Raw genomic sequence first — 288,358 nt, forward strand, 5'->3', positions numbered from 1 at the left:
CTGCCTGACAGGGACATACATATCAAGGACACGTAGTACCTGTTCCTTGAACAAGTTCCACATTTCAATTGTGTCCTTCCCTGACAGCCTATGTTCCCAACTTATGCACTTTAATTCTTGTCTGACAACATCGTATTTACCCTTCCCCCAATTGTAAACCTTGCGCTGTTGCACACACCTATCCCTCTCTATTACTAAAGTGAAAGTCACAGAATTGTGGTCACTATCTCCAAAATGCTCCCCCACTAACAAATCTATCACTTGCCCTGGTTCATTACCAAGTACCAAATCCAATATTGCCTCCCCTCTGGTCGGACAATCTAAATACTGTGTTCGAAAAGCTTCCTGGACACACTTCACAAACACCACCCCATCCAAACTATTTGATCTAAAGAGTTTCCACTCAATATTTGGGGAGTTAAAGTCACCCATGACTACTACCCTGTGACTTCTGCACCTTTCCAAAATCTGTTTCCCAATCTGTTCCTCCACATCTCTGCTACTATTGGGGGGCCTATAGAAGACTCCTAACAAGGTGACTGCTCCTTTCCTATTTCTGACTTCAACCCATACTACCTCAGTAGGCAGATACTCCTCGAACTGCCTTTCTGCAGCTGTTATACTATCTCTAATTAACAATGCCACCCCCCCCCCCACCTCTTTTACCACCCTCCCTAATCTTATTGAAACATCTATAACCAGGGACGTCCAACAACCATTTCTGCCCCTCTTCTATCCAAGTTTCCGTGATGGCCACCACATCGTAGTCCCAAGTACCGATCCACGCCTTAAGTTCATCCACCTTATTCCTGATGCTTCTTGCGTTGAAGTATACACACTTCAACCCATCTCCGTGCCTGCAAGTACTCTCCTTTGTAAGTGTTCCCTTCCCCACTGCCTCACTACACGCTTTGGTGTCCTGAATATCGGCTAGCTTAGTTGCTGGACTACAAATCCGGTTCCCATTTCCCTGCCAAATTAGTTTAAACCCTCCCGAAGAGTACTAGAAAACCTCCCTCCCAGGATATTGGTGCCCCTCTGGTTCAGATGCAACCTGTCCTGCTTGTACAGGTCCCACCTTCCCCAGAATGCGCTCCAATTATCCAAATACCTGAAGCTCTCCCTCCTACACCATTCCTGCAGCCACGTGTTCAACTGCACTCTCTCCCTATTCCTAGCCTCGCTATCAAGTGGCACCGGCAACAAACCAGAGATGACAACTCTGTCTGTCCTGGCTTTTAACTTCCAGCCTAACTCCCTAAACTCGTTTATTACCTCCACACCCCTTTTCCTACCTACGTCATTGTACCAATGTGCACCACGACTTCTGGCTGCTCACCCTCCCCCTTAAGGATCCTGAAGATACAATCCGAGACATCCCTGGCCCTGGCACCCGGGAGGCAACATACCTTCCGGGAGTCTCGCTCGCGACCACAGAATCTCCTATCTATTCCCCTAACCATTGAATCTCCTACTACTATTGTGTTTCTATTCTCCCCCCTTCACTTCTGAGCACCAGAGCCAGACTCTGTGCCAGAGGCCTGGCCGCTAGGGCCTTCCCCCGGCAGGTCATCCCCCCCAACAGCATCCAAAACGGTATACTTGTTTTGAAGGGGAATGGCCATGAGGGATCCCTGCACTGTCTGCCTGTTTGTTTTCTTTCCCCTGACTGTAACCCAGCTACTCTTGTCCTGTACCTTGGGTGTGGTCACCTCCCAGTACATCTTCTCTATCACCCCCTCTGCCTCCTGGATGATCCGGAGTTCATCCAGCTTCAGCTCCAGTTCCCTAACACGGTCTTTGAGGAGCTGGAGTTGGGCGCACTTCCCGCAGGTATAGTCAGTGGGGACACCGGTGGTATCCCTCACCACCCACATCCTACAGGAGGAGCATGCAACTGGCCTAGCCTCCATCCCCTCTTACCTTACAGAATATAGCTGCCCTGTGGACCAACTGGACCTCCGCCCTCCGACTCTGCTCCCAGTCAGCTGCACTCTCTGTAAACTCCTGGCTCCCTTCTCACTCTTTGCGGAAATGTAGGAAACAAAATGAAAGGAGCACCTTACTCCCTCCTCACCTAACTCCCTCAGTCACCAAACTCTCACTATAGCACTCAAATGCACCAAATTCAGCACCCCTCAGTCACCAAACTCTCACTATAGCACTCAAATGCACCAAATTCAGCACTCCCTCAGTCACCAAACTCTCACTATAGCACTCAAATCCAGCACACCCTCAGTCACCAAACTCTCACTATAGCACTCAAATGCACCAAATTCAGCACTCAGTGCAAACAAAGTCTGCACTGTAGTGGATCAGTATTATACTGTGAATCTAGCCTCTGAAAACTGGCCTAATCCAATTAACAAGCTCCAGCTGCAAGTACCTACAAGTAGAACCTTTGTTTAAAGATGATTGAAAATTCACCGTCTTCTAAACCAAACAGCAACTTTTAAGTTAATGAATTAAATAAAAGAAAGACTATACTTTAGATAAAAATGAAGCCTTATACTCCCTCAGTCACCAAACTCTCACTATAGCACTCAAATGCACCACATTCAGCACTCAGTGCATAGATACATAGAACATACAGTGCAGAAGGAGGCCATTCGGCCCATCGAGTCTGCACCGACCCACTTAAGCCCTCACTTCCACCCTATCCCCGTAACCCAATAACCCCTCTGAGCTTTTTTGGACACTAAGGACAATTTAGCATGACCAATCCACCTAACCTGCACGTCGTTGGACTGTGGAAGGAAACCGGAGCACCCGGAGGAAACCCACGCAGACACGAGGAGAACGTGCAGACTCCGCACAGACGGTGACCGAACGGGGAATTGAACCCGGGACCCTGGCGCTGTGAAGCCACAGTGTTATCCACTTGTGCTACCGTGTTGCCCAAATGGGATGGGAGGTTTGGATATCGGGGAGGGGAGTGGTTGTGATATTCAAGCATTAGAGGGTGAGCGGTTCAGAATTTGGGGGGGGGGGGGTGGATTTAGGAACTGGGGGGGATTATGGGGGTTCAGACATTCGGAGGTATGGGGGTTCGGGCATCGGAGATGGTAGGTGGTTGATCTGCCAAGTTGGGTTGGGCGGGTCAGATGGAGAGGATGGGGGGAATCCGTGCAGGTGGGGAAAACTGTGGAGAGTGGGATGCTTATTTGTGGGGTCTGAATATTTAAAATAGTTACTCTGAAGTTTGAAGTGTTTGTTTTCCCTAACTCTTTCAAAGTAACTATGAGTGTCAAACTCACAGAACCATCCAAAGTTAGCAATTTCAATTGCCTTGTTGAACGATTCATAGCACAGCACAATTGTCCAGGGGAAGTTAGCGCTTCTGGACAATTGCCGGGAAACCCTTACCTGGGAACCTCTGAGAGGGGTTCCCAAATGCACCTTTGAGGTACACCTTCAAATCCGACGCTGGGGAGCCAGGACGTTATGGGCCGGTAACTGTGTTTCTCGCTCCACAGATGTTGCCTGATGTGCTGGGTTTTTTTTCACATTTTCTGTTTCTATTTTATACCTTTTAGCCTGTTTATCCCCCGATGCTCCACCCCTGATGGGCCGACTTCCCGACGGCGTGGATCACTTGTGGCCTGAGGTTTCGCCAGCCTCGCACGCCTGGCACCATGTTGTGTGGTGCAGGTTGCCGATGTGCGCATGCACGGCCGCGGACCCGGCAATTCTCCGGTCGTATTTGCATGGAACGCCGTTGGGTTTACGTGGCGTGGCTGCTAGCCCCCCACCGCGCGGAGCATTGTTGCGGGGTTTGCGCTGACTTTACTATTGTAAGACTAGACACATGCTCCGGACATAGCCTCAGAATCAGAGAAACCAGGCCAAAGACTATGAAAAACGAGTTAATTACTAGGAAAGTTCAATTTATTGCCAGAAATCAAACAGGTTAAAATACTGCAATCTCATTGATTGAACACTGTTCTGTTTTAGATTGGATTGAGCACACATTGAGAGTTCAATCCGTGATTTTAAAAAAACACTGCTACTTTACTAAATGCTTTTTCTACAGTGGGATTTGTGCCATAGCTTTGAGTAGTATGCACAGCCCAGACACGAGTCAATTCTTTCAAAGTGGAAAATTGATCAGGTCCAGAAGGGACAGATACTGAAGGAAGTAAGGCTGAAAAGAGCAGAGGCTCTGACAACGTGAATGCCAGAGGACTGGGGGGGTTGCAAGTGTTACACTCTTATTCAATACAGGACAATTCGCCTCATGCCAGTAGTGGGTAAACTATTTGGGTAGTGGTCCAGGATAAGATTAATTGCCATTTGGTAACACATGAATAAAAGACAGCCAGTATGAATTTGTTATAGACAAATAGTGGGCGGGATTCTCCAATCCGCCAGCCGTGTGTTTCTTGGTCATGCACCGTTCACTCGTGGTGGCATTCTATCTTCCCATCTATTTTCAATGGGATTTCCCATTTTAACCACCCCACACCGCCAGGATGCGCTACCGGGGGGAAAATTGAATCACAACTATCGGAGAATTCAGGCCAGTGACTGACAAACTTGGATTAAATTCTTTGATGAAGTAAATGAGGGTTGATTGAAGTTGTGTAATTGATGCATGAATGTTCTTCTAAAAGGCAATAGACTCATTACCCAAATTGAAGGCGATGGAATTAAAAATAAAGGGGAAGCATGGACAGCAAATTGACTGGGAAACAGAAGGATAGCGTAGTGGTGAATCATTGGTTGTTTATCAGACTGGAGGAAGTATGGCTTTTCTTTTTGATTTTATGGGTCAGATTTCCATGGACTCCAATAGGCCTTTAAAAATAAATGTCAGGGCCCGATTCCAGGATTCCTGTCCCTATTCCTGGCACTGGCGCTTTTCACCATTGCAGAATAAGTGTGTGGGTAGTGAGTATGCACCCTGCACTCCCGACCTGGTTCCACTGTGGGGGTGGACATCTCATGCTTCCCGCAATTTCCATTGAGTGTGGCCAGTTTATCATGGACTTGTGGTTGATGGATCCTCAGAGGATTGGTGAGCTGTAATCTGGGTTTGAGAACCTTTTGAAAAGTATGTTTAAAAGCTCTTACCCATGCTCTTACTCTCATATTCCCCATTCTTCCTCAATGTCACCTCCATGCTGCAATGCCCCTCCTTGCATTGTCCATGCCCACTCACGCAGTATGAACATACAGGTAACGACTGAGCCAGAGAACAACGACAAATTTTGAAATACTTGTGAAAATAACACATGCAGAAATCTGCTTTGAAAAAAATTGCTGTGTTTACTACTTTACAAAAGTGTCAATGAGGCGCTGCCATTCACAGTTTCAATTACAAAAGCTTTACCCCACTTCACATCTCTTAATCTTGTCCAAATAAACACACTGACATTGAAAAAAAACAGATCAAAGAAAGAATAACGATCATAAACTCATGAAGATGTCAATCGACAATAACACCTCTACTGGTAGCAGAATGGTTACCAACCCGAGGTAATTGACCAAAAAAACAGAGGGGAGATGAATATATGTTTTTTTCCGCTGGTGAATTGGAATGATTTGCCTGAAAAGTTGGTGGAAGCAGATTCAATGGAAAATTTCAAAAGGGAATTGGTTAGACAGTGAAGATGGAAAAATGTGAAGCCTATGTGGGAAAAAGCAGGGAGTGGGAATAATTGGATTTCTCTTTCAAAGAGCTGACACAGGCATGATGGACCAAATGCTTTACTTTAATATTGAACAATTCCATGATTCACCAACCATATGAAATAAGCTTTCATTTCTTACTTAGTTAAAGCCTTTCCAAAGTTTTAAACACGTCTGAGAGATTTTCTTTTTAGCCTTCAGTTATGCCATTTGATCTTTTTTTCACTCTTTGGACAAATGCTCAATTTTTGATTGTAGTCCTCTGATAAGTGCCCTTTGTAAACACTAGATATATTTTATTTATGTCATCTCTCATGACATATACTACAAAAATTAACTATCATTATCTGACATACTGGTTAATCACTGTAAAAGTGCTGGTGAGGTTTTATCGAAAGAGAATTTAATTTAGTCCATTTGTTTGCTGTGATTTTGATGTCTGAAATGATACCTCCCAAACTGCAATGTGTTTGGTCTTCTGCAGGACAAAAAATTCAGCTGACATTGGTGCTCAGAGATCTTGCTGCATTCTCCATTGTTCTACTTAATGCTGGGTGCTCCAGTTTACAAGGATAGTTGAGAGATATGTGTGAAATCTACCATTTGTAGCACGATCAATCATTCACGAGACGAGAAGAGATGGAGTCAATCGATGGCTTTATTACGCAGACTTGTTCCCCAGCAGCACAGTTACAGAATGTGGCTGCTGGGAGAACCCGGGCTCTTATACTCCACCTTACTGGGTGGAGCCAGTAGGCGGCCGATCCAATCGGGACCCAGCGTCTATCCACCAATAGCCTCTCGGCATCACAGGGTACAGTAATTCCCCTAATACATACCACCACACTATTTGATTGTGTTTTGCCATCATTAAAAAGTTGCTGGTGCACAGAAAGAGCTATTTTCCATTTCCATTGCTTCACAATATGACATTTCCCAGAATTGCTTGCATCGAATTTTGTGCGAATTACATATTTCTGAGATTGAAGCATTAAAACAAATTATGTTGATTTAGTGGTGATTTACCTGCTTATTTTTCCATACCTCGTGGTCCAGCACCTTCCTCTAGGGTTGCTCATGGGAGCCCCCCATTTTGAATTTCAATGAGCAATAGGCTAGGAGAAAGATACATAAGAGTGGTTGCCCGTTGTTTGGAGGAAACACAGGGGCTGGATTCTCTGTTTGGGAGACTAAGTGTTGACTCCAGCAGAGCATGTATGGACTTTCACGACAGAAAAAGTGCCGCAAAACCCTCACTGATTCCGGTACCAGTGAGGGGCTAGCACCGGCGTCGGGTGAAACTCCCGTGGATCGTGCCGGAAAATGGCCGGGTCCCGGGCTGCGCATGCGCATGGCTGATGGCCTGCACCGGTCACACTGCAAACCATGGCGCTGGTCGTGTGTGAACCCAACCCGCCAACCGTGACCACACAGCCCATCCCTGGCCACACTCCACCAGTCCCGTCCCCCCAGCCTTGGCAGAAGCCACCCCCCCAACGGGCAGGGATGGCCAACACCACCACCACCCCACCAACCCGCACATCTCAAATGATCCTGTTACCCTAATAACATATGCTCGGAATTAAACTGTGTATTGTGTGGGAGACGCCAGTGCCGTGACAACTATCTTTTCTCCACTATCACTTTAGTAATATTTCTTACGAATAGCACACATGTCCTGTGCTCAAGGAATAACTGATCTTGTCTCATAGGTTAACAGGTGAGGCTCTGGAAAAGCAGCCAACTCCATTAGCAAGAGAATTGTTTTTGTACAGCAAGCAATGTGTGTGGTTAAATTTGTCCGATCTGTTCTGAACTTTGTACTTTAAAAAAAATAGCAAATATGAGCATTTGGGAAATACACAAGTTCTGTGGGCTTGACATCTGTGATGACTAATAGCTTATAAGAAATAAAGGATGTTCCACATGTTTAGATGTTAATAACCACCCAATAAGTTGAACCGCTTGATGTTTAACTGTAGAAATCCAATGTTTGTTTGAGATGCTGTTCCTTAACATAAACTGCAAATCACCATGTGGTGAACTTACTAAATATTCAAATCTAACCTCAACCCTGCAAAATAAAAGGATGATTTGATTAACTGCTCAGAACAGATTTACCACAACCATTTTTGATTGAAATAAAGTTGTTTTAGAAGCATTGTGCTCTGTTTACATAATGGGCTGATGGTGATGTTTATATTACAGCATACAGACTAGCTATCCGGTTAAGAAGGTTGTGCAATGCTATCTGAGGCAACAGAAGAGCTCCTGCATGACTGCTGGGGTCAGTGGACTGGTCCATATTCAAGAACTCAGTGGTCAACCTAAACAAGTATGCCACCACCGTCACAGACTTCATCAGGAAGTGTGGAGATGAGTGCGTGCCAAAGAAGATGCTACGTGCTTTCCCCAACTGGAAACCATGGTTTTACCGGGAGATTCACTCCCTACTGAAGGCCAGGTCTGAGGCGCTCAAGACAGACAACCCTGACCTATACAAGAAATCTAGGTCCGACCTCTGCAAAACTATCAGCGGCGCTAAGAGACAATATCAGGCTACGTTAGAGTCACAGGCTAACGGCATGGACTCGCGTCGGTTGTGGTAAGGCTTAAACAAAATAGCGGCCTACAAAGCAAAGACGAGTAGAATCTCCGGAAACAGCACACCCCTCCCTGAAGAACTCAGTGAAATGAAGAAAAAAAAATGAAATGAAATGAAAATCGCTTATTGTCACAAGTAGGCTTCATAGTAAGTTACTGTGAAAAGCCCCTAGTCGCCAATTTCCGGCGCCTGTTCGGGGCGGCTGGTACGGGAATTGAACCATGCTGCTGACCTGCCTTGGTTTGCTTTAAAAGCCATTAAAAGTGAAATTTTCGGAAATGGGAGGAGAAGGGGATTAAGATACTGAAGGGTTTGTTTCTTAGTGGTCGGTTTGCAGGATTGATGGAGCTGGAAGCGAAGTAATAGCTGGAGCAGGGAGAAATGTTTATATACATGCAGGTTCGAGATTTAGCAAGAAAGGAGATACAGAACTTCCCGGAGGAGCCGGCCTCCACATTGCTGGAGGAGGTGCTGACAACAGGGGGACTGGAGAAGGGGGTAGTGTCAGCGGTCTACGGAGCTATTTTGGAGGAGGAGAAGGCACCGCTGGAAAGGATCAAAGCAAAGTGGGAGGAAGAGTTGGGAGAGGATATGGAGGAGGGGTTCTGGTGTGAGGTGCTCCGGAGAGTGAATGCCTCCACCTCGTGCGTGAGGTTGGGGCTGATACAACTGAGCACATCTCACGAGGGCGAGGATGAGCCGATTCTTTGAAGGAGTAGAGGGTGTGTGTGAACGTTGCGGGGGGGGTGGGGGGGGGGGGGGCACTAACCACGTTCATATGTTTTGGTCCTGTCCAAAGCTAGAGGATTACTGGAAGGAGGTTTTTAGGATAATTTCTAAAGTGGTGCATGTGAAACTGGCCCCTGGCCCCCGGGAGGCCATATTCAGGGTATTGGACCAGCCAGGGTTGGAAACGGGTGCGGAGGCAGATGTTGTAGCCTTCGCCTCGTTGATCGCCCGAAGGCGGATCCTGATGGGTTGGAGAGCAGCCTCTCCACCCTGTGCCCTGGCGTGGCAGGGGGACCTGTTGGAATTCTTGACTCTTGAGAAGGTTAAGTTTGAACTGAGGGGAAGGATGGAGGGGTTCTACAATTCATGGGCATTATTCATTATGCACTTTCAAGAACTGGATAACATCGAACATTAGTTGGGCGGGGGGGGGGGGGGGGGGGGGGGGGGGGCTGGGGGGGGGGCGATGGGTGTTAATGGTAGCCATGGGTGATTCCTGATTCCTTTTTGTCAGTTGTCTATGTGAACATGTGGACGAATGTTTTGGGTTTGGTGGGAGGATGGGATCGTTGTTATCGATATGGGGATTGACATATTTGTTACTGATTAATATTTATTACTGATTATTGTTTATTGTTGGTGGGTGTAAATTTGGAAGAAAATACAAAAAAGGAGGCGAATAAAGAAATATTTTTTAAAAAAGCCATTAAAAGCTTTAAAATGTATTCTATGCTCGTTTCGAGCAGGAAGCCAACAAACCATTATCAACTGCCCCCGCAGCCTTGGACACACCCATACCTACCATCACAGCCTCCGAACTCTGATTGGAAGTGAATCCACGGAAAGCAACTGGTCCTGATGGAGACCCTGGCCATGCACTCAGATCTTGCATGGACCAACCGCTGGGTATGTTCACCGATGTCTTCAACCTCTCCCTACTCAGTTCCGAGGTTCACACCTGCTTCAACAAGACCACCATCATACTGATGCCAAAGAAGAGACAGGCAACGTGCCTCAACGACTACTGTCCTATAGCCTTTACATCTATCATCTATCATTATGAAGTGCTTCGAAAGATTGGTCATGAGACACATCAGGAACCACGGTAGCATTGTGGGATAGCACAATTGCTTCACAGCTCCAGGGTCCCAGGTACGATTCCGGCTTGGGTCACTGTCTGTGCGGAGTCTGCACATCCTCCCCGTGTGTGCGTGGGTTTCCTCCCACAGTCCAAAGATGTGCAGGTTAGGTGGATTGGCCATGATAAATTGCCCTTAGTGTCCAAAATTGCCCTTAGTGTTGGCTGGGGTTACTGGGTTATGGGGATAGGGTGGAGGTGTTGACCTTGGGTAGGGTGCTCTTTCCAAGAGCCGGTGCAGACTCGATGGGCCGAATGGCCTCCTTCTGCACTGTAAATTCTATGATAATCAACTCAATTGGCCCACTAAATTGCCACTTAATTGGAAAAAAAATAATTGGGCACTCTAAATTAAAACAAAAACCTCCAAAACCTGGACTTGGTTCCTCCCTCTGCAGTTGGATCCTCGACTTCCTGACCCATAGACCACAATCAGTAAGGATAAACCACAATACCTCTTCCACAATAGTCCTCAACATCAGGGCCCCGCAAGGCTGTGTACTTAGCCTCCTATATGCTCCCTATACACATACGACTGTGTGGCAAAATGTGGCTTCAACTCCATCTGCAAGTTTGCTGATGACGCAATCAAAATGGGTCGGAACTTAACAATGACGAGTCAGAGTACAGAAGGGAGATAGGGAAACTAGTGGAGTAGTGTGACGACTACAATCTCTCCATCAACATCAGCAAAACTAAGGAGCTGGTCATTGCCTGCAGTTAGCAAAGTATCGTACACACCTCTATCCGCATCAATGGTGCCAAGGTGGAGATGGTTGACAGCTTCAAATTCCTAGCTGAGCACATCACCAACAATCTGTCCTGGTCCACCCGCGTTGATGCTACAAACAAGAAAGCACAACAGCACCTATACTTCCTCAGGAAACTAAGGAAATTTGGCATGTCACATTGACTCTTACCAATTTTTACAGGTGCACCATGGAAAACATTCTATCTGACTGACCAGGGGGGGCGGGGGGTCCACGGTGGCCTGGCCTGCAATCGGGGCCCACCGATCTGCGGGCGGGTCTGTACTGTGGGGTCACTGTAGCCACCTGGGGTGGCCACTTCCCGACTTCAAATGGAGATCCGCAAAGACTACAGGGAAATTCAGCCAACACAGGCAAAAACTAGCAAGTGCAAAGTCTCCTGTGTATTAGAACTTGCAGAAGCCCAGACAGCACTGAAATCAGCAGCCACCTGCATACTAATGAGCGATCCCCGGGAACAATTGAAACATGTAAGGTGAATAAGGCCAAGCCAGACTCCGCGGCGCCAGCAGGAGCCAAGACAAAGGAAGGCCAACGGACACCTAGGGACCGCCCAGCGATCAGGGCACAACTCCAGTATTGGAGAAATCGATCCAAGTGATCGGAATCTAGTCCAATCACTTGGAACCAGGTACGGGGTCCGCCCCGAACGGCGCAAAGCCCCTGGGGACTATAAAGTAGAGTCCCCAAGTTCAATTCGTCCTTCTTGGCAGGGTCACTCAGCAGCTCGAAACAACCCATGACAGTGACCTGCCTAGCTGCCACATCAACCAAGTAAGTCTCCAGTTAACGCACACTACAAGACAGGTGCTCCTAGCTACCAATCCATACCAGCTTTGAATCCTGCAGACTCAGAATCGAATGAAAGGCCATTTGTTTCCCTGACCTGGTGGGCCAGTTCTGAAGCTAAGTATAGGCCTTTTAGTGATAGAGATAGTCTAGAAAGTAGAGTTTTATGCATGAGTAGTGATTTACTGTGTATAATAAATGTGTTTTGATTTGAATCTTATTAATTGGTGTGTTGAGTTATTGATCAGTACTTGAACTTGAACCTCATGGTGGTATCATAAAGATGCCTCTAGAGCAAAGGTAATAAACAGAGCAAATTCAGTAAAGACCCAACGGGCAACGAATTAAGAGCCAAACAAAGTTAGCAACATTTACTAGCGACATCCTGACGGGACCCGATTTAGAAGTGGCCTAACCACGCCGGGAGAACCCAAAATTTGAATTGAGAATCCAATTGGGAACAGAGAAACCACAAGTGTTCAAGCAGTTCTGATCAATCCTCATAATTCGGAAGCGTGTTAATGCATGCGTAACTAACAGGGCTATAAGGCAAAACTGATAGATTTTTGTTGCGAAAAACTGTCGGGTGTTTGTATTCCGGAAAATAGCAAACGCCATACCCGTGTTTACAGCACTGCCTTAGTACCCCTCGTTCCAAATTTTAAAAGAGCATTCAGATAGAGAAAATGGCAATGAAGGTAATGGAACGCCTCATGAACCCTCAAGAATTTGTGGTCGCAGCGACCAGCAGCAGAGTAGGACAGTGTCCCGTTTGGGAAGAAGAGATCAGGAAATATCTCAAAGGGAAAGACTGGCCCCTTTGGAGTGAATTCTGTGATAATGAGGAAACAGGACCCGGGAATATAGGACATACTTGGTGGGAGAACCTGTCAGAGATCCATAAGAAGAGCTTTGGGAAAGCTCGCAAGCCGATGGCAATCGTGTCCTGTCTGGCACAATTGCGAGGCACAGAGGAGGTCGTTCGGACGCTCCGCAAAGAGATAGAAGAGAGACATCAAATCAGCAAGGTCGATGTTAGAGAGATTGAGAGAGAGAATATAGATTTAAGAAGGAAGTTTGCAGCAAAGAACGGAGAGGTGGATGATGCCAAGTGGGCACACCAGCCTTGTCTAGCGCATCTGCGCAGCTTCCAAACCCAATATGAGAAGGCCTATCAGGACATGCAACGTGCAGTCCTGGTAAGAGAAGAGACAGAGAAACAGGTAGAGGCATTGCAAAGGCAGTGCAGCGATTTAAAAGCAGCATTAAGAGCACTCCATGCTGCCACCACGGAGCACAGACAAAGCTCATTAGATCATGCAAAATGCAGGAAGCAGATTGCGGAACTACAGTCTTTGCTTTCGGTGCAAAATGGGTTTCAGAGCATCTTTGGATCCCAATTAGATGAGGAAGACAGCCCTGATTGGCAAGAATTAAATGAAACCGCGCATAGATATGTTCAGGGAACATGTGCGCAAGGAAAACCCCAAAAGAGAAAAGCACCCCAACCCTCCACAGAGCAGATAGATCAGGCACCCATGAATCCAGTAACAACCCACCGCACAGTCACATCGGAAGGAGACGCGGAATTCCTTTACACCACCCCCTTAACCGTTACCCAATTACGGGACGCGTGCGAAAAGATCACACGGTTCCTCCCCACCTCAGACCCCCCACCACTTCTTTGCTAGAGTGAAGCAGCAGGCGACCATGTACGGCCTGAATGAGCATCAGCAAGTGAAGCTCACAGTTTTGAGTTTAGATCCTTCGGTTGTAGCAGCCCTTCACGACCCGCAGAATGTAGGAGGAGGCACCCTTGCAGAGATGCACACAGCGATCTTAGACGCGATCGGCTATAACAGAGGTGACCCAGAAGAAGGCCTGGATAAGTGCAGGCAGAAGAAAACAGAACACCCCACAGCGTTTGCTGGACACCTGTGGATCCATTTTACAGCAGTTTTCGGAGAGTTAGCCCGCGCCCTTTTGTCCCCAGACAACATGGCCAAATGGACCCGCAACCTTATCTCCCATGCCGCAGAGGCAGGACAAAAAACTTGTACCAATTATGACCCCCTCGGAAGAAGCACACAAAAGGTTTTAAAAAGGTTGTCCCGCACCTGGGAACAATCTGTCCAAAACAAACCCGCGATTAGGAAACCTGAAGAACAGCAGGCAAAGGCAGATATCCAAGCAGTGAAAGCGCACCAGAACCCCACATGGGTGAACGAAGGCATGAACAGCCCCCACAGAAACCACAGGAGTGTTACAACTGTGGACAATTAGGTCACTTTGCACGAGAGTGCAAAGCCCCACGAAAGCCACAGAGAGCCCAGCAGACAGGCACTCTGAATAATAACAGGACAAAGCCCATACATAGTGTAAGCACCCGTTCAGACCAGGCAGACATGAACGGAACTGACTGATGGTGTTTGGGCTCCCCCACTTGGGTCTGCGACACCCTTTGGGATAGGTCCGGCCGACCAGTCGTTGCAGCGAAAATACGGGGGCAGCCCATCGAATTTCTCTGGGACACAGGAGGGTCCCGCACCACAATTAATTCCTCCACCATGTTCCAAAAAGACACATGGCCCACTACAGCTACAATCACCCTCAGTGCAGACAAACAGGTTAGGGCAGTTCTTCAGAAGAACAGGACCGCATTTGCAAGTCATAAACATGACTGCGGCAGAAAGGTTGGTTCGGTTCAAATAACAGGACCTGACCCTAGACCCCAGAAGCAATATAGTTTTCCCCAAGAGGCAGAGGGAGAAATCTCAAAGGTTATTGATAGCTTATTAGAACAAGGCATACTTAGATCAGTAGCCTCTACTAATAATGCCCCGATTTGGCCAGTGAGAAAGCCCAATGGATCATGGCGACTGACCATCGATTACCGGGAACTCAACAAAGCCACCCCCGCAGCATCCCCCACGGTAGCCACAAGTCCCGAGACAATGCTCAAACAGGGACTCAACTCACGATATTTTACCGTTTTGGACATCTGTAACGGATTCTGGTCCATTCCATTGGCAAAAGCGAGCCAGTACAAATTTGCCTTCACTTTTAAAAATCAGCAGTACACGTGGACATGCCTTCCACAAGGATTCCACAACTCCCCCTCCATTTTCCACCGACAGCTGGCTAATGGATTATCAAAATTTTCTCGCCCCGAATGTCTGGTCCAGTATGTAGACGGCCTATTACTGCAGACAGACACCAAGGCAGAGCACATCGAGCTTCTGTCCGAACTCTTGGAACTCATACAGAAAATTGGATGCAAAGTGAACCCCAAAATGGCCCAGATTTTTGGGGAAAAGGTGATATATTTGGGAACGATTATCACGCATGGTAAACGTGAGATCGAGCATAAAAGAATTGACTCGATTGTCAAATTGCCCCTTCCCCAGAATGGTTCAGCCCTCCGGTCGTTTTTAGGACTGGTTGGCTACTGCCAAAACCATATTGACGGTTTTGCCACCAAAACAGCACCCCTCTCGGAACTCCTAAAGAAAGGAGCCCCTTGGGAATGGCTTCCGCAGCACACGGATGCTGTAGATGTTTTAAAGCGCGCAATCATTGCAGCCCCCGCACTACAGGTTCCAGACACGCTTTCTTCCTATGCTATAGAGATAGCTAGCACCGATCGCACCCTTTCAGCCGTGCTCCTCCAGGAACGGCACGAATAGTTAAGACCCATGGCTTACGCCTCCAGAGTTTTAGATCCTGTGGAGCAGGGATTTCCGGCCTGTGAAAGGCACCTGCTCGGAAGTTTTCTGGGCAGTTCAATACTTTTCATACATCACTGGACTAAACCCCATCACAATCCTCACGGAACACACCCCCACCCAACTTTTACTAGACGGACTACTTAAGGACGGTATAGTAAGCCAGATCAGACCAGCCAGATGGATCCTTCTTTTGCAGGGACAGGGCATCACTGTTAAAAGGACCAAGACCCACACTTTCCTAGCCGACAACCTTCAGTACCCAGGCACCCCTTACGAATGTGAAATCTTCTCACTGCACCACAACACAGGCCCCTTTATCGCAAAAACACCCCACAAAAATATAGGTACTTCACCCCAGAGCCCCCAGCACACAGACACGTGCGCACCTTTGAGAATATATGTGGATGGCTCTTCCACTGTATTAAACGGGAAGCGCATTACAGGATGCGGCATCTATGTTGAGGATGCGCAGGGACGCGCCCTAGAAGAAATCTCCTTAAAATTACCAGGACACTTAGGCGCGCAGGCGGCAGAACTAGCAGCCATTGCGTACATCATAGATCACCCAGATTCCTTCCCCAGCCCAGCAGACATATACTTGGACAGCCTCTATGTCTGTAACAGCCTCACAGAATTCCTACCCCTGTGGAAAACAAGAGGATTTGTTGCCGCGGACGGAAAACCCCTCCCTTCAGCCCCATTGCTCCGGCACATTTTAGACAAAGCACAGGACAGGATTTTTGGCATCATTAAAGTTTGAAGTCACCACCGTTCCTCCCCACCTGGAAATGTAAAAGCCAACACACTGGCTAAAGCAGGTTCCAGACATGGACATTTTTGGAACCCCCCCCGAAAGCGCCCCAGTGAATGCAGTTCAGGTCTCACAGACTAATATCGAGGATTTAGTGCAGGCCCAGAAGCAATCTCAGGGAGATTTTAAAAGGAAAATTTCCAGCCCCATACGATAGGTTTAAAAACGCACTGACCACACATGACAGTGTGATCCTAAAAGCCACCCTTTATGTGGTTCCTGAACAGGACAGGAATCAGCTCATTTGTTTGTTCCATGATAGTCATGGGCATCAGGGAATTGACCCCACTACAGCCCACCTCAGGCAGCTCTGTTGGTGGCCGAATTTAAAGGAAGACGTCACGCATTAGGTTGAAAATTGCCTTATCTGAGACCAAAACAATCTGGACAGATACGCGAGGAAAGCTCAGCTTAGTCACACCCGCCCCGTTAATGGCCCCTGGACTAACCTCCAGATTGATTTTATAGGACCATTGCCCCCTTCCAGGAATGGTCACAAGTATGTCTTAGTTGTTATAGACACGTTTACAAAATGGGTAGAAGCATTCCCATCTAGAACAAACATGGCAAAGACTGCAGCTTAGATTTTAACCCACCACATCTTTACGAGATGGGGACTCCCCTGCAGCATTGAATCCGACCAAGGTTCCCATTTTACGGGACGTGTCATGAAGAACGTCCTCACGATATTTGGCATTACGCAAAAATTCCACATCGCATACCACCCCCAGTCAAGTGGTATCGTGGAGCGAATGAATCGGACCCTAAAAGCAACCCTCAGGAAAACGGTCCAACAAAACAGCACCACTTGGGATTCAGTCCTCCCTTTTGCACTAATGTTTTTGCGTAACACTGTTTCGACATCCACAGGATGCACCCCACACACTCTCATGACCGGACGCCCCATGAAAGGCACAGAATTTTTATTAGGACTTGACTTGACCAACCCCGAAGTGACGGCCCTCACACACGAGAACGCAGTGAAACAATTAGTTGAGAATGTAAAAACAGCTCAGCTAGCAGCCGCAGTAAAATTAGGCACCAGGAAGAAACAGAGCAAGGCCTGTTTCGACAAGACAGTGCATGCGACTGAGTTTGAAGTAGGCCAGCAGGTCATGCTCTCCATTTACAACCCCAGCACGTTCCTGTCACCCAAGTATTTGGGCCTGTACTCCGTTGCGGACAAAGTAAGCCCCTCCGTGTATAAAACTATGTACCCCAATGGGAAGACCGCGTGGTTCCATATTAACCAGCTCAAGGCATATGGCTCGCAGTCTAACCACACACACCATGTCATGCTCGACACAGCAGACCACGCCCCGTCCACAGCCCACGTATCCCCACCCTCCCCCAACACGCCCACCTCATCCACGGACTCGACCTCGACTCCACCCCCGAGCTCTAGATTCCGCCCCGGAACGCCCAGACAGCGGCGATAGCGACTGTGACACAGATGATAGCCACAGCACGCCTCCCTACTATCCCCATGCAACAGGACCCACACCCAGCGAATCTGAACACGATTCGAGTGATTCCTTCCTGATCACATTCCTCAACAAACCTCACCAAAGACCACCACCCTACGATGACGACCCTGACTCCATCTCCACAGAATTAGACACCACCTTTTGGCACTGTGACAATTTATACAGGCTCGTCTGAAATGACGAGATGGACCCTAAGTCACACCATGCAGCTTTGGCAACCCTCATCCATTCACGAGTCTGGCATCCGGGAGAAGATGATGACATTGAGCCTGACTCCCAAAACGCGAACCCCTTTGCGACCCTGTCCGCAACTGATAACTGAGGTGTCCAGATGATGTTTTAAAAGGAACCGCTTGGGAGAAACGGTGTCCTTTCTGTTGGAACCTGCACGATATTCGTTGCATGTTTGTTTGTTTATGTTTGCCTAATGTTCTTTGTTTCAGTTTAAACCGCTTCCACGGCCACACGCCATATTTTTCGGCAGAAACCTGTGAAACCTTGCCAGCACGCTTATCGGCAGAAACCGCTGAGAGCTTGCCAGCCCCCGTTCATAACTGCTCTTCTGGTTCGACGATAGAACCTTTACAGCAACCCCCCACGATGACTACATTTCTGCCCGTTCTTGCCGGTTGCTCAGGCAGTGGAGAAACGGCATTGGTCTCCGCCCTGCCTGAGGATCCCCCTCTGGTCAGCTACGCTCGGGTAGAGCACATACGGCATTGATCACCGTCCTACCCAGGGACTCCATCCAAATCTTACCCGCCGGGGCCCATACGCACCCTATTTTTGGTTTATTATGTTCAAAATTCTTTTGTTTGGTTTTGGCAACTTGTGGTTGCGTCCCTCTGCTATTTGCATCCTCAAACACTAGGATGGTAAATGACACAGGCTGTGAGACGGCTCGCAGTACGGCAGTATTCTCTTAGATATCTAGTCCAAATTTTCGGTTTAAAAAAAAAATTAGGGAGTCACACATGGTGACAAATTATAAAGGGAAATTGGCGCTAAGCCCCTGGGGACTATAAAGTAGAGTCCCCAAGTTCAATTCGTCCTTCTTGGCAGGGTCACTCAGCAACTCAAACCAACCCTTGACAGTGACCTGCCTAGCTGCCGCATCAACCAAGTAAGTCTCCAGTCAATGCACACTACGAGATAGGCGCTCCTAGCTACCAGTCCATACCAGCTTTGAATCCTGCAGACTCAGAATCGAACGAAAGGCCATTTGTTCCCCTGACCTGGTGGGCCAGTTCCGAAGCTAAGTATAGGCCTTTTAGTGATAGAGATAGTCTAGAAAGTAGAGTTTATGCATGAGTAGTGATTTACTGTGTATAATAAATGTGTTTTGATTTGAATCTTACTAATTGGTGTGTTGAGTTATTGATCAGTACTTGAACTTGGACCTCGTGGTGGTATCATAAAGATACCTGGCGACTCTAGAGCAAAGGTTATAGAAACAGAGCAAATTCAGTAAAGACCCAACGGGCAACGAATTAAGAGCCAACCAAAGTTAGCAAGTGCACTCTTCTCCTCCGCGCCGGCCTCGGTAAGGATCTGCCATGGCCGGCGCAGAGAAGAAACCCCCGGCACACAGGCAGGTAACACGCCGGCGGTTCTGTGCGCCAGAACACGCCTGCGGTTCTGCGCATGCGCCAACTCACGCCGGCTCATGGCGGCCCTTCGGCGCCGGTTGGCGCGGCGCCAACCCCTCCAGCGCCGGCCTAGCCCCCGGAAGTGCGGAGGATTCCGCAACTTCCGGGTGGCCCGACACCGGAGTGGTTCACGCCGCTCTTGGAGCCGGTGTCGGGCCATCCGGCCAAGTGTGAGAGAATCCCGCCTACAAAGTCGGAACACGCACTAACAGATTCAAAAACAACTTCTTCCCCACATTTAGTAATTCCTTTCTTCCCCACATTTAGCTGACTCCTGAATGACCCTCTTATGAACTGAACTGATATCTCCACGTATCTTCTCTACAGAGTAGCACTACACCCCATATGCTTCATCCGGTGTCCAAGTCTATGTATTTACTTTGTGTATTTATCATACGTACTATGTCTGTACGCAGAACAATACTTTTCATTGTACCTCAGTACACGTGAAAATAAATCCAAAGCAATATTTGTGACATTAGGGACTGGTTGCCAGTACAGATATTCACTAAATGATTGCTCAGAGCTAGCACCCGCCATTTACAATTGCATTCTGATGTACCATCAATGACCACGAGACGAAAATGGTGAACAAATTGAGGCTTTATTGCACAAGATGTTGAGCCTCCTGCAGTTGGAACCAGAATGGGAGCAGCGCAGGAGAGCATACACTTTTATACGCCGCCTGCTGGGAGGAGCCAGCAGGCTGGGATTTACTATATTACCTGTAGTACAGTGGCAGTACCGCAATACACGTAGTATGTTACCAGTGACATTTAGCACACACTCTCTACCAACTGATAAACATCTAATGGGAAATGACTGCAGTTTATTCCTTTTTGTATTCCTCCCCACTTCTTGTCTGTAGATTGCAAATCATATCAGGATATTTTCCATCTTCTGGAAGCTCACTCGAGTGCCTTTATTTAGTGTGAGGATAAATAGTGGGATTCAGCAGGCTAATCCTCCATCATGGACATCACAGCTGAATTCAAGCCTGGAATGTGTTCTCACCTACCGTTCTGTCTGCACTCTTTGTTAGAACTGCTCCAAACAAGTTTCTGCCCCTGGCACAGCAATAAAATGACCCTTAGCAAAATCGCTAATGACATTGTTATTGAGCCCATCATAAACTCTCATCCCCCATCCTTCTCAATCTGTTTTCAACCTTTGACACAGCTGCCCTAGCCTCTCTTCTATTGTCTGGCCGGACGGTACTGCCTGCTCCTGATACCATTCCTATCTGTCCAGACAATCTCCTGTAATGGCTTCCCTTCCCACTCCCCTTTACTTGGCCCCTCTTACTTCCCACCTATATGTTGTCACTCAGCAGCATTATCCGAAAACCCAATGTCATGTGCCCTGATGACACCCAGCCCTATCTCACCACCAGCTCATACAACGCCTCTACCACCCCTGGTTAGTCACACTGCTTTTCCGACATCCAGCACCGGATAAGCAGGAATTCCCTCCAATTGAATGCTGGAAAGATAAAAAGCCTATCACAATCTTTAATCCCGAACCACCGAATCCATCCCACTCCCTGGCCACAGTCTGAAGCTCAACCAGATGGTTCGCAATCTTGGTGTCAATCTTGGTGGGCTGAGTTTCTGAAGCTATACCCTCTCCATCACAAAGTGGCAGGACAGGCTGAGAGAGCGGTTAATAAAGCAATACAGTATCCTGAGCTTTATTAGTAAGGGCATTGAGTATAAGCTATGTTGAACTTGTGTAGGACACTGGTTTGGCCTCAGCTGGGGCATTGGGCCCAGTTCTGGGTGTCGCACTTTAGGAAGGATGCGAAGGCTTTGGAGAGAGTGCAGAAAAGATTCACGAGAATGGTTCCAGGCAACTCAGATATAAAAGTAAATTGGCAAAATTAGAGAAGGCTGAGAGGAGATTTGATAGAGGTACTCAAACTCATGAGGGGTCTGGACAGAGGAGGCAGGGGGAAATTGTTTCCACTCGAGAAAAGGTCAAGAACAAGAGACACGGATTTAAAGCAATTTGCAAAGGAAGCAAAATCAATATGAGAGAACATTTTGTCATGTAGCAAGTATTTAAGGACTGAGAATGTGGTGGAAGCAGGTTCAATTGAAGCATTCAAAAGAGAATTAGACAGGTTTCTGAAAAGGAAAAATGTGTAGGGTTCAGGGGAGAAGACAAGTGAATGGCACTTAAGTGAACCTGTTCTTGGCTTGCGTGTTCTTGCGTTTCTCTTCCCACCATTCGCACCTCGACATTTTTGGCAGAGAAATTTGTTGGCAGAGAACCACTTCTAGTGCAGACTTACCTCAATTTTCTGGGGGCAGGAGGTGTAACAGGGCGCGACTGTTTGGCCTGTGCAACAGGGCGCTACTGTATGGCCTGTGCAACAGGGCGCTACTGTATGGCCTGTGGAGCAGGGCGCTACTGTTTGGCCTGTGTAGCAGGGCGCTACTGTGTGGCCTGTGCAACAGGGCGCTACTGTATGGCCTGTGGAGCAGGACGCTACTGTTTGGCCCGTGCAGCAGCGCGCTACTGTGTCGCCTGTGCAGCAGGGCGCTACTGTTTGGCCTGTGCAGCAGGGTGCTACTGTGTGGCCTGTGCAGCAGGGCGCTACTGTGTGGCCTGTGCAGCAGGGCGCTACTGTGTGGCCTGTGCAGCAGGGCGCTACTGTTTGGCCTGTGCAGCAGGGCGCTACTGTATGGCCTGTGGAGCAGGGCGCTACTGTATGGCCTGTGGAGCAGGGCGCTACTTTCTGGCCTGTGCAACAAGGTCCTACTGTGTGGCCTGTGCAACAGGGCGCTACTGTTTGGCTTGTGGAGCAGGGCGCTACTGTTTGGCCTGTGCAACAGGGTCCTACTGTGTGGCCTGTGCAGCAGGGCGCTACTGTATGGCCTGTGGAGCAGGGCGCTACTGTTTGGCCTGTGGAGCAGGGCGCTACTGTTTGGCCTGTGCAACAGGGTCCTACTGTGTGGCCTGTGCATCAGGGTCCTACTGTTTGGTCTGTGCAACAGGGTCCTACTGTGTGGCCTGTGCAACAGGGTCCTACTGGGTGGCCTGTGCAGCAGGGTCCTACTGTATGGCCTGTGCAACAGGGTCCTACTGTATGGCCTGTGCAACAGCGTCCTACTGTGTGGCCTGTGCAGCAGGGCGCTACTGTATGGCCTGTTCTGCATTCTTCAATTATAGCTATGAGCTGGCACCATGCAAAATAAATTTCTCCATTGTTTATTAAGTGCCTGATTGTTGTATGACACTGATTACCATGGCTCTTGCTGTTCCACCTTTTACAACTTTTGAATCAGGCACATTTAGTTAATCGGATATTTGCTTGGTGGCGGGCCTTTTTGCCAAGGATGAAAAACTGGCACAATCAGGTCTAATTTGAGAGACTGACATTGAGGGTTCTGAGAATACCCTCTCTCCGTGAATGCAGCCAGACCCGCTGAGCCTTTCCAACATTTTCTGTTTTTATTTTGCATTCCCAGCATCTGCACTATTTTGCTTTTATGAACCTGATACTAGGTCGGCCAGTTTTCCAGCATTTCTGAAGGTCACCTGAAACATATCTAAATGAGCTGGTGTCTATTTTAAGGTCTCACTGTGAAGATTAATTCTGATCAGCAGAGCAAGAACTCAACCTGCTCCACTCGGGTAAAAGCAAATTACTGTGGATGCTGGATAGAGCCTTCTTAGCCATTATCACCACCATTTACATTCCCTTTGGCTTGTTGCCCATGACATCTTTGTCAATCTCCAACCATCGCTGGCCTTCTATCCGGTCCCACTGCTCCATGCCCCCCCCCCCAAACTGTCATGTGAGAGTACCTTTAAGAAATGAGTGTTTATTACTGCAGTGATGTCAGAGAGTGGGTGGAGCTGGGCTGTCTGTCAGCTTTTTACTTTCGTTTTAGGCCCCAGGGTGTGTTTTAGTTTTGTTTTCAGTGTGGGAGCTGAACCCAGACAGAGCAGCTGTACTGTTGATCTCTTTGCCATGTAAAGACTATCTCTTGATCATTTGGTGAATTCAGAATTATAAATGTTTTCAGTAGTGATTTTAGCCTGATGTGCTTCTGTTAAAAGGTGTTTCTTCTGTAAGTCTTCTGGATGTTAAATGGACAGCGTAAGCATTACTTAGTGTTGTATTCTTTGGGGGTTGTATTTGAATTAATGGTTGCTAAAATGTTCACTGTATGTTTTAAAAGGTTAACTTGAGTTCATAGAATAAACATTGTTTTGCTTTAAAAAATACTTTTCCATTTCTGCTGTACCACTCCTGTAGAGTGGGCCGTGTGCTCCCCATACCACAATCTATTAAAAGTTGTGGGTCAGGTGAACTCCATGATGCACTTTGGGGTTCTCTAAACCCTGGCCCATAACACAACAGTATAAATCTCATCCTATTTCCAGTTCTCTCTAGCTTTGACAAAGAGTCATCCAGACACAAAACATTAGCTCCCTTCTCTCTCCACAGATGTTGTCACACCTGCTGAGATTGTCCAGCACTTTTTTGTTTCTGTTCCATTCAGGATTCCTCAGTGCTTCTGCACCCTAAGCATCAAAAAGTACTTTAAACATTTATAGCCAACAGCTCACCATGATTAGCCGGAAGTCTATTTTAGTGCTGCATTGAACCTTCCCATTCAGGCATGTATTGCAGCTAAATCGTTTCCTTCAGGACTGAATACAGGATCTGACGGGTTTCTACCCCAAAGCGTTTCACAGGGTTCATAGAATTACACTGAATGTACAGCCCAGAAACAGGCCATTCAGCCCCACTGATCCATTATGGTGTTTACGTTCCACACCAGCATCCTCCCACTCTCTCTTCATCTAACCGGATATTGTAGGAAATACACAAACTGTAAGGTTCACTAATAAAAACAGTTTGGGGTCCTGTGAGGTTCACTTATCGTGAACCAGGCCAAAGCCACCAGCTGATGATGATGGCAAGGCTAATCTCTACTAAAAACATAAAGAGGTTTTTCAGGGCAGTCAGTTGAAGGTTTACTGAGGTTAGATTTTCCATTTGTGGCTGAGGTATGGAACTGATGTCTTGGATCAGTGACAACCATAGAAACTGCTCAATTATCATTCCAGCGAGAATGAAAATCTCGGGTTGGCTGAGCTCTGGTGCCAATTTCTCCACACATCTGAAGAGCTGAAAGTCAACCCCACTGACTTTTCACCCATCAGACAATAGCTGTCAATGCAATAACAGCTTATATTTGTATAGCACCTTTCGCATAATGAAGTGTCTGCCTATTCACAGGGACATTAACAAATAATGGGCGGGATTCTCCGCTTCCCCCAGCACATGTTTCGCGGTTGCTCACCATTTGCTGGAGGCAAGATTCTATTTTCCCCCCTGTGGTGAATGTATTCACCTAAGTGTGACCTATGACCTGGAAATGATAATACAGTCAACTTCCAGGTACTGTACTGGAACCCCGGTGGGCTCCGCCTCTGGCTCCGCCCTCACCGGGGGATATATAGACAGGCCACCTGTGGGTGGCACTCATTTGTATAACAGATACTGGCAGGCGAGTTCATGGATAATAAAGCCTAGTATTCACTCGTTCTCACGGTCTCACAGTGAATTGACGGTATAACACCCCCCACTTGTCAATGGGATTTCCCATTAAAATCACCTCCACGCCGCCACAAAATGCACTGGCAGGGATATGCTACCGGCGGGAAAAGCGAATCCCGACAACTGGAGAATTCCAGCCAATGAATCTGTTCGGGAGATATTAGGTCAAATGGCCAAAAGCTTGGTCCAGAATGTAGGTTTTAAGAAGTGTGTAAAAGGTCAAAAGCAAGGCAGAGATGTGGAGAGGTGCCGGGTGGGTCTCCCAGAGCTTGGGGGCCAAGGCTACTGAAGGCTCAACCCCCAACAGTGCAGGAATTTCATTGGGAATGCACAGGAGATCAGAAATGGAGGGGTGCAGATGCCTCAGAATGTTGTGGGGTTGGAGATTATAGAGGAAGGGAGGGGTAAGGCATAGACAGAGAATAGAATCCCGATAGTGCAGAAGGATGCCATTTGGCCCATTGGGTTTGCACCAACCCGCTGAAAGAGCACCTACCTAGCCCCACTCCCTATCCCCCTAACCCCACCTCACCTGCATATCTTTGGACATTAAGGGGAATTTTAGCATGGCCAGTCCACCTAACGTGCACGCCTTTGGACTGTGGGAGGAAACCAGAGCACCCGGAGGAAACCCACACACACGGGGAGAATATGCAAGCTCCACACAGTCACCCAAGTCTGGAATTGAACCTGGGTCCCGGGCACTATGGGGCAGCAGTGCTAACCAGTGTGCCACCATGGAGGGATTTGAAAACAAGGATGAAAATGTTTTAAAATGCACTTAAAAATTGTTCACCTAACAAATAACAGCTCCCAGAGTTTGGTACGTATTTGAATCCTAGTTGGATTGCTGCTTTATAATGCACAGGCAGCCAGCACTCTCAGTTTGCAGTCTCCTTTAGTTCCTACACCATACAAACATTTTCAGCTTCCAAAGGACTTTCTTTCTTTCACATGTAACAGCTGCCAGAGCATTTACCTCCTTGTTTCCAATGGTGAATATTGCAAATGATACATTAAATCATGTACCAAAGCAATAAAGGACATTCTTTAATGCATGGCATTCAGTGAATTTACAGGAAATAAAATAAGTAGACTTGTTCTGGTTTTAACGTCCATGCTGCAAGTGCTTCTGAAAGTTTATCAAAGGTTTATGCTTCCCAGGAGCTGGCTAACAGGAGAAGGCCCTGCAAAATCTTGAAATTAGGTCGTGTATCCTGAAAGATACAGGCCTCAGTTTGAACCCCATCGTGGAGAGTTGGGGTTCAAATATCTGAACTGTAAAAGCCCAACCCCAACCCACCACATACATGACCACCACCATTTTAAAGCTGGTGTTTACTGGGGTTGGAGAGTTTTCGGCTGTGGAAGAGACTCAATGACATTAAAATCGGCATCACAGTGCGGTGACTTAATTTGAGATTAATGTTAACCAGGGATGTTAATCAATGTCATGGCACTGTTTATGCATGAAATAAGTCAACCTATATCTGTGTGTTAGTCTTTTGCAATACTCGTAGAAACTGCTGAAACCAGCAGTAGTTGGCTGTCTATGATACACAGTCATGACATGTACTTAATTATCAGTTTTTATTTAAAGAGTTTTTAACAGCGATTTAGTCACGCAAAAAAAATGCCATAAAATCAAAATGTGGCCAAATTAAATGATCCTGTGCATTACAATCTACAAAGTTGCTAGTTTTCTATTTATAATGTTAATGCCCAACAGAGCAGTGGACAATATGTGAACTGTATATGTAGCAGCTTCAGCTGTCTTTCGTCAAGGCTTCTCCTTTCCCCCCCGAGGTAGCCTACATGCCAAATGCTTTGGAAATGTTCCCCTTTCTACTGCTATTTAGTTTTTTAAAAAACATTTATAAATTTAACAAAGAACTGGGTCTTTGAGTGTTGTGTACAGTGACATGAAAATATTCAAACTTTGCAACCAGTGTTTGATTGCATATTGTTCAGGCTTCTGTAATGTTGTAATGAATCCTTGATCAATTATTGTACAATAAGGGTTATAAAATTAGGATATCTTTGAAGAATTAATCACAGCATTGTCCAGGTTCCTGAACCTGGAGCTTTAATGATGCAAGTCTGAAAATGTTATACACAGTCTGCAGTTTTAATAATTTTACATAATACTTTTTCAAGAACTAACTTAACATGTAGATTTAAATGATTGTTAATAAAACTTTAAAAGGTAAAATGCCGTCTTTTAAATTCACTGGGAAATTACAGGGATTATTCAACCGTTTAAGGTACTTTTGTAATGTGCTTTCCATATGGCTCCTCTAAGTGTATTTATATACTGTAGGAAATGGGCCTTAGGTTAGAATATACTTTCATTCACTTTTTAGCCCCATAAATACTGAACTTTCTTTACAGCTTTGAAAATATGCACCCTCTCCATCATAATAACACTTGCAAAGATGAAAAGAACAGTCTCTAGTTGCTATTGTTGGATATTATAAAACAGAACTGGAGAAATGTGAGGAAAGTTGCAGAAATCCTGCTCCTCATAACCTCTGAGAGAAATGGATCACCCTTTAATGAGCAGCACCGTGTCAGTCAAAGCAAGGCAGCTTATTAAAGAAACGCCATAACATTTTTAACTTTCTTCAGGAGTGCGGTCATAATAAGTAAATCTGATACTTCAGAGTGTTCTGTTGCAGGTGTTTCGAAATCACAAATTTCACTTCATCAGTTAAAAAAACAGGGATAAATATGCCACCAAGTAGTCAGCAGAATTAAAAGCTTTTTGCATTTACTACAGTCAAATATCTAAACAAAGGCAGTTTTTGTATAAAAGCTTTACCGCTGTAATGTTAAATATTGAGGCAAAGCACAAAAAGCAGTTCCATTAAAAATCTGCAAACACTTTCATTTATCTGCAGGGTATTCAGGAATACGTTAGTGGAAGGGAAAATGGCACTTGGAATAGTTCTTTCTTCACTTCGTCAGAATCTCCGTGAGCCAATTCCAGAAACCTGTGCTCCTACACCACAATCATTTACAGTCACAGACAGCTGAGATCAGTTTGAATTCTGTAACCTGATCTTTCAACAGAAGAAATGCCACATTATCAGCCTCAAGACTTACTTCCATACAATTTATTTCCTTTTTTTTTGCTACACACTCCATATGTAGCACTTTGCTTGAGGAAGAAAGCTCAGGGAAAGGCTTGGGAAAGCTCCTTTTGTCCAGATTTACCGTAAATAATTTATAGTGCCTTCGCTGCGTGCGACTAACTGGTTAAGATTCTTGTCCTGCGGAAAATAAAAAAGCAAAGGAGAATATTGGAAAATTACAGCACATCTGTCCGCATCTGGAAAGTGAGACGATTAGTTAACTTCTCAGGTGAATCTTTTCTCCAGAGCCGACCAAAAGGGAAAAGGCAGGAGGGCTGCGGAGAAGGATTGACTAAAATAGCTTCTTTGTTCATGTCATTATTGTTCAGGGTCTCTTCTGCCTTCCTTTTTTATGAAGTATTCTGACAAAAGGAGTCGCTAGTTAAAATGTTAATTTTTTCAGGGGTGGGAGGGAACTGCTGTTTGCAGGCTGGACACACACCTCTAGAACTTTTGAGATTTTGTGCATTTGCGTCTTTCCCATAGGATCTCGATGTACGTAAGTTGTGATTTATTTCCAAAATCTGTCTGTTTCACTCCTGATAATCATGCCGAGTGGCTGTGAGCAGTCCCACTTAAAGAGCTATTACGTGTTTTTGTTAGCATGCATAAGAATCAGGGACCAAAGTATTACACGCAACGCAAACAGGGTAGGCTGCTTTACATTCTATTCACTCGATGTGATGCAAAATCCTGTCGCAAGCACTTTTCCTCATGCTTGAGTAGTTTAAAATCTGTTAAGCTTAACGAACATCTGACATGCAACTGCAACTTCCTTTCTGAGATAAAGTAGTAAGTTAGATGTGCTAACTGTAGTTATTTCATGGTAAGTGGGCACACTATGTAAAATGGTGTTTAATTTAGTATAATGTGCCGAGAGGAGTTAGTCTGATTTTTTGGGTGACTTCAATGTACGAAGATGAAGAAAAATTGAAACATATGATTTACAAGAGCGATTCTACATGATTGGACCTACATTTTTTCTGGTAACGGAATTATAATCTACTGTGTTTCTGTTGCAAGCAACCAGAGTCCATAGAAATGTAATGTTAATTTAAATAGGTTTTAAAGGGGCAATGTCATCTCACTTCAAGGCAGGCTTTATTCTGGAACTACTCGCTCTGAAAATGTACTGCACCGTCATTGTCACAGACACCTGGAAACGCTTGCATGCTAACTGCGATACCTCTGTTGCCATATGATGGCCTACAAAGCAATCATTTTGATATTTACCATTTTTATTTAACTTATCAAATGATCATGCGCCATCAGATGCCCTTCATACTACAGTGACATAGTCAAATTGCATCGTGCCTTTAACCGTCCTTTACATGGCAAAATGTCTTTATAAAGGCTAGGCCTGCCTCTCCCCTCCCACTACACCCCCACGCACTCCCCTCCCCTCCCCTCAGGTAACTCACTCTTAACAGACAATTCTATGAGCCTCTAGACCCATCAATGGTTAAGCACAGAGGTAGACATGTTGGTGAGTCCAATCGATCTTCTCTGCATTGCACTGTAACACCAGGAGAATAAAGTGAAGAGTGTAGAGAGGAAATTGTCATTATATGGTACAGGCAGTTTCTCAGACTGACTCAGTTCCAAGAGGCTCAGAATGCTTCAAATAACTGGTGACTCTTAATTTTTTATCAATTTTGTTTTGTAGTTTTCAGTGGGCCTTTTTAAAAATCACATTCCGCTTTCTACTAACGTTTTGGAATCTCTGCGCTACTTACAACTTCATCAAAACTGAACAATTCTATTAGGGGGGGTATTGCCCTACCAAATCAATAAACCTTAATGTTGGATTGGACAACCACCACAGCCATGGGTTATTTTTGTGTTAGTGGCACTCAGTGCAGGTGACACAATGAGCAGGATTCTCCGTTGCTCGAAGCTGAAATCGTAATTGGCGATCGGGTGGAAAATCAATTCCGATGCTGGAATCGGGGCCGGCGCCGGTTTGACGCGGTTTGTGATTCTCCGCCCCCTCCAAACTGGTGTCACTGTGACACGCGCCGCGTGCATTCGCAATGTCGTTGGCACCTCATCGGCTGGCCCACCCGCAATTCTCCATCCCCGATGGACCGAGTTCCCAACGACGCGGACCACGTGTGGTCCCACAGATCATGAACACTCGGCCGGGATCCGTGCCGCTGGCCGGGGGGCATCTGCGAGGGCTGGGGGGCCTGGTGGGGGGTGGGAGTAGGCCAGGGAGTGGGCTGCGGGGTCACGGATGGCGGGTTGGGTCCGCACATGGCCAGCATGTTGTACGGCGCGATGGGTGCAGGTCGCCATCCGTGCGCATGCGTTGGCAGGGACCCGGCCGTTCTCAGTAGGCGGCGGGTGTTTCAGTTAATGCCTGTGCTAGCCCCTCACTGGCACCGGCATCGATGAGGGGTCGGTGCCGATTTGTTTCACGTGGACCTTCCACGGATTCTCCGTTCGAGCCGGCACTTAGCCGCAGAAATGGAGAATCCAGCCCAATATGTTTTGATGTAATTCCATCGCGTCTTCCAGCCAACAATAAAAGGTGTCAAATACTACTTGATGGATGGATGGGTTTCTGTATTGTCACGTGTACTGAGGTATTGTTCTGCGTACAGTCCAGACAGATCATTCCATACATTAAAAAAACATAGGGCATGCATAAATACACAACATAAATACATAGACACAAGCATCGAATATATTGTAACTCCTGAAAATGCAAGTGCAATAATTGGCTTTGCAAAATCTTGAAGTGGCTGGTTGCATCATTATGTTTGATCAATTAAATGCCACTATAGGGTTTTATTAACTGCAGGTGTGTTATTTCCCACCCAACACATATTATGAAACAGATGTGGTCTTCCTTCAATTTGATAAGGTCTGAAATTTGCAATCGCCTTACTTTAAGTTGCTGGATCTGAGTATAGGGCAATTGGTCAAAAACACATTATAGAGATTTTAAAATTTACGCAACAGAAAATAGCAAAATAAACTATTATAGAGTAATCCCTGTTAGTCCATCTTTTGATATTCAACAAAAACAGAGCCAATCTCTCCATAATGGATTCCTGGGAATGAGGAAAGAACATATGTTTCTGCATTATATAGCTGCAGGATATGGTTATAAAAATTATATAATTTCTCTTGTTCATGCCCATTTCCAAACTCGCATCAAGTCCTATTCCCCCATCACCGCTGTGCCATCATTGGCACCGAATCAACCAATAGCTTAATTTTAAAATTTACATCCTTGTATTTAAATCTCTCCAGGGTATTGTCTCTCCCTAACAATGTAACCTCCTCCCACCCTCCAAGAAATGTGCATTCTTCAAATTCTGGCCTGTTGTGCATCCCTCATTTCTTTGGCTGCTACTGTCTGTTCCTGTACCTTCAGTCAGCTAAGGCATGAACTCTGGAATCCCCACCCTCAATCTCTCTGCCTAATTGCCTCTCCCTCTCACATCCAGTGAGGTCGCTCAAAACCTACCGCTTCCAATAAAGCTTCTGGCTACTTGTCCTTTTGGCTAATATTTGGCAGATTATGCTCCTGTAAAGTGCCATGGGATGTCATCCCATGTTAAAGACGCTATATAAATGCAAGTTGTCGGACATCCTTCTGATTAAAAACAAGGCACTCCTGAAAGCAAAGCAAAAAAAAATTGTTGCCCTATGGGTAGCACGGTTGCTTCACAGTGCCAGGGTCCCAGGTTCGATTCCCGGCACTGTCTGTGCAGAGTTTGCACTTTCTCCCCGTGTCTGCGTGAGTTTCCAGCGAGTACTCCGATTTCCTCCCACAGTCCAAAGATGTGCAGGCTAGGTGGATTGGCCATGGTAAATTCCCCTTAGTGCCTAAAAAGGTTAGGTGGGGTTGCGGGGATAGGGTGGAGGTGCAGGCTTAAGTGAGGTGCTCTTTCCAAGGGCCAGTGCAGACTCGATGGGCCGAATGGCCTCCTTCTGCACTGTAAATTCTACGATCCTTGCAGCCCCTGAAGTCTCGGGTTTGCATACCACTCATAAACCCACTGAAATGCAGTCAGCCAGTGGCATCGTCTAGCCCAAGAGCTGGTCTAAGTATTGTCTCTCCCTCCCAACACACACTTTTGACTGCATTCAGCCCAGCCCCATTGTGAGAATGTGTAGCTGGCCACACCAAGTATTGCAACAGCGGCAGTGGGGCAGGTGTTAGCTGCCCCGGGTTGCAGTAGAGGCTACCTGGCAGATACACTGATGGAACCCCGTTGAAAGTGCCCCAAGCCGGGGGAGGGACAACGCCGTCTGGCTCCCCAACCTGCGTCCCTCGGTCTGAAAAAGCCATTAACTCGTGCATATAAAATTTCTGCGCGTACAGTAAGGCTGGCTGATTAATCGCAGCAATGTTTTGCTTGGTTCGAGTGGTCCAACATGTGGTGCTCAACCCCGCCCCTCTCGCATTACACACTATAAACTTGTCACTTTTCCCACCAAAGCACTCAGAGGGAGTCAGGGCTCATTGACTGCGGGCATGTGAGCATTTAATTTTTTTAAAAAAAAAGTTCTGATCATTGCAAATTTAAATTGAAGACTTAAAGTGGGCCAAAAGAACAAAAAAAAAGGTGCGGCATTTTTTTTTTTGCAGGGTTGAAAGCACTTTTGCCAAGTGCACACACACAGCATCTTGCAGCCGCTTCCATGGATCAGGGCGCAGGCAGCTGCATGCGCAATTCGCATTCCGGGGCGGCCGTCTGGGGCTGCATGAGAAATCCACATGCCGGGGCCGGGGTGCCCGGCCTGCACCACTACCCGTCTCCTTTCTCTTTCTACAAGAAGTCGGACGCCGCCGATTTCTCCGCCTACTCGGACTTCACGTCGCCCTGCCTGGTGTCGGCGGCGCACAGCTTCCCCGGAGAGGAGCGGCTCTACGTGGACCATCACCCGGGCCGCTTCCCCCCCCGCTCCGAGTGGCACATTCCGCCCCCTCCTCCCCCGCCTCCACCACCACCACCACCGCCGACGGCGGCCAGGGACAGACAAACCTCCTGCTTGTCCGCCAGCTCCGCCAATTTCGAAACCAGTGGGGAATCGCAGCCGGCCGGCTGCGCCGGGACCGGGGATTACAGCAGCCAGCGGGGCACCGCCGCTTCCGACATCGACAAGAAAGCGGCCAGGAGGAAACGCGACGTTTTAGGTGAGGGCAGCGTGGAAACAGTTTGTCATTCGTTTGCGAAACGTGAAATAAAACATTCAATCTGTTTTAAAAATCAGCTTTTCCAACCAAACGCAATGTATTAAACTCTTAATTGTCTGCGAAAGTTTGTCTTCGAAAGTACCTTGGCTGGCAACGAATTCAAAGCTGCATTTTGTACATTTATTCTAAAAGTAGCTAGTTGCAATCCCGCAGCAATGACATTAAAGATAGTTTCAAATTAGCTCATTTCCCAAAACTGTTAAATGTCAATTTCGTTCCCCCCTCTCCTCTGACACTGAATAAAATCACAAGCGGTGCTTGCGATTGACAGGCTGCAAGCATTTATAGTTTCTACACCTGTCAAGAGTCAGCTGCAAAAAGTTGCATCGCTAACCTTTAAAAGGTGAGCAGAAAATAAAAATCATATCAAGTTATCCCTGGCTCCAGAATCTTTGCGGAAATTGATTTCGGTGCAATTTCTGACGCTCGCTCCTTTGAAATTGCCGTCTCGTCCGCCAGCCTATCTGGTACCAAATAAAGTTGTGCCCACATCTTAACCAGCCAGAACAGTGCAATTTAGACCTCCGCAGGTACACTGACCTGCCTGCGCTGCCTGAACCAACCTGGTTTTTAATATAATCTAATAATCTTTATTATTGTCACAAGTAGGCTTACATTAACACTGCAATGGAAGTTACTGTGGAAATCCCCTAGTCGCCACACACTTCGGTGCCTGTTCTGGTACACTGAGGGAGAATTCAGAATGTCCAATTCACCGAACTAGCTAAATGTGAACGCAACAAATCTTTGTTCCGTTCAGGAATAAGAGCCACAGCTTGAGAGAGGATATAGCGGGACTGACTGGTGTTGAATGAGGGGCAAACCGGGTCCCAGTTGGCATGAGTCAAGATGTTGCCAGCAAAGCACTTTATATCAGAACTGAATATGTTTGTCGTGCGTTGCCAGAGGCTGTGGATGGTCTTGAGACAATTTCTGTGACTAGGATGCAAGCTGTACCTCCACCCTCTTTTGCAATGCTAGCCATTATGCGGAGGAAATACGTTTTAGGTTGTCGTCTGAAGGACGGCTCTTTGTTTCTTGATGCTTTGCAACACCTTAAAATAATCGCTACCCAAACTGCAAAACTTTATTGAAGAGTTATGGAACGCATGGAAATATTTAACAGATGCTAAACAGTCAATTCTAGGAACAGTTCAGTTGGTTTAAATCAATTTCTTTCTCCAGGTTTTAACATTTAAATTCATTGGTTAGGTTTCAACCTTATAACACATTCCTATATATTTGCCACTTTATACATTTTAAGTTATTCTCAATCTTAACCAAATTATTAAAATGTATCTACCGTTTTTTAAAACATAATTCGCATAAGTACAGAGGCTATTCCTAAATCTATTCCATACAATCTGCATATGTTTTGCATTATCAAAGTTTAATTTGTGCTTTAAAGAGGGCCAGGTGCTAATGTGCTATAGAACCTAAACCTAAAATTGAGAACAGAATGACCATAGTAGGGCACACATTTATGAAAAATGATAGTATTAAAGTGACTTTTATAAGCACAGCATTGTTAAATGTATTCATTTTACACTTCAGATGTGCCCTAAAACCCAGTGATAATCTCCAGGTGTGTAATGCACAGTTTAATATATGTACAAAAGTACTGCTTTTGAAAAAAGCAAATTGAAAGCCATTTGAGACTACAGAAGGGTGTATGTTGGACTAATATTGCGGTCCCTACAAATTTAATTTCACTTTCAAAATAAGACACTTAATACATATTAAGCAGTGGTTCAGGGAGGTGGTTCAGGGAGATGATAAGTTATTAAAGAACTATAACAAATAAAACCTATTTGAACAGACAATATGTCACTGATAAACACCATGAAATTTCATTGTGGCATTTGATGGGCTCCCCTCAATAGTGTATTTCTGACTTAAATGAAAAATACACAAAGGCTAGCAAAACAGCAGAGCTGAACCTATTGTTCGTGCAGTATCCATGACTCGATCTAAACATCATTTGAGAAAATGTAAATGAATATCACCCAAAATACTGCCCTTATGTAAAACAATATCTTAGTGAGTTTTCTGATCTGGAGGAGAGAAACTTTTCCAAAATCTAAATGAGTTCAAAGCTATTTGTAATTTCAGAAAAGTTGTAATGAGTTAAGGGGTACAGGAACACAAATTTTACATTGTAATTTGATTCCTGTCCGCTTTTCTACATTTTTTTGTTGTTAATTTTAACATTTTTTGTAATTTTGTTTTGCGAAATTAGTAATTCCCATACTTGACAATTTTGAATTTTGGAAGAATTTTCTAAGAGCAAGAAAGTTACTTTGTTAGTAAAGATGTTGCAAATGCCCGAGGTAATCCTTCAGCCTTTGCAATAGTTTTATTTTATATATACTAATTGGATTGCAAATAAGCTTAGGAAGTATGTTTGAATATGTTTTTTCACCACAGTCAATTGAGGTTTGGTGTTTTAGTATTTCTGTGCGCATTTATAGTTTTAGGATAAATTGTTGGTTTTGCATGTGATTACTTGCATTGATTTCGTTTCAAATTGGGACATCATATGAAAACTCAGTTGGTCCCAAAAAGTTACTTATTTGTGTCACCATGTATTTTAATATTTCCTCGTTCTTAGTTTTCTACTTTACTTTCAAATCAACGCTCTATATTTCCTTCTCTGGTTTTATATTCAATCTTTCTTGGTTCATTTGTTTGTTACCTTTTATGATTTCATTTTGCTTTACTTTTTTTCTGTTCTAAATCTGGTTTTGACCTATTATAATTCATTGCTAAAGCTACCTATAATATCTGATACAATTAGCCCAGTCTAGAACCGTGGTGTCAAAATATTATCATTGATAAAATGATTATATTTCCCATCATGGATCATAATTTACTTAATTTAATTGTGATATTTTATGCTGAGTAGCCATGAGGGATTCAATGGAACAACAGAAAGATATCACCTTAATGGTAGTTTCAAAAATAATTATAGGCTTGTTTAAAATGAACTGATGTACCTTTTTGGCAAGTGAAAATCTTCACAAATATATTTACAAGTTGGTATAAATAGTGAGCACTATCCGTCTTGCTTACCAAGTTTTTTGCTCTGGCATTTTCCTGAATTGTGAAAGACTTGCATAAGGAAAGTAACTTTCAAAATGGAAAACAGGGGTAAACTATACTTTTTCATTGCCCAGTCGCAGGAAAGACCTGTTCCCTTTATCACAAAGCAAAGAATTTTAGAACATGCATCGCCTAGAGAAATGTCGCTTTGAACAAATGCCCCTTTGGACAAACTGAATGCCTATTAAGTAACACATAATGTTGGTGCCCTGGTTATTCTTCTGTTCTAATACTGGAACAGCTCCTAAACTTGGTTGTTCCTGAAAATGTTTATGTATTTTGTATTTATACATTTTAAGATAGCTACTGGACCTAGAACTTCCTGTAGTCGGCTGCATATCATTGATACCCTTGTGTAAATCACATCATAAATCAACAATGCAGTGAATAAAGGCAACGAATGTCATTATACATAATAACTGAACATAAATTAAACAAAGTTCATCTATTGGAGTATATTAAACCAACAAGATGTACCCTAATTTTAAGGATTAGTTGTATATGACTTGAACTTGACTCAAAGTTTATTACATTAATTATACCTACGGACTGGATAACATATGCCCAACTAATCAGTATGATCCACTTATTATAAATAAAAGGGTTTTATTTTAAAAAGCAACATCTGGTTAAAATTGACTTGACTTTATGCCAGCTATTTTTGGGGACCTATAGTTAGGAGCAAGGTTTGTAAAACTGGTAATGTGGTTATGTTTTATCTATTTCAAAGTCAGTCATCATTGCATGTGCTGTAGTAGGTACGTGCCCCTTTCGTCTGATGATTGGAGCCAATACTGACTTATTTTTGGAGTTCATGGTGGCGCAATGGTTAGCACTGCTGCCTCACGGCGGCGAGAACCCCGGTTCAATCACGGCCCCGAGCCACTGCCCACGTGGAGTTTGCACATTCTCCCCATGTCTGCGTGGGGTTCACCCCCACAACTCAAAGATGTGCAGAGTAGGTGGATTGGCCATGCTAAATTGTCGCTTAATTGGAAATAAAAGTTTTAAAAAATTTTTTACATTTCTGGAGTTCAAAAGGTTTATTAATCTTATTTTTAAAATGATAATGTAGCCAGATCAATCAAAATGGTCAATAACATTCTATGACATTATAGAATTCACAGCACAATATAACAAATCTGGAAAATGATGCACCACGTAGTTGTAGGCACACAAAGCAGAATGTCGCACTGGTTATATTTGATTTGGTTGCTGCATTGTTCAGGTACTCACAGAAGCAAATGTAGTCCATCTTTGGTATTGAATTTTAATCAAATTCAGGAGCTGTTAAAAGTGGAGGGTAAGCATGGTATCAGTGTGAGCCACTAAATAGCATTCTGAAAACCAAAATGGGGAAACTATTTTCAGAAAGTTAATTGTAACCTCCGTGAGTGTTGTGTCGCTTCCTCCTTAAGACAGCCCTGTAATTAACCGATCAAACTTTAAATGTGCAGTTCTATTAGTGTAAGTGACTGCTCTCCATGTGGCTTTCAACCTGCCTATGCACAACGTAGATATTTTGTGCAACCCAAATTTCACCAGGTCTGAGAGTCACAACTTTTGAAAATTCTTGATTTGCAAGACAACTTAAAATAAGAATCTCACCTCAGAATTCGACCTAGAGTTCTTTACATCACGCGTGATATAATTGGCTTCTTTGCTAATTAACTCCATGCCCATACATTAAATCATGTCTCGGTTAAAACTTCCCATTAACAACAAATTCACTGGGATTTTAATTGTTGCATGAAGCCACACCTGACTTCAGAATTTATTTCATTTATTGCAGGGGCACGTACTTAAATTTTGAAGACGTCTTGGGTTGTAACAGTATAAAGCCTTAATTGTGACTTTTTATTGCATTTTGCCTGACACTAACACAACAATCCAGCAGGGAATGTTATAATAAATCACAATTGTGTTTTATTTATGGATTAATTCATTTGAGTCTTTCCTGGTTGAACGTAACTGAGAAAGCCTTTCTATTGGCATTAGTGGAGTTGTTGCTGATTGAGTAGAGGAAGTGCTATTGTAGCAGGCTGGCCCTTCAATACATCAACACTTTGTCTCCTTTGTTTCCTCTTTTTTTTTTACAGATGATTTTTTTTATTAAGGTGAGAAAACTCAGGGCTGTGACTTGGAACCTATTCCCACTTTCTGCACCCAGAGACTGCATCAGGTCCTCCCAAATCAAATAGACTTACACAAGCTTAGAGCAGGAGCAGACAGTTTGGCCTAACTGGACTATGCCACTGCTCCAGCTCGGCACAAGCCTAAACAAGCAATGCTGTACAGCATGGACATAAGTCAAGCTCCTCTACTTTGCTTCAATCATGACATCTATTTTCTCTATTTGCAAATGGATCATGTATAAAGTGCCATTCCTACTTCACTTCTATTTTATTCTTTCTGCTAACATTTACTAAATGGAAGACAATATACCCCCCTATGTGTCTTAACCCCTTAGTAGGAGCACATTTGTAGTACTGAGTGCAGATCTGGTTTCCTCACTGCAGGGAAGTTGCAGAACCTTATGCACTTCCCCTCTGGTGGGGGGCAGAGAGGCATTTAATCAGATGGCAGGGTGGTAGGTGGGGATCGTGGCACCTTCCCACCTCTACGCAGATTAAGTCCATGGTAGGAAGGCCCATGTGTGGCCTTTCTGCCTCACCGCCAATTGAGGCCCTTAAGTGGGCAATTAATAATCCCACTCTCACTAGTATTACCCCAGAGACAGGCCAGGGACTTGCCATGCGGGGTGCACAACAGGCAAACCCTTGTGGGTTGATTGCTTGTGGAAGCCCCGTTCAAAGGCACTCAGTATCTGATCGGGTGAACCAACATGAGCCGCCCTCCCCACCCCTCCCCTCTGCTTGCTGCTGACCCCTCCACCCCCTCTTCTGTGACTTCCCACTCCATGGGCGGGATTCTCCACTCCCACGCCGAAGTGGCCGCGCTGTCGTGAACGCCGTCGAGGTTCACGACAGCGCGGAACGGCCCCGGTCCCGACCGATTCAGGCCCTGACAATGGGCCAGGATCGGGGCCGCGTCATCTACACGCGCCAGGCCTTGTCGCCCGCGTAAAAGCGGCGCCGTATAGATGACGCGGCCGGCGCCGCATAACGGGCGTCATCCGCGCATGCGTGGTTGTCGTCCTCTCTAAATCCGCCCCACAAGAAGATGGGGGACGGATCTTGCGGGGCCGCGGAAGGAAGGAGGTCCTCCTTCAGAAAGGACGGCCCGACGATCAGTGGGCACCGATCACGAGCCACCCCACATTCCAGGTGAAGCCCGGTGCAGGATCCCCCCTCGCCCCCCCACAGGCCGCCCCCCCCCCCCCCCCCCCCCCCCAGCGTTCACGCACCGTTCACGACGGCAGCGACCAGGTGTGGAGGGCGGCGGGGGGAACCCACCGTTTTGGCCTGGCCGCTCGGCCCATCCGGGCCTGAGAATAGCGGGGGTGCCGGAGAATCGCCATTTTGGGTGTCTCCGGTGATTCTGCGGCCCGCGAAACTCGACCGGGCCGTTCCCGCCGCTTGGGAGAATCGCGGGAGGGCGTCGGACCGGCGTCCCCGGAAATTCTGGCGGCACAGGCGATTCTCCCAACCGGCGTGGGAGTGGAGAATCGCGCCCCATGACTCCCATCATTCACCCTTAACCTTTGACCCAGTGATGATCCTAGGACTCGGGTGGGTGTCACACTTTGGCAGCAGTCACTACCTCCCCGACGGTGCTGAGATAGATTAGAGCTGCTGGCCTCAGATTGGCTGGCAGCTCTTCATGGGCAGGACTTCCACCCCTGGGGCCCTTGATCCTGGGGGAGGCCTGCAGTTGGAGAAACGGAACAGGGAGGTCTCATATGCAGGTTAAACATCAGCACAGACCGGTTGTCCAAACAGTATAGTAACTTCTATGCATGTACAACTCCTAGACAGAAGTACCAAATGCACCAGTGTGAATTTTCGCAGTTCCAAAATGAGTCGCCCATTGAATAACCTCTTAGTGGTAATGATAATTTCATCTTGATTAGGACCAAAGACTGCAGCATTTTGGCTGAAGACTGTATAATTTTACCCTTGGGAGTCCACCTGTTCAAATCATTTGACTTCAGATGATCTTCCTACCGGCAAAAAGGGAGTTCCAACTTTTCAGCTAATCTGTTGAAATGAAACCTCTGACCCAGAGATGAAAGAACTCTGTGCTAAACCCACCAATACACCCAGTCCCCAGGCAGTGGTATTTCACTTCCACAACTGAGAATAGGAATGTCCCCTGCCCGGATGTGTTTTTACAAATGCCGTTAACCAAGTGCTCCTGAAATAAGGATAACGAACTGTGGGGTTAGAAAATTTGTGCATTTCCCAGTTAGAAGATATTCTCATTGTTGGGTCGTAATAATGCAAGAGATGTATTTAATTTATTGATGGGGTGTGGTCAAAGCGGGCAAGGCCAGCCTTTACTGCCTATCCTTAATTGTCCTTGAGGTCGTGATCACAGAATAGAATCCCTACAATGCAGAAGGAGGCCATTTGGCCCTTTGAGTCTGCACCAACCCTCTTAAAGAGCACCCTATGTAGGCCCAATCACCCGCCCTATCCCTGTAACCCCACCTAATGTTTGGACACTAAGGGGCAATTTACTTTGTCCAATCACCTAACCTGCACATCTTTGGACTGTGGGAGGAAACCGGGACACCCGGAGGAAACCCAGGCAGACACGGGGAGAATGTGCAAACTCCACACAGTCATCTGAGGTCAGATTCGAACACGGGTCCCTGGCGCTGTGAGGCAGCAGTGCTAACCACTATGCCCCTGCCACCCGAATGGCAATGAGGCACCTTCTTGATGTGGTGAAGGTACACCCACACTGCTGTTAGCGAGGCATTTCCAGTATTTTGATCCAGCAACAGTGAATGAATGGTGATATAGTTCCACATTAGGGTATTTGGAGGGGAACTTGCAATTTATGTTGTCTTCTATGTGATAGAGGGGCTGAATTTGGATGGTGCTGTGGAAGAAGCTTTGGCGAGTTGTTGCAGACAAAGAGTTGGAAAGTAGGATTGGGCTTCGGCGCAAAGCAACACAAAGGAACGAATGGTCTCCTTGTATGCCATAATTTTTCTATCTGAATACTGCAATAAGAATATGAGCTATATAGAGAGAGACACACATTGAACTGAAACATTGAAGAACTGTTCGGCGAGAAATTTATTATTAGCAGAAGTAAGGGAAATTACAAAGTAGCTAAACATATGGAACAAAAATGGCATACATCAGACACATTTGGGGCACATTTGTAAACCAAAATAAATGACATACGGTCACTTCCAATAAGTGGTACTTGGCAAGGCTGCGCCATTGCACAACTTTGAATGTATTAACTTCTCGGAATCAAATCTCGAATAAAATAGTCACAATTGGCATTTTTACTGTGCTGATAGGTTGGGGAGTTTATTGACAGGCTACAGTCCTGGAATAGCCAAGAATTTCCTGCTTTGAAAATTCCATTCACAATATGCCATGTTAGTCAGCGGGGCAGATGTGCTACGTTGCAAATTTTTACTGCACATTTATTTATTCCTTTTTATTTTCAAGACACAATTGACAGATCATTACATAGATACCGATTGGTAAAATACTGCATTTTCACAAACGTACTGAGTGCGCATTTAAAATGATCTAAAATGTAGCTGAGGAGGTAATGCACATGTCAGAAGCATCTTCCGTCCCACTGTCTTGAACGTTACTGTTGTCATTGCTATATAAAACCATAACATACTTATAACCATTTTTCCCACTGCCATTTTAAAGGAGACATTAGCACATTTATTGGTCCAAGATTTCTATAGGATAGCAGAGAGGAAACTGAAAAGTAAAGTCGTTCAGTCTGTTGCCTTTTCCCTCTGGGACTTGGGTTCAAATCCTGCTGATCCTAATTTGATGGAAGAAGCATCTGTTTGCTCGATGAGTCCTCTCTGAAATTGTTCTTGGCAGTCCCAGTCAAGTTCCAAATGTATAGGGGTGCAACTCAATTGGAAATGTAGTTCATGAGAGATAGCCCGCCTTGCTATGCTTATCACACTGGTGTAGGGTAGCCATTTGAAGTTGGGGGTGAGGGTTGAGCTGTGTGGTTGGCATGGGGTCCGTAGGAGAATAGTGTGAGCTATATATTTACTTCTGGGCAATGTGGCATTTGTTGCTCATCCCTCGATATTCTGCAACGGTGATGATGGGTCTCCTTCTTGAACCTGCTGCAGTCTTTATACCGGTGATGATCTCACAATGGTTTCTGGTGGTGCTGTGCCTCGTTGGGAAGTGATTGATGCTGACACTTGGTGGAAAGAGTTCTGTGTCCAAGTGCTGATGTTCCTCACTTTGATTAGCTTAAAATTCAAAAACATAACAGAGAGGAATTTGACATGTTTGTATAACATTGTAGCTGGTAATTTGCAGGGAAGTTAAACAACAACTAGTGCTGCAGAATCTTTTTTATTTAGTGTGGGAGGAACAAGCCTGATAGGCTGAATAGTCTTTTCGTGCTTAATGCTCGTCTTAGAACATAAACTTTATTTACACTATGTTTATATCCTGAAGGAAGTATATCTTCCTTGCTACCTATATATTTTTAAAAAACAATAGTGAAGATAAAAACCAATGAGAGAGTCCTGAAAGTTGACTTGAAAATTACAGCCTGCAAGAAAAAACTATTTTTTGTCTGAATGTAGTAATACTGATATAATTACTAACATTTCGCTGCAGTAAAATACTTTTCCCTTGCAAGATAAATTGCTGGGAGATTCTGTGACAACTCCACTTTTTACAAAGAAATGTAAATCATCAGAATCCTTTTAAAATTTTGAGTTCCCTTTTTTTTAATAAAGCTTTTCTTTCCCCTTGAGGCTATTTCTCGGTTCCATCGGTATTCTTGATCAGTGAACCATCTGTAGCTGACAGGGCAGGCGTCTGGCCGGCTTCCCTCCCTCGGCCAATAATGTGCAATGCACATTTGAGGCGCACATCAACAAAAGGACGATTCTCTCCAGTTTTCCCTCTTCCATTTTAGGAGGAAGCTTGGCTTTCGCTCAGCGCTTGGCAAACACATTTTGTTGCAATCAAGGCTCCTCTGACATGTGGGGAGATTTAATAGATCCCCAATGAAATCTCCCGCAGCACTTTAAGGTGCATTTCACGTGCAACGTGTCAGCGACTCGGACTTGCTGATGGTTCAGTGCATGTGGAACCACACAGCACCTTTTTATTTCTGTTTTATTTTGTGCTGGGGCAATGCAACTTGCACTATGGATTTCAAAAAGGACTTTTGGAGGAAGTAGCATGATCCTTTTAAAAGCAGATGGCATTTGGAATTCTGTCATGGTTGAGCTCATTGCAATTAAGACAAATTACATTCCCATTACATTTGACATTGCATATCTATCGTTTTTACACCTTCTGGATACATATGCCATTTCTAATTGTTGCCATTCTTCAACAAACTCCATTGCAATGTAATGTTGCAATATATGTTTTCTTCCCTCATTGTAACCACGTTTTGGCTCATAGTTGCTACATCAAAGCTATACCTTACAAGGCGCAGCACTGCACCAGAGATTTCAGTATTTAGAACAAAACTTAATTATTTGGCCATGATGATAGTTCCCGCAAAGGTTTTATGAAATTTTACCTAGAAAGAAAGTCTGGCATTTATATGTTACCTTTCATGAGCTCTGGACATCCCAAAGCAATTTACAATCAATGTAATACTTTTGAAGCGTGTCCACTGTTGCAATGAATGAAACGTGACAACCAATTTGCCCACAGCAAGGCCACTCCGATAGTAATGAGATAATCTGTTTCAGTGATGCTCTTTGAAAGACGAACATCAGCCAACATGCTGGGGATCAAGCTCTTCCTCTTCTTCAGGTAATCTCATGTGATCTCATACATGGACCTGAGCGGGAAGGCCAGAGTCCTGCTTGGACGCCACACCTGAAAGTTAGCGCATCTAACAGGGATAGTACTCTCTCAGTCCTGCACTGGATTGCGAGCCTAAATTATGTGCTTGACTTTCTGGCGTTGCTGTTGAACCCACAAACGTCTGGATCAGCGGCCAGAATGCTATTGCTCATCCAAGACTAAAGCCCCCTCCCCAATTTGACTCTGTTGGTTTGATTCGCAGATTGTGCTCATGAGCTGCCTCAATTTGAGGCATTGGATAGCGGGGATACAATAATTGGCCTCAGCAACTTTGAACTGGGGAAGGGAAAAATCACCCAGTATTCTATTTATGGTCATCTTCTGGTCGTGCTGCTGGGAGGTGAATGTATGTGGACCTCCGACAAGGACAACAACTGTGTAGCAGTCAATGTTCTGTTGAAATGCTACATGTGCTCAACGAACTGTATCCCACCATGATACAGAAGGGAGAAATTTCAAAAAGATTAGAAACTTAGACCACGATCAACGTTCTATTTCAGATGCTGCAGGACCAGTTCCTGTTCAAGTTGGTAACCTGACCACACAAGATTGTTGTTAAAAACCCATCAGGTTAAGATTTTGAAGCTGGTCGAGAAAGTAACATTATTTCAAGATTTTAGTAAAAGTCAACTGAGAATGTTCATGAGATACACTTTAAAAAAAAAAAAAGAAAACTAGTTGCCCGTGATTTTACTTTGGGATGTCCGAAGGAGACAAATGTAGGTTCTTTCTCGTTGAATAACAATGCTATTTTGTTTTTGTAGGAGCAGTTTGTCCTTTTGTTACCATTACGAGCAACTAGCTGCAAGTGAATAGAAATCACTAGAACCATGGATGTTTACGGCACACGAGGCGCCATTTGGCCCAACATGCCTAAGCTAGCCCTTTGTCAAAACTAAATTATTTCATAATTCAAACACCACTCCCACATTGTAATGAGCCAATGCACATCAGTCAGTTGGTGGCCAATGATTGTCACACTTGTAGAGCCCTCGGTATAGTAATTGCTGCTCAATGACACCAATACTGGCCATCAGCATTTGACACGACATTCAGCTGCCAGGAAAAGCAATTTGCCCATAAATCGGTTCATCTCCTTAGCCTATATTTTAACGCAGGCATTGTCAAAGTCGGGGGCGCAACCTGCGGGTGGGTTCGGGCGGGTGTAGGGAGGGGCGTGGAGCCATCCGTCGCGGCGCTCCCGATCGCGCAAATCCGCGGTTGACAGCCGCAGCAGCCTGCTTTTAATAATGCCGGCTGCAAGCTGCCTTCAAAATGGCATGTGCACCCGCTCATCGGTGCACATTTGCCACTGATGAGCGGGCACGCATATGCATTGCGGCCGCATTTTTAAAAATCTGCCCGCAGCTTTTTAGAAGGCCATTCGCAGCCAGCATTGTTAAAAGCCGGCTGCAAAAAGTTCGGGGAGAATGATATGATTGGTTGCTTTCTGAACTTTGATGCTGATGAAGTGGAAGTATCTTACTCCAAGAATGGTGAGTGATCAAACGATGGTTTCACCGCAGCTGTAATTTCAACCAAGAGGTCTCAACTTTTTTCATCTTGATTTTTAAACATTCCAAAACAAAGTGCCCGCATGTCGTATTTGGAAGCTTTATCAATTAATTGATTTTTAAGTGTATTTCATATTTTTACATTTTTAATTGTAATGTTTAGGTGAAATGTGGTGAACTTCCAATTTCTAGAGGATGAAAACATTTTCAGTTTCTGCATTGTTTTCCTGTAAAATTTTATCAAATAAACCCCCCCCCCCCCCCCCCCGAACGTGTGTCAGAAAAAAGCCGTCTGCTGCGGCTGTTGCCCGCGAATTTGTGCAATCGGAGACGCAGAAGATTTTTTAAAAATTCTATGTAATCTTCCTGCCTGAAGGGAGGCAGAGAGCAGGTCACAACCCCAACATCACCTGCTTTGGGCGCGATTGCGATTCCTCCATTTTGTCAGCAGCAAACAAGGTAAGAGAAAATGATGGGTCGCAAAGGTCGGCCGGCGTGGGTCGCAAAGGTCGGCCGGCGTGGGTCGCAAAGGTCAGCCGGCGTGGGTCGCAAAGGTCAGCCGGCGTGGGTCGCAAAGGTCGGCCGGCGTGGGTTGCGAAGATCGGCCGGCGTGGGTTGCGAAGATCGGCCGGGTTAGGTCCCAAAGGTTGGCCGGTTGGTAAAAGTAGGTCCCCGGAAAAAAAGTTTGAAAAACACTGTTGTAACGAATAATGGGAGCAAATTCGAGCCCACGCACTGGCTTCATTGTTCAAAATAATGGTTGCAAATCTGCCCTTGCAGTTTAAGTGACAGTTTAGTTCACTCTTATCTCTGGTTTTGGATTCAACCTCCATTCCCTGACTTGTGCATATAATCTAGATGCCGAAGCAGCACTGGATTTTTAGTGGTGCTGAGTTTTTAGATGGAGCATTAAGCTGGGGCCATGTACAGCAGGACATTTAAAAAACTATCAATGGAACAGTTCGAAGAGCAAAGAATCCTCCCTGCATCCCATTCAATGAACAATACTCAAATGGATTAACATGTCAGTTATTCATTGCTGTTTGCGTGATCTTACTGTGCACAAGTTACCTGTTGCATTTGTCCAAATGACTGCACTTCAGTAGTAAGCCATTGGCTACAAAATGCTTTTGGACATCCCGAGGATGTGGAAGGCACTACATAAATGCAAGTTCCTTCCACTTATGATACTTGAATCTCGCAATTAGATTACAACTTTCTAACCTCTCGCAAATAATAACTATGAATAATAATTCTTGCATTATTGCATTAAAATGTCTCAAAGCATTCTATCCAATGCATTACTTTCTGGAAGTGAGCTGTGAGCAAATGTGACAGTCATTCTGCGCAGCAACATCCACAAACAGCAATGAAATAAATGACCAATTAATCTTTTTTTTGGTAATAGCGATCGAGGTGAGTGGAATGGTGGCCAGGACACCATGAGGACTCCCTGCCCTTGTTTGAATTGTGTTGTGGGCTCCTTAGCAACCGGAGGATACATACAGGACCTCATTTTAACACCAAAAACTGTGACCTCGCCGACACTGAGTCACTCCCACCATGTTGCACTGGAGAGCTGATTTGCCGTATGACCTGAAGCATTGCCATGGAGTTAACACCCATTATTCTCTATGTATATACCATAAAACACAAGGAAACATGGGGCTGCATTTTACTGGGGGAGGCTCGGGGCACTGCTTGTCTCCCCAGTAGGAAGTCGGATGGTACCCGACATGTGGGAAAGAAGCCTGCCCTGCAGCCATTACATGTTGGGGCTGAGCTGAACTTCCTCATTGAGACAGTGTTTTGGAGGGAAAGCGGCGAGGAAGGGAGTCATAGAGCCGTTCATCGCAGAAAAGTCCCTTCGGCCCATTGAGTCTTCACCAACAATAACTACCCCTAAATCAATTTCCCACATATCTGATCTCCCTGATATCACCCTGTAACTCTCTTTGGTATCCTCTCCAAAGCCTTGACATCTTCCTTATAATGTGACACCCAGAGTTAGATACAATACTCTAGCTGAAACCTAGCTTGGTATTTGTAGATTTTTAATGACTTCCACATTGAGTTATCAATGACTTTTTACAAAGCTGAGTATCACATTTACTTTCTCAACTTGCCCCATCACAGGGGGGGTGGGTGCGCAGTGGGTGGTGTCCCTGATGCACACTGGGCACCCCTAAATGAGGTGGCTCCTCTTCCTTCCTTCCTTTTCATCTAGGCCACAAACACCAGCCTGCCCACTCCCACCCACCTGCTCATGCCAACCATAATACGGCGTGGGCAGCATATTATCCCAATCAAAATGTTTCCTAACAAGCCTAATTGATCTTTAATTATTCATTTAAACAGTGTGCTGCCAATCTTAGCGTATTATTGGGGTCAGCTGAGGGGGGCAGGAAGGCTACCCACCCAACATATTTTACATGTGCCCCACCCCCCACCCCGCTGAAAAATGGCTGGTGGGGAGCCAACCGTTCCAGCCCATGGATATTGTTTATAATCATATGCTGTTATAACCTGTTTCAGAAACTCAAGATTCAAATTACAAGTCCGAATCTAACAGCAAGGCCAGAAAAGAAAGGACAGCATTCACTAAAGAACAGATTCGAGAACTAGAGGCGGAATTTGCCCATCATAATTACCTGACCAGACTGAGGCGATACGAGATAGCAGTTAACCTGGATCTCACGGAAAGACAGGTGAATATTTTACTGGTTTCAATATTCTTGCAACTGGCTCGTAGGGACATATTTTACCTATTTTACTCCATCTTCTGCTACTTTTTACATCTTTTGATGCCCTCACACCTGAGCTTCATCTCTCACACTGTTGCCGGAGTCACTACGTTGTTGCTTGTTGCAATGCACTTGAGACTCCAGAATCCATCACTGGGGAAGCAGCAAGCCATTTCTTTCCGATCGTCCAGGCAACTGGAATTTTGCCATCTAGGGAACAAAGAGCACAGGCCAGCACCCAAATGTTCCCTGAGAGCGACATTGCCTGTCATGGGAACCTATACTCTTGCAGGACACTGTTCATCGCCAAGGCAATTTTGTGATGGTAAAAATTAGGAAAACTGTGCAAGTGCCTTACCCCACACCAGCCAGGCTGGAGTCTGCCTGAGTAGGGCCACCACTTAGTACTGAATTACGAGCCTCATACTGCGCACCGATGCCCACTAAAAATAGTTGATGAAGAATGCCTGGATTGAGTTTTTTCAATACAGCATCCTTGTAGTCAGGAGCAAAGAGAGATTGGTGCCTTTTCTATTCTGACCCAGTCCTAAAGCTGAAAGGGTAGTGTTCTGCACACTGAGTTACCACAGCATTCGCAAACAGACACGATAGGGATGGGAACCACAAGCAATGTGGGAGTCTGACCCAGTAATCATGCGGTTTGCCAAATGTTATTATTTTTGGCCTTCATATTGAGGATTTGCAATGGAAATTTTTAAAGTGCAAAATTGCATTCCTTGGAACAGCACCAGGGCTTTCCTGCGTATAACCTGAGCAGTGCAGAAATTGGGAATAGATTGAAGAACACTGTTTGATCAAGAAAATGCGGAATTAAAGAGCTCATCCTCGGTCCTCCATTTATACAAAAGCAAGGAGCTGGCCATGAGGGAACATATATAAGCGCGTTTGCAATGCTGCTGCGCCCAGTGCTTTTGAAGAAATTGCTCTCCTCCCCAGAAGACCGATGAGGGGACACTTCGGAAAGAGTGGAATTTTACATTTTCCTATTTTCCTTCCGTTTGTGCAAAGTGTGTTGTTCAGCCATTAACCCCTCTCTCTGCATGTTTCTAAAGGCAGCAATTACCCCTCCCCCCCACCCCCACCACCACCTCCTTTCACCACCAACCCCAACTCTTCCCCCAAATACATCATCCAACTGCCACGCCTTCATGTGAAGACCGAGACAGTGAGAGGCAATGGACAATATAACTGTGGAGATGGATTTCATCTTTGCTGCTCTCACTCACTGCTGAGTAAGTGATTAAGGCTCAGACAGAGAAATGGAAACAGGTTCCAGCCCCCACCCCATCAGAAAACAATGTGGGGAAGAGAGGGTCATGCTTCCATATAAATACAAAAAGTACTTTCCAGAACACTAGCAAGACAGAAGAAAATGCACCCGCATTGCCAAAGTAAATGCAAGACTATTTTGGTTTGTGGAACTAAAGTAACTAAGTCACTTGTTTTTATTGAGTAACGCCATTTGTGAAGAACATTTGCATCCAAACATTCAATCACCCCCAACAGCAGCAAAAGTGCTAAAACAACACAAAACCTGCCGTGCCTCATTTGCGTGGCATCTGGTTACAATTGATTCCTCCTAAAACAGGCCATAACCTTCTGCCCATTTTAAGAGCGATTGCTCTTTTATTTTAAATGCTGTTAAATCGCTCGAATTGGAACAGCCCTGTGTGGCTGGGTTGCAGAACTAGAGGAAGGAAAAGACCTGGATTTCGAGGTTCAAATGTTTTCAGTTGCCGAGGCAGATGCTGAGAGTTAGAAGTCCTGATTGCCAGGTGGAAACCTCGACTTAAAGAGGAATTGCCACTATTTTGAGGAGTGAAGGCGAAGACGCTTATCAGCGAAATTTTAGGCAGAAAAAAATAATTTTCGACCCGGGAATGTTTTTGACACACCACATATGATTACCGGGGAAGGCATTATGAAAACCTGAGGTACACGTCAGGATTTCTGTCCAAAGATGGGCCAGTTCGGTGGACTAAATTATGGCTAAATTGCCCCTTCGTGTCTAAAGGTTAGGTGGTGTTATGGGGATGGGGCAGGGGAGTGCGCCAGGGTAGGGTGCTCTTTCAGAGTTAGTGCAGACTCGATGGGGCCTTCCTCTGCACTGTAGGTATCCTATGACTATTCTATGAACTTGCTACTGGACTTTTCATGTCAACATTGACACAGGATCATTTTGAAAGCTGCATTTAAGTATCTCTTATAAATCACAAAATGTCCTCCAGGTTGTGGGACTTAATTGTGAGCGGATGGGAACACTGCAACAAAAAAAAAGGAGGGGAGGGTTTGTATTCGATTCCAGGGTAATAATGTTTCTTTAGAAAAAAAATACGTAAAATTAAACAGAAGACAGGAAATCCCTTGAAAGAATCCAAAACTCTGAGCCTAAATTACAATTTCTAATTCAGCAGCAATGTGATCTGTTGGCAAAAATATTAAATTATATTTGTTCTGAAGTCCATACTTCTGTTGAGTGAATTGGAGCTGGAAAATCAGAACAGTTTCCTGTTTACACTGGCTCTATTTATTTCAGTAGGTGCGAATTCCTGTTATTTGAGCCTATTTTCCTCCTCAATTTTCTCTGGCCTTACCGTATCACTTTTACTTGGGTGCTGACATTATTGTTTGCAAGTACAACAAACTTTTTTTTTTAAAAAGATACTGCGTATCTCTTCATTGCTCTAACTTTCCCCACGGCAGACTGGCCATGGGAAGCTTTAATGGCAATGTTTCCATGTGATTTCCTTGTATTTCTGGTAAGTGAATATAGTTTTGTGGAAAACCAGTTATTCATGGAATAGGAATTTGGTTGTATAAATGCGGTATTGTGCAATTTACAGATTAATCACTGTACGAGCCCTCAAGCTGTTGGTTGTGGCATTTGTTGTTCCAGTGGCATGTAGTCCCTATTTATTAGCTGAGGTAAGAATTAACCCTTTAAATTCCTAATTGATTTGAAAGCATAGGTTGATGGGGTTTATCTGTTTGGTGCAGTGTGCCTTCAAAGGTGGAGAACGTTAACACACCCAGAGAGTCTATGGGCGGAATTCTCTGATAATGGGGCTATGTCCCCACGCCAGTTGGAAAACGGGCGCGAATCACCCTGAACTTTCCTGGAGAAAGTCGAGAGTGATTCTCCGTTTTGAAGGGGGCTAGCAGAGCCCTGGAGTAGTCCTCGCAGCTCCGGCTGCCAATACGGGGCCCTGCACTTTGGGCCGCGGGTCTGTGGCGGCGGCCCGGCGCAACATGGCGGACCCGCACAGCGGGCCAGCCTTGACAATATAGACCCCCCCCCCCCCCCCCAAGATCATGGCCGCCCGCCGATTGGTGGCCCCCGATTGCGAACTTGGCTGTCCTGTACACCCCCCTCGGTGACGGATCCCCTTGCCCCCCACCAGGGTGGCCGCGGACTGGGTCCGCAGCCGCCACTCCAAGCCCCTGCCTGTTGTCGGCGGAGAATCACCGTGTGGGCCTCTTTCAATGGCCCCCGACTGGCGCCGCGTCGATTGGCGGCGATTCTCCGGTCCCCGGATCGCAGGTCTGACGCCCCAGTCTCCACCCCCGCGCTGAACATGATTGAGGCGCGGAGGCTCGGAGAATTCCGGCCTATATTTGTTGTTTGGGAGTGCAGGAACACACAACTTTAGTTTGCAGAATGTGAAGTAATAAAGGAAATATTCCATAGATCTACCATTAAATTGGAGTGCATATTCTGGTGTCCACACTCTGAGGCATGATGTAGCGCTTGAAGCTCGGCAACCCCTTGCCTTTCCGATATTACAAGCAAGTAGTCTGAAAATATTTGGAATGGTTAAGTACCTTTTCAAAGAACCTTTGCTTCAATTTCGCCAAGCAAGCATGCCCCCTTTTCAGAGGAATGAAATAAATGAAGAGCGAGGCTGAAAACGAAACAAAGGAAACTTAATGGGCGGAATTTTACCAAAAATTGGCCGTCTGTTTCTGGTGTGAAAACCGATGTAAATGCCGCTGGTGCCAGCGGCGGGAGATTTCTCGAAATATTGAGTCTCTTTGGGGGAAAAAAAAGTGTTTTAACCACGTGAATCACGCCGTGCTCGTGGCAGGCTCTTGCTGATTCGATCACCCCGGGGCAATTTAATCTGTGCAATCAGTAAGGAGCTCCATATAAATGCCTCACCAGCATTTGTCTTTTTTTAACAATCTTTATTGTCACAAGTAGACTTACATTAACACTGCAATGAAGTTACTGTGTAAAGCCCCTAGTCGCCACAGTCCGGTGCCTGTTCGGGTTCACAGAGGGAGAATTCAGAATGTCCAATTCATCTAAAAGCACGTCTTTCGGGACTTGTGGGAGGAAACCGGAGCTCCCGGAGGAAACCCATGCATTCACAGGAAGAACGTGCAGACTGCGCACAGACAGTGACCCAAGCCGGGAATCGAATCTGGGACCCTGGCGCTGTGAAGCAACAGTGCTAACCACTGTGCTACCGTGCCGCCATTCCAGATCAGTTAGAGGGAATGGCTGACAGGAAGATAGCACCGCGATTCACAGAGGGAGCCCTGACCAAACTCTACGATGGTGTTCAGTAGATCTGGGATGTCCTCTATCCACGGTCCTGCAGACATCCTTTCAGCAAGGTCACCATCTCCACCTGGGCAGCAGTGGCAGCCTTAGTCCATGCCAGCTCACTGCACAAGAGCACAGGGCAACAGCGCTGCAAAAAGGATGATTGACCTTTGTGTGGCAAACCCTGAAACCTGGAGGCCTCTAAAAATAAGAACGAAAGTAATTTTAAAAGCTGATGCTGACCATTATATTTCTATTTTAGCAATTTATTCCCTGACAATTCCGCTTCTAAATCAACCCAGCTGTGGAGTAACTATCTCATTGGTTGGCCAAGATTTTAACCAGGGGAATTTGACGTGGAATAATATATTTTTGGGGAGGGAAAGCATTTCCATGTGAACTGTAAATTCCTACTCTTTGTTCTTTCTTTTAGGTGAAGGTCTGGTTCCAGAACCGACGGATGAAGTGGAAACGTGTGAAAGGTGGGCAACCCGTTTCTCCGCAGAGTCAAGAACCGGATGATGTGGACTGCGTGACTCCCGACTCCGATCTCAGGAATGCAGATGGGAAAGGCCACATGGTGGGCTTAGTGGACAATAAGGAAACAATCCAGGACAGTATCAGATAAATCCATTGGCCTCGCCCAACACGTTCAGACTCTACCGTGCCTTAAGTTGGGGGGCCATCGCATATTTAATATCTGGTGTCAATTTGTTCAAGCTTGAATGAAAATTTGAACATTTCAGAAACATCGCCTTGGATTCAATCAGCTCCTAAACCAAAAATTCAGTGGTTGTTGACCGTGAAGATTTCACTTCTTTATTATAACCAAGAGGGATCAGAATCAGAACTGGAAATCTATTGCGCCATTGCTCATTCCAACAAAATGTCATTTATTTTGTATTTTTAAAAGAAAATTAGCTTGCAGGTTTGTTGTATAAATAATGCGAACACCTCAGTTCCTGCCACAATAAGTTAAATAACAGCATATCGATTTATGAAGATAAAAGCATGAATGGAAGTGAACCGTTCCTCTGTAGAAGCAATTTTTCCAACATATATTAAGGTGTATGTAAAATAAACCAATTCAGTAGAATGCAATATGTTAAATGTTCATTTTATATCATTAAACCTTTGTTAATGATTTATAACATCTGTTTTCAAGCAATTTATTTCTAGGTGGCGTTTTTAAGAGCATCAGGATGTGATATATCAAATCAGCGCTGGCAATTGGAATTAATTTAAGTTTCGTATTTATTTAAATAATGGGCAGAAGAATTTAACATCACACAATTAATTTACAACCATAGAAGATTACAGTGAATATGGAGGCTGTTTTGCCCATTATGTCTGTGCCAACTCTTTGCTAGTTCAATTCCAAATTAATTCCACTGGACTGCTATCTCCCCCTGGCCCAGTATCTTCCTCAGCTTCAAATGTTTATTCACTTGTCATTTTGTAATCAATACTGAGCACTTTCAAGTCAGATTAGATTTGGGGTGAAACAAATTCACCACCTTCAACATCTGCGCCCTCTGTAACCCTAACCAACACACAGTGGCAGCAGTGTGTACCATCTTAAATATACACTGCAACAACTCCTCGAGTCCTATGCCACCTCCTTCCAAACCTACCACCTAGAAGGACAAGGGCAGCAAATACATACGAACGCCACCACCTACAGGATCCCCCGCAAGTCATGCAACATCCTGACTTGGAAATACATCACTGTTCCTTCACCGTCGCTGGGTAAAGATCCTGGAGCTCCCTTCCCAACAGCTCTCTGGGTGTACCTGCACCACATTGGCTGCAGCAGTTCAATAAAGCAGATCACCACCATTTCAAGGGCAATTGATGATAAAAGTGCTGGCCTTGTCAGCGACGCCCACATCCATGAAATAAGGCTAGCCAATTGACCATAATGTTATGCTGATCATGCCATAACACGGCTGAGGTGGGCAAGAGTCAGAAGGCCCTTTTTTAAAAACTAATTTGTTGTAAAGATTAGAATGGAAGGGGCAAGCACATCATTTGATGGTGCACTGGGGACATCCAACCCCTTCAAAATGTTACCCCCTTTCATCTCCTCCAGTGGTCTCCAAACGCGCCCCACCATTCCCCTTTCCTAGGTTCCCCGATTCTGGCCCACGCAAGAACCTCCGACGTAGCTGGGTCTGGATGCCTAGGCTGCCTTCATGCCATCCTTGCTGTCCCAGCAGCACCCAATATCAGTTCTGTTGCTACTGGGAACGAGGGGCTCAAGCCTGAACTCCTCCTCCTCAAGACTGTTCTGAGCTCGTTCTGGCTGTGGGGCGGCCTTGTTGAGCAGTAGTTGTTGGGGCACTGGTGACAAATAGTTTTCCTCCCCCACCCCCTCCCCCCAGCACTGTTAAATTCTGCCTATTGTACTTGTGCAAACTATTTGAAAGAGTTATTGAATTAGAGCCATCAAATATTAGTGGACTTTCATCGGCCCTGCATGTTTGTCCTTTCCAAGAATTTACCCAGTTCCCTTTTGAAAGTTACTGTTGAATGTGCTGCTCGGGGAGGTTGTGGAAGCAGATACATTAACGGCGTTCAAAAGGCATCCAGACAAATACATGGATAGGATGTGTATTGTGGGATATGGCACAAGGAAGTGTTGAGGGTTTTGGTCAAGGGTAGTATCATGACCTGTACAGGCTTGGAAGGCCGAAGGGCCTGTTCTTGTGCTGTGTTGTTCTTTGTTCATGAGCATTTTAGATCAAAACAATTCACTGCATATTAAAAATTTGCCTAATCTTCCTTCCCTAGTATTTCAATCAGTTACCTTCACTCAATACTCCTGGGGTTAGATTTGAACTCCGCTCCCTCAAGTGAAAGCACTGTGCTATGCAATACCCATTTATATCATGCCCTTATGTTGAAAAATTCCCATCTGACACGCCACAAAATATTAATTCAATTAAAAATTGATGACACATCAGTGATTGTTTTAGAAGGTGACGCAAAATGGGGAGAACGAGCAGACTTCGAACAAGTCTGAGAATCAAACCTGGGACCCTGGAGCTGTGAAGCAACTGTGCTAACCACTATGCTACCGTAAGGAGAGTAACAAGTAAGAGGCAGCAGCGTGACTGTGAGAATATAAGATGGCGGAAGGAGCTAGGGCATCGTTTCCTGCCCAGTGGACTACAGAGCATCTCTTGAACGTTTTGAACATCACGTTCCAGCAGCAGAGGATGGAGGCCTTGGAGGACCTGGCTAAGGTGGTGGAGCCGCTTAGGGCGGCTATCGAGTGAGTGGAGCAGAGGCTGGAGGTGCAGGGCCTGGCACTCCAGAAAGTGGAGGAATCGATGGGGGAGCACGAGCACCGGCTGGCCTCACTGGAGGCAGAGATGGCGTCGGTGGCGGATAGCTACAAGAGGTTGAGGGAGAAGGTACCTTGAGAATCACTCCAGGAGGCAGAATCTCCGGATCGTGGGGATGCTTGAGGGGGCCGAAGGAGTGTAGGCTGTTAAATAAGCTGGGGGGGGGGGGGGGGGGAAGTCTTTGAATTTACCCTTGAGGTGGATTGGGTGCACAGGGCGCTGAGAAGGAGGCCGAAGGTGGGGGAGCAACTGGGGGGTGATCGTGGTGAGGCTGCATCGTTTTCTCGATAAGAAGAAAATCATGAGATGGACGAGACTGCCAAAGAAGTGCACCCAGGAGGGGAGCGAGCTGAGAAAATACAAGGACCTGGGTGTGGAGTTGGCCTAGCGGTGGGCTGGCTCCAACCGGATCAAAGCTCTGCAAGGGGGGGTGACGTTTGGGGTGCTGTGTCCTGCTCATCTGTGGGTTACACATCCTGGGATTCTCCCCTACCCGGCCCGCCCGCGGATCAGTGGGCCCCTATCGCGGGCCAGGCCACCGTAGGCCCACCCCCCGGGGCCAGATTGCCCCGTGTCCCTCCAAGGACCCCGGAGCCCAGCCGCGCCGCCAGTCCTGCCGGGAGGGGAGGTGGTTTGATTCACACCGGTGGGACTGGCATGACAGCAGCGGGACTTTGGCCCATCGCGGGCCGGAGAATCGCTGGGGGGGGGGGGTGGGATTCACGCCGCCCCGTGGCGATTCTCCGACCCGGCGGGGGGGGGGGGGGGGGGTCGGCGAATCCTACCCCATCGGGGGTTTATTCTGATATGCCGCAGGAGGCGAGGGAGTTTATGGGCGACCATTGATTGGGCGGAGTGTGAGGACTCTGAACTGTGGAGATATTAATTGTGGGGAATGTGGGTTCACAGGATGGGTGGATTGGTGAATTTAATGAGAACGGAAGTGGAGAGGGTGAGTGTGCTTTCTTTAATGTTTGGGCTTCGGGGGGCGGGATTCTCCCATTCGGCGGCAGAGTGTCCACGCCGTCGGAAACGCTGCTGGGATTACCGATTCTGGCCCTTACAGGGGGCCAGCACGGCGCTGGAGTGGTTCACGCCGCTCCAGCCTCATCCCGCCGCAAACTGTGCGCCGCGGGATCCGCGCATGCACAGTGACCCCGGCGCCAACCCGCGCATGCGCAGTGGCATCCCTCAACGCGCCGGCCCCGACGCAACTTGGCGCGGGAGTTCAGGGGCCGGCACGGAAGAAAATAGACCGGGGGAGCAAGAGATCGGCCTGGGGAGCGAGAGATCGGCCTGCCGATCGGTGGGCCCCCATCGTGGGCCAGGCCCCATCGGAGCCCCGCCCCCCCCGGGGTCGGAGTCACCCCCCCTCCCCTCCCCCCACCCCCCACAGGCCGCCTCCGACCCTGAGCACAGAGTTCCCGCCGGCTGCGACCTGGTGTGGACGGCGAGACTCTGCCTTTTTAGAGCGGCCGCTCGGCCCATCAGGGCCGGGGAATCGGCGGACTGGCCGTGCCAAACGCACAGGCGTGTCGGGGCGGCATGGCCCGGTTGCGGGGATTCTCCGGCCCGGCCCCGGGCTGGGATAACCCCACCTGTGGTGTGGGGGATGAAAGGCGGATTTGGGGAAGGGGGGGAGACGGAGGCCCCAGATGGAGCCAGCAAGCTAGCTAGCTAACTGGAGTGAAGTGGGGGTGTCGACAGGAGCAGGGAGCGGTGGAGGGGGGATGGGTTGGGTTTTTGTTTGGTTATTGGAAGGGAGTGGAGGGTTGTTGACATGGGAAATGATGGTGTAGTGCAGTTGGTTAAGGAGGGATGGCAGTGGACATGTTGGGGAGAGCCCGGAGGAGTGCAGCGAATGGACTTGGGGGGGGTCTGGGTAAAGAAGGGATAAGGCTGAGCAGCAAGGAAGGGGGGTTGGGAACCTCCCGATCTGGCTGGTTATGTGGAATGTGTGGGAACTGAATGGGCCGGTTAAACGGTCGTGAATTTATGCACACTTAAAGAATTGGGCGTCGTGTTTCTTGATCTGAAAATGGGGGATCAGACTAGGCTGAGGAACTCTGACCGGGAAGCAGAGTATGAGGCGGTTCTTGGACGGGCTGGAATTCCCAAGAGTGGAGTGCAGGGATTGGGGGCTCTGATTGGGCTGAGTGGGGTGATGGACTGGGTGGGGTCGATGCAGGCGGGGAAGGCACAGGTCCAGATGGATTTCCAGCCTGGATTTTAATAACAAGAAGAAAAGCTCGGTGTTCCCAATAAATGCCAAGGGCCAGGAGTGGAAGCTGGGGGGTGTTGCCGTTCTAGGCGGGGGGGGGGGTGAGTTTCCCTATATTGGGATACAGGTGGTGTGAAGTTGGACCCAGCTGCATAAGTTGAACTTGGTGCGATTGGTGGACGGTATGAAGGCGGACTTTAAGAGGTGGGATGTGTGGCCCTTAACTTTGGCAGGCATGTACAGACGGTGAAAATGACCAGGGTGCCGAAGTTTCTGTTCATATTTCAGAATCTCCTCTTCTTTGCTCCTAAATCCTTTTTTAGAAAGCTAAATATATTGGTATCGAGGTTCGTGTGGGCAGGGTTGGCTGCATAGGTGAGGACGGTGTTTCTGGAAAGAGAGCGACGTGGGGTGGGGGCACTGTTGATGGTGCCCCTGTCGTTCTCGCTGGTCTGGTGTTGGTATCAACAATGAGGGTTTGGAATCAGTGTTCCAACTTCGGACTGGAAGACATGTCGCTGTGGGCGCTGATATGTGATAACCATGGGCGAAATTCTCCGGTATCGGCGCGATGTCCGCCGACTGGCGCCCAAAATGGCGCAAATCAGTCGGGCATCACGCCGCCCCAAAGGTGCGGAATGCTCCGCATCTTTGGGGGCCGAGCCCCAACCTTGAGGGGCTAGGCCGGCGCCGGACGAATTTCCGCCCCGCCAGCTGGCGGAGAAGGCCTTTGGTGCCCCGCCAGCTGGCACGGAAATTACATTGCCGGGCGGCGCATGCGCGGGAGCGTCAGCGCCCGCTCACGGCATTCCCGTGCATGCGCAGTGGAGAGAGTCTCTTCCGCCTCCGCCATGGCGGGGGCTCGGAGAATCTCGCCCCATAGGTTGTGCCGGTGGTGTTGGACGCGATGGGGATGGCGGCTGGTGAGAATAGAGTACCACAGGGACTTGTTTGTGGGAGGAAAGTTTGCAGGTCTGGGAGAGCTTGAGGAGATGTATCAATTGCCTAAGGTACCTGCAGGGGAGGGGCTTTGTTAGAAAAGAGGTGCCATCCTTGCTGGAGCTGCCACCTGCGGTGCTGCAAGACAAGTTGTTGTCCAAGGATGACATTGGGGAGGAAAGACTGGCAGATGTATATGGAGAGCTGGTGGATAGGGAGGACGTCAGACAGACAGAAAGAGCTGGGGGAGGAGTTGGGGGCTGGGGTATGGAGGGAAACCCTGCAGAGGGTGAATGCTTCCTCCTAGTGTGTGAGATTAAACCTCATCTAATTTATGGTGGTGAACAGAGCCCACATGGCGGTCTCGAGGATGAACAGGTTCTTTTTGGGGATGGAGGGTAGGTGCAGGCGGTGTGTCAGGGGGAGGGAGGGAAGGGGTGAACCACATGCATATATTTTGGGCACGTCCGAGGTTGAGTGGTTTTGGGAGGGCTTTTCAGATGTAGGGCGGGATTCTCCGACCCCCCACCGGGTCGGAGAATCGCCGGGGGGCTGCGTGAATCCCGCCCCTGTTGGCTGACGAATTCTCCGGCGCCGGGGATTTTGCGGGGGCGGGAATCGCGTCGCGCCGGTCAGCGGCTGCTGGCAGCAGCACCCCCCGGCGATTCTCCGGCCCGCGATGGGCCGAGTGGCCGCCCGCTTTTTGCCGGTCTCGCCGGCGTAAATTCGAGTAGGTCCTTACCGGCGGGACCTGGCGGCGCGGGCAGCCTCCGGGGTCCTCGGGGGTGCGCAGGGGGATCTGGCCCCAGGAGGTGCCCCCACGGTGGCCTGGCCCGCGATCGGTGCCCACCAATCCGCGGACGGGCCTGTGCCATGGGGGCACTCTATTGTTCCCTGTCGGCCGCTGTAACAGTCCGCGATGGCCGACGCGGAGAAGAACCCCCCTGCATATGCGCTGGGATGATGCCAGCACACGCTGGCGTTCCCGTGCATGCGCCGACTCGCGCTGACCAGCGGAGGCCCTTCGGCGACGGTTGGCATGGCACCAAGCCCCTTCCCCGCCGGCCGGCACGGCGCAAACCACTCCGGGGCCGACCTAGCCCCTGATGGTGCCCCGCCAGGTAGGGGAGAATCCCGCCCGTAATGTCCGCAATTCTGTGCGTATGGGGTGGCTCTGGGTCCGGAGGTCACAATATTCAGAGGGTCAGAAGATCAGTGGTTCAGGAGGGGAGAGAGGCCGATGGCTTGGCCTCCCTGATAGCCCGGAGGCGGATTTTGTTGAGCGATACTGGGAGCTGCCAAAGGCGAGGGTATGGGTGAGTGATCTGGCAAAACCTTTGCACCTGTAAAACGGTATGTTCGTGGAGTGGAAGAGGCCTTCACCCTGAGGTGGAAGCCGTTTATCGACTTCTTAAAGTGAATTGAAGCGTCAGATGGAGTGGGGGGGGGGGGGGGGGGGGGGGGAGTTATGGCTGTTTTGTTTTGTTTGGGGGCTATATGAGGGGAATGAAAAAAGGAAGGAGGTGGGCTTGGGGTGACAGGTTGGGGATCACGCAAATTCAAATGCTGAATAAAGATGCCCATCCCCCTGCGCCATGTTTTGCGGCGGCGGAAGTGGCCCGCCATTGGCCGGGGTTTTCCAGTCCCACTGCTGTCAACGCGCATTCCCATCGTTCACACCCTCCACTGCCAGGGAAGCCATTATACTTGTGGAAGTTCCCAATCCCCATTTATGTAAACCTTTGAATCCAACATTCACAGAGTTTCTTCCAATGTCTAAAAATAATAATAATAATCTTTATTATTGTCACAAGAAGGCTTACATTAACAGTGCAATAAAGTTACTGTCAAAATCCCCTAGTCGCCACACTCCGGCGCCTGTTCGGGTACACTGAGGGAGAATTCAGAATGTCCAATTCACCTAACAGCTCGTCTTTCGGGAGGAAACCGGAGCACCCGGAGGAAACCCACGCAGACACGGGGAGAACGTGCAGACTCCGCACAGCCAGTGACCCAAGCAGGAATCGAACCTGGGATCCTGGCACTGTGAAGCAGCAGTGCTAACCACTGTGCTACCGTGCCGCCCACATTTTCCCGACTTTATATGACAGTCAATAGCAGAATGTTCCAACAGATATGTACGGAAGGCAAAAGCAAAATTAATATTCAGCGGGAGTAGAATCAAACATTTTCAATATTGCTATAGCCAACCTCTGTTATATTGGTTTCCCCAGTGATCAGGTTGCTGGGTCTGTCTTGCAGATAACCAGCTGTGGTAAAATACACTGAATACCAGTGGGAGTTGTGAACTGGTGGCTTGTTGCAATGTGGCAGAAAACAAAGTCTTTTATTTTTTCAGACTAATTAATCCAGTTAATAAGGTTGCACATAGTCGGGGGTACTGGGTGGCAGAGCATGTTAGACACAGTCCTGCTATTTTACTTCTGAGGCCCAAGTTAGCATTCAGTCAGACAACTCGGTTTTGAACGATTGGTTTTTATGGTGCTCAGGTTAAATGAGATTTGGCAGCTTCAGTCTAGTTCACTTTAGACAGACATTGGGAACACCACAGTGACCCAGATTTAGGAAATAATTGGTGCTAAATTAGGAGATTTCTTGGAGAGGCTGCATGGATAAAATGTGAGGGTAATGGAAATATCATGTATTGCTATAGAACTTCAGGACTGACAGCCCAGTGCCAACATTCTACAATATAATTGACCCATGCAGTACTGTCTATTACTTTGATTAGTGCATACATTAAGAAAGAAAATAAGAGGAAATTAGTGTTTTATCATTCTTGCTTATTTTCAATACTCTTTGATGGTGTCACGAGCTGGTTATAATGTCCCAGTGTTCTGCTTCCACAAATGAAATAGGCAGAGCATCATTTGTTCTTTCGCCGAGAAATGATGAAACCCATCATCAGTGCAATTGGAAAATTACAGCGTGAGCTTCTGCTATGCTTCAAAGCTGTGAACATGGCAATGACCTCAATGCTTTTTTAGGTGCATTTAACAAATCTCTGGGGCTATATCACCTTCAAACTGTTGCAAAATTAGCTGTGCACATTCCGAGCTCGGACCCAAATTTATTCCAGAGTTGACTGCAATCAGACTCCCCATTGGCCACAGATTCACACGGTAAGTAACAACCTAGATGGAACACTTGCTTGCAAAATGATCAGGGTTTGTCCCTTGTATTACCCAGGTCACTTTTGTGTGGCAGTTTAAATGTGCAGAAGCAGATAATCTACCCCTCCCCTAAACATTTGCTCTAACCGTTAGGGTTACCAACCCTCCAGAATTGTCCTGGAGTCTCCAGGAATTGAAGAACAATCTCCAGGACGCAGTTGCGTGCAATCCTGGAGAAAAATCATTGGAATGTTAAAAAGGGATTCCCCCCCCCCCCCCCACCCCCCCGCCTTGTCATTTTCTTTGACCATTTTTCTTTACCAGACATAAAAATATTGAAAATGTGAGAAAAACAAATTAGCTGACAGTAGGATTATTGGATTGGATAATGGGGTCGCTTTGCTTTCCAATTGGCGTCGGGAGACAGTGCGTAACAAGGAAGGATATTTTGGCCAAATAACAGCTGGAGCATTGAGCAAGTCATGTGATGAAACCTCCAGGAATGCATTTAATCACAGTTGGCAACCCTACTAACTGTTGGGAGAGGCCTGCACATCCAGGCATCTGTTGAACTTTCTCCAAAACAAAACAGTCAATGTCCAGCCAGGCAGGAGTTAAGCAGCATAAATAAGAGCCTGCTTAGCTGGGACCTGATCCCAGACAGTCCTGTATAAATAGGCCTTTCGATCCCTGGTCTCCACTTACCATAAGGCCAATATCCTGAATCACTGGAATACATTTAAACACCTTAAAGTCAAATGTTAGTCCCCAAAATTATGCATCAGATGTTAATGCACAAATTCTCAACAAGTTCTCTGGAATTCCTCTCTCTGTTATGTTGAAATGTTTGCTTACCCACTTATTTCAAACGGACTAACTTTGACACTAAAATAGCAGAGAAGGAGGGTTACATAGAACATAAAACATAGAACAGTACATCAAGCTACACCACTCCCTGTCATTCTGGTGTGCTCTATGTGCCCATCCAATAACTGCTTGAAAGTTCCTAAAGTGTCCAACTCCACTCTCACAGCAGGCAGTCCATTCCACATCCTAATCACTCTCTGAGTAAAGAACCTACCTCGGACATCCCTCCTATATCTCCCACCCTGAATCTTATAGTTATGCCCCCTTGTAACAGCTACATCCACCCGAGGAGGATGAGGTGGAGGGCTGTTGTAGGCTGCAAAAAGACATTGATAGGATGCAGAGCTGGGCCGAAAAATGGCAGATGGAGTTTTACCCTGATAAGTGCGAGGTGATTCATTTTGGTAGAAATTTTTTTAATGTGGATTACAGGGTCAACGGCAGGTTTCTGAGGAAGTGGAGGAACAGAGAGATCTTGGGGTTCATGTCACAGATCTCTGAAGGTTGCCACTCAAGTGGATAGAGCCGTGAAGAAGGCTTATAGTGTGTTAGCATTTATTAACAGGGGGCTTGTGTTTAAGAGCCGCGGGATTATTCTGCAACTATACATGACCCTGGTGAGACCACATTTGGAGTATTGTGTGCAGTTCTGGTCACCTCATTATAGGAAGGATGTGGTAGCATTGGAAAGGGTGCAAAGGAGATTTACCAGGATGCTGCCTGGTTTGCAGGATAGGTCTTATGAGGAACGATTGAGGGAGCTAGGTCTTTTCTCTTTGGAGCGGAGGAGGATGAGAGGTGACTTAATAGAGGTTTATAAGATAATAAGGGGGATAGAGAGAGTTGACGTTCAGAGACTCAGAGAAACTTGATCAATGTTCATAGGAAATATCTCACATCATAATTTCAAACCCTTAACTTCCTCTGTTTATATAATCACAACTCAGGCACTTTGTTCTTTAACTGATATATTGGCCGGGACTCTCCAGCTGTTGGAATTCTCTGTTCCCGCCCACAGATTTCCCGACGGTTGTGGGGTGGCTTCAATGGCAAATCCCATTGACCAGGGGCATGAGTAGAGAATCCCGCCACCAACAAATGATGCTGCCGTGAAACAGGTGGCTGGGGGGAGCGGAGAATCCAGTTGCAGATCACTAATCAGAGACATCTTTAGCCATTTAACTGTGGACTGACTTGGTAGAGATGTGACGTATTTGGGATATTTATTTCATTTCATCTTATCAGATTTGGGCATCAGTTTCTCTCTAATTGCAAGTAAGACCCAAGAGGAAAGATTGTCCTCTAGTATCACAGTCTATGTTGCACCGTGTGAACCCATTTGAGACTATTCCAACTCCCGACTGGGGTCCAGTAAGATATAGGGCGTGATTGAGCAGACTTGAAACAAGTCGGCTTTCGGGGGTGTTTGGCGGGGTGATTCTCGACAGCTGCCGCTATGCAACGGCACTTTGCCATTTTTTTTTACCTCAGGGAGTATCTCCCCGCCAAGGCCGCACTTGGAGAGATTTCCTGCTAGTGAGCCGAGCACGCCAGCAGAAACGGCTGCTCTCAGAGCGGAGTGCCATTTTGATCGGCAGCCCTCATCTCCGTCATCCCCGCCCCCCCCCCCCCCCCACCCTGGTTTCTGACCCCCTCCCTCACTCTCCAACCTTCCCGGGGGCCCTTGGAACCACCCCCCCCCCCCCAAACTTTATCTCATCTCTAATGGGCAAGGCCCCCCCGAACCAACCCCTGGCAGTGCCAGCCTGACACCCTGGCACTCGCACCTTATCTTGACGGCTCTGCAAGGGCGTCAGGTTTGCTGTGCCAAGGCCCTGGTTGCCAGGGGGAGTGCCAGGGTGCTACCCTGCCCTGACCCTGACCTCCTGAGGGTCTCTAATTGTTTGTGTGGACCAGTACTAAGTGCCGCCCTGGCGAGGTCTCGCAGGCACGGCGGTTGAGTCCCAGGAGCCGGAACTCAATGCACCATTCTCATTTAAATATGCAGATTTGGATCTCGCCAGACGGAGCGAGTCGGGTAACTCGCGGTCGGCCCAGCGTGGGGCCCGATTTGGGGCTCTTGCGTGATTCGCTAAATCGCACCCATACTTTTCAAAAAAATCCCAAACCTAACTCCAACCTGCATCCAACACCTCTAATGGAAGGTTTAACGGAGACGTGAGAAAGGGTGAGCAGCTCATTCACGCGAAGGAAGTGGATAGACCATATAAATAATTGGGAGCTTCACATTTAATCTACTTTACAGGATTCAGTCTGGCTAGCCACAGTTCCCAGGCTTCTGGAAACCTGTCAGTTCTAAGGAGGCAAGGCCAATGGTGCAGAAAAGGTAAATGCCTTTGCAGCACTGCTTGTGAGCAAGGAGGATCAGGAGAACTTTTCCACCCCTCCCTGCCCCCCACCCCCAACTTCTCATGGTCCAGAACCTTCCGATAGTCCCAGATTGCTAGCCTTCGGATTCATTTCCTAGGTAGTATGGGAAACTGAGTACAACATTTTCTGTCCATTAGCAGCTCTGATGGTAACAATCCACATTGCAGTGGAGTGGAGAGATGCGCCAAAAGTACTATTTGAAAGTAGTAATTTTTCTTCAAGAGTGTTTTAATAGTACTGATGCCCCTTCCCATAGAATCCCCACAGTGCAGAAGCAGGCCATTCAGCCCATCGAGTGTGCGCTGACCCTCTGAATGAGGATCCTACCTCTGCCCAAACCCCTGCCCTATCCCTGTACCCACCCCCCCCCCCCCCCCTCAACTATTTTTAAAATTTAGAGTAGGCAATTCTTTTTTTCCAAATTATGGGGCAATTTTAGCATGGCAAATCCACCTATCTTGCACATCTTTGGGTTGTGGGGGTGAAGCCCACGCAGACACGGGGAGAATGTGCAAACTCCACACGGACAGTGACCCGGGGACGCGATCGAACACGCGTCATTACAAGCGTGAAGCAGCAGTGCTAACCACTGTGCTACCGTGCCACCCTAACCCCTACCCCAACTTACACATCTTTGGAAACTAAGAGCCAATTTAGCATGGTCAATCCACCTAACGTTTGGACGGTGGGAGGAAACAAGGGCACTTGGAGGAAACTCACGCAGAACGTGCAAACACCACACAGTCATCCAAGGCCAGAATCGAACCCTGGTCGCTGACATTGTGAGGCAGCAGTGCTATCCACTCTGCCAACGTGCCATCCCCTCTGACACCATGCCGTCCACATTAGATTGTGGATACCTCAAGGAGCTGGTGAGGTGTTGAAATATGTAGCTCTTGGCAAAATGAGTGAAGTATTCATTGACGAATTGTGAGCCATTCTCGGAATGCCATGTACTGCAGAAACATTATTCTATTGATGACCGGTTCCGTGATCATTGTGTGCCAACACCTCACCTCGCTCTACCTAGGGAAGTAGCTGACAATGATCAGGAAGGCTTTGCAGTTGTGCATCAATAGATCCATTCCCAAACATTCACATGGTGTGGTAGGGAACTGTGTTGGGGTAATCATAGAATTTACAATGCAGAAGGAGACCATTCGGCCCATCGAGTCTGCACCGGCTCTTGGAAAGAGCACCCTACCCAAGGTCGACACCTCCACCCTACCCCATAACCCAGTAACCCCACCCAACACTAAAGGCAATTTTGGACACTAAGGGCAATTTATCATGGCCAATCCACCTAACCTGCACATCTTTGGACTGTGGGAGGAAACCGGAGCACGCGGAGGAATTCCCTCTGGGCTGGTTTGTGCAAGGTTAACACCTAACTGTTTAAAATTATCTCTTTGATTGCTCATGATATTCCCGGCCACCACACTGCAGACTGAACCTGTGCTGTGCGCTTTGTGATGCCCAAGTGGTCTTGGTGGATTCATTGCAGAATCTCTGGTCAGGGTGAGACGGGAATAACCAACCACATACCAAACATCAGCTGATCGTCAATAACAGTGAAGAGTTTCTGTTGTCCAAAGTATATTTTCATTACAATGCTGTGGGAACGCTGCTATGGTTTTCCTTGAATGGAATGTTGATGGATGTGACTCACTCCCCACCTTGCATCTTCTCTTGGTGTATCTGTTGTAGCTTCCTGTAGCTCGCCGACAATTGTGTTGTCACAAACTGGGGAGTAGGACTCAACTTTGTTGACCAGATTAACATCCTGTGTCATGGGATGGTCAACTGTGGCTCTGCACAATGTTCCCTGAGACATTTGATCCGTCCCCTGTGAAGCTCGTGAGACACAGTGCGGAATCCCTGAATTCTGGAGGGTTTTCTTGCGAGTTCCTTCTCATCCAGTAGTGAGACTAATGGTTTTTTGATCTGTCTCAGTGATCACTTTCAGCCTAATGATGTAATCATTAATGGCCTTTTTCAGTAGGTGTCACAAGAGCTCCATGAATTATGCCCGGTTTGGCAAGAATTTCACTAGCTGGTTTATCATGTCCAGGAACCTTTGGAGACCCTGAATGAATGACGGGGTGAGAAATTCATTGATGGTCTTTGTTTTATGTGGGTCCATCATGGTGCCTTTGTTGCTCACAATGTGACCGAATAACCAAATGGAGCTCTTGGAGAATTCACACGTCATTCATTGTTCGTCCAGATTCTTGCCAGCGGCCTTGAATCTCATGATTTATTTCTCAGCAGTAGTTATGTGGACAATAACATCAGCCCTGTGGCAGATAGCTTCTTTTAGACCTTGTAAAATGGCCGACAATGTGCCCCGAAAAATATTGTGTGCGGAGGTAATGCTGCAGGGCAAACAATGGAAGCAAAATCTGCCAAATAGAGTTGTCGGCAACTTAGATTTTTTGTCATTAAAGATATCTGCCAGAAGCCACTGTGAGCATAAGGTTTTACGATCACGGTGCTCTTGGAGAGTTTGGTCAAGCTGTCGTCCACCGAGGACAGCGGGTGGATTTCCCTCGCCACCTGCCTTGTTGAGTTGTGTCAGGTCGGCACAGATGTGAGGCGACCAGTTTGGTTTCAGAACCAGGACCATCCCGGATTACCATTCCATTGGCTGAGTGACAGGGGAGATGATTCCCATATTGGTCATCTTGTCAAGTTGCAGTTGTACTCGTTCCATAAGCAGGTCTGGTACTTTCCTTGGAGTAAACAGATTTACAGGCTATGCTACATTCAGTCTTCAGTCGAGCCAGCCCAGTGAATAGCTTTGGAAAACCTTTCAAAATCAGAACCAGAGCCTCGCTGGTTAATCTCTTCAATCTTTTGGATGAGGTTGAGGTCGACACAGGCGTTCCGGATCAGAAGACAGAATTCTTGGCTGTGAAGCACATGTAAGGCTTCCCATGTCTATTTGTCCATATATTGGAGCATTGCTTGCAATGTCCCTTTGAGCTGTAGTTTGATTCTTCTAAGTCCATACAACTGCGTTGTAGGTGGCTGCAGAGATTAGTTTAACCTGTCACCGTTCTCTATCAGGCAGGACTGTCATACTTTCTCCTTATCTATTTTAACATTAGTGATGTGCCCATTAATGTGTATGTCAGCATTCCAGAAGGTATATCTGGGAACTTAAATCTTACCGAGGAAGCAATGTTGTTTTGCATCTTGGTGTGACTCCTGTATGTCGTTGATAGCTTTTTATGCGAAGACTTAGTTCATAAGTTCATAAGATATAGGAGCAGAATTCAGCCATTCGGCCCATCAGCTCTGCTCCGCCATTCTATCATGGCTGATATGTTCCTCATCTGCCAAACTCAATGTTACAGACCAAGAGCTGGATTGCAAAATCAGCCAGAGCATCTCCTCCCTAGAACACATGACCTAGGAGCAGGAGTAGGCAATGTTGCCTCCCGAGCCTAACACCTTCAGTGTGATCATGGCTGATCCCATCCTGGCCTCAACTCCACCGTCCTGTTCATTGTCCATAACCCTTCAACACATTACCAATTAAAAATCTGTCTAACCCCTCCTTCAATTTACCCACTGTCCCTACATCCACCGCACACTGGGTTAGCAAATTCCACAGATTCACAGCCCTATGGGAGAAGTCGTTTTTCCTCAAATCTGTTTTAAATTTGCTTCCTGGTGACCCTGTGTATGTTGGGAGGTTTTCAATCTGCACATTTTCCAAAGGTATCCAAACCATTAATAGTGGAGATAATCTGCCCTGTCTGTAGGTCACATGTGCCTGTGAGGCTTTTTGGTGCCACAACACTGGCATGGTTTAACGCCTTCATGAGTTATTACTTGAAGTATTTTCATTGAAGTTTTTAATTTTGACAAAAAATGCAACACCCACAGAAGTGGTACAGCTCAGCAAAAATGTCTCAGTATACATGGATACAGAGGGGGACAGGAGAACAGCAATATCGCTGACACTGTACAATCATTAGACTCAACTTGGTGCCTCTAAACCCACCACCAGAGAACAAGGGAGAAAAGCATAAGGTCATGAAAACATGGTAAAAAAGGTGCCCACCTTCCCACTCAGCGATTGCTCGCAACGACCACGAGAATTTAGGATATGTTTTTCGCGCCATAGAATTCATAGGATTCCTACAGTGCAGAAGGAGGCCATTCGGTCCATCGAGTCCACACCAACCCTCTGAAAGAGCACCTCACCTAGGCCTAATACCATAACGCCACCTAACCTATACATCTTTGGACATAATGGGTAATTTAACATGGCCAATGCAACTAACCTGCATATGCAGGATAATAACACCATCCATGCCACTTGGAAAGGCCAAAGCCATGACAGGATCATTGAGCCTCAGGATCTCTCAAAAGCTCCATTGAGCTAAGCAGCATCACCTCTGCCACACTGTCACCTCGATGCCCAGGCAGCAAGAAACCTAGGCTGTAGCCGGGGGTGGGGGTGACTCGACATGACCAGCCATACCCAACCCCTCTTGATGAACATCGAGGTCAGGATAGTATAAGACCAGTGTTTGGGGCCTTCAACCGACCCCAGGCCTTGAAGACCAGATACAATATGCTCTGTGGAACCTGAAACACCTAGCATTTAAATTGAGAGTGCAAAAGCATGGCAGCCAATTCTCAAACTCAGTCGCCAACCCCTTGCAAGTGATTGGGCTCACAAACACTCCTTGTCCGGCACCTACCCACCAAGTCAGTCAGGATAGATGATACACCATGCCGCAGGATTTCCAAGGGCCAAAGACGAGCCCCCAACAAGTAAATTGCTATATCAAATACCAGGATTCTCTCCTGCCCTTCCATTATTTTCTCAAGGATATTTCACAGTTCATCAAAGAGAGCACCAAAACACTGCACCATGGCACCAAAATCATTGTCCAGAACATCATTCACAATGGCAGCCAATGTATTGATGCCAACAGCACCGCCAAGGCATAGGACCACTCACCAGCAAACCCACCATTGCAAGATTGGACCCACCCCAGACGCCTTTGTCCACCTCAATCAAACAAGGATTCTCTCTGATTTAATTTGGCTCCCCATCACCAAACTCCAGCCAGGATCATCCAGGAATATAGTGCCAGACAAAACATAATTATGCAAAGGATAAAATAAAGAATTACAAGGCAAGGAGAGCCAGAGCTCAGATTGGCACTGCCATGGTGCCCAGGTAGCACTGCCAGGGTGCCAGGCTGGCAGTGACAAGGTGCCTGGGTGCCAGGGGGAGTGCCAGGGTACTACCATGTCCTGTCCCCAACCACGCTGAGGCCCCTAATAGCCTGCAAGACCTCCTGAAATGCCATCATGCCTGGTCCACAATTGTTGAAATCAGTGGTAAACAGCGCCCGGTTAAAGACTCGCAGGCGTGGCCATTGACTCCCTGGTAGTGGGTGAATATGGCATCTGGATATTCCAAAGCCTAATGGCTCATTTAAATATCATTATCTGGATCGCAGCCAGCAAGGGTGAGATCCAGATTTCGCTGGGTGCAGCGAGTCAGGTGACTAGAACGAGGTTTCGAGCCCACCGCAAAGCCCGATTTGGGGCTCTCCCGTGATTCACTCGTGGGAAAATCTCACCTGTTAACTTTGTTTCTCTCCCCACGGATGCTGCCAGCCCTACAGGGTTTTCCCAGCACTTCTGTTTTTATTTCAGATTTCCAGCAACTGCAGTATTTTAGTTTGAATGTAATATTGGAACTGGGCAGATTTTCCTCCCATCGGTCTTTATTGGATTTCAACCCAGGACTCATGGGAGTAGGAATTTTTTTCTAACCCGGACAAGAGCCAATTTCAAGTTATGTTTATTTTTGGGAGAAGCGACCGTGTGAATTCAGTAGTAAGCCACGCTAAAATTAAATGAAAGTTTTCTATTTTAAGGTTGAAAACAGTCAAACCGAGTTCAAGTGCACAAAACAATCAAAAGGTGTACACAATATATTTCCAAACAACATTGACTGGGCGATTCATTATTCACAATATTAACATGGGATCTTCCTTCTGAGCTTTCTGCCCACAGCCAAATCCTTACCACAATGCCACGATCTCCGCTATAGAATGGACTCGGGCCCGATTCCACTCCAGCCAGAGCAAGGAGCAAGCATGTTGGCACCAATCTGACCACACCAACGACCCAGCCAATGGAACCTGCCAGACCCCTGCAGGGAGTTTCATTAGTGCACAGTGGTCAGTTTCTTGATAAATAATTATTTGTATCTGGAATAAAGAACTTGTCGTATGAGGAACATTTGAGGACTCTGGGTCTGTACTCGTTGGAGTTTAGAATGATGAGGGGGGATCTTATTGAAACTTAAAAGATACTGCGAGGCCTGGATAGAGTGGACATGGTGAGGATGTTTCCACTTGTAGGAAAAACTAGAACCAGAGGACACCATCTCAGACTAAAGGGACGATCCTTTAAAATAGAGGTGAGGAGGTATTTCTTCAGCCAGAGGGTGGTGAATCTGTGGAACTCTTTGCTGCAGAAGGCTGTGGAGGCCACATCACTGAGTGTCTTTAAGACAGAGATAGATAGGTTCTTGATTAATAAGGGGATCAGGGGTTATGGGGAGAAGGCAGGAGAATGGGGATGAGAAAATATCAGCCATGATTGAATGGCAGAGCAGACTCGATGGGCCGAGTGGCCTAATTCTGCACCTATGTCTTATGGGAGTTTGGGTTGCTGCGGCAACACACACTTTACGTGGATGTTGTAACTCGGAACTACAGAGAGAGATAGTCGGCGCTCCAAATCCTTTTCATCACATGGCTGACCAGGTATCACTCCTGTTCATATGGCCTACCACTGGCACATGTTGGAAGGACTGTCAATTCGATAGTCAAACCTGTCCGGTGATGTTATGAATGCCGCAATCCTGGCCATCTTGTGCTGGAGTGGGGCTTGAACCTGGAGCCTCTGGCTCAGAGTCAGGGATGCTACCCACTCTGCCACAAGGCCTTCTCTCAACATGGGATGCAAGATGTTAAAAAAGGATCAAGTCAATCCTGAACAAACATAACCTACTTGTCTGAACCATAACACATGTAGGAAAAATAATACTCAAAGAGGCTGAGCTAAACATAGGCTGATCCTCAGGCCGGAGAACAAATTCAAACAATGCAGACCAGAGTCAACCTTCAAGCGTTTTCTTGAATTAAAAACAGTTAACAAAGGTTCTACTTACCCCCGTGCTCAGAATAAGGCAATCAGACAGTGGTATTTGAGTTCTATATTTAACAATTCCAGTGATGAAATAAGTATACCTAGGAGTTACCAATAACACAATTTTAATGGAGGCTTTAACCCTCGTCATTTAAATGTGTTACTGCCTCTATTAATATGGCAAACAGGGGAATGTTACATGAACCCATTAACTGATCTCAGCTGACAGTCATTTCTATGCTATGCTCACTGACATTGGTTCAACCACTTAAAGATGCATTTTTAGAACCCACAACTTGAATTGCTAGACAAAACACCATTAAACAACTATGGTGCGATAGTAAAATTGTGAATGAAAGGATTTCATTACAGATCAAAAAGGATTCCAAGCTTCCATAATTTGCACAACATTTAGTCATAGCTGGAGCAGGAAAGACAATGGGCGGAATTTTCCCAAAATTGCACAGCGTTGGAGCAGGCGAGAAAGGCTGTGTGAAAGTTGACGTCTTCACAGATGCCTTTTCTCACCTACATCAAATGTCACTCTGTCCGAATTCATAATGCTGGCAAGGATTACACAACCATCTGGTGGTGGGGGGAGCGTAAACATGCCAGCAATGCCAGGAATTGGAGATCGAGGCGCCGTTTTTAAAGGCACCCTGACCTCAAAGTTAAATGTAAGCCCCCCCACCCTCCAATATGGACATCGAGACCTCCCCTAACTGAAATGGCCTCCCCTCCCCTACAGATATCAGGACCCCCTGGCGGATAAGGGGAACACCCCACACCCCCCCCCCCCCCCCCACACCCCACCACATGCAGAAGGAGAACAGCCCCCAATGGAAGAGGACAGCACCCACCAATGCTCATGCCAGGGCTCCATGACATTGTCCCTTTACAATTCCCCTTGGCACTTCCAAAATGACAGTGATGCTAAGGAATATCCGCCAACCCTCAGAGCCTACAGGCACCCTTGCTTCCCCTGGCGTGTTCATCACAACTGTTTTTTTCGTTTTGAAAATCAGTAATGATTCACGCGGTCTGAGGGTCAAGCGTACATCCCTTTGTCCCGTGGCACGAGAAGGAAATTAACAAATACCTCACTTGATGTTGGTGATCTGGATTAAGGTGCAGTAGCTCATCACTTCTCTGCACAGGCCAACCTCGCTCTCTGTGCAGGACCACTCCTGCATGCCCACTATGAGCCCCATGGCTTTCTCTTCAAAAGGAGCCAGGGTCCTTAGTTCGGGCATTTGTCTGCCTGTCTTCTCTCTCTCTCTCCAGTTGTGAGCAATCTTCTCCTGATTTGGGACACAAAAGGGAATATTGTGAGATGGGCGACTGGCGGGTCAGAGGTTGAGGACAACTGGCATGTGTGGGCACTGCGCTTAAGCAGGGAGGAATTTTGATAAGGAGTGCCGGGGGTGGTTTGAGGATGGGGTCGGGTGCTGGGGACCTGCGGGGTGGTGTCATGTGGGTTCAAGGTGACATTCCAATAGTTAACAGAAGGGTGAAATGCCTAGGTGATATAGGAAGCAGTTCCCCTTGCAGGTCGTAGTAGGTCATTCATTATTTTTATATGGTTAGTGCTGCTACCTCATGGCGCCGAGTTCCCAGGCTTGATTCCGGCTCTGGGTCACTGTCTGTGTGGAAATTGCACATTCTCCCCATGTTTGCGTGGGTTTCGCCCTCACAACCCAAAGATGTGCAGGGTAGGTGGATTGGTCACGCTAAATTGCCCCATAATTGGAAAACATTAATTGGGTACTCTAAATTTTTTTTTAAATTTATATATTGAACCTTCATCCTCTTCGGCTGGCTGCTGGCCCGATTAGTGCTGCCCACCAGTGAACCCCCTGCAATGCCTCCTGCCAACCTGTGGGTAGATTGTGGCTGATCTATCCCCCACGGCACCCAGCAGACAAGTCAGGGCGCCCTCTGAGAATGTGGGAGCTGGTCTCCTGGCTTAAATGAGAGTGAGTGTTATGGAGCCGTTTAAATGTAGCGTGCTCTTGAGTGAAGTGCTCTGATGACCCTTGGGGCCAGGCGAAGCAGACGCTTTGCACCTCAAGTGTGCTGTTTTTCACATGGGGGAAAGAAATGTTTTAATTGACTAAAAATTGTGATTGGGATCGTGCCACCGGGGCTGACGGGAATCATGCCGATTTTCGCACCGCAAGTGACACATTTTTTCAGAAATGAGCAAAAATGTCTGAGATGAAATCTGAGCAACAATTCGCTTCTAAAAACTAGCTCAATTTTGGGCACAATGTGTGCCCAATCGCACTCAAATCGGAAACCCTTGGTCCAGTTCTTACCCATATTGATGGCAAACATGCCTCCTTGTGCATAGCGAGAAGTCAATTACAGTTAATTAATGCCAGATCATTGCTGCTTCCAGCTGTGTCATCAGGATTGCGAGAGCCCCAATTAATTTGACTAGGAACACATGCAATCGTGAGCGAGAGGTGCTCCCATTGCCTCAGTCTGAGCTGCATATAAATGGAGAGGCCCGAGGTGAACGTACAATGTTCTAACCTACTGAGCCACCCAGTCCCCTGAGGATGCCGGGTCTCACTCCTGCATGATACACCCAGGTCACTAATGTATCTAGTGACATGAAGCTGTAAGAGATTTCTAAATCAATAGGTGTGGATCTCTTTTTTCAGAAAGTGCACTTTATTTCAATGTGCCATTTCTTTTTGTACAATATGCTAGAAAAATACAGCCATTGTTGATCAGCTATCCCAGTCTTCCTTTACGAATGGCAAAACCATGTGCTTGTAGAACACTTACTGGCACAGGATAGAATGTCCACCACACTTTTTTTTTTCTTTTAAAAAAAAATTTAGAGTACCCAATTAATTTTTTCCAATTAAGGGGCAATTTGGCGTGGCCAATCCACCTACCCTGCACATCTTTTGGGTTGTGGGGGTGAGACCCACGCAAACACGGGGAGAATGTGCAAACTCCACACGGACAGTGACCCAGAGCCGGGATCGAACCTGGGACCTCGGTGCCCTGAGGCTGCAGGGCTAACCCACTGCGCCACCCTGCTGCCCCCAGACTTTTTTTTTAACAGCAATATTAATTGAATGTACTTTGTATTGACTCAATCAACTAATGTTTCATTCAATTGTAAATACATAAAAGTACATGCCCAGAGGTGAAATTTCACCATATTGTAGTCGTGCCATGAGGTTAAAGGCTGTATCCGAGGAAAGACCCTTATAAGGCTACCTTCGGGAGTTATAAAAGCATACTATACTGAGGATTGCATTATGAAAAGTATGTTTTTCATGTGTTCCCTATTCGTTCGGAAGCTATAAACAATTCTCTTGATTTTTGTCCTCAGCCAGTCATCACACAGTTTGCATACTATGGGATCACAGAATCCCTACAATGCAAAAGGAAGCCATTCGGCCCATCAAGCCTGCACCAACCCTCCGAAGGAGCATCTTACCTATGCCCACCCCCCGGCCTATCCCCGTAACCCCTTCTAGTGTTTTGGACACTGAGAGGCTATTTAACATGACCAATCCACCGAACCTGCATATCGTTGGACTGTGGAAGGAAACCGGAGCACCCGGAGGAAACCCACGCCGACACGGGGAGAACGTGCAAACTCCACACAGACAGTCACCCAAGATCGGAACTGAATCCAAGTCCCTGGTACTGTGAGGCAGCAGTGCTAAACACTGTGCCACCATGCCACCCTATATTCAGCTATACTTGCACAGTAATTCAGAAAGCAATTCTTCCTGCAGGCATTCCACAGTGAGATATGCACTGAGGGGCCTGTTGTGTATGTGATGCACTTAGATTGCTGAGTGGACACTGCTGATTGGGTGCAAGAATCATTGATATTGGGAAAACTCAGGTACTACCTTTGTCATGAGGCTACCCCTTTAGTTTTGAAAATATTTATTTTTCAATTTTCAACTGACTAGAATTTTACAATTTGAACTGAGACAACCTGTTCAAAAATGCAGGGTCACACTCCAGGCTAAAGGTGAGAAACCAACAAATCACCCTCAGGGAGTGTGAAGAGAGAGACATTTCCGATAACCCAGAGACCCATCAAAACTTATAACTATCTAAGATTAAGAATGCAAAGTGCTGGATATTGACTGTCACAAACAGACACACCCAAAATCACTTGAAAATACACAATGGGTGAAAGACTTCAAGGCAGGGACACCCAATGGATTGGATTGGATTTGTTTATTGTCATGTGTACCGAGGTACAGTGAAAAGTATTTTTCTGCGAGCAGCTCAACAGATTATTAAGTACATGGGAAGAAAAGGGAATAAAAGAAAATACATAATAAGGCAACACAACATATACAATGTAACTACATAAGCACTGGCATCGGATGAAGCATACAGGGTGTAGTGTTAATGAGGTCAGTCCATAAGAGGGTCATTTAGGAGTCTGGTGACAGTGGGGAAGAAGCTGTTTTTGAGTCTGTTCGTGCGTGTTCTCAGACTTCTGTATCTCCTGCCCGATGGAAGAAGTTGGAAGAGTGAGTAAGCCGGGTGGGAGGGATCTTTGATTATGCTGCCCTCTTTCCCCAGGCAGCGGGAGGTGTAGATGGAGTCAATGGATGGGAGGCAGGTTCGTGTGATGGACTGGGCGGTGTTCACGACTCTCTGAAGTCGTGAATGACTAGAGAGAGATTGCAAGTGATACAGTCAAAAATGTCTTCAGCAAGGGCAGCACGGTGGCGCAATGTGTTAGCCCTGCTGCCTCAAGGCGCCGAGGTCCCAGGTTCGATCCCGGCTCTGGGTCACTGTCCATGTGGAGTTTGCACATTCTCCCTGTGTTTGCGTGGGTTTCGCTCCCCACAACCCAAAGATGTGCAGGCTAGGTGGATTGGCCACGCTAAATTGCCCCTTAATTGGAAAAAATTAATTGGGTACTCTAAATTTATTTTTGAAAAATGTCTTCAGCAGAGGAAACAGACTAAGGGCTATTCTCTATCCCTCGCTCTCTTTTGAAATAAGCGTGTAATCTGGTTCGAGAAGCCAACTCCACCAGAAACCTACGAGCAAACCGAGAACTCGTAATAATTCCGGTATCTTCTATATCAGGGTTTTTCAAACTCAAGGGGGCGGGTGGTGGGTGGGTCGCAGGTGGGTGCTGGGAGGGTCTTGGAGCGATTGGCCTTTTAAGCATGCCGGCCGCGACCGTCTTTTAAGTTGAGGTAGCCGGCCATGACCGGCCTTTAAATACTAACTATGGCGTCTTCCCGCCAAAGCAGCGGTAGAGAGCAGATCACGCACCCGGCACGCACACTGACATCACGCGCTCTGTACGTCCGTGCTTTGGTTGCAAAATCACAGAGGAGAAATTCCTCTATGTTGTAGCTGCCAGCAAGTAAGCAACAGGATTGTGCGAAGAACTGGGCCGGGATTGTCCGACCCCCCGCCGGGTCAGAGAATCGCCAGGAGCTGGCGTGAATCCCGCCCCCGCCGGTTGCCGAATTCTCCGGCATCGGATATTCGGCGGGGGCGGGATTCGCGCCGCACCGGACGGCCCCCCCCGGCGATTCTCCGGCCCGCGATGGCCCGAAGTCCCACTGCTGTCATGCCTGTCCCGCCGGCGAGAATCAAACCACCTCTCTTACCGGCGGGACTAGGTGGCGCAGGCGGGCTCCGGGGTCCTGGGGGCCCCGGGGAGGTGCCCCCACGGTGGCCTGGCCTGCGATCGGGGCCCACTGATCCGCGCATGGGCCTGTGCCGTGGGGGCACTCTTTTCCCTCCGCCTTGGCCACAGCCTCCGTGATGGCCGACGCGTAAGAGACACCCTGCCCTGCGCATGCACGGGGATGACGTCAGCGGCCGCTGATACTCCCGCGCCTGCGCGGACTTCCGCCGCCCGGCGAAGTCCTTTCGGCCCCGACTGGCGTGGCTCCAAAGGCCTTCCACGCCAGCCGGTGGAGCGGAAACCACTCCGGCACGGGCCTAGCCCCTCACGGTGAGTGCTTGGCCCCTTAATATGCGGAGAAATCCACACCTTTGGGGCGGCCCGACGCCGGAGTGGTTCCCACCACTCCATCCCGCTGGGACTCCCCGCCCCGACGGGTAGGGGAGAATCCCACCCCGATTTTGAAATAAGGGAGAGAGGGCCAGAGACACAAACAGGGCAGGATCTCACAACTGAATCTGCTGGAGAGAGCTTCTTAGGAGAGTCCACAGCAGGACAAAACAGTGCTGGTGTGAGCTGTATGCAGAGCTCCAGGGCCTCTGGTGAACAATTAAGAAGAAACTGAAATGGGGAACAAAGCAGTTTGAAGATGATGTCTTGAGGTATGGCTTTGTTAATTGTACCCAAGCAAATAAAGATACAAAGCCCATGTGTGTTATATGCAAGGGAGTACTGGCAATTGAGAGTTTAAAACCCTCAAAACTTCAAAAGAATTTGAAGACTAAGTTTGCCGAGTTCGAGGACAAACCTCTTAATCTTTTTCAAAGGTTGTGGCGAGAACTTGAACGGTCAGCTGAAGTCCTTAGCAGAAATGTAACATTGAATGACAAAGCAAGTGGCATTGTGGGGACCAAGCAGGCTCACCTGTTGCATGAAAGGTAAGTAATAATGGTGTGTTGTGAAGGTCGGCCGGCTTGGGGCGCGAAGGTCAACATGCATGGGTTACGAAGGTCAGCCAGCATGGGTCCCGAAGGTCGACCGGTTGGCACAAGTGGGTCCTGGGAAAAAAATTTTGAAAAACACTGTTCTACAACTGACCGCATCCAAGAAACCATCTCGCTGAAATTGGCTGCAGCGCTTAAAATCTATGCATCAAGGATAATCAAATAATACTTAATCATACATCTGTTTACTTTTTCCTAATTGGACCAACTCCCCTTACTCCTGGTGTGTGTGTGTGTGTGTGTGTGTGTGTACTGTGGTGTGTGTGTGTATATCGCATGAGGCATACTGGTGAAACACAATGGCTGGGATTCTCTGACCCCGTGCCGGGTCGGAGAATTTGCGGGGGGACGCGAGAATCGCGCCCCGCCGCCCCGATGCCGGCTTACCTATTCTCCGGTGCTGATTCTCGGGCGCCCGCGGGATCGCCGCCACGCCGGTCGGGGGCGGCGCGGAAACAGGAACCCCGCCGGCCGTTCCGCGCATGCGCGAACTCGCGCCGGCCATTCCACGCTGGCTGGGGCTGCGGAGACAACTCCGGTGCTGACCTAGCCCCCTAGGAAGGGGAGCATTCCCCATTATCGGGGACAGTTGACACCGGAGTGGTTGGCGCCGCTTTTCACGCCGGCGCCAGAACTTTGCCGCGGGATTGGAGAATCCCGGCCAGTGTGCTTTGAAAATACTGTTATCTCATCAAAAACAAAATTCAAACCAAGTTCATTCCTTCTCACCTGGTCATATCACCTTGATTCACATTTTACTTTACAGTGGGGGCGATTTTCCGGGTGCAATGCACCCAGCACACCTCCCACTATTCCCGGAGAATAGCAGGAGAGCCCCTAAACGGGGTTTGTTCCGGGCATCGAATGGAGCGCGATGCTTCTGGCCCACCGCATCCAACGCGATCTGGTTGACCCCCGGACTAGCTTATTTAAATGAGCCTTCAAGCTCATTTAAATATGCTCAGCCCGTTCGAAGCCGGAGTCTCCCAGCTCCCGGGATTCTCTTTGCGGACTGAGGCCAACAGGAATCACAACTGGTCCCCATGAATGAAGACCAGTTGTGATGACTACCCTGGGGGTGTGGGGGGGGGGGGGGGGGGGGGGAGCTCGGAGACCATTAGAGCCCCCGGGTGGTCAGGGACAAGACAGAGCCCGGGTTCTGGCCCAGCACCCTGGCACCCAGGCAAAGCCCAACTGCTACTGCCAGATTGGCACTTCCAGGGTGCACAAGGCAGTGCAAGGATGGTAAAGGGCACAGCCAGGCGGTAGGGCCTGAGACTGGGCATGGCCATTAAAGGGGGGGGGGGGTTGAGGTGGAGGCATGAAGGGGAGGCCTGAATGGGAGGGTGCATGAAGAGGGGGGCATAGGGGGGGCATGATGTGGGCATGTTTTCCAAGAATCCAGGCACCTCCATACCTTTTCTCTTTACGGTAACAAAGAAATATAACAGGAGAGAAAATGGGTGATGAGGATTGTGGCATAAAAAAATCGCTGGAAAGAAGATTTTTGTCGACTAATTGTGGGACGGCATCGGGAGCAACAGATGATTCTCGGGGTTGGACACGTGTGCACATAGACGTTGGGCAAAGCACTGCCACCAATATGAAGGTTTAACAAAACCTTTCGACCACATCTGTGAGTAGGAATGCCAACAGTCGGGAAAGACTAGCTCGCGTTGAAGTGAGTAGGGTCTGGCCTGCAGGGACCACGCATGTGGGGAAGCTACATGGGCTGCGGGGAACGGGGATTTCAAATTCTGCCAATTCTGCACGGGCCGCTACTAAGTAGGAAAGTCAAAATACTCAGGCATAAAAAGGGAAAGAATTCCTTGTTGCTTGTTCAAAGGATTCTTTGTGCCGCACTTTCCAACACAGACAGAAGGGAGGAATTATAAACCTTAGGAGTAGGGATCCAAAAATGGCAGGAAAAATGGGTGCCATGGGTGCGTTTGATGAGGATTATGAAACATGGAATTCATATGAAGAAAGATTCCAATTATTTTTAATAACTAACCAGACAACGGAGGACCTAAAGGTCTCAACATTTCTCAGGTTAGTTGGCCGTAAAACATTTAAGCTGCTACAGAATCTTGTTCATCCATCAAAACCAGGAGGCATGTCCCTCAGTGAATTAATGAAAATCTTCGAGGGGCATTTCTCCCCTAAACCGTATTGATTGCAGAAAGTTTCAGTTCCACTGATGTAGTCAGGAAGAAGGTGAAGGTGTTTTACAGTTTGTAACATCTCTAAGAAAGTTAGGTAGATATTGTGAACTTGGTGCAACACTTGATGATACTCTTTGAGACAGGCTGGTTTGTGGATTATGCAGTGAAGCTATTTTATTCAGGAAGCTTATTACTGTAGTGATTTAACTCTGAAAGCTGCAGTGGAAGTTGCGACCATCTATGAGCTTGCAACAAGAGCAGCTTCACACAGAGGGTCTGGAGCAAAGATCTACAAAGCGGATGGCTCAAGGAACAAGGCAAAGGTGCACAGGGTAGACAGTCAGTGGGGTAAAGCTGGAATAAATCGAATACATGCAATAACTGTGGCAAGAAGGGCCATATTGCAAAGGTGTGTAAGGTTCAGAAAACTTCTTCTACACCAAGAAAGTGTAAGAATAACAATCTAAGTAAACAATCTAGTCATGTCTACAAATTAGTGGATGAAGTTCATGATCGCTCAAAAAACAGTGAAACCTAGCTACTGCAAGAGCTTAAGCTAGGTATCTTGTCAATGCAGGGAGATCAACAACGGCTTTGGGCATATCCAAAACTTGAAGGTCATGAAGTTAAAATGGACGTGGATATGGGCGCAGCAGTATCGTTAGTAGCTGAGACAATTTATCATCAAAAGCTGAAAAATCTGCCTTCAAAACTGTCAAATGTAATCCAAACGATGTACACTGAAGAGTTTGTACCATTAAAAAGATGCATTAGGGTGAAAGTTGAAGTAAATGGGCAGATAATGAAGTTGCCTCTTCACATTGGCCATGAAAACTTTGGCAGAGCATGGTTGGCTAAGATTAGATTTAACTGGGAAACAGTCAATCAATTCCTGGATGAAGGAACTGAGGGCATTGTTGCTAAGTTTGCGGATAATACAAAGATATGTAGAGGGACAGGTCGTGTTGAGGAAGCAGGGGGGCTGCAGAAGGACTTGGACAGGCTAGGAGAGTGGGCAAAGAAGTGGCAGATGGAATACAATTCAGAAAAGTGTGAGTTGGGCACTTTGGTAGGAAGAATAGAGGCATATGCTATTTTCTAAATGAGAAAAGGCTTCAGAAATCAAAGGGACTTAGGAGACCTAGTTCCGGATTCTCTTAAAGTTAACATGCAGGTTCAGTTGGCAGTTAGGAAGGTAAATGCAATGTTAGCATTCATGTCAAGAGGGCTAGGAATCCAAGAGCAGGGATGTACTGTTGACCAGACCCATTTGGAATATTGTGAACAGTTTTGGGCTCGGTATCTAAGGAAGGGGTGTTACATTAGCCATTTTCCAATCCTCTGGGACTCTCCCTGCGTCCAAAAGTTCCTGAAAGATCACTACCAATGCCTCCACAATCTTACCAGCCATCTCCTTCAGAACTCTGGGGTGTAGTCCATCTGGTCCGGGTGATTTATCCACCTTCATTTCTTTCAGTTTCCCCAGCACCTTCTCCTTAGTGATGGCCACTTCACTCACCTCTGCCCCCTGACTTTCTTGAAGTTCTGGTATGCAACTGCTGTCTCCCACCGTGAAGACTGATGCAAAGTACCTGTTCAATTTCTCTGCTATTTCTTTGTTCCCTGTTACTACTTCTTCAGCTTCATTTTCCAGTGGTCCAATGTCCATTCTTGATTCTCACTTACCTTTTATATATTGAAAAAATACTCTTGCAATCTTCTTTTCTATTACTAACTAGCTAACACTCATATTTCATCTTCTCCCCCTTATTGCTTTTTTAGTTGGCCTCTGCTTGCTTTTAAAGGCTTCCAAATCCTCTGGCTTCCCACTAATCCTCACCACATTGTGTGCTTTTTCCTTTGCTTTTATGCTGTCCTTGACCTCCCTTGTCAGCAATGGTTGCCTTGTCCTTCCCTCAGCATGTTTCCTCCTCCTTGGGATGAATTTCTGTTGTGCCTCCTGAGTAACACCCAAAAATTCCTGCCATTGCTGTTCAACTGTCTTCCCTGCTAGGCTCTCCTTCCAATCATCTCTGGCCCGCTCCTCCCTCAGTCCTTTGTAGTTACCTTTATTCAATTGTAAAACCGTTACATCTGATTCCAGTTTCTCCCTTTCATATGGGTGAATTCTATCATATTGTGGTCACTGCCCCCTAAGGGGTCCTTCACCTTAAGTTCCCTAATCAAGTCTGCCTCATTACACATCACCAAATCCAGAATTGCTTGTTCCCTATTGGACTCTACCACAAGCTGCTCCAAAAAAATATTTTGTAGACATTACACAAATTTCTTTTTTTGGGAGCAGCTACCAACCTGATTTTCCCAGTCTACCTGCATATTGAAGTCCCCATGATTATTGGAATGTTGCCTTTCTTATAAGCCTATTCTATCTCCTGATTTATTCTCTGCCCCACAAGCTGACTACTGCTAGCGGCCTGTACATAACTCCCATCAGGGTCTTTTTTCCTTCGTGATTCCTCAACTTTACCCACATAGATTTTACGCCTTTCAACCCCATATCGCTTTTTGCTAATGATTTAAGTTCATTTCTTACTAACAATGCAACCCCGCCCCCTCTGCCCATCTGCCTGTCCTTTCGATAAGACACATATCCTTGGATATTTAGATCGCAGCCCTGATCCCCTTGCAGCCACGTCTCTGTGATGCCCACAGCATCGTACTGGCTAATTTCAATATGCGTAGGAAGCTCAATTACCCTGTTTCATAGATGGTACAACACCCTCAGTCTTGCATTGACCGGCCCCCGTCTCATATTTGTCCCCTTTTTTGCTGTGCCTGAAGTTGGATTCCTGCCACTTTCTATACTCTGCTCTATTACATGTTCTAGAAAGTTTACAAACCTCTCCTGAGCCCTCGTCCCTTTAATTTGTTTAAAGTTCTCATTGCTAATTTGCACTCTCACCTTCTCCTTTAACTTTGGTTTTCTGATTTTCCATACAACTGACCCCGCCCCTCCCCCACCCCACCCCACCCCCATCCTAGTTATGTGATTTGCCAGGACTCTGGTCCCAGCATGATTCAGGTGAAGACTGTCCTATTGGAAACGCTCCCTCGTTCCCTTGTATTGGTACCAATGTCCCAAGAATTTAAACCCATTTCTCCCACACCAACCATTGAGCCACGCATTTACCTCCTTAATCTTACTGATCCTGGGCGGGATTCTCTGACCCCCCCGCCGGGTTGGAGAATCGCCGGGTGCTGGCGTGAATCCCGCCCCCGCCGTGTCCCGAAGTCTACGCCACCAGAGATTCGGCGGGGGCGGGAATCGCGCCGCGCCGGTCGGCGGGCCCACCCCTGCCGATTCTCCGGCCCACAATGGGCCGAAGTCCCGCTGCTGGACTGCCTGTCCCGCCAGCGTGGATTAAACCACCTTTTGAACTGCGGGACAAGGCGGCGTGGGCGGGCTCCGGGGTCCTGGGGGGGGCGCGGGGCAATCTGGCCTCGGGGGGTGCCCCACGGTGGCCTGGCCCGCGATCGGGGCCCACCGATCGGCGGGCAGGCCTGCGTCGTGGGGGCACTCTTTTCCTTCCGCCTTCGCCATGGTCTTCACTATGGCAGAGGTGGAGGAAACCCCCTCCCCTGCGCATGCGCGGGGATGACGTTAGCAGCCGCTGACGCTACCGCGCATGCGCGGACCCGCGTCACCCGGCGAAGACCTTTCGGCCCGGCTGGCATGGCACCAAAGGCCTTTCCCGCCAGCCGGTGGAGCGGAAACCGCTCCGGCGCGGGCCTAGCCCCTCAAGGTGAGGGCTTGGCCCCTAAAGATGCGGAGACTTCCGCACCTTTGGGGCGGCGCGACACCAGAGTGGTTCCCGCCACTCCATCACACCGGGACCCCCCGCCCCGCCGGGTAGGGGAGAATCCCGCCCCCTGTGTGAATTAGCTCGTGGCTCAGGTAGTAATCCACAGATTATCACCTTTTTGGTTCTGCTTTTTAAATTAGCCCCTAGCTGTTCATATTCCTTCAGCAGAACCTCTGTTCTTATTCTACCTTTGTCGTTGGTACCTTCGTGGACCACGACAACTGGATCTTTATCCGGCCACTACAAGTTCCTATGCAGCATAGATAAGATAATAATAATCTTTATTATTGTCACAAGTCAGCTTACATTAACACTGCCATGGAGTAACTGAAAATCCCCTCGCCGCCACACTGTTCGGGTACACTGAGGGAGAACTCAGAATGTCCAATTTACCTAACAAACACGTCTTTTGGAACTTGTGGGAGGAAACTGGAGCACCCGGAGGAAACCCACGCAGACACGGGGTGAATGTGCAAGCTCCGCACAGACAGTGACCAAGTGGGAATCGAACCTGGGACCCTGGTGCTGTGAAGCAACAGTGCTAACCACCGTGTTACCGTGCCACCCGGTATCCTGAACGCGAACATCAGGCAGGCAACACAACCTTCGGGACTCTCGATCCTGGTCACAAAGAACAGTGTCTGTGTTCCTAACTATACTATCATCAGGGACATCCTGGGTACTGAGGATGAAGGAATTGGCATGCAGTTATTTTTGGTGGCCAGGATTAGACGCTAAAATTGAAGAGAAAGTTGGACAATGCCAATCTTGCGCAAAACTAAGGAAACCACCACCATTGCAACCATTACATTCGTAGGAATGATCAACAGAGCAATGACAGAGAATACACATTGATTCTGCTGGTCCACTGGAAGGTCACATGTTTAATGTATTTGTGGACATGCACTGAAATGGCAAGAAGTTGGGATAACGTCGTCAAGAACGACTGAGCAGACCTCTGAAAAACTAGACATAATACTCGTAAGATTTGGAAAACCGGAGCAGATTGTCCGTGATAATGGACTTCAGTTTACTTTGAAGGAGTTTGAGGACTACTTGAAAGGGAAGAGTATAGACCATATCAAGTCAGCTCCATATCATTCAACAACTAATGGAATAGCTGAACATTTTGTACAATCATTAAAGCATTCTATCAAAACATTGAAGGACCAGGAAATATTATCAAGGAGAGTAAACCTATTTCTAATATCCTATTGTTGCTGTTTTTCCCCTTGGTTCAATTGCTCTGTTTTATTACCTTTGCTCTCGAGTTGCCAGGTATCTTTATGATACCACCACGAGGTTCAAGTCTGAGTAATGATCAATAACCCAATACACTGATTAGTAAGATTTAAATCAAAGCACATTTATTATACACAGTAATCGCTACTCATGCACAAATTCTACGTCTAAGCTACTTCTACAACTAACAGGCCGATACTTAACTTTGGACTGGCCCACCAGGTCAGGGGAACAAATGGCCTTTCGTTCGGGTCCTGAGTCTGCGGGATTCGAAGTTGGTACGGATTGGTAGCTAGGAGCGCCTATCTCATAGCGAGCGTTGAATTAAGACTTACGATTGTTGATCTTCACTGCACCGGTCACAGTCAATGTTGGTTCGTGTTGCTGGGTGACCCGGGCAGGAAGAAGAGAGTGAAGAGGAGCTGCTGAAGAGAGCGACTTGAACTTGGGCTGAGCTCTTATAGTCCCCAGGGGCTTCCCGCCTTTCGGGGCAAACCCTGTACCTGGTCTCAAGTGATTGGACTTTGTCCCAGTCACTTGGTTCAATTTTCTCCAATACTGGAGTGGTTCCCTGATCGATGGGTGGTCTTGAGGTGCTCGTTCATCTCCTTTGTGTTGGCTCCTGCTGGCGCCGAGGAGTCTGGCTTTGCTTTGTGTGTCAAAAATGTTACTTATTGTTCCCGGGGATTGCTCATCAGTATGCAGATAGCTGTTACTTTGTTATGCTGATGGCCGCTGGTATCGATGTTGTCTGGTTTTTGCAGAGGTAAATACACAGCAAACCTGCAGCCGCTGGTTTCTGTGTTGTTGGCTGACTTTCCCATCAGCCTTTGCCGTTCGCCATTTTAAATCAGGACTTGGCTAATTTAGGTGGCTACACTATCGGACTACCATGCAAAGTTCACCAGCAATGCTATTATTCAACACATTGGGAAATGAGTACCAGCTATGATCCTAGCAAAGACAGGTCCAATATACACCGGACGGACGGACGATCAGAGAGTCTGTCAATGTCATGCTGATCAGTTACTTGCTGCACAAAATGAGTTTGCAGAAACTTCTCAAGGAGGTTCTACCTTTAGAAGATCTCGAGAGCTATACAGACCAGAGACAGTGACAAGTTCAGGTACTGTTTCTCAGGACTTTTAACTGCCTAAAGTGACAGATACTGAAATAACGATTCAAGGTGTACCATCTACAGAAGGGAATGAGGACACTTCTGAGGTCACGAATATCTGAGTTCAAGAACACTGAATTCTACCAAAAAGGAAGAGCCACTCACCACAGAAACTGTCCTATTGAATTGTATATATGTATATAAATAACATATCAGGGGATCTGTTGTATAAATGTTAATTGTTGTCATTGCACTAATGAAGTAAAGAGGGAGGGGTGTTATGTATCTGGGAATCAAATCACTAGCACAGTGGTTAGCACTATTGCTTCACAGCACCAGGGTCCCAGGTTCGATTCCCGGCTTGGGTCACTGTCTGTGCAGAGTCTGCACGTTCTCTCCGTCTCTGCGTGAGTCTCCTCCGGGTGCTCCAATTTCCTCCCACAATTCCTGAAAGATGTGCTTGTTAGGTGAATTGGACATTCTGAATTCTCCCTCAGTGTACCCAAACAGGTGCCGGAGTGTGGCGACTAGGGGATTTTCACATTGCAATGTTAATGTAAGCCTGATTGTGACACTAATAAATATAATTATCATTATTCTTGCTGGTTATATGTCACGTGATGCATAGCGACATCAGCAGAGTGTTTGCATAATCTTTGGGCAGATCACCATCTTGAGCAATACCCTTGATAAACCTCTCATCGTATTTTACAAGAATCCAGAGTGTGGGCACCTCCATCAGCGGAATTCTCCGTCGGCAAGATCCTCCCGTCCACTGGCAGCGCACCCATGCCAGCAGGTTTCCCGATGGCGTGGGTGGCCACAATGGGAAAACCCATTGGCCGGCTGTGGGAACAGAGAATCCTACTGCCAGTAGGGGCGCTGTGTAGGAAAACGCAGCTGGCGGACTGGAAAATCCCGGCCCCTACCTTTTCCCTATGCGGCAACAGGGGACCTGATGCCAGCGAGTTAAGGGTTGGATTCTGCCGGTGAGTAGGAGGGGAGGTAGTGAGTAGGGGAGGGTTGCCAAGAGCTGTTGAAAAAGGGCACCCTGATCTCTGAGGAGCCAGTCTTGCATGGCGTCTTTAGGTCCCCACTCCAAAATAATTCGAAGTGCGGGAGAATTCAGTTAGAAATTCCCCAAACTCCAAACTCCAGCATGGGAGAATTGCGATGGGAGTCACGCCACACAGATTTTCTGGCCCGAAATGACACTTAGGACACGATTTGGCCAGAAAAATTGATGTCCTGTTTTGACCGTGTTTAGTGGGGTGTTTCTCGAGGGCTGAAGCACCGGAAGACACCCTGCTATTCTACGGCACGTTGCCAGTTTATTTGGCCTCGGGGAATTTCTCTCCGCTGAGGCCACACTTAGAGTAATTTTCTGCTGGTGAGGCAAGCAGGAAAGGTTCCTCGCAGATCGGGGCAACTCCGCTCCTAGCCCCCCGGGGGCGGGAGAATAGGGGGCTGGGAACGGGCTCCGACGCCGGAGTGAAACACTCTGGTTTTCACTCCGGCGTCGGCACTTAGACTCCCGATGGGAGAATTGTGCCCCGGTATTTCTCTCCCCTTTATGCCCCCTTTTTCCAACCCCCCCCATTTCCCCCTAAATCTCGGGGAGCCCCCCGGGATACCCGTCACTCGTCCTCCACCTCGTATTACAACCCCCCCCCCCTCCCTCCCGGGCCGATCACTAGCTTCTCGCGAGATTCAACGTCCTTGTCCCGACACCAAGTCGGGCACAACAAGGCCGTTAAATTGTGGCCTTAGTCATTTTCTGGGGAAATCTCTGCCTCACTTTTTATTGCGGAGGTCCAACTTCAGGCACACGTTGATCTGCTGCCTTGCCTAAATATAAAATATACGTCATTTGTTTTAGCCACCCTCAGGGACAGATCAGCTTTCCTTCCTCCTCGTATTAATTTTCTGCAATATCTTCAAAGTGATGGAAAGATAGTCTTGCATTTATATAGTGCCTTTCAAAACCTCAGGGCCTCCCAAAACACATTCCACCCAATGAAGTACTTTATTGAGGGGCATTCACTGTTGCGATGCATGAAACGCTTCAGCCCATTTTCATACAGAGAGCTCCCACAAACAACAATGTTCTAATGGTGAGATAACCTGTTTTAGTGATGGTGGCGGAAGCATTAATATTGATCAAGACACGTGGGCGAACCCACTTCAAAGCAGTGCCGTCTGATCTGTTATTTCTACCCGAGGGCCCAAGAGAGCCCTTGGATTTACGTCTCTTTTGTGAAGGCCACAAAGAATCCAGCACGCGTTTGTCGAGTCAAAAGAAATAACTTTATTTACGATTACATATATACAGTAGTAGTACTTCACCACTGCTTTACTCCTCTAGCTAGTACCAAACTGGCCAGCCCTATTTATGCAGGTGAAGCTGCTATTAAGTTCTCCGCCCTCCTCATTGGGGGAGCTCATACTTACTAAGAATTGTGGGACACCCAATAGTCCCCAGCCAATAGTAATCAAGCAGGTTATAACAGTCTCATTTGAAAGACGGCACTCCACAACAGTGACACATTTCCTCAGTGCTCTACTGGAGTGTCAGCATAGATTATGGGGCTGAATTTAAGGCGAGTTGAAGCGGCCTTTCCCTCCCGCCCCTGACCCCCAATTAATGACCACTTAAGGGCTGCTTCTGGTATGGCTGCAACTTTGGGCCGGTGGGAGAAGGTCAGGGTTGTGGGAGGTGGGAAAAGTCAGTCTGCTTGGGCCTAGGCTGGGAAGGAGGAAATTGGCTCCCTCACAGGTCCCATTTCCCGATCGGGACATTCTCCTCCCAAAGTTATTTCTGGTGGCAATGCAGGAAACACCACCGTCCAACCAATCTTGTCCTAATTGTTCAAATCTTTGTAATAGGGCTTCGAACTATTATCCTTTGTGTCTGAGATGAGAGGGCTACTAACTGAGCCATGGCTGACACCTAGAAATTATATTTTAAAATGACACAAGCAAAATAAACTGCCAAGACATACACACATGCATATCTTACATTGCTAGTTTATGTACATGTACATAAACACACGCATATACATATATATTTATATGATATATCTAAGTTTAATTAGCACTGCTCAACTCAGACTCTTTTGGCATGCTTTTGCTCTCTCATCACTGTGTATCATAAATCTTTGTGGTACTGTCCCCAATGCTGGACTGGGGGATGAGAGAAGTTGTAAGGCTGGCACTATGTTGTTTACATTACTGCCAGTGAGAAATAGCATTTCCAATGGTGCAGTCAATGTATTGCAGTGTCCCAATGTGCGTCATGTCAAAAGTCACGGCACCAAGTGTTTGGGCAAGAGGCTGCTACACAGAGGGTGACCAAAGGCGTTTCTATGGAAATGCTACTAAAGTGTCAAAAGGTTCCCCTACAGGTTAAAGAATTGGAATTGCCATAGCAGCAGCTGCTCGCCCTGGTTTTGTACATCGGTACTTGTGTTTGATAAATGGATCCATTTAACAAGCTACAGATTAAATCCAGGCTGAGCAATGTCTGTTTAAATTAAAGCGTGTCCCAACGTGGGCCGCCTGGACCAGCTGTCCGTGCCGAAGTTGTATGTTATTGTTTTGTGAAGAAACATTTTGTGCTTGACATCAAAGCCGGGTGACCTCTGAACTTGCAAATGCTGTGGTAACTGTGAAAAAAAAGGTCATTACAGCTGTATGTGGGAAACTAGGCAGTAAAACCACGGCACTGAAACATATGTGGTCTGTCCGTACTGTACCATGAATGTCTGTAACTTATCTGAAACAAGTAAGGATAAATGGTCATGCAATTTATCAAACTGTTTTTTTTAAAGTCAGAGATTCATTCAGAATGTGGGACCAAACAGAGAGACGTAATATTTTAATGACATGCTAATGCCTGAAAAGAAAAAGTAAGTTGCATATTTCCTCTTTTGGACATATGGGGCACAAATTAATAAACAAATTTGAAAATAAACTAATGGCCAATGTTAGAAACTAATAGCTGCACCAATCACTGGGAGGATGAAGAGCTTCAATCACCCTTGCTTTACTCTATTGGCTTATGTCAAACTATCAAACATCTATTATATCATGTAGTATTCATGAAACTTTCAATCATTATTTTGAAAATATTTCACTAGATTATGTGCATTACACTTTGATTGAGGGCTTCAGTAAACTAACAGGAATGCCTTAGCTGGGCTACTGAGGTTACCCTGCTCTTCCTATTTTATAAGTGGTGCCTTGGGACCTTTCTCATCCATCAGAACAAGTTGACAGAACCTCTGTTTAATATTTCCACCAAGGATGTTGCCCCCACATTTGCAGGGCCCCTTCTTACTTCCACTGCAATAAGATATCCGTGCTACACACAATCTGAAATCTGGTTCACGGTAAGGGCACCGTCTACCCTATCTTTTATCTTCGTCGGCTGAGCACAATTCAAATGTTTAATTTGGGAGGAACTCATGGTGGTTTCCTAATTTGGAGCTTCATTCTGAAAGCTGAGTTCAAGTGGCATCACAGTTTGAAATTGTCAACATTTTTTTTCCAGAAGATTCGTCAATAACTTCCCCTTCTCCACTCCTATATCAATAGAATCTTATGGAGAAGCCTGATTTCAATGGCCTATTTGGCCCCGATAAATGGAAGTATCATTACATCTGCTTTGAAGACTTGCCTTTCTTAAAGAGTTTGAGCATTGGGTTCACAGCTTTGGTTGTGAATTTTATACTTTTGCATGTTTTCTGGGAGCCATGTAATTGAGTGGTCTAGTTTTTTGATGTCCAGTAGCTATCTCTTTATACTTGTACTCAATTTTTTAACCATGATGTGGATATGCCGGCGTTGGACTGGGGTGGGCACAGCTCCTTCATCAGGGCACTCACCTGATGAAGGAGCTGCACTCCAAAAGTTAGTGATTCCAAACGAACCTGTTGGACTTTAATCTGGTGTTGTAAAACATCTCAATTTATTGAAGTGCTATTTTAGTTTAAATTTCTTGGGCGGGATTCTCTCAGCCCAGGGCTGGGCCGGAGAATCCCCGCAACCGACGCAAATCGCGCCATGCCGCCGGCACACAATTCTCCATAGAGCCATTGACGCCGGCGTGGTTGGTGCGGCGCCGGTGACGGGCCGCTCTACGCAGCCCGACCGCCGATTCTCAGGCCGGGATGGGCCGAGCGACCATCGTGGAAACACCGAGTCCCGCCGGCGCCGTCCACACCTGCTCTCAGCCGGCGGGAACTCAGCGTTGAAGGGTTGGGTGGCGGCCTGTGGGGGGGGAGGACGGTCCGACCCCAGGGGGGCCTCCGATGTGGCCTGGCCCGCGATCGGTGCCCACCGATTGGTGGGCCGGCCTCTCTGCCTCCCGGCCTCCTTTCTTCCGCGCCGGCCCCTGTACCCCTGCGCCATGTTGCGACGGGGCCGGCGCAGTCAAGGGAGACACCGCACATGCGCGGAAATCGCGCCGGTAGGACTGCGCATGCGTGGATTCACGCCAGACCCACTGCGCGTGCGCGCATCCCCCGGTGCCCATTCCACGGCCGGATCAGCAGCTGGAGCGGCATGAACCGCTCCAGTGCCGGCTGGCCCCCTGTAAGGGCCAGAATTGCTGATCCTGGTGCCGTGTTGATGCCGTCGAGAAACACGATGGCGTTTCCGACGGCATCAACATTTAGCCTCAGGATCAGTGAATCCCGCCCTTTGTTTCTAATATGGTTGAGATCTCCATGATTTCCTCCAATGTTATGGTGATGACTTCATTTGTCCTCGAACCTTTCCCAATGTACTATACAGACTTGGCTCCCTGTTCATTTGCTCTGAAAGGTTTGTTTCGCTAAGAGGAATCTTGATGAATTTAGAATTAGGTTTATTTTTCTATTGCCTGGTCGCTATTGTGCTTCTCAATCTGCATCTTCTGCCCAATCTCCTTTATTTGGCCGAAGAATTGGAGATTTCCATCTTAACATTAGGGATGAAAGATATTCCGCCAGAGCAGAAAATCAAACATGAATGACAAGAATATAACAACTATACACACAACAATGGAAGGAGTCACAAGTAGATTTCACTTTCAATATCTTTAAATGCATCCATGAATCCATCTTCCCAGTCCAAATAGAAAGTCTGTAGAAGGTGTCTAGGATGGCAATCATTGTGTTTGAAAGCCAAATGAGGGGTATTGTGTGGCAGTGGGTAGCGCCCCTCCCTATGAGCCAGAGGCTTCAGATTCAAGTCCCACTCCAGGACTTGATGGCCAAGGAAGGTTCGTTCGCAATGCGGCCAAATGGGTTGAGTGTTTCAACCGGCAAATCCTTTCAACACACCAGTGGGTGGCAGTAAGAGCGGAATAGACTCCTGGTCAGCCACGCTTGATGTGGAGTGGCGCCCCTCAAGCTACAAGCCCCTGGCGACAGACGAGCGACGTGTTCCGGGAATTGCTAGCTATGGAAACAGACTAAAGTGCATCACTAGGTGCAGGAAGAGAATTGGGATGAAATGGAAAGCCAAACAGAGGTAAGATCCACAAACCTTTAGATATTCTATAGTCTTCAACGACAGCTCAAGGATTAATCAATTTGGACAAGTGAAGACCATAAAGCATGGGGAGAAGTAAGCCAGAAATATAAGCCTTCTGCAGCCATGCTTTCCTTATATAAAGTGTATTGTCTTTAGATGGAGAAAGGGAGGGGAAATTAATATGTTCCAATAATCATGAAAGAGTGCAGCCATGGAAACATTAATTTAAAAAAATAATAATTTAGAGTACCCAATTCATTTTTTCCCATTAGGGGGCAATTTAGCGTGGCCAATCCACCTACCCTGCACATCTTTGGGTTGTGGGGGTGAAACCCACACAATCATGGGGAGAATGTGCAAAATCCACACGGACAGTGACCCAGAATCGAACCTGGGACTTCAGAGCCGTGAGGCAGCAGTACTAACCACTGTGCCACCGTGCTGCCCCCATGGAAACATTTATAACAATAGTCACTGGTGTTGTCTTTTACATCATGGGGCCTTTCCTTTTTGGAAACAATCGGATCGCAGCAAGAGTCTACTGGTAGTTCAAGATTTCGTGGACGATATCAATATGTAAAAATGAAAAGAGTAATAACCTAAGATATTTTCAAAAGAGATTCCAAAGGAGACATTTACAGAACCTGATTGCAGTCCTAATGTTGCAAAATGAATTTTATTTTCCTGAAAGACTGCAATCAAAATGAAAATATTACGATACTTCAGACATCATCAGCCAGATTTTGAATGTAGGTTAGGGAAGCTAGTTTCAAATTTTCTAGTTTCAAATTTTAAGTGGCCTCATTGGCCAGGAGGCGAGCTCAACACACAATTAGAGGTACTTCTCGGGATTTGGGTTTATTGTCATGTGTACCGAGGTACAGTGAAAAGTATTGTTCTGCGTCCAGCCCAGACAGATAATTCCATACATGAGAAAAACAGAGGACATATGATAGATACACAATGTGAATACCTGGACACAGACATCGGGTGAAGCATACGGAGTGTAGTACTACTCAGCAGAGAAGATGCATGGAGAGATTAGTCCAGTCCGTAAGAGGGTCATTCAAGAGTCTGGTAACAGCGGGTAAGAAGCTGCTTTTGAATCTGTTAGTGCGTGTTCTCAAACTTTTGTATCTCCTACCCAATGGAAGAGAATAGTAGGGGGCTAAGTATGCAGCCTTGTGGGACCCTGGTATTGAGGACTATCATGGAAGAGGTGTTATTGTTCATCCTTACTGATTGTGGTCTATGGGTCAGGATGTCGAGGATCCAGTTGCAGAGGGAGGAGCCAAGTCCTAGGTTTTTGAGTCTTAATATGGACTTAGCTGGGATTAGGGTGTTGAAGGCGGAGCTGTAGTCAATGAATAGGAGTCTGACATAGGAGTCTTTGTTGTCGAGATGCTCCAGGGATGAGAGTAGGGCCAGGAAGATAGCATCTACTGTGGACCAGTGTGGTAGTCTGTGTTAGGAGGATTACGGTACCTAGTAATGCCAGAATACAATTGGTTGAGAATGTACTTGTTCCCATTGGATAAGCTTGCATGTTAGCTCCGCCCTGCAAGGCGGGGTATAAGAGCCCGTGCTGCCCCAGCAGCTTTCTTCTGTACCTGCGCTGCTGGGGGAAACATCTAGTGTATTAAAGCCTTCAATTGTCTCCAATCTCACTTCTGAGGTTATTGATCGTGCATCAACCGGGTTATGGCGGTATGCGATTTGCAGTGGATCACGGCATTTTGGGAGTATGTAGTTGATGAGTCTCATGACCAACCTCACGAAGCACTTCATAATGATAGATCTCACCATCGGTAGTCGTTGAGGCACGTTGCCTGGTTCTTCTTTGGTACTGGTATGATGGTGGTCTTCTTGAAGCACATGGGAACCTCAGAACGGAGTAGGGAGAAGTTGAAGATATCCGTGAACACAACCGGCAGTTGGTTCATGCATGATCAGGGACTCCATCAGGACCCGTTGCTCTCCGAGGCTTCACTTTCAAGAAAGCCGATCTGACTTTAGGAGCTGTGACGGTAGGTATGGGTGTGTCCAAGGCTGCTGGTTTGTTGGTTTTCTGCTCAAAATGAGCATAGAATGCATTGAGTTCATCGGGGAGGGGTGTGCTGTTGCCGGAGATGCTTTGTAGCATTGCTTTGTAGCCCATTATTTTGTTTAAGCCTTGCCACAACTGACGAGACTCTGTGTCGTTAGTCTGTGTCTCTAGCTTAGTCTGGTATTGTCTCTTGACATCTCTGATGGCTTTGCAGAGGTTGTACCTAGATCTTTGTCTAGGTCAGGGTCGCCTGCCTTGAACGCTTCAGACCTGGCCTTCAGTAGGGAGTGAATCTCCCGGTTAAACCATGGTTTCCGGTTGGGGAACGCACGTACTACCTCCTTTGGCAAGCAAGGTGCGGGAGCTTCCTACCTGGTGCCAGCGGTAAAGGCAGATGGCAGCCATGTTGGGGGCTGTTGCTGACTCGCGATTGGATCAGACAGCTCTTGTGGAGGTTAGGATTTTGAAAGCAGTCATGGATGAGGAGGGTTGGTGTAACATTCTTGCTGGTGCAGGCTGGCCCCTCAGATTCCAACTTAAAGCAACTGCAGAGAAAATTACCAGGTCCCCGCAGCGAACTAATGTGCACAAGACTGCTTGCACTCACCAGGAAAAGAATTCTAAATTCCAAACTTGAATGGACAGGCCCCTTAACAAGCTCCTTAATGTTCTCAAGAAGTCACTCATTTGCACCAATTGCTATACCCGCTGCATCCCCACCCCTCCCAGCGATCCCTTTGCAATTTGAAACTTTCTTAGAGACATTGGAATTCTGAAATTACATTTCAGGGCCATGATTTTCAAAGCCCACCCACATTGCTTCCTCCCCACAGCCCTTTGGAAATCCCAGACCTTGCGTCATATTTTGTTTTTAGAAAATTCAAAATGACAATCATATTTAAAAGTGTACAAAAGTAGAAAGAAAATCAGTGCTTTCCTTCTTTTCATTTCTCACGTTTAGAGATTCTGGCCTCTTCCCCGATAGGGAAAAGCCTAGTCACTGCCAATCTAGAGAAACGTTTGACAGAAATTAGCCTGTAATTGACCTGAGGGTGTGAGTCTATTTAAGCTACATTTCCACAGGGAATACCTGAGCAGTGGTCTTAAAGTGACCAACAAGACAAGTTAATTCATGGGCAATACCAGGGGCTGGTTTAGCACAGGGCTAAATCGCTGGCTTTGACAGCAGACCAAAGCAGGCCAGCAGCACGGTTCAATTCCCGTACCAGCCTCCCCGAACAGGTGCCAGAATGTGGCGACTCGGGGCTTTTCACAGTAACTTCATTTGAAGCCTACTTGTGACAATAAGCGATTTTCATTTCATTTTTCATACCATGAGAGATAGACTAGTTTGACATTGCTGTACTTCATCAGGAAAGTGGTGATGTAACACCATTAAAATGTTGGTCATCTCATTAAGCTAACATATTTATCCTGAGCAAGAGGAGGCAATGTATAGTGATATTGTCACTGGACTAGTAATCCGAAGATCTAGGATAATTCCCTGGGAACCTGGGTTTGAATCCTACTGCAGCAGACGGTGAAATTTGAGTTCAATTAAAAGTCTAACGATGACCGTGAAACCATTGTTGATTGTCGTAAAAACCCACTAATGTCCTTTAGGGAAGAAAATCTGCCATCCATCCTCAACTGGTCTGACCTAAATGTGACTCTGGACCCACAGCAATGTGGCTGACTCTAACTGCCCTCTGAAATGGCCGAGCAGTTTAAGGGAACTTTGGGCTGGGCAATAAATGCTGGCCCAGACAGCAACGTCACATCCCATGAATGAATAAAACAAAAGAAACACAAGTTAGCAGAAGCCTTTATGACAGGCAAACACAAAGACAGCAGGTCATCGCTGAGTGCAGGTAGTCACAGAGTGTGGCAACTTGCAACTTGGTGAGTGAGGGAATTCGGTGTAGTGAGGGAGGTGGGAAGCAATAATTGATTTGTTGGTGAGTATTTTGCTTGTTCATCCTTCACATTTTGGATAATTAATTTGCAATTGTAAGGTATTATTAGTAAGGATTGTGAGCTGTAATAGAGCTCATTGGGAGTAATATGATTTATTTATTATAAATTAATTAAGAAAATAATAATTAATTAAACATAACAAAGATTGCAGGGAAGGTCATGTGTGTAATGATATGTATATTTACTGGGATATAAAGAGTTAACAAGTTAATGATAATAATTTATACCACTAGACGGAACCACAGAACAGTCATATATATCATGTGACTCGGGGATTCTGGTATTAGAAGATGATTAGATGATTAGGAGTTAAGAGTTAGGAGAGAGCTGGATATGATAGTCAGGCATAGAGAGTAGTTGTATACTTGAGAGTTCTGTAAGTTAGAGATAGCATAGTTTTATACAATAACCTTCTACTTTAGGAATGTGATCGAATCTTAGTTAGTAGTGTAATACATTTATAGTTTTGTTTGTTAACAAAGCTTTGTGTTCTTTATTAAACATTATGCATCCAAGCCATCCAGGTAAAGCAGAATAGAGAATACAACAATGTGTTGCAATGGGAGATAGTGGGAGTTCCTCAACACCAGTGTGATTCAAGGCAAACACATATGTAGTATGTGTCAGCAGCTTGAGGAGCATTGTCATTGAACTGGAGGCCGAGCTGCAGACACTACAATACATCAGGGAGGGGGCAAGTTACTTGGATACTTTGTTCCGGAAGGTGGTCACACCCCTTAAGTTAGGGTCTTCTTATTTGGTCAGTGGTCAGGAACAGGAGGGTGTGACTAGGGGTGAGGCAGGTAAGGGGATTGAGAAAGTAGATGTGGAGGAGCCTCAGTCCTTGCAATTAAGGTTCTTGCAGCTGATGGGGATGAAAGCTGCAGAGTGTGTTTTTTTTAACTGTGTGCATCGCTGGCAAGGCCAGCATTTGTTACCCATCCCTAATGACCTTTGATCTGTGAGGCCAGCTCGGCCTTTTCAGAGGGCAATCAAGAGTACATCATATTGCTGCAGGTCTCGAGTGACCTGTAGGCCAGATTGGGTAAGGATGGCAGAATTCCTTCCGTGAAGCACATCAGTGAACATGGTGGTTTTTGAGACAATCATTGATAGTTTGATGGTCATCATTACTGAAACCAGTTTTATATTCCAGATTTATTAACTGAATTCGAATTTCACTATCTGCTTTGATGGGATTTGAATTTATGTCACCAGAGTATTAACCTGGGCTTCTGGATAATGAATCCAGAGACGCGTGAGTAAACAGACTATGGCAATGTGGTACAGGAAGCGACTCAAGTGTGGGGAGATAATAGGAATGCAGTGGTAGTATAGTCAAGGGTATTGACACAGCTCTCTCTCCAATCAGGGGAGTAAGTGCAAGCGGCTGTGTTGCCTGCCCAGTGCCAGGGTTGGGATACCTGCTCAGGACTGGAGAAGGGCCTGTAGTGGGATGGGGAGGATCCTGTTGCTATGGTCCATGTAGGTATCAACAACATCGGTAGGATTGTGGAAGATATTTTGCTCAGGGATTATGTGCAGCCAGGAGCCAAATTAAAACATAGAACATCAAAGGTAATCATCTCTGGGTTATTAACCTGAGCCATGAGAAATTTGGTTTAGGGTGAATAAGGCTGGAGAAATGAATGCGTGGCTCAAAGACTGGTGAGGGGGAGTTTGGTTTCGATTCATTGGGCATTGGCAGCAGTATAGGGAAAGTGGGAGCTGGAACTTTGGGAAGGGTTTCACCTGAAACATCCTGCGACCAGTGTTGTGGCGAGTCATATAACTAGGACTGTCAAAAAGATAAGAAGCTAGGAAAAGGTGATGGGGTAGCTCTGCGAGTACAGTAATGAGAGATAAACTTAACTCAAAATACAAGATGTCGAATCAGTTTGGGTCAAGATAAGAAATAGGAAAGGTAAGAGGTCACACGTGGGAGTAGTTTATCGGCCCCCTAACAGTACTTACATTGTAGGACCGAGTATATGGGAAGAAATAAATGGGGCATGTAAGAAAGATGCTCCAATAATCATGGGTGACTTTCATGTACATGGAGATTGCAGCAAGGCAGATTGAGAAATTAGTTCATGGTATGCGGGACAATTTCTTGGAGCAGTACATTCTCAAACCAACCAGGGAACAGGCTCTTCCAGACCTGGGGCGAGATTCTCCGACCCCCCGCCGGGTCGGAGAATCACCGGGGGCTGTTGTGAATCCCGCCCCCGCCGGTTGCCGAAGTCTCCGGCACCGGATATTTGGCGGGGGCGGGAATCGCGCCGCGCCGGTTGGCGGGGCCCCCCGCTCGATTCTCCGGCCCAGATGGGCCGAAGTCCCGCCGCTAAAATGCCTGTCCCGCCGGCGTAAATCAAACCACCTACCTTACCGGCAGGACAAGGCGGCACGGGCGGGCTCCGGGGTCCTGGGGGGGGGGCGCGGGGCGATCTGGCCCCAGGGGGTACCCCCACGGTGGCCTGGCCCGCGGGGGCACTCTTTCCCTTCCGCCTCCGCCACGGTCTCCACCATGGCGGAGGTGAAAGAGACTCCCTCCACTGCGCATGCGCGGGAAACTGTCAGCGGCCGCTGACGCTCCCGCGCATGCGCCGCCTGGAGATGTCATTTCCGCGCCAGCTGGCGGGGCACCAAAGGCCTTTTCCGCCAGCTGGCGGGGCGGAAATTCGTCCGGCGCCGACCTAGCCCCTCAAGGTTGGGGCTCGGCCCCCAAAGATGCATTCCGCACCTTTGGGGTGGCGCGATGCCCGTCAGATTTGCTCCGTTTTGGGCACCAGTCGGCGGACATCACGCCGTTTCCGGAGAATTTCGCCCCAGGTGTTGGATCTCTGTGTCTATTCATATACCTGTAACTCTGCACCATATACCAAATAACAGAGATTCAAGACTGGCTTCTTGGGTTAAAGGCAATTTGCCACTTTTATTTTCTCTGCTTCTCGTGTCTATTGGTAAGTTTCAATTTTCACACAAGTACAGAATTCGGGATGTTCCGACTAGCCCTGCAGCAAGCTAATCAGAATGATTGTCTTTCGCAAATACAGTTTGTTGAATTCAAAATACAATGACAGCTCGTAGTAATTTCTTCAAATCAAGAGACAGTACAAAAGGATTGAACAGTTTAAAATAGAATAAAATAGCAATTTTGCAAAGCAAGAGGATAGAACAGGTTTTAGAGGATAGGTTGAATTGATTCTAGAATGACTTTCCCGTCCCGATACCTAAACTTTTCAGAAGATTACTATCTGTAAGGTTTCATACCCTTTACAGCTGTGATTGGTTTTAATTAATCTATAACTTGTTTAATTCGACTAAAGTGTCTGTCTGTTAATTTAAGAGATAAAACATTTCAGTAATTTTCCACTCGATGAAAAGCTTTCTTGGCATAAATTCTTTCCATGGGGTGATTTTGTGGTTACCATGGACATGGAACTGGATCTTAGCGCATACTCTAAAACAAAGAGTCTTTCTGTCAGTTCGGCCTTGCAAACGCTTTTTTCTTATCTTGTCCTTTTCACAAGCACTCAGCTATTTCTCACTGTTAAGGTTGATACATAATAATTTAAAATCTTAGTTATTATGATTTATTTAAATAATTTCTTCCTTTACCCCTTTTTACCTATAATAAAAGGTTAGTTTCTATCACCTGGTAATGAGCAACGAGACAGAATTAATCAATAACCTCATGATAAAGAAGCCATTACATGGCAACAACCATAACATGGTAGGATTTCATGTTCAGTTTGAAGGGGTGAAGTATGGATCAAAGACTAGTGTTTTAAACCTGAATAAAGGTAATGAAAACAGACTCTGAAGTGAACTGGGAAACTAGTTGAAAATGTAGGGCGATAGAAATACAATGGCAGACTTTTAAAGAGCTATCTCAGCAAAGGTTAATCCCAGTAAGAAAGGAAGACTCTTTCAGAAGGATGCATCAACCGTGGCTGAGTAAATAAGTTAAGGATTGTACCAAGGTGACACCATACAAATCTGCAAAGATTAGTGGCAGGTCAGAAGATTGGTCAGATTTTAAGAACCATTAAGGAATGACTGAAAAAATAATAAAGAGGGAGAAAGCTGAGTCTGACAGATAACTAGTAATATAAAAAATGATAGTAAGAGTTTGTACAAGTGTTTAAATAGGAAAAGAATATCTAAAGTTGGTGTTGGTCCTCTAGAGAGTGAATCTGGGAAATTGATGATGGAAAACCAAGGAAATGGCAGAGAAGTTGAACAGTTATTTTGCGTCTGTCTTCACTGTAGAAGATTTAGAAAACCTCTCAAAGACACTTGAAAATCAACCGGTGATCGGGAGGGATACATTAAAATAATCGCCATCACGAGGGAAGGGAAAGGCTGCTGGGAAAACAATTAGACCTCAAGGCTGACAAGTCTCCAATCCTGAAAGCTTGCGTCCTGGGGTCATAATAGAGAAAGGGGTTTCATTGTTTATAATCTTCCAAACTCCTTAGATTCTGAAACGGTCCTGGTGGATTTGGATACAGCTAATATAACACCTTTATTCAAGAAAGAAGGGAGACTGAAAGCAGGAAACTGCAGGCCGAACATCTGTCATTGGGAAATTGCTGGAATCCATTATAGATTATAGCAGGATACTTAGAAAATTATAATGTGATGGGGCAGAGTTGACATGGCTTTATGAAAGGGAAATTGTGTTTAACTAATTTAATAGAGTTCTAGAGGAAGTAACAAACAAGGTGGATGAAGGGGAACCTGTAGATATGGTATACTTGGGTTTCCAAAGGTATTTGATAAGGTGCCACATTGAATGTCACTACACAAGCTAAGAGCACATGGGATGGGGGGTGTTATGATATAGCAGATGGTAAGTGCCAGGCTGTCCAAATCCCCAAAGGAAACTTGAACAAGTTACCACAACAATTTGTAATTTGTATATTATGGTGAGGTATCTGAAGTCGCTTGTGAAGATTTTAAATATCAAATTCAAGCATTTATTAAAATAAAACAAAAAATAACACTTCAGGACACAAGGACACCCTTACACAGTCAGCAGTACTTCTACAAACATTTCCTAAAAGATTTTGACTTAAGTAGATTCAGAGCTGAACTCCCTTTTGATGTCAACAGGCCTCATAGATAGTTAATGTATAGAACATTCCAGTAATATTAGAAGATTCCAGTAATATTACCACAAGATGCAGTGCTGTGATCAGAGAAATCTCACCCAAATCTTTCCTCCTCTCTCATTCGATAATGAGAAGCCTCAGCTTATCTCAAAAGCCTTGCAGACAATAACACATTCCCCTAGGGGTGGAGGCAGCTGGTGTTCACAGGTCTGTCTCCAGCACACTGTCTTGTCAAGATCTCATAGCCAACCACCAGCCGTCTTCAATTCCTCTTTAAATATTTTTCCCTTTGATATTCCACTCAATTGCTTCTACAACCCGTTAGCAAGTCCTTTTCCTGGAATTTACCAATATTCCATGTTACATTACGAATACTGATTTTTTTTAAATAAAAGTAACTTACTACTTTGTCTCACCCATTTACGATCTCCCCCCAATTGCATATGTTCCTTTTGAAATACATCAGTTAACTTTAAATCATTTCCCTTATGAGCCTAATATAAATTCCTATTCATGCTACCCAGCGGCACTTCAGCTTCGCTCTGATCATTTCCACGTCAACCATTTGCCTTCACATATAACACCTTATTGATGCTTTGAGCCTTGCAGTCTGTCTTCATTTAAATAAACCAGTCACACCCATATTCACACACACAAGCCTGTTACACAGTATATGACAACGATATTGAAAAAAATACTGAAAATGTTTCTTTCTCCTCATAGTAGCATATTAGCATGGATAAAGGATAGGTTAGCTAACAGGAAGCAGAGAGAAGAGTTAATTGTGTATTTTTCCGGTCAGTAAGCTGTAATTACAGGGATCAGTGTTGGAGCCTCAACTATTTACATTTTACATCAATGATTTGGATGAAACGGCCAAATGTATGGTAGCTACATTTGCTGATGATATCAAGATAGATAGGAAAGCAAGTTGTCCAGAGGGAGTAGGGAGTGTGCAAAAGGATATAGGTAGGTTAAATGAACAATAGAACATTACAGCGCAGCACAGGCCCTTCGGCCCTCGATGTTGCGTCGACCTGTGAAACCAATCTAAAGCCCATCTACACTGTTCCATTATCATCCATATGTTATCCAATGACCATTTAAATGCCCTTAATGTTGGTGAGTCCACTACTGTTGCAGGCAGGGCATTCCACACCCTTACTACTCTCTGAGTAAAGAACCTACCTCTGACATCTGTCCTATATCTATCTCCCCTCAATTTAAAGCTATGTCCTCTCATGCTAGCCATTACCATCTGAGGAAAAAGGCTCTCACTGTCCACCCTATCTAATCCTCTGATCATCTTGTATGCCTCTATTAAGTCACCTCTATTAAGTCACCTTCTTCTCTCTAACGAAAACAGCCTCAAGTCCCTCAGCCTTTCCTCATAAGATCTTCCCTCCATACCAGCAACATCCTGGTAACTCCCCTCTGCACCCTTTCCAATGCTTCCACATCCTTCCTATAATGTGGCAACCAGAACTGCACGCATTACTCCAAATGCGGCCGCCCAGAGTTTTGTACAGCTGCAACATTACCTTATGGCTCCGAAACTCAATCCCTCTACCAATAAAAGCTAACACACCATACGCCTTCTTAACAATCCTATCAACCTGGGTGGCAACTTTCAGGGGTCTATGTACATGGACACCGAGATCTCTCTGCTCATCCACACTACCAAGAATCTTACCATTAGCACAGTACTCTGTATTCCTGTTACTCCTTCCAAAATGAATCACCTCACACATTTCTGCATTAAACTCCATTTGCCACTTCCCAGACCAGCTCTGCAGCTTATCTATGTCCCTCTGTAACCTGCAACATCCTTCCCCACTGTCCACAACTCCACCGACTTTAGTGTCATCCGCAAATTTACTCACCCATCTTTCTACGCCCTCCTCCAGGTCATTTATAAAAATAACAAACAGCAGTGGCCCGAAAACAGATCCTTGTGGTACACCACTAGTAACTGGACTCCAGGCTGAACATTTCCCATCAACCACCACCCTCTGTCTTCTTACAGCTAGCCAATTTCTGATCCAAACCACTAAATCACCCTCAATCCCATGCCTCTGCATTTTCTGCAGTAGCCTACCGTAGAGAACCTTATCAAACGCTTTACTGAAATCCATATACACCACATCAACTGCTTTATCCTCGTCTATCTGTTTGGTCACCTTCTCAAAGGACTCAATAAGGTTTGTGAGGCACAACCTACCCTTCACAAAAACGTGTTGACTATCCCTAAATGAGTGGGGATAAAATTGGCAAATGGAGTATAATGTGGAAAAAAGTGAACTTCTCCAGTTTGGCAGGAAGAATGGAAAAGCAATATACTATTTAAACAGCGAGAGATTGAATGGTGGATCTGGGTGACCTGGTACATGGGTCGCAATAAGTTTGTGAAAGGTTAGCAAGTGATTAGGAAGGCAAATCGCATGTTGGTGTATATTGCAAGGGGAAATGGAATCTAAAAGTAGAAATACGATATGTCCCTGCATGCCATTGTAATGCCAAGGTTCCATGGCAGAGCGGGGGTCAATGTGGGAATGGATACCAGCACCACCTTCGGTATATATAAAGTTACACGGTAAGAGGCTCTGGAGGGAGATCAGTCAAGAGCAGCACTCTGTAAGTAAGCAGCCTACCTGCACGGCTGTAGCAGCACCATTCATTGCCATACCCTGGTGAATAGTTAATGACTAATAATAAATGGTTCAATATACAACTCTGCAAGGCCTCATCATCGAGCCATAACGAGACACTATAATAGAACAAAAGTGTTACTGCAGCTGTACAGAGAGAGCACTGATGGGATCACATCTGGAATACTGTGTCCAGTTTTGGTCTCCTTACTTGAAAAAGCATATAATTGCCTAAGAAGCAGTTCAGAGAAGGTTCACTCAACTTATTCCTGGAATGAAGGAATCTATGAAGAGAGCTTGAACAGGTTGGGTCACTACCTGTTGGGGTTTAGCAGACTGAGGGATGATCTCATTGAAATAATTAATATCCTGAGCAGACTTGACAGGGTAGATGTTGGGACGATGTTTTCACTCATGAGGAATACTAGAACTAGGCAACACAATCTAACAATAAGCGGTCTTCCTTTTAAGATTGAGATCAGAGGGTTGTTAGTCTGAGGAATTCTCTTTGACAGAGAGCAGAGGAGGCTGGGTCACTAAATATATTCAAGGTCGAACTAGACAGATTTTGAAGACAAGGGACTCAAAGATTACGCAGGGAAGACTTGGAAGTGGAGTTGAGACTGCAAGCAGATCAACCATGAATTTATTGAATAACAGAGCAGGCTCAAAGGGCCAAATGACTTACTCCTGCTCCTACATCTTACATTCTTGTAATCGTATGATAGGAAAGGCAGAGATGAGAAGTAATTAATTGTGGCAGACTGGAGCAATAAAGGCAAATTGGAGTATACACACTGATGCTCTGGCCTATCCCAGATTGGATGGGCAGCTGGCCAAAAGCTGTTTCATCCAAACAGGATTTTATAAAGCGTCTTCATCCAAATATCCCAACTGGATTGTCACAGCTGACAAATTCAACTTATGGATTTCCATTACATTGGACTGTAACATTTAAGCTCCCCAGTCAGCTCTGGATGTACCCCAAAGACCAAAGATATCCTGGGTAAACCCTCTCGGAACCTCAAAGGTAAAGATTTGCACAGCAACTTCCTCTGAACAATTGCCCTGTGCTGTGAATCATCCAGAAATGTGATTTAGATTGTTAACGGCAAATTGTTACACCAATAGTTACTCCTAAAAAGTCAGAAGAAATTAAACCTCTTCTAACTTCATCTAAACGATTGTAAATGCACAGACTGATCTCCCACTAGATTCTCCCTGCAACCCTCACCCTCCATAGGACTCCTCCCACACCCCTTTTTATCCTGCTCCCGCATGGTATTTCCCACCACCCCAACTCCATAAGGACCCCCCCAGGGGCCCGCAGCCTCCCACCCTGATTCCTGCCTGACTCACAGGCCCAACCTCACCGCCCTCAACCTGACCAGAGTCCACCCCCTGACCCTACGCTACCCCAACCCAAAAACCTGATTCAATCCCCCACCACATGACCAATCCCCCATCTGACGGAATCCAACCCACACCAGCCCGAACTCCCTCAACTCAACCCCCACTAAGCTGGGCCCCCCAACCAACCACCACTCTGACTGACCCCACCCTAAATTACATCCTCTCCACACAGACCCTGATCCGCCCCCCCCCCAACCTCTTACCAGCCCACCCATCTGACCTCCAACCCCCACCAGACATCCCACCTCTCTGCACACACCCAGACCTCTGACCTCCACAAACCCCATCCTCCGAAACCCCCACCCCCCACTCTGCACCACCCACACCTCCCTGACCTTTGGCCCCTCCACCCCTTATGTCCGACTGATCAAAGGTAGGGGTGGTTTACAAAAGACTGCGCGACCCGGGGGGGGTTTGCAAAAAAACTGCACAACCTGGGGGGGTTGGGGGGGAGGTGGAAGGAAGGTGGGGAAACCACGCGAGATGATTCCAATCTGTCCGGAAAATAAAAGAAAAGCACAGCCGAAGCCAAGGGAGGGAGGGGGTGGGGTGGGGGGGGGGGGGGTGCAGGGAGGGGGGAACAACGGGGAAAGGGGAGGAACCATAGACCAATCCAGAGGGCAATGAAATGCACGTAGGGTCAGTTAAACGAGGGACAAACTAAACCTCTCTGTATAATAAAGGAAATTAGCGCGGGTAAGAAAAATATGATGTGTATATATACAACTGTTTATAAATATGGGAAATGCCAATAAAAAGATTTTTTTTTAAAAGGTAGGAGTGGTTGGGGATCCGGGGTTTCATTCTGCTGTCAGCATTATACAAAAAATAAAGTTTAGAAGTTAATGGATGTTATGATCGAGGCAACAGACTAATATAAGGGGCCGAATTCTCTGGTTCAGAGGTGAATGGCACTATCCTCCCAAAAGGGAACAACGTCCCCTAGTGAGTGTGTTTAGCTGCGTGTTTCCCGACACTCACAGTGCCGAGACTCGCATTGAATAAGGGGTCTGAATGGGGAACATGCGGCCGAGGCCACACATAGCCCCCTTTTGTGCAGTGGGGAGTTCTGCTCGCTGGACCTCCCCATGGTAGCGAGAGATCAGGACGCCATTTAAAAATGAAGTCTTGCTCTCCGAGACCCTCAAAATAATCTCCTTCCCACCCAGACTGAAGGCAAAATGAGAGGGTACCCAGCCACACACCCACATCCCCCCCTGCCCCCAAAACCCATGCTGGGCAACCCCAGCCTGATCGCGTGCAAAAAATGTCAGCATGGCACCTTTGTAGTGCCATGCTGACAGTGCCTATGCCAGCTGACAGTGCCAGCTGCGTGATGTTCTCTGTTGTGTCTATCAGGATGTCTTGAGAACGTAGCATAGCACAAAGAACATCAAGCGAAGTTACTGAACAAAGCTAGTTTATTTACACTACTTAATTAAGATTCTAACAAGTCAACAAGGTACAAGTTATTAAATTAAACTATTCGATATCTCTAATTACAGAACTCTACACTATGCAACTAATCTACCTCACGCCTAAACGCCGTCTCCCAGAATCCTAGGAGTCACACGATATTTATATGACTGCACCCTATCTCCATTTGGTGGTGAGAAGTATTAACATCATATTTTTAACCCTTTGTATTCCTTACAATATAACATATTGTTACAAGTTGGACACCTTGGCACTGCTAGGGTACCAGGCTGACACTGTCATGCTACCCAGGTGGCACCAGCAGTGCCAGGACACCACCCTGCCCAAAGGGCATGTAGCTGGGGGCCTCCAATTCCCTGGGAGACTCCCAAAAGTGACGTTCCATCTGGTCCCAATTTGTAGGGACCAGTGCAATCGCCCGAGATCTCTGAGGTGAAGGGGTTGAATCCCAAAAATATCCAAAGATGTGCAGATTAGGTGGATTGGCGATGCAAAATTGCCCTTAGTGTCCAAAAAGGTTAGGTGGGGTTGCTGGGCTACTGGGGATAGGGTGGAGGTGTGGGCTTAAGTAAGGTGCTCTTTCCAAGGGCCGGTGCAGACTCGACGGGCCTAATGGCCTCCTTCCGTACTGTAAATTCTATGATTCAAAGCCTTGGGTAAGTCGGAAATCTGCACATTAGAGTGAGGCTTACTGCACACTCTAATATGGAGATTTGCTAAAAGGTGACCAGCTCATTGTGGGCGGGAGTCACATTGCAACATCTCGCGAGACTGCGTTGAATCTAGCAGGGCATTGCAAGCCAGGTAGTTCCCGGGAGCGGGGTCTCCCGACTTTCAACGGCCACGTGGTGCCGTGGTGAGCTGCTTTTCGAGCGCAGCGTGGCTGATGGATCGCTGCAGTGTGACGTGGAGCCTGGGTTTAACACAGATGATGTGCCAGGTTTCCTGGGCGGGTCCGGGATCCATACAGTCATACTGTGTGACCTGCAGGGCCTGGAGAAACCGCCTGATCCTTGGGAGTGGATTAGCTGATAGTCTCACGATTGAGATTGTTACTCTGAGAGGGACTATGTGCCAGGGAGAGTTCCAGCAGCCACCGGTGCATGTGTCCTTTGTGTGGGATTAGCTGGTTAATCCCCTGCGTCCTCTGCTGTGGAGCTGGGCATCTAAGGAGCGCAATGAGAAGTCCCAACACCTGGTGGTCTGGCGATTGAGCATGGCCACATCCATCCCCTTGATTAGACTGCTGGGGTACGATTCGCATGAAAGATTTCTATGTCGGGGTCCGGGTGTGCTTGGCAGAGTGTTTCTCGGTGCTGTTCAACGGCACTTTGCGGTTATTTTTGGCTTTGGAGAGTTTCTCTCCACCAAGGCTGCATTGAGATTGGCACATCAGCGTGCCATTCTGTCTGGCCGTCCCGATCTTTCCCCCATCCCCTTTTTAGGACCCCTTTCTTTTTGACCCCTTTCTTTTTGTCCCCCCCCCCCCCGCCCCTCCCCAACCTTGGCGAGGCCCCCAGGAATCCCCCATTTACCTGGGAAGGCCTTCTGGGTCCGATCCCTGGCATTGCCAACTTGATACCCGGGCACCTTGGAACCCTGGCAGTGCCTCTGTCAGCTTCGCAGTGCCACCCAGGTGGCACTGCCAGTGTGCCAGGCCGGCTGTGCCAAGGTACCCAGGTGCCAGGGGGAGTGCCAAGGGGCCACCTTACCCTATCCCGATCCCCCTCGGGGTCTCCAATGGCCTGGGAGGCCCTCACTTGTGCCTTTACGCCTGGTCCACTTTTGTGTGTACCAATACTAAACGGCTCATTTAAATATGCTAATCTGGGCCACGTCCAGTGAGGGCAGGGTCCAGATCGCGCTGACTCTTGCGATTCCGTTGGATCTCGCGAGACGTTTCGAGTGTCACAAAGCTCGTGAGATTCAATGGCCTCGTCTCAACACCAAGTCGGGTGCGACAAGACTGCTGAATCGCTCCACGGATACATGAATATGTCCAGATGGGTGGGGTAGCTGGACACCAACATGATCAGGAGACCTCAGAACAGCAGTCAACAGTTTTAACAGTCAGGAGCCTGTACATAACACTTAAGAAATAAGTTGCTTGTCTTTTAGAGCAGCAATGGGAGGTTCAGCCACGGCACCTTGATCTTGAGTGGGACACCCCGAGTCCACACCCTTGCCACCAAGTTGGGCTGCACTAGTCGCAGAGCTCCAGGTATACACCCCCAGCAAGCCCAAAGACAATGAAAATGGTACTTACCTCCTTGCTCCTCCTCAAAGGCCATGGCGCCTGGACTCCATTTGTAAGTACTTGCACTAAATCACGCCTGCGTGACTCGCACATGGGGGGCGTCGGTGCATAATGGGGGTGGGGGGGGAGAACATTCGGGCGACCTGCCCGTTAATCGCATTCAAATGTTCCCGCCGGAGCGGGGCAGGACGCCCGCTTTGGCCGACAGGGGGTGACCGGAGACTGATCCGGTTTTGGGACCAGTTTTTGGATTCTCCGCCAGATCAGGATTCCCGGTTTTGCCGGCGGGGAGCAGAGAATCCCACCCGAGAACGTACAATCTTCTAACTGGATTGCAAATGAACAACCTAATAAAACCGTCTTTTTCATGATCTAAATGTCACTTTTGATTGATGTTATAGATTAATTTTAGAGATGTAAGCTGAAGCCAAGGAACAAGACAGAAGTGAAGGATGTACCACTCAAGTTGTCTTTTAAAGTTCTAGCTTGTTTATTTGTCTTCCTTAGATGGGACCTTTGGGATGATACAATGTTCAAAGAATCATTAGGAAACCTAGTTCAGTGATCACAGCTGGTCGAGCTGTGAGGCACAGTTTGATTAAGTGATTAGAAGGATTGCTGGACAAGTCTGCATCTGTACAAATTTTATGCTTGAAATATTATTGTTTTTACCTCATATATTTCTATTTCCAGCTTTAAAATGATTGAAGATGAATAAATGTTTAACAAAATGAGTTCCATATAATAGACTTTGGGCAAGAGGCACGTTTTCAACGCCAATTTGTTTTAAGCAGGTGTTGCCTTTATATCGATGTTGAATTAGATATGTATCTTATTACTGTGTGGAAAAATTTCCAAGATGTTTCAATTCACTGCCTTCAGCCCTCCTTAGCTCTTGACTGGATTTCAATAAAACTGTCAGAATCTGAATCTCCATGGAACCTGAATCCAACAGTTACATAATAATGCAGTAACATTAGGGACAGGCATGGACCTCACACTCCCTTGGGCCTGCTACGCTATTCAACTAGATCATGGTTGATCTTCCCCGCAATTCCATTTTCCCACCTTTGCTCCATTTCCCTTGATACCCTTACATCACACAAACCTATCTATCTCAGTCTTGAAAGGTCCTACTGTCCCAACATCCACAGCTCTTTTGGGAGAGAGTTCCAAATATTGACCACCGTTTGCGTGTGGGAGTGAAAAGGTTTTACTGAAGCTCAGTCAAAAGCTGATCGAGGCAGAGTCAAAGGCCGTCCTGGAAGAAGCCTGCAGGGTGTGCAGAGGAGATTCACTAGGTTAATCCCAGAGCTGAAGGGGTTGGATTACGAGGAGAGGTTGAGTAGACTGGGACTGTACTTGTTGGAATTTAGAAGGATGCGGGGGGGGGGGGGGGGTCTTATAGAAACATATAAAATTATGAAGGGAATAGATAGGATGGATGCGGGCAGGTTGTTTCCACTGGTGGGTGAAAGCAGAACTAGGGGCATTGCCTCAAAATAAGGGGAAGTAGATTTAGGACTGAGCTTAGGAGGAACTTCTTCACCTAAAGGGTTGTGAATCTATGGAATTTCTTGCCTAGTGAAGCAGCTGAGGCTCCTTCATTAAATGTTTTTAAGATAAAGATAGATAGTTTGTTGAAGAATAAAGGGATTAAGGGTTATGGTGTTCGGGCCGGAAAGTGGAGCTGAGTCCACAAAAGATCAGCCATGATCTCATTGAATGGCGGAGCAGGCTCGAGGGCCCAGGTGGCCTACTCCTGCTCCTAGTTCTTATGTTCTTATGTTCTCATTACTTTGAATAAGGCCAACTAACAGTTTGTGGATGTCTAATTCTTGCTGAAGCAAGAAACCCTCTTTCAACAGATACATATCACGTTTACACACATATTCTGAGTTGTGCTCGCAGATGGAAGCCGGTCAACCACCTCCTGGCATGGATTCTTCAGCAGGATCTGGAGTGGAGATATCCAGCCAGAACTCCTCGTCCTTTATGCTGGCAGTTTGCCCCCATGGACTTTTCAGGTTCCGCCCTATTTGGTTAATGCTAACGGAAGCAAACATACATAGCTTGATTTTCAGTAATAGAGATACGGCTGAAACAATTGAAAGTTAAATTATCATTGAGCAAATTGATAACCTTTGACCGAGAGAAGTAGTTGACCTCACAGAACTGCTATCAGATTGCACAGTTTTTGTCTATCAGCACTTTTTTGATTGGTAAAGTGGGGGAGGACACAGCCGGGGAGAAGGGATGGAAGGAGGGGAGAAGGATGGGATGGAATATGTGGGATGAATGTGAGAGCTGGTTTAGCTCAGTGGGCTAGACAGTTGGTTTGTGATGGATACCGAGGCCAACAGCGCGGGTTCAATTCCCGTACCAGCTGAGAATTCTGAAATCTTCCTCCGTGTACCCGAACAGGCGCCGGAATGTGGTGACTAGGGTCTTTTCACAGTAACTGGGGCAGCACGGTAGCATTGTGGATAGCACAATTGCTTCACAGCTCCAGGGTCCTGGGTTCGATTCCGGCTTGGGTCACTGTCTGTGCGGAGTCTGCACATCCTCCCCGTGTGTGCGTGGGTTTCCTCCGGGTGCTCCGGTTTCCTCCCACAGTCCAAAGATGTGCAGGTTAGGTGGATTGGCCATGCTAAATTACCCTTAGTGTCCAAAATTTCCCTTAGTGTTGGGTGGGGTTACTGGGTTATGGGGATAGGGTGGAGGTGTTGACCTTGGGTAGGGTGCTCTTTCCAAGAGCCGGTGCACACTCGATGGGCCGAATGGCCTCCTTCTGCACTGTAAATTCTATGAATAAATTCTATGTAAACTTATTTGCAGTGTTAACGTAAACCTACTTGTGACAATAAAGGATATTTATTTATTTAATGGGGAACAGTTTGGCATAGGAAGAAGGGGTGGGATGGGCTACAAGATGGGGTTGCTATTAAAGAGATGAAAGGATTGGGATGGGGATCTAAAGAAGTCCTGTTGCAATAAAGCTACGAAGCTCACCACAAATATTTTGCAGATCTTTGCTAGTTGTTACTGAATAGATTTAACACTGTAAGGAACATAAATTATTCTCCTTACAGAAGAGTTTCTGAATGGCCACTGTTTGACGACAAGTTCAGTGATAAATCCATATATTTGATGATAGAGCTCGCTATCAGGCAACCAACTTATTACCCCTGGATGCAGCTGCCATCATGTTAAAGGTTCACAGACAGGAGTAACCTTGATTGGTTGAAAACATGTACCTTAAGCATAAGCTATAAAGTACAATTCTGATAATGTGACTAGCAGCAGGAAAAAACACAGACGAGCTATAAATGCAGCTCAAATCTAAGCTACTCACAAAGGCTCACGAACTATTTCTGGGTGACCTTGCTCCACATCAATTCCCAAGCATTTCATGTACATATCAGATGATTACTAAAGAAGAACTTCTGAATAAATATTGTTTAACAGTTTACATGGTTTGACCTGAGTTAATTCAAGTGCAAGAATAAATCCAAAATTGCAGTCGTAGCACACATTGATTCAATTTAGGACACCTTACTGTGCATGCTTAATTACTCCATCTGATTTCACTATGAATTGAGAATCAATTGAATTGGTGGCTGGATTAGCTCACTTGGCTAGACAGCTAGTTCATGATGTAGAAGAAGACCAGAAGCATGGGCTCAATTCCCACACTGACTGAGGTTATTCTCAACCTTGCCCTTCACCTGAGGGGTGGTGGTCCTTAGGTTAAATCACCACCAGTCAGCTCTCCTCCACAAAGGAGAAAAGCAGCCTATTGCCACCTGGGACTATGATGAATTTACTTTTAATTAAGGGTCACCCAGACTTACTGGGCTGGATTCTCCAATTCTGGAGCTATGTCCGCAAGACCCGTCTTACGGCCAGAAAGTCGGTGTCGCCTCCACACCAATCCTCTGCCCGGTTGGGGGCTAGAAGCCGCGCAACGTGAAGCACCCGGCTTTACGGCTGCGCCATAGAGCATGGCGCCAGACGCACGCGTACTCGGTCTGCCAAAAACTGCCCCTCTGTAACTCCGTTTGCGACCCCCCAACCACCCCCCACCAGTACCCCCAGCCCCTGCCCAAGCCCCCCCTGCCAGCTGAACGGCTGCCCCCTGACTGTGGGGGCGCTGGACAAGGTCCCCGAAAGTTGTGAGGACATGCGCTCCATGCCGTCGGGGACTCGGCCCATCAGGGGCGGAGCATCGGGGATGGGCCTCAGGTGACGTCCCAAGGCCGCCCCGACAGTGTGCGGCGTACTCGAGGAGTACGCCGGTTTTGAGGGGGCGGAGTATCGCAAAAACGGCACCGCCCCCGATTCCAGCATAACTGTGGATTCTCCAGCCGATATCAGACAATCCAGCCCAAAATATTAGCTCCGCTCTTTCTCCACAGATGCTGTCAGACCTGCTGAGATTGTCCAGCATTTTCTTTTTTTAATATGTTTAGAGTACCCAATTCATTTTTTCCAATTAAGGGGCAATTTAGCGTGGCAAATCCACCTATTCTGCAAATCTTTGGGTTGTGGGGGCGAAACCCACACAGACACGGGAAGAATGTGCAAACTCCACACGAACAGTGACCCAGAGCCGGGATCGAACCTGGGACCTCGGCGCCGTGAGACAGCTGTGCTAACCACTGTGCCACTGTGCTGCCATTCCAGCATTTTCTGTTTTTGTTTCCGATTCCAGCATCTGCAGTAATTTGCTTTTAAGATTAAAGTTTTGCGACGTGGGTTGACTCCAGTAAGCTCAATGTGGTACTAACCCAGTTCAATGCTGAATGGTACTCTCGAATATATGACGCATAAAGTAAATGAAAGGCTGAATCAAAAAGATGCCAGACTCTTTTTTAAACAAGGGGTGAATGTGGTAGGCTATATTAGGGGTATCGCGGTTCCTAGGTGGGATGTACCTTATACTGTAGTATGAGTGGTTGAACCTGCCTGCTGGTTCCGCCCAGCAGGTGGAGCATAAGAGTCTGTGTTTCACCCACAGCAGTCATTCTGTACTGGAGCTGCTGGGATAACTACGTGTTCATTAAAGCCTTCAATTGGACTACAATCTCGCTTCAGTAGTGATTGATTGTGAATCAATTTAATGAATAAAAATTGAAGAATGGCTGCTCTCCGCATCAAGCCAGAGTGTCTACAAATCAACCCCCACGTGGCAAATGCAGCAGCAACTTTTCAACATTGGCTGGCATGTTTCAACGGGTACATCAGGGCGGCCCCGACTTCAAATCCCGGCCCTGGGTCACTGTCCGTGTGGAGTTTGCACATTCTCCCCGTGTCAGCGTGGGTTTCACCCCCACAACCCAAAGATGTGCAGGTTAGGTGGATTGGCCACGCTAAATTGCCCCTTAATTGGGAAAAAAAAAAAAATAATTGGGTACTCTAAATTTTTATTTAAAAAAAAGGACGGACCCGACTGCCCCCAATGAGGAACAGAAAATGCAAATCTTCCACTCCAGGGTGAGCCCAGAAATCTACACGCTTATCGAAGACGAGGACGCAATGACTTTGTTAAAAGAGCACTACGTCCGCACTGTGGATCAGGTATACGCTCGGCATCTTTTAGCTACCAGGTGGCAGATCCCAGGGGAATCACTGGACGATTTTTACATTGTTAGTGTTAGGTAGAAACTGTAACTGTCCACAAGTTTCAGCCAATGACCACATCGAGCTCTTAATACGGGATGCTTTTGTTGCGGGCATGCTGTCCTCTAAAATCCGCCAGTGGCTGCTGGAAAACAACATGCTAGGGCTTAAAGAGGCACGGAAACTTGTGCACTTGAGGCACGATCAATTTGGCTGGAGACGAAGTTGAATTCAAACTGAGGCTTTATTAGTATCTGATGTGTGGCCTCCTACAGCAGCTGATGAAATGGCTGCGAGCTGAAGGCCACGCATATTTATAACCCGGCTCCTGGGCGGAGCTAGCATGCAGGGGCCCAGGCGAACCTGTAGTGCAGGTTCTACCTTACAACCCTTAATATAAGAACACAGTGGTTTACCACATTCACCCCCTGTTAAAATTGAGTCTGGCAGGGGTGGTGGATAACTATATACAATTCGCAATCTTTAATATTTACAGAACGGTAAAAAAATGCGTCTGGTCATCCGGTGGGCCGGTCTGAGGTTCAGCCGGTCCGGCGCCTTGATCGTCCTCTGGGGTCGACGAAGTGGAGCCAGCGATGTTGGTGCTGTCATGGTCGAAGTTGACTCTGGGAGCGTACCGAAATCCTCTTCATCAACGGGGGTGGGCAGGGAGAGGACGGACAGTCCTGGGGGGGTGATGGGGGCAGCGGGGGAGGGGAGGGTGGCGCCGGGGGCAACGGGGGTAGTGCGGGGGTGGAACCTGCTGGTGCCAGGTCTCTGAGGGAGACAGTATCCTGGCGGCCATCGGGGAACGCCACGTAGGCGTACTGTGGGTTTGCGTGGAGCAGGTGCACGCTTTCCACCAACGGATCCGCCTTGTGGAGCCGTACATGTTTACGGAGAAGCACGGTTCCCGGAGCTGTGAGCCAAGTTGGGAATGATACCCCGGATGTAGACTTCCTGGGGAAGGCAAAAAGGCGTTCATGCGGTGTACTGTTAGTAGCAGTGCAAAGTAATGAGCGAATGGAATGAAGTGCATCAGGGCGGACCTCTTGCCAGCGGGAGGCTGGCAGATTCCTGGACCGTAGGGCCATCTGGACGGCCCTCCATACCGTCCCATTCTCCCTTTCTACCTGTCCGTTTCCCCGGGGGTTGTAGCTCGTCGTTCTTCTGGAGGCGATACCCCTGCTGAGCAGGAACTGACGTGGCTCATCACTCATGAATGAGGATCCCCTGTCACTGTGGATGTAGGCGGGGAAGCCGAGCAGAGTGAAGATAGAATTAAGGGCTTTAATGACGGTGGCAGACGTCATGTCGGGGCATGGGATGGCGAAGGGAAAAGGAAGTATTGATCGATCACACTGAGGAAATACGTGTATCGGTCGGAGGAGGGGAGGCGGCCTTTTAAATCCACGCTAAGGCGTTCAAAGGGGCGGGAGGCCTTCACCAGGTGCGCGCGGTCCGGCCGGTAGAAGTGCGGTTTGTACTCTGCACAGACCTGGCAGTCCTTGGTGATCGTCCTTACTTCCTCGACGGAGTAGTGCAAATTTTGTGCCTTAATGAAGTAGTACAACCGAGTGACCCCTGGGTGACAAAGGCTGTCGTGCAGGGCCCGGAGTCAGTCTACCAGTACGCTGGCACATGTACCTCGGGATAGGGTGTCTGGGGGCTCGTTGAGTTTGCCAGGGCAATACTAAATCTCATAGTTATTGGTGGAGAGCTCGATTCTCCACCACAAGATTTTGTCATTTTTGATCTTGCCCCGCTGTGTGTTGTTGAACATCAAGGCAACCGACCGTTGGTCAGTGAGGAGAGTGAATCTCCTGCCGGCCAGGTAACACCTCCAATGTCGCACAGCCTCAACGATAGCCTGGGCCTCCTTTTCGACGGATGAGTGCCGAATTTCGGAGGCATGGAGGGTGCGGGAAAAGAATGCCACGGGCTTGCCCGCCTGGTTGAGGGTGGCGACAAGGGCGACGTCCGATGCGTCGCTTTCTACTTGGAAAGCAAATGTTTCGTCTACAGCGTGCATTCCAGCTTTGGCAATATCAGCTCTGATCCGGGCGAAAGCCTATTGGGCCTCGGCCGTCAGGGGGAAATGAGTGGACTGTATGAGTGGGCGGGCCTTGTCCGCACAGTTTGGGACCCACTGAGCGTAATACGAGAAGAACCCCAGGCAGCGTTTGAGGGTCTTGGGGCAGTGGGGGAGGGGAAGCTTCATGAGGGGGCGCATGCAATCGGGATTGGGCCCCAGAACTCCGTTCTGGACCACGTAGCCGAGGATGGCTAAGCGGTTTGTACGGAACACACACTTCTCCTTGTTATACATGAGGTTGAGGAGAGTGGCGGTGCGGAGAAATTAGCGAGGTTGGTGTCATGGTCCTGCTGATCATGGCCACAGATGGTCACATTGTCTAGGTATGGAAACGTGGTCCGCAAGCCGTACCAGTCGACCATTCGGTCCATCTCCCTTTGGAAGACCGAAACCCCATTGGTGACGCCGAAGGGGACCCTAAGGAAGTGATATAGCCGGCCGTCTGCCTCAAAGGCGGTGTATGGCCGGCCCGATTTACGGATAGGGAGTTGGTGGTAGGCGGATTTCAGGTGCACCGTTGAGAAGACCCGGTACTGTGCAATCTGGATAACCATGTCAGATATGCATGGGAGGGGGTACGCGTCGAGCTGCGTGTACCGATTGATGGTCTGACTGTAGTCCACGACCATTCGGCTTTTCTCCCCAGACTTAACCACTACCACTTGAGCGCTCCAGGGGCTGTTGCTGGCCTCGATGACTCCCTCCCGAAGCAACCGCTGGACCTCAGACCTCATAGATCATAGAACATAGATCATAGAATTTACAGTGCAGAAGGAGGCCATTCGGCCCATCGAGTCTGCACCGGTTCCTGGAAAGAGCACCCTACCCAAGGTCAACACCTCCATTTTATCCCCATAACCCAGTAACCACACCCAACACTAAGGGCAATTTTGGACACGAAAGGCAATTTAGCATGGCCAATCCAGCTAACCTGCACATCTTTGGACTGTGGGAGGAAACTGGAGCACCCGGAGGAAACCCACGCAAACACGGGGAGGATGTGCAGACTCCACGCAGACAGTGACCCAAGCTGAAATCGAACCTGGGACCCTGGAGCTGTGAAGCAATTGTGCTATCCACAATGCTACCATGCTGCCCTGATGAAGGCCTTATCCTGGGTGCTGTACCGCCTGCTCCTGGTGGTGACGGGTTTGCAATCTGGAGTTAGATTGGCAAAGAGGGAAGGAGGATTGCCCTTTAGGGTCGCGAGGCCGCACACAGTGAAGGGTGGTCAGGGTCCGTCGAGTTTAAGGGTCAGGCTCTCGAGGTTGCACTGAAAATCCAGGCCAAGGATAAGTGCAGCGCAGAGGGTAGGGAGGACGTAGAGGCGAAAACCGTGGAACTCTACGCCTTGGAGTGTGAGCGTGACCGTGCAGTACGCCCGGATCGCTACGCGATGGGATCCGGAGGCCAGGGAGATACTTTGATTGGTAGGGTGTACCTTAAGGGAGCAGCGCCTTACCGTATTTGGATGCACAAAGCTCTCGGTGCTCCCGGAGTCCAGTAGGCAGGAGGTCACGTGGCCGTTGACTTTCACGCTGGTGGATGTGTTGGTCAGAGTGTGTGGTCGGGACTGGTCGATTGCGATGGATGCGAGTCGTGGTTGATCGTCGGGTAGTGCGGCGGCCGCTGAGTCGGGGTCCTGAAACGCCGTTGGTCACCATGTGCTGCGGGATGGACAAGATGGCGGCGCCCAGAGGTCCTGGGGGTCATAAAATCGCAGCGCCCATGGAACGCACGTGGCCTGGGGAGGAGGGGAGGATAGCGGCGCCCATTGTCCGTGACCGGGGGGGGGGGGTGGGGGCGACTGCTGCCGCTGAGCGGGCCTGGCACGCCGCTGTTTAGTGGCCCTTCTTCCCTCAGGCCTTACAAAGGGCAGCGCGGCCCAGGCAGCGTCGGAGATCACTGGCTGGCGCGTAGCACAGGCATATTGGGTGGGCAGCGCACCCGCTGGGGCGGCTGCCTGTGGGGCCCATGAAGGGTAGGAGGAGTGGGCCGCGCGGTTGGGGGCGTAGGACTGTACATTGCGCAGGGCGATCGTCATGGAAAGCGCTAGTGTTTTAGTCTCTGCGAGGTCATGCGTGGCCCCTTCTAGGAGCCGCTGCCTGATAACATCGGACCCAATCCCAGTTGCAAAAGCGTCCCTCATAAGGAGATCTGAGTGCTCCTTAGCTGTAACGTCCTGGCAGTCACAATCCCGCACTAGTGGGATCAGGGCCCTCCAGAAGTCCTCGATTGACTCACCAGGTAGTTGAGTACGCGTTGCGAGCGCCTGTCTGGCGAAGAGCGTGTTCGTCTTCTGCTCATAATTTTCTTTGAGTCAAGACATAACATCAGCATAATTGGGCGCATCCTGGATCAGCGGGAAGATTTTAGAGCTGAGTCTGGAGTACAAGATTTGAATCTTCTGAGCCTCTGGAACAGGGGTCGGCGCCGCGTTGATATACGCTTCAAAACAAGCTAGCCAGTGCTGGAAGTCCTTTCTGGCGTCGCTTGCGTGTGGATCCAGCTGCAGTCGATCTGGTTTAATCCGGAGGTCCATCTTCTGAATCAGATGCTAATAAATTGAGGCACGATCAATTTGGCTGGAGACAAAGTTGAATTCAAACTGAGGCTTTATTAGTATCTGATGTGTGGCCTCCTACAGCAGCTGGCGAAATGGCTGCGAGCAGGAGGTCACGCATATTTATAACCCGGCTCCTGGGCGGAGCTAGCATGCAGGGGTCCAGGTGAACCTGTAGTGCAGGTTCTATCGTACAACCCTTAATATAAGAACACAGTGGTTTACCACAGCACTCCCTAGATGTAGCCTCCTGTAACGCCCAGGCCTAAGTTCCCGACCGCGCGGTACCCACATGGACAGGGTGGACCCCACCCGCGGCCGATTCCAAAGCACCCCTAAATTCCCCACAAGCTTGTGCAGTGCAGCAGCCAGGAAACCTGGGGTTGGGGGAGGGGGGCCGATGCTAGTTTTACGGGCAAAACAAACACTCCCGGCAAGGCTGCCCGGCCCGATCCGCAATCTGCCAGGGCTGCGGGAAGAAGGGGCACCTCGTGGCAGTATGCCAGGCCCGGTCGGCCGCCGCTGTCTCCACAGGCGAACCGGGCCCGCTGCCATTCCTCTCCTCACAGGCCATGTGCGATTCATGGGGGCAGCCATTTTGGATGACGTCTCAGGACCCCGACTTGGCTGGCCATGTATCGCCTGATGAGATCTTCCAGCCGGCCATGTGCGATTCATGGGGGCAGCCATCTTGGATGACATCTCAGGACCCCGACTCGGATGGCCGTGTATCGCCCAACGAGATTTCTCAGCTTCTGCCACAACTTGCCTCAGTGACACTGGACCAGTCTCGGCCCGGAACACTTTCAACCGCTACGACATCGGTACTCATCAATGGGCACAAGACATCCTGCTTGATCGACTCTGGGAGCACGGAGAGCTTCATCCATCCCAATACGGTAAAACACTGCTCCCTTGCTGTACACCCAATTAAACAAAAGATCTCCCTGGCCTCTGGGTCCCACTCTATGGAGATCCGGGGGTACTGCATAGCCAACCTCACGGTCCAGGGCGTGGAGTTCAATAACTTCTGACTCTACATCCTCCCCCATCTCTGCGCTGTCACACTCCTGGGACTGGCCGTCCAGTGTAACCTGCAAGTTTAACGTTCAAATTCGGCGGCCCCATACCCCCCTCACTGTCTGCGGCCTCGCGACCCTCAAGGTCGACCCGCCTACCCTGTTTGCAAACCTTACCCCCGATTGCAAACCCGTCGCCACCAGGAGCAGACAGTACAGTGCCCAGGACCGGACCTTCATTAGGTCGGAAGTCCAACGCTTACTAAAGGAAGCATTATCGAGGCCAGCAACAGCCCCTTGAGAGCTCAAGTGGTGGTTGTAAAGACTGGGGAGAAACATAGGATTGTCATAGACTACAGCCAGACCATCAACAGGTAGACACAGCTCGACACGTACCCTCTCCCCTGCATACCTGAAATGATCAACCAGATAGCGCAATACAAGGTTTTCTCCACAGTAGATCTTAAATCAGCCTACCACCAGCTCCCCATTCGCCCGGACAACTGCAAGTACACTGCATTCGAAGCAGATGGGCGGCTCTACCACTTTCTAAGGGTTCCCTTTGGTGTCAAAATGGGGTCTCGGTCTTCCAACGGGAGATGGATCGAATGGTTGTCCGGTATGGTCTGCGGGCCACATTCACGTACCTCGACAATGTCACCATCTGCGGCCATGACCAGCAGGACCACGACACCAACCTCCACAAATTCCTCCATACTGCAAAAATCCTTAACTTAACCTATAATAAGGACAAATACGTGTTTAGCACCGATCGCCTCGCCATCCTCGGCTACGTAGTGCATGATGGAGTCAAAGGCCCAGATCCCGAACGTATGCACCCCCTCATGGAAATTCCCCTCCCCCACTGCCCCAAGGCCCTGAAACGTTGCCTGGGCTTCTTTTCTTATAGAATTATAGAATTTACAGTGCAGAAGGAGACCATTCGGCCCATCGAGTCTGCACCGGCTCTTGGAAAGAGCACCCTACCCAAGGTCAACACCTCCACCCTATCCCCATAACCCAGTAGCCCCACCCAACACTAAGGGCAATTTTGGACACTAATGGCAATTTATCATGGCCAATCCACCTAACCTGCACATCTTTGGACTGTGGGAGGAAACCGGAGCACCCGGAGGAAACCCACGCACACACGGGGAGGATGTGCAGACTCCGCACAGGCAGTGGCCCAAGCTGGAATCGAACCTGGGACCCTGGAGCTGTGAAGCAATTGTGCTATCCACAAGGCTACCGTGCTGCCCCGCACTCTACCTGCTCACTCCAGGATTGGCGTTTAACCTCCCCCCTCCCATTCACTGTTCACTCTACCTGCTCACTCCAGGATTGGGGTTTAACCCTCCCTCCCATTCACTGCCCACTCACTCTACCTGCTCACTCCAGGATTGGTGTATAACCTCCCCCCTCCCATTCACTGTCCACCCAGTCTACCTGCTCACTCCAGGATTGCTGTTTAACCTACCCCCTCCCATTCTCTGCCCACCCAGTCTACCTGCTCACTCCAGGATTTATGTTTAACCTACCCCTCCCATTCACTGTCCACCCACACTACCTGCTCACTCCAGGATTGGCGTTTAACCTCCCCCTCCCATTCACTGTACACCAACTCTACCTGCTCATTCCAGGATTGGCGTTTAACCTCCCCCTCCCATTCACTGTACACCAACTCTACCTGCTCATTCCAGGATTGGTGTTTAACCTCCCCCTTCCATTCACTGTTCACCCACTCTACCTGCTCACTCCAGGATTGGAGTGGGTCCCAGTGGCCCACTGGGTTACGCCCAGTGGGTCCCCAATTATGCGGACAAGGCCTGCCCACTAATCCAGTCCACGGTTTTTCCCTATCGGCAGAGGCCCGCCAGGCTTTCAGTTGCATCAAAGCAGACATTGCCAGGGCGACGATGCACGCAATCGATGAGTCCCTCCCCTTCCAGGTCGAGAGCGACGCATCAGACGTAGCTCTGGCAGCCACCCTCAATCAGGCGGGCAGACCCGTGGCCTTCTTTTCACGCACCCTCCAGGCCTCAGAAATCCGCCATTTCTCCATCGAGAAGGAGGCCCAAGCCATCGTCGAAGCTGTGCGGCATTGGAGGCATTACCTGGCCGGCAGGAGATTCATTCTCCTCACTGACCAACGGTCGGTAGCCTTCGTGTTTGACAATGCACAGCGGGGCAAAATTAAGAATGATAAGATCTTATGGTGGAGGATCGAGCTCTCCTCCTATAATTACGAGATCTTGTATCGTCCCGGGAAGCTCAACGAGCCTCCTGCTGCCCTGTCCCGTGACACTTGTGCCAGTGTACAAGTAGACCGACTCCGGACCCTCCACGACAACCTCTCCCACTCGGGGGTCATCCGGTTCTTCCACTTTGTTAAAACCCGCAATCTACCCTCCTCCATTGAGGAGGTCAGGGCCGTAACCAGAAACTGCCAAATCTGCGCGGAGTGCAAGCCGCACTTCTACAGGCCAGACAAAGCACACCTGGTGAAGGCTTCCCGCCCCTTTGAATGCCTCAGCGTGGATTTCAAAGGGCCCCTCCCCTCCACCGACTGCAATACATATTTCTTAAACGTAATTGATGAGTACTCCCGGTTCCCTTTCGCCATCCCCTGTCCCGACATGACTGCTGTCTCCGTCATTAAAGCCCTCCACAGCATCTTTACCCTGTTCGGTTTCCCCGCCTACATCCATAGCGATAGGGGGTCCTCCTTCATGAGTGATGAGCTGCATCAATTCCTGCTCAGCAAGGGCATTGCCTCCAGCAGGACGACCAGTTACAACCCCCGGGGAAACGGGCAAGTAGAGAGGGAGAACGGGACAGTCTGGAAGACCGTCCTACTGGCCCTATGGTCCAAGAATCTCCCAGTGTCCCAATGGCAGGAGGTCCTCCACGATGCACTTCACTCCATCCGATCACTACTGTGCACTACTACCAACGTAACTCCTCATGAACATCTCCTTGCCTTCCCTAGGGAGTCCTCCTCGGGGACCTCGCTCCCTACATGGCTGGCTGCCCCCGGACCCGTCCTAATCTGCAAACACGTACGGGCCCACAAGTAGGATCCACTGGTCGAGAAGGTACATCTCCTCCATGCTAAGCCCCAGTACGCCTATGTGGTGCACCCCGAGGGCCGACAAGACATGGTCTCCCTGCGGGATCTGGCCCCCGCTGGATCCCCACCCTCACCCCCCCACCAACCCCAACCATCTTTTCACCGGCGCACACCACTGCAACCCCCTTCCAAGGAGGATCCGTCCTCCCACTGGCCCCATCCGGATGTGATGAAGCTGAAGACGACACGCTCCCAGAGCCACGGCTGCCCGAGCCAACGCCAGTATCACCGCCGGGACTGCGACGATCGCAGAGGACACTCAACCGCTGATAGTTTCATTGTAAAATGAACTTGTAAATAATTGTCTATAAATATGTGTATTGCATGTAAAGGCGCCGAAGGGTATCGCTATAACCTCTACCACTGTAAAAGCAAGGCCACCACCCCCGCCGGACTCTTTTTTAAACAAGGGGTGAATGTGGTAGGCTATATTAGGGGTATCGCGGTACCTAGGTGGGATGTACCTTATACTGTAGTATGAGTGGTAGAACCTGCCAGCTGGTTCCGCCCAGCAGGCGGAGCATAAGAGTCTGTGTTTCACCCACAGCAGTCATTCTGTACCAGAACTGCTGGGGTAACTACTTGTTCATTAAAGCCTTCAATTGGACTACAATCTCGCTTCAGTAGTGATTGATCGTGCATCATCTGCCTCATGAAAATTGTCCACCATTAAAAACAAAAGTACCTCTTTCATACTACTGTAGTAACAATATGCTAGGGGTCGCAGATCTTGCTGACAGGTTTACTGCATTGTCCTTGATTCATCCAGTTTGAAGGCAAGAGTCTGCACCAAAATAAAGAGGTAGCTGCATGAAAAGAGATGCAGATGTGATCACTGCCACACAGACTCTTCTGGGTGATGTCATTCCATTTTTCTGGCCCTATTTCAAAGTTTTATACTCCAATTATTTACAGCTGTAATAATAAATGCTGGCCCTTAGTTTACTGATTTAAAGTTGCAAATTATCTTTTCAAAAATTAAACATTACTATAATGGCAAGTTCCAATTCTTTTCCTTTTTAGTCATCCACTGTTGCACAGATTCTCCCCATTTTCAATGATTTCCTCCAATGAGAAATGTTATCAAACCTGTCTCAGAATCATTCAGAAAATTGTATTTGTGGAAGCTACAAACCGAATTTAACAAAAATCAGGCAATTTCAATATCAAAACTTTATTGGCCATTTCCAATGCAATGTAAGTTGGCTACAAATATATTCCTTGTATTATAATACTGCCCTGGCTGCTTTATATTGACTGATTTATTTTCAGTGGGAGAACAGTGGATTCTTGAGTCCCTTTCTTGTGTCAGTGTTGACTGACATTTCAGAACAGAGTGCACGACTACCGCTGAGATATTTTTCTTTTGCTTCATAGAGATCAATATAGATTTCAGGTGCTACTTCTGCACATCGCAGATAAATGTACTTGTGAAATACCGCCAGACATTTTGTCTGCTGCCAGCAATAACGATGAATTATTGAATTTGTATTCAATGAACTTTGTCGAGTTTTACAAATTGACGTAATCAGACCTATGACTGTATCAAGAATGAGTCAACGCTTAAAGTAAGGATTTGAAGTTACGTGCCATTCAAGTGCTATTTAAACGGTTCTGCCGCAAATGTCAATTCTAATTGGAGACCCACTTTTTAAATTATGAAGTTCAGATTAACAGGTATCTGAAAATGAACCTCAACAGTAGGCCAATGTCCTGAAGCTGATCCCCAACAAACATACTTCCTAATTAAGGCATGGCTTTCTGGCTAATACCAATGGCCCCCATTGGATTGCTCAAACATGTAAGAGTGGGAATTCATTTTGCCTTTCAGAAGGCCCTAAAGTGCTGTGTGCGAGAGACTCATTAATAAATGGAAATGACCCCTTGTGCAATTTCCTGTTGTTTAGGACAGGATCATGTCGTACAGTCCTGCCCATCTGGAGTGGGTGTGGAGGAAAACTTCATTCATGATGGTCGTCCTAAACGGGAAAGGTGCAAAGGATTGTATTCTTTGTGTGCTTTTTCTTTTTATTGTAACTTTCCTTTCTTCACTGCCTTTTTATTGATAGTTTTCTTCGGTGTTTTTAAGGGTTACATTAATCATACAAAAATAATAGTCTTTATTGTCACAAGTAGGCTTACATTTACACTGCAATGAAGTTGCTGTGATAAGCTCCTCCTCACCATATTCCGGCGCCTGTTCATTTACACAGAGGGAGAATTCAGAATGTCAACTTACCTAACAGCATGTCTTTCATTCGGGACTTGTGGGAGGAAATCGGAGCATGGAGGAAACCCCACGCAGACACGGGGAGAATGTGCAGACTCCACACGGACTGTGACCCAAGCCAGGAATCGAACCTGGAGCTGTGAAGCAACAGCTCTACCCACTGTGCTACTGTGCTGCCCACAGACCATATAGGGGATGCTTATATGAAAACAGGAACAGCTGAATATTGTCTGCAGGATTCGAGAGCTTATCACAACTGAGATAAAACCAGAGAGTGCAGGAAAACATCAGGAGGTCTGGCAGTATCTTTGGAGAGAGAGAAACTGAGTTAACACTCTTCTTCTCTAATTAACCTCTGGATGTGCTTCAGAGCAATTAAGCTTAAATGGCCCTCGGACCAGCCTTTCCACAATTAGGCTTTGTTGCCTTAAAAAGACACAGATCCATTTAATAATAATCTTTACTGGTGTCACAAGTAGGCTTACATTTGAGCAATAAAATAATACATTGTGCATTACAGGAAGTAATGGTTAAACTAATGGCACATCCTCCAATAGCAAAATCATGGCACGTTTGCTTGCATTTCATTAACAATGTGCAAGCTCCAGCACAGTTACATTACAGGACAGACACGAGAGGGTGATGAGTTAATGTACATATTGGGTGCATGTAAATGGACGACTTTGTGTTAAAAGGAGGATTTTTATAGTTGCCAACCCTCCAGCACTGCCCTGGAGTCTCCAGGAATTAAAGATAAAACTTCCAGACGCAGCTGTAAGCAATCCCAACAGAGAAAGCGTGGGGGAATTTTTTTTTTTAAGTGTTTCATTTCTTTGCAATTGATTCATTTTTTAAAAATGGAGATGGGTCAAGAGCTTAATTGTGAGGTCAGGTGGTCAGGCCTCCAGAAATAGGTTCCAGCAGTGTTGGCAACACTTAGGATTATCCAATGCGAAATTTAGAAGCAGATGTCCTGCAATGCAACGTAATTTTTACTCATCCATTTTTACTTACAGCAGTTACCAAAATATTATCCCGGTTACTAAAAAAGGCAATTCACAAAATGTTTACGATGGTCCGAATTGGGAGATTGGTGCAGCATAATGTTTTTTTCTATTGAATCTGATGCACTGGCCACAGTGCCCCCATTCTCCATACGCTGTCTCGTCACGTAAGGCACCAAGATGGCTGAGTCATATTTTGTTCAGGGAATGGAAGATGTCCTGGACAGCAAGCATCCCCCCCCCCCCGCCCACAATCCTGGCTGCAGCAACAGTGGGAAACATGAATTTAAAGACTTTCCGCATGGAAGGAAGCAAATGCAGTCCTTTCACACTTAACCTTAGGAGGTGGTTCAAGAGCATGGGCTGAGGAGGTTGCCTGTTCCAGAAACAACGCACGGTGTCACTAAAGGTGAGATGAGAACATTTTATTAATAGGAAGTAAGGCGGGGGCGGGAGGTGGTCGGGGGGTGACGGGGATTAAACAAATACGATTTTCAGAATTAATGCTTCTCCATTACATCACTGGGCCTTAGAGTTTTGTGGTCTCACTACATCTGCACAGTGCACGCAATGTGCAAAGTGTGGAGAAACAGCAATTGCATCCAGACCATCAGAAGCACATTTTACAAAGGTGGAAACGTGTGGGGTTTTGCTTAGTCCATTTATCTAGTGAAAACTGGTCGGGTTCAGACAATGCCTCTTTAATAAACACTTTAATACTCTATAAAACCTAATTTTCACCGACATCTGCATCCTACTGTTATTTTTAGCCACCTGCTGTCCAGCCCTGATGTGCAGTTTTTTTTTATGAATGAGCTGTTTCTTTCCTCCAGCGCAAGACTTGGGAAGCTCACAGGAGTGGGTGCACTAAGGACTGTGGTGTCTTCTACACATCCTCCCATGGCACCAATTTTGAAGGAAAAATATGCTGCCTTAAAGAGCTGAGGAAGAGAAAAATGCAGCCTGAGTGCATGAGGCGAGGCTGAACTGAAAAGCAGGGCCTGCTTTGGACAAAATTTACGACACCTATGGGACAAATAAATCATCCATTTCCACCCATCCCATCCCACTCAATGGGGTACATTCGTGGAGCACAACATTAAATAACCTATACCTTTCTATATTTTGTCCATTCCGTGGTTTATTTTTTTTATGGTTGCTGTCAAGAGTTTTTGGTAAATTTTATGTTTCCTGGCTCCTCACTTGCATATTTGGCCTCAATATTACATTACAATCTAAACTGTTAACTCTTCAAACTGACCAGCTGTTGTCACCAGTTGGGAATTCGTACGATGGAAAAGATGTTCAAGTGAACATGTTTTCTTTAATTTTCTTCTCTCCTTTGATTCACTGTTAATGCTTCGAGAATCACAACGGCATGGTTTCTACTCCTTGATGCCTTAGAAGATGGAGACTGTGTTGAATGTAGAAAAGAGATTGAGAGCCAACCGAGCCACTAATGGTTACTGGCTGTTGGGCATTACTGAGAGCTGAACTCTGTTTTTCTAGTAGGTTGCTGGATCAGTAACATGGGAGACCATGCCTTCAAGAGGAACAAGATTAAAGCACTCAGTGGAAATGTTTAAGCTCCCTTGAAAATTGAACCCTGAATTTAAATCCCAGAAAATGAGCACCGTCTCTGAACCGATCGATACAAAGTGGAATTGTCACTGTTCACAACTAGGATAAGAATGTCCCATTTTGCTCTATTCCGGAAAGCAAGTTGGTGAGGGATGAAACCGGAGCCAAATGCAAGCTCGCCTTACATTTATTTGCAGAGTGAAGCATTACAAGCATACATCTCCCAACTCAAACACAACACAGTTCCAATAATTGTCTCTTTATATGGGTGCTCAAATGAAATCACATTAATGCATTAAATTAAACACAATTGATTTGCAATTAACATCGCTCTACCTGCCAAAAGAGAAAAATATGAAAAGAAGGAGACAGTGTTGAAAAACTAGCAATGCAATTCAATTTAAAAAGGAGGTTTGCAGGCAGCACTGTGGCGCGGTGGTAGCACTGCAGTCTCACGGTGCCAAGGTCCCAGGTTCGATCCCGGCTCTGGGTCACTGTCTGTTTTTGCACATTCTCCCCGTGTTTGCGTGGGTTTCGCCCCCACAACCCAAAGATGTGCAGGGTAGGTGGATTGAACGTGCTAAATTGCCCCTTAATTGGAAAATGTGAATTGAGTACGCTAAATTTTTTTTTAAAAAGGAGGTTTGCAATGAATGTTTGTAAAAGAATTTAGAATGGCAAAATAATTACTTATGAACAACTGATAACAGAAATTCACAGAAATCAAAAAGATAAGGCAAGATTTCTGAAAACAATAGCATTTTGCCTGTGGTCCTAACATTGCCTCTAAGAAGCTAGCTGAGCACAGAAAGTAAGTGGTAGACTATCAGCTTACAGGTTGTATACGTGAATTATAGCGGAGCAGAGGTTTACACAGCAGTATCTATTGCAATGCTCTGTGCAGGTGCCTTTTTGTGAGTGTCAGTAATCCTTTGTTTCCTCTTGCTGCAGCTCAGTCACACACAAGTCCATATTGTTTCAATTTGTCTGTGAAGGGAGGCCTTATACCAGGCTCTAGCCATCATCCAAGTTCAAACAGCTGGATATCTGGGAATCCCTTGGGATTGTATCTTGGAACAGATAGTGGAAACTAAACAATGTGGGAAAGGTTGGCAATAGCTGTGATGTGCTGAGTCAACTACACCCCTTCTTTCTTTCTCTGGAGATAAACCAGGTCTTTTGCTTATTATGGCAAAGGATTGCAGTGTTGTTGAATGGATCAGTTTTTCCATTTTATGATTTGTGACAGTTCAGTGGATGTGGCGAGATTTGTTGTCATGTGCCAACATTGTTTGGACAAAGGCAATAATGCAAAGAACTGGAAGTTAATTTCTAAGTGTTTTAATTTGAAAAGTATTCACACTACCGCCTCTTCATGGTCCAAGCAGAGGATATGGATAGGGTTGCCAATCCTGCAGGATTGTCCTGGAATCTCCAGGAATGAAACATTATCCACCTAGCCAACCCTGCAAATAAACCCCGAAGAAAAGTCCCAGAGGCTTAAACAATATTGTATGTTTTTCATTTGCTTTGAACCTTTATTAGTTATAAAAATACTGGCGCGAAGAAAGAAAAAGGCTGTTTAATTGTATGGGTGGTTGCATGGCTTTTAATGATACCTCCAGGAACTATGTGCGACCAGTGTTTGCCGGTTTTGGTGTCGAAAATCAGAATTTTCTGAGTGTGTTGCGGCTCCCCCATTCCGGCAACTATGATTGTGTTCAGCAGGGCGGCACAGTGGTGCAGTGGTTAGCACTGCTGCCTCATGGCGCGGAGGACCCGGGTTCAATCCCAGCCCTGGGTCACTGTCCGTGTGGAGTTTGCATATTCGTCCCATGTCTGTGTGGGTCTCACGCCCACAACCCGAAGGTGTGCCTGGTGGGTGAATTGGCCATGCTAAATTGCGCCTTAATGGGAAAAAATAATTGGGCACTCTAATTTTTTTTAAATGTAAATGATCATGCACAGCTACAGCTGAGAGAGTGTCCCCTTATTTCCTATGGTTCATGCATAATTGTCCATTAAATGTCAAATGTGGTGCAACTTCTCCTTGAATCTAATTTTGAGAGCATGTGCCCTCCACATTTTGTTTTCATTTTTTTACCCCAGTGCTTGCAGGTTTTCTGGTCAGGAGTGGGGAGAGAGAGAACGAGACAGGATGGACAGATAAAAAAACATTAGCCTCAGAGAAGACAAAACAAATGTACCCAGGTGAAGCAGAAGATGTTTACATTGACAAATTATTGTATATCCCCAACAAAATGAACATGTCAGCCAGTGAGAATGACACGGAGAGGATGAGAATCCGATGTACGCATAGGCCCAGATTTTCGTGGAGCTGTCAAAATGATCTGCGGGTCCCGCATCCAAAGGTCCTGCATTTTTGCATGTATGGTATGGGCATTGCGCAAGCTGGAAAAACAAACTAAACTGACCCATTTGAACTCAGTGCAAGAGTCTTAACCCATAGTGTGAGAGTCATGAATTTTTATCGCTGCCAGAAATGCTCTTGAAGGTCAGATAACACTGTAGGGCTATCAAGTTGTGAATTTACTTAACTCCCCAGCCCTATAAATGTTAAAAAACAGACTGCCTGTGATGGTGAGAGGTAAAACAACTTAAGGTATGAAGTTATTTAAATCCTCAGCCATTTAAAAATTAAAAAGGCTTTCTGTGTCAGTGACAGTTGAAAAAAATCTGGACCGGAATTCTCCATTTGGAAGATTATGGGCTGGGTTCTCCGACCCTGCGGTGGGTCGGAGAATCGCCAGGGGGCCGTGTGAATCGCGCCATGCTGCCCCAATGCCAGGACGCGATTCTCCGCAGAGCGGAGAATTGGCACCATTAGGGCCGGCGTGATCGGAAGACCTGGAAGAGGAAGACCATGAAAGTTCATTGGACATTAATGCAGAGGTGATAACAAATAGCATTGAATCTGTGCAGGAGAAAGATGATTGTGAAAGCTGTAAGATGCAGAGACTGAAAGTGAGATTGCAACAAAAGACAAATTAAGTGAGAACAAAGCAGACGAGAACAACCAGCTAAAAATTTAAGAAATAATACCCACTTTGGAGGACATTTACCTGTCCAAGATACAGGATCATGAGGGTTTGCAGATCATTCCTGAAGTCATAAACTTGCCTTCAACTTGAAAGGTGTCCAAGCATCTGCTGACATTAGATGCCTCACTAGTTCATGGACACAGTACAGCTCTCCAATGCAAGCACCATGGATGAACCAAACCCTTTCAATCCAGCAAAAGCTCCAGCATGTCTCTTTTTTCAGCAATACTCACAGTTCTGTGCTACAAAGTGACTATTAATGTGCTGTTTTTTACTTGGAAATTATGATGGAAAAGAGGATAACAGGGAAAAGTTTATGCAAAGGAACAAACAGAATAGGGTAGGTGAGCCTGGTTAGCAAGTTTGTGGATGAACCCGAATCCACCAAAGAAAAGATTCCAAATGATGTCATAAAAATGCAAGCAGCACTTCTGCATTGTTAGCATCCTTATGCGTGCCAACATTCTAAACGTCTTCATAAATAAAATTCCAGTCAGTCTTTACAGGGAAGTTATGAATTTTATTGAGCAGAATGGAAAATTGATTAGCACCCCAATACAGGCCCAAGACGGGCAACACTCCTGGTTCCAGGTGAAGACAAAATTAGAAAAAGCCTTTCCTGCTTGTTGACAACCACTAAACCATGAGTTAGATGGTGGCAAATGGCAATGTAATTTGAACCAAGTTTGATCCACTCGGTCCTGCCTGATTTCTGGAAGGGGTTCTTAATCAGGCATTAGGCCCCTCATTAACATATTCGCAGGGTCTTATAGCTGTTTAACGTAGCCGACTGGGATGTTCGAATATCGTCCGAGGCTAAATTGATGTCCGACATGTTTCCGGTGTCTGCGGAACATGGGGGATGGCCAAGCAAAATTGGTCCTTTTTGCCCCTGGTCCAGCTGGGGGCGAAGAGAGGCAGAAAAAGGACCAGTTCCCCTTTCATGATCAAGAGTTCCCTGGAAATACCGAGCAGAATAAATCTCATTCAACACAGTTAAAATGCTGCTTACACGTCGACAGTGCAGGGCCGCCCTGTGACCGAAGCTAAAGATTTGTCAGATGCAGGGTACAGGTGAAGACCAACCACACAGCCAGTGAAGACTGGAATTGCAATTGGGGATTGCCCCGGCCAAGTTGCCAAGTGGTGTCAAGATCAGATACTGAGGCTTGCTTCAAATGAAGTTTTTTTTCCTGCTTTTCTCATTGTTTTACTGGGTTGCAGGACTGATTGATGATGCATGAGTTTTATACCTGGCTCTACTGATCAAAACTGTGGAGTGCAAGCTGCTTAACATCTTTATATCGTGATCAGCTTATTATGATCAAATTTTAAAACATCAAACCATTTCCTATTCATGTTACAAGCCAGGAACTCCAGCTTTTGAACGGAAGAGACAACTTAATGTCATAAATTTGACTTGGGAACCTATTTTTCATAAGTGTAACCCAATTAATCTGTCTGTAATCTGTCATACGATGTGTGGGTGGGTGCACCAGGAAATATCTTTTCTGTTTCAAATCTAAGTAAAAATGGCCATCCTTTAAAGGTGATTGTTTTAAATGTAGGTGAATATTGTTGTGATGTTGCATGGTTCTTTTAGGAATTGAGTCATGTGATAGTCTGTGATGTCATCGACTACTTCGCGGCCTTAGAGTCAGCCTAGGCCAAACCTGTGTAGTGATAACAACCATCTATTAAACCTCTGTTGATTATTGTGTTTCAGCATTTCCTTTCTTTTATCCTGCAAATACCACACACAACAGTAATGACAGCCTCTTGTTTAAACCAGTTAATGCCAGCAAAACTAAAGAGCTGGTCATTGACCTCACAAAGCAAAGTACTGTACACACCCCTGTCAGCATCAACGGGGCCGAGGTGGAGATGGTTAGCAGTTTCAAATTCCTAGGAGTGCACATCTCCAAAAATCTGTCCTGGTCCACCCACGTCGACGCTACCGCCAAGAAAGCACAACAGCGCCTATACTTCCTCAGGAAACTAAGGAAATTCGGCATGTCCACATTAACTTTTACCAACTTTTACAGATGCACCATAGAAAGCATCCTATCTGGCTGCATCACAGCCTGGTATGGCAACTGCTCAGCCCAAGGACGTACAAAACCTCAGAGAGCCGTGAACACCACCCAGTCCATCACACAAGCCTGCCTCTCATCCATTGACTCCATCTACACCTCCCGCTGCCTGGGGACAGCGGGCAGCATAATCAAAGACCCCCTCCCACCCGGCTTCCTCACTCTTCCAACTTCTTCCATCGGGCAGGAGATACAAAAGTCTGAGAACACGCATGAAAAGACTCAAAAACAGCTTCTTCCCTGCTGTTACCAGACCCCTGAACGACCCTTTTATGGACTGACCTGATTAACACTAAACCCCTGAATGCTTCACCCGATGCCGGTGTTTATGTAGTTACACTGTGTACCTTGTGTTGCCCTATTATGTATTTTCTTTTATGTTCTTTTCTTGTCATGTACTTAATGATCTGTTGAGCTGCTCGCAGGAAAATACTTTTCACTGTACACGTGACAATCAACAAAATCCAAATCCATTCCGACCTTTACACGACAAAATATTATAAGTATTTAAAGAACAAGAAAGTACGTTCATTATGTTTCAAGACAATTTTAGAAATTATTTTTAGCTTGCAAAGAGGAAATGGAAACTGAAAAGATTCTATAGCAACAATATCTTCAACTCAAAATTGTTTAAGAGTAATTGGATCCAGGTTGTCTGTGAATGGGCCGTCGAGTGTGGTATGAAGCCACTCAGCACTCTTGAATCAGGAAGACAAAGTCAGTGTTCCTGTTCCTGATCACTTTCTAGCAACTATTCCACCCCCCCGTGAAAATATACATTTTACAATGGCGACTCTGTTTCAAAAGTTTCTCATTAGCTGTAAAGTCTTTTGGGATGTCCTGAGGGTATAATGGGGGCTAAATTTCTTCCTTTCCATGGTCTGAATTTTCAGTGTGGTGGGGGCCGGACACCTGCCATCCAAATAGTCTCTGCTGACTCCAGCAGTCCTGGTGCCATATTATACGCTAATGAGCATTGCCTGGCATAAGGCAGGGCGTACGGCCCTCACGCAGGAGGATGTCCCACCTTGGAGAGCTGCCAGCCAGCCAATCAGATTGGCCGGTGATTCTCCAGTCCCTCCAGACACAGCGCTGAAGTGGCCAGAAGAGGTACTGCAGGGAATTGCCTGGTACTAAGTCTCGGGAAGTGGAGGACAGGTAAATCTCAGGGAACCCAGTGTGTGGATGGTAGGGTATGCCTGAGGGGGTGACAAGGATGTAGTTGGAGTGCTGGAAGGTAGGCCAGATGGGGCAGGGAGGTCTAGAATTCATCTGACCTCAAGGTCAGAATGGGGCTTCTAATGGAGGCACACCTTCCCCCATTCCTGTCTGAGATCCAGCTATATTCATTTATGCGTCTTCACTCCAAGCTGTGATCTGCCCGCCAGCCTAAAAATTAAGGCTGTGTGAGAAATTACCCTTAAGTGGCCATTAATTAAGTATTTAATTGGGGCAAGGGCAGGTTTCACATCCAAGGAAACGTCCACCCCAACGTAAAATCATTACTAGGTTAGGCCGGGCGGGAACCTGGAGTGAACCCCCTTCATGCAATTCCACGCTCCTCACCCATCTCAGAACTCACTAGGGGAGAGCATAAAATCCATGTGTGTGGATATTGGATGTTGGTATATTGAGCTTAAACTACAAAGTCCTCCTGGGTTCAATGACCATCCAACTCCCATTGATTAGCTCTCTCTTGTGGGAATCCAGTGAAAGATCATAAGCCAGCAACTTGTTCCACTGGTTCACTATTCCCTGGGAAACAAACCACCTCCTAACGTCTAACCTAGTTTTCCCTTGAGCTGTGAACTCAAACACAATCTAATCACTTCATCATCTTATAAACCTGTAGTACCCTCAATAACGACACGAGAGTGTGGAATGGTAAATGAAGGCTTTCGTAAGCAGAGAACTAGCCAGTTACCGAGACGTGTGCTTACTGAGTGCCGCCTACAGCGGAGTCCCCCAGGGTTCCAAACCCGGTCTTAAAGGGGCATCACCTACATGGTGTTAAGGGTACAGTAACCATTCATCACAAAACCCCATTCAAATCACCCCAAAGTCTATGGTCCTCTAAAGCTTACTTTACCTTGGGAATTAACCTTGTGACTCACCTAGCTGCTCTCTTTCCAAAGCTTCAGTATCACATAAGCAAGTGAAAAGACCAAAACTGAATGTTAAATTCTTACGACAGGGAAGGAGAATTCAACCCTTCCAGGGGATGAAGAAGGGAGAAACTATTGTTGAAAAAATGAAAAGAAATTAATTAGAAGTGCCTATAACAGAATCTCACTTTAATCTATTCGAGCCTCAATGCTAAACAGAAAGTGATTTTAAAAGCACACCAGTAAGTATGTTTGTGGTGGTCCGAGACCATTTCAGAATGAGTAGAGTAGGAATTAGCAGACAAATGTTTCATGGCTTCATACTGAATTCTTCCTGCCACTATTTTAATTGAACCATTAACCCATTTAAAATAATCAGGTTAATGGCCCCATTAAAATAGAGAAGACGGGAAGCATAGGAAGGTGTTAAGGATTTCTGCGCAATACAACCAAAAGTCATTTCTCCGCCCATATAATTAACTGGCAAACTCAAGAAGAGGAAGGAAAACGAACATTATTCTGCGTCAACAGTTTTGTTGTGGAACAAAATTGTATTAATAAAGAACAGAGGAATGTTGTGTGGAGGTGTTAAGCATTTATCTGGCCTTACAGGCAAGAGTAATTTCTGGCCCTAAATAATTAACTGGCAAAACTAACGGCGGATGGAAAATGAAAATCAGACTGCCTTAATACAGTTTTGTTGCTGAAACAATTAAGAGGAATTTTATGTTGATGTTTAGTTATTATTTCAGTACCATAAGTTTATAAAATGAGTATTACTACTTGATAGAAAGAATCCTATTGCCTTGTCCAAGTTGATGTCTGGAGCCTGAGGGATTCTTTCAGAATGCAGAAGCTCCTGGCTGCTACAAGTGTTTCTTTTCAGATATTTATTTTTCTTCTCTTAAGCTCTCTGCTATATCCAAACCCTGCACGGTCTCCACAGAGAAAGCAGCCAGAGAATCTGCTCCCAGGCCTCCACTTACACTGACACACAGTTGGTCCCTCTGGGGCTACATGAGAGCAACCAATGATCACTTTCCCTCCAACATTCCCTCCCCTACTATGGGAAACTGTCAGAAGCCTCCCTACTTGCAGGGCTGAGATGCTGAATTGATCATGTGGGGAATTTACAGCCATCTGTTAACTCCTAAGGTCTTATGATGCAGTGGGCAACATCCCTTCCTCTGGGCCAGAAGCTATGGATTCAATTCCCCCCACCCCCCCCACCGCCCCAGGATTTGAAGCTCAAGGGAGGTGCCTTCATTACACGGCCAAGCAGTGTGGCTGGTTTAGCACAGTGGGCTAAACAGCTGACTTGTAATGCAGAACAATGCCAGCAGCGCGGGTTCAATTCCCGTACCGGCCTCCCTGAACAGGCGCCGGAATGTGGCGACTAGGGGCTTTTCACAAAAACTTCATTTGAAGCCTACTTGTGACAATAAGCGATTATTATTATTATTATTATTATTAAGCAGTTTGATCATCAACATGCAAATTCTTCGAAGCGGTAGGAATGGGAGAGATCCCTGGTCAGCCATGCGATGAAAAGGACATTGGAGCCTGTATCATCATATATTTCTGAGCTATGTGCATTTAAAAGCAAACTGAGTGAACTGTAACACACCACCACCACTGTCCACTCCTTTTAATGTCACAACGCCGAGATGGGGAACTCATTTCAAGAAGGAATTACTGCAGTCAGATGGCACAGTGCCACTGACTAGAATGTCATCATAGGATAAGATTACTGCTGTCACAGCTGAGATTGGGAGTTGCAACGTGTTTAGAATCTATCCTGCGACTCTAGCCACCTTTTCCTGAGAAGCCTCTACTTGGGTAACCCAACAAATTGTGTTACCTTTGGAGGGTTTTTGTATAGTGACAGGATGTGGCTCAAGCACCTACTAAAATGGGGACATCTCACATGAGGCCAAGCCTAATGGAGCGTGATGGAAAAGCTTGAGAATGTGTGTTGTGATCCTTGCAGTTAAGATTAATCTATACAGTTGCCCCATGCGTGCATGCACAAACTTGAACTGATAACTTTTACATCCCATCACGGCAGCCTTAGAATTTTAATTCTGTTTTAAAACATCTGGAAATTCAAATAATGGTATCAGTAAAACTTTTGGATCTTAGCAAAAACCCAACTGGTTCGCTTAATGCCCTCTAGGGATGGAAGCCTGCCGTCCTTACTTGGGCTCACTTCTATGTGACTCCTGTGCCATACCATTGGGGTTGGTTCTCACCTCTCATACTGAAGTACTCTTGCAAACCACCCAGAAGTATCAGAACCTTCAAGAAGATGACCTACCGCCTTCTCAGCTCAACTACAGATGGACAATAAATCCTGGCTTTGACAATGACCCTCGCATTCCCAGAAATGTATTTCTTTCAAAAGCTGGCTATGTCCTTAAATATCTATTGCCTTCTTAAGCAGTGCACAAACTGAGAAGGCCTTTAAAGTGAGATCTGCATTTCCAGAACAGACGGGGCCATTTGCTTTTATCATGACTTTCCAGAGTTTGCCTGAATCAAGTTGGCATGTGCAATAAGTCTATTTCCACTGGTTCAAAACAGCTACAGACCTTGAGCCTATTCCGCCATTCATTGAGATCATAACTGACCTCCAATCTAACTCCACACACCCAACATTTCCCCATATCCCCGAATACCTTTGGCTAACAAAACTCTGGCAACCTCAGATTTCCGATTAACAATTGATCCGGCATCAATTGCCGTTTGAGGAAGAGATTTACAAACTGCTATCATCCTTTGTGTGAAGGAGTGTTTCTTAATTTCATCCCTGAAAGGTCTGGCTCTAATATTTAGACTATGCCCCCTAGTCATGGACTCGCCAATATCGGAAATTAGTTTATTCCTATCCACTCTATCTGTTCCCCTTAGCAATGGGACACAGTGTTGATCTCAATAGCTTGCAGGGCCCTCTGGCATGCTACTGCTTTTGCCAGCAGCCGCAACACCCCCTCCCCACCTCCCCTTCACCCCCCCCCCCCCAACCCACCCCCCCGCGCTTCCCAATCAGTGTTCTCATCATCCTTCCATAATCTATTGTGAACCTGATGTGTCACACTTGGAGAGAGTATTGTCACTTCCATGCATCTTGAAAATACAGGCAACACTGTGAGACATTTTAGCTTGGAGTGAATAATGTGGCAGATGACATCGCTATGCTTTTGACCTGAGAAATTAGCTATGGGGGACCCACTCTCCTCATTGAGCGATGGTCTGGCACAGCTGTCAAGGTGCCAGATGCCACTGTGCCATATATCACAAGATGCCAAATCAAAATATTCTCAAATAAAAGGATAGCATTTTCTATTGTACTGAAACAAAATGAATGAAAAATTGTCTTTAGGTCCCTTGATGTTTCATTAAGGGTTTTTCCTTCTATTCAAAATTCTGCAGGAGATCATTTACTGAAGGCTAAAAGGGCAGTTCCGTTCTACAAAACGTTCCATCTACACTGCTACACAGTGGTATATAAATTAACATTGAAAACCCAATGAAAGAGCTGAATTTCCTTTTATTACACACAGTTACGGTTAGGCTCTCGGAGAGATGTGCCACAACAGCCCAGAAAGCAGCTTTTTGTAATGAAGTCAAGGTTGATCATTTTGATATTTGTTACCACGATAGCACCCCAGTCTTAATGTATATTAATTTGGTTAAAAGAAAGTGGCCACATTTGAGCCATTGCCAGGAAAATTCAGCCGTCTGGAATTTCACAGGAAAATGACTGGAAGTTTCAGAGGAAGTGCAGATTTTAGTGTATTACACCACCTCTGTTTGTGTTCAGTCAGCTGTGTTGTGTTAGCGGGCTAGAAGCATTGAGGAAAAGCGTCAAACATTTTTCCATCATTCCAAGAGCCTTGAGAGAGCTCCCCTGACACCAGGTCACATCTGGTGACCTCTGACCTCCCACAGTGTGGCACTTTGACAAGTTTCTTCTCACATCAGCAAAGGTGTCAAAACATGATACTTAATTCACTGCCACTTCTTCCAAAATTATAGAGCGATCCTGGATCTACAATATAAGTAAAATATATTCTTCCCTATTCTAATCTTTTTATTGCGCTCAAAGCAGTTTAAAACCCAGAAATTAGCATACATTGCATATCTGTAATTGAGGTCAATAGAGATTGTGGACCGGGTGGTCATGTGAAAACGTGATGACCCAGCTGCAAAGGAGGTCACATGGCAGGGAGCGCGAGAGTTATCCACCGGGAGCACGGCAGAGCACATGCATTGAATGTAGTTGTTGAGTTCAGGAATAAACTACCTTTGTTGGAAGTCGTGATGTCAGTGATTTAAGGATACACCACTTTCTACACGGTTCACAATATGGCACAAGGACTTTGTTGCATTGACCCACCCATCTTTGATGAAAATATTGTGGAGAGTTGGGAAAAGTTCCTGAAGGAGTGTCATATTTACTGTGCTCTCTGATAGATGCTGCACTCTCTGATAGGTCAAAAAAGGTACAGGCTTATACCCTATTAAAAGTCATGGGCCCAGAGGCTGTCAAAAAACTTGAGTTGTTTGTTTTCCAGCCAGAGGAGGAGATAATCCTGAAAACGTTTGAGAACATCTGTCTCCAGCACAATCCTTGAGAGACATGCATCCAATTCAATGAACCAACGAACCAAAGAACAGATGCATAAATACAACACCCAGCCGAAAAATATTGGCAATTAAATTGGTGTTCGGAACTCTCACTGAAGACTTAATCAGGGATCAAGTAGTTTATGGAATATAGCGATTTAGTCTGCAAACAGCTGCTGCGAGAGGAAGACTTAACATTACAAACAGTCATCAATGTCTGTAAATGAACAATCAGAGAAACTAAGCAGATATTTTAGCTGGGAAAATGAGGTATTTACAATACAGGGAGCGTGTTGCTCCAACTGCAATGGCCAGCACAACTGAACAGGCAGCTTGTTTTGCATTTAGTAAAAAGTGCAACAAATGTGGGAAATGGAACCACTTTGCTAAGCGCTGCAGATCCAAACCATAGAAGTCCTCCTCTGCCGTTAGCAACATGGCAGCTGTTGGATCGTCCAGGAGTACGAGCATCAGTAAGGTGAATGAATTGGAGGTCAACCAAAACAGTGAAGCTACAGAATCTCGAACAACACTCCACTGCGACAGAGTTAACAATGTTACAGTAAAGAGTGAGATCTTCGCTACCCCCAACATTGTTAGCAGTGACGCCAGACTTCCAGTCAAAATTGACACTGGAGTGAAGGATAATGTACTATCCAGCTAAAGGCTACAAGAAATAGACCTGTAAGCTGCTCCAGATCCCAGTACATCATGGCTTATGGCAGATTGACAATCGACACTGAAGATATAGCAACTCTCCACTGCACACAGGGAAATTTCTAGTTCCATATAGTTAACCAGAAGGTAAAGCCATTGCGACGGCTTCGGGATAGCATTGCACTGGGGCTCATTCAACTTGGTCCAGAATATCATGCTCTCCAACTGTAAACCCCAAAGAAGGCAGCATATGAAGAGCGACCTCATCAACTGTGACATAATTGGTAAGCTACCAGTTCTGTACCACATGAGACGAGATGATTCGCTATCACCAATAATCTGCAAGAAGAGTACCAGTAACCATGAATCATAAAGTCATTAATGAGCCACATGAGATGACATTACTAGGTGTTCAGCATTCTCGATGCAAAAGGAAGGTTCTGGCAGTTCCTGTTAGATGAGGAATCCTCAAAACCTACCACGTTCATGTCTCTGATCGACAGATAATGAGGTGGATTTGGAGGCTATGTCCGGAGGAAGTGTCTAGTTCTACAATGGAAAAATCGGCGAGGCCCCAGCACTGACCCACCAACCGGTGGGGGACTAGTAGCCACGCCACATAAAACACCCGGCCTTCACAAAATGAACGGCCGTAGAATTGCCGGGTCCATGGCCGAGCACGTTGATGACCTGCAGTGGTCAACATGGCGCGAGCCATGCACGGACCCGACCTGCCAGATAGTGCCCCCCCCCCCCGGACACCCCCTCACCACCCCCGGACCACCCCCCCACCAGCCCCCCCAGCCCTCGCCAAAGCCCCCCGGCCAGTGGCACTGCTCCCCTGACTGTGGCGGTGCTGTCATACCAGGTTCACGAAAACTGAGAGCACCCGTGTCTCGTGCCGTCGGGAACTCGGTTCATCGGGGGCGGAGCACCAGGGGAGGACCTTCAGGTAACGCCCGAAGACCGTCGCAACGGCATGCAGCGTACTCCCCAACGATGCTGTTTTGGAGGGGGCGGAGCATCCGAAAATATGTGCCGCCCCCGATTCGGTCGTAAGAAAGGATTCTCCGCCCGATCGCATGATCGCACAAAATCGACATTGGCAAGCAGAGAATCCAGCCCATTGTTTTCTTCATATGACCTATGGGACTTGCACAGGCAGTGAGGTTTTGCCAGATCATTGTTGATGGCATGCTTGTTTGGAGTCGTACTGTGCAAGAACATGATGCAAGTCTTCATCTGGTCCTTGGCAGAATCGGGACCATCCAATTAAAGCTTAACGCTGTGAAATGCAGATTCAGGGTCAACCAGGTTCCTTATGTGGCCCATTCATCCACAGACTAGACAAAGGCTATACAACAGTTGACCATTCCCGTGGACAAGCACGTTTTACACTGCTTTCTTGATATGACAAATTAGCTTTCTAAGTTTGTCCCATGTTATAGTGAGGTCACTTGTCCAGTTTGTCAACTTCTCCACCTGGAAGTCGAATGGTGCATCACACAGCGGTCTTCAACAAACTCAAACAAGTGCTTGTAATAATATGCATATATGTAGGGCAGCACGGTAGCATAGTGGTTAGCACAGGTGCTTCACGGCTTCAGGCTCCCCGGTTCGATTCCCGGCTGGGTCACTGTCTGTGCGGAGTCTGCACGTTCTCCCCGTGTCTGCGTGGGTTTCCTCCGGGTGCTCCGGTTTCCTCCCACAGTGCAAAGATGGGCTGGTTAGGTGGATTGGTCATGTTAATTTGCCCTTCGTGTCCAGAAAATGTTAAGTGGGGTTTACGGGGATAAGGTAGTTACGTAGGCTTCAGTAGGGTGCACTTTGTAAGGGCCAGTGTAGACTCGAGGGGCCGAATGGCCTCCTTCTACACTGTAAATTCTATGATTCTAAACAAGTAAAGGGTTAATTATTACATCTCAGTGTAACACAACCACTAGAGGTCACCATTAGTTCCCACTATAAATATGAGAACTCAGAGGACCTCAGGTCTTTTAACCAGGAGGTTCGAGAAAGTAGAGTGTAAGCGAGATAGATCACAGCATAGTTTAAAAAATATATATTTTATTGAAGCATTTGTAATTTTCACAATTTAACATATTGACATTTCTAAAACAACCGCGCGGGTCGACGCACAAAATGGCCCCTAAAATAACAACACACAATAAATCACGTCGCCCACTTCTCCCTCCCTATCCCCAATTACCCGTATACTAAATTTCCTGTCCTTCTTTAACATTACCATGCCTCCTGTTTTCCTCCCCACCCCCCACCTTTTTCCCTTTCCCCCCTTACTGCTGACGTTCAGTTTTTGTTAAGGAAATCGATGAACGGCTGCCAACTCCGGGCGAATCCCTGTATTGACCCTCTCAGAGCGAACTTGATTTTCTCCAGACTGAGAACTCTACCATATCGCTGACCCACACTCCTGATTTTGGGGGCTCCGAGTCCCTCCATCTCAGCAAGATCCGTCTCCGGGCCACCAGGGAGGAGAAGGCCAGAATATCGGCCTTGATTTGAATCTTATTAATTGGTGTGTTGCGTTATTGATCATTACTTGAACTTGAATCTCGTGGCAGTATCATAAAGATACCTGGCGACTCTAGAGCAAAGGTTAAAGAAACAGAGCAAATTACGAATTAAGAGCCAACCAAATGTTAGCAACAATACAAAGTCCCGCATTTGAAGATACCGAAACCTGTTCCCTCCTGGCAAGTTGTTGTACCCTCAATAACGACGCTTAGAGAGTAAACTGTAAAGAAGGCTTTCATAAGCTAAGAACTAGCCTGGTGCTGAGATGGGTGCTTACTGGGTGCCGCCCACAAGGCGGCCCCTTATATACGACTCCCAGGTGGGCAGAGCCAGAGGCGGAGTCCCCCAGGGTTCCAAGCCCGGTCTTAAAGGGGACATCACCTTACATGATGATAAGGGTACAGTAATACAGTAACCGTTCATCACATTCACCCCCTGTTTAAAAAAATGTCCAGTGGAGGTGAAGTGCCATCAGAAGTCCATTCGTTTTGGCGCCCTGATCGTCCTCATTGACCTCCTCAGCTCGGGCGGTGGTGCGGCGGACATGGACGTCTTAGTTGAAGGTACGTCCGGGAGCACGGTGGTCGGAGCCTTGGTCCGGGTCGGAGTAGGGGATCGGTGTGCAGGGGAAATAATTGGGGCTGGGGGTAGCGGTGCCGGCGCCGGCGGGGTGTGTAGAGGGGGCCAGGGGGCGCGCGCAGTAGGTGCCCACCGACGGGGAGTGGGACTGGGGAGGGGGTGGTGTTGTAGTGGGTGCTGGATCCCGCAGGGGAGCTGTGAGGGGGGGGCGTCTGTAGTGGGGGAACCAGGGGGTGCCAGATCCTGGAGGGAAACCGTATCTTGCCTGCCGTCGGGGTACTCGACGTAGGCGTAACTGGGGTTCGCGTGTAGTAATTGGACCTTCTCAACCAGGGGGTCCGTTTTATGGCTCCTCGCGTGCCTCCGGAGAAGAACAGGTCCCGGAGCCGTCAGCCAAGGTGGAAGCGAGACCCCGGAGGTAGACTTCCTGGGGAAGACAAACAATCGGTTGTGAGGGGTCTCATTCGTGGCCGTGCAGAGGAGCGACCTAATGGAATGTCGGGCGTCGGATAGGACCTCCTGCCAGCAGGTGGTTGGGAGACTTCTCGACCGTAGGGCCAGAAGGACAGTCTTCCAAACTGTCACGTTCTCCCTCTCCACCTGCCCGTTTCCCCGCGGGTTATAACTGGTCGTTCTGCTCGAGGCGATGCCTTTGCTGAGCAGATACTGACGCAGTTCATTGCTCATGAACGATGTACCCCGGTCGCTCTGGATATAAGCGGGGAAACCAAACAGGGTGAAGATGCTGTGCAGTGCCTTTATCACGGTGGCTAAGGTCACGTCGGGGCAGGGGATGGCGAATGGGAAGCGGGAGAACTCGTCGATAACGGTGAGAAAATAGGCATTGCGGTTGGTGGACGGGATGGGGCCCTTGAAGTCCACGCTTAGTCGCTCAAAGGGCCCCGAGGCCTTCACGAGCCAAGCCTTGTCTGGCCGGTAGAAGTGCGGTTTGCACTCCGCACAGATCTGGCAGGCCCTGGTCATGGCTTTGACCTCCTTGGTTGAGTAAGGTAGGTTGCGGGACTTGATAAAGTGGACGAGCCGGGTAACCCCCAGGTGGCAGAGGTCATTGTGGATGGCTTGCATGCGGTCCTCCTGCGCGTTGGCGCACGTGCCGTGGGACAGGGCATCTGGGGGCTCGTTGAGCTCCCCTGGACGATACTTGATATCGTACGTGTAGGTGGAGAGTTCGATCCTCCACCTCAAAATGCTATCGTTTTTTATTTTGCCCCGTTGTGCGTTATCGAACATAAAGGCTACCGACCGTTGGTCGGTGACGAGGGTGAACCTCCTACCGGCTAGGTAGTGTCTCCAGCGCCGCACAGCCTCCACAATGGCTTGTGCCTCCTTCTCGAATGCAGAGTGCTGAATCTCGGAGGTGGTGAGGGTCCGGGAGAAGAACGCTGCTGGTCTGCTTGCCTGGTTGAAGGTAGCAGCCAGGGCGATGTCTGACACATCGCTCTCTACTTGGAAGGGGATAGTTTCGTCCACCGCGTGCATAGCGGCCTTGGTGATGGCGGCCTTGATGCGGTTGAAGGCCGATCGAGCCTCAGCTGACAGGGGAAATATTGTGGTCTTTATGAGTGGGCGGGCTTTGTCCGCATATTTGGGGACCCACTGGGCATAATAGGAGAAGAGCCCCAAGCACCCTTTGAGGGCCTTGAGGCTGTGGGGGAGGGGGACTTCCTTTAGGGGGCGCATGCGGTCGGGATCGGGACCTAGGACCCCGTTTTCCACGACATAGCCAAGGAAGGCTAGCTGGGTTGCGTGGAAAACGCATTTTTCCTCGTTATAGGTCAGGTTGAGGGCTCGGGCGGTCTGAAGGAACTTTTCAAGGTTTGCGTCATGATCCTGCTGGTCATGGCTGCAGATGGTGACATTGTCCAAGTATGGGTATGTAGCCCGCAAACCGTACTGGTCCACCATTTGGTCCATCGCCCTTTGAAAGACGGAGACCCCATTTGTGACGCAGAAGGGGACCCTGAGGAAGTGGAAGAGCCGGTAGGCTGCTTCGAAGGCAGTATAGTGGCGGTCTTTCGGTCGGATGGGGAGCTGGTGGTAGGCGGATTTGAGATCGACCGTGGAAAATACTGGGTATTGGGCGATCCGATTGGCCATTTCTGCTGTGCGAGGAAGGGGGTACGCATCGAGCTGCGTTAAGCAGTTTATGGTCTGTCTATAATCCATGACCATCCGTTTCTTTTCCCCGGACCGGACTACCACCACTTGTGCTCTCCAGGGGCTGTTGCTAGCCTCGATGACCCCCACTCCCAGTAAACGCTGGACCTCTGACTTGATGAAAGTCATGTCTTGGGCACTGTATCGCCGGCTCCTGGTGGCGACGGGCTTACAGTCGGGAGTGAGGTTCGCGAATAGAGAGGGGGGGTGCGACTTTCAGTGTTGCAAGGCTGCATACCGTAAGGGGGGGCCAGTGTCCGCCGAACTTCAGTGTCAGGCTTCGGTGGCTGCACTGGAAATCCAGTCCGAGCAGCAGGGGGGCGCAGAGGTGAAGGAGGATATACAGTTTGAAACGGGTGTATTCGGTGCCCTGGATCGAGAGATCCGCGATACAGTACCCCTTGATTTGTACCGAGTGGGACCCGGATGCGAGGGCTATGGTTTGGGACGCGGGATGGGTGCGTAGGGAGCAGCGCCTTACCGTTTCAGGATGGATAAAGCTCTCCGTGCTCCCGGAGTCGAAGAGGCATGCAGTGTCACGCCCGTTGACCTGGACCTTCATCATCGAGTTCTGCAGATGTTTTAGCCACGTTTGGTCAAGGGTGATCGCTCCCAGTTGTGGTAGTCCGAGTCCTCAGCCGAGTCAAATTCATAAAATGGCCGCCGCCGTCGGTCGCACGTGTCGGGTCGAGAAGATGGCCGCCGACAAGATGGCCGCCCCCATGATTCACAAGAGGCGGATGACGCGTCAGAAGAACATAGAACATAGAAAATACAGCACCGAACAGGCCCTTCGGCCCACGATGTTGTGCCGAACCTTTGTCCTAGATTAATCATAGATTATCATTGAATTTACAGTGCAGAAGGAGGCCATTTGGCCCTTTGAGTCTGCACCAGCTCTTGGAAAGAGCACCCTACCCAAACTCAACACCTCCACCCAACACCAAGGGCAATTTGGACATTAAGGGCAATTTATCATTGGCCAATTCACCTAACCTGCACATCTTTGGACTGTGGGAGGAAACCGGAGCACCCGGAGGAAACCCACGCAGACACAGGGAGGACGTGCAGACTCCGCACAGACAATGACCCAAGCCGGAATCGAACCTGGGACCATGGAGCTGTGAAGCAATTGTGCTATCCACAATGCTACCGTGCTGCCCTGAAGAACAAATAAATCTACACTATATCATTTTACCGTAATCCATGTACCTATCCAATAGCTGCTTGAAGGTCCCTAATGTTTCCGACTCAACTACTTCCACAGGCAGTGCATTCCATGCCCCCACTACTCTCTGGGTAAAGAACCTACCTCTGATATCCCTCCTATATCTTCCACCATTCACCTTAAATTTATGTCCCCTTGTAATGGTGTGTTCCACCCGGGGAAAAAGTCTCTGACTGTCTACTCTATCTATTCCCCTGATCATCTTATAAACCTCTATCAAGTCGCCCCTCATCCTTCTCCGCTCTAATGAGAAAAGGCCTAGCACCCTCAACCTTTCCTCGTAAGACCTACTCTCCATTCCAGGCAACATCCTGGTAAATCTTCTTTGCACCTTTTCCAGAGCTTCCACATCCTTCCTAAAATGAGGCGACCAGAACTGTACACAGTACTCCAAATGTGGCCTTACCAAAGTTTTGTACAGCTGCATCATCACCTCACGGCTCTTAAATTCAATCCCTCTGTTAATGAACGCCAGCACACCATAGGCCTTCTTCACAGCTCTATCCACTTGAGTGGCAACTTTCAAAGATGTATGAACATAGACCCCAAGATCTCTCTGCTCCTCCACATAGCCAAGAACTCTGTATTCCGCATTCATATTTGTCCTTCCAAAATGGACAACCTCACACTTTTCAGGGTTAAACTCCATCTGCCACTTCTCAGCCCAGCTCTGCATCCTATCTATGTCTCTTTGCAGCCGACAACAGCCCTCCTTACTATCCACAACTCCACCAATCTTCGTATCGTCTGCAAATTTACTGACCCACCCTTCAACTCCCTCATCCAAGTCATTAATGAAAATCACAAACAGCAGAGGACCCAGAACTGATCCCTGCGGTACACCACTGGTAACTGGGATCCAGGCTGAATATTTGCCATCCACCACCACTCTCTGACTTCTATCGGTTAGCCAGTTCGTTATCTAACTGGCCAAATTTCCCACTATCCCATGCCTCCTTACTTTGTGCAGAAGCCTACCATGGGGAACTTTATCAAATGCCTTACTAAAATCCATGTACACTACATCCACTGCTTTACCTTCATCCACATGCTTGGTCACCTCCTCAAAGAATTCAATAAGATTTGTAAGGCAAGACCAACCCTCACAAATCCGTGCTGACTATCCCTAATCAAGCAGTGTCTTTCCAGATGCTCAGAAATCCTATCCTTCAGTACCCTTTCCATTACTTTGCCTACCACCGAAGTAAGACTAACTGGCCTGTAATTCCCAGGGTTATCCCTAGTTCCTTTTTTGAACAGGGGCACGACATTCGCCACTCTCCAATCCCCTGGTACCAACCCTGTTGACAGTGAGGACGAAAAGATAATTGCCAACGGCTCTGCAATTTCATCTCTTGCTTCCCATAGAATCCTTGGATATATCCCGTCAGGCCCGGGGGACTTGTCTATCCTCAAGTTTTTCAAAATGCCCAACACATCTTCCTTCCTAACAAGTATTTCCTCGAGCTTACCAATCTGTTTCACACTGTCCTCTCCAACAATATCGCCCCTCTCATTTGTAAATAAAGAAGAAAAGTACTCATTCAAGACCTCTCCTATCTCTTCAGACTCAATACACAATCTCCCGCTACTGTCCTTGATCAGACCTACCCTCGCTCTAGTCATTCTCATATTTCTCACATATGTGTAAAAGGCCTTGGGGTTTTCCTTGATCCTACCCGCCAAAGATTGTTCATGCCCTCTCTTAGCTCTCCTAATCCCTTTCTTCAGTTCCCTCCTGGCTATCTTGTATCCCTCCAATGCCCTGTCTGAACCTTGTTTCCTCAGCCTTACATAAGTCACCTTTTTCCTCTTAACAAGACATTCAACCTCTCTTGTCAACCATGGTTCCCTCACTCGACCATCTCTTCCCTGCCTGACAGGGACATACATATCAAGGACACGTAGCACCTGTTCCTTGAACAAGTTCCACATTTCACTTGTGTCCTTCCCTGCCAGCCTATGTTCCCAACTTATGCACTTCAATTCTTGTCTGACAACATCGTATTTACCCTTCCCCCAATTGTAAACCTTGCCCTGTTGCACGTACCTATCCCTCTCCATTACTAAAGTGAAAGTCACAGAATTGTGGTCACTATCTCCAAAATGCTCCCCCACTGACAAATCTATCACTTGCCCTGGTTCATTACCCAGTACTAAATCCAATATTGCCCCTCCTCTGGTCGGACAATCTACATACTGTGTTAGAAAAGCTTCCTGGACACACTGCACAAACACCACCCCATCCAAACTATTTGATCTAAAGAGTTTCCACTCAATATTTGGGAAGTTAAAGTCGCCCATGACTACTACCCTATGACTTCTGCACCTTTCCAAAATCTGTTTCCCAATCTGTTCCTCCACATCTCTGCTACTATTGGGGGGCCTATAGAAAACTCCTAACAAGGTGACTGCTCCTTTCCTATTTCTGACTTCAACCCATACTACCTCAATAGGGTGATACTCCTCGAACTGCCTTTCTGCAGCTGTTATACTATCTCTAATTAATAATGCCACCCCCCCACCTCTTTTACCACCCTCCCTAATCTTATTGAAACATCTATAACCAGGGACCTCCAACAACCATTTCTGCCCCTCTTCTATCCAAGTTTCCGTGATGGCCACCACATCGTAGTCCCAAGTACCGATCCATGCCTTAAGTTCACCCACCTTATTCCTGATGCTTCTTGCGTTGAAGTATACACACTTCAACCCATCTCCATGCCTGCAAATACTCTCCTTTGTCAGTGCTCCCTTCCCCACTGCCTCATTACATGCTTTGGCGTCCTGAATGTCGGCTACCTTAGTTGCTGGACTACAAATCCGGTTCCCATTCCCCAGCCAAATTAGAAGGGGATGCGTCGGGTCGATGCACAGCCGCATTGCGAGGCCTGCGGGCCTGTGAGCCTGATTTTCGGGCCTGCTGTTCTTTATGTTTCTGGCCCTTGGGCCTGGCCAGGCAAACCCTTGCAAAATGCGCCTTTTTCCCGCAGTCGCTGCAAATGGCGGAGCGGGCTGGGCAGCGTGGGCGTGGATGCTGGGCCTGCCCACAGAAGTAGCACGGTGTGCCCCCAGTCTGGTCAGGTTGCCGCATGGCACAGGCCCGTAATGTGGCCGAGTCTGAGGAAGTCCGAGGGGGGCTCGCAGGGTCCGCGGGGTACATGCCCAAATTATGTCAGGCCACTTCCAGCGAGCAGGTGAGTGTTAGCGTGTCCTGGAGGTCTCTTGCCCCGTTTTCGAGTAGCCGCTGCCGGGGGTAGGTCAAGCGGATGCTGGACACGAACGCGTCTCTGATGTGCAGGTTCATATGGGTTTCCCCGTCACATCCTGATGGTCACAGTCCCTGGCGAGTGCGGTGAGTTTTTCTACAAATTCGTCTAGCGATTCCCCCGAGCGCTGCCGGCAGGTAGAGAGCAGATGCCGGGCATGTACCTAGTTGATGGGTTTGACAAACCGCTTGCGTAGTACTTTGACCGCCTCTTCGTAGGTAGTCACCTTTCTGAGCGTGGCGGAGATTCTGTGACTCACCCGGGCGTGGAGTAGGCGCAGCTTGCGTGGTCCCAGGATGGGAGTCTCTGAGGAGTCCAGGTAGGCCTCGAAACATCGGAGCCAGTATTTTAAAAATTATTTTGCCTCCGGTGTCCGTGCTTCCAGATTGAGCTTCTCTGGTTTTAGGCCCGCGTCCATCCTGATGTAGTTTAGCTTATTAAATTGCACCCTCAATAGCGACGTTTAGAGAGTAAACGGTAAAGAAGGCTTTAATAAGCTAAGAACTAGCCTGGTGCCGAGATGGGTGCTTACTGGGTGCCGCCCACAAGGCGGCCCCTTATATACGACTCCCAGGTGGGCGAAGCCGGAGGCGGAGTCCCCCAGGGTTCCAAGCCCGGTCTTAAAGGGGACATCACCTTACATGATGATAAGGGTACAGTAATTCAATAACCATTCATCACACAAGTCAAACTCCTCCTCTAATGTCTCCAAGGTCGGGAAGCCCTCCTGGATGAATAGATCCCCAAACCTCTCAATCCCTGCCCGCTGCCATACCTTAAAGCCCCCATCCAGCGCCCCCCCCCCCCCCCCCCCCCCCCCCGGGACAAACCGATGATTGTCACAAATCGGTGACCACACTGACGCCCCCTGCAGTCTCATATGCTGCCTCCATTGCCCCCACACCCTCAAGGCTGCCACCACCACAGGACTTGTGGAGTACCGAGCCGGCGAGAATGGCAGGGGTGCCGTCAGTAAAGCCTCCAGACTCGTACCCTTGCAGGATGCTGCCTCCATCCGCTCCCAGACCAACCCCTCCCCCACTACCCACTTCCTGACCATCAATGTTGGCAGCCCAGTAATAGTTAATAAAGCTCGGGAGAGCCAAGCCCCCTTCCCCGCGGGCCCGTTCCAGGAGTGTCCTCTTTACTCCCGGGGTTTTACCCGCCCAAATAAACCTCAATATCGCCACATTCATACTTCTGAAAAAAGCCTTTGGGACAAAAATCGGGAGACACTGAAAAAAGAAAAGCAGTCACGGAAGGACCGTCGCCTTCACCGTCTAAACCCTCCCCGCCAGCGTCGGTGGGAGCATGTCCCATCTACAAAAGTCCCTTCTCATTTGATTCACTGCTTTGCCCAAATGTAACTTGTGAAGCTACCCCCAATTCTTGGCCACTTGAATTAGGGCAGCACGGTAGCATTGTGGATAGCACAATTGTTTCACAGCTCCAGGGTCCCAGGTTCGATTCCGGCTTGGGTCGCTGTCTGTGCGGAGTCTGCACATCCTCCCAGTGTGTGCGTGGGTTTCCTCCGGGTGCTCCGGTTTCCTCCCACAGTCCAAGGATGTGCAGGTTAGGTGGATTGGCCATAATAAATTGCCCTTAGTGTCCAAAATTGCCCTTAGTGTTGGGTGGGGTTACTGGGTTATGGGGATAGGATGGAGGTGTTGACCTTGGATAGGGTGCTCTTTCCAAGAGCCGGTGCAGACTCGATGAGCCGAATGGCCTCCTTCTGCACTGTAAATTCTATGATAATCTATGATAATCCCCAGATACCTAAAACCCTTCCCAACCACTTTAAAAGGTAGCTCCTTCAGCCTCCTTTCCTGCCCCCGTGCCTGAACCACGAACATCTCACTTTTTCCCATATTTAACTTATAGCCTGAAAATCACCCAAATTCTCCTAATACCTCCATGATTTCGGTCATCCCCCCCCCCCCCCCCCCCCCCCCATCGGTTCCGCGATATAAAGCAGCAAATCGTCCGCATAGAGAGAGACTCTGTGTTCCATCCCCCCTCTCACTATTCCCCTCCAGGTATTCGCTGCTCTGAGAGCCATTGCTAAGGGTTCTATGGCCATGGCAAACAGTAATGGGGAGAGCTGGCATTCCTGCCTTGTCCCTGACAAAGACTAAAGTATTGTGACCGAACTCGGTTAGTTCTTACATTTGCCACCGGGGCCTGGTACAGTAGCCAGACCCACTCCACAAATCCCTGCCCAAACCCAAACCTGCCTAAAATATCCCATAGATACTTCCACTCCACTCGGTCGAAAGCCTCTCCGCGTCCATGGCGACTACCACCTCAGCCTCGCGCCCCTCCGCTAGCATCATAATTGCATTAAGAAGCCGTCTAATGTTGGATGTCAGGTGCCTGCCCTTTACACATCCCGTCTGATCTTCCCCAATTATCTCCGGGACACAATCCTCTATTCGCGCGGCCAGGATCTTTGCCAATAATTTGGCATCTACATTCACGAGGGAGATTGGCCTGTACGATCCACAACTCTCCGGATCCTTGTCTCGCTTCAGGATGAACAAAATTGATGCCTGTGATAACATTGGGGGGAGTACTCCCAGCTCCTTGGACTCGTTGAAAGCCTTAACCAGGAGCGGCCCCAGTAATCCAGAGAACTTCTTATAAAATTCCACTGGGAACCCATCAGGTCCCAGGGTTTACCCGATTGCATCGCCCCCAGTCCCTCTCTCACCTCCCAAGCCCAATCGGGCCCCCCAGGGCCTCCACCAGCTCCTCATTTACCTTTGGGAACTCTAGCCTCCCCAGGAATTGATTCATGCCCTCCTCCCCATCCGGGGGTTCCGACTCGTATAGCTGGCTATAGAATTCCCGGAACACTTCCTTCACCACCCCCGGGTCCGTCACCGTCTTCACCCTCAAATCCTTTATTTTCCCGATTTCTCTCGCCTCCTCTTGTTTCCTCAGTTGATGTGCCAGCATCCTGCTGGCTTCCTCCCCATGTTCATATATTGCCCTTTTAACCCTCCTCAGCTGACCCTGCGCCTCTCCTGTGGAAAGGAGCCCAAACTCCATTTGAAGTCTCTGACGCTCCTTCAGGAGTTCCTCATTTGGAGACTCCGAATTACTCCTGTCCACCTGTCAGATTTCTCCTGCAAACCTGTCCAGTTCCGACCGCTCAGTTTTATCCCTGTGGGCTCGAATCGAAATACATTCCCCTCCAATGATCGCTTTCAGTGCCTCTCAGACCACCCCAGCTGCAGTCTCTCCCATGTCATTGATCTTTAAGTACCCCCGAATGGCCTCTCTCACTCGCTCACAGATCTCCTTATCCGCTAACAGCCCTGTATCTAGTTTCCACCGTGGGCGCTGGGACATTCCCGTGTCTGCCCGTAGGTCTATCCAGAGTGGTGCATGATCTGAGACCACAATTGCTGAGTACTCAGTGTCCTCAGCCCCTGCTAGCAGTGTTTTATTTAGCACGAAGAATACGCCTTAAGTACATGGGAGTAGAATGAATATTCCCTGCTCCTTGGTCTCTCAAATCTCCACGGATCCACCCCTCCCATGTGCTCCATGAACCCCCGGAGTTCCATTGCCATTGCTGATAGCTTTCGCCACCTAGCACTCGACCGGTCCAGCCTCGGGTCCAGGACCGTATTAAAGTCACCCCCCATGATCAGCCGGTGTGAGTCAAGGTCTGGGATCTTCCCCAGCACCTTCCTGATAAACGCGACATTATCCCAGTTTGGGGCATATATATTCACCAGCACCACTGCCATTCCCTCTAGCTTCCCATTAACCATAATAAATCTGCCTCCCGGGTCTACCTCTATCCTCCCCACCTCGAATGACACCCTTTTATTACACAGCATAGTTAATATTAGATAGAAGCAGCACGTGTAGTTTAAATTAGTTATTACTTTAATATAGATTACGTGATTACTAGTTATAGTTCTGTGGAGTGTGCAAACTCAATATTAATTATTTGTTATTCAATAAATCAATTTTGCTTTAAGTTAAAGATTGGTGGTTTCTTCAGAATCACACCATTCGGTATTACGAAGCAAAGAGTAACGATATATTACCAAAGAGTAATATAACAGTGCTCACATCCCAGGGGTATTACAATACTTTAATGTCTGGGCGACCCTACTCATTTCAGCAGAGGCATACCAGCACGGACCGGTGCAGTCTGCACCCAGAATGGCAGAATGGAGCCTTTGCTTCAAGGGCACTCACCGACACTGAGACTTGTTATGCACAGACCGAAAAGGAACTGCTTGCTTTAGTGTTTTCCTGTCAGCAATGTCGTAACTTAACCTGTGCTCATCCTACAACTGTTGCAACAGATCACCAGCCACTCATAACTATCTTAAAGTAGCCTCTCCACACAGTCTGCAAGGCTGCAATGCATGATGCTAAATTAGCAAGCTTTCAACCTCGGTGTCATATATAAACATGACAAAGAGCTGATGCTCTCTCCAGAGCTGCCTTACCCACCAGGCAGAATTACGAAGACACAGACATAGAGGTGCTGTCCTCTCGTTAAATTCAGGAATTCAAGCAGGCCTAAGAGGCGGACATCACATGCGGGCAACTGCACAACATCATCATGACGGGCTGACCAGAGTCCTCAAGGGAGCTTCTCCACAAGCTCTGCCCGTACAGGATAGACTAATACGGCGTGGCCAGTGTTTCATCATCGCTACTTCTCTTCAGAGATACTACACACATCAACTTCAGCAAGGGCACCCCGGGTTGGAAGCAACCAGACACAGGGGCAAGGAATCGCTGTGCTGGTCCTCCATGTACACAGACACAGAGAGAGAAATCTCCAGATGTGCACCGTGCAATGCACTCAAGCCGCATCAAGCAACAGAACCGCTGCATTTACATGAAGTTCCGGACATCGCATGGTCATTCACAACAACTAACGCCTTCAAGTGGAATGGTAAACAACATTTAGTCTTAGTTGATTTGTATCCCGGGTGATTTGAAATCGACTATCTACCAAACATGACAAGTAAAAAGTAATCATCAAGCTTAAGAAATGCTTGGCAACACCCAGCATCTCACAGAGACTCATAACAAACAACACTCGCCAATTTGCCTTCGTTGAATTTCACAACCTTGTACACATATGGGACTTGAGCATATCATGAACATCCAGTGAAATGGTTTGTGGGATGGGCGGTTCGCTCAGCCAAACATCTTCCTAGAAAATGTGCTCTATGTTGCACTTCTCAGCCTGCGAAATCTACCACGGCAGGGCCTGCCCTTGTCAGCACAACAACTCTTTTCCAGGCATACCAGAACCACAATTCCTACCGCTGAGGCTCTGCTGCGGCCTAAACTTAAAACCAATGTCAATGAAGTCCTCCCGCAAAGCAGAATGAAAAGCGAAAACACACGATGATCGAGATGCCCATAGACTCTGCCTTCTAATGCCAGGTCAAATGGTCAGGATTCAGACCACACGTGGCCATGACCAATTGGCATACACAGTAATGCTCCGCAACCGAACAGTTATATAATAGCTTCAGATGGGGCCCACTATGTACGCAATCGGCATCACCATCTGCAAGTAGCAGAATCAACACCAACAGATAACCCAGCACCTCAATCATTTGGCCTATGGCAACAGCCCCCTGCACTAGTGGACATGTAGTCTCCCACAGAGGCCAACGCAGTGCATTCTGCACCTGACGTTCACAGATGAAACACCCCATGTTGCTAACAGCGAGGACACTGGCCAAAGGAAGACTACAAAACCCCCAGCCAGTAGAAACATGCACTGAGGGCGCACGAGAAGGCCAAACACAAAATTCCAGGACTTTATTATCATTTAGCCTAGAGCTGACTTTTGAATTTCAGTTTTCTTTCCAACAGAAAAGATATGGGGGGGGGAGAAGGAGACGCGATGGGCAATGTACCAGTTGCAACAGCTTAATCTGTGCCTCAAGGTATACATATAAATAGCTATGCATTGTCAGTTTTTTAAATTGTATGTCGCACAATAATCTGCACATAGTTTTCTTCTGCGCCCATTGCACTGGGTGTGTGTGGTGAGCCACATATGGCTACGTAAGGCTGTTGTATATACTTATTGTTATTGCTGTTCTGTTATTGGTTGTTGCTGTTGTACTGTTGGAATGTTATTATTGGTGCTGCTGTTGGCTCCGCCTGTGGCTCCGCCCAGCTGTGGAGGTATAAAGCCTGTTGACCTGGGTCAGCCCTGCAGTGCGGGAGGAGCTACAGGTCGGCACATGTTTAGCTTATTAAAGCATCGGTTCACTGCTTCTCAGCGTCTCGCCTGAATTGATGTCTATCAGTGTGCCAAGCAAAGAGGAAAGATGTAGACTGGCTGGTCATGTGAGAACGTGGTGACGCAGCGACAAAAGTGGTCACATGGCAGGGGTGCGTTATCCCTGGGTGGGCGGGCAGAGCACAAGTGTTGTATATTGCTGTTAAGTTCAGGAATAAACTCGTCGGAACTCCTTAATGTCGGTGATTTAAGGAATCCACAACAAAGAGTTAATGAGGTCAATTTTAATTTGGGGCAGGAGGGAGACCTGAGTTGTCATCTGTATAAGGCTCGGTCTATTTTAAATTCCAGCCATCATTTACATGGGGGGAGGTGTCAGACTCCCAGCTAACCCCGCAGGCTGACAGAGGGCAGCACGGTAGCACACGTGGCTAGCACTGTGGCTTCACAGCACCAGGGTCCCAGGTTCGATTCACCGCTGGGGCACTGTCTGTGCGGAATCTGCACGTTCTCCCCGTGTCTGCGTGGGTTTCCTCTGGGTGCTCCGGTTTTCTCCCACAGTCCAAAGACGTGCAGATTAGGTGGATTGGCCATGCTAAATTGCCCTTAGTGTCCAAAAAGGGTAGGAGGGGTTATTGGGTTATGGGGATAGGGTGGTAGTAAGGGCTTAAATGGGTCGGTGCAGACTCGATGGCTGAATGGCCTCCTTCTGCACCGTACGTTCTTTGTTCTATGTAACCCTTCCAGTCCCTAGTGCAGTTCCAGGCACGTTTTGCTGAATTGAGGCAAATATATTTCTCAGTGGTCAGAGATGTTATACTCAGCTTTGTAAGCTGTCCTAAAGAGCGTTGGATTTCAGTTAGGCCATCTTGGAGCACAGCGGGTAGAGTCCCTACCTGTGCATTCATAATGAGGCCAAAGGGTTTGAGTATCAACATGTAACCCCTTACAACATATGCCAGTGGCAGGCTGTAAGAGCAGGAAACATTTCTGGTCAGCCACTCCCGCTGTTGGCAATGATGAGCCGCTGGCCTCTGCTTGGTTCACAGCGTTCAGTGGGTGGGACTTCCACCACCGGGGGAACCGGGGGACCTCAATCCTGAATAAGACCCTGTCACCGAAGAGCGCTTAATTCTGTTGGGCCTCCCTGAGGGACCAATGAAGGTTCGCCTTTGGTTCTCCGGCTGGTGGGCGAGAACCCCATCTGGAATCCTGGCCATTGAATTTAACAGCACCAAAAGATGATAATTGACCGACTGTGCCTGTACAAGCCCTATTAAAGAGCAATCCAAATTAATTCCATTCACTTTCCAGCTTATTATGGATTATGTTTCTACCAGCGTTCCATCACCTAACAATCTTCCTCTCACTTTGTCCTTTATGGTTTGAGCCAAAATCTACTGACCAATGGAAACTATTTTTTTCAACTTATCAAAAGCCTTTGTAATTTCGGACGCATCAATCGAGCCTCAAATCCAACCGTTTTCGTAAAGTACCTGCAAGTGCTTCCACGGGTTACTTGAAGAAAGGGCGGCACGGTGGCGCAATGGTTACCATTGCTGCCTCACGGCGCCGAGGACCCGGGTTTGATCCCAGTCCCGGGTCACTGTCCGTGTGGAGTTTGCACATTCTCCCCCTCTCTGCGTGGGTCCCATCCACCACAACCCATAAGATGTGCAGGGTAGGTGGATTGGCCACGCTAAATTGGCCCTTAACTGGGAAACAAAATAATTGGATACTCTAAAAAAAAATGTTTTATACGTTACTTGAAGCAAGGTAAGGTCTAGAGGATGGAGGACAACAAACGTCAGCAACAATCCTTGGGAATGCTGCGGAGCCAGGAGGCTCCATATCGACTTTAAAGAATAAATTACCTACCTGTTTTGTGGTGGTCACTTTTAGGGCGCATCTTTCCCAAATGGGAAGTCAGTTGCCAAATGGGAATTAAGACCAGTTTATGCACCTGTCATGACCTATAAGCTGTGTCTGCAACTAGTTCCAGTTGGCACTAGTTGCTTGTTCTTGTCCCCTGTTGTCACCAGTTGAACAAGTGTTGGCTCACCCACTTCGAGTTGAAAATTCACCCACTCCGTTCTGTTCATAGAACTGTGAAAAAAATTTACCAAAAACTCAAAGAGGCACTTCGACTGTAGTTGTGATTAAGTTTTGAATTTTATTGGGAAATCAGAAAGATGCAAGAAAACCCGTTAAGTCACACATAAAATTTAGATGGTATTTACATCTTGATATTTGATGTAATTTACATCTTGATATTTCACAGGATTTCAGAGTTTCAGGTCAATGACTCCTCTTCAGAGCCCCCAACACACGCTCTCTCTCTCCCAGTCTCTAGTCCACCACCTCATATCTCGCCCACCCATCTCTACCCCCTGGCCTTTTTGTCCGCGAGTCTTCAGATGAAGGGCTATCATCAACCCAGAATGTAAACTCTGGGCAGGATTCTATGGCCACGTTTGTCCAGCGACCGGAGAATGCCGCCCGAGGTGAATGGGATTCTCCATTGTCCGCCTCTCGCCCGTGGCGTTCTTGTGGCGGGCGGGGCAGAAGAATCCAGCTCAGTTTCTCCTTCCACAGATGCACGCGGAAGAATGGAATAGTGCCAGCATTTTCTGTTTTTGCTATAGACAGTGAGGCAGGTGGATAGTCAGCTCAGCACTGAAGGTGACCCAGAGGCCTACACGTGCATGAGGAAATGACCTAAAACTGTTCCTTCCATACAACTGTTATGGACGAGGTGTTTTCAGAGCCCCAAAATGTATCATGGAGTTCAACCAACCTCTCCCCTTAATGGATTGTTGCTTTTGAAGCACCCGGCTTGTTCTCCAGGTGTGATATTACAATTATGGACACATGGATTTTTAAACACAAAACAATGTTTATTCCATGAACTCAACTTCACCTCTTAAATAAACATTGGATCTCTTAACACCCCTTACTTCAAAGATAACCCCTGAAATATTACAACACTAAATAATCCTTCAGTTATTCCTTTCAACATCCATGAGATTTAACACCTTTAAACAGAAACACATCAGGTTAAAGGCTTTGCTATCATGAGTTTAAATCACCCAAATGATCCAGAGAGAGTCTTTCATGGCAGAGATCACAGCAGATCCAGCTCACTGCAAACACAGACACACACCCAAGTTCTTTTTCAAACATGAAACTTCAAAATGGCTGAACTGAGCTCAGCTCCACCCACTCTCTGACATCACTGTTTTCTTAAAGGTACATTGCTTAAACATCCATTTCTTAAAGGTACTCTCACATGGCACCTCCCCCCAAGAAAAAAAAAAACCCCATCAACTTCAGGATGGTTTCATTTTTTACTTTTGCACCATCCACTAAGAAATGCACACAGTAAAAATACTTTTTCGTTTCACAAAAAAAACAACACACGCAAACAGGCATAATAATATAGTCCATTTTTCTTTGTTCTTCTTCCTCCAACCGAAATCCTTCTCGATTGACAGTCTCTTTGAACAAGAAAGTCTCTGCACAATCCATCCATTCCTCTACGCCTCGGCATTTCTCTTGAGAATCAGATACTTTAGTTCAATCTGACCACAGAGTCCCTTGCAATTCTCAAATACAGAAACATGAGTTGCCACAGCTTTCAGGCAGTCAAATGCCTGTTGAAAGTCCGCTGTCCATTGAAATTTTTGACGTTTCTATAGCAAGTCCATCAGTGAGTAATCACGTCACAAAACATTTTTACAAAGATTCGACCAAATTCATTCATGTTCTGAGATCGCATTGTCTCCCTTCGTCTTGAGGGTATCGGAAACTCCTCAAGGAAAGTGATCTCCAAATTCACTTTCGGCAAGGTTCATCACCAAACCCGCCTCCAGAAGTCGATCGAAGAATTCCATACGATGTTTTAAATGTTCTTTCCATGTCTGGAAGTTGTAAATAAAAGCAGATTGCCCCACTTTCTCAATGCAATCCTTCAAACGCAGGATAGGATAAGAGTCCGTTCTTGTAACTGCATTCACCTTTCGATAGTCCACACACAACCGTTGGGTACCGTCTGGTTTAGGTACCATTACTATGGGTGAGCTCCATTGGCTGCAACCCACTTCAATTATGCCATTTTTAAGCATACTCTGAATCTTTCTGCTAACCTGTGCCAATTTTAAAGGATTAAGTCTATATGGATGTTGTTTGATAGGAACAGCATTTCCCACATCTACATCATGTATAGCCATTTTAGTAATTCCCAATTTATCTTTACAAACTTGCCCACGTGATATCAATAACTCTTTCAGGTCAGTTTGTTTTTCCTCTGGAAGGTAACTTGACAATTCATCCAATTTTTAAGAACATCCTCATTTTCCAATTTAATTTGAGGTATTTCAAATTCACAGTCATCTGGATTTAGTTTGTCACATTGAGTTAGAATCATTAAAACCTCCTTTTTCTCTCCTTCCCTTTCAAAGTAGCTTTTAAGCATAGTCACATGACACCCTCGGTGAGTTTTCCTTCTATCTGGTGTTTTTACCACATAATTCACCTCACTTAATTTCCTTTCAATCTGATACGGTCCACAAAACCTAGCTTTTAAAGGCTCACCTACCACTGGTAACAACACTAAAACTTTATCCCCACTGGCAAAACTATGAACTTTGGAGTTCTTGTCTGCTATCCGTTTCATCACATTTTGTGCAAATTTCAAATGTTGTCTAGACAATTCACCTGCTCTATTTTAATCGTTCCCTAAAATTTGACACATAATCCAATAGTGTAATTTCCGATTTCTCACCCACCAATTTTTCTTTAATCAATTTAAGTGGTCCTCTTACCTCATGACCAAAAATTAGTTCAAAAGGACTAAATTTCGTAGACTCATTAGATGCATCCCTAATTGCAAACAATACGAATGGGATTCCTTTATCCCAATCCTCTGGATAATCTTGACAATACGCCCTCAACATTGTCTTTAATGTTTGATGCCACCTTTCTAACGCTCCCTGCAATTCTGAATGGTACGCAGTTGATTTAAATTGTTTTATTCCTAAGCTATCCATAACTTATTTGAATAACTTTGAAGTAAAATTCGATCCTTGATCCGATTGAATTTCTGTGGGTAGTCCATATCTAGTAAAGAATTTAAGTAACTCCTCCATAATCCTTTTAGCTGTAATATTACGTACTGGAATGGCCTCTGGAAACCTATTAGACACATCCATTATAGTCAAAAGATATTGATTCCCACTTTTTGTTTTAGGAAATGGTCCTACACAATCAATTAGGACCCTCATAAAAGATTCCTCAAATGCTGGGTATTAAGGGTGCTGGTATTATCACTGCTTGAGGTTTCCCTATCACTTGACATGTGTGACATGACTGACAAAATTTAACTCCATGTTTATGTAGTCCAGGCCAATAAAAATGTTTCTGGATTTTAGCTTGAGTTTTCCTTGTTCCCAAATGACCTCCCCCTGGTACCTCATGTGCAACTGGCAACACCTCCTTTCTATACCCTTCCGGCATTACTACTTGATGAACTTCTGCCCACTTTTCATCCGCCTGCATATGTACAGGTCTCCATTTTCTCATCAAGACATTACTTTTATGGTAATAACACCCTGGTATACTCTCAGATTCCTCTTCTGTATATGCTTTCTGATATATCCGTTTTATTTCTACATCTTTCTGTTGTAACTCCGCCAATTTTCCTGAACTAAAAATATCCGCCTCATCCTCCAGCTGTTCTTGTTCTTTTACAACCATCTGATCAAAAATCGTTTCTGATAATTGCACTTCAACTTCATCTTCACTCTTTGATTTCTCCTCTTGTCTTAACCTGTGACTTTGCGACCTTGTTACTACACAATCCGGCAAAATCCCAGAATATTTGTCCTTCAACCCTTCAGTTGTCTGATGTTCCACTGGCTTATCAACCAAAGTAGGCATCACTCCCACCTGTGATCCAGCTATATCATTACCAAAGATAAACTGTATTCCTGGACAAGATAGTTTATCTATTACTCCTACTACCACTTCACCAATCTTCACTGGACTTTCCAACCTTACCTTATATAATGGAACGCTACTCCTCTCACCCTGAAGTCCACATATCACCACCTTTTCTGACAACATTCTTCCCAAACTACATAATTCCTCATCTCTTACCATTAAAGATTGACTAGCCTGTATCTCTTAAAATTGTGACTTCTTTACCTGATCCTCCTGCTACACATGAGTAAACTTTACCCACACAAGTAAATTCTTTAAAGACATCTGGCACCTTCTTAACAATCACTTTTTGAACAGGCTGTATAATCATTTGCGCCTCCTTCGCTTCCCTTGAGCTTTCCTTTACCACTCTAACAAATCCCACTGTCTTATCCTGTTTTCGCACATCATCCTTCCCAGTGCTTTTCTTCAACCACCAACACTGTGACTTTTCATGGCCGAGTTTATTACAGTGAAAACATTTGAAACTTTTCATCTCTTTTCCACCCTCCTGGATTTCTTTTTTAATCTGAGGTACACTCTCTTTATTGTCTCCCATCAGATCACCTTTACCTTTACCACTTGAGTATTTCTCATGTCCCCAGTTTCTATCCCTCACCGGCTGAAACTGATGTCGGAAACCAATCTTTGATTTATGAACTAATTCATAATCATTTGCCATTTCTGCTGCTAATCTCACAGTTTTAACCCTCTGTTCTTCCACATGAGTTCTCACTACATCAGGAATTGAATTTTTAAACTCCTCCACAAGTATAATTTCTCTGAGAGCTTCATACGTTTTGTCTATTTTCAAAGCCCTTATCCACCTATCAAAATTACTCTGTTTGAGCCTTTCAAAGTCCATGTATGTTTGACAAAATTCTTTCCTTACATTTCTAAACCTTTGTCTGTAAGCTTCAGACACTAGCTCATATGCACTTATGATGGATTTCTTCACCTCCTCATACGTTCCAGATACCTCCTCCGGTAGTGATGCAAACACTTCACTAGCTCTACCTACCAGCTTTGTTTGAATCAGTAATACCCATATGTCCTGTGGCCATTGCATTTGTTTAGCTACCTTCTTAAATGAAATGAAAAAGGCTTCTACTTCCTTCTCGTCAAACCTTGGCAATGCTTGGACATATTTAAATAGATCCCCACCATGTCTTCGACTATGATGCTCTGTCTCATTATCCTCATCCATCTCCTCCAACTGTACGTGTCCCTTTGCGTCTGCCAATTTTAACTGATTTTCATGTTTCAGAGCCATTTTCCGAAGTTCAAACTCTCTCTCTTTTTCCCTTTCCTCTCTATCCCTTTCTTTGTTTCTTTCTTGTCTCTCCTTTTCTTTTTCCTCTCTATCTCTATCTCTTTCTTTTTCTATCATTGCATATTCAAGCCGCTTTAATGCTTTCTCATGTTCACGTTGCTTTAATTCTTTTTCATGTTAAAATTGCTTAATCTGCAACTGGAGCTTTGCCATATCTAATGAGTCAGAATGTATCACAGGCAAACGTAAATGCGCAGATACCGCGTTGAGTACCTCATCTTTTCGTATTTTGCTAGGCAGTGTTAACTGCGATGCTGTTGCCAAATCTAACAGTCTGTTTTTCTTCTCTGTCCGTAAGGTATCACGTGTTACCGCGTACAACCCCAAAAACTTCTGAGCCTCCGAAACAGCCATTGTTCACAACACTCTCCCCACTTAAACTAAAATACCACAGTGGAAAAGCAACAAACCTTCACTGTCTTTAAGTTCACAAAAGCCAATCCAATGGATAGACTTCTATCCTCCTCGAGCCCCCAATTGTTATGGGCGAGGTGTTTTCAGAACCCCAAAATGTATCATGGAGTTCAACTAACCTCTCCCTTTAATGGATTGTTGCTTTTGAAGCACCTGGCTTGTTCTCCAGGTGTGATATTACAATTATGGACACGTGGGTTTTTAAACACAAAACAATGTTTATTCCATGAACTCAACTTCACCTCTTAAATAAACATTGGATCTCTTAACACCCCTTACTTCAAAGATAACCCCTGAAATATCACAACACTAAATAATCCTTCAGTTATTCCTTTCAACATCCATGAGACTTAACACCTTTAAACAGAAACAGATCAGGTTAAAGGCTTTACTATTATGAGTTTCAATCACCCAAATGATCCAGAGATAGTCTTTCATGGCAGAGATCACAGCAGATCCAGCTCACTGCAAACACAGACACACACCCAAGCTCTTTTTCAAACTGAAACTTCAAAATGGCTGAACTGAGCTCAGCTCCACCCACTCTCTGACATCACTGTTTTCTTAAAGGTACATTGCTTAAACATCCATTTCTTAAAGGTACTCTCTCATGACACAACCATTTGGCTTTTGAAGTGACTGATAGTGGAAAACGTGAAAAGAAAAGATTTCATAAGTCACCTATAAACATTCTGACAAAAACAACAGGCGAATTCTCCACCAGCTGCGATTCAATTTTCTCGCCGACAGAGCACCCCCGCCAGTGTTTTTTGTGGCGGCATGGGGTGGTTACAATGGGAAATCCCATTGACAAGTGGCGGGAAGATAGAATCCCGCCACCAGTGAACAGAGCGGAAGCCGAGAAACAGGCGGTTGGCGGACCGGCAAATCCCGCCCACCATTTCACATGCAGCAGCCAAGCTCGGGGCAGGAAACCGAGAAGCGCAGATTAGAGGCATTTTACATGATGAGTACATCTGGCCAGCCAGTAATCCCAGGTAAAGGGATTAAACAATGTGTAAAAACGAGCTTTGATGAACATGTATCTCAAGTGAGGATGAACATACCTGGAAAGCCTGAGGAGAGTCGGGCTGATAGGAACAACACAGCAGGACATTCCAGTTCCTTGGAAGGATTCTGAGACAAGAGTTTGGCTTCCTCATTAGCATGCAGCCTACCAACTGTTTTAAGTACCTCAGATGCTGAAAGTAATCAGAGACCAATTGGCCTTGGGCCATCACTGAGGCACAGGACGGAACCTAAAACTAATTCTAACCCTGCTCAGATCTAGTCATTTTATTCTGTTTTTCAGCTGGAAAATGGTTGCAGTCCTGTCGAATTCAACGGGCGGTCGAATAGCTCTCTGCATCCGCCGCAGGGGACCCCAGGGTCAGAAAATCTCTGCCAATGTATCTCACCTCCAAATTGGGGCGGGGGGGGGGGGGGGACGGACGATACGCATAAATGTGATTTAAAAAAGAGTAATATATCAGCAGGAAATCATTTTGAACATAAAGCCCCCGAGATCTAAACAACGTCAAGTTTTTTAAAGCCGTTATATATAATCAGAGGAAAAAGTAGTAAACAGAATGTCGTACTGGGGTGATATCCAAAACCCACAGGCCTGAGTTGGAGTGATTTTAATAAATTTGACATTAATTTGCGAATACCTGAAACTAAAGTGTAATTTCTCTTTTAAAACGTGGTCGTAAAGATACCCATTGGACAGAAGCGTGTATTTCTGTTCGATGCTGGTAGATGAGCTACAGTGACAAAAGTCTAACCAAAAAATAACCAAATGATAAATTAGCCATATATCGTCCATTTTTGATGTTCAACCATCACAAAGCACTTCACAAATTGAGTCACTGTCACAACACAGTAACCAACTTGGACATAGCAAGAATTCAGAAGCAGCAAAGTTTGGGTAAATGCCTGGATAAAGTATTTTTGGATGTGTTAAGAATCAAGGGCTGGATTTCTCAGTCCCCGATACAGGTGGGTGTGGAATTTATCACTATTGGCCAATTCTCCCATTCTACTCCCTGCTTCCAGCCTGCTCCCGCCTTTTACTTGGCTATTTTCCAGATGCGACATTGGGAACTGTGGCAGCGGTAACCACCCACAAGTGATGGATCACCAGTTAACCCCACTATAGGTCTCATAATGTATCCACCTAGAATGACAAGGCAGCTGGAACAGCACTATCTGCAATCCCCCTTCAATCCACACACCATACTGACTTGGGATTATATCATCGTACCTTCACTGTTGCTGAGAAAAGTCCTGGAACTCCCTCCCTAACTGCAGTGTGGATGCCTCTACATCACATGGACAGCAGAGGTTCAAGAAGTTGGCTCACCATCACATTCTCAAGTGCAATTAAGGATTGTCAACAAATGCGGGCCAAGCCAGGGAAGCTCCCATCCCATGGGAAAAAAAATAAGGTTGACTGCCGAGGGCTGACTAGAATTTTCCAGTTCACCGCTAGGTCCCCGAAGGCACTGGGGAACAGAGGGTCTACCTGGAGTCAGTATCCTGGTGGCAGATTGGGGGAGGGGATCAGTGATCCAGTCAGGTTTTGAGGCCCTCTCTGCATGGCTGGATTCAGTCGCAGCCACAAGAGTGGCTCCCCCATCACAAGATGGTGGCCCGGCTGCAAGTAATTTTTTGTACAGGATTTTTTTTTTAAATTGGAGGGAGGGGCATCTCACTAACCTTGAAAGGCCAGTTCTGCCACCAATTGGCCAATTCGGAGAAAATCACCGATGAGCGACTGTTCTCCATATAGTGCAGACCTCTCACCTCCATTGAGTGTGATGTCAGGATCCTTAAGCCTGAAAGGAAATTTCTGCCCTTAAATGTCGGCTATGACAACCGATCGTCCTCTTCAAGTGGTGTCATTAATAATATCTTTTGCATCTACCTGAGGGCGGGCAGGTTCTCAGTTCGACATCTCATCTGAAATTCGATACCAACAACAGTGTAGTCCACCCGCAGTACTGCAATGTAATGTCAGCTTAATCCCGCAGAATGGCATGTGAACACACCGGGTGGGATTTTACACCCACTCCCCCGAGGCAGGAGGTCTCCATTGGCAGGAACGGAATATCCTGCCAGCGGGAATGGTCGGAAAGTTTCGGCCATAACCTTCAGAGGTAAGAATGTCATCAGTCAGCCCAGGCTAAAAATGTAATGAAATGTAATTATTATACATGTCAACTGGAGCTTTATCCTGTAGAGCATGATAATCCATAGCACCTGACTGTGCATTCAATTTTCTTCTAGTCTTCTGAGCGCCTGTCTTAAAAGGAAGCACTGAGTATTTTCTGACCCACCTCTTCATGTCCAGCAGAAAAATAACATGACAATGCCAGCCTGTCCCCTCAGCTGCAGTTGGCATCTGGGCAAAAAAAATAGATCAGGAAAACACAGGGGTTAGAAAAAATAACTGTAAGGGGATTCCATGCCCATGTTTTAAAACCATCAAGTCTCTGAGCATTGCCACATTACAGCACTGTGGTCAAACTGAAACTGGTGCTTGAGTCGGGCTGTTATGAGACAGAGCAGTAATGATCGATAAGATCATCAATAACTTTGAGCTGCCTGTTGACATGCATGATGAGCAATATCAGGTTTCAACAAAGTTACCAAATCTTATAGAGACCAAATAGCTAACACACTCTCCAGTGGCAGACCAATTTTTTTTTCACTAATTACTGCTCTGTTTCTTTCTCCTGCACTCTTAACGAAGACATTTGACAAAATTTGTCACTGAAAATATATTCAAAAGCAAAGAATGAGAAAAGATAATTCAGTTCATTGAACCCACTCCCTCCGCAGGCTTTCCGCATCTATCCTATTTTGGACTCTATTCACCTTCCTTAATTTATTTTAATAGCACTTAAATTTGTTATGGGACTGAAGAGAGATTTAGCGGAGAAAGAGATTGAAGAGAGTTAGAGTAGTGGATGCTATCTTTCAACCGTCATGTTCAATTGTTCTGTGTTTAATCATGCGAGTCTGTTTACTATTGATGCTCACTGTGCTTGGTTGGTTAAGCCTGGATGTGGACTCAGGGGAAAGTAAACAAAGATGTAGAAAGATCTGCAAGTTGGGGATAGAAGCTACTAGAAGCATTTTAGTGCACTGTAGATAAAGTTTCTGTACGCATCGAAGCTAGTGTCTTCTCTGGATAGATCCAAGGTGTAAAATATACAACACAAACATTGGGATTCAAATGGATTTCTTCAGGCCTTCACATTATTTTGTCTCCATGTTCCAGTAGGTTGTGCGGAGGATTCCTCGATTGTTGAAAAAGTTTAGAAAAACGTTGAACACTCATCCATCCTCACATCTTTAGTTTTCACTCTCCCTCACATCCCACAGTCGCAACAGCACAGAAACCATTAGGTTATGCGACTCTTTGATTGTCCTCTCAAATCTATCTATCCAAAATGAAAATACTACCTGCTGGAAATGCACAATAGGTCTATCAGCGTGAGTTAGAGAAAAGACAAGTCTCTTGGCCCCTTGGACTGAACCAAAAATTAGAGATAAGCAAGCTCTTCAATTGGACTGAGTAAGACAAAAATAAATTACTTCGATTTATATTGGGAAAAGCGGGGAGAAGACTGTTAATTCGATTTATAGGTTTCACTGAAAAATAATGTAACCTTTACAGTGGTATAGGAAGTGGAGGAAGTATGAATATAAGTTCACTGAGGCAATGAAAGGACGTTAAAAAGAGAACAACGTGATGAAGGAAACTGGAAATACAGGAAATCTGAAATAAAAAGCAAATCACAGGGGGCCTCTGAATATATCTTAATATTTACAGGGGCCACTAGGGTTATGTTACTCTTTCTAGCAATTGAAAAAGAGAAAAGATCACCCAGGACTGTAATCGAACTCAGAGTCCATACCCACTATATCAATCTGTTTCCTCATTTAAGATATCCCTCTCCCCAGTTAATGGTATTAATTAAGGTTAAGTGTCTACAGCTGGGGGAGTATGATGAACGGTTACTGCCTTTGCATCATGTAAGGTGATGCCCCTTTAAGACCGGGCTTGGAACCCTGGGGACTCCGCCTCTGGCTCCGCCCATCTGTGAGCCATATATAAGGGCTGCCTTGTGGGCTGTGCAGCAGTCAGCACATGTCTCAGCTCTAGCATAGTTCTTAGTCTATTAAAGCCTTCTTTACCGTTTACACTCTAAGCGTCGTTATTGAGGGTACTTCAGGGTGCTCATTGGACAATTACTTATGCACATGTAAAGAGACCCTCTTCCTGACTGGTGGACTCTGCGGGGGCCGGGGTGCATCACCATCCCCGAAAATTACATTTTGGTTTAGTTAGTTAAGTTTTCTCTGAAGTTCAAGGGGCAGGAGGAGAGACTGAAAGAGCTGCTGCTCAGGATGGTAGAGAAAAGTTGTCGTTACCTGGGTATACAGGTGGCCAGGAAATGGGATGCCCTGCACAGGCTCAACCTGACCCGGTTGGTTGAGAAATGGAAGGGGACTTTAAAAAGGTGGGACATGCTCCCGCTGTCACTGGCAGGGAGGGTGCAGACTGTGAAAATGACTGTCCGCCCCAGATTTTTGTTTGTCTTTCAGTGCCTCCCCATCTTCATCCCTAAGGCCCTTTTTAAGCAGGTGAGTAGGATCATTACGGGCTTTCTGTGGGCGAATAAGACCCCGCGGGTAAGGAGATCGCTGTTGGAGCGTAGTCGGGGGGTGCTGGGTTGGCGCTGCTGAACCTTTGCAACTACTACTGAGCGGCCAATATAGCTATGATTAGGAAGTGGGCGATGGGGGCGTGGGGGGGGGAGCCGCTGGAGGCACCATCATGTAACGGTACTAGTCTGGGAGCTTTGATAACGGCTCCTTTGCCTTTCTCGCCGACCCGTTACACCACAAGTCCGGTGGTGGTGGCGACACTGCGGATCTGGGGACAGTGGAGGAGGTACAAGAAGGTGGAGGGAGCGTCGGTCTGGACCCCAATATGTAACAACCACAGGTTTGTCCCGGGTAGGATTGATGGTGGGTTCCAGAGCTGGCAGAGGGCAGGCATCAGTAGGATGGGAGATCTGGTCATAGACGGAAGCTTTCCCAGTTTGAAGGTGCTAGAGGACAAATTTAATCTGCCGCCAGGAAACGCCTTTAAATATCTGCAAGTACGAGCCTTCCTTTCCGACGCTGCCGCCACTGAGGATATAGGACAGGGTGGTCTCCGGCACCTGGGTGGGGGAGGGGAAGGTGTCGGATATCTACCAGGAACTACAGGAGGCGGAGGAAACCCCGGTGGAGGAGCTCAAGGGCAAGTGGGAGGAGGAGCTAGGTGAGGAGTTGGAAGCGGGTCTGTGGGCAGAGGTCCTGGGCAGGGTTAATTCCTCCTCATCATGTGCCAGGCTCAGTCTAATTCAATTTAAGGTGGTCCACCGGGCACAATGACGGCAGCGAGAATGAGCAAGTTTTTTGGGGTAGAAGACAGGTGTATGAGGTGCAAGGGCAGCCCTGCAAACCATGTCCACATGTTTTGGGCATACATGGAGCTTAGAGAGTTCTGGCAAGGGTTCGCGAGGGCAATGTCCAAGGTGCTTAGCACACGGGTGCTGCCGAGTCCAGAGATAGCGATCTTTGGAGTGTCAGAAGACCCGGGAGTTCAGGGGGCGAAAGAGGCCGACGTCTTGGCCTTTGCCTCCCTAGTAGCCCGGAGACGGATTTTATTAATGTGGAGGGACTCGAAGCCCCCGAGTGTAGAGACCTGGGTTAACGACATGGCTGGGTTTCTCAGCCTCGAGAAAGTAAAGTTTGCCTTAAGAGGGTCTACGCTAAGGTTCTCTCGGAGGTGGCAGCCGTTCGTCGACTTTCTTGGGGAAAATTAAAATGTCAGCAGCAGCAGCAATCCGTAGCGGGGTGGGGGGCTGCGGTGAGTGCTTCATTGGGATGGTGTGGGAAGACTGAGTCGCGTGGGGTAATGTCTATTTAATTGTTATTGTATATTCTCTGCCTATGTTAATGTTCACTCTAGTTTGTTTTGTTATTATTGTTACTACTGGTTTATTATGAAAAATTCTACAAAACCTGAATAAAAATACTTTTTTTTAAAAAAGGTTTTGTTTGAAGTTATGACTTTTTGTTATAGTGCACCAACAGCAGCTGTCACCCCCTCTCATTTTTGTTTAATTTACTGATCTTTTATTGATTTCCTCCATGCTTTTCCATTTCACATGGAAGGGTTTCCTGTACGAGCTGCTGCAGCACCCTCGCCCTTGTCAACTGTCCAAACACACCATGGCATTCTGTTCTGCCATCTGGAGATGAGGGGGGTGCGGTGCAGTGAGGAGCTCTCTACCTGGAGTCCTCCCCTTTACCATTGGGGATTTGGCATAATTGGTGATGAATGCAGCGGTCCTGTGCAATCGTAGATTAAGGAGGTTCACGGATTCTCATGCCTGCCTGTATTTTCTGCGGCCTTGAGGAACCCGTGTACCATGTCTATTTATATTGCCTGAGATTACAGCCCCTTTTTCATTATTTGAAACTCACATTTCTTAACATGAAACTCCATCTGTCACCTTGCGGCCCACTCACTTCACCTGTCTATATCTCTTTGCAGGATCTTGTCTTGCTTCCATTCCCACCTAGCTATGTATTGTCAGCTACATTGTTCTTTGTCTCGTTGTCTAAGTCGCTAATATAGATTATAAATAGCTGAGGCCCCAGCACTGATCCTTGCAGTGTGTCACTAATTACAGCCTGCCAACTTGAAGGTGCCCCCGTTATTCCTAAAGTGGGATTCTCTGTCCACTCACAGCAGTGAGATTATCTGGTCCCGGTGCAATGAATGGGAGATTTGACTGATCACTAAATTCTCTGACCTCTCTAGCAACGGCAATGGGGCGGACTCGTAATGGAGAATCCCGGCCTTTTCTCACTTCCTGTCCGTTAACCTATCCTCTATATGTGCTAATAAGTTATCCCCAACTTAATGAGCCATCATTGTGTGTATTAACTTTGGTGTGGCATCTTATCAATTGCCTCTTGGAAATCCATCTACTGGTTCCCACAGGGGGCCAGCACGGCGCTGGAGCGGTTCACGCCGCTCCAGCCTCCCTTCCCGGCGCCGCGCCAACCTGCGCATGCGCGGGGGACTTCTTCAGCGCACCGGCCCCAACGCAACATGGCGTGGGGGTTCAGGGGCCGGCCACGCAACAATGTAGGCCCGGGGGGGGGGAGAGGCCGGCCCGCTGATCGGTGAGCCCCGATCGCAGGCCAGACCCCATCGGAGGCCCCCCCCCCCCGGTGAAGGAGCGCTTTTCCCCGCCCCACAGGCCGCACCCCCGACCCGACACGCAGAGTTCCCGCCGGCTGCGGGCAAGGGTGAACAGCGCCGGCGGGACTCTGCCGTTTCGGCACGGCTGCTCGGTCCATCCGGGCCGGAGAATCGGAGGCCCGCGACCGGCACCGCGCCAAACGCGCCGGCGCAAATGGCGCCGATTCTCCGCACCTCGGAGAATCGCGCGCCGGCGTCGGGGCAGCGTGGCACGGTTGCGCCTATTCTCCATCCCGGCGCGGGGCTGGGAAAATCGCGCCCGTAGTTCCCTGTTTTTCTCTTTCCTTGTATCTTGAATGGCGGTTTCGTATTTGCTAACATCGAATCCACTGGGATCATTCTAGATGCGAGGGAATTTTGGACAATTGTAACCAGTGCACGTCATAGAATCATAGAATCATCGAATCATAGAATTTACAGTGCAGAAGGAGGCCTTTCGACCCATCAAGTCTGCACCGGCCCTTGGAAAGAGCACCCTACTGAAGCCCACACCTCCACCCTATCCCCACCTAATGTTTTTTGGACACTAAAGGCAATTGAGCACGGCCAATTCACCTAATCTGCACATCTTTGGGGTGTGGGAGGAAACCGGAGCACCCGGAGGAAACCCACGCAGACACGGGGAGAACGGACAGACAGTGACCCAAGCCGGGAATCAAACCTGGGACCATGGAGCTGTGAATCGACAATGCTAACCACTATGCTACCGTCCTGCCCATGTGGAGTTTGCACATTCTCCCCGTGTTTGCACGGGTTTCACCCCCACAACCCAAAGATGTGCAGGGTAGGTGGATTGGCCACATTAAATTGCGCTTTAATTGGAAAAAATTAATTGGGTACTCTAAATTTATTTAAAAATAGAGGGGAAAAAAAGATAATTAATTACCTCATTCATTTTTTAAAAATTTCATTTTTTTAATTCTCCTTTTTCACATTTTCTCCCAATTTACACCCATCAACAATAAACAATAATTAGCAAGATATGTCAATCCCCATAATAACAACGATCCCATCCGCCCACCAACCCCCAAACCTCAGCCCACATGTTTATATAAACAAATGACAAAAAGGAATCAGGGATTACCCATAGTCACCCTTAATCTACATAGCCCCCACCCATGCCCCCAACTAATGTTCGATGTTATCCAGTTCTTGAAAGTGCATAATAAATAGTGCCCATGATTTGTAGAGACCCTCCGAGCTTCCCCTCAATTCGAACTTAACCTTCTCAAGGGTCAAGTATTCCAACAGGTCCCCCCGCCACGCCAGGGCACTGGGTGGAGAGGCTGCTCTCCATCCCAGCAGGATCCGCCTTCGGGTGATCAACGAGGCGAAGGCTATGATAGCTGCCTCCGCACCCGTTCCCAATCCTGGCTGGTCCGACACCCCGAATATGGCCTCCTGGGGACCCGGGTCCAGTTTCACACGCACCACCTTGGAAATTACCCTAAACACCTCCTTCCAGTACTCCCCTAGCTTTGGACAGGACCAAAACATATGAACGTGAGTCGCGGCCCCCCCCCCACAACGCTCACACACATCCTCTACTCATTCAAAAAATCGGCCCATCCTCGCCCTCGTGAGGTGCACTCTATGTACCACCTTCAGCTGTATCAGCCCCAACCTCGCACATGAGGTGGAGGCATTCACCCTACGGAGCACCTCACACCAGACCCCCTCCTCTATAACCTCTCCCAGCTCTTCGTCCCGCTTTGCTTTGATCCCTTCCAGTGGTGCCTTATCCTCTTCCAAAATGGCTCCGTACACAGCTGACACTGCCCCCTTCTCCAGTCCCCTTGTCATCAACACCTCCTCCAGCAATGTGGAGGCCGGTTCCTCTGGGAAGCTCTGTATCTCCTTCCTGGCAAAATCCCGAACCTGCATGTACCTAAACACTTCTCCCTGCTCTAGCCCATACTTCGCTTCCAGCTCCCCCAATCCTGCAAACCGACCCCGAAGAAACAAATCTTTTAGCGTCTTAATCCCCTTCTCTTCCCATTTCCGAAAACTTCCATCCCACCTCCCTGGCTCAAATCTGTGGTTCCCCCGAATCGGAATTTCCCTTGACCCTAACCCCAACCCGAAGTGTTGGCAAAACTGCCTCCAGATTTTCAATGAAGCTATTATTACCGGGCTCCCTGAATATTTCCCCGTAGCTATCGGGAGCGGCGCTGTTGCAAGTGCCTTCAGCCCCGACCCACTGCACAAACTCTCCTCCATTCTGACCCACTGAGAATCCACCCCTCTGACCCAGCTCCGCACTTTCTCCACATTCGCCGCCCAGTAGTAGTACAACAAGTTCGGGAGACCCAAACCCCCTGCCTGCCTTCCCCTCTGTAGCAGCACCTTTCTCACTCTGGCCACCTTCCCTCCCCATATGAATGAGGTAATCCTTCCCTCAATTTCCCTGAAAAAAGACTTTGGCAGGAAAATCGGTAGGCATTGGAAAATAAACAGGAATCGCGGCAACGCATTCATTTTAACCGCCTGTACCCGACCCGCCAGTGACAGAGGGAGGCCGTCCCACCTTGCCAGATCGGCTTTCACTCTCCCCACCAAACTAGTGATGTTGTACCTGCGAAGCCTCCCCCACTCCCGGGCAACCTGCACCCCCAGATACCTAAAATGAGTCCCTTCTCTACGGAATGGCAGCCCCCCCACCCCTGCCCCCACCCCCGGCCGAGACACCACAAAGTACTCACTCTTGTCCAGGTTCAACTTGCACCCCGAGAAAGACCCAAATACCCGCAGTAGCTCCAATATTCCTCCTATCGACGCACTCGGCTCCGACACATACAGCAGCAAGTCGTTGGCATATAAGGACACCCTATGCTCTGTCCCCCCCCCCCGCACTATTCCTTTCCATGCTCCCGAACTTCTCAATGCGATGGCCAACGGCTCAATCGCAAGTGCAAACAGCAGGGGGGACATAGGACATCCCTGTCTCATCCCACGGTGGAGAGAGAAATATCTCAAACTGATATTATTTGTGCGGACACTCGCCTTCGGTTCCTTATATAATAGCTTTACCCAGTTCACAAACCTTGGTCCAATCCCAAACCGCTCCAGCACTGCCATCAGGTACCCCCATTCTACCCGATCAAACGCCTTCTCGGCGTCCAATGCCACAACTACCTCTGTTTCCTTTCTTTCCGCCGGTGCCATAACAACATTCAAAACCCTCCTAATGTTCGAAAACAGCTGCCTCCCTTTCACGAACCCCGTCTGATCCTCCCCTATTACCTTCGGGAGGCACTCCTCCAGCCTACCCGCTAGTACCTTCGCCAACACTTTTAAGTCCACATTCAGAAGTGATATGGGCCGATACAACCCACACTCCATCGGATCCTTCTCTTTTTTTAGTAACAGGGAAATCGATGCCTGCCCCAAGGTTTGCGGCAACACCCCCTTCCCTATCGCCTCCTCAAACATCCCCACCATCAGGGGTGCCAACCTATCCTTAAATTTTAAACTTACTCCCCTGCCTCGACTTTGAATCTAATCCTTAACTTCTCTGGTAAGACAGGAGTGAGTCCTTCTTCCTGAGTTTTTGCTTTTTTTATGGAATGTATTTTTGTTGAGCATTTTAAATTGTTTCTTTTGATGTTTATCAATGTTAATTTATTTCTGTACCTTTTTAGTCTACATACCCAATCAACTTGAGCTAACTTGCCCCTCATACCTATGTAATTGGCTTAGTTTATGTTTAAGATTCTTGTTTGGAACTGGAATATGCCGCTTTCAAACTTAATGTGGCTCTCGATGTATTATGATCCTCTATCCCAGTGGATTTTTGACAATGAGGTAACTTTTTAACCCAGCCTCACTACACAATACTGCTTCTAAAATAGCTTTCTCCCTAAATGGTTCGACAATGTGTTGCTCCAGGAAGCTGTCACAAAGCATTCCACAAACACATCTTCCATACCGCCTTTGCCAATTTGATTGATCCAATCGACATGGAGATCAAAGTCCCCCACAATGATTACATTGCCTCTGTTACGAGCTCCAATTATTTATTGCTTAATGCTCTGTCCAGTGGTATAATTACTGCCAAGGGGGTGTGTTACATCAGATCCCCGGACCGGCATTTACTGGCCGACGGCGTGGGGCTGCCCCACAATGAGAAACCCCCGGGCGCCGACAAAACAGAGATCCTGCCAGTAGCCAATGATGAGCTACCGCCACCGCCGGAAAATATGCCACGGAGGGGGAGGCCAGTAAATGCCGGTCCGGGGATCTGACGTCCACCGTTGCCATGCCATGAGGCATTCTGAAACCTCTGAAAGCCCCCAAAGATTTGTTGAGGTAAGTGACTTGATCCTGGGTGGCATCATGTCACTTTCTCCAGCTGGAATGGCTCCAATGGAGCCTAAGGAGTTAACAACGATATAATTTATTTGGCTCAATTCAGGACCTACCCTGGAAAAGTGGATTGACTTGAATGTTGCACCCTGGACTTTGAGGATGGGTCTCCGCCTTGAGCAAGGACAGGCAGGGGTTCGGCTTCACTACACTGAGCCTATAGAGCAGGACCAAAGGCATTAATAGGCCCAAATTGTTTTAAACAGACCATGGAATGCAAGACTAGTATATGTGTGTCCCATTAATACTATTATAACAAACCATTAGCGTTATCAAAATAAATTTCTGTTCAAATAGCAACTAAGGAATTTCATATGACTGCGTTAATATGCTTGTATGCGCTTACTGCACAGTGTGACTTAATTCCCAGTGTGTTTACAACCCATATTACACACAACCATGTGTTGAACAATCAAACTGCAGTAATTTAAAAGTATTAGCATGAGCCAGCCAGGTTTCTGTTTTTTGAAAATTGCTATTATAAATTTGCAAGAAACTGAATAAACCTAATCTTCTGCCAACAGTTCCTGAAAAGTTAACATGCTTGAGGAATGATTAAAGGGAGTCATTAACAACACGGCCATAGTTTCGGTAGAAAGCAATATTGCTTTACATCAATGCTACAGTAATACTGTGAAAAATATAATTTGTCAGCAGAATAAAGATATGCTAAGCTTATAGTTCAAATGCACCATAAAATGGTGTCGCAAATAACAACTTGTCACGAGGCTATGCCCCTTTGTCTTTGAAAATATGGGGCGGGATTCTCCGACCCCCACGCCGGGTCAGAGAATCGCCGGGGGGGTGGCGTGAATCCCGCCCCTGCCGGCTGCCGAATGCTCCGGCGCCAGGGATTTGGCGGGGGCTGCTGTCAGCGCCCCCCCCCCCCCCCCCCCCCAACGGCGATTCTCCGGCCGGCGGTGGGCCGAGTGGCCGCCTGTTTTAGGCCAGTCCCACCGTCGTAAATTACAACAGATACTTACCGGCGGGACCTGGCTGCGCGGGCTACCTCCGGGGACCTCAGAAGGGGCACGGGGGGATCTGGCACCGGGAGGTGCCCCCACGGTGGCCTGGCCCGCGATCAGGGCCCACCGATCCGCGGGCGGGCCTGTGCCGTGGGGGCACTCTATTCCTCCGCGTCGGCTGCTGTGGACCTCCGCGATGGCCGACGCGGAGATGAACCCCCACTGCGCATGCGCTGGGATGACGCCAGCACACGCTGGCACTCCTGCGCATATGCCAACTCGCGTCGGCCGGCGGAGGCCCTTCGGCGCCGGTTGGCGTGGCGCCAAGCCCCTTCCGTGCCAGCCAGCATGGTGCAAACCACTTCGGCACCGGCCTAGCCCCCTGAAGGTGCGGAGGACTCCGCACCTTTGCGGCGGCCCGACGCCAGAGTGGTTCACGCCACTCCTTCCCGCCGGAGTTGCCCGCCCCGTCGATTCCCGCAGAATCCCGCCCATGATTTTTAAACTTTCAACTGACTGGGAAATTTGGAATTTGAACTGAGATAGAGCAAACTGATTAAAAAGGCAAGGCCACATTCCAAGTAAGTGTGAGAAACAAAAAAATCAGGGAAGTATGAAGAGAGAGACCTTTGCTGTAATCCAGACTGTCATCGAAACTCATAACTGCAGAAGAGACATTAGAAATGCAAAGTACTGAAGACTGAGACAATGGCTGTCACTGACACACCCAAAACTGCTTGGAAATACACAATGGGTGAGGTATTTCAAGGCAAGACTGCCAGCCACGAGAGAAAGATTGCAATTGACTTAGGCAGTATCAACAATGTCTTCGGCAAAGTAAACAGGCTGCAGACTGCTCGCTCTCCCTCTCTCTCTTTTGAATGAGTGTATCACTGGATTTGAGAAGCCAACTCTTCCAGGAACCAACAAGCGAACCGAGATCTTCTAATAATTGCAACAACATCTTCACCTGACTGCATCCAATAAACCAGCTAATCCAAATCTGCGGCAGTGATTAAAATGTACACCTCAAAGACAATTAAAGGACACTTAACTGTATATTATTTTATCATTTTTAAAAATTGAATGTACCTCTCCTTATTATGTATGAGTGTGTGAAGTGTGTGTGTGCTGTTTGTTTGATGTGTGTGTTTCTGATGTGTGTAATGTGTGACGTGTTGCGTGTGTGAGATGTGCGCGCATCTACCCGAATGACTGTATGAGGGGTAGATGCTTGATGTCTCATTTTTATTATTTTTCTTGGGTAGTGATTAAAAAATGTGATTTCTTTGTTTCAAGAAAACCATGTTTGTTTGGCTCCTGGGGCTGGTTTAGCACACTGGGCTAAATCGCTGGCTTTTAAAGCAGACCAAGGCAGGCCAGCAGCGCGGTTCAATTCCCATACCAGCCTCCCCGAACAGGTGCCGGAATGTGGCGACTAGGGGCTTTTCACAGTAACTTCATTTGAAGCCTACTTGTGACAATAAGCAATTTTCATTTCATTTCATTAAAGAGTTGTGACCAACTGAGGAATTGGAATAGAGGGGGAGGCCAGTTCCCCCCTTCTCACTTGGTCGTAACAAATTAAACTAAGGAAAGACAGTAATAATTTGGTCAATTGTGATTCATTGTTATAATCCCTATTCTGGTGATCTTCAGGAACAAAAATTTAAATGAACATCGGGGTGGTGCCAAGTAACGTGTTTCTCGGCAGAGGGCGGCAGCGTGCCGTTTGCCGGTGGCAGGGTTCTCTACTCCCGCCATTGTCAATGGGATTTCTCAGGGTGCACTGCCAGCAGAAACAGAGAATCCCGCCACCAGTGAACGTCCGGAGAGTTGCGGCCCAGAATATGAGAAACAGAAGCAGGATAGGCCATAAGGCCCCTTGGGCGTGCTCTATCATTTAATAAAATCATTTTTTTTCTTTTTTGTTCACGGATGCAGGTGTCGCAGGCTGTGCCAGCATTTAATGCCCATGAGGGGGCATTTAAGAATCAAACACATTCTGTGGATCTGGAGTCACATGTAGGCCAGACCAGGTAAGGACGACAGATTTCCATCCCTAAAGGGCATTAGTGAACCAGATGGGTTTTTGCAACAATCGACAATGGTTTCATGGTCATCATTAGACTTTTAATTCCAGATTTTTATCTAATTAAAATTTCACCATCTGCAGTGGCAAGATTTGAACCTGGGTCCCCAGAGCATTACTCTAGGTCTCTGGGTTACTAGTCCAGTGACAATACCACAACGCCACCACCTCCCCATTGATTCGACGCTTTAAAGATCAGTCGCTATACCCAACTACTAATTCAACACTTTAACAATCTGTGCAGGCGTCTCACTAACCTCCCCTGTGTGAGGCAGCTAGTAAACAGTCCTCACTGTTTTCACATTTGCAGTTGCTCCTCTATTCAGTACCAATAACTCAACTCGAGTACCCACTACATTTGCACATGGATTCAACTTATTAAATAACTTCTCGTGACATTGCTTGCAGTGAAATTTGGTGCATATGCAGTTTGATGATGGCGGCAGCGTTAAATCAATTTTAAGTGGAATGTTGAGGTGGAATGTCCTGTCGCTTTAAAGTCACAGGCCGGGATTCTCTGACGCTGTGCCGGCGCTGGCTTCCCCATTCTCCGGCGCCATTTTTCGGGCGCTGGCGGGATTACCGCCACGCCGGTCGGGGCCGTTGACAATGCTCCCGGCCATAAAAACTAGAGGCTGTACTGAGTTCAGTTGGAGGTTAATGGCTGTTGGGGAAAGGAGATTGCAGATTGGTAGATGATTGTAAATGGAAAGCAAAACCAGTAAAATTGGAAATGAAGGGGACCAGTAGAACTTGTCAGATCTGAAGATAAAACTCCAATGTTACCGGTGCTAGTATTTTACTGGGATTTGAACATTTTGCATTGTTTTTTCCTTCTGGGGGCCTGCAGGCCAAGAACTGCCTGTAAAGAGGCACCCATCCTGATGAGGAGAAACCAAATCTGCTCCAACATGGGGAACCTGAGTCCTGGGAAAGTTTTTTTTTTTTAAATATTTTTTATTTTAAATTTAGTGTACCCAATTAATTTTTTCCAATTAAGGGGCAATTTAGCGTGGCCAATCCACCTAGCCTGCACATCTTTGGGTTGTGGGGGCGAAACCCACGGAGAATGTGCAAACTCCACACGGACAATGACCCAGAGCCGGGATCTAACCTGGGACCTCGGCGCCGTGAGGCTGCAATGCTAACCACTACGCCACCGTGCTGCCTCAGGCCTGGGAAAGTTGAGGAACAATGGCAGAACACTATTTCATGTTTCATGAAGCAAAGGGGCAGGCCCACTAAAATAGATTACTTTTCTTTGTAGAGTTCCTGGACCTCCTTAAGATCCTCAATAGGATTGAGAGGCAGAGTTTCTGCAGGGCTTAGAGAGGAGCAAGTTGGGCTGAATTCCAGAATAGCCTGGAAACATTCTAAGAAACAGAGCCCCTCCCCCGCCCCACAAAGACGTGATGTTGGTGTGTGCCAAAAGGGTGCCCCCTTTCTCTCTTGAAGCGAGTACTTGTGACTCCATTGGGACAGAAACCAAGTGAGTTCAGATCCCAGCCTTAAATTCCAATGTCCCCTGGGATGACACAGTAATTCCACCCTCCATGCCCCCTTGGAAATCCTGCCTTATTTCCATTTTACAGGAAGTATTTGTGAGGATGAAATGTGACTGAGAGATCTTTTTCTTTTATCTGTGAAGTGATGATCTAGAATATGCATTTAATCCGATTTTTAAAAAGTCAAACATGAGAGTGCACACAAAGTAACATTGAAAATGCTGAAGGATGGCATTTTCAAATTATAATAAAACCATACAGACCAAACATATACTACACTCTTGTTCTGTTAAGATACTCAACTCACAACACAAGAAACAATGGAAACTGTGCACAGGGTTGTAGTTCCCCAGAGACCCAGAACCAGAACTGGTCTGTCTGGGAACATATAGCCCAGAAACAAACATGGAAACAGGCCATAATACTCAAAAAGCTTAATGTGGGAAGCTGGAGTTGATTACCTGCATTAGACTGACTGCTGGTCCATATCAGGGTCTAGTGACAGCATCACCTGAAAGAATCCTACAGAAAGCTGACACCTCTGAGTGTTCTCCGTGACCGTTCAAAAACAACCACTCTTATATTTTCCCTTGGCCGGGGCAGCACGGTGGCGCGGTGGTTAGCACTGCTGCCTCACGGCGCCGAGGTCCCAGGTTCGATCCCGGCTCTGGGTCACTGTCTGTGTGGAGTTTGCACATTCTCCCTGTGTTTGCGCGGGTTTCGCCCCCACAACCCAAAGATGTGCAGGGTAGGTGGACTGACCACGCTAAATTCCCTGTTAATTGGAAAAAACAAAATGGGTACTCTAAATTTATTAGAAAAAAAATATATACATATATATATTCTCTTGGCAGTTGCTGTGTTGCTTCCTATATAGTCAAACTATACAAGGCCGAGGAAGCAGAATGACTTTGTGCTGCGGTTTTACTGCTTCTTTCACATTTATTGGTAGGTTTTTTGGGGGGTTTACAATGACGTGGCAATGGCAGCATAACCCCGAGTCAAGTCCAAAGTGACCGAAGCATACTACCATAGTGCAGTATGAGACTACCTTTAGAAGTTCAACTCATGTCATTTCAATCCAGCGTGAAGACAGAATTAAAAAGGGCTTGGTGGCCCCCCTGGACCTAGTGTTGAGTCCCTTAATACCAGGGTGGCAATACCAGGACTTCCATCTGCCATGGTGGAAGTACCAAGGGTCATGGCCTGAAGGGGACCATGCCCATGAAAGGAGCGTGGAGGGGGATATGAAGGGGGGAGGTGCTGGGCGGGTATGAAGAGGCATCCAGAAGTTTGGGGGTGGGTCGTGAAGGGTGGGAGGTCCTGCTTGCAGAACTACTCAGTGTAGCAAGAAATCAGGATGTCATCTTTAAATAGTGTCTCGATCTCTGGAGCACCCGATGGGACCTCTGATCCTCTCCCCCCACCAACCCCCACAACCACCTGGGCACCTTGGCAGTGCCAGGCTGGCACCTATGAGGCACTGCCTGGCTGCCCAGGTCGCACCAGCAGTGCCAGGGTACCACCCTGCCCAAAGGGGATGCAACTGGGGGCCTCCAATCGCCTGAGACTCCCATGAGTGCCATTTCCTCTGGTCTCCTTTTGTGGAGACCAAATACTGAACGACACTTGCCCAAAGTCATCAAGACGAAGGGGATAGATCCCAACGCCTCGGGAAACTGCATATTAAACTGAGACTAGGGGCGCGATTCTCTGACCCCCCGCCGGGTCGGGGGCAGGAATCGTCGGGGGCAGGAATCGCGCCGCGTCGGTCGGCGGGCTCCCCCCGGCGATTCTCCGGCCCGCGATGGGCCGAAGTCCCGCCGCTGTCAACCCTCGCCAGCCGGCATGGATTGAACCACCTACCTTACCGGCGGGAGCAGATGGCGCGGGCGGGCTCCGGGATCCTGGGGAGGGCGCGGGGCGATCTGGCCCCAGAGGGTGCCCCCACGGTGGCCTGGCCCGTGATCGGGGCCCACTGATCGGCGGCCGGGCCTGTGCCGTGGGGGCATTCTTTTTCTTCCGCCTTCACCATGGTCTTCACTATGGCGGAGGCGGAAGAGACCCCCTCCCCTGCGCATGCGCGGGGATGCCGTGAGCTGCCGCTGACGCTCCCGCGCATGCGTCGTCCGGCAAAGTCCTTTCGGCGCCGGCTGGCGTGGCGCCAAAGGCCTGTCCTGCCAGCCGGCGGGGCAGAAATCACTCCGGTGCGGGCCTAGTCCCTCAAGGTAAGGGCTTGGCCCCTAAAGGTGCGGTGAATTCCGCACCTTTGGGGCCGCCCGACGCCGGAGTGGTTCATGCCACTCCATTACAGGGATTCCCCCGCCCCGCCGGGTAGTGGAGAATCCCGGCCTAGCTGTCTCACTTTACTATGCAGATTTGCCAAAAGGTGATCCCGCCCACAACAGGCTGGATTCACATCGCAATGCCTTGTGAGATCACGTTAGACCTCCCGAGGCATTGCAAGCCAGGTACATCCCAGGTGGAGGGTCTCCCTGCTCCTATCGGCCATGCTTTTCGGGTGCAGCATGGCCGTTCAATCGCGTCCTAAGCGTGGTTACCATGCTGTGGAGATGCCGCTGTTGGACTGGAGTAAGTACAGTAAGAAGTCTTACAACACCAGGTTAAAGTCCAACCTGGGGATGTTACCAATGATGCACGATCAATTGAACAAAGACTAGAGTTGGATACAACTGAGGCTTTATTGCTCTAAGATGCGTGGCCTCCCACAGCAGCTGATGAAATGGCTGCTGGGTGGAGGGCACGCATATTTATACTCCGCCTACTGGGCGGAGCCAGCAGGCAGGGACTACCGGCGAACCTGTGGCACATCACCTAATACAGGTGCAACAGTGGTTTATCACACCTGAGGAAGGAGCAGCGCTCCGAAAGCTAATGATTCGAAACAAACCTGTTGGACTTTAACCTGGTGTTGTAAGACTTCTAAGTGTGGTTAGATAGTGGTGGGAAACTCGCCAACAGAGCCGGAGTGAAACTCCCAGCAAAGCCCGCCAGATATGACACTTGGTAACTTTTCCGTTAGATCACGCCCAGTGTCAGATAACTGTAGTCTGAGATGAATGAAAGTATCTTCTTTGACTTCCATGCATTTTTCTAGGCCTCATAATCATTTATTTCCAGTGCACTAATTGGTAAGATTGTAAAGGCTTGAAATTGTCACTGAGAGTCTCCTTTTGTGAAGAACTTGGCCCTCTGAGTTCTTGGCAGCTTTCCGAACATCACACATTTCACACAGATGAGGGAAGGCCTTCCAACTATCCAGATTCATTCATCCAAAGAAAACTAGGAGTAGATTTTGACACTGTTATTGTGTAAGATAAGCAATCCAGTAGTGAGCATAGCTCTGGCCCTGAGCAACCTAGCAGTGAGCGTAACTCAAATCTCAAGTGATCTAGCTGAGCACATGGGTGATCTAGTAGTGAGAATAGCCGAGATCGTGAGTAATCCATTGACAACCCCAACTCCTATCCCAACGGATCTAATAGTGAACATAGGTCAGATCATAAGTGATCTAGTAGTGAACATAGGTCAGATCCTGGATGAGCTAGCAGTGAGTACATCTCAGATCATGCGTGATGCAGTAATGAGCATACCTCAGGCTCTGAGTGATCTGGAAGTAATCAGAGCTCAGATTCTGAGTGATCTAATTGTAAGCATCGCACGTATTATGAGTGATCTAGTAGTGATCATAGCTCGATTCTGGGTGATGTAGTATTGATCATAGCTCAGGTTCTGAGTGATCTATTAGTGATCAGAGCTCAGGATCTGAGAGATCTAGTTGTGAGCATAAAATGGATTCTGGGTGATCTAGTAGTGATCATAGTTCAGATTCTGGCTGATCCAGACGTGATCATTGCTCAGATTCTGAGAGATCTAGCTGTGAGCATAACGTATATTCTGGGTGATCGAGCAATGATTATAGCTCAGATTCAGTGATCTAGTAGTGATCATAGCTCAGATTCAGTGATCTAGTAGTGATCATAGCTCAGATCCAGAGGGATCTAGTAGTGATCATAGCTCAGATCCAGAGTGATTGAGCAATGATCACAGCTCAGATTCAGTGATCTAGTAGTGATCATAGCTGAGATCCAGAATGATTTAGTAGTGATCATAGCTCAGATCCAGAGTGATCTAGTAGTGATTATGGCTCAGATCCAGAGAGATCTAGTAGTGATCATAGCTCAGATCCAGAGTGATCTAGTAGTGACCATAGTTCAGATTCTGAGTGATTTAGTTGTGAGCATAACCGAGAACCTGGATGATCTAGTGGTGACATAAATTGACATTAAAACTGGGAGAGATATCAAACGGCCCCTTTACTACCCCCCACCCACCGTTTTACACTACTGCACAAAGGCAAAAAAATCTAATCCCGACGGTTTCCTCCCGACAAAACTCTCACAGCATTCCTAGTTCCTTAAATCATTCCAGTATATGCTTGTGCCTCCGCTTTCCTATACAGAGGTCCGCTCCAAGTGTTGATCACCCTTTCAAAACAGACACATGCTTTTGTTATTCAATTCTACTTCGTTTCTGTGGGGATTTTTTTTTTCATGATTGTGTGGGTGAGAGAACCACAAATGTTTTGCTGCACAGGAATATTCTCTCACAGGGGGAGGGAACATTTGAAAGGCCAGACACCCAAGGACAGCTTTTTGTCTTCCTTCCAGCATCTGTCTGATGGAGGTCTGGGAGCAGTAACTAAGTCATGCTCCCAGAGAGGGGCAGTTCTCGCAGTGGAAAGACTGTCACGAAGAGGGGGGAAAAGTAGCTTTTAAAAAAATTAACAAACAGATAAAAGAGTTACAAATCTTTTTTTTTAATGTTTAAAAGGGCAGTGAACTATAACGAAGGTGAAGATTAAATTACCTTTACCTGAGCTGGCAACGTTTGGCCTATTTTCTACATTTCCACAGTCACGGTGCTCTGGGGCCCTCGCACAGCGGCTTTCATGGCTCCGCTTCCCAGCAATATACAAAACTTGTCAGTTGACAGAAGTTTGAGTGGGCTGCTAGATTCAGGCCAAAGCGCTGCATTCATTTAAGAAACAATGAGATGTTGCAATGCGAAGATAAGGGAATTACTATGCTGGGTGGATGTAATTGAATGATCATCAGCATTCAAATCTATCTATCAACACAGAAGGAGGTCTCAGACCGGTGCTATCTTGTTTTGGTCACCCACCTCCATTCTGACCTAATTCAACTCTCATACATTCTGTCCACCAGCCTGACTACAATTCCCATAATTTGAGAGATGCACATGATCAGATCACAAAGTATCAGAGACAGGCAAACTGCTAAATCTCTGTTTTTCAAACTTTTTTCTTGGGACCCACTTTTGCAAATCGACCAACCTTTGGGACCCATGCCGGCTGATCTTCACGACACGTGCTTTGTTCTCTTACCTTTAGTGCGAAAGGGGAGCCTGCTTGGTCCTCACAATCTCACTTGAATCAGGTTTACAAGTGGAGATGGCAATGCGCAGAACAGGTGCAGACTTCAGCAGTTCCTTTGTGTCGTCTTCATCTTTGTGAAAACAAAAAATCCAATCTCACAAATGTAGGTCGTCGTGAAGGCCAATAGTAACAAAATGCTTGTTTTACTCAGCACTGGGTATCCTGGGAGATGGTACTCCAGAATGCTGACAGAATTAAGGGCTTTTGCCGTGTTTTAAATGTGGTACCACAGGTCAGGTACAGCAGCATAGTCTTTTAATTTGGAGTCAGCTGTAAGTTAATAAATGACTCTGGGGTCTCAACCTCAAAATAAATATTTCGCCCACCACTTCTCTTTCAAAATCTGAAACTTCTCTGATTTGCCATAGAATCATAGAATTTATAGTGCAGAAGGAGACTATTCGGCCCATCGGGTCTGCACTAGCCCTTATAAAGAGCACCCTACTGAAGCACACGTATCTACCCTATCCCCGTAACTTGAAAATAGAAGCAGCTCTCCTCCGTGATGTGGTATCAAAAACACGTTCAGGGCGTTTGATATCAAGTGTATGTGCAGGCCATGTGACCTTCACACGGCTGTTGCTTCTGGCCGGAAGACTGCATTTCATTTCTGCGTCCACCATTTTCAATTTACAAGTTGGTAGCAGCCGTTGGGCATTTCTCCTGTGATCGAGACCACCGCAGGAACGGCATGACCGATCAATCCTCGACCCTCCCGACACCCGCCCGCGACCCACCCGCAGATCATAACCCGTACTTTGAAAACCCCTTCACTAGATAACACAGGATCTAATGCCACACCGAAACAGTCAGGTGAGTTACATGCTCATCACTACAACAGTCAGGATATAAGGCATGCTTTACTTCAAATTTGAACACTGCTTGACAATGACAGGGTAAATGTCACATCAAGCTGTTCCATTTTAAACTGGAGGACAGCAGAGAACCAGGAAATTTAACAGCATTTTATATAAAGAAGCTATAAATAGTACCTTCCAGAGGGCAGCATGTGGCGCAGTGGATAGCACTGAGACTGCAGCGCTGAGGACCCGGGTTCAAATCCTGGTCCTGGGTCATTGTCTGTGTGGAATTTGCACATTCTCCCCATGTCTGCGTGGGTTTCACCCCCACAACCCAAAGATGTGCAGGTTAGGTGGATTGGCCATGCTAAATTGTCCCTTAATTGGAAAAAAAAATAATTGGGTACTCTAAATTTATTTAAAATAAATAGTACCTTGTAAAATTAAAAGATTGGTGCAATCATTTATTTAAGTAAAAGCTAAGTTAGCATTTTTTCAATTTTTAGTCAACTCCTATATAGACTTCAGGCTGTGCCCTCTACTATGTACTCAGACCTATCGTACTGTTGTAAGGTTAATAAACAATATTCCAGCAAAGCCAAATTACATGCATTTTAAACTGTTCTGGTGGAGGATCTAACTTTTACTTATTTCTTTCAGATGCCAGTTGATCAGCCCCCAAATGTATTTTTATTTTAGATTTCCAATGATTCTAGATTTCTGTTTGTACCACTGGGCAGATTATTTTTTGAAATGGGAAAGTGTCAGGTTCTGACTGAAAAACGGCTGAAGAATTCTCTGTTGGCTGACGCTGAAATCAGGGGCGCGATTCTCCGACCCCCCCGCCGGGTCGGAGAATCGCCGGGGGCTGGCGTGAAACCCGCCCCCACCGTGTCCCGAATTCTCCGCAACCAGAGATTCGGCGGGGGCGGGAATCGCGTCGCGCCGGTCGACGGGCCCACCCCCGGCGATTCTCCGGCCCGCGATGGGCCGAAGTCCCGCCGCTGTCAACCCACGCCAGCCGGCGTGGATTGAACCACCTTTCGAACGGCGGGCTCCGGGGTCCTGGGGGGGGGGGCGCGGGGCGATCTGGCCCCAGGGGGTGCGCCCACAGTGGCCTGACCCGCGATCGGGGCCCACCGATCTGCGGGCGGGCCTGTGACGTGGGGGCACTCTTTTCCTTCCGCCTTCGCCATGGTCTTCACTATGGCGGAGGCAGAAGAGACCCCTCCACTGCACATGCGCGGGGATGCCGTGAGCGGCCGCTGACGCTCCCGCGCATGTGTCGCACGGCAAAGTCATTTCCGCGCCAGCTGGCGGGGCGCCAAAGGCCTTTCCCGCCAGCCGGCGGGGCAGAAATCACTCCGGCCTAGCCCCTCAAGGTCAGGGTTCGGCCCCCCAAGATGCGGAGAATTCCGCACCTTTGGGGCGGCGCGATGCCGGACTGATTCGCGCCGTTTTTGGCGCCGGTCGGCGGACATCGCTCCGATTGCGGAGAATCCCGCCCCAGGTCAGGTAATTGGGCGGAGAATAGGTTCCGATGCCAAAATCCCAGCGGGCGCCGATTTGACGCCAAATCACAATTCTCTATGGCATCAATGGGGTCCGGAGCACACATACAGTAAACACCGTTTGCATGTCATTAGCGGGCCCGGCTCGGTACTCTCCAGGGCCTCCTCGATGCTCCGCCTCAGACTGAGTTGCCGACAGTGGGTGGGGTGGGGTTCACTTGTTCTTTTAAGAATCGTGAAATTGGCGTTGTGGCTGCTGAGGGAGAGAGAGGAGGTACAGAAAGTGTCCAACATCGCCATAGTTTGCTGACAGTTCTGCCGCTGGCCGGGGGACTGTGCCAGGGCCAGGGATAGTAGTAGCGGGTGGCCAGCCAAGAGGTGCGCTGTGGGGTCGGGGTGGACGGGCACAGAACACAATTGCCACAGCCGGAAAGGCAACCGTGCAGCTGCGCATGCCACTGACAGCCCACTGTAAACTTAGGGCCCCGGCCGTATAGGTGACCTCCCAGGCCACCTCCCATAGGTGGCTTCTCCTCCCAACCGACCCATGGGCGTGCTCCAGCCCAACTCGTGCCATCTTGTTGGCTGGGATGGTGTGTGTGGGGAGTGAAGTGTGTATATGCAGCTGCAGCTTGTCAGCCTCCAGAGTGTCAATCACGGACCCGGCAAATCCCGCACCGCTTTTCATTGGAATCGGTTGTGTTCCACATGGTGCGTGTGAATTGCTCATTTGGGACAACCTGTGCAGACATGATGGGGTCAATGGCCTCCTTCTTCCCTCTAACATTCCATGATTCTATGAAGATGTTAGTACATCACGATTGACTTTCAAAAGGCAGGACAGGTACAGCAGGTCAAAACTTGATATGGAATGTGGAGATCAGCTGAAATCTCTGACTTTAATAATGCATTTTTATAACTCTACCACAAAATATTCGCTCAGAATTACTCTCGCCGGTCCATTTATGTTCCGGCAGCTGTACATATCGTACCCTTAGTTAATTTAAAGCAGATGACAGATCTCATGGAGTCAAACTTTTGTCACAAATCCACTTCAAAACTGTTTCTGAAACTTTGGAAATTTGCCTGGAAGGAAATCAGGAACCCTTTTCTCCTCCGTTACTAGAATGTTCTACATTGGAATATGTACAGAAGCATTTGGCTTTGAATGGTACATTAAGCCTATATGCAGTGGCGAAAAAAAAATGGAAGGAAATTAGCTTCACTGACACGGTCTATCACTTTTTGGTGGAAGTAATAAATCTGAAAGATGCGTGATCAGCTGGCGACAGTACGATTGTTTCTGGAGAGGGAGTGAGTTGAAAATGACTTGGCTTCAGTGATACTGTTGACAGGAACATTGGCTTCAGTGATTAGCTTTCAATTTTGAAGGCTTGGAATTAAAGTCTGTACGAGCCATGAACGTTTTCTTTAGAGTTAGACAGTCAATCTTTTTCAACAAATAATAAAATGTCTTATTACCCATTTTTAAATAATGTTTTAAATAGTCAAAATGGCAAACTGCTAATTCTGTAGAGAGAGACGGCTTGACTGGGAGGAAAATAAGGTGAGCCAAAGCTCGTAAGTAATGTCAGTGCAAAAGTTACGGTGACATGGCCCTTATCGCTCAGGTTTTGAACTGGGCCACCCGATTTTGGAGGGGAAATTTTGAGAAATGGAAACTTTTTTTTTTAAATTTAGAGTACCCAATTAATTTTTCTAATTGAGGGGCAATTTAGCATGGCCAATCCACCTAGCCTGCACATCTTTGGGTTGTGGGGGCAAAACCCACGCAAACACAGGGAGAATGTGCAAACTCCACACGGACAATGACCCAGAGCGGGGATAGAACCTGGGACCTCAGCGCCGTGAGGCTGCAAGGCCAACCCACTGTGCCACCGTGCTGCCAGGAAATGGAAACCTGAGTGAGTTTGCATGCTTTGCTTTTTATATAAAGGCTGGTACACACACATAGAATCATAGAATCCCTACAGTGCAGAAGGAGGTCATTCGGCCCATCGGGTCTGCTACCGGCCCTTGGGAAGAACACCCTACTTAAGCCAACGCCTCTACTCTATCCCCGTAACCCAGTAATCTCACCTAACCTTTTGGACGCTAAGGGGCAATTTAACATGGCCAACGTGGGCAGCACGGTTGCACAGTGGTTCGCACAGCTGCCTCACAGAGCCAGGGACCTCAGTTCGATTCCGACCTCGGGTGACTGTGTAGAGTTTGCACATTTTTCCCATGTCTGCGTGGGTTTCCGCCAGCTACTCCAGTTTCCTCCCACTGTCCAAAAATGTGCAGGTTAGATGAATTGGTTGTGCTAAATTGCCCCTAGGTGGGGTTACGGGGATAGGGTGGAGGATTGGGCCTAGGTGGGGTGCTCTTTCAGAGGGTCGGTGCAGACCCGATGGGCTGAATGGCCTCCTTCTGCACTGTCGGGGTTCTATGAATAAACCTAAGCCACACATCTTTGGACTTTGGGAGGAAATTGGAGCACCCGGAAGAAACCCACACAGACACAGGGAGAACGTGCAAACTCCACAGAGACAGTCACCCAAGACCTTAATTGAACTTTGGTCCCAGGAGCTGTGAGGCAGTAGTGCTAACCACTGTGCCACTGTGCCGCCCATGTAACCATCCAATGTTGACCAATGAATGAGCGGACATGTCTCGTATTGATCACGAGTGAGCAGGTAATTTCCCAATCATGTTTGACCAAATGGACCTTTCTGATATTGGGGCGAGAATGCGCACAGCACTCTAGCATTTATGAATGAATAGGTGGAGTAGCCTTGTTTTGGTGCATGAACAAGTGGACCATGCACTCTCGTATCCATGTATGAATGAACGGGCCAGTGTTGTGTTGTATTTGAACATGATCGGACTGGCTAACAGGCAAGAGACAAGAGAAGGCAAACCACAGCCACTAAATAGCCGACAGGGACATTATTTGGTAAATGATTATTTAAAAGATGCACATGTATGACTCGAATCTTGATGTGACTATATCCTGGAATATGATCCAAAAGAGGTGTAAAAAAAATCCTATGTACAATTTTAAGTGCTTTCGAATTGTGTTTTGACTTATATTCTAAGAAAATGAAGAGAATCTCAGACAACAATAAAAGCCAGGGACCAAGTTTGCAAATACACTTGAGTTTCTTCCATCAAACTGTGTAGCAGATCATTTATCAAACTCTGTTAGGCCTCCTGGTTATTTTACGCAATTTCCATTGTAGGATACTGGAAGTGTTGTGGGGAGAGTTTGGGAATATCAGTCAGCACTACTTTAGACATTTTCCAGCACTCATCAGCTTCCTTTTAATCAGCTTCTCTTAGTCCCCATGTAGGCCGCAAAGCATCTGGCCTCTTCCAGGTACCTTGCTTATCTTCAATCTACTGCTACCCTGCACTACTCCAAATAACTTCAGTGCAGACATTAGCAACAGCAGCCCTTATTTTTCTTCCATTTAATAAATTGGATCAGAGGAAAAGCTGTGAAGCATCAAAGTATGAGTGACCTATTCAATGGTGTTTGATACTGGACTGGAGATTTGTATCTATCCCGATTATCAGAGAGAAGCAATGTTTTGTTTAAGGTTTCTTCGAAGGACACATGAATGGGGACACATGAATATTTTACTCCCAAGTTTGACCGGGGATTCTGATTTGGGATGGTTTTGAAATACCATCAGAGCAGAAAGAGGTGAATATGAAGCCAAGATGGTGGGACACTCAGAAAAGATTTGGGGCTGGTTTCTCCGATACCCTACGCCGAAATTACATTCGGCGACGGGGTGGAGAATCCCCGATGACGACAGAATCTGGGGCGACGCCACTTTCGCGATACTCCGTTCCCGACCGGTCGAGTTCCCGACGGCATGGGACACGTGTGGTCTCACCCTTCGGGAACTCAGCGTGGCGGCTGCATACTCAGTCCAGCACCGCCACAGTCGTGGGAGAGCCGATCCGCGGGCGGGAGGGGGGGGAGGGGGGGGGCTTTAATCGGGGCTCGGGGAACTGTGGGGTGGCAGTCCAGGGTGCGCGAGCCGGCCGAAGGGGAGACTATTTTTGCGGTCCGCGGGTTGCGTCCGTCATGAAGTTCGGCGCGGCCGCTGCAAGCCGCCGCCGTGTGCATTCGTGGCCACAGACCCACCAATGTTCCTGGCCATATCGACAGCTAGAGCTGGGAGCTCTATGCTGCCTGGCTGCTAGCCCCCCGCGGAGCAGGGAATCGGTGGTCATTTTGCACCAGTTTTCCGGGCGTAAAACACCGCCGTTTTCGCGCCAGTGTGGGGACTTAGTCTCCCAAACGGAGAATCCAGCCCCTGTTTTTTTTAAATTATGGGATGTGGGTGTCCCTGACTGGGCCAGCATTTGTTGCCCATCCTAATTTCCCTTGAGTAAGTGGTGGTGAGCTGCCTTCTTGAACAGATACCATCCGTGTGGGTAGTTCAAATGAACCCCAAGTTACATATTGTTCATGTAGAGAAGCAAAGTATTGGTTGAGGCGAGGCAAGGGGAAAAGGCTTTCAGAACTTTTATTTCATGATACATTGTCAGTATAAAGCAGCTGTGGACTAACTCTGTCCATTTTGAGCAAATAATGATGGGCAGCAGAGACTGCGCACATTTCGGGAATTATTTCACAAGCTGTCACACAGGCTTCATGATTTGGTATTGTTGATTTGTGGGTGGAGGTACCAGACAGGGCAAAAGAAGCAGTTGGAGGGAGAAGATGAGACAAGGAAATGCAAATATGTGCTGGTTTTCTATGAAGAAATAAAGATTGGGGGAAAAGCAGGTGATTCAGCTCTGACCCGTAACTATACATTGGTTAAGGTGCAATCATTGAGCCAGCATTGCTGCCTTTGGGGTATTTACTGACCGTTTCACACAGCTGTCACTGTTGAGAAGCTTTCCCATGTGTTTTTTTTAATAATGTGGCACAGAATTACCATGCACATTATTAACAACCAATTTCACTTTCAGACTCCAGGCCATTCTCATCATCCCGCCCCACTCCAGGCTACCCCGTCATGTCAACAGTGAGGGAGAGAAAGATATTGCAGCTGATGCACTATCAATTATGACGAGATGAGAGTAAAATGTAATCGAGGCTTTATTACACAGAGATGTGTGGCCTCCTACAGCAGCTTACGAAATGGCTGCTGTTCGGAGAGCACACACATTTATACTCTGCCTACTGGGTGGAGCCAGCAGGCATGTATCTACCCCCGTACCTGTAGTACAGGGGGCCTTACCGTAATACCCATATATACAATATAATACAACAGTGGTGACTACCACAGCAGCTAGACTGGCATGCAACTTAGAATCTCACATTGAGGTTTTACTCTGCATTTAACACAGGCGATGGTGTGCTGTGCGTATGTGTGAGAGAGAGATGGAGACAATTGTTGCAGGAGAAAGTCTACAAAAACTGGATGTGGTGTGCCTTTTTCATCCAGTCGATAAACCAAATCGCAGCGTGCACGATGAACACAAAGATGGAAATGAATACAACGCGATAAGATGTCATGAACTAGGTCACTGGTTCTAAACATTATCTGGTTGAAGCACTTCTTTTCAAATGGATTCTCAGGTCCCCTATCTAAACTGCAATGCTACATGATACTCAAGTATGAAAGTGCTGCCTGTAAAGGGTGTTTTGATTATTTGTAAGGAAACACTGTTTACTTACAGATATCAGTGAGCTGGCTGTGCCAGCCACCTCTCGCTGCAGTGTCTGTTTAACCTTGTGCGCTCCCCTCCTATGTTAAACAACCAGAAAACTCGACATTGGATGTGAGGCAGCTGCACTCTGTTCCCACCTCATGGCTTGCATTTCATATTATATTGCAGACCCCCCTCCCCAAAGATCTCTACTATAGACCCCATGGAGTCCAAAGACCCCAGTTTGAGAAACACTGATATCGGTGATGGCACAGTTGGGTTTTAAGTGCCTGCAGGTTGGAACCTTTCTAATTACGCACAGTTCCTAGGGTTCAGAAGTGAAAATAAATCTTACTTCCCATTGAGATGGCAGTAAACAATGTCTGGACTGAGCTCTCCTCCTCAGTGTGAGGTTTTGCTTCATTGGCATTCAGCTTGCGTTTGTTATTTCAAGCCAATAAAGAGTTAAGTAGAAGCAGGGAATATAAATGGACAAACATTAAAAATGTAAGAGAAATGAAGCTTGGATGGAAAACAAAAGTAATGAAGTAACGGAATTCAGCCTGAGATCATTAGGCTTCTAGGAACAGTTAAAAAAAGTAAAGGACTTGTATTTATATAGAATCATAGAAGTTACAGTGCAGAACGTGTCCACCCGGCCCATCAAATCTGCTCCGGCCCCCGGAAAGAGCACTCCACCCAAGCCCACACCTCCGCCCTATCCCCACACTTGCACCCTATCCCCGTAACCCCAACTAAGCTTTATTTTTGGACTCTAAGGGCAAATTAGCATGGCCAATCCACCTAACCTGCACATCTTTGGACCATGGGAGAAAACCGGAGCACCCGGAGGAAACCCACGCAGACACGGGGAGAACGTGCAGACTCCGCACAGACAGTGATTCAAGCCGGGAATTGAACCTGGGACCCTGGAGCTTTAAGCAACTGTGCTAACCACTGTGATACCTTTCAAGTCCTCAGGATGTACAAAACGGCATAATACCCAATGAAGTACTTCTGAAGTCTTGTCTGTGAGAATGCAGGGAAACACAGCAAGTATATACTACGTAAACATAAATATTTGTTCATTTCTTGGTATTCCAGCTATAATGTAGGTGGTTAATTGTAATTCCCATATTATCTACAAAAGTGAGATCAGCCTTTCTAATGTTTTGCATGCAAACTTAATTTCAGATCGGTATAAAGCTAGGATTTGTCTTTCTTGTATTTTTATTGTACAAGGGAAGAAAATCCCTTTTTGTCATGATGGGGCAGCTTTCCCATTAAGGGAAAATTCACGCTCTATTTATTGTGCTAAAATCACGATTAACATGAAAAATGAAAGGCTTTGGGAATCTGTGGGAATAAAATAACTCCTTATTCATCAAGAGAGGGCCATAGACACTTCCCGCCCACCCCTCTTACATAACACAGGCATACCTTGCAATGGATCATCTCCTGGGTAAACTGGTGTTACCTTCATTTTAGTTGAACCATTTGCCACATGAATTGTGTGCCCACAATGGGTTTAAAGAGTTTTCTGGCATGTACTGCAGCTAATGACATGCCATGTGCTTAGGAGCAATAAAGGCTTGTCGTTACCTGTACTTTCTTTTTGATTGGCTGCTGGCACAACATCCGCACTAATCACAAGGTCTTTCAGAACACAAGGAGGGCCTTCGGCCCATCAGTGCTTGTGCTAGCAATTTGAAGGGTCTGTCCAATTACTCCCATTCCACTGCTCTTTCCCCTTTCCAACTATCGACCCAATCCAATTAAGGATGGGCAATGAATGCCGGCCCAGCCAGCGAAGGCCTCATCCCTCAAATTAATTCTTTAAAATTCCCCTTTGAGAGTTAACGAATATGACGCTGCAAGGAATCATCATTTTAGAAATAGCAGGGCAGCACGGTGGCACAGTGGGTTAGCCCTGCAGCCTCACGGCGATGAGGTCCTAGGTTCGATCCCGGCTCTGGGTCACTGTCCGTGTGGAGTTTGCACATTCTCCCCATGTTTGCGTGAGTTTCGCCCCCAGAACCCAAAGTTGTGCAGGCTAGGTGGATTGCCCCTTAATTGGAAAAAATTAATTGGGTACACTAAATTTTTTTTTAAATTATTTAAAAAAACAATTTTAGAAATATCAAAAGAAAGCATAGTTTGTGCATTCTCCCCATGTCTGCATGGTTTTCACCCCCCACAACCCAATATATGTGCATGATAGGTGGATTGGCCATGCTTAGTTAGTCCTTAATTTTTCTATATTTTTTTTTCTTTTTTTTCTTTTTTTTAAATTTTATAATTGGACTTTTTTTAAATTATAAAGTAGGAGAGGTGGGTGGAGGAGGTGGGGCAGAAATATGTCAGGATAAAGGAGAGATTGACAAAGCCGTCATCGACATAAGACAAAGGGGAGTGTTAACGGTGCCATTTAGAGATGAAGAGTGCTAATAGTGGCAAAATATAAGATAGCAGAATGTGTTAGTGGGAGGAGAACTAAACAACAAGGGGCAGGTGGCCATGTTGAAGAGGGGAGGGTTATGTTGGGGCAGACCACGGGAATGGAAAGAAAACTACAAAATGGGGGTGGGGGTCGAGATAGAAAGGAAAGTTCACAGCCTAAAGTTGCTGAACTCAATGTTGAGTCCAGAGGCTGTAACGTGCCTAATTGGAGGATGAGGAGCAGATTCTCCGTTTGGGAGATTAAGTTCTCCCATCACAGTAGAGTCGTTCCTGATCTGCGCTGATGCCCTGGAGCGATTTCCTCTCCCTTGCCATGCTAATTTATGCATGGTGGGGAGCTCTCAGGATTTCCATCAAACTCCCAACATCGGGCCGCCATTTTGTGAAGGCAGCCTGATACCAGGGTCCGGCGGCTGGCCCCCATCCCACCACAATACAAATCCTGCCCTCCCACCACACCACAGACAAGTAGGGACATCCTTCCCCACAACCCCCCAACCCCACCACCACGGGAAGTATAAGTCATTCACCACAGCACACACGTATGAAGGTGACACGTTCAACCCCACTGACCTCCCCCCATGAGACACCTAACAGAGACACCTCTTCAGACCCACCAATCAGAGGTGCCCATATCAGAGATCCCATATCAGAGACCCCACCCATCAGAGGCTCCCATGTCAGTTAGTCCCTTATAAGAGACCCCATATCAGAGACCCCCATATCAGAGACACCCATATCAGAGGCCCACATATCAGAGACCCCATATCAGAGACACCCATATCAGAGGCCCACATATCAGAGACACCCATATCAGAGACACCCATATCAGAGACCCCATATCAGAGACACCCATCTCAGATACCCACCTCCACTGCCCACCCCACCCATCAGTCACCCCTGGTTGGAAACTAAAGCGAAGTTCAGGCAGAAAGAATGTGTGGGATTCTTCAGTCCCCCAGCTATGTGTTTTCCAGCCACGCACCGTTTGCTGGCTGCGGGATTCTATCCTTCTGCCGCTTGTCAATGGGGTTTCCCATTGAAACCAACACACTCTGCCACCAAACCCGCTGGCGGGGGTGCACTGCCAGTGGAGAAAGTGAATCGCGACAACCGTAAAATTCCAGCCAGTGTAAAACCACTGCATTTTCACTTACCAGCACCTTACACCTGCTGCCTCAGACAGAAGTTTTGAAAGCAGCAGCTGTTACTTTATGGAAAGCCAAAAGACATCAACATATCACATATCTCAGATCCTTTGATCTACGAGGCTTCTATTCACTTTCAAAGAAAAATGGCATTTAATAGGCTGTAACTGACAGGGTAGAAGCTTCCAGACAGGTGTCTGGGTTGTTTATGTTCATTTCCCTTCACGCTTAAATGCATCTCAATTACCGTGCTGGGGAGCTAAACATCTAGGAGAGAAGTGCTTTCACTTCCTCTTTTTCTCAGCAGAAAGCACTTAGCCTCTTTTGATGTGGTGAGGATCTGTCAATCATAGCTAGATGTTGATAAACATATCAGCCAGGACTGCTTGGCCTGTAGCCATCATCGGAGCAAGCTGTGCATTCCAAATTCTAAGCAATCATTGCTTAAAAAAGATTTTCTACTTGACGTCTCTGTTGTTTTCCCATTCATCTAATGGACTCTTCATCCATTGCAAACAGTTTCTTTTTACTTACTGTATCTAAACCTCGTCATGATTTTAAACACCTCTAAAAAATCTCCGGAGAACAATCCTTGCTTCTCCAATCTACCCACGGAACAAAACCCACACACATGGAAATATTCTGAAAGTCTTTTCTTTACCCTCTCCAAAGTCTTGACATCTCTCCTTCAGTGACATAACCAGAATTGGACAAGTATCCAGCTGGGGCCAAACCAGCTCTGAGGGAGAGCCATATTGGACTCAAAATGTTGGGCGAGATTCTCTGGCCTGCCCGAGGCATGTTTCTCGGCAGCTTTCGCCAGCGACGAGATATTCTGGTCCCGCCACTGTCAATGGGATTTCCCTTTGAATCGACCCAACGGAAACCCATGGTGGGTGTGCACCATCGGCGGGGCCGGAAGATGGCACCATTCCGGTAAACTGCCGGAAGATCTTGCCCAACAATTAACTCGATTTCTCTCTGCCTAGGTGCGGCAAGACCTGCTGAGCTTTTCCAGCACTTCGTTTTGATTTCAGATCTCCAGAATCCTCAGTATTTTGTTTTCATTTTAGTGTTCTCTATCGGTTTAGCATCCTGGTTAGAATGCACTGTTACTTTCCGTCCATCTTATTTGAAGTCCCAATCTTGGGGTCTGTATCAGAGATGCCCAGGTCCCAATGTATGTAATTCCAGGTCCTCCAGTGTTAATGTAGGACATGTGGGTTTTCAGACCCCAGTTATTGATCGAGGCCTACGTTACTTGTAATGCTGTGGTCTGCCGCACTTCATCGCTCCCCTGTGTGTAATTCGCTGTTGAAATCAAAAGTGCGCTTTTATTCTCTTTGAGGATTAACTTCCTCGATTTAAAGTTTAAGTAACAGATTTTTGGCAATGCTAAGTTAATTCAGGTGAAAGGCTTACTTGCCAAACAGTGAGTAACTTGCAAAATATTTTTCCAGTACTAAGATGTCAAGTCATCAAAATTTGTAAGACTTGAAATTATTTGTTTATTCCGGTCTGCCTTTTTTTTTTTACGTTTACTGAGAATTTATTCCTTAGATGACAGATTTTCTTGAAAAGAAAGAGCAATGATAGCCATACTGCAAAAAAAATCATATCCATTTGCATATAATTGGACCTGTTTAGCATCCTTCTAAAATTAGCCATAGTCCGCAAAGGACCACAGACATTTCCCTGTATTTCTGAGAGGAATATGGTGGCATTGTTGTGTTATCATTGGACTAGTAATCTAAAGACCCAGGGTAATGCTCTGGGGACCCAGGTTCGAATCCCAGCACTTCTAATTTTAGCGTAACAGTTACAGCTGTGCTCAAACGCACCCTCCTCCCTTTGGATGCTCATGGTTCCCTGGATTGCTCCATGTGATGGAGGGGCAACTAGAGTGAGCTCCTGAAGCCTCAACCTCTGGGCATGGAGGACCACCATGGTCCTCAGGGACTGAGCCATACCTCGCAATTCACCTTCAGAGATCTGACCTCTTTTCCACTGCGGACACCTCCCTTGCAGTGTTGGTCTGGGTGTCACACATCACCGACACCATCTCCTGAGACAGAAGGCTTTGGGGCTCCTCCATTCAGCCTTGCAGTCGCAGGAGTGTCGCTGACACCACTTCCTGGTATTCACGGCTCGGCTTTTGCATCTCAAGCAACTGAGGGACGAACGTGTCCAGAGGCCCAGCACCCGGCTGGGCATAGCTGAGTCCTTGGATCCAGCAGACCAACTTTCGGATCCCTGGAACATTCCTGCCTCCATCTGATGAGCATCAGGGGCTGTGCAGTGCTCACCAGATAGTGATCCAGAAGCCTGCCTGCTAAAGTTGAGCACCGAGGATTGTGTCCTTGTGACAGTGGGTGGTGCGGGTGATAACCATGACGCTTCATCGCTGTCCTCCTCCTCGTCTCGAGAGTGCGGTGGGCTACTGCTGGTGGATGGGCCAGGCTGTTCAGATGATGTTCCTGCAAGGCAAGGAAAATGGTGTTAGTACATGGCCAGGTCAAGGGTTTGGACTATTTCAGAACTCACTTGAGATGGGTCATTTACGTGAAGGTGTAGTGGCTCCTCAATTTTCTCTTTCAGGACCATATTACTCTCAGCAGAGGCCCACTCCCGTTCCTCCCCTGCGTGCTCCAGGGTTCTCTCCTTGAAAGGAGTCAGGATCCTCAGCTCGGCCATCCCACCGCCCATCTTCTCTTGGCTTCTCCTACAGGAACAGAAATGGGGATTATGTGAGCTGACCACCTGGAGGGTCAGATGTTGATGACGCCTGGCATGTGTGGACACTGTGTGGAAGCAGCAAGGGGTTCTGAAGAGGAATACCAGATTGGTGTGAGGAAGCTTGTGGGTTAGGTACTGGAGCCCTGCGAGGAATAATATGTGGGATCGAGGTGATCGAGATGGCAAGGTGGAATGCTGAGCAGGAGACCAGAAGCTCTTATCCTGTCAGAATGGAGTAGGGCATTCATCTTCTTTCGACACTGCATCTCATCCTTTTGTTCAAGCTGCTGGCACTAACCGATGCTGCGACCATCTCCCAGGAGGGATTCGTAACCTTGCTGGAGGGTCTCCTGCCAGCTTGGGAGTATAATGGTGCATGCCCCCCCTCCATGACATCCAGCATATGGGTGAGAGACCTCTCCGTGAATAGAGGAGCAGGTTTCCTCACTGCCATCCTCCTGGCTTGAATGACAAGTGCTGTGGAGCTGTTTAAATGGAGCGCCCCCTTCATTGAAGTGCTCCGATGACCCACCCCCCCCCCCCCCCCCCCCCCACCTAGGCATGCGAATCAGACACTTGGAGCCTCAGGTGCGGTGTTTTTCATGTGGGGAGAAACTATTTTTTCAAAGCGGCGTAAAATTGCGGTCCGGATCGCGCCGCTGGTGCTGACGTGCATCACGCCAATTTGCACACCACAAAATGATATTTTGGGCGAGATTCTCTGGCCCCCCCACGTGAAGTATTCCTCGGTGGGTGGGAGACGATCCGCTGTTGGCTGGTGGTGGGATCTTCTGGTCCTGCCGCTGTCATTGGCATTTCCCATGAATCCAAACCACCCCACCGGGAAATCCGTGGCGGGGGTGCACCTTTGATGGGACCTGAGGATCCTGCCCGCGTGAGCAACCGGAAGATCTTGCCCTTTGTCATTTCTTCGGAATATTCTGCCCTGCATGCGTGAGAACTTCAAACGAGTGAGTGTGTGCGTGAAAGTTGGAGCTCAATATTATCATTTTACTTAGATCAGTTTAAGTATATAAAGATCGGACATGCTAAATTGTCCCTTTGCATTCAAATGGTAAGGTGGGGTTACAGGGATAGGGTAGGGGTTGGACCTAGGTAGGGTGCTCTTTCAGAGGGTCGGCACAGACTCGATGGGCCAAATGACCTCCTTCTGCACTGTCTACGATAAACTCAAGAAAACCTGTCCAATTTGTTCTTTTATGATCACAGAGTGTAAGTAGTTAAGTACTCACTAAATTGGCAATTGTAACCTTTGCCAAATAAAAATCTTTTTGTGGCCAAACGAGGAGAGGGGCTGTTTAATCCTTCTTCACTTGGTCGTAACACTGTCTCTAAAAATACAATCTAAACCCGTCAGTATCTTATCAACCTCCGTTAAATCACCTCCAAGCCTGTACTTCTCCAAAACCCCCTTAAGTCCTTATTTTATGGCATCTTTACAAGAGCTGCAAGAGTGGAGGTGCAGACAGGGGAAATATGTTCAAGTTTTAACACACCATGCAATGAGAGGTTTTTTTTTTTTGTAAGCTTTTGCCAACATTCCTCCACATACTTAGCTACCCCTCTCATCTCAGTTACCACTGAGCACCAAGTTCTCTGTCACGCACAGCCTTTCTCAGTAACAGTGAAACATTCCTGACTAAAAGGAATATCCAATCATTATAAGGCAATCACAGTAAAGCTTATTGATTACAAATAATATTTTTATATACCCAACATCCATTAAATGTTTTCCCTTGGGTTTTAATCAAAATTAGTCTGTTAAGGAGCTTAAAGTTCCATAAACTGATTGCGGGGATGTGGGGAATCATTTTACTGGTCCCAACACATTTGTTATAATGGGGTTTTATTGTAACAGGAAACAGTAACAGAAAAGGTTATATTAAAAAGGAGTATTCCCTGAGTAAATTTAAAATTGGCCTTGTTTGTTAAGGAAAATAATATAGACGTGGAACATCCCTCAGAGAATGGCATTAAAAATGTCAGGACTTAGACTGTGGGAAAATGCTCAAGAGTTTGTTTTTAAAAAATCCTGCAACTGTGGTATCTGCCATTATGAGGACTCGGAAAGCCGAAGTGGATGATTTCTTTGTTGAGCAGTTTCCACGCGAATTGAAGTTTCTGCCAAGAGGGACAATTGGCTACATCACCAGAGCCAGACCTAACTTCAAAACCATCCCCGGAAACAGCCAAAAATAGAGGTGCATTCATTGTGTACATGCATGTTACGGGGCCAGGGAGCCAGCAGTAAGGAGAACATAGGTTTTAATCAATGTCACATAAAGTCTGCCCACAGCACAGTCCCATTGGGACATCCAGCATGCCAGTCCCTGTCCGGGCCGGCTTTTATACTAGACTCTTATGATCCCTAGCAGGGTGGGCCTCCGCCCACTGGCAAGGAAGCTCCTGTTTCACAAGCCCCAGGGGGAGATCAATACAGCTATCCCCGTGGGCCTCGTGAGAGTCATTTCGCCCTTCCCCAAGTCCGAAAGCCCCCACTCTGCAACGATCCGAGGAGGCCTTCGCATATGGCTACGCTTCCACCAGCAGTGGGCCTGGGTCGGGTGACGGGTAATGGTTGGTAGGCCGTCTTTTTCTAGATAATCTCCGGAGGGTTATTGACTGGACTTTAGCCGTAGACACAATATTGTCCATCAGTGTGAATGCTTCAGTGTCCAGCTCTGAGCCGGAGTGGTCATCGTCTTGATGGTCCGGGTGTTGGGCCATGGTGGGTTGCATGCCTTGGTGACAGAGTGGTTCCTGGGGATACGGAGGCACCAATGTCACTGGCCGGTGACCCCTGGTGCAGGCTCTCACTTCTTCAGGTGGTCAATGTGTTTGCGCAAGATCTTCTCTTGGGTCTTGACCTTGTAGGATACGAGCCCTGTTTTCTCCAATAAAACCCGTGAGAGTGCACCATCTCAAAAGTTGCGGACGTAAACATCAGCCCCGGTTGAAAGTCCAGTCCTGGCGTTATGTGGTCATGATACTTCCGCTGCAAGTTTTGCTGCAGCTCATTTTTTAATATATTTAGAATATCCAATTAATCTTTTCCCAATTGAGGGGCAGTAGCCAATTAGCGTAGCCAATCCACCTAACCTGCACATCTTTTGGGTTGTGGGGGTGAGACCCACGCAGACACGGTGCAAACGCCACACGGACAATAACCCGGGGCCGGGATCGAACCCAGGTCCTCGGCGCTGTGAGGCAGCAGTGCTAACCATTGTGCCACCATGCCGTTCTTGCTGCAGCTCTACTTTCCTGCCGAGATTTGGAAAAGCCAGGCTTAATCGGGTTCTGAGGCGTTGGCCCATCAACAGTCCCAGCGGTGCAACCCCTGTTGTGACATACGGCGTGGTCCTATAGTTGAAATGAAATCTTGCCAATTCTGCATGCTTCTGCATTCCCCTCTTAAATGTTTGGACCACCTTTTCGGTCAAGTCGTTGGATGACGGGTAGTTCCGGGCGTTTCGGAAGTTTCTGATTCTGTTTATACGTGTGTATGGGCAGAACCCCTCGCTCGTGAACTGGGTGCCGTTATCAGTGACCAGAATCCAGAGGGTGCTAAATGAGCACCTTAATTACTCAATGGTGGTCTTCAGTATGGTGGAGCCCTACCTATATACGTCGTGCAACCAGAGAATCCAGAAGGATTAGAAATATGGATCCGATGCAAGGTCCAGCGAAGTCCGAATGTAGCCCTACCCTGACCATTCTCAGGGGTGAGCCTCTGGTGCTCTTGACACACAGGGCACCTTTGCACAACTCGCTCAATGTCTTCATCAATCCCCGACTGCCACACATGACCTCATGCCAGCATTTTCATTTTTGAAGGTCCTGTAGGATCAGATCCTGGCTGCTGGGGGGGGGGTCCTGTAATTCACCAGGCAGTAACATGTGGCTGAGCTTCACTAATGAGGGATCTTTCTGTGTCCACATGCATATTTGTACTGGCTGTTACCGGCACAGTGTCCATTAAGTTTAAAGTTGCAGTGCCTTCATCCATAATTCTGTGGCATTTTGTGTTGTCAGGGCCCCTTTTACGGCCTGAACCTTCTCCTCCACAGGATGCAAGCCATCCTTACCCACACTATACCCCACGTATGTCAAAATCTTTGCTTGGAGGACACACTTGCCTCTCTTCAGGCAGACGCCTGCCTGGGAAAATGATCTGAGGATCTCCCCTAAATTGTCCATGTGCTCCTTTTCAGTGGCCCCCATGAACAGCACATCATCTAAATACACCGCCAATTTGGGTAGAAGAATGCCTCCATTAACGTTTGAAAAATTATACGGGCTGAAGAGACCCCGAAGGGGAGGTGAGTGTATTCGAACTGCCCCTGTGGGTATTTTTAGTCACATACTTCCATGATGCGGCATTTAATTCTAACTGCAGATATGCATGGATCATATGCAGTTTGGCGAACAATCATGCTACAGCCAGCTTCGCATACAAGTTCCCCATGCAAAGCATAGGGCAACATTCCAGGTGGGATGCCCTGTTTAAAGTTCATTTAGAATCACGACAGAGGTGCACAGACTTGTCCGGCTTCATGACCGGGATCACAGGTGCGGCCCACTTGCAAATCGCGCAGGGCATATGATGCCCAAACCTTCCAGGTGCTTAACGCAAAATCCACCTTGGTGAGCAAGATGTAAGGAACTGGCCCTGCCCTGAAGTACCTGGACTGGGCCTCTGGATCCACATAGATGAGTGCCTTGGATTCCTTTACCTCACTTGGTCCTCATGGAATACTTCTGGATATTTCCCGTGGTCCCCATATAGGTTTCCGGTGCCCATCCGGAAAATCTGCTGCCAATCGAAGTGGTGTACTTGCAGCCAATCACACTCCAACAGGTTAGGTCCTGGCCCTTGCACCATGACCAAAGGTATGACAGCTTGTTGCCCTTGGCTTACCGGAGTCACCGATACCTATGATATTCAGTGTACGTCGCCAATCTGGCCTTGGTGTTGCACAGGCTTAGTGACAGAATTCCTGTGCAGAGTCGGTGGAAGGCCTGCTGACCAACAATGGCCATGACGGCCCCTGTGTCCATCTCCATCACTGGGGTGTGTCCATTCACCTGCAGTTTGATCTGAATCGGTGCCATCTTCGGGGGCGTGATGCGGTTCGTTTGCATCATCTTGACCTCCTCAGGGGGGCCATGGGCAAAACCCTGACTCTGGGCAACCTCATCGACTGTCATCGACTGCACCCTCTGCCGAATCTGGCGGCCTTGATTGCCAAGTATTCTACGGCCACAAGCATGGCAATGTTGCTGGAACTGCCCCTCGTCCTCAGGGGAGGTGTCCCGCTAATTTGGGACGGCTCCGGAATATTGAGATGCGGTGTTGAATCCTTGGTTGTCACTGGAGGTGACATTTTCGCACTGCCCTGGGATACCGCTGGAGTCCGGAATGGAGGTCGAGTGACATTATGGACACTTTAGTCCTTGGATTCCTGCACCCCTTTCCCGCATTTTCGCGGGATTGCGTTAGCTCAATGGCCCTTTTTAAATCCAACACAGGCTTCGCCAGCAGCTTCCTCTATGTGGCCATGCTGTTGATGCCGCACACTAGCCGATCCCTCAGCATCTTTGAAAGGGATAGCCCAAACTCACAATACTCAGCTAGCTGTCGGAGTCGAGTCAAGAAATCCATTACTGACTCCCCCTGAGTTCGAGCAGCAGTGTTGAATTGGTACCATTGCATAATTACTGATGGTTTTGAATGGTTGGCCACCAGTGCAATTAATTCATCAAGCGATTGTTAATCTGCAGCAGCTGGATATGTGAGACTTTTTATAATGCTGAAGGTTGGGACCCCACAGGTTGTCAGGAGGATTACCTTCTGTCAGTCCTCTCCCAAGGTGCCATTGCCCTCATCTGGCTCTGCATACTGAGCCCAATCTTCCAGGTCTGCGTCAAATGCCACCAATTTCCCATAAAGCGGCATTTTCAAACGTTAGTTCCACTTGTTGCTGTACGACAATCTTCCAGAGCAGCTGGGACATCCAGAATTTGTGTTTGAATTTTTCTTGCACCTCATCACCAAAATTAAGATCCAGGAAGCCAGTGGTAAGGAGAATGTAGGTTTTAATTAATATCACGACATCTGCCCACAGCAGCGAACTATTTACACAACGCAGGCCCGTTGGGACAATCAAAATACCGGTACTTGTCCAGGCTGGCCTTGACACGATAGTCTAATGAGGGTGGGCCTCTGCCCACTAGCAGGGAAGCTCATATTCCATGAGTCCATGAGGAGATCAATCAAGGTATCCTCATGGGCTTCGTGGGGGTTATCACAATGCTGTTCCCCACCAATCATTTTCTGGTAATACCTCAGTATTAATACCAACAAAGGCATGAAATATCCTTTGTACATCACAAGACATTGTGCTAAACTCTGGAAGCTTCCAGAACAATGGCATAGGGTACAAAGACTAACCATTTAAAGGGGCACAGTCATCTGTTGCCCTCTTTAATATCTTGCAAGGCAATGTACAGGTTGATAAATAGATATGTACAGTCTGACCCTGTAATTTCTAACATAAGACCATAAGACCATAAGACATAGGAGCGGAAGGCCATTCGGCCCATCGAGTCCACTCCACCATTCAATCATGGCTGATTTCAACTCCAATTACCCGCTCTCTCTCCATAGCCCTTAATTCCTCGAGAAATCAAGAATTTAGCAACTTCTGTCTTAAAGACACTCAACGTCCCGGCCTCTACCGCCCTCTGTGGCAATGAATTCCACAGACCCACCACTCTCTGGCTGAAGAAATTTCTCCTCATCTCTGTTCTAAAGTGACTCCCTTTTATTCTAAGGCTGTGCCCCCGGGTCCTAGTCTCCCCTGCTAATGGAAACAACTTCCCTACATCCACCCTCTCTAAGCCATTCATTATCTTGTAAGTTTCTATTAGATCTCCCCTCAACCTCCTAAACTCCAATGAATATAATCCCAGGATCCTCAGACGTTCATCGTATGTTAGGCCTACCATTCCTGGGATCATCCGTGTGAATCTCCGCTGGACCCGCTCCAGTGCCAGTATGTCCTTCCTGAGATGTGGGGCCCAGAATTGCGCACAGTATTCTAAATGGGGTCTAACTAATGCTTTATAAAGCTCCAGAAGTACATCCCTGCTTTTATATTCCAAGCCTCTTGAGATAAATGCCAACATTGCATTTGCTTTCTTAATTACGGACTCAACCTGCAAGTTTACCTTTAGAGAATCCTGGACTAGGACTCCCAAGTCCCTTTGCACTTCAGCATTATGAATTTTGTCACCGTTTAGAAAATAGTCCATGCCTCTATTCTTTTTTCCAAAGTGCAAGACCTCGCACTTGCCCACGTTGAATTTCATCAGCCATTTCTTGGACCACTCTCCTAAACTGTCTAAATCTTTCTGCAGCCTCCCCACCTCCTCAATACTACCTACCCCTCCACCTATCTTTGTATCTTTAACTGAAAGTTAATCAACACATGGGGCGGGATTCTCTGACCCCCCGCCGGGTCGGAAAATCGCCGGGGGGCGGCGTGAATCCTGCCCCCGCCGGCTGCCAAATTCTCTGACACTGAAAATTCGGTGGGGGCGGGAATCGCGCCGCGCCGTTCGGCGAGCCCCCCCGCCCCCGTGATTCTCCGCCCCGCGATGGGCCGAAGTCCCGCTGCTATCATGCCAGTCCCGCTAACGTGAATCAAACCACCTACCTTATCGGCGGGACTGGCGGCGCGGGCGGGCTCCGGGGTCCTGGGGGGGGCGCGGGGCGATCTGGCCGCAGGGGGTGCCCCCACGGTGGCCTGGCCCACGGTCGGGGCCCACCGATCCGCGGGCGGGCCTGTGCCGTGGGGGCACTCTTTTCCTTCCGCCTTCGCCACGGTCTCCACCATGGCGGAGGTGGAAGAGACTCCCTCCACTGCGCATGCGCGGGAATGCCGTGAGCGGCCGCTAACGCTCCCGCTCATGCGCCGCCCGGAGATGTCATTTCCGCGCCAGCTGGCGGGGCACCAAAGGCCTTTTCCGCCAGCTGATGGGGCGGAAATTAGTCTGGCGCGGGCCTAGACCCTCAAGGTTGGGTCTGGGCCCCCCAAGATGCGGAGGATTCCGCACCTTTGGGGCGGCGCGATGCCCGACTGATTTGCTCCGTGTTGGGCGCCGGTCGGCGGACATCGCGCCGATACCGGAGAATTTCGCCCAAAGTGTGAGAACAGAGATGAAACCCGGTGAGGAAGGAGGTCTGTTGTGCATTTTTCAAAGAACAAAATGTTTTTTAAACTTTGAAACACACAACAACAAAGGCAACAGTAAAGAACAACATTTACAATTAACGACAATAATGGTTACCCAGACAGTATGTTTAAATTACTCTACAATCCTAATCTATCTACTTTCCTAAACTCAGAAAATACACATTCCCAAAAAACAACATCCCATAGGTTTTATGAGCCAAATCCAGAAAAGAATTACCAGACAGGACTGATAGCCTCTGGGAACCTTTCTCCTCGGTTAGAGCAGCATTTTGGATTTGGATTTGTTTATTATCATGTGTACCAAGGTACAGTGAAAAGTATTTTTCTGTGAGCAGCTCAACAGATCATTAAGTCCATGAAAAGAAAAGGAAATAAAAGAAAATACATAATAGGGAAACACAAGGTACACAATGTAACTACATAAGCACCGGCATCGGATGAAGCATACAGGGGTGTAGTGTTAATGAGGTCAGTCCATAAGAGGGTCATTTAGGAGTCTGGTGACAGCGGGGAAGAAGCTATTTTTGAGTCTGTTCGTGCGTGTTCTCAGACTTCTGTATCTCCTGCTGATGGAAGAAGTTGGAAGAGTGAGTAAGCCGGGCGGGAGGGGTCTTTGATTATGCTGCCCGCTTTCCCCAGGCAGTGGGAGGTGTAGATGGAGTCAATGGATGGCAGGCAGGTCCGTGTGATGGTCTGGGCGGTGTTCACGACTCTCTGAAGTTTCTTGCGGTCCTGGGCCGGGCAGTTGCTATACCAGGCTGTGATGCAGCCAGATAGGATGCTTTCTGTGGTGCATCTGTAAAGGTTGGTAAGAGTTATTGCGAGGGTTAATGTAGGGGCATTTTTGGGGGTGTAGGACAGACAGACTACTTCTGCTTTCTTTCTGCATAACAGCTTGAGTCTTCCAAGAGAGATTTGGTTTTCAATTGGGCATGGCTATGATTTAGGTCCCCAGACTGCTCGTTTCCATTTTGCTTCACAAGTTATCTGTTTCAGCCTGCTACTAGGCTAATCTGCATATCACAAGTTCTCAGTGCATCTAAAACCCCATCTGTTTTGTTAAAATCCGATCATTTACTTTTCATTTCAACTTCCTAACAATATCAATACCATACAAATGCAGTCCAAGTTGCTCCGTCCTGCCATTAACTCTGCAAAAATATCTTTTGCTGTTTGGCTCAGCATTGACATGTGGAAATTGAAATATTAAACTAGCCACAATAACGTCTTGTCACTTCAAGCACAAGTACCCTTCTAATGACATGATGATTGTCTCAACCTCTCTGACACTGAGAATTAGCTGTTGTAAGTGTCGAGTCATTTCTTCTTTCAGCTCTAATCGTTGGAGAGTTTAAAAATGACACATTCAAAAGTTTGAAAAGTTTTACTTTTACGTTGTCATTTTTCTCACTCTCATAATCCAATTTCCTTTCTTCCCACGTTTCCTTTTCAGTTCTTCTGAAGTGTATTTCTCAATCCTTCAATCTGATTAAGGAGATACATAGTTGGTTGGTTGCCCTGTTCACTCAAGTTCCAGATATCCTTGCCTCAGCTTGCACCTTCAGCAACTTAGTGGAGGGAAATGCTTTCAGCTGAAGGGTGTAGGGCAAGTTTAACTAATGTCAGATGGGATTACATCCCCTGCTTTAGCGAAGTCTGGTCCGTTGCAGCTACTTACGATGCATTAGTGTCGCCCACCCTGACTGGCGATTAAATTGAGCTTCAGTAACATTGTGGTGACAGGCGGCTCGGATCGACAAAGAGAACTAACCTATTCCCAAACCTCCCCAGTGAGTGACACTGATACATTAATGAGAAAGTTTTCTTGTGTACATTATAGAAAGCAGAGAAAAAAGTGAGAAACTGCATATCCTCAGGGCCAGGGACAGAAAACATGGGCCCCAGGGCTTTCCCTATTTCCAGGCCCCTTACGGCCCCCTTTTCCATTCTGTAGAATGTTGCTCTTTTTAACCTTAGTCTATTGGCTCTGATTACGTCACCTTTGCTCACGAGTCGCCAGGTATCTTTATGATACCGCCACGTGGTTCAAGTTCAGGTTAGGATTAATAATACAGCACACCGCTTAGTAAGGATTAAAACAACGGTCATTTATTATATACAATAAGCAATATTAATACCCTAATACTACTTTCTATATAATAAACCTATCACTACTGGCCAATACTTAACTTAGGAAGAGCCCACCAGGTCAGGGAAACGAATGGCTTGTCCAATCAGATCTGGCCCGCGGGATTCAAAAGGCTGCTACAGGTCGGTGGCTAGGTGTCTCTACCGGATAGCGATCGCTGGATTCAAACTTACTGTTGCCGGTTGCTGTTCTTGCGAAGGTCTCGAGGAGGTGAAGAGGAGAAAGAGAGAGATCTGAACTTGGCCCCTCACTTTTATAGGGCCCAGGGGCTTCCCGCCTCCCGGGGCGGCCCTTGACCCTGAGTCCCAAGTGATTGGATTTGTCCCCAATCCCTGGGGTCGATGTGTCCAATGGTGAGGCGATTCCTCGATCGGGGGGTGGTCGTTCATCTGTCTTTGGTTCGGCCACTGCAGGCGCCGACAGGTCTGGCCCGGTATTCAATTGCTAATATGTTGCAATTGTTCCCGGGGATAGCCAATTTAACTGCAGATGTCTGGCTAGATGGGCTGCAAACAGTCCTGAATGTAACTGCAAATACCTGGGTTGATGGGCTGTTGATAGCCCTGAGTATCGATCTGGGCTAACTTCCCCAGAGCTGAATATGCAATACTGTCTGCAGCTGCCTGCTTGTGTCTTGTTAGCTGCTTTTCCCAGCAGTCTTTCGGGTTAGCCATTTCAAACTGGGTTTTGGCCAGATTAATCGGAACGCAGCCATTTTACGTGGCTACAAGAAGTTGAAGACTTTCTCCTGCCTGAGTGCATGATATCTTTCAATATAATTGTTTTGTACAAGGGGTGCAATTGTATTCTACTTTATTAGTAACCTCACAGGGTGGAAGATCAAATGATTGCTGCATAATGGTTGAATAACATAGTGTTATGTATCTGGGAATATATTCTTGCTGGTTCTGCATCACGCGATGTGCAGTGACATCAGCAGAGTATTAGTCCAGGCTTTGGGCAGATCACCATCTTGATTATATGAGTAACATCTTTGATAAACCTCTTGTGGTGTTTAACAAGAATCCAGAGTGCGGGCACCTCCAAAACTTTTCTTTTTGAGGCAACAAAGAAATATAAAAGGAGAGAAAACTGGCGATGAGGATTGGGGCAGAAAAATGGCTGGAAAGAAGAGTTTTGTCAACTAATTGTGGGACGGCATTGGGAGCGATGGAATATTCTCTGGGCCAGACTCACAAACACACACGCAGACGTCAAGTGAAGCACTGCCGCCGATGTAACAGTTTAACAAAGGTTTTTCACCGAAACTGTGAATGGGAAGACCGACTGACAGGGGAAGACTAGCTTGCACTGAAGTGAATGGAGTCTAGGCTGCAGGACCGCACATGTGGTGAATTCAGCTACATGATCTGTGGGGAACAGGGATTTCGAAATCTGCCGGCCCTGCACGGGCCACTACTCGGTCGAAAAGTTGAAATATTCGCAGGCATAAAAGGGAAAGATTTCCATAATTGTTTCGCAGTTGCTTGTTCAAGAGATTGTTTATGCCATATTTTCCAACACAGTCGGGAAGGAAAAAGTGTAGACTCTAGGAGCCATGATCCAAAAATGGCTGGAAAAACGGGCAGCATGGACGCATTTGATGAAAAATGGAATTTATATGAAAAACGATTCCAATTATTTTTAAAAAGCTAATCAGACACCGGGGAACCTAAAGGTCACAACACGTCTCAGCTCATTTATCCATAAAATGTTTATGCTGCTACAGAATCTTGTTCACCCAGCAAAACCGGGAGACAAGGCCCTCAGTGAATTCATGAAAATTTAATTGGGACATTTCTCCCCTAAATGGTTATTGAGCAGAAAGGTTCCGATTCCACCGCTGTAGGCAGGAAGAGGGTGAAATCATTTTGCAGTTTCTAGCATCATTAAGAAGATTAGCTAGATATTGTAGATTTGGTACAACACCAGATGACACTCTTCGAGGCGGCCAGGTTTGGGGGTTCCTCAGTGAAGCTATTATGGGGAAGTTGCTTACTATAAGTGATTTAACACTGAAAGCTGCTGTGGAAGTTGTCACATCGATGGAGCTCGCAATGAGAGGAGCTTCACAGGGAGGGGTTGGAGCAAAGATCCTCAAAATGGATGCCTCAAGGAACAAGGCTGTAAATGTGCATAAAAGTGTCACCATTGTACACAGGTTGGACACTCAGCAGGGGAATGCTGAATAAATTAAATACATGCAAAAACGGTGGTAAGAAGGGCCGCATTGTCAAAGCATGTTGGGTCTGTGGTGTTATGTAATTTGGAATAACACAAGCTGCCACTTGATGCAGTTTAGAGTAAAAGATGCTCCAGACTTTGAAGTGAGTTCAATGTGTTTTATTGAACTATTAGCACAGTTCTCAATGAGTTTGACTCTCTGCTAATCTAAATGTAGTAACTCAGTCTAACTGAACCAGCCTTGCTCTAAGCCACGTGCTGGGGTGTGATGCTGAGGATACACCCTGTCTCACTCTGTAGATGTTCGTCTGTGGAAAGAGACGGGGTGTGAGTTCTCATCCCTTTTATAGTGAGATACCACCCCTGAGTGTCCTGACTGCTCATTGGTCGTGTCCTATTCTATGTGTTCATTAGTTGCATGTTTGCATATCATGACATCTCCCCTTTTTTAATGTTTTGTTGGCGTATGTGAATGTATTTACATGTGAACGAGTCTGTCTAACGTGACTGATGGAGGACAACAGAACAGAGCAAACAAAACAAACATTCACAAGTCCAGTCTCTGAGACTTGCGTCTCTGATCCTGGTCGACCGCCGGAGAGGTGGTGGAGGGAATGACGGCGCCTTGACAGGCGAGATGGTAACCTGACTGGTAGCCTCGTGGTGCGAGGTACCAGGAGGTGGCAATTCAACATATGGAAATGAAGGAGAAAGTGGTTGCGGGCAGGCAACTTTGCGCAGTGCCCATCAATTCCTTTGCACGATGGAGCCATCAGCCATACGTACAACATAAGAGCGGGGCGCGGCCTGTCGAACAACGACAGCAGGGGCAGACCACCTACCATCTGGTATCTTGATACTGACAGTGTCTGCCAGGGATAGCATGACCAGATCGGTGGCACGGGCATCATAGCCCTGCTTTTGACGGTTTCTGAGCTGCTGCATCGTCTGCAGCACCGGGAGGTGATCCAGGTTGGGCAGGTGTACGGCTGGAAGCGTCGTCCGCAGGTCCCTGTTCAACAGGAGTTGAGCCAGCGACATGCCAGTGGACAATGGAGTCGCCCTGTACACGAGCAGTGTAAGGTGTATGTCAGAAGCAGAGTCTGCGGCCTTGCAGATGAGCTGTTTCACAATGTGCACCCCTTTCTCGACTTTTCCATTGGACTGCGGATAGTGCGGACTGGAGGTGACATGCTGGAAATTGTATGACCTGGCAAATGTGGTCCATTCCCGACTGTTAAAGCACGGGCCATTGTCGCTCATGACGATGATTGGGATGCCTTGAGAACGTCTCCTTACAGGCTTTGATGACGGTCCGAGAGGTGAGGTCCGGGAGCTTCAGCACCTCAGGGTAATTCGAGAAATAGTCGATGATCAATACGTAGTCGTGACCATTCGCATGAAAGAGGTCGATGCCAACCTTGGACCACGGAGAGGTCACTATGTCATGCTGTTGGAGCGTTTCCTTGCTCTGCGCTGGCTGGAACCGCTGACAGGTAGCACAGTTCAGGACCATGTTTGTAATGTCCTGGCTGATGCCGGGCCAGTAGATAGCTTGTCGGGCTCTGCGTCTGCACTTCTCGATGCCCAGGTGTCCCTCATGAATCTGGCACAGCACCAAGCTCTGGAGACTGAGCGGAATGACAGTCCTGTCCAGCTTGAGGAGGATACCATCAATCACCGTCAGGTCATCCTTCACATTGTAAAATTTGGGCACTGCCCTTTCTGCCAGCCATTGGTGAGGTTGTGGATGACGCGCTGCAAGAGGGGGTCTTTGGCTGTCTCATCATGGATGAGAACTACCTTCTCATCCGTCACCGGGAGAGTGCTAGCACACAGCTGCACCTGCGATTCAATGGGCTGGATGATCTCCAGCGGCTTACTGGGTGAGGTGATGGAGCAAGACAATGTATCAGCGATGATGAGCTTCTTGCCAGGTGTGTACACCAAGTTGAAGTCATATCCCCTAAGTTTAAGCAGGATTCTCTACAACCGAGGCGTCATGTCGTTCAGGTCCTTGTGGATGATGTGGACCAGAGGCTTATGATCCGTCTCGACAGTGAATGTCGGCAGGCCGTAGACATAATCATGAAATTTGAGGATACCGGTGAGAAGACTCAAGCACTCCTTCTCAATCTGTGCACGTCTGGTTTCAGTGGGCGTCATCGCCCTTGATGCGTAGGCTACTGGTGCCCAGGGTGATGTGTCATCTCATTGAAACAACACCGCACCGATGCCATCCTGACTCGCATCTGTGGATATCTTTGTCTCCCGGTCCGGGTCGAAGAATGCTATGACTGGTGCAGTGGTGAGCTTGGCTTTCAGATCCAGCCACTCTGTCTGGTGTGCTGCCTTCCACTCAAAGGCAGTTGACTTTTTCACCAGGTTGCGTAGGGCCGTGGTGTGTGTGGCCATGTTTGGAATGAACTTGCCCAGAAAATTGACCATACCCAAGAAGCGCAGCACCGCCTTTTTGTCCTCAGGGACCTTCATCGCCTCGATGGTCTTGATTTTGTCTGTGCCCGGGCGCACACCATGCTGTGAGATCTGGTCGCCTAGGAACTTGAGCGTCGATGTGCCAAAACAACATTTAGGACCTGTTTAACTTTAGGCCGTTGGCTTGTACATGGCAGAATACCTTCTGGAGATGGGACACATGTTTTTCAGGGGTCGTGGACCATATGATGATGTCGTCCACGTACACACAAACCCCTTCAATGCCTTCCATCATCTGCTGCATGATGCGATAGAATATCTCCGATGCCGAGATGATGCCAAATGGCATGCGATTGTAGCAGTATCTGCCAAAAGGCGTGTTGAAGGTGCAGAGCCTTCTGCTGGACTCTTCCAGCCGGATTTGCCAAAATCCCTGTGATGCACCAATTTGGTGAAAAAAGCGTGCTTGTGCCATCTCACTCGTGAGTTCTTTGTGCTTCGGGATGGGGTAGTGCTCCCACATGATATTCTTATTGAGATCCTTGGGATCAATGCAGATGCGCAGTTCCCCCGAAGGCTTCTTTATGCACACCATCGAGCTGACCCAGTCAGTCGGTTCGGTGACCTTGGACATGATGCCTTTTTGCTGAAGATCCTTGAGCTGTGCTTTCAGGCGCTCTCTCAGTGGAGCAGGGACTCGTCGTGATGCGTGGACCACTGGCTTGGCATCAGGTCGTAGCAGAATCTTGTATCGATACTGCAGCGTGCCCATCCCGTTGAACGCATCTGGAATTTGGGCGATGATGTTGTCGATGTCGGCCTGAAGATCCACATGGGAGGATGTCGTGGTGTAAACCCTTTGAATGAGGTTCAGCTGCTTACAGGCGTGCGCACCTAGTAGGGATGCAATTTCAAAGCGTAACCGTGCCTGTGTGTGCCGGTTGGATCCGTGCAGATGGCAGGATCCCAGTGCCGTGATGGCATTCCCATTGTAATCCAGGAGCTTGCAGGCAGCTGGAAGGACCGTGGGGGGCTTCTTAATGCATCTGAAGCCTGCCTGTGAGAGGAGGTTGGCAGAGGCACCTGTGCCCAGCTTGAACTGGATGGGGCAGTGGTTGACCTTCATCACTGCTCGCCATTCGTCCTCGGAATCCACAGCTTGGATGGATTGGACTTGCGATGTGTCTGGTGTGGCATATTCACACATTGTAATAATGCCCACATGGTAGGCGTTGTCCAGGCATTCATCATCTGGATCCGTTGCACTGCCGGGATCCGAATCCTGTAGGCGTTGTTGCACACTCCGGATGCGCTGTCGTCGGAATTGGGAGCGCTGGCTCCTGACTGGTGGTGCAGATCTGCACAGGGCTGCATAGTGGCCTGCCTTCCCGCAGTTTCAACAGCGTCTGCCTCTTGCAGGTCAGTGTTTCTTTAAATGGGCGGTGCCGCAGTTCGAACACGTCATGATGTCGGCGTCCTGACGCTCCGTGCTTCGTTGCACATGCACAGTGCGGTTCTCAGACGTCTGCACCTACGCAGTGCAGGTTTTGGCCGCTTCATTATCCCGTTCACATCGCGCATGCGTCGGGCCCCGGGAAAAACGCACGAAATGGCTGCTTTCGTCAATGTTGAGGCGCTGCATCCGGGTGATGGCCTGCACACTCTCCGCCTCGAGGGAGGCGATCATTATCTGCCGTTTTGTACTGGGAATAGCGATTTTTATTGTGCTCATGCACTGTGCATGTTTCAATCGCGACTGACAGGGTCATATGCTTGATCTTCAGTAACTGCTCTCTCAGAGGATCAGAGTGAACTCCAAAAACGATTTGGTCTCTGATCATGGAGTCAGTGATATCACCGAAGTTGCAGGATTGCGCTAGCAGTCTAAGTTTAGTTCAATATAAGGTGAAGGATTTGTCTTTACCTTGCAATCGCTGCTTGAATATGTAGCGCTGGAAGATTTTGTTGGTGTCCACCTCACAGTGGCTGTCAAACTTGTCCAGGATGGTCTGAAACTTTGTCTTGTCCTGATCTTCGGTGAAGTTAAAGGAGTTGAATATTTCCCAGGTGTGATCACCCGCTGTGGTGAGGAGAAGAGCTACCTTCCGTGCATCAGACGCACCATTGAGGTCTGATGCTTCGACGTAAAGCTGAAATTTCTGTTTGAATGTCTGCCAGTTGGCACTGAGATTGCCGGAGGTCCTGAGCTGGTGAGGAGCCTGAATCTTTTCCATTGTGCCGGTATACATTCGCTGGTCGTCACGGATCTTGCTGAGTTGAACTAACTAGATTGAACAGACTCCTGGGGCGAGATTCTCCGACCCCCCCACCGGGTGGGAGAATCGCCGGGGGCTGGCGCGAATCCCGCCCCCGCCAGTTGCTGAATTCTCCGGCACCGGAGATTCGGCGGGGGCGGGAATCGCGCCGCGCCGGTTGGCGGGCCCCCCCCCCCTGCGATTCTCCGGCCCGGATGGGCCGAAATCCCGCTGCTAGGATGCCTGTCCGCCGGCCTGGATTAAACCACCTCTCTTACCGGCGGGACAAGGCGGCGCAGGCAGGCTCCGGGGTCCGGGTGGGGGGGTGCGGGGCGATCTGGCCCCGGGGGGTGCCCCCACAGTGGCCTGGCCCGCGATCGGGGCCCACCGATCCATGGGCGGGCCTGTGCCGTGAGGGCACTCTTTTCCTTCCGCCTTCGCCATGGTCTCCACCATGGTGGAGGCAGAAGAGACTCCCTCGACAGCGCATGCGCGGGGATACCGTGAGCAGCCGCTAACGCTCCCGCGCATGCGCCGCCCAGCAATGTCATTTCCGCACCAGCTGGCGGGGCACCAAAGGCCTTTACCGCCAGCTGGCGGGGCGGAAATCAGTCCGGCGCGGGCCGAGCCCCTCAAGGTTAGGGCTGGGCCCCCCAAGATGCAGAGGATTCCGCACCTTTGGGGCGGCGCGATGCCCGACTGATTTGCGCCGTTTCTGGCGCCGGTCGGCGGACATCGCGCCGATACCGGAGAATTTTGCCCCTGGTATCATGTTGTGTTATGTAATTTGGAATAACACAAGCTGCCACTTGATGCAGTTTTGAGTAAAAGATGCTCCAGACTTTGAAGAGAGTTCAATGTGTTTCATTAAACTATTAGCACAGTTCTCAATGAGTTCGACTCCCTGCTAATCTAAATGTAGTAACTCAGTCTAACTGAACCAGCCTTGCTCCAAGCCACGTGCTGGGGTGTGATGCTGAGGATACACCCTGTCTCACTCTGTGGAAAGAGGCGGGGTGTGAGTGCCTCATCCCTTTTATAGTGAGATACCACCCCTGAGTGTCCTGACTGCTCATTGGTCGTGTCCTATTCTATGTGTTCATTAGCTGCATGACAGGGCTCAGAAAACCTCTTCTACCCCAAGAAAGTGCAAGAAGAACAACACAAGTAAACAATCTAGTCTTGTCGACAAGTTAGTGGATGAAGCTCAAGATCACTCAAAAGACAGTGAAACTGAACTGCTGCAAGAGCTTAGGCCAGGTGTCTTGTCAATGCAGGGAGATCAACAACGTTTTTGGGCATATCCATATGCTTTATGGTGAAAGTTTAAGCGAATGCATAGACAACAAAGTTGCCTCATCATTTTGTCCATGGAAAGTTTCCTGTTCTATTTGGCAGAGCACGGTTGGCTAAGATTAGACTTGATTGGGAAACAGTCAATCAATTAGTGGATCCAAAGAACAACTTCTGGAGAAGAATGAGAAGGTGTTTGAAGATTCACTAGGTTCTATGACTTGAGTTGAGATGCCACCTAAAAATCAAGCCAGGTTGGGCAGCACGGTGGCGCAGTGGTTAGCACTGCTGCCTCACGGCACCAAGGCCACAGGTTCGATCCCGGCTCTGGGTCACTGTCCGTGTGGAGTTTGCACATTCTCCCCGTGTTTGCGTGGGTTTCGCCCCCACAACCCAAAGATGTGCAGGGTAGGCGGATTGGCCACGCTAAATTGCCCCTTAATTGGAAAAAGAATAAATTGGGCACTCTAATTTTTTTTAAAAATCAAGCCAGACAGCATACCCAAATGTCTCAAAGCTAGAACCATATCATATGCCATTAGGCTTAAAGTTGAAGAAGAACTATAAAGATTAGTAAGGACAGGAGTAATTGAACCTGTTGCTACAAGCAATTGGGCGACACCAATTGTTCCTGTATTAAAATGGGATAGCTCAGTGAGAATTTAACAATAATAATAATAATCACTTATTGTCACAAGTAGGCTTCAATGAAGTTACTGTGAAAAGCCCCTAGTCGCCACATTCCGGCGCCTGTTCGGGGAGGCCAGTACAGGAATTGAACCTGCGCTGCTGGCATTGTTCTGCATTACAAGCCAGCTATTTAGCCCACTGTGCTAAACCAGCCCCTATTTATGGAGATTTTTAAAATTACTATTAACCCAGATTTTTGTGTAGATCATTATCCACTGCCGTTGATTGAAGACTTGTTTGCTGGACTCGCTGAAGGACAGAAATTCAGTCAAATTGATCTTTCACAGGCATACCTGCAGATGAGTGTAGCTGCCGAATCACTACTCACCATCGTAACGCTCAAAGGTCTGTTACATTACGGAAGGCTTCCTTTTGGAATAACATCTGCACCTGCTCTTATTCAAAGATCCATGGATCAAATTCTAAGTGAATTGATTGGAGCGCAATGTTATTTCGATTACATCACCGGTTCAAGTCAACAGTAACACTTGAAGAATTTGGGAGCTACCCTGTAACGGCTATAGATCCATACCTTAGAATTAAGAGGGAACAGTGTGACTTCTTCAAGTCAGCCATAAATACCTGGGTCATATCATTGACAAAGACGGTTTACACGAATAAAACAAAGAAAATGTCAGCAATCTTACAGGCACCACGTCCTAAAAATGTGACACAGTTAAGGTCGTTTTTAAGATTGATCATTTATTATCCTAAATTTGTGCCGAATTTAGCAACACAATTGAAGGCTTTATTTACTTTGCTGTGTGTCAAACAGGCATGGCAAGTGTCAGAAGAAGGTGAAAATGCCTAAAATGAAGAGAAAGAAGCTTCACTGAAGTCAAAGATGTTCCCGTAACTGCCTCCCCGAACAGGTGCTGGAATGTGGCGACTAGGGGCTTTTCACGGTAACTTCATTTGAAGCCGACTTGTGACAATAAGCGATTTTCATCTCATTTTCATTTAATTATAATCCAAAAATGAAATTCCACTTAAGCTTGCAATGCCATGCCCGATGGGGTTGGTGGAATCATCTCTCACATTGTCTGTTCAGGAGGGGAACGAGCGATAGCATTTGCCTCACTCTTTCTTATGTTACGAACAGTATCCTCAGGATTTGCCAATCAGACATCTCAGGAAAAATGTAGATTGAATTGCTGAATTTTTCAGAGGAGAACGATACATGGTACAGAAATTCAGTAAGGCCTTAACTCAAGAACTGGATTGTTCCCTCCCCACAGAAGCTGTCACACAAATTGTGCCATACACCATGAAATCTGGGATGATCATGGATGGTGTAGAGATTTGCAAAACATTTCTTTATCAGCCTCCTCGTGATAAATAGGGATTTCATTCCCAGACTTTGCAAGAGTAATAAACCGGGTGGTCGTGGGTCATTACCCTGCTTTCGATCAATCCCAGTTTTTAGTTTCTTATATTTATTTTGAGGAGAACCAAGATTCTCAAGCCTCTAGTACATAAACACAGCATGTCATCATATTTATGTCTACCTTAGGACACAGTGAAAATTTCAACTTATTTAAATGCTGGTTTAAATTCAAAAGATAATTTTGAGAAATGTCCAGTATATCTTCTGTGGTACTAAACGTGAAGACTGACTCCACCAACCCCCACACCCACCCTACACCCCGCACCTCTCAGTACCCCACTTTCCCAGGCCCTGCACAGGATAAGAGACTTTCTGCAGTTTGTCTCATGGACTATAGTATATAGTTTTCATCTCCTTCTGGTGCATTGAAATATGGATTCACCACCATCAATGCCACCTCCCCAGCCAAAATAGGCAGAATTCCCCGGTCGCCGACGCCAAAACAGCGATCGTCGATCAGCCGGAGAATCACCGTTTGCGCCGCAATCGGGGCGGCACTGTTTTTGCAATGCTCCGCCCCCTCAAAAATGGCATACTTGCAGAGTACGCCCGCCGCCCGCCGTCGGGACAGCCTCAGGACGTCAGCTGAGGCCCTCCCCCGATGCTCCGTCCCCAATGGGCCGAGTTACCGACGGCGTGGAACACTTGTCCTTTAAATTTTCGTGAACCTGGCATGGCGGCTGTGGACTGAGTCCAACGGCGCCACAGTCGGGGGGGAGCTGTTCCACGGGCAGGGGGGGCTTTGGTGTGGGCTGGGGCACTGGTGGGGGGGGGTTGTCCGGGGGTGGCGAGGGGGGTTACTGGGACAGTATGTGGCAGGCCGGGTCCACACGTGGCCGGCGCCATGTTGCACAGCGCGGCTGTTGGAGGCCGAGCATCGTGCGCATGCGTAGCCACAGACCCGGCAATTCTCCGGCCGTATCCGCAGGTACAGCTGGGGGCTTTACACTGTGTGCCTGCTGGCCCCCCCACCGGACGGAGGTTCGGTGAAGCGTTGGCACCGTTTGTTCGGGCGTAAAACACCACCGTTCCCACGCCGGAGTCTGCACTTAGTCTTCAAGTCAGAGAATCCAGCACAGTGCATTCATTAGCAAAGGCTATCAACGGGAATTTGCATTTAAATAGCACCTTTATTGTTGCAAATTGTCCCAAGATACTCCACAGGAACATAGACAAACACAAGGGGCTGGAATTTCTGCGGTCAGGGTGATTTCCTGGTCCCAATCCTGCGCCACCTCAGAAGTTGACATCCAACTTGATTTTTCAATGATGAGTCAACTAATGGTCAGAAGGTGCACTCGCCATCCAATTAGGTGGACTCTTGAGGCTGGAGGGGTAATAGGAGGCCCTCCGGCAATGATATAGCAGCAGATCCACGCCCGAGGAGGGAGACCCCGATTGCAGTTAAAAATGGAGAGACAGGCTGCCTCCATCCTGAGATGTCCCCTGAACACGACTCAAAAATGAGAGAAAAGGAGGCCATCGGTGCCGTGCCATCCTCCTGGAGAAGTAACCCCTCCAGCAGGTGTAGAAATCGCAAGTTAGTGGCTACAGGGATGCGGTGAGTTAAAAGGTCCAGGGGACCACTGGCCCAAAAAGTGCTGCCAGAGGCTGGTTCTCCTCACTGACTGCATTTCAGCCACTGATGGGGCCTGTCTACTGACAGTCAGTGCAGGAGAGGGGCATCAGCAGATCCCTTAATTCATTCTGTTGGCGACCTGCAACTTGCCACCCGACCCTGGCCTTCTTCAAAAAGGCTCTGAGTTGGAACCAGGCCGGGGGCAGAAAGAGCCTTTAGGACAACTGACAATATTTTGTTGAAGTAGCTTTTAAGAAGCATCTTAAAGCAGAGAGGTGGAGAGATGTAGAGGTTTGTGGCAGGAATTCCACATCCTAGTACCGAGAGGGTTTATGCCATGGCCGCCATGGTGATGAAAGTGCAAGGTGCACAAGAGGCCAGAATTGGAGGAATGCAGAGTTTTCAGAAGGATGAAGGAAGTTACTGGGACAAAGGACAGGGTTTTCCTGCCCCTCCAGCAGCAGGCATCATCGAAACGGGATGGACAGGAAAATGTGGAGTCCAGCCGAAAATCAAGTTGGGAGGGTAGATTTTCCACTCATTTCCAGCAGGCGGGAATGGCGATAGGGACAGAGAATCCCGTTTTGGGACTTCCCCACTTGATTATTCCCGCCACCATCTCAGTGATGTAATGGGCTTCCCGCCATGCAATGATGGGAACCCCATTATAACATATTAACACATACTTGGCGGGCCTCCACTCTGTATCATACCCCATATATGGAATTCATGTAGAGAGCCTGCCTCTTCACTTTCTTTTCAAAGTTTTTAAAAACACGGCAGGAAAACCCAGCAAGGCAGCTGCCGGGTTGCCCGCTGCTTTTCCCACCGGAGACAACATTTTGAAAAAGAAGTAGGAAAATTCCGCCCGTTGACTTTTGGCCACTCTCCCATCCCATCCTGTGACAATGGCTGTCACTGGTGGGACAGGAAAATCCCAGCCAAGGAGGGGCGTGATCAGGAACTACCCTGTTTGAGGTAGCAGAGAGCAGCACTGCAGATCTGCTCCGAAAATCCAGCCCAATTTGCCACCCAATTTAACACTGTCAGGAAGCCACAGCAGACTCTCTCTGACACACCCTCTGACAATGGCAGCCAAGACTGCCTGCACAATCCAGTCAATGCGGATCACTGTGCAAAATATAAACCAGTGAACACACTATAAACTAATTGTGACGGATTTGTAAGAGAAACGTTAAACCTGAAAACAGGCTGCCTGTCCATTCCTTTCCCCAAAATCAGCAGCAGGAGGTTTGTTGGAACCAACTGTTGGCCTGTGGAGAAATGGACGGCTGTTGACCAACGGCATCACACAGTATTGGGATTCAGTTCTGCTTGCACATCGGGGGGGGGCGGGTCCCGCATTTGGGAAGTGGGAAGGCATCCGGGGGGGGGGGGGGGGGGGGGTCCTGCATTTGGGAAGTGAGAAGGCATCCAGAGCTTTACTTTACGATTCAGAAGTGTGCTCCTGTTCCTCCTGGTCCCAAAGAGAGGAGAAAAATGTTTAACTTGTTTTGGCTTCTTCTGGGGCGAACCCTGCTCTGTGGCATCTTAGCCAGGTGAGACAGTTAGAGCAGATTTGTATTAAATTTCAGCTGGGTCCTGTTGAGGTCATCAGGGGCCAGCAGGTCTATGCAACGAAGGATCCTGTCAGCTTTGGGGGATGGGTGGGAGGCTGCAAATGGCAGGATATTGGCGGCCCCAGGATGGATAAGTAGCAGAGCATTTTAACTGTCCACCAGCCCAATATTTGGTCGCCAAATAGCTGTGAAATCACCCTCTGCTATTTGTACTTTTAAACATTGGTAATTACTCTTTCCAAAATGTGCAGGCGGACATATTAATATGCCCTTTATTACGATCCCAAACCAGACCCCAATGTTTGCTCGGTACCAGAGAGAAACTTGTAAAATGGTAAGGAAAGGACACTTCTCCCCAGGTGTGGCTCCACGCACAAATAGGGGTATGGTATATTAAAACAAACTTTATCACCAACACAGTATTAAACTACCTTTAACAGCACAAAGAAGTAAAGCTTACAATTACCAATTAAACAATGCTTAACATTAAAATGAAACACTTTAACTCCTAACTGCTACCTTCTTTACCTCCAATCAAGCAAAACACATCACAAGTCAAACCACTTTAAATACAGTTAGCAAACACAGGGTTACATGCTGTACACTTGAATTTCCATTTCAAAGGCTGATTGGAGAAAGAGAAAATCCGGTCGGAAGCAGCCTGACGATTCTTGTCTATATCAGCCTATTGTTTAACCTGACAGCCTTTTCAGAAGTTGCTGTTCTATTCACAGCCAAATCTAAACTAACTTTGCCTGCCTGCTAGAGACTTGGTACAGACCTGGCCCCCTCCCATTAACTGTATTATCTTTATCCCATTAACTAGGTTATGACCATCTTAATAAGGCTAAACACAAGGAATAGGATTCTTCATCCCGCCAGCCCCATTTTCCGGCATGGCGCACCTCCACCTAGGTGGGATTCTCCGTTCCCGCAGCCGGCCAATGGGGTTTCCCATTGTAGCCACCCCGCGCCGTTGGGAAACCCGCGGGCGTGGGTGCGCTGCCGGTGAAGTGGAAGATTCTGCCGACGGAGAATCCTGCAGAATGTCTCGAATTATCTACACCCTCATCTTCTTTCTATAAATAAAATTCCATTAGCCCTATTTAGGTAAGCAATATACATGGTGGGAATGAATTATGATCTTACTTTTAAGACATCTTAATTGCACCTTCTTTAGCCTCTGTTAAATCAGGATTTTCTAAAAACATTACTGCAGCAAACACATACGCACCCTAACCCAGGCTTTTAACCATTGCTGTACCAGATACATATAATACAATATATGTAAGAAATTCCTACATTAATCATACATTCCTCTATTTATGAATCTACCGGAAGCGTTAATCCATTTAAAATAAATGATTTGTGCCTCTCTTAAAATAAGGCATGGTGTAATATCACACAGAGTAACTTCTAACCTTATAATCTTTGGTTGTCATATACTCGCTCGTGGCTCTCTGTAAGATTAATGCTGTAGATATGAGGTAGGTTAAGCAGAGGATTAGCAGCATCATGGAATATCCACAGTATTGGAGGTAGACTGGTTGGTGGGAAATGACGATATCCTGCATGAACAATATAATGGAGGTCGAGGATATTACAATCCATTTTGCAGTAAGTTACAGAGTCACTTCACAACATACATTAAAGGTTAAGGAACAGGAGTATGGCATATTAATTTATTAGAGTATTGGGATTTGCTTGTAGCCTGGAGACTTTTGTGAACTTTACTTGAATTTATATCTTCTATTATTGCCAGTAATCACTGTTACAGCTGTATCGGGATTAACTTTGCATGCCATATGACAGGAAATAAAATATGTGAACTCATCACATGACTAAAAGCAATAATTAAACTGAAAATGAGCAAACAGCAGTTTACCAGGATTGCTGTATTTCCACATAGACAATAGAATATTACACTAAAGTGTTTGTGTGTCTTAATTGCGAGGGAGTCAAGTAACAGTCAAGTGACCTGTCGCCCCATAATGTTAATGGTGTCTCATGTTCTTAGCCATACAGATTGAGTTCTGTGCATCTCCTCCAGGGAAGAGAGTAAACTGATCAGAGGAAACCTCCACACATGGCTCTGGAGAGCTGCCTGGTAGGTGGGCCAAGTGCAACTGAACTCCACATCCACTGAGCTGTCAGTAGCCGTTGGTACAGGACGGAGGAAAGCTGTGGATTCAGAGTTGGAACATGGGAGCGGGTGGTGTGAGGGGGGGAGGGGGCAGCGGAAGTAGGACATAAAGCTAGTTAAATTCTGGAAAATGCTCCTGTTTACAATTGACATTGTGCATACTTTAAAAACTACAAGCGATCATTAATGTTCAAAGAGCTTCACTCCAAGCCACGGAAACTGATGAGAATACCAGTGAGTGGAATTGGCTTTTACAGTGCAGTCACTGCACACCAGTGAATTGAAATGGAAAACCCTCAGAATCATTACAGGCTGCTTCCGTTACGCTCCTGTTAACAGAATCATTTGTGAAGCTCCCTCTTTGACTGCTTTTCTTGAGTGGATTACACATTTTGCTGCTTACAGCTCAAGCAGGGCTTGTGAGCTCAACACGGACACAGTGCACGTGAGCAGTGCACGTTGAGCAGTATAGATCAAGTCCTGCCTAGCATACTGGCCCATAACCTGTCGTCGAAATGATAGAGAGGATTACACATTCGATCTTTGCACAAATGTAACAGCAACGTCAGGCGAGGGGCAGCGGATACACAGTTAAAAGGAGAAATGCAAAGGTTGCTGAGCAAGATATTCTGTTCCCCCATTAGCTTCCCGAAAATGGCATCCTGTTGTCTGGCGAACCGTTGGGAAATACATTTAACTCACCATAGAAAGTTTGAGCTGGCCTGAAGCACTGAACCTGTTTTAGAGTGACTTGAGACCCACACATGCCGATATGAGCCTGTATTGTCAGAGATTCTTTTAACGATGCATTCGTTAGGAATTACTGTCAATGATTCTCAAAAGTGACATTTTATTCCTTCAAGGTTTTTTTTGAGATTGTAAAAAGGTAAAATGCAGCAAATCTTTTTAACTATAACTTTTCCTGTCTGTCTCATTTTATTTCCCTTAATTGACTCTTTCTATCCCCTAGTTTTATTTTGCTTCCTGCATCTGATTTGACATTGAATTCATCCACTCAAGTTTACACTTCCTTCTTGGGCTCTACATTTTCAAATTTTGTTTATGCTTTAATGTGAATGAGGAAATACACTGTTCACTCAGGTTCCAGATACCGTTTCCCTCACTGCGGCATTATCAGAGGCAGGATTCTCTGGTTCCTCAGCTGCATTTTTGTTGACCGCGCGCCGCTCATAGAATTTATGGTGCTGAAGGAGGCCATTCGGCCCATCAAGTCTGCACCAGCCCTTGGAAAGAACACCCTACTTAAGCCGACATCTCCATAATATACCCAACAAACCCCATCGGGCACAAACCCCAGCCAACATGGCTTACACAAATAGTGCCACCTTCCCCAACCACCTCCCATGCCTCCCTTTCCCCCCCTCCCCCCCGCGCCCCACCCCCCCCCCCCCCCCACCCCTGCGGACAGCTTAGTTTTTCTCAAAGAAATCGATGAACGGCTGCCACCTCCGAACAAATCCTTGCAACGAACCGCTCAAGGCGAATTTAATTTTTTCGAGTTTGAGAAACGCCGCCATGTCACTTACCCACACCCCCGACTTCGGGGGCTCCGGGTTCCTCCACCCGAGTAAGATCCGTCTCCAGGCCACCAGGCAGACAAAGGCCAAGACGTCGGCCTCTCTCACCCCCTGGGTTCCCGGGTCTTCCGACACACCGAAGATCGCCACCTCTGGTCTCGGAACCACCTTCACTTGTACGACCTCTGACTTGACATCAGCACAGTAGCAGCACGGTAGCATAGTGGTCAGCACAATTGCTTCACAGCTCTAGGGTCCCAGGTTCGATTCCCGCACTGTCTGTGCGGAGTCTGCACGTTCTCCCCGTGTGTGCGTGGGTTTCCTCCGGGTGCTCCGGTTTCCTCCCACAGTCCAAAGATGTGCAGGTTAGGTGGACTGGCCATGCGAAATTGCCCTTAGTGTCCAAAATTGCCCTTAGTGTTGGGTGGGGTTACTGGGTTATGGGGATGGAGTGGAGATGTGGGCCTGGGTAGGGTGCTCTTTCTAAGAGCCGGTGCAGACTTGATGGGCTGAATGGCCTCCTTCAATACCATAAAGTCTATGATTCTAACCTCTGCCAGAAACCCCTCAGCCTCGGACATGCCCAAAACATATTGGACATGGTTCGCAGACATGGGCCTTTCTAATGAATGACAGATTGTCCTTCTCCCTCAATTTATTCATCATTAATTCTGTAATTTTCACCAATCCACTGGATCATAGTCAGAACAGTCCGAAGTGGTATATATATTTAAGTCTTTCATTCATATCAAAAGCAGAAAAATGTCAGATAGAATTCTAAATAATTCCCTGTGAATTCCTGTTAATTCTAACCTCTAGTAACTCTACAGTTATTGCTAATGCTGTACTCCAGCTAACTTGTGGGCAATAACTTGGTATTTTGATATTTATTCCCCATTTCCCAGCTCCTCCATGAATTTATCTATTTCAGATTAATCTTTTTTTTCTTCCTTCTTTCCTCATTTGAAAACAAAACAACAAAAACTCGGGACAGACTGGGAGAGAAAAGTTAAACGAAAACAGTGAGTGCTGGAAATAGTCAACAGGTCTGGCAACAAGTTCTGAAGAAGTGCGATATTTGACTCTGTTAACCCTGTTTTCTCTCTCCACAGATGCTGTTAGACCTGCTGGGTTTTTCCAGCATTTTCCCTGTTTGTTTCAGTTTTCCAGCATCCGCAGTGTTTGGCTTTTATGTCGGAAGGGAAACATTGTCGTGGGGTCAGTTTGAAAATGGACCAGGCATGGCAAAAATCACAGATCTTAACAAACGGACAGACTCCAAGGGAATGTCTCTTCGATCTACCCCTACCCCATCACATCAACTCTCGTGGCTCCATGAAGGATTTCTCAGCAAAGCCCTGCAAAAGCAAATATTTATAAAAGCCCTGGGAAGCATCCAGGGTACTCCCCATTTATTTTACTTACATCAATAGTATTTCCCTTTGCGTCACGTAATGGGCTAAATGGTTTACTTCTGACTGTGGACTTCGCGCTCAATATTTAATATCTCTCCAAACGAGGAATGAATCCACGTCTGGATGCTTCCTAACTATTTTCCACAAGAAAATGTTGCCTACTGTTGAATGAAAGATTTCTTAAACAATCTGTTTGGCACAGTGCTGCGATACCTGCAGTTTTATTCCCATGCTAGACAGCAGGATTAATGGGGAGCTATTTATACAGCTGTGGATCTTTCTGAGACAGTGGGAAGGAGGATGTATTTGGGCTTCATTAATCATAGAGCCCTCGGAAGAAACAAACAGGATCAGCACTGGGAGGGATTGTCGGCACAGCAGGTCCCATTAGGACAAACTGCGGCCTGACCCACTGTTAAGAAGCCCAACTACACTGATTCAATTCACCCACCGTGTTTACTCTGCTCCCTGCTCCACCCCCACAGCCATTTCTCTCCGTGCGTGCTTGTCTGGAAGCTCAAGCACCCAGTGTCATTTGCTTTCCCCTGCTTAAAAATAACACTGAGTTCAATCTTTTCAAATCAAATGCACTATCCGCCGCTCCGCCTCTCGCTTGGCTGTACGATACTTGGCCCGCAAGGATGTCCATTCTGCAAATTGGTCGTGCAAAGTCAGCGCCTCCATTCAAGTGAATGGGGAATGCGGTGCCATTCGCTACCTGTGGTGCTGGGACCTTAATCCAAGATGTGCACGAAGAGCAAAACAGAAAAAGCCCCCAGTCCCAACAACTTAATGATTTCAATTTGAAATGGAGTTAGGTCACATATCGGCCATGATTTGATTGAATGGTGAAGCAGGCTAAAGGGGCTAAAGGCCTACCCCTGTCTATGCACTGGATTTTCCTGGTCCCATGTGACAGGGATGGAGGCGGGGAGGGGTCGGGGAAATAGGAGGGTACTGTGTCAGGATAGCTCCCTAATGAATTCCTGCCATCGGGGAACCTGTCCAGAGTCAGGATTGTAAGATTGACTGTCTGATCCATGAAAGTAGGCAGCCAATGTAGGGTGGCTAAGGCCCCACTTACCTTTGTGGTGTTTCGAAAATTTCCCACCAGTGGACCAGCACCAGCACGGAGACAGCCAGCTCTTTGGAGGCAGCCGCCCTGCAGTAGGCGGGGGGGCTTTCAGAGCTGGAGGCCCCATGCCACAATCACAGGGTCATAGGGCTGAAAGGCCATAATCATGGCCATGTCCAAACCTGCAGAAGGCTTTCCCCTCCATCCCAATGACCCTCCTGGCTTGAGAGCCTTCAAGTCCAGCCCTTCTGTGCTGGCAGCAAGGGGTCCTCCAGGTCGAGATGCCGTTGCAGTGCCCAAGCTGGCTCGGCAACGCCCACCACTTCAGTGGAGTCACTATGGCGCCAAGGCTGTCAGCCCTCTGATTGAATCTTCAGCCTGGGGGACTCATTCGCCATCCTCAACAGGCATAGAAATATCCAATCGGAAACCTCCCAAAATATTGCAGTGCCTCCCTTGCTGTGTGGCCTCTGGATCTCCACTCAGCCCTGACATCAGAGTCCTGAAGTCCACGTGAAAATCCAGCCCAGTGATTCTCTTTGTTCAGCTGGCTTTGTTATTGTTGCAGCTTTTTATTCCAGTAGGCGCTTCATTCTCATTTTGACATGCTTATTCTTGTGAGCGGTATCATTTACAGGTTTCATTCTTCTCAGGTTAACCAATGCTGTTGAGGACAGCTATTCACCACATTGTGTTGCCTGATGGGATTTGCGCATGTCGTCTGCAAGAATGTTTGACTGGTTGGTGCCTCAGTGGGAGAGACAAGTGCAAACCACACAATGAACTCACCAGCTCTGGATCGACAGAAAATAATGAGGACACTTCCCTTGTTGGCTCATTTGGTGAATGACGGATTTCTGAAGCATGGAGGGTGCGTGAGAAGAAGGCCACGGGCCTGCCCGCTTGGTTGAGGGTGGCCGCCAGAGCTATGTCGGAAGCGTCACTCTCGACTTGGTAGGGAAGGGATTCATCGATTGCGTGCATCGTGGCCTTTGCGATGTCCGCCTTTATGCGGCTGAAGGCCTGGCGGGCCTCTGCCAACAGGGGGAAAACCGAGGATTGAAATAGTGGGCGGGCTTTGTCCGCATAATTGGGGACGCACTGGGTGTAATATGAAAAAACTCCCAGGCAGCGTTTCAGGGCCTTGGAGCAGTGGAGCATGTGTTCGGGATCTGGGCCTATGACTCCATCATGCACTACGTAGCCGAGGATGGCTAGACGATCGGTGCTGATCACGCATTTGTCCTTGTTGTAGGTTAAGTTAAGGGTTTTTGCGGTATGGGGGAATTTGCGGAGTTTGGTGTCGTGGTCCTGCTGGTCGTGGCCGCAGATGGTGACGTTATCGAGGTACGGAAACATGGCCCGCAAACCGTACCGGTCAACCATTCGGTCCATCTCCCATTGGAAGACCGAGGCTCCATTTGTGACACCGAAGGGAACCCTTAGGAAGTGGTAGAGCCGCCCATCTGCTTCGAATGCAGTGTACCTGCGGTCGCCCGGGCGGATAGGGAGCTGGTGGTAGGCGGATTTGAGGTCCACGTGGAAAAGACCTTGTATTGTGCAATTTGATTGACCAAATCAGATATGTGGGGGAGAGGGTACACGTCGAGCTGCGTATACCTGTTGATGGTCTGACTATAATCGATGAACATCCTGTGCTTCTCCCCGGTCTTTACAACCACTACTTGAGTTCTCCAGGGGCTGTTGCTAGCCTTGATAATACCTTCCTTCAGTAGCCGCTGGATTTCCGACCTCATGAAGGTCCGGTCCTGGGCACTGTACCATCTGCTCCTGGTAGCAATGGGTTTGCAATCCGGGGTGAGGTTCGCAAAAAGGAAAGGTGGGTCGACCTTGAGGGTCGCGAGGCTGTAGACAGTGAGGGGGGGTATAGAGCCGCCAAATTTAAAGGTTAAGCTCTGGAGGTTGCATTGGAAGTCCAATCCCAGGAGCGTGGCAGCACAGAGGTGAGGGAGGACGTAGAGTTGGACATTTTTTAATTCTCTTCCCTGGACCGAGAGGTTCGCTACGCAGAACCCCTTGATCTCTACAGAGTGAGACCCGGAGGCCAGGGAGAGTATTTGGTTAACTGGGTGTATGGGAAGAGAACAGCGCCTTACCGTGTTGGGGTGTATGAAGCTCTCTGTGCTCCCGGAGTCGATCAGGCAGGATGTTTTGCGCCCATTGATGAGCACGGCCGTCGTCGCGGTCGAGAGCATTCGGGGTTGAGACTGGTCCAGGGGCACCGAGGCGAGTCGTGGTAAAAGTTGAAGATTTTCCTCGGGCGGTGTGTGGTCATCTGAATCGGGGTCCTGAGACTCCAGCCAAGATGGCGGCGCCCACAGGTCACACATGGAAGGGGGTGGGCAAGATGGCGGTGCCCACGTGTCGCACGTGGTCCCTGGGGAACAAGATGGCGGCGCCCGGGGCCCGCACATGGCTCGGGAAAATGAAGATGGCGGCACCCTTGGCCCGCACGTGGCCCGTGGAGAGAATTGTGGTGGCGGCCCCGGTTCACCCCCGGAGACATCGGCGACCGCCCAGACGTGGCATACCGCCACGAAATGGCCCTTTTTGCCACAACCTTTGCAGGTGGAGGAGCGGGCAGCGCTGCCGGGGGTGCTTGGCTTGCCCGCAAAAATAACAGTGGGTCCCCCCCAGGGTTGCCTGGTAGCCGTGCGGCACAAGCTTGTGGGGGGATGGGGGATGCATCGGGGTCGGCCGCGGGTGGGTTCCATGCTGCCCAAGGGGCTGCCGCGCGGTCGGGGACGTACGCGCAGGCGTTTCGGGAGGACATATCCAGGGAGCTAGCAAGGGCCTGTGCCTCTTGAGGCCTAGTGTCTCTTTCTCCAGCAGCCACTGACAGATTTGGGAGGACAGCATACCTGCAACGAATGCATCCCGGATTAAAAGTTCTGTGTGGTCGCTGGCTGAAACTTGCGGGAGTCACAGTTCCTACCTAGTACCAGAAGCGCGCGGTAGAATTCATCCAGCGATTCCCCTGGGATTTGTTGTCTTGTCGCTAGCAGATGTCAGGCGCAAACCTGGTTTACTGGGCGAATGTAGTGTCCTTTCAACGGCCATCACGGCCTCGAAATCGTCCACATCCTCGATGAGGGTGTAGATCTTTGGGCTCACCGTCGAGTGGAGAACTTGCAGTTTCTGGCCCTCCGTGGGTGCAGTCGTGGCCGTCCTGAGGTACCCTTTGAAGCACTCCAGCCAGTGTTTGAAGGTTGCCGCTGAGTTTGCCGCGTGGGGGCTGAGTTGCAGACACTCCTGCTTGATTCGGAGCTCCATTCTTTAAAATCTAGTCCAATAAATTGATGCTCGATCAATGACTCCAGAAGCGAGATTGGAAGACAATTGAAGACTTTATTGGACTAGATGTTTCCCCCAGCAGCACAGGTACAGAATGCAGCTGCTAGGGAGACACAGACTCTTATACTCCGTCTTACTGGGCGGAACTAGCAGGCAGGCTTCACCAATGATCTGCCTATCTCAGGTACATCCCACACCAATGATCTTACAGCCTCAACCTAGGTACCGTAATACCCCCGACTACCACAGCCTGTATGTTGCGTGAGGCGACCGTGAGCGAGAGCGCTAGTTTCTTGGTCGCCGCGAGGTCAAGCATGGCCCCTTCTAAGAGGCACTGTCGGATGTAGTCAGACCCTATGCCCATAATGAACGCGTCTCTCATTAGCAGGTTCGTATATTCAGTGGCCGAAACGGCCTGGCAGTCACAGTCTCTCACCAGGGCGAGCAGGGCACGCCAGAAATCTTCGACAGACTCACCAGGAAGTTGGTGCCGCGTGGATAGGAGGTGCCTGGCGTAGATCTTGTTGGTCTGCTGAGCGTAATTCTCCTTCAGTAGCGCCATGGCCTCTGCGTACGTAGGCGCTTCCCGGACGAGGGGAAAACATTGGAGCTCAGCCGCGTGTACAGAATCTGGGGCTTCTGTGCTTCTGAGATTGGATCTGGCGCAGACCCGATGTTTGCTTCAAAGCAAGCTTGCCAATGTTTGAAGTCCTTTTTGGCGTTGTCTGCTTGAGGATGCAGCTGCAGGCGATCCGGCTTGATGTGGAGGTCCATCTCTGAAAAATCTCTGTGTAATAAATTGATGCACTATCAATTATGACGAGACGAGAGTAGAATGTAATCGTGGCTTTATTACACAGAGATGTGTGGCCTCCTGCAGCAGCTTACGAAATGGCTGCTGTTCGGAGAGCACACACATTTATACTCCACCCCCTGGGTGGAGCCAGCAGGCAGGGATCTACCCCCGTACCTGTAGTACAGGGGCCTTACCGTAATACCCATATATACAATATAATACAACAGTGGTGACTACCACACACCTTCCCGCTGGCGTGGGGCGAGAGCCACGATCCCGCTGGCAGCAGGGGGCTGGAGCATTGCAAGGAGGTCGGCATCCAATGCCCCAATGCTGGATTCTCTGCCACATTGCGAACTTCACTACTGCCGGCGTGAGGCAGAGAATCCAGCTCATCACATAGAAACATAGGGCGGAATCTAACTAAATCGGATCAAAGTCCCATAACAAACACATTTATCCACAGGGCCAGGGTGTCAGGCAGGCAATGCCAGAGTGATGGTGAAACGAGCAGTGCCATGACACCACCCTACCCAAGGGGCATGCACCTGGGGGCCTCCGATCCTCTGGGAGACCCCCACACATGCCGTTCCGTGATCCCTGTTTGTCGAGCCCAATCCCAAGGTCTCCAAGGCAAAGAGGATAGATCCGAATGCCTCAGGTACCTCAGGAAACTGCACATTAAAGTGAGACTAGCTGTCTCGCTTTAATATGCAGATTTGTCTGAAAGTGATTCTGCCCACAATTGGCGGGATTTACATCGCAACGTTTCTCGAGATCATGTTAAATCTTGCGAGGAGTTGCAAGCCGGGTAGATCCCGGGAACAGGGGGTGGGAATCTCCACTCCCACGCCGAAGTGGCCGCGCCGCCGTGAACGCCATCGAGGTTCACGGCGCCAACCCGCGCATGCGTGGTTGCCGTCCTCTCTAAGTCCGCCACGCAAGAAGATGGCGGACGGATCTTGCGGGGCCGCGGAAGGAAGGAGGTCCTCCTTCAGAGAGGACGGCCCGGCGATCGGTGGGCACCGATCGCGGGACATGCCACATTTAAGGTACCCCCATGTGCAGGATCCCCCCCCCCCGCAGGCCTCCCCCCCCCCCCCGCCAGCGTTCAGCACCGTTCACAACGGCAGTGACCAGGTGTGGACGGCGCCGGGGGGAACCCGCCGGTTTGGCCTGGCCGCTCGGCCCATCCGGGCCTGAGAATAGCGGGGGTGCCGGAGAATCGCCATTTTGGGTGTCTCCGGCGATTCTCCGGCCTGCGGCCCACGGAACTCGACGGGGCCGTTCCCACCGCTTGGGAGAATCGCGGGAGGGCGTCGGACCGGCGTCCCGGGAAATTTTGGCGGCCCAGGCGATTCTCCCAACCAGCGTGGGAGTGGAGAATCGCACCCACGGTCTGCCAGCTTCTTTCATTTTCTGTTTCCAAAAAAATCAATTACAATGAAGAAAAAGTGTGCAGGGTTTTGTAATTTTCTTTTCTAAATTACTCGAAGAGCACTTTACACGCATCACTGCAAAAAACGACACCCAAACTGGTGAGACTCACACCTAGATATCTGGTAGTCAGAGCTACACGGAGTCCCAGAAACAGGTTGACAGCCTATAAGAGTGGAACCTACAATTTACACAAGGCATGAACATTTTACACACGGCTCGCGGTTTGAACCAGGTCAATTTAAAAGAGTCAGGAATCACCTCTGTACAAGACATGGAGCTCACCCCAGTTTGTACAAGACACAGGCAGCCCAAGGCTCAACTCTATTATAAACCACTGTTGGTTGGTAGACTGGCACCTTTCACTCCACGTGTCATCACAATATAATCAGCAAGTGTGAGTGTAGAGCTCTCAAGACAAGGAAACTTAAATTTAAGCCATTGTGCAACTTTATCCCCCCCCCCCCCTTTCTCCTCCCCCCCTCCCCCCCACCTCAAGAAGCATGCATCCAGTACAGGTAGGGTCAATCCACTTCTGTCTGGGAGAACAGGCACTGCTCAGGTATTCATGGTTGAAGCCACACTGTTAGTGATTTCCACAGAATGGCAGACCACTTCCAACCTGGATAAGCAGATAAATTCAATCAGCAGAGGTTGTATTTAGAATCTTAAACATAGATCACATTATATGCGGCAAACCAGCTGGAAATGAGTAAATACCATCCAACACATTGTAATCCACCCCCTTTCAATGTATTAATTCAAAACAAGGCTTCCAAATCAGTGAAAGGTAAGCAGTTCTACCAGCTTGCCTGTTTTGTGGTGAAGCCTAGCAGTTAAATGGTGCAGTGTTTTGTAAGATGAGAAACGCTTTGATGCATGAGTTATGTACTCGTAAGAAAATGCCAATCTATCTTTCGTTATTACGTTCCTTAGAAAACTACTTTTCCACAGCTTAATTGCTATGTAAGCATTAAAAAGGAATGCAACAACATATATTTATATCGCACCTTTGACACAATGAACTGTCCCAAGGGACTTCACAGGAGCATTATAAAACAAAACATGACATAAGTTCCTCAAAAGGGTTACTCGGGCATCTGCATGTTTAATTTTGCAAGGAACAGATTTTTTAGTACTTGGTGTTTTTACAGAAGAGCCACACCTGACGTCCACCATATTCTGGAAGCAGGTCCTTTCTCCGAAGACAATTGCTGGAAGTTGCCGAGCTACAGTAGATGGAATGTGGAAATACATAATTCTGAAAACAAACAGGGAAACTAAAGGAACAGGGCAGCGATGCACTCGTGTTGTTCCTCGGGAATGGTGCAGCGGTCCAAAACCTTGCCTGCTCAAGGCCAGAGAAATTTATATGAAGCCCAGACCTGTGCCAACGTGAGAAATTAGCGCTAATGCCAGATCGGTACCAATGGTACAAGATAAAGCATAGGGGAGCGTAGGAAACTTGGAGGAAAAAGTCGTGGGATTGCAGGACGGCTCCGGGTTAGTGGGAACATCATAGATGCAGTCAGATTTTCAGCAAAATGGATGAAAAATGTGACTATGTGGTGCATATATATATAGATCGTTAAAAATGGGAATGTAGGTAAATAAAAGGCCATAGAAATTTAATTCAGTTGAACATTGTATAATATAAGCAAAGACTATCGAATTTGTATAAGTTGGGCCACAATTAGAGTATTACCCACAGTTCAGGGCACCTTATTAAGGGAATGTTAATCGTCATGTAGGAGGGAGAAAGGGTCAGTAAAGACTGGCTGCAATAACATCAGGAATAAAAGGCTACAGTCACAGGCATGGGCTTGAAAACATGGGTTGATCTGAAATGTGGGCAACACGGTGGCGCAGTGGTTAGCACTGCTGCCTACGGCGACGAGGACCCACGTTCGATCCCTTACCTGGGTCACTGTCCGTGTGGAGTTTGCACATTCTCCCCGTGTCTGCGTGGGTTTCACTCCCACAACCCAAAGATGTGCAGGGTAGGTGGACTGGCCACGCTAAATTGCCCCTTGATTGGAAAAAATAATTGGGTACTCTAAATTTTTTTTTTTAAAAAGGAAAATAAACCTGAAATTTGTTAATTCATAGAATCCCTACAGTGCAGAAGAAGGCCAGTTAGCCCATCGGGACTACACCGAACCTCCGAAAGAGCACCCCACCCAGGTCCACTCCCCTTCCCACCCTGCTCTATCCCGTAACCTAACCTGCACATCCCTGGGAATTAAAGGGTAATTTATTTTTTATTCGTTTGTGGGATGTGGGCGTCGCTGGCTGAGGCCAGCATTCATTGCCCATCCCTGAGGGCATTTAAGAGTCAACCACATTGATGTGGTCTGGAGTCACGTGTAGGCCAGGCCAGGTAAGGATGGCAGATTTCCTTCCCTAAAGGGCATTAGTGAACCAGATGGATTTTCATGACAATTGACAATAGTGTCATGGTCACCATTAGACTTTTAATTCCAGACTTTTTTATTGAATTCAAATTCCGCCAATTGTCCTGGTGGGAATCGAACCCAGGTCCCCAGAGCATTACCCTGGGTCTCTGGATTACTAGTCCAGTGAAAATACCACTATGCCACTACCTCCACTGCATGGCCAATCCACCTAACCTTCACATCTTTGGTCTGTGGGAGGAAACCGGAGCACCCAGAGGAAACCCATTCAGAAACGGGGAGAACGGGCAAACTCCACACAATCACCCAAGGCCGGCTGATGCTGTGAGGCAGTAGTGCTAACCGTTGTGCCACCGTGCCACCCTCTCTCCCTCTCCACAGATGCCGCCTTATTTGCTGAGTCTGATCATTTTTAATTCAGATTAACAGCATCGCTGTAACTTGTTCTTTTGGGGGGGGGATGGGTCTTTTTCAATTCAACAAAAGAGATTGAAGGGAGCTAGTGGAGGTTTTCGCAATTGTAACAGTTCTGAGAGGGAAAATTGGGAGAGAATGTTTCTACTGGATGGTGAATCATCAACAAAAAGAACCATGAAGTCAAGATAGTCACTAGATGAATGAAAGGAGAATTGAAAGACATTTGTCACAGAAAGGGAACAAAAAAATAGAACACTCCACCACAAGTGGCTTATTTCTTTTTGAATATTGTAAACAAATAGGGAAATGGTTCGGCTCGTTGATCGCCCAAAGGCAGATCCTGTTAGGGTGGAGATCAACCTCTCCATCCTATGCCCTGGAATGGTGGGGGGACCTGCTGGAATTCTTGACGCTTGAAAAGGTCAAATTTGAACTGAGGGGAAGGATGGAGGGGTTCTACAATTCATGGGCGTTATTCATGATGCACTTTCGAGAATTGGATCACATCGAACATTAGGTTGGGAGGGTTGGGGGCTGCGAGGGTTGGGGGGAGGGGGACTGAAGGTGCTCATGGTGACGATAGGTGATTCCTGATTCCTCTTTGTCATTTGTTTATGTTAACATGCGGGCTAATGTTTGGGGGGTTTGGTGGGAGGATGGGACCATTGTTATTGATGTGGGGATTGTCATTACATTCGTTACTGATTATTGTTTATTGGGTGAAAATTTGGGAGAAAATGTGAAAAAGGAGAATAAAAACATTTTTTTTTAAAATAGGGAAATGGGGTTGGATTAATCCTATTTGGCCTTGCTATCGAGGCTCAGATCCTGTGTACAAATAAATAAAAAAGCTTCAGTTGAAGATAAATTCCATGGTTGTAATCAGTGTTATGCCAGGCGTGTTGCTAGCAGTGTAATAGAAGATGGTGGCTGCAGTACCAGCAGCAGGTAAATCAGCATCAATGTTGGGCCAGTCCAAGGCAAGATAAGACAAAGAACAAAGAACAAAGAAAAGTACAGCACAGGAACAGGCCCTTCAGCCCTCCAAGCCTGTGCCGACCATGCTGCCTGTCTAAACTAAAGTCTTCTACACTTCCGGGGTCCGTATCCCTCTATTCCCATCCTATTCATGTATTTGTCAAGATGCCACTTAAACAGTTAATGATATAACTAGTTCTGTCTCAAAAAATATAGGATCAGTTATTGCCAGCGCGGGATCAATTAAAGGTCAAACAAGAGGATTCAGTGCCATTATTTGACCAGACCCAGCAGTATGATAAATCAGCACTGGTTTTGGACCAACCAGAGAGAGTATAAGATAAATTAGTGCCGGTATTGAGCATGGCCCAGGTAGAACCTAATGAATCAAATTTAACATTACATGCTACATCAGGATTAGTACAGGATTAGCCCAGATGCTACTCCTCTAATCCTTTGCGAAATCAGTACTGATATGCCCAGGCAATGGAGCAGAAATTATTTAGTTGTGAATATACAAATGCTGCCATAAAGGTTTGAAAAAATTCAAAATATAAATTGTAAAGTACGTAAGGTCAAGAATGTCACGGGGCTCTTTAGCCATTTAATATCCTTGGGGTTAGTATTGTGGAGACTAAAGCATCCACCTGGTATAGAATCATAGAATCCCAACAGTGCAGATTTAGGCCATTTGACCCATCGAGTCTGCACCGGCCCTTGGACAGAGCACCCTACTTTAGCCCACGCCTCCACTATATCCCCGTAACCCAGTAACCCCACCTAACGTTTTGGACACAAAGGGGCAATCTAGCATGGCCAATCCACCTAATCTGCACCACTTTGGACTGTGGGAGGAATCCGGAGAACCCGGAGGAAACCCATGTAGACACGGGAAGAAAGTGATGAGAAATTAACTATCATTCAGTGCATATGGAGCATCCTCAATGGCCTGGATATTAACAGGGATGGGTGGCGCAGGAGTTGTGGGGTGAGGGAAGTAGTTTCCGGTGGGAAATCTGAAAGTGAAAGCCTTCCCGGCATACTGCGGAGTTTTACCTCCAATGCCTCAGTGTGCGTCTTTTATACATGACCAATGTGGTGGTATGCATTAGGGGTAATACGGTACACCACGTGTCGACAGGCTATTGGTGGAGGGATGCCAGGTCCTGATAGGATCTGCCACCTACTGGACTCCACCCAGAAATGCCGGTATAAAAACCCAGCTTTTCCCTCCATTTCCCTCAGCAGCTGCATTCTGTAACCACGCTGCTGGGGATAAAGTTCTGCTTAATAAAGCCTTCAATTGACATTACCTCAACCTGCCTCGCGTCATATTGACGGTGCTACAACCAGTACACTGCCCGATCCAGGGTCTTGGCTTCCAATCAGGCTGGGAGGACTCCAGAGACGGCCCGATTCTTTGAGAGCACTCCACAAGCATCATATCCATCTTCTCTAAGAGATACGTAAACAAGATAAAGCTCATTTCTAGGCAGGTTTCAGTTAAGTTGATTAAAGAGGGGGAGAGAAAAAAAGAGGGATGGAAAGCTGACAGAAACAGATGTCAGGGCAAGGCTGTAGCACGCAGGATTGCCAGTGACTCTTTGACCCAGGAATTGCTTTGTTGTGATGCTGAAGGTGGCTTGCAAGCAGGGTCAACGACAAATGGATCAAATCTCCAGGCCAAACTTGGAAAATCCAGACGCCCAATGGTTTCAGATTGCCATGAGTTAGAATCATCATAGAATCATAGAATTTACAGTGCAGAAGGAGGCCATTCGACCCATCGATCTGCACTGGCCCTTGGAAAGAAGCACCCTACTTAAGCTCACACCTCCACTCTATCCCCGTAACCCAGGAACCCCACTTAACCTTTTTGGACACAAAGTGCAATTCAGCATGGCACATCATTGGACTCTGGGAGGAAACTGGAGCACCCGGAGGTAACCCACGCAGACACAGGGAGAACGTGCAGACTCCGCCCAGACAGTGACCCAAGCCGGGAATCGAACCTGGGACCCTGGAGCTGTGAAGCAACTGTGCTACCGTGCTGCCCTTTTACGTTTGGATCTCAAAAGGTCAAAGTTCAAGTAGGACGAGATGGGGAAATATTTTTTGTTAATATCTCAACTGGAATCTCAGTTAGTTATCCCTCCGAGGCGAATGTATAAAATAAGTTTAATATTTCTAAAATTGACAGAACTGGTGCAAATCCATCATGGCATCATGAATTCATCACCCAAAATTTGTGACCGAAAAATGAACCTGACAGGACTCAGATTGCTGATTTTGGAGGTTTATCAGTACGAACGTTTCCATTCTGCTTGCCGGTGAATGAATGTGTAATTGCTCTTGTCTAGAAACATTAGATGAATTAATTAATTGAATAATCCAATCTCCAGGCGCAATTCTTCTTCTGAAGAATTGTTGATTCAGTGTTAACAAGTCACAGGAAGTTAAGAACCAATATTTAGGACCCTCCAGTGTAATCAGTTCAGTATGAGCAGAGGATTCAATTCCGACCATCCCAATCAATCTTGGAAACTGTACAATATGTATAATGAGGGAGAGAACAATTAGGTGAACCAACATGGTCCCCAGCAGGAGATTATTAACTAAAGATTTGCTTTAAATATTTATACTGAGTTTGCAGATCACAAAGGCAACAATTTAAAAAGTCACACAGCAATCACAAATACATTCCAAGGCATTTAAAAAAGAGGACATTTTCCTGATCAGACCCTTCTGGAGGGATTAATCCTCAGAGGGAATGCCGGTAGGCACCCAGTTCCTTATTTTCCTTCTGGTCGCTGACACAGACTAAGCTGGTTTAGCTCAGTGGGCTAGACATCTGCTTTGTGATACAGAACAAGGCCAGCAGCGCGGGTTCAATTTCTGTACCAGCTGATAATTCTGAATTCTCCCTCAGTGTACCCAAACAGGCACCGGAATGTGGTGACTAGGGGCTTTACACAGCAACTTCATTGCAGCGTTAATGTAAGCCCTATTTGTGACAATAAAGATTCCGGAATTAATTAAATCGGGCAGCCATTTCCTTTTTTTTAAAATGTAGTTTACTACCAATATGTATCAAAACAGTTTACAACACATAAACACCCCAGAAACAGACTTCCAATCAATCAACTATACAGTCTGTACAAATGTTTTCCCCGATTTCACCCACCCCATTCCCTGCCCCTGCGACGGACAGCTCCTCAAACACAGTCACAAACATCCCCACCTTTTCTCAAACCCTGAGCCCCTTAACTCATATTTTATCTTCTCCAACCGCAGGATGTCGTACAGATCACCCAACCAAACCACTACCCCCAGTGGCGATGTCGACCGACACTCCAGTAAAATTCACCGCTGTGCAATCAGAGCGGCGAAGACCATCACATCAGCCTTCACAGGGAATTGCAGGCCACCAGGTGCATGCCTTTTGGGCAGGGTGGTGCCCCGGCACTGCCATTCTGGCACCCTGGCAGGAGTTGCCATGGGAGTCCTCAACATCGACTCTGGAACCCATGAAGTCTCATTGCTTCAGCTCAAACGTGGGCAAGGAAACCTCCTGCTGATTACCATGTAACGACCATCATCAGCTGATGAATCAGTACTTCTCCATGTTGGACACCACTTGGAGCAAGCACTGAGGGTGGCAAGGGCGCAGAATATTGGATTGGATTGGATTGGATTTGTTTATTGTCACATGTACCGAGGTACAGTGAAAAGTATTTTTCTGCGAGCAGCTCAACAGATCATTAAGTACATGAGAAGAAAAGGGGATAAAAGAAAATACATAATAGGGCAACACAACATATACAATGTAACTACATAAGCACTGGCATCGGATGAAGCATACAGGGTGCAGTGTTAATGAAGTCAGTCCATAAGAGGGTCATTTAGGAGTCTGGTGACAGTGGGGAAGAAGCTGTTTTTGAATATGCTCTGGGTGGGGAACTTCAATGTCCATTACCAAGAGTGGCTCAGTAGTACCACCACAGACCGAGCTGGCCGGGTCCTAAAGGACATAGCTGCTAAACTAGAACTGCAGCAGGATGGTGAGGAAAATGACAAGCGGGAAAAATATACCTCACCCTCACCAATCTGCCTGCTGCAGGTGCATCTGACGGCATCGATAGAAGTGATCAAAGCACAGTCCGTGTGGAGACAAAGTTCCGTCTCCACATTGGAGTATACCCTCCAACATGTTGTGTGGCACTACCACTGTGTTAAATGGGATAAACTTCAAACAGATGTAGCAACTCAAGACTGGGCATCCATGAGGTGCTGTGGGTCATCAGCAGCAGCAGAATTGTATTCAACCACAATCTGCAACCTCATGGCCCAGCATATCCCCCAGCATTACCACCAAGCCAGAGGGTCATCCCTGTTCAATGAGGAGTGCAGGAGAGCATGCCAGGAGCAACATCATGCATACCGAAAAATGAGGTATATCGGGGGAGTGTCCTAGGCCCACCCATCTTCAGCTGCTTCATCAATGACCTCCCTTCCAACATAAGTTCAGAAGTGGGGATGTTTGCGGATGACTGCACAATGTTCAGCATCATTCGCAACTCCTCAGATAATGAAGCAGTCCATGTCTAAATGCAGCAAGACATGGACAATATCCATGCTTGGGCCGACAAGAGACACGTTACGTTCCCACCACACAAGTGTCAGGAAATTACCATCTCCTACAAGAGAGAATCTAACCATTGCTCCTTGACATTCAATGGCATTACCATCGCTGAATACCCAAAATCAACATCCTGGGGGTTACCATCAATCAGAAACTGAACTGGACTAGCCATATTAATAATGTGGCTGCCAGGGCAGCTCAAAGGCTAGGAATCCTACAGCGAGTAACAAGCCTCCTGATCCCCCAAAGCTTGTATATCATCTACAAGGCACATGTCAGGAGTGTAATGGAATATTCTCCACTTGCCTGGATGAGTGTAGCTCCAACAATACTCAAGAAGCTCGACACCACCCAGGACAAAGCAGCCCGCTTGATTGCTCCCCCTTCCACAAACATTCAAACCCTCAACCATCGACGAAGAGTGGCAGCCGTCTACAAACTGCACTGCAGTTACCAAGGTTCCTTCGACAGCACCTTCCAAACACACAACCACTACCATCTACAATGGCAAGAGCAGCAGATACCTGGAAACCCCACCACCTGGAGGTTTCCCTCCAAATCACTCCTCACCACTCTGACTTGGAAATATATTGCCGTTCCTTCATTGTTGGTGGGGCAACATCTTGGAACACCCTCCCTAACAGCACAGCGGGTGTACCTACACCACAAGGACTGCAGCAGTTCAAGAAGGAAACTCATTGCCCTCTTCCGAAGGTCAATTAGGGATGGGCAATAAATGCTGGCCTAACCAGCGACGCCCACATCCCATAAATAATTTTTAAAATAACCTCAGCTAGTACAGGATTGGAACCCTCGCTGTTTGAACTAGCTTCCCTCTGTATTATAAACCAGCAGTCCTGCCAACTGAGCTAAACCGGCAGCTGTCTCAGAGGCCCATGTGTCATCCCCCCTGAATAAGATGTAGGCCGGAATTTCCTGGCCCTGCAATAGCGCGACCGGCTGCAGGAGCTGCGGCAGGCCAGCCAACAGTCCATTGACATTCAGCAGGACCGGACAATCCGTGTGGTGGGCTGACCCAGAAAATCCCACCCGTATATAATGCTCCCTGTAGGCAGGCTATTGTTTTGTTAAAAAGGGAAGAATTTTGATTTTGATATTTTCTTACTTGTAATGAAAATCACACAGGCCTCAAAACAGGAATACACAATGATGAAATACTTGCAATTACACCAACCGTACAGGACAAGAGGATATGGGTTCGAGGTTATGAAGGTCACCTTTGGAGCAGGTGTCAGGAAGTATTTCTTTTTATTTTAAATTTAGAGTGCCCAATTAATTTTTTCCAATTAAGGGGCAATTTAGCGTGGCCAATCCACCTACCCTGCACATCTTTGGGTTGTGGGGGTGAAACCCTCGCAGACACGAGGAGAATATGCAAACTCCACACAGACAGTGAACCAGGGCCGGGATTAACATCCAGCTAGAGGCTGTAATGGGAAGAGAGCAGGTGCCCTGGAAGAATAAGATTGAATGGGTTCAACTGCCATTTTCACTAAACTCATGTATCCTGTGCTTAAAATAAATGGTTGACAAGGCACACAGCTGCTTGGAACAGGACCACGTTACCAAAAAGGACGAGGAGATATAAGCATAAAATAAGCATAAGCAATAAATGCTAGAAAAAAGCTCAGTAGATTAAGCAGCATCTGTGTAGAGACAATTGCACAAATTCTGCCTAACCTGCTGAGATTTTCCAGCAATTCTCTATTTTTATTTCAGATTTCCAGTCCTATGTGTCATGGACTCCTGAAAAAAAGGTACATTCATAGAACATACAGTGCCATTCGGCCCATCGAGTCTGCACCGACCCACTTTAGGCCCTTACTTCCACCCTACCCCCGTAACCCAATAACCCCACCTAACCTTTTTTATTTGGTCACTAAGGGCAATTTAGCATGTCCAATCCACTTAACCTGCACGTCTTTAGACTGTGGGAGGAAACAGGAGCACCTGGAGGAAATCCACGCAGACACAGGGAGAACATGCAGACTCCGCACAGACAGTGACCCAGCAGAGAAGCGAACCTAGGACCCTGGTGCTGTGAAGCCACTGTGCTACCGTGCTACCCACTTACACAGCATAAATGTTACTGGTCACTTTTAAAAGATGTCCGCTGCGCTAACCCTCGCCTTATTCACCATATTGAGCAGCTTATGGACAGTGATGCACACCCTGCTTCAAAGAACAATTCACAGAAAGCACAGCACTGGCTCCACCTCAGCCTTCAGTTCCACTGTCTGACATCACCGGCAAAGACAATTGCTCAGCAACTGTCAACAAACTGGGAAATTCGACAAAGATATTGGGCGCTATTCTCCCCCCCCCCATGCCGGGTGGGAGAATCGCCGGCGCGAAGTGCGCCACGCCGCCCCTGTGGGGGCCAGAATATGTCGTGCCCGGGCTCTGGTCGCGCCGTCGTGAAACACGACGGCGTGCACGACAGCGCGAACACTTGGCCTCCATATCGGAGAATCGCCCCCTCTGCTTTTCTGTTGAGCGATCCTCATGTGACTGCTTTGTTCCAATGTCTGGAAGCTGTGGAACAGACTAATCCTAAAATATCAGCTCAGACTGACACTCCTGTAAGGACTAAATTTACAGTTCAGTGGAGATTTGCATTCAGAACCCATTCAGACAAATCCTTCTTTGCAACATCAATCCTCCCCACCACCTACGGCCCCCACCTCTGCCAAACCATAGCACATGAATGTTAAGCATGGCTGAGGTCAAGAAGGTGTATAATATTACACCTAAGAATATTGGTTATGAATACAAGCAAACACTGGGGCTCAAGCCAGGCATCTCCCAACTTAAGAGAAAGCAACAACAAGTGGCCTTCAACCCAAAGGGTATGTGAAAATGCAAATCAAAAGAAAGGACTTAAAGTAAGGCCAAAATCAACAATTTATCCTATGGATTAACTTCTTTTTTATTCTATTATTTTCTCTCTCTTTTTTTTAAAATTTAGATTACCCAATTATTTTTTCCAATTAAGGGGCAATTTAGCGTGGCCAATCCACCTACTCTGCACATTTTTGGGTTGTGGGGGCGAAACCCACGCAGACACGGGGAGAATGTGCAAACTCCACACGGACAGTGATCCAGAGCCGGGATCGAACCTGGGACCTCAGCGCCGTGAGGCAGCAGTGCTAACCACTAGGCCACCGTGCTGCCCTATTCCATTATTTTCTATTACACCGTGAAGCTCCAGTGTTTTTTTTTCCAGCAACATTTGGTCCAGTTTTGAAAGTGTATAAATTCTGATCACAATTTATTTTTAGCCCGATTAAATGTCCTTGAGCCAACACAGTTCGAGTGCCTACATTGCTCTGGGACTTGTAGATTAGGAGCTGATTGAGGAACTAAAGTGTTTGTAAGTGTTGAAAGGTGGGCTATCAACGTAGAAATACTTCCTCTCTTCAATCAACTCTTCTCCATGTATCCACCGCTCCCCAATGGCTCAGCAAGTGAGTATAGCTGAGTCGTACAGAAAGGTCTCAGGGTCAGCTCCAGTAAACGGCGAATGAGCTGACATCTGTTGGGCTGTTTGAAAAAAATGACAGGCCTAATATTAAGGAAAAAGTAATTGAATGAATACACAATAAAATGTTTAAATTTAAGGGTAAGGTGTGGGGGAATGCTTGAGCAATCCACTGATGATTTGGCTCGTAATATTGTAAGATAATCCTCGGTGCTTTTAGCTTAGGAAGAAGGAAATTGTTCATGGTTCGATAACCACCGTGAACTTAATTTTGAACACCCAACGGAAGATCTGCCAGCTGGGCAACCAGAACCCACCAAGGAGTCAAAATCATCAGGAGAGGAGCTGAGGGGAGAAATGTTAGCAGAGGAAATTTGCAAAGGGATTTTATTTTGAAGAAAAATCAAGACAATCAACTAAAGAAAGCTTTTCCATCATCGGCGATTGTCAAAAGTAGGTTTGAAGATTCCTCTCATTTTGAGTGAATTTTGAGTTCATCGAGAGAAGGAATAATTGGTTCTGAAAAATGGAACATTTTTCCACATTTTGCACCAATTTTAAACTGATCCAAATAAGTTCAATTTCCCGTGTCCAAATTCACATCCAACAACTATAAAAGTCCAATGTAATACTTCCTTCACTTTCCTTCAGCACTAAGGCTTAATGCCAACTTCAAAAGTCAACTCTTTCTGCTTGACTGGCTAACGCACACACTCTGCACCAAAGCTCATTTCCATTTGGACTCTTACTAGTGTCAGAGAGAAGATTTGCAGTCCATCAGTCTGAAATGGATTTGAGCCGAGAGGTAAAGGGAACTCACGGCGCTACCCAAATCTCCAACTGAAAACGTTGCACTTCAAACATCATAATAATCGTTTTAATGAATATTAACAGTGAGGATCAGAGTCTTGAAGAAAGGCACAAAGAACTTAGAAATATGCAACGTCTTTCATGACCCCATGATGACTCAGCCAGTCAAGTACTTTTGAAGTAGTAGTCAGTATTGTAGGCCCAAATTCTCTGGCCGTTGGGATTCTCTGTTCCCGCCAGCAGCGCACCCCTGCCCACGGGGTTCCCGGCGTCATGGGGTGGCTACAATGGGAACAAACCGCCACCAGCAAACACCACACTGCCGTGAAACAGCTGGCTGGAGGACCGAAGAATCCAGCCCGTAATGTCAACAAATGGAGCAGCCAATTTATGTATACCACGGTCCCACAAACAGCAATGGGATAAATGAGACGGGGCAAACCCCTCGGTTCTTTGAATAGTTTTAAATTATTTTTTCTATCCATCCCTATTTGCCCTTTAGAAAGTGGCGAACCACCCTCATGAACCACTGCTATCCACGTGATGAAGACATTCCTACTGTGCTGTTACAATAGAGAGTTCCGGGATCGTTGACCCAGCAACAATGAAGAAAGAATGATGTGTGGCTTTTATGAGGAACTTGCAGGGGTAACGTTCCCATGCATCTACTTTCCTTGTCGTTCTTGGTGCGATAGATGTCACAGATTCATTCGGTGTTGTCAAAGAAGCTTTGGCAAGTGGCTACGATGCTAGATAAATAATGCACACTGTGCCAGGGAGTGACAGTGTGATCTAGCACCATGGGATGTTTACACCTGTTGAGAAAGTGAACCTGGTTCAACATCTTATCTAAAATGTGGGTCTCATGCTCTGGGGAACGGGATAGGTTGCCATCTGCTTTAGGTCAGATGGCCTACTCCTGCTCTTAGTTCTTATGTAAAACCCAAACCCCTGATTCCTGCCCCAGGTTAAAAGCAAGGCTGCAAAAACAGAAAAAAATTACAAGAAACACAAAATAATCTCGATAAATTGGAGTCTCACCCTGGAAGTTCCCATTTTGCAAGAAATCAGTCGGATTAGTATGACAGCATTGTGTCCAATCGAATAGATTTCATCCTCTTTGCTTAAAACAGTACTGTTTTACAAAACCATTACTTCATTGCATTCTATTTCCAACACAAATAGTAAAAATCACAGTCGGAGACATTCTTTGCACCAAATAAATGGTGAAGGACTGAGTTGAAAGAGATTTACAGATATCAGAAGAATTCACACTTGACATCCCAAACACTTAAACTGTATTCTATTTTGGGCACCTTGAAGTATTGTGCCCTGTTTTAATCATCGGCGCACATCAAGGAGCTGGTGCAGTTTCACAGCCCTCGGTTAAGAGAAAATAAATTCATGGAAAATCAGTAAAAAAAATAAGAACGCTGTGATTTTCCCGTAATCCTACCAGGGAGCCAAGGCTGCAGTCTCGGAATGCACATTTGGAAATTGTCCCTGAAGAAAAATTTGCATCTGATGTTGTCCAGGCACTAATTTAGTGGAGCAAGGAATGGGGTGAAGAATAATCAGGACTTAGTGAGGGATAGGACTTGGGCAGCAGAGTTTTGAGTGAACTGACATTTGTAAATGGTAGAGGCCAGAGAGCATTGGAATGATCAAGGTTGGATGTGACAGAGGCATTAGGTTTTAGTAACAGGTGGGTTAAGATAAGGGCAAAGTTAGGTGATTGCTACAGAGGTGAAAGTATGCCGAGAGGGGATAGGATCAGAAACTCAACTCAAGATAAAATGGGATGCTAAGGTTGTGAACAGTCCATTTCAGTCTGGGATAGTGGCAGGGTGGAGATTTTACCATTTACGACGGGTAGGGTCTGTGATGAGAACTTTATTCTTTATGGCAAAGATTTTAGGGTCGCTCACGCAGAGCCGGATATTGCGATCCTGTCTAAGTAAACAGCAATTCAAATGGTCCGCCAAATCCGCCAGTGGGAGACACACTGCGACATGTAAACTCATGGCCCTCACACGTTGCTGGTGGGAATTGTAATTCATCCCAGACTGAATATCGGACAAGCAATTCGATAATACAGATGCAGCGGAACAGAGTTGGTGGAGACATGGAGCCAAGTGCCGGCTGGGTACATGGAAAAGCTGACCCATGGGCGGGATTCTCCGATATCGGCGCGATGTCCGCCGACCGGCGCCAAAAACGGCGCAAATCAGTCCGGCATCGCGCCGCCCCAAAGGTGCGGAATCCTCCACATCTTGACCAGCCGAGCCCTAACCTTGAGGGACTAGGCCCGCGCCGGACTGATTTCCGCCCTGCCAGCTGGCGGGAAAGGCCTTTGGTGCCCCGCCAGCTGGCGCGGAAATGACATTGCCAGGTGGCGCATGCGTGGGAGCGTCAGCGGCCGCTCACGGCATCCCTGCACATGCGCAGTGGAGGGAGTCTCTTCCGCCTCCGCCATGGTGGAGACCGTGGCGAAGGCAGAAGGAAATGAGTGGCGCACAGGCCCGCCCGCGGATTGGTAGGCCCCGATCGCAGGCCAGGCCACCGTGGGGGGCCCCCCGGGGCCAGATCGCCCCACGCCCCCCCCAGGACCCCGGAGCCTGCCCGCGCCGTCGTGTCCCGCCATCCCAAAGGTGGTTCAATCCACGCCGGCTGGCATGGGTTGACAGCGGCCGGACTTCGGCCCAGCCGGGCCGGAGAATCGTTGGGGGGGGGGGGGGGGGGGGCCGCCAACCGGCGCAGCACGATTCCCGCCCCTGCCGAATATCCGGTGCCGGAGAATTCGGCAACCGGCGGGGGGGGGGGGCGGATTCATGCTAGCCCCCGGCGATTCTCCGGCCCAGTGGGGGGTCGGAGAATGTCTCTGGATGATGTTGCCAAGTTGCAGCATGTAGATGAGGAAAAAGAGAACGATAAAGATGCTTTGGCTGTTAGTTTAGTTTAGGCAGGAACAGCGAGAGGGGATGGAGGGATGTTGGCTGAGTATGGTTGTTGGGTAGGGGGCTGTTACGTCCTGAATTATGTTTACATTTGTATTTGTATCTTTTGTTGTTATAAAACTATAAATGCCTTAATAAAATGTTTGTTAAAAAAAAAAAATGCTTTGGCTGACTATGTTAAAGGCAACTTGAGGTTGAGGAGCTACAAAGAGATAATGCACACTAATAATAATCTTTATCAGTGTCACAAGTAGGCTTACAGTAACACTGCAATAAAGTTGCTGTGAAAAGCCCCTACTCGCCACACTCCAGCGCCTGTTCGGGTACACCGAGGGAGAATTCAGCATGTCCAATTCACCTGACAAGCACTTCTTGCGGGACCTGTGGGAGGAAACCAGAGCACCCAGAGGAAATCCAAGCAGACACGGGGAGAACGTGCAGACTCCGCACAGACCCAACCGGGAATCAAACCCGGGTCCCTGGTGCTGTGAAGCAACAGTGCTAACCACTGTGCTACCGCGCCGCCCACAGTTACAGAATATCATTTGTGACTTTGGTTAACGTTGAGGGAAGGGATGTCACCCTGATTGGAGTGATGGATGGGTTCCTTACCTATGGTCATCTTAACAATCTGCTAAAGATGGGACATGTAATTTAACAAAGCCCGTGTCTTTGAAACTTTAAAATATTTGATGCATTTGTGAAGGCCCAAATGGCAGGTTTGACGTTGTTTAGTAAACGTTTTGAGAAAAGATGCTCTCCCTCTTCGATATTTGAACAAAGAATGCCAATTATGCTCGAGTTTATGAATTCTTAAAGATTGAGAATATTAACCAATGAAGGAAGATTTAAATTGTGTGTAGCTTAGGAAGAATAGCACTAGACCTATAAGTAGCTGAAATGGGAAAGGGAGGGACTTAATGTGAATTAGTCTCGATTCCACAGTCAGTATTACCTCAAAACCAGAATACAAATGCTGGAAAAGAGAAGGGATTTGACTGGACTGTTTTAATAAAGTTCTATACTTGCCCTTGCTGCTTGCAAAATTGATCTGTGTTTCAACTGTGACTAACATTGCCATCTTGTGGCAAAACAGCCATGTTGTAACAATTAGGATGATTAAGAGTAATAACTCGTTTTTGCAGCGTTTACCTTATCAAGCCTCTCAGAAACTAGAACTCGTCACAAGCAATCAGTTACTGTGGAGTGAAGGTACTGCTATGTTGTCGGAAAATTGACAGTTATTTTGCAAATCGCAAAGAGAGACTAGGCAAATATCCTTTCATCCGTTTTTGGGCCATTTGCGAAGATTCCGGGGCAGTGTCCTTTTTCTGCCGTGGAATCTATAATGTGTGCCTGAACCACTTGAAAAGGCAGACATGGAAAGTGCCTCATCTGGCCGCAACTCCAACAATGCAGCACTTCCTGAGTACTGCACCAAAGAGTCTGCCAGTCTGTCCAAGATCTGGATGACTTTCTTTAAAGCGGACAATGTCCCACTTACGCCACAAAGGAGAGTAGAGCTGAATTCTCCGCCGTCAGGATCCTCTGTTTTGCCAGCAGTCCGGGTGTTTCCCGACGGTGTGGGCCTGTCCCACAATGGGAAACCCCATTGACGAGCCGGCGAGACGGAGAATCCCGCCGGCGTGCCCAACCAGAAATCTGGTGCGGTGGGACGGAGAAACCCACCCTTGGTCTCTCAGTGAACCAAGAGAAAATGGAGCTGTAGCTGGAGAACAGCCATGGTTGTATTGAATTGATGGAGTAGGATCGACGGACTGTGTAGTCTGTTCCTGCTCCTATTTCTTGTTTTCCTGAGATTTGGAGAGGTGACTGAAAAGGTGGCCAAGGAGACTTGTCTTAAAGGTAGCAAGAGAGAGGTTTGAACAGGGAGGTTCGAAAGAGTAAGCTTGAGGTGGCTGACGACACTTCCCAGACAATGATGCGGGTGTGGGGGCCTGGTGGAGCTAAGGGAGGGTAACATTCTGAGGGTAAAACTGGCCTAAGCTCGCAATGCAAATCGGACTCCAAACAAATCACCTCCAGTTTTACAATGTGCCTGATCTCCTTTCCCCTCACATTGACAGAACGATAGTTTACCCTCGTTCTGAAGGCTTGACTAGTTTCATAGTTGATTTTGCTCAATTTGAAATGAAAAATCCTGGCACTACTTCCCAAGTCAATTGGCCTTCTGATTTGCGATCCCCTTTTAATGCTACTGAACTAGGCCGACTTCTCCCCCTCTACCCCGAGGACAAGAACGGTCCACATGAACTCAGTTGAATGAAGCCCAAATTAATGTAATGAAATCATCCCGCTGTCAGCAAATGTTCCAGTTTGGTGCAGCTGCAAAATTGAGTTTTGGACGGAAATCTGGATTTCGGTCAAATGTCTGCCAGCCCAATATGAAACAGAACAGAAATTTCTGCCCCATTACAAACCTCTGACAATTGACATATTAATTTCCTCTGGTAGCGCATTGCTTAATACGCCTGTGTGCAATTCCTTTGTGTGATATTTTAATACATTTACTATCCCGTTTATTTTAAAAGTCACTCAAAGTTACCGCTGCTGATTGCTATCCAGTAATTCCTGGTGCAAGAGAAGTGGGATAATAAATGCATTAAAATCGTGCACAAAAGGAGTTTTATGCGAACGTGTTAAGCAGTGAGCCAGCACAGGAAATTAAACCTTTCATCTAGAAATAGAGGAATGTTGGGGCAACCCTCCATCTTGATGAAGAGTCAGGACACATTGAGATCTATTCACCATTTGTGAATGGGCAGTAAGTGAAAAATGCTTTGATTATGTGACCTACAAATATGAGTGGTTTTGCACTTGCCCTTCAATATAAAGCAAAGGGGCCAAAACAATAATAACTCTATTGCACATGAAAAACTGTTGTAACGCAATCCCAATTGTATTATTATTGCGCTGTATTACATGAAAAGAACAGCTTTGCACAATTGGTGTGTTCAACAAACATTACGAAAGGATATGACCCACAGTCCAAAGATGTGCAGGTTAGGTGGATTGGCCGTGCTAAATTGACCCATGTCTCCCAGGGATGTGAAAGTTAGGTTAAAGAGTTATTGGGATCGGGTGGGGAAGTGGGTTTGGGTGGAATGTTCTTTCAGAGGGTCGGTGGAGACTCGATGGGCCGAATGGCCTCATTCTGCACTGTTGGGATTCTATGAAACCATCTCATAAAGGCATAAGGGGCATGATTCTCCTAAAAGGGAAGAAAGTTCTCTCACAAGCGTGTTTAGCCGCATGTTTCCCGAAGCTTGGAGTGTCGAGAAACACATGGCTATTCAACGCGACTCGCTTTGAATAGGGGGCCTCAACGGGGAACCCGCGGCTGCCCTGTTTTTTACAGTGGGGTGCTCCACTCGCTGGAACTCGCCAATGTAGTGAGAGATTGGAACACCATTTTTTATGGCGTCCCGATCTCTGAGGCCCCAGAAACAATCCTCGCCCCCCGCCCCGGGCCAAATGCAAAATTGGAGGGACCCTGGAGCAGGCCAGCCCCCCTGCATCCACCCCAACACCCACACGAGGCAACCCTGGCCCAATCGCATGTGCACGAAACATGCCAGGTTGGCACCTCGACAGTGCCAGGTTGGCACCCAGGTAGCACTGCCAGAAACCCTGATGGCACCACCAGTGCCAGGGCACCACCCTGCCCAAAGGACAGCTGGGGTCCTCCGATCCCCTGGGGCACCCCCATGAGTGCCGTTCTGTCTAGAACCCCGCTTGTGGGGACCAGTGTTGAACAGCGCTCGCCCAAGGTCCCTGAGGCAAAGGGGTTGGATCCCAAAGCCTCAGGTACCTCGGGAGTCTGCACATTAGACTGAGGCTTGCCGCCGCGCTCTAATATGTAGGTTTGCTAAGAAAGTTGCAACGTCTCGCAAGATTGCGTTGAATCTCACGAGGCATTGCGAGCTGGGTAGATCCCAGGAGCGGGGTCAACGACAATGCTGTACCGCGCGCGAGCTGCTTTTCTGGCGCAGTGTGGCCATAGGATCGGACCCAAGGCTTACGAGGTTACAAATGGTTCTGGAAGTTCTCCAACAATTTCATCCCACATTTGTCTGTCAAGCTGGGGCTCAGGCACAACGTACACGGTGAAAGAAACTGAAAATTTAGAGAGCACATTCGCCACGGACGCAAATCACATTATAGCCGCTAAACCTTGCAAGACGGCCATATTGGAATTGCACCAGCGAGATCTCAGTTTGAGATCTTCCCCACCCACTCCCCGCCGGTGACATGATCAGGTTCGCGCTGAATTGCATGAAATTTACATATGCTTAAATGGCTTTACCTCTGCCCATGCTGGATCCGCCCCGTTGGCGGCGTGCCATCGCACCAATGCAAATCACTATTGGCTTTCAAAAGCAAAAACAGTAGTGATAATGCCACCGGGGGCACGGAGGTGCCTGCACGCCACTGGGGATGAGGGCCAAGACTCGGTATTTCCCACTGATGCCCTGCCCGTGCCCCTGGCAGTGGGCTCTGGCAAGGGGGTAACCCTCCTCCATTTGTGGGGGGTTTCCCTTATGTGTGGTGGACGGGGCTGAGAGGGAAAAGCCCCAATGACAGCGCAGGGGGTGGGGGGAGAGGGGAGATTTCCAATGACATTACGGGCAGGGGGGTGGGGGGGGGGGAGGGGGTTAGTGTCCCCCAACCCCTGATATTTCCATAATGGGGAGGGGGAGGGGCAGAGTGGCCCCCGATACTTCCTTGGTGCAGGGGGTGCGGTCGCCCTGAAGCTTGTGGGGTGGTCCGTGGAGGGTTGGGGGAACTTATTTTAAATGTGGATCGAGGCGCCATTTTTAAAGGGCTGGATACTAAATGCCAGAGGATCTGGGGCTAAATTCTCAGCTTTGCAACGCCAGAAGCGAGAATCACGATCGGGCGGAGAATCATGCAAAATAAGAAAAAATCCATTTTGCGCCTGCCGTCCATTTGGATGCCATGTTCCAGCCCGTCGCTGGCGACAATATCAAGGTTTGCGTTCCACATTGGCAAATCCATGTAAAACCATCATTTGCATGGATTTTAATATCATTAGCAGCTTGGACACTTTATGCTCCACCCGTCTTAGACTGATTCCAGGGATGGCGGGACTGTCATATGAGGAGAGATTGACTAGGTTAGGATTGTTCTCGCTGGAGTTCAGAAGAATGAGGGGAAATCTCATAGAAACTTATAAAATTCTAACAGGACTAGACAGGGTAGATGCAGGGAAGATGTTCCCAATGGTGGGTGTGTCCAGAACCAGGGGTCGCGCCCCGTTTCAACTCCGTTGGTGCGTTACCAGCTGGCCCAACGATGGGCCGAGTTCCGGACGGCGCAGGCCACGTGTAGTCCCAATCATGCGGGAACCCAGCGTGCCGGCTGCAGACTTTACCCAGCGCCGCCACACTCAACCGGGATCAGTGCTGCTGGTCGAGGGGGCTTCTGCTAGGGCAGGGGGACTGGTGGGGGGTGGCCAGGAGGTGAGCTGTGGGCTTTAGGTTGGCGGCTTGGGTTCGCACACAGCCGGCGCCATGCTGTGCGGCGCGACCGGCGCTGGTTGTCAGCCGTGAGCATGCGCGGCCCGGAGACCTGGCCACTCTCCGGCCGTTTGCGAGACAGTCCACAGGAGTTTCAGTTGGCGCCGGTGCTAGCCCCTGACCGATACCAGATTTGGTGAGGGTTTCACAGTGATTTTTCAGTCATGAAAGTCCACACATGCTCCGCTGGCGTCAGCACTTAGTCCCCCAAACAGAGAATCCAGCCCCTCATCTTGGAACACTGCCCATTTAATATTGTCTTGCAGAAATATCTGAAGCCAAAGGAATACCTCCTACCTGGGGTCAACACCTCCCAGGCCCAGCAATGAACAAGGCTGCCTGGTACTCTACAGTGCCTCGGAATTATTCAGATCCATCCAGCTCAGATATCATATCAGTAATCCTGTCAGAGGGATTTGACTCAACTCAGGCATTAGCACCTAATCTCGGGGCAAACTCAGCCCCAGTGTGGCTCCAGTTATGTTATCTGCAGAATGTTGTGATTTCCTCAAATCACCGACATCAAGGACTTCCAACGAGGATAGTTTGTTCCTAAGCTCAACAGCTACATACAGTACCTGTTCTCTGCCCAGGATGCGCGGGGATAAGTCAAACGCTCCCAGCATGTGGCCTCTTATGGAGCCACATCATCCCGTTCTCACGTGACCACTCGGTCTGCGCCACCCAAAGGAAGATACTCCAAAACATGGAAGAATTGAGCTGCCCATCACTTTACGCCGACCGATTTTATTTCCTGCTTTAGCTCCAGTTGGTGCATTCAAGGTTAGTACTTTGTTGCTTGTGCTTGTTGTTTTTGACATACATAATTGAGATACTTTCCTCAGTCTTCTGGTCCTTACTAACTTGAGACATTTTTGAACGTTACTTACAATACGCCAAACCCCTTTTCAGCTTTCAGATGTGTTCAAAATTAAATCTGGGCCTTTGACAAACTGCTACATAAGTTCTTTCAGTGAGACATTGGAAAACTAAAGTTGCTGCCATGAGTCTGCAGCCAACTCAACTTTCCACTCTTCTGTACCACTGCAGAGTGGAGATAAAAAGAAAACACTATTTGAATGGCCCACTTCAGCAGCGAGACCCAATGAGTTCATTTATCACAACTGATAACTTTAATTTTCCACTGGCAATATATTTCCTGTCACTGCTCCGGCCAATGCGACAAAGAATGGGAAATGAGTTATTTTTTCTCTCTCTCTCTCCAAACACTTCAATAATTTTTGATTCCTTCACAGTCTCTGGCTTTGTGTGTGTGGAAGTGGGTTTGAATCAAATTCACGAGAAACCATTCCTCTTATAAAACCACAGTGGTCAATTTTGACTACTTTCCCCTGGACTTACTGTGTTGGTAACAACTGGCAAATGCTAGCCTCGTTCGCACTGGCACATGGCCAATTTGAAAGTGGTCTACCAACAGGAGTCCAAAGCCTGCCTGATTCAGATGATGCCCTCTTTGAGTGTGGAAATCAGGGGCCTATTCTCATCATAGGGCCTCGATTGCCATTTTAGGTCTGCAAATGATCCTCGTCTGGACTGATCACGACCTGTGTCAGACAGGTTCTACCGGTAATGGAGAGGAAGAGGCCTACACAAAGTTAAGTGTCAACCAATTTTTGTGGAACTAGGGGGAGCAAAAGTGCTTCTCTGCAGATCAAAAACAAAATATGGAGTCATTCCCATCCTTCGGCCATCACCTGCTATGACCTGCCTTGTTGGCGACTTCCTTGGCCATAATTTAAGACCACAACCTGGCAAGCTGCAGCTAGATGCCTGTTTGGCACCTCCTCAGCTTGCCTGCCAAATTTAATTGAGCCCTGGGCCTTAGAAACTCCAAACATCGCACACTCTAGCTGGATTTTTTGATGCTGGCTGATAACTTAATTTTCCACTGGCAATATATTTGCTGTCACTGCTCCGGCCAATGCGACAAAGAATGGGATGCATACGTCAAGTGGCCAATATCGGAAAATGTCCAGAAGTTCTCATTTGACCCATTATTGTGCGTCAAACATTTTTCTGGCAGGCAGAGGGCTGGTAATGTGAAAGCCACCGCATTTTAACAAATGGGCGCTTTATTTAAATGTTAATTTGGGACGGGGCGGGTGTATCCATCCTCGGCACCCGGAGTTGTCAGTCTGCATTCTTTATCAGACGTCTTATAGGTCAGAGTAATATAATGACAAATGTGTTTCAGCCATTTCTTCATCTTTCTTATTAATATTGTTTTACTTTTTTCTGGCAGTGAAGCTTTCATGAGGTTAGTGCTATTTATTTTGACTTTTTTTGTCCTCAGCATCATTGGGTTTCCCAACAATAATTCTCTCAAGTGAAAGAACAACAACCTTTATAAGTGTGTTTCTGTGAGAGGCTTTTATTAAACTTCCCTTAAGATGTCTGCCTCCAGAGGCAGTCATGGCATGGTCACATGACTACAAAAAGCCTGTGATGTCGATCAGACTGATTACATTTCAAAAACCCAATCATCCCGTTTTCATTTGTTTAAAAAAATGTTTTTATTCTCCATTTTCACATTTTCTTTCAGAATTTACATCCCACCCACAGACAGTAAACGGTAACAAATACAAAATCAATCCCCTTAACAATAACAACGATCCCATCCTCCCACCACCCCAAACAACGGCCTACCTGTCAATATATGCATCCAATAAAACCCTCCCACGGTGGAAACAAAAAACAAAGGAGAAAAAGAAAAAGGAGTCCGGGACCGCCCTTGGTCACCATTAACCTATAGAGTCCACTCCCCACCCCCCTACACTTAACGCCATCCAACCTCTGAAAGAATACCGTACATTATACCCAAGAGTTATAATCAACCCCCCCCCCCCCAACTCCTCCCGTCCACTGCCTCTTGTAAAACTCCTCCCCCAACCTCGGTTTCTTCCCCCCAATTTTCCACCCCGGCTAGACCACTCGGACCCTGTTCTGCCAGGCTCCGATGGCCGCAGCCCCTCCCCCCCACCTCACTCCCGTTCACTGGCCAGCTTAAACCGGCCAGCGTGGAGGCCCCCGCCCGGGTCCCTTTCCCCCTCGCCTGGCCCTAGGAAAGCCCAGAAATCCCCTTTTAGCACACAAACCCCGACTTCCACCTACACCCCAAAGAGCCCTCATTTCGAGTGAAACTCCCATCATTTCCCTTGTCCAAATATATACAACATTGGCTCCTTTAGCCCCTACACCCGCACGCAGTGAAACAAAAAAGAAGAAAATACAGTCATGAGGTTACATCGGCACATGGCCATTTCTCTATTTTTCAGTTCTGCCACAGTCCTTCTGCCTTCGCAAACTCCTCCGCTGCTTCCGCCGTTCCAAAATAAAAGTCCTTGAGCTTGTAAGTCACCCTCAGCTTCGCTGGATGTACAATGCCGCACTGCACCTTGCTAATGTACAGTGCCCTCTTCACCCGGTTGAAGGCAGCCCGCCTCCTCGCCAGCTCCACCGTAAAGTCCTGGTATACACGTATACCAGCTCCAGCCCACTGCACCACCCGCTTCTGCTTGGCCCAGCACAGGACCTTCTCCTTCATACTGTACCTACGGGAGCACAGAGTCACTACCCTTGGCGGCTCACTCGCCTTTGGTACAGGCCTCCACGACCGACGAGCCTGATCCAGTTCATATCTGGAGGGATCCTGCCCCTCGCGGCAAAATACTCAGTCGGCCTCAGTCCTTCAACTCCTTCGGGCAGCCCCAAATCCTCAAATTCTGTCGCCTGGATCTGTTTTCCAGGTCTTCCATTTTTCCTCGCAGATCCTTGTTAATCTCCATCACCTTCCGCATCTCCTTCCCCATCGAGGTAAGTTGATCACCGTACTGCAATAATGTCTCCTCCACTTCCTTCAGCGCCTCCCCTTGCTCCCGCACCTCCTCCACTGCGCTCGCCACCGCCTTCGTCACCGGGGAAATCGCCTCCTCCACCAGCACACTCAAAACCTCCCTCATCTCCTCCCTCATTGTCCCCATGTATTTTGTAAACTGCCATTCGAATTCCGCAGCCATCACCTTAGTTATTTCTTCAGCCATAAGCAATGCGGCCTCCCCTGGTGCTCCAACCTCCATTTTCCTTCGTGACTCCGCGGTGACCTTTCCACTCCCCGACGGACCTTCAGCTATTTTTTTCAAGGCCATTGTTTTGCTCACCCTCGACATTTTCCTTTACTGTGCCTTCACTGTGCCTCCTCTGTGCCTTCTCCCTGCTTTTGCCGCCTTCGTGGACCCTGGGACCGGGCTTAAAGCCCCGAACATGCCGTTCCCGAACGGGAGCCCCGGCTGCCTCCTGCCCTCCGTCACCGGAAGATCCCGTTTTCATATTCACTAAAGATTCAAACATCCCCATTTTCCTGGTGAGCAAGAGACATATTTGGATGCATGGTCATGTGTGACTGCCACTTACAATGGCAAAACTACAAGCTTACAACAGAGTTAATTCACAAATCGGAGCCAATAAGAACACTCATACTTCTAACACTACTGGAGAGGGACTGCTACAAATTGCATACCACCTTAAATGTAAGTGACGAGCAAAGAAAACAGACAGCAGAGATTTTGAATGCCTTGAATGAATGCTTTGAACCCTGAGGGAATGGTTACATATGAGCACTGTGCATTCAACACTGGAGGCCAAGGTGCAAAGGGACCGTAAGTGAGTACAGTAACACAGCTTGCAGAATCATGTGAATACAGATAGCTAAAAGATGGTCCGATTAAAGATCATAGGGCAGGATTCTCCGACCCTCTGCGCCGAATTCGCGCTTGGCGCGGGGACGGAGAATTACCCAAAATAGGCTCCCACGCCGGCACGCGATTCTCCGGCAACTGGAGAATCACCGCCAGTCGCGCGCGCACGATCAACGCGGCGCCGGTCGGACGCTGTTAAATGCCTTCTTATAGACTGAACTGATCTTCTGGACTGAACTGATCTTCCTATGCATCTTCTCTACAGTTGTAGGGAAAATTCTTAAATCCATTATCAAGGACTTTATAACGGAACATTTAGAAAGCAGTGGCAGGATCAGTCGGAGGCAGCATGGATTTATGGGGTGGAAATCGTGCTTGACAAATCTGTTGGAATTCTTTGAAGATGTAACCAGTACAGTTGACAAGGGGGAGCCAGTTGATGTGGTATATTTAGACTTTCAGAAGGCGTTTGACAAAGTCCCGCATAAGAGATTATTGTGCAAAATTAAAGCGCATGGGATTGGGGAAGTGTATTCAGGTAGCTAGAAAACTGGTTGGCAGAGAGGAAAGTCCTTTTCAAATTGGCAGACAGTAACTAGTGGGGTGCCACAGGGATCAGTGCTGGCACCCCAGGTTTACACAATATATATTCATGATTTGGATGAGGGAACAAAAGGTAACATCTCGAAGTTTGCAGATGATACCAAGTTGGGTGAGAGGGTGAACTGTGACGAGGATGCAGAGATCCTACAGCATAATCTGGACAGGTTAGGCGAGTGGGCAAATCAATGGCAGATGCAGTATAATTTGGATAAGTGTGAGGTTATTCACTTTGGAACCAAAAACAGGAAGGCAGATTACTACCTGAATGGTTGTAAATTAGGAGAGGGGAGTTTGCAGTGGGACCTGGGTGTCCTTGTGCACCAGTCGCTGAAGATAAAGCAGGCGGTAAAGAAGGCTCATGGTCTGTTGGCCTTCATTGCGAGAGGTTTAGAGTACAGAAGCAGGGATGTGTTGCTGCAATTATACAGTGCCTTGGTGAGGCCACACCGAGAATATTGAGCGCAGTTTTGGTCTCCTTTTCTGAGGAAGGATGGTCTTGCTCTCGAGGGAGTGCAGCGAAGGTTTCCCAGACTGATTCCAGGGGTGGCGGGGCTGTCATATGAGGAGAGATTGACTAGGTTAGGATTGTTCGCACTGGAGTTCAGAAGAATGGGGATCTCATAGAGACTTATAAAATTCTAACAGGACTAGACAGGGTAGATGCAGGGAAGATGTTCCCAATCATGGGTGTGTCCAGAACCAAGGGTCACAGTCTGAGGATTCAGGGTAAACCATTTCGGACAGAGATGAGGAGACATTTCTTCACCCAATGAGTGGTGAGCCTGTGGAATTCATTACCACAGGAAATAGTTGATGCTAAAACATTGAATATATTCAAGAGGTGGCTAGACATAGCACTTGGGGAGAATGGAATCAAAGGCTATGAGGAGAAAGCAGGATTAGGCTATTGAGCTGGATGATCAGCCATGATCGTGATAAATGGTGGAACAGGCTCAAAGGGCCAAAATGCCTCCTCCTGCGCCTATCTTCTATGTATCTATGTATGTATATACTGTATACTTCACCCACTGTCTATGTTTATGTATTTTCATTATGTATCCTCATGTGTTTATTGTAGTTTTAGTTTGTGCCCTCCCTGTTTACATGTGTGGCTGCCTCGCCAATGTGTTAATGAATGTCTGGAAACAGTTACTCAAGCACACCTTTTGCCTTCTCTTTGAGACACACTGGGCAGTTTCACGTGTGCAGCAAGAATGGTTGTGAAGGGTGTCGGTAGTAGGGGATCACTGGAATTTTAGAACTGAGAGAATATGTTTACATAACCAATTCAAAATGCATTACCTAAGTGTAAAACTGTGCTAGGACTGGAGTAACGACACAGGCACAAACTGGATTATGAGAAAGAAGACTCAAATCTCTAATAAAACATTACTGATGCATTTGGATGAGGTTGCATTAGCGTTCTGCGCTGCTTGACTTAAAAGCAGAAACACATTTGTCGAAACTGTAAAATGGTTTGGGAGGAGTAAAAAATTAACTTGCAGAGGGGAAAAAAATTACGAGCATGACACAGAAAAGGACTTGTTGGAGTGTGCGTAATAACTGTAATTATGCTCAAGTTACATAAACATAGACAGCCCTTGAAGGAATCTCATGTATTGGAGATCTTAATCACTGCAAGTGAAAAAATACCAGGCTATCAGGTTTACAGCGTATGGCAGCATGGAATACATCATGTCTAGCAAGTGCTTATTGGAAAGTAAACGTGCCATGTCCTTCCACTCAAGGCCTCCCGCTGCCTCCACCCCCTCCCCACACCCCGCTCGCCACAGACGGTAAGTAAGACTAGAAAAACAGTTGATCTAAATCAGACTAGACAGTGGTGTCTTCTCACGCATCGCTTTTTTCTAATCCTGTCCCACGTCCCTTTGCGGTGCCAACTGTACAGAGAAGGCAACCGTGAAACATTCAATCGTATAGAAGTCCGAATAAGTGAATCTGTCACGCAAGGTTTATAGAACAAAGTGCGAAGCTTTCAATTGGGCTCATATGCTTCAAACTTTTTAGTGTCTGTAAAAGTATTCTGCGCAGGGGTTTTGTCATGATTTATACTTAGTAAACATCGCATAGATTTGCTTCACCCAAGCGAAGGAGCATGACTAACAAAGTGCACTTTGGACTTGCTTGCTTCATGCTCCTTACGTCAGTGAAATTGTTCTGTTAAGGTATTAGGCTGCTTTCTCTATGATGTACACTTATGGGTAGCCCATTTTCCCAAAAGTACAAAACCAGACCCTCCACAGGTGTGAGACGTCATGTGATAATTTGGTGCACATGGATTAAATCCGATCGGTATACCTATTTCCCTCACCGGGCTGCTATTGTCCTTGAGACCAATTTACTTCACTACACTGAGTCCACAACAGGAATATTCGCTCATTTTCAGCCAATGGAAGACAATACTGACCCTCCCAGATATTGGTAAAGCCTGATGGTGGATATTGGCCAATGATGCCCAGCTCCAACTGCTGCTGCGCCCAAATCCAATTCAAACCGGGGGATATTTTAACTAGTTTGCAATCTATCTTGCAATTCGGCAAAATAACAAATAGCTTTCCACTCTCCTACTTTTTTCGCATGATACAAGATGGTTTACGCACATTTGAATAAATATACAACCCACATTAAGAAAATAAGGTGCGCAATTTGGTTGTGCCCACAAGCGGGGTGTGCCTTGTACAAGCCAGTTATAGAGCTCGAACAGGCAGTGCATAAATGTGTTGCCTACACAGTCACTCAGGTGTGAGAGTAGCCCCATCTATGCTACACTCAGTGGCTGCATGTAGGCCTATCTATGGGGGGTAGGGGTGGTGCGGTGAGCACTGGCAGTTAACATTAAAATGGCACCATACAGTCGTGGAGGTTTAAAATGCAGAAGGAAATCATTTTCCCTAACCCTTTGCGAGGAATGAAAAACTAACCCTAACACCGTGCTCTCGCCTCACAGCTTTGTATCTTTTTTTCTGCTTCTAATATTTATCCAGTTTCCCTTAAATCACCTCTACGTCAATGACTTCATTTTGTAGAGCATTCCATTCTCCAACACATTGCTGCATTAATGACTTCCTTTTGTAGAGCATTCCATTCTGGAACAAATTGCTGCATTAAAAATTACTCCTTAATGCTTTCAGAATTTTAAACCCCCCACCTAATCTCCTGCTAACCTTCTCTCGATTGTCCAAAAGGCATGACACTGGCAGGATTTTCACCGCAGGCTTCCAGACCCCAATAAATGGCTCAAATGGGGTCTGAAAACCGCCTTGTGTGGCTAAGCAGTTGCTCGATGTGATTTTCCGCAGGAGGGGGGCAATTAACGGCCAGAGGGCGGGTTCGCCGTCCAATTAAGGACAGTGTGGCTCTAGGAGTTGGGAAGGAGATCAGAGGGCTTCCAGTTTGAAAGCAGCAGCTTGGTGATATTCCAGGCCAATGAGGGAAAGGATGCCTCAAAATGGGTGACTGGGAGAATCCACTCTCCAGTTTCTTTAATGTAAAAATTTTATTTTTAAAGATTTTGCAGCTGAGCCTTCTGTGCGTCCGAGTGTTTGTGTGTTGGGGGGGGGGGGGCTAGGTGGGCAGTGAGGGCCACTAATCCTGCCTGAAGCATTGATGCAAATCCGGGTCAACCTCCGTTATCTGGGGCGTCATTCTCCGACCCCCCGCCGGGTCGGAGAATGGCCGTTGGCGCCGTGAATCCCGCCCCCGCCCCCGCCGAAGTCTCCGCTCCCGGAGATTGGGCGGGGGCGGGAATCGGGCCGCGCCGGGTGGCGGGACCCCCCGCTGGATTCTCCGGCCCGGATGGGCCGAAGTCCCGCCCAGGAATTGCCTGTCCCGCCGACGTAAATCAAACCTGGTATTTACCGGCGGGACCAGGCGGCGTGGGCGGGCTCCGGGGTCCTGGGGGGGGCGCGGGGCGATCTGACCCCGGGGGGTGCCCCCACGGTGGCCTGGCCCGCGATCGGGGCCCACCGATCCGCGGGCGGGCCTGTGCCGTGGGGGCACTCTTTCCCTTCCGCCTCCACTACGGCCTCCACCATGGCGGAGGCGGAAGAGACTCTCCCCACTGCACATGCGCGGGAAACTGACAGCGGCCGCTGACGCTCCCGCGCATGCGCTGGGAAACCGACAGCGGCCGCTGACGCTCCCGCGCATGCGCCGCATTTCCGCGCCAGCTGGCGGGGAAACAAACGCCATTTCCGCCAGCTGGCGGGGCGGAAATCCCTCCGGCGTCGGCCTAGCCCCTCAATGTTGGGGCTAGGCCGCAAAGATGCGGAGCCTTCCGCACCTTTGGGCCGGCGCGATGCCCGTCTGATTGGCGCCGGCTTTGGCGCCAGTCGGCGGACATCCCGCCGTTGGGGGAGAATTTCGCCCCTGATCTCCTTAAGTGGCTATATTGGTCACCAACCACCTGCGAGCGCATGCCACGCCAAATCCCTTCCACAACCCACCTTGTCTGGAGCAAGGTGGAATCTAGGGAACAGTCTCATAGATCAGTGGCGCAAAATTCCATTTGCGTCCCCAACTGAAGCTAAAAGTCCAGTCCTTCGTCTTTGATAACTTTTACATCATGCAAGTAAAAATCGTTCTTTACCTGTGTTGTTTATTTTTGAGCTACAAGAAATGAATAGCCCTTCAACACTTTCGAACACGAATACTACCCTTCGATACTTTTCATCAAGATAACTGGGCAGATGAAACTAGCCCTTTAAGTCCCATGATACTATTCTGTACCATTTGCCTGATTTTGTATTTCTACTCAATAATTCAATAATAAAGTAATGATTTATAGTAACTCAAGGAAGCTTTCATTTAACAAAGCTGAAATTAGTTTCATATTTATAAGTTCATGCTTAACATAACATCTCACGGGGCAGCAGGGTGGCACAGTGGGTTAGCCCGGCTGCCTCACGGCGCCGAGGTCCCAGGTTCAATCCCGGCTCTGGGTCACTGTCCGTGTGGAGTTTGCACGTTCTCCCCGTGTTTGCGTGGATTTCGTCCACACAACCCAAAAAAAGATGTGCAGGCCATGCTAAATTGCCCCTTAATTGGATAAAATGAATAGGGTACTCTAAATTGATTTTTTAAAAAACACATAACATCTCACTCCCAGTACAGACTTCGCTGGGAAGATAGGTCTCACCAGGCCTTGAGTTGGACCTGCTTTTATTCTACTCATAATGAGCCCCAGGTGGTTGGCCTCCATCCCTACCTGGGAGAGTTTACTTCCACAAGTCCCACGGGGGAAGATTAATAATGGTTTCTCCTATGGTCCTTGTGGAGGGTTATAACATGATTATTCACATTGGTGTAAAATAGCATTTAAAGAACACAATGCTCATCAAACTATTTTAGAGTAAGTTATCTTATAATTTGTTAAATCACTGCCCTCGCACTCACTCTGATATGTCACAATCTCTGACATAATGGGCACGATATTTTATCATATTATTACAATTTTCTCCACTAAAATTGTAACTATCCTGTAGAGACATTGGTCCATCTTCTGGCAACTATTCTTCTTCAACTAATTGGTGAGTGTCGGTGGAGAACGTTACAGTGGCCCCAATTCTGTCCACACCAGACATTCACCATGCATACTTTCCAGTATGGGTCACTGGAGAGCAGTCATGACTGAGTTGTTCTCCTCACTCATTCCTCACCCCTCCCCAGGCTAGAGTCCACCAACTGAGGTCATTGCCTGGAGGCATTCTGACATACAGATATTGATGGCTTAGTAACTTCTCCAGTGTGAGCTCTCTACTATGGTGCAATGGTCCAAGGATTGACAACTTACCTTCAATGTGGCAAAGTGTTCAGTTTTTTACTTTGGCCACAAAAATCCTAATTCACAAAATCATATCGATAGTCAGCCTTTCGCACATTCAACCACTGAAAAGGACTGGGCGTGATTCATACAAGCAATTTGAAGTTTACCAATCATGTGGCTCAGGCAGAAAATGTTTTACGAGTGTTTAATACGTCGTTTTTGAGTCAGGATGTTTATCTTAAACTCTGTAGGCAGCAGGTGCACCCACATCTGGAGTATGCATCCACTGTTTGAAATCCACACTTTCAGAAAGATATACAGCTTATAAAGAGAGTGCAAAGACGTGTGACCAGGAAAATGGAAGGCATGAGGGGAATATTGTATGAGGTGCATTTAAGAATTCTTTGATTACAATCTTTGGAGAACAGAAGATTGATTTTTGATTTAGTTGAAGTTTATAAATTGATACATGGCCTTACTACCCCTAAGCCTGTAAAGTTCTTTACTCAGATTTGTAGCATTTTGCGTAGTCAGTAGTGTAAAATACAGAAATTTGGTTCATGTCTTGATATTCTGAATTTTCTCTCACATAGAATTGTTGATACTTGAACTGTGGATTGTGGACAGCACAATTGCTTCACAGCTCCAGGGTCCCAGGTTCGATTCCGGCTTGGGTCACTGTCTGTGTGGAGTCTGCACGTCCTCCCCGTGTGTGCGTGGGTTTCCTCCGGGTGCTCCGGTTTCCTCCCACAGTCCAAAGATGTGCAGGTTAGGTGGATTGGCCGTGATAAATTACCCTGAGTGTCCAAAATTGCCCTTAGTGTTGGGTGGGGTTGCTGGGTTGTGGGGATAGGGTGGAGGTGTTGACCTTGGGTAGGGTGCTTTTTCCAAGAGCCGGTGCAGACTCGATGGGCCGAATGGCCTCCTTCTGCACTGTAAATTCTATTATAATCTATGATAAAAACTGTTTTGCCTGTTTTTGTTGCGAATGCTGAAAATATAGTGACTTTTGAAAGACTTGTTAGAAAAGTAGGGTTAGATTTTCCGCCGCATCGGAAACTCAGCTACTGGTGGTGGGTGGCGGAAACTCCAGCATCAGGCAGAAAACGGGTTTGGCGCCCGACATTGATTCCTGTTCCAATGCTCCAGTTATCCGCTGGCGTCAGGATCGAGGTCCGCGCTCTGCACCAGCGGAAGGTTGCAAATTTGGGTTATTAAGCCAAATTTGCATCCTAATAAAGGGCCGGCATCATAGGGGCATCAGGTTCTGACGCCGAGGGCGGCATGTGGCACAGTGGTTAGCACTGTGACTGGGCGCTGAGGATCCAAGTTCGAATCCCGGCCCTGGGTCACTGTCCGTGTGGAGTTTGCACATTCTCCCCATGTCTGTGTGGATTTCACCCCCACAACCCAAAAGATGTCCAGGTTAGGTGAATTGGCTATGCTAAATTGTCCCTTAGTTAGAAAAACAAAGTAATTGGATACTCTAAATTTATTTTTTTTAAAGTTCTGACGCTGGCGTCAAAAGTGGCGCGAGCCACTCCGGCGTCAATGGGCCTCCAGGCCCAGGTATTCACCCCTTCCTAGGGGGCTAGTACGGCGCCGATGAGGTGTCCGCTGCTCCGGCGCGCCACTGCCGGTGCGAGTCTGTGCATACACGCCACGGCCACCGCGTGTCCGTGCATGCATGCCACAGCCGGCCAGAGTCCGCGCATGCGCGTGGGTTGCCGTATCCACACCAGCCCCGGGCAATATGGCGGAGCCCTACAGGGGCCCGGCACAGAGGAACATAGGCAACCCACGGAATTAGCCTGCCCGCCGATCGGTAGGCCCCGATTGCGGGCCAGGCCACCCTGGAGCGTCCCTCCCCGAGTCGGTTCTCTCCCCCCCACCCCCCTGCCAACCAGGACTGCCCCCACAGCCAGAACTCCGAGGTCCCGCCGGGTGGGACCATACGTAACCCATGCCGGTGGGACTCTGCCGAACTCGGAGGAAACTTGGTCCGTTGAGGCGCGCAGAATCGGCTGGGTGGTCCGCTTTCAACGCCCACCGACCGGCGCGGCGGCGACCCTGCTGGCGCCGGATAATTGCCGCCGGAGAATTGGCGGCCGGCGTCAGAGCGGCGTGGCGCGATTCTCCCCCCCCCCCCCCCACCCCCACCCCAGCCGATTCTCCGACCCGCCAAGGGATCAGAGAATCCCGGCCCATATTCTTCAGACTCTCAGAATTCTCTGGTCCTCTGGGCTGGGAATCACATGGGTGAGAGTTGTTGCAGGTCTTGACAAGCGGTTGACCTTGCAGTGGGCCAAGGGGTAACACCCTAATGGAGTTGCCCCCCAAAGTCCATCAGAGGGCCACCTTTCCCCCACATAATACAAGACCAGAATCCCTCACCCCACCAGACCCCCCCCCCCCCCCCACTGCACCTCTCCCACCAGAAACCCCCGAATTAAAGATATCCCAACCAGGGACCTCCAGAAGAGATCCTGTCTGGAAGCTAGAGAACAATCCAGACAGAGCCAGTGAAAAACTCACCTGTGCACACCTGCTGACTCAGGCAGAGGATGTAGCACCTGTAAATTCCTGAAAGAGAATCCCAGCAGTTCCTCAAATGACAGGCGCTGCAGGTACACACGAGACCTCATGCGGCACCTCCTTGCCACCTCCTCCTCCTCCTTCGCCTTTTGGGCGGCTCACTCTCCATCCTGGGTGGCTGCCTCCTGTTCCTCTGTGACACGCTCCGCTGCTGCCCCATTCACTGGACTGAGGAGCCCCATTCCCTGGACTGAGGAGCCCCATTCACTGGACTGAGGAGCCCCATTCCCTGGACTGAGGAGCCCCATTCCCTGGACTGAGGAGCTCTGCTCACTGGACTGAGGAGCCCCATTCCCTGGACTGAGGAGCCCCATTCACTGCACTGAGGAGCTCCGCTCACTGGACTGAGGAGCTCCGCTCACTGGACTGAGGAGCCCCATTCCCTGGACTGAGGAGCCCCATTCCCTGGACTGAGGAGCCCCATTCCCTGGACTGGGGAGCCCCATTCCCTGGACTGAGGAGCTCCGCTCACTGGACTGAGGAGCTCCACTCACTGGACTGAGGAGCCCCATTCCCTGGACTGAGGAGCTCCGCCCACTGGACTGAGGAGCTCCGCCCACTGGACTGAGGAGCCCCATTCCCTGGACTGAGGAGCCCCATTCCCTGGACTGAGGAGCCCCATTCACTGGACTGAGAAGCCCCATTCCCTGGACTGAGGAGCCCCATTCCCTGGACTGAGGAGCTCCGCCCACTGGACTGAGGAGCTCCGCCCACTGGACTGAGGAGCCCCATTCCCTGGACTGAGGAGCCCCATTCCCTGGACTGAGGAGCCCCATTCCCTGGACTGAGGAGCCCCATTCCCTGGACTGAGGAGCTCCGCTCACTGGACTGAGGAGCCCCATTCCCTGGACTGAGGAGCCCCATTCCCTGGACTGAGGAGCCCCATTCCCTGGACTGAGGAGCCCCATTCCCTGGACTGAGGAGCCCCATTCCCTGGACTGAGGAGCTCCGCTCACAGGACTGAGGAGCCCTATTCCCTGGACTGAGGAGCCCCATTCCCTGGACTGAGGAGCTCCGCTCACTGGACTGAGGAGCCCCAGTCCCTGGACTGAGGAGTTCCGCTCACTGGACTGAGGAGCCCCATTCCCTGGACTGAGGAGCCCCATTCCCTGGACTGAGGATCCCCATTCCCTGGACTGAGGAGCCCCATTCCCTGGACTGAGGAGCCCCATTCCCTGGACTGAGGAGCCCCATTCCCTGGACTGAGGAGCTCAGCTCACTGGACTGAGGAGCCCCATTCCCTGGACTGAGGAGCCCCATTCCCTGGACTGAGGAGCTCCGCTCACTGGACTGAGGAGCCCCATTCCCTGGACTGAGGAGCTCCGCTCACTGGACTGAGGAGCCCCATTCCCTGGACTGAGGAGCTCCGCTCACTGGACTGAGGAGCTCCACTCACTGGACTGAGGAGCCCCATTCCCTGGACTGAGGAGCCCCATTCCCTGGACTGAGGAGCTCCATTCCCTGGACTGAGGAGCTCCGCTCACTGGACTGAGGAGCCCCATTCCCTGGACTGAGGAGCCCTATTCCCTGGACTGAGGAGCCCCATTCCCTGGACTGAGGAGCTCCGCTCACTGGACTGAGGAGCCCCAGTCCCTGGACTGAGGAGCCCCATTCCCTGGACTGAGGATCCCCATTCCCTGGACTGGGGAGCCCCATTCCCTGGACTGAGGAGCCCCATTCCCTGGACTGAGGAGCTCTGCTCACTGGACTGAGGAGCCCCATTCCCTGGACTGAGGAGCCCCATTCCCTGGACTGAGGATCCCCATTCCCTGGACTGAGGAGCCCCATTCCCTGGACTGAGGAGCCCCATTCCCTGGACTGAGGAGCCCCATTCCCTGGACTGAGGAGCTCTGCTCACTGGACTGAGGAGCCCCATTCACTGGACTGAGGAGCCCCATTCCCTGGACTGAGGATCCCCATTCCCTGGACTGAGGAGCCCCATTCCCTGGACTGAGGAGCTCCGCTCACTGGACTGAGGAGCCCCATTCCCTGGACTGAGGAGCCCCATTCCCTGGACTGAGGATCCCCATTCCCTGGACTGAGGAGCCCCATTCCCTGGACTGAGGAGCTCTGCTCACTGGACTGAGGAGCCCCATTCCCTGGACTGAGGAGCCCCATTCCCTGGACTGAGGATCCCCATTCCCTGGACTGAGGAGCCCCATTCCCTGGACTGAGGAGCTCTGCTCACTGGACTGAGGAGCCCCATTCCCTGGACTGAGGAGCCCCATTCCCTGGACTGAGGAGCTCTGCTCACTGGACTGAGGAGCCCCATTCCCTGGACTGAGGAGCCCCATTCACTGGACTGAGGAGCTCCACTCACTGGACTGAGGAGCCCCATTCCCTGGACTGAGGAGCTCTGCTCACTGGACTGAGGAGCCCCATTCCCTGGACTGAGGAGCCCCATTCCCTGGACTGAGGAGCCCCATTCCCTGGACTGAGGAGCCCCATTCCCTGGACTGAGGAGCCCCATTCCCTGGACTGAGGAGCCCCATTCCCTGGAGTGAGGAGCCCCATTCCCTGGACTGAGGAGCCCCATTCCCTGGACTGAGGAGCTCCGCTCACTGGACTGAGGAGCCCCATTCCCTGGACTGAGAAGCCCCATTCCCTGGTCTGAGGAGCTCCGCTCACTGGACTGAGGAGCCCCATTCCCTGGACTGAGAAGCCCCATTCCCTGGACTGAGGAGCTCCGCTCACTGGACTGAGGAGCACCATTCCCTGGACTGAGGAGCCCCATTCCCTGGACTGAGGAGCCCCATTCCCTGGAGTGAGGCGCTCCGCTCACTGGACTGAGGAGCCCCATTCCCTGGACTGAGGAGCCCCATTCCCTGGACTGAGGAGCCCCATTCCCTGGACTGAGGAGCCCTATTCCCTGGACTGAGGAGCCCCATTCCCTGGACTGAGGAGCTCAGGTCACTGGACTAAGGAGCTCCGCTCACTAGACTGAGGAGCCCCATTCCCTGGACTGAGGAGCCCCATTCCCTGGACTGAGGAGCTCCGCTCACTGGACTGAGGAGCCCCATTCCCTGGACTGACGAGCTCCGCCCACTGGACTGAGGAGCTCCACTCACTGGACTGAGGAGCTCCGCCCACTGGACTGAGGAGCCCCATTCCCTGGACTGAGGAGCCCCATTCCCTGGACTGAGGAGCTCCATTCCCTGGACTGAGGAGCTCCGCTCACTGGACTGAGGAGCCCCATTCCCTGGACTGAGGAGCCCCATTCCCTGGACTGAGGAGCCCCATTCCCTGGACTGAGGAGCCCTATTTCCTGGACTGAGGAGCTCCACTCACTGGACTGAGGAGTTCCGCTCACTGGACTGAGGAGCTCCGCTCACTGGACTGAGGAGCCCCATTCCCTGGACTGAGGAGCCCCATTCCCTGGACTGGGGAGCCCCATTCCCTGGACTGGGGAGCTCTGCTCACTGGACTGAGCAGCCCCATTCCCTGGACTGAGGAGCTCCGCTCACTGTACTGAGGAGCCCTATTCCCTGGACTGAGGAGCCCCATTGACTGGACTGAGGAGCTCCACTCACTGGACTGAGGAGCTCCGCTCACTGGACTGAGGAGCCCCATTCACTGGACTGAGGAGCTCCGCTCACTGGATTGAGGAGCTCCGCTCACTGGACTGAGGAGCCCCATTCCCTGGACTGAGGAGCTCCACTCACTGGACTGAGGAGCCCCATTCCCTGGACTGAGGAGTTCCGCTCACTGGACTGAGGAGCCCCATTCCCTGGACTGAGGAGCTCCGCTCACTGGACTGAGGAGCTCCGCTCACTGGACTGAGGAGCCCCATTCCCTGGACTGAGGAGCCCCATTCACTGGACTGAGGAGCTCTGCTCACTGGACTGAGGAGCCCCATTCCCTGGACTGAGGAGCTCCGCTCACTGTACTGAGGAGCCCTATTCCCTGGACTGAGGAGCCCCATTCACTGGACTGAGGAGCTCCGCTCACTGGATTGAGGAGCTCCGCTCACTGGACTGAGGAGCCCCATTCCCTGGACTGAGGAGCTCCACTCACTGGACTGAGAAGCCCCATTCCCTGGACTGAGGAGTTCCACTCACTGGACTGAGGAGCCCCATTCCCTGGACTGAGGAGCTCCGCTCACTGAACTGAGGAGTTCCGCTCACTGGACAGAGGAGCCCCATTCCCTGGACTGAGGAGCCCCATTCCCTGGACTGAGGAGCTCCGCTCACTGGACTGAGGAGCTCCGCTCACTGGACTGAGGAGCCCCATTCCCTGGACTGAGGAGCTCCGCTCACTGGACTGAGGAGCTCTGCTCACTGGACTGAGGAGCTCCGCTCACTGGACTGAGGAGCTCCGCTAACTGGAAGTCCTCGGTGCAGGGAGAGATGAGGACACCATTTTTAAATGGCATCAAATCTCTCGAGCCCCCAACACAACCCCTGAAAGCCCCCAAGCCCCAACCCACCATATGGGGGTCCTCTGGGCTCCTGCAGCACCTCCCCCTCCCCCCCCACACACACACACACAGGGCACCCCCCAGCCCGAGCCCCACAACACAGAAAATGCCAGCTTGGCACCTTGGCAGTGCCACTCGGGCACCACCAAGCTAGCGCCCACATGGCACCGCCATGGTGCCAGTCTGGCACCACCAGCGCTAAGGTCCACCCTGACCAGAGGGCATGCACCTGGGGGCCTCCAATCCCCTGGGAGACCCCCACGAGTGCCGTTCCGTCTGGTCCCTGTGTGTGGAGACCAGTGCTGAACAGTACTCACCGAAGTCTCCAAGACGAGGGGGTTAGGTCCCATACCTTGGTTAGATCTAGGGAATGCATATTAGAGAGATTAATCAGAATGGGCGGGATTCACATTGCAATGTCTCAGGAGATCGTGTTAGATCTCACAAGGCATGGCAAGCCGGGTAGATCCCGGAAGTGGGATCTCCCGGCACCGACCGGCCACGCCGCACTGCCTTTCGGGCGCAACACAGCCGGTAAATCCTGCCCTATGTTTTCATTTGATAGGTTTCCTTTGACATTCTGTAATTTGTAGTTACGATGCTCTTTTAGGGGTCTGTTCAATTTGGCCTTGTTTAATGAGGCATGATCAATTTGACTGGAGACGAAGTTGAATCCAAACTGAGGCTTCATTAGTATCAGATGTGTGGCCTCGCACAGCAGCTGGCGAAATGGCTGCGAGCTGGAGGCCACGCATATTTATAACCCGGCTCCTGGGCAGAGCTAGCATGCAGGGCCCACAGGTGAACCTGTAGTGCAGGTTCTACAGTACAACCTCTAATATCAGAACACAGTGGTTTACCACATTCACCCCCTGTTAAAATTGAGTCCGGCGTGGGTGGTGGATAACTATGTACAATTAGAAATTTTAATATTTACAGAGCAGGAAAAAAATGTCTCTGGTCATCCGGCGGGCAGGTCAGAGGTTCAGCTGGTCCAGTGCATTGATGGTTCTTTGAGACCGACGAAGCGGTGACGGCGATGTTGGCGCTGTCGTGGTCGAAGTTGACTCCGGGAGCGTGCCGAAATCCTCTTCATCAATGGGGGTGGGCAGGGGGAGGACGGACGGTCCTAAGGGGGGATGATGGGGGCGGCAGGGGAGGGGAGGGTGGCGCCGGGGGTGGTGTGGGGGTGGAACCTGCTGGTGCCAGGTCCCTGAGGGAGACGGTATCCTGGCGGCCGTCGGGGAACGCCACGTAGGCGTACTGGGGGATTGCGTTGAGCAGGTGCACCCTCTCCACCAACGGATCCGCCTTGTGGAGCCGCACATGTTTACGGAGAAGCACGGTTCCCGGAGCTGTGAGCCAAGTCGGGAGCGACACCCCAGATGTGGACTTCCTGGGGAAGGCAAAAAGACGTTCATGTGGTGTACTGTTAGTGGCAGTGCAGAGTAACGAGCGAATGGAATGTAATGCATCAGGGAGGACCTCTTGCCCGCAGGAGGCCGGGAGATTCCTGGACCATAGGGCCAGCTGGACGGCCCTCCATACCGTCCCATTCTCCCTTTCTACCTGTCCGTTTCCCCAGGAGTTGTAGCTCATCGTTCTGCTGGAGGCGATGCCCCTGCTGAGCAGGAACTGACATAGCTCATCACTCATGAATGAGGATCCCCTGTCACTGTGGATATAGGCGGGGAAGCCGAACAGAGTGAAGATAGAATTAAGGGCATTAATGCCAGTGGCCGACGTCATGTTGGGGCATGGGATGGCGAAGGGAAACCGGGAGTATTCATCGATCACACTGAGGAAATATGTGTGTCGATCGGAGGAGGGGAGGGGGCCTTTGAAATCCACGCTGAGGCATTCAAAGGGGCGGGAGGCCTTTACCAGGCGCGTGCAGTCCGGCCGGTAGAAGTGCAGCTTACACTACGCACAGACCTGGCAGTCCTTGGTGATTGTCCTTACTTCCTCGACGGAGTAGGGCAAATTTTGTGCCTTAATGAAATGGTACAACCGAGTGACCTCTGGGTGACAAAGGCTGTCATGCAGGGCATTGAGTCGGTCTACTTGTGCGTTGGCACATGTACCTCGGGATAGGGCGTCTGGGGGCTCGTTGAGTTTGCCAGGGCGATAGTTAATCTCGTAATTATAGGTGGAGAGCTCGATTCTCCACCGCATGCGGTCGGGATCGGGCCCCAGAACTCCGTTCTGGACCACGTAGCCGAGGATGGCTAAGCGGTTTGTAAGGAACACACCTTCTCCTTGTTATACGTGAGGTTGAGGAGAGTACCGGTGCAGAGAAATTTAGCGAGGTTAGCGTCGTTGTCCTGCTGGTCATGGCCGCAGATGGTCACATTGTCTAGGTACGGAAACGTAGCCCGCAAACCGTACTGGTCGACCATTCGGTCCATCTCCCTTTGGAAGACCGAAACCCCATTGGTGACACCGAAGGGGACCCGAAGGAAGTGATATAGACGGCCGTCTGCCTCAAAGGCGGTGTATGGACGGTCCGATTTACGGATGGGGAGCTGGTGCTAAGCGGATTTCAGGTCCACCATTGAGAAGACCCGGTACTGTGCAATCTGGTTAACCATGTAAGATATGCGTGGGAGGGGGTACGCGCGAGCTGCGTGTAGCTGTTGATGGTCTGGCTGTAGTCCACGACCATTCGGTTTTTCTCCCCAGACTTAACCACTACCGCTTGAGCTCTCCAGGGGCTGTTGCTGGCCTCGATAACGCCTTCCCGAAGCAACCGCTGGACCTCGGACCTGATGAAGGCCTTATCCAGGGTGCTGTACCGTGTGCTCCTGGTGGCAACGGGTTTGCAATCTGGAGTTAGATTGGCAAAGAGGGAAGGAGGATCGACCTTTAGGGTCACGAGGCCGCACACAGTGAGGGGTGGTAAGGGTCCGTCGAATTTAAGGGTCAGGCTCTGGAGGATGCACTGGAAGTCCAGGCCGAGGATAAGTGCAGCGCAGAGGTTAGGGAGGACGTAGAGGCGAAAGCCGTGGAATTCTATGCCTTGGACTGTGAGTGTGACCGTGCAGTACCCCCGGATCGCTACACGATGGGATCCGGAGGCCAGGGAGATACTTTGATTGGTAGGGTGTAACTTAAGGGAGCAGCGCCTTACCGTATTTGGGTGTACAAAGCTCTCGGTGCTCCCGGAGTCCAGTAGGCAGGAGGTCACATGGCCGTTGACTTTCACGCTGGTGGATGCGTTGGTCAGATCATGTGGTCGGGACTGGTCGATTGCCATGTAGGCGAGCCGTGGTTGATCGTCGGGTAGTGAGGCGGCCGTTGAGCTGAGGTCCTGGAACGCCGTTGGTGTCCATGTGCTGCGGGGTGGCCTGGGGATTACAAAATGGCGGCGCCCATGGAACGCACGTTGCTGGGGTGGAGCAAGATGGCGGCACCCATGAAACGCACGTGTTGTGCGGGGGAGATGATGGTGGCGGCAATTGGTCGCACATGGACTGGGGAGGAGAGGAGGATGGCGGCGTCCATTGTCCATGACCGGGGGGGTGGGGGGGGGGGGTTGGGGGGGAGGGGCGACTGCAGCGAAGTGGCGGCCCTTCTTCCCGCAGGCCTTACAGAGGGCAGTGCGGGCCAGGCAGCGTTGGCGGGGGTGATTTTGCTGGCCGCAAAAATAGCATCGGGGTCCCCCGGAGATCACTGGCTGGCACGTAGCGCAGGCATATTGGGTAGGCAGCGCCCCCGCTCAGGCGGCTGTGTGTGGGGCCCATGAAGCGTAGGAGGGGTGAGCCGCGTGGTTGGGGGCATAGGACTGGACATTGCGCAGGGCAACCGTCATGGAGAGCGCTAGTATTTTAGTCTCTGCGAGGTCGCGCGTGGCCCCTTCTCGGAGCCGCTGCCTGATAACATCAGACCCAATCCCTGTCACAAAAGCATCCCGCATAAGGAGATCTGAGTGCTCCTTAGCTGTAACGTCCTGGCAGTCACAGTCCCGAACTAGTGGGATCAGGGCCCTCCAGAAGTCCTCGATTGACTCACCAGGTAGTTGAGTACGCGTTGCGAGCGCGTGTCTGGCGAAGAGCATGTTCGTCTTTTGTTCATAATTTTCTTTGAGTCAAGTCATGGCATCAGCGTAATTGGGCGCATCCTGGATCAGCGGGAAGACTTTGGAGCTGAGTCTGGAGTACAATATTTGGATCTTCTGAGCCTCTAGAACAGGGGTCGGCGCCGCGTTGATATACGCTTCAAAACAAGCTAGCCAGTGCTGGAAGTCCGTTCTGGCGTCGCTTGCGTGTGGATCCAGCTGCAGGCGATCTGGTTTAATCCGGAGGTCCATCTTCTGAATCTGATACTAATAAATTGAGGCACGATCAATTTGGCTGGAGACAAAGTTGAATCCAAACTGAGGCTTTATTAGTATCAGATGTGTGGCCTTCCACAGCAGCTGGTGAAATGGCTGCGAGCTGGAGGCCACGCATATTTATAACCCGGCTCCTGGGCGGAGCTAGCATGCAGGGGCCACAGGTGAACCTGTAGTGCAGGTTCTACCGAACAAGCTCTAATAGCAGAACACAGTGGTTTACCACATTTAATTTGTCCTGATTTGCTTACTTTGTTTTGATTGCTTTAAAAGAGTCATGAAGGCAGTTGTAGAGGTTACTTTGTAAATGCATGGCACAGACTTCTTTGCGGTGCTAGTATATTTCCCTTTATCATTACCACCACCACTCCATTCAGTCAGGTTGCAACAAGAATTGCCAGCACTATTTCTTGCCTCTTCATGTCAGTCAAAGCATCCTTTTAGCAGTGCACTGTAATTGATTGCATCCTATTCAGTGACAGCTGCTTACAGCAAAGTGCTGAAGTGTTTCAAGGAATTGCAAACACATGAACGAAATCTTATCCGGACCAAGCTCCCATGATGACTCAGTATGGAAAAGCCATCTCCTAGCAATGTTCTCAACCATACAGAACACGAAGACCCCACAAAGTATTTGCTGAGTGAGGATTGGGGGTGGGGGGGGTGTTCCCTTTTAAACTACGATAACAAGGCAATCGTGTCCTAAAAAAATTACTGCTGCTATTCTTAACAAGTAACAAATGTATTTGTAACACACTCCTTTGTCAACAACTTTAGTGAAGATATTATAATAAATATGTTAAATGCATGCATTAAATAAAATGCAAAGGTGACATATCAACATGTTTATCTGCTAATAGCAGCAGTGTTAAGTCTGCACTAATATTGAAAATCAGTTGGTTATAACACAAATTGAATTGTATTTTTTCAAATATAGAATTCTGAAGCTGTGAAAAATATCAGGCATTACCGTAGCTAATAATTGTATTCTTTGCATACTGCAGAATCATTCACAAAGAGTCCCCAACGTGGAACCCCAATTGTGTTTTGATATATTGACAATTAGGATTCTTACCCTTAGAGGGCGAATTTGCTAATATCTGTGGATTAGAGACCGTTCATTTTCCTAGGAAGGGAAGGATGGTGAGGAAATTAAAATAAAACAGTACTTAAAAAAATCCAAGTTAGCTTTAACTTGAAATAATAATTGTGATGATTATAAAAGGTGCATACCCACACCTCCAGTTATCACTTCTGCACTATCATGAATGTTACAATTATCTATTTTTTTTTAATGTTACTCCTCTTTTAAGTTACAAAGCCAATGCGCAGTGTGGACGGGGAAAGCCCTTAATCCTTGCTCCAAAACAATTCAGGTTCAGATTGAATCCAATTCTTGGTCCCCCACATAGGGCATTATCATAGAATCGTAGATTCACTACAGTGCATAAGGAAGCCATTCGGCCCATCAGGTCAGCACTGACCCTTTGAAAGACCACCCTACATGGGCCCAATTCCCTGCCCTATTCCTACAACCCTACCTTAAGAGGGAATTTAGCATGGCTAATCCTCCTAACCTGCACATCTTTGGACAGTGGGAGGAAATCGGAGCACCCGGAGGAAACCAACGTAACACAGGGGAGAACGTACAGACTCCACACAGACAGTCACCCGACGTCGGAATCAAACGCACGTCCCTGGCGCTGTGAGGCAGCAGTGCTAACGAATCCGCCCCACCTGATCTGACGCTTGATCATAGCCAAAATGCCAAATGTTACAATTATCTTTCACTAAGCAACAACGGCTGCTGTGCTATTCTCAGTTAATAACCACAGACCACACAGAGTTACTGATAATTATAATATACAGTAAGCCAGATGTAGTTGCATGTCTGCTGGGTTTAATCAGACACCTGTATGATAACCTTATACTTGGGTGGTGAGTGGGTAAAATTTCATTCTGCTGTTGCCTGGTTGACATTTTATTGCTGATAGCTAGCCGCTGCCTTAGGAATCATTGATCTATTCCCATATGGTAGTTTTAAAGACAGTATTGGAGGAAACGAGACAGTACAGCACAATCCTTGTTTGCTGCAAGTCATTAAAATGAGAACAGAATTCTGGAATCGTTTTATGCTCCTGATTCAATTTTCCTGCCGGCAGCGCACCCTCGCCCATGGGTTTCCCGGCGGCTTGGGGTGGTTATAATGGAAAATCCCATTACAAAAGCGGCGGAAAAACAGAATCCTGCACCCAGCAAACGGCGCATGGCCGACAAACACGCGGTTGGTGGTCCGGAGATTCCCACCCAAAGGGTTTTTGGAATACCTCATGGACTTAGGTGGTACAGTGGTTACCAAGCACCTAGACCATTAACTTAACTGATGCACAATGGCACAAAGTAAATGACACGTGGCTACTATCGGTGAGCTTTGAATAATGGATGTCAACAGATAAAGACTGGTTACATCATATTTCAAAGTGTCATTTGGATTTATTTACATATCTCTAACTGTATACTTGAAGGGAAAACAAAAAGTGAGATCAGAAACTTTGAAGAACTTCCCACGGCACCGAGGACCCGGATTCGAGCACAGCCCCGGGTCACTGTCTGTGTGGAGTTTGCACATTCTCCCCGTGTCTGTGTGGGTCTCCCCCCGCCCCCCACAACCCAAAAGATGTGCAGGTAGGTGGATTGGCCACGCCAAATTGCCCCTTAATTGGAAACATAAAAATAATTGATTTTTTAAAAATGTTTCAAAAAATTATTGAGCAGCATCTCTGATGACTGAGTGGGCCGATGCGCAAACAAGGACCCACATTCAATCCCTGTTGTGTACTGCATTAGCTGATAACAGAAACAATGCTCTCATCAGCCTCAGTTTTGGCTAAGTTTAAGTGTGAGATCCAGTGGTATTGCCTGTTCTTGTCAGTTTTGTGAGGGCCATGAAGAATCCAGCACAAATTTGTAGATTCAAACAGAAAGTAACTTTATTTACAACAATATATACACAGCAGCAATGGTGGTAGTTCACAACTGGTTCCCTCTCTAACCGGTACCACACCGACCAGCTCTATTTATACAACTGCACTGCTAATGATTGCCCACCCCCTCCCCTCAATGGGGGGAGCTCATATTCCCCAAGGATCCTAAAATGCAACATAGGGTAACCAATTGTCCACAGCCAACAGGATCCGGGCAGGTTATAACAGTCAGCTTGGATCTTGCATGTCTCTTATGAGGAGGCCATGGATTCAATTTGAATTTGAATTGTTTTTTTGCGAGGGGATGGATTAAGATGTTTCCCATCACTCTGCACATTGTCTTTGTAGCTCTGAGAACAGAATAAAGTTTGAAAAAAAAACAATGGGCTGGGTTCTCCGCCGGCGGGATGCTCCGTTTCTGGAAAGATCTTTGGTTGCTATCTTGGTTGGTGATCCAGCAAATTTGGGAGTTCAAACATCCCTCTTTTCCCCACCCCCCTTTTCTCTCACAAAGGCTGTTGGACTCTCCTTGTGCATCATCAGTTATGGCTCAAACTTTGTTGGAACTCCAATAAAGACAAATGGACTCTTTTGTGAGACTGGCCAAACAAAGAAGGGAAGGAAGATAGGAAATGATGACTCTAGGTGGACGCTTAGTGCTGATACACAGCTATAGCGATTCAAAATGTCCGCCTGCGAGGTGACATCATCTGATCACATGTTTCTACAAAAATACATAACCGTAGACAGAAAACTAAATGCACCGATGGTCAAACAGCGAGTATGATCCTCAGTTCTAAGGAGACCAACAATATGATGGGTACTCCTTCTCTTTATGTTCCGGCTGATTTCATATTGACATCATTGGGTGAAGTGCAAGTCCTGCACACCCTGCAGCAATTCCAAATTATACTGACAGATCTACTGCAGCCAGTTTTACGAGGAAGACCCATCATACCTCATGGACACCAATAAGAACAGTTCCAAATTATGGAGCAAAGGCAAAAACACTGTTGAGGTGCTCAGCCATGGCCGTCACTGACTGAACCACACATTGGACACCTCCACTCATGCTGTTGATGTCATGCACCAGGCTCTCCACTGCGGTCGCCACCCTAGCAGTGTTGGCCTCCGTGCCACGCATTGCCGCCGCCATCTCCTGTGCCCGTGGCCTCTGGGACTCCTACAATCGGCTATGGACCTGCTAGAGGGTCGCTGGCATCGCCCTCTGAATCAGCCGCACCCTAATGTCTCCATCAGCTTCCAGAGGTTCAGCATCTGACTGGGGCCCAGGTGCGTCCTGGGATCCAGCAGCCCTCCGACTGCTGTCTCGCCTGGGCGTTCCTGCCTCCACCCGATGTGCATAAGCAACTGTGTGGTGCCCACCAGAATATGCTCCAGAAGCCTGACCATTATCATTGCCCACCAAGGTGCGTGTCTCTGCGTTGGTGAAGGGTGGGGATGACAGCTGTGACGCTTCGACAGTGGCATCCTTGGAGCTCTCCGCCGAGGTGTTCTCATGTGTGGCAGGTGGAGGGCCACCCCAAATGGGCCGGCGCTGTCGGATAGAGATCCTACCGGAGAATGAATACATGATCAGTGGGAGGGATGGGTCAGTCTGTATGGCATTAACAACTCACGTGTGACTTTTTGCAGTAACTTCATTGCAGTGTTAAGGTAAGCTTACTTGTGACACTAATAAAGATTCTTATTACAGGTCATCTGGGTGGGGGCCGATGGAATCTCACCTTTGCGAGGTATGTCAGTAACGGTGGTTA

At 47.9% G+C, this 288,358-nt stretch overlaps 1 protein-coding gene and 1 long non-coding RNA gene across 3 annotated transcripts; one reads left to right on the plus strand and one right to left on the minus strand.

Annotated features, from left to right (window-relative positions):
• Positions 1-32,495: 32,495 nt before the first annotated feature.
• meox1 (mesenchyme homeobox 1) lies at positions 32,496-54,321 on the plus strand. The gene is made up of 3 exons (XM_072487255.1): positions 32,496-33,204; positions 48,392-48,564; positions 53,604-54,321. Exons 1-3 carry the CDS (start codon positions 32,709-32,711, stop codon positions 53,796-53,798), a joined length of 864 nt encoding a protein of 287 aa, XP_072343356.1. The 5' UTR covers positions 32,496-32,708; the 3' UTR covers positions 53,799-54,321.
• On the minus strand, positions 41,559-231,080 carry LOC140398499 (uncharacterized). 2 transcript variants are annotated; one of them, XR_011937499.1, is made up of 4 exons: positions 230,994-231,080; positions 229,570-229,716; positions 74,366-74,567; positions 41,559-42,751 (listed from the first exon to the last, which is right to left on the minus strand). It is a non-coding gene; the product is annotated as an uncharacterized lncRNA (long non-coding RNA). The 2 variants fall into 2 exon arrangements; XR_011937500.1 differs by lacking the exon at positions 74,366-74,567.
• Between the last annotated feature and the right edge of the window lie 57,278 nt (positions 231,081-288,358).

The sequence above is a fragment of the Scyliorhinus torazame genome, chromosome 21 (genome assembly GCF_047496885.1).
Source record: "Scyliorhinus torazame isolate Kashiwa2021f chromosome 21, sScyTor2.1, whole genome shotgun sequence".
Classification (NCBI taxonomy): Eukaryota; Metazoa; Chordata; class Chondrichthyes; order Carcharhiniformes; family Scyliorhinidae; genus Scyliorhinus; species Scyliorhinus torazame.

Coding starts and splice junctions, on each gene's coding strand:
- meox1 (XM_072487255.1), top strand. CDS start 32,709: ATGGATCAGGGCGCAGGCAGCTGCATGCGCAATTCGCATTCCGGGGCG. Junction 33,205..48,391: donor GAGGAAACGCGACGTTTTAG/GTGAGGGCAGCG, acceptor AACCTGTTTCAG/AAACTCAAGATTCAAATTAC. Junction 48,565..53,603: donor TGGATCTCACGGAAAGACAG/GTGAATATTTTA, acceptor TCTTTCTTTTAG/GTGAAGGTCTGGTTCCAGAA.